At 43.8% G+C, this 212,875-nt stretch overlaps 1 long non-coding RNA gene across 1 annotated transcript; it reads right to left on the reverse strand.

Moving 5' to 3' along the window:
• Nucleotides 1-52,795: 52,795 nt before the first annotated feature.
• LOC121482734 lies at nucleotides 52,796-160,496 on the reverse strand. The gene is made up of 3 exons (XR_005985608.1): nucleotides 159,308-160,496; nucleotides 149,992-150,139; nucleotides 52,796-52,920 (listed from the first exon to the last, which is right to left on the reverse strand). It is a non-coding gene; the product is annotated as an uncharacterized LOC121482734 (long non-coding RNA).
• Nucleotides 160,497-212,875: the final 52,379 nt, after the last annotated feature.

Below are 212,875 nucleotides of genomic sequence, written 5' to 3' on the forward strand. Positions count from 1 at the left end.
GATCAGGCTGGAGGACCCATTATCTCACACTTAAAAAACATGTCAAAGCATTCTAATACAATGTGCTTATGCACTTGGTGGAAGGGTTGTGGTTTTAATTTAAAAAACTCAGCAGTGCTCCTGTTCAAAAACCTCAATCATTTGTACCTCCTAGTGTCAGTTTGCCTCTGCAGCTCCGAGACAATGAGAAACCAGATCAATCCCAACATACCTTTTGAGAATTAATTTTTGTGATGTCAAATGTGTGATACTATACAGCCCACATGTCCTCAAATGTGCATATCTAGGGAAGTGGTTACATATATAAATGAGTTTGTATATATGATTTCAACAAGAATTCCATACGTGTGTATAGATGTACATGTATATACATGTGTACATGCGCACCCAGACACGCATAGCATGAACAGATTAGGAATATGTATATATGAAAATAGATGATCAATGAATACATAAGATAGATGCCAATATAGAGTGACATAGATTCCATGATCCATCTTGGAATTTTTATAAAGTAAATTCTTAATATTAACTTGTATTAAAAAAAATTAATGTTGGGGATGCCTGAGTAGCTCAGTCAGTTAAATATCTCTCTCTCTTTTTTAAAGGATTTTATTTATTTATTCATGAGAGACACAGAGAGAGAGGCAGAGACACAGGCAGAGGGAGAAGCAGGCTCCATGCAGGGAGCCCGACGTGGGACTCTATCCCGGGTCTCCAGGATCAGGCCCTGGGCTGAAGGCGGTGCTAAACCGCTGAGCCACCAGGTCTGCCCAAATATCTGACTCCTGATTTCGGCTCAGGTCATGATCTCAGGATTGTGGGCTTGATATAACTGGAGTTACTGAATTAATTCAACATTCTGGGTTCCAGATATTTGGTTTGATTTAGGACAGGGTCAGCAGACCAGAGGCCCAGGCCAACTGTGGCGCGCTGCTTCTTTTTATAAAGTCTTATTGGTACACAGTCATGTCCATTATTTAGGTACCGTATAGGGATGCGTTTTGTCGTACAGAAGAAGAGTTCTGTGTCTGTGACAGAGACCGTGCGGCCCATAAAGCCAAAACAGCCACTCCTTGGCTCTTCACAGAAAACCTTTGCCTATCCTGAAGCGAGACTAAAGAGAAGCAAGTTCTTAATAGTTTTAAAAGAATACCATACCCCTGCTGTGCTATTTTAAAGCCTAGATAGATTGAAACACAGATGACAACGAAAACAATCTGAAGAGCGAAAAAATTACTCAACTCAATAACAGTATTAACACACCAACAGTAAAAAGACAGCTCAGTTGGCTGAGCTGATTTGCCAAAACACTCCAGGGCGGGGTAAAAAAAAAGAAAAGAAAACACGTTTCGCTAACACAGAGCAAGCAGCTACGGCGTCATCCCTCGGCCTACCTATTTCTGCTTCATGCACAGCCCTCTGCTATGCGCTGAATGTTTGCATCCCCCTCACTCCCAAAATTCCTATGTTGAAATCTCCCCCCCACACACACACCCGTGATGGTATTTGGAAGTGACACCTTTGGGAGGGGATTAGGTACTGAATGTGGAGCCCTAATGATGGGATTAGCATCCTTACAAAAGGTTCCCCCAGAGAACCCCCCTGCCCCTTCTGTCATTTGAGGATACAGCGAGACGACATCGGTCTATGATCCCAGAAGAGGGCTCTCCGGACACCAAATCGGCCCCAATAGACCAAGACATTCTCCCTTTCCTTTTCCCGTTTGCAGAGTTGTGCTGAAAAACAAAAAGGGTGATTGCCATTGCAGACCGCTTTCACGTCTAGTAGAGAGGATGAGCTGAAGGAAGCAGTAAGGAAAGTGTGATTGTACTTGGGTGAAATTAAGGCTCCGCCATGCAGCTGAGCACTGAGTTTTCTCTGGTGTTGCTGCTTTCCCTTCCGCTCGCTGCTGGTTCCAGAGATTTCCATGAATGAGCAAAGTGTCTTTCTTCACATTCAAGGTCTTCTGTCTGCTGGATGCACGCAGGAAACCCTAAATCCGTTTGATGATGGCGCCTCTCCAGCACCTTCTTCTCTGAGGTAAACTGGACAGGAGTCTCAGTCACTTCGCCATCCCTCTCAATGGCAATGAACCACGGTGCAAAAAGAAGGCTCGGGGGCGGGCGGGGGGAGGGGGGGACACTGACAAAAGTCTCGCCATGGAAACTCATTATTGGGCAATTTTTAGGACTAGTATCGCACCTCAATGGAAGCCAGTTGGAGGGTCCTCTTTCTAAAAATGGCCCATGGTTTTTTTTTCTAGATATGTTGTATATGGTGTCCTGGGTGCCACATGCTGCTTCTTTAATGGGCCCCTCAAACTAAGGTTGAATAATGACATTTTAGCCATTACCTCTGATGAGAAAAAAAATCAGTGAGTGGTTGCTGTGATGGTTTAATCTTCATGTGACCATTTCCCATGTGGGGTGTGTGTGTGTGCGTGTGTGTGTGTGCGCGCGTGTGTGTGTGTATTCTATTTCACTCTTCGGGAAGTGTACAAACACTTCCTTTACCTAATATAGAAATGTGATTCTCATTGTTTAGACTCTCTACACCTTAGGGATGTATTGATTCTTGGTGACAAATTGTCACTCAATGTTAATTAGTCCACCTCTAAGTTCACCGGGAGAGAATATAAAGAACAGTGGGGTCTAAGGCTGGTTACCTTTGCTGCACAGAGTTCTCTGGGTTCTACTGCTTATGGCCTGGATTCTACGACTTATGCCTCTAGGCTCCGTTGCATACTGCTCTAGGCTGTATGGCTGCTTGCTGCTCTAGGCTCCTTTGCTTATGAGCCTGGAATGCACAATTGTAGACACCCTATAGATAGGGGCACCCTTTTCTTAAGATGAAGGGAAAAACATCCTAAGAGAAGATTTCAGTTGAGTCACTTTATTACTGATCAATATGAAATATCTTAGTGGAGCAGATCTGAACACACCAAGCCACCTCCTTGCATCAACTCGTGGAATTTCTCATGCCTGTCAATTGCCTTTGGCCAAAGACCACCAGGGACAGACCAGCAGTTGGGCAAGTTGGGCTCATTATTTGTCGCAAACAAAAAGCTGTACCTCATGGGCAACCTTCAATAAGAAAACAAAAATTATGGCAGGATTTGGACTTTGGTTGGATGATTTGGGGACAATCAGTCAGGGGTTCATTCTGCATGGAGTGCTCTCAGAAAGCAGCAGCGACTTTGTGATTATCTCAATCCGTCCCATCTGTAGAGAAGGTAAGCGGAAGCTGTCAATTGGCAAAGATATAGCAGTCACTCCTGGATCCTAAGAGCATTTCATATTTTCTGGTTTGGACAAGGTTCCTGTTCTGTGGGTGCACAGATACGATCACAGAGGGCTTTTGTTCTGGTCTCAGTCCACCAAGGACAGACTTGATGCTGATGTTGTGTGAGGTCATCATGTCTACCAGGAGACTAGCACAGTCAGCTGTGTGCGCTGGGCCAGCTCCTAGTGCTCTGCTGACGGCTGCTATGCTCTTCCACAACTCTGTACCTGGCGGATGCAACTGTCTCAAGCCTGGAAAGCAGGGTTACACTTACTTCAACTAAACTCCTTAAGCAACTTTCTACCAAAAAATTAAAAAATAATTAAAAAAATAAAAATTAAAACAACCCACCAGGAATAGCTTTCCTTAGAAAGGTGTAGGCAGGAAGAACAGAGTTACCCTGACATTTGATGGGCAGTGCAGGATACCAGCTCTGGTGGGTGGGGCTGGTCCTACAAGCGGTAGAGTGACCCTTGGGTCTTCATTACCAGGGACTCAGATATCTCCATCCTTTCAAAATGACTGGGCCTCTTTACTGCTGGGTCCTTCAGACTAGGAAACACGAGGACTTCCCATCCACATCTGAAACTGCAGTCTTTATGTCCCAGGTACATACTGTCAACTGTCTAGTGGACATATTATCTCATGGGCTACCTAGTGGACAAGTGTCTTTCTGGCATATCAGACTCTACGTGCTGGAATGGAATGGGCCACCTGCCTTTTACTCAGCATTACTCTGCCATTTCTGGACATCCCAGAATGTCCTAGGGATGGTCATTTGAAAAGGGAGTATCCACTCATGTGAGTCAAACAAATTAAGCCAAGGATATGAAGCAGCCAAAAAAAATAAGTAAATAAATAAAACTTGGTGTCTTGTTTAGCATTGTAGACTCGCTAAATAATGTGAGGCAAATGGTCTGTCCCATCATTGTGTCATATCTGGCCCCAGGAACCATCCGTCCATGGCTTGGGCATCCTTGCAATCACGCTTCATGATGGGCGAGCTGCCCGGGCCAATGAGACGAGCTAGATCCCTGCCCGAACTTTGGTGTTGGGAGTGTGGAGACTAGGCCACCATCTGAACACAAATGCTCACCGACCACAGCCAGCGCACCTCTTACCCCTACAGAACCCAGTTGTTTATTTGATACCACCCTGACCCCTACCGCCACGTATCTTCACTGACCCTGTGTGTGAGACCAATGCACACACTCCACTGACCCGTCACCTTTAAGGCTATTGTTTTGGAAGTGAGGGTCAATTTCGAACGTGACTATTTCCTCCCAAGGCCAGGTCAGAGAGGAAGTTGGATTTGGAGGCTGGGAATAAGTGGTGGGGAGTGTAAGGAAAGAAGAGAATCTTAATTCGTCATTAACTTCATCATGCTATCTTGCTGAAGTAGGTAAAATTATTCACAGGCATGAAAGGACTTTAGCAGGCAGGTCAAGCTGACCATATTAAAATCATTTCCAATGTCATTTGCATCACGAATCAGGAGACACATTTACAATATGTCTTAGGGTGGGTTCCATGAGAAACAGTTTCCGAGACAGGAATTTGAGTGAGAATAGTTTTACTGTGCTCTAGAGGACCAGAGGAAGAGTGGGAAGCGAGACAGAGCAGGAAAGAAAACCAGTAAATGGTGAATTATCCCCGTGGGCAAAAAGGCCAAGCACTATTTGGGGATTTTGAGAGCCACATTTGAGAATAATCCCACCTGATGGGTGAGGGAGCTAGAGTATTGATCCACCTACCGCCCATCTGTCATTGTTTGAGGGGTTCTTGTAAGGCCAACAACTCCTTAGCACTTTCAGCTTATCCTGTACTTGGTCCACACGTGTTGCCATAGCAAGGAAACCACCCCAAGCAGGGCATCGGGGGTGTTAGCAGCGAGCACGTTCGGCATGTAGAAGTGGGTGCGAAAGCAACGTGAATGGTTCACTGACTGCATCCACCACAGTCTTAGAAGGGATTCAAAGACAAACACTTGAAGCTGCAACAATCAGACAGTATTCAAGACGGTCCAGGTAATTGGAAGATGATGATGCCATCTGCCAATACATGAAATTATTCTGGGACTATTCTAGATTCTTTTTTTCTTTTTTTCCTTCTCTCACTTGTTGCTTCCTTCCATGCTGTCACGGCCCACGTTCCAACTCTCCTTTTCTCTCACCGGGATTACTGCAATAGCTCACTGATTCCATCTGCTTTTGCTCTTCAGTTCTTGATGTGCATGGCCACCCAAGTGAGCCTCCCAACATGCACACTTTCTCTCAAATGCACTCATTTCCCTGCTGAGAATTTTCCAATGACTTCCAATTGGCACAGAATGGAATCCACATTCTTCGTATGCCACGCAAGCCTCTCTGTCCTCCGGTTCCTGCCTTTCTACCTCAGCATGCCCCGCCCTGCCCCCTTCCCGCCACCTTTCTCAGATGTAGCCCAGGGGTCAGCAAACGTTGTCTGTAAAACATTTTAGACTTTGCGGGCCTTATAGTCGCTATCACTACAACTCTGCCAGTATAGCGTGAATGTAGCTATAGACATAAGAAATAGTGCCTAAGTGCTGGGCAGGGCTGTGTTCTAATAAAATGTCATTTACGGGCAGTGAAATTTGAATTTTATGCAATTTTCATGTGTACAAAATATTACCCCCCTTTTAATATTTTTCAATAATTTAAAAACATGGGAACGTTCTTAGCTCAGTGGCCCTTAATTTGATGACTCGTATGTAGCCAAACAGATATTACATTGCACCCTCAGGATCCCATGCTTTGGCATTGCTGGCCCCTCCGCCAGGCAGAACCTTTCCGAGCCTTGATTATCAGGTGGCTTATTACTCATTGTTTAAGAGTCTACTTGGACACTCACCACATTGGATCTAAAGAGCTCTCAAGTATCTCCAAGAAACAAGGTTATGGATTAAACTCTACCATAAATGAAGTGCACCACCTGTAGACAACAGATTCCATCCTGCACCGGAACACTTGAAAGAAGACGGGCGGGTAGGTCACTCATACCCTCTCTGCTGAGCCAACTTTGACTTCCCTGCACGTTTCCGCAGAGACACTCACTCATGACAAACCCCCAGAACTGTGACTTCAGAAGCTAGAGGCCACTCAGCTGCACTACTTCCCATTGGACCAGGCAGTGCCCAACTCAACCCAACCCAAAAGGCGTTGTCTCAAGTCATCCCCCAAACTGACCTCCCCCGGCCTTCCCCAATCACAATCCATTGCTGCATTAGGGAACCCAGGGAGCTCTCTGTTTCTGCCTCTTTTAAATAATTTATCAGATGTTGCTTCATGCTTATTTCCCTCTTTCCTCTTTGAGACGATATGCAGCTTGAGACAGGGGACTGTGTATTTCACGGATCGTTCTTTAGCACAGTACCTTCGTCGGCATATACTTTTCTGCAATGCGCGCACGAATAAATAAATGAATTAGTGATGCCCAGCGTAGGGTAGTGCGTTTCTCCCAGGTTTCAGTACGTAGGAAGTATCTCGCTTGAGTTGATCTGTTAGACCCATGAGCCGGAGAAGGGCATCACAGACATTTTTTCAACCTTATTCTCAAGAAGTACAGTAGCACACTCTGACTCATCTTGACCTTTTCAGGTACATACATATGCATGAGGCCCTTGTCAATATTTAAATACTCTTTAGGTATGAATAGACATAACTCGGTTGTTGCCCAATTATCTACATGCATTATTTTAGAAAATTCTCCAATTAATGATGACCATATTGATCATCGGCGAATGTTAATTAGACAACCGTAATCGTTTTTGAAAATATAGGAAATAATATCTGCTTTAGAAAGGTATATTTAAATATCAATTTAATCTTTGAGGTACTTATGAAAATGCCCTGATGGGAAAATTTTACGGGATCATAATACTCGGTAAAAATCCTAACTATTCTCTGACTCATTATTAAAATTCAAAATCACGAAGCGCCACATACCAAATGATGTATTGTACATAATGACTTTCTTATTCGATTTTTCTAATCTCTATTTTTCATCCCCTGGGGTTTTTTTTTCTCAGTAATTGTCCAGAGCTTTAAATAAAAGAATAGTAGTGATTGAATCTTTGTGCGTCTTTATTTTTAGACTCACGTCTTGAAGTCTGCAGAACGTGTGGCAGAGAACATAAGAGAAAAATGTGTGTGAAGATGGTCTATGAAAATCATTTTAAGTTATTATGTGTCCTTCAGTTCACCATACTGAGAAAGATGGAAAAAACCTTGTAGGGAAAAATAACGCTCTCTTCTGTTTGTGAAAGGTTACCTGTAGATATTAGTATTTATCTATTTGACACGTTGGGGGCCTCATCAATAACAGGCTTCGGGTTACACGAGCTCCATGATTTATGGTGTCCCCAGTTCAAGGGTCATGACCCAGTCGGCACTCCGTGAATGTGCGAATCACTCTCACTTTATCACATTCATTTTCGAAGGTCTCCATGAAAACCCTCAGGCCCTGGATCTCAATAAGTCTTGGGTTTCCTGCAAGCTTCTTTTGTGTTCAGCCATAAAGGTCTGACACAGAGCCTTATTATGCGACTATATCATGGCTGACAAAATAACTTCTCTGACCGAAATCAGTCCTATCGCATGCATCCACTCCTTAAGTACAGTACAAGGTGAGATTGTGGTAAACACCGCTGAATAGAGTCATTGTTCAACCTCTGTCAGAGGCCGCAGTTTGCTTCTGCAAGCCGGAGCTGCAAAAAATACTAAAGTCTTAGAAGAACACGTAGTTTGAACTACCAAGGTTTAGTCTGGAACTATTAACTCCTTTAAAAAAGAGGAGACAAATTTTTGTTTAAGTGTCTATTCTGTGATAATACATGCAACAGATCAGATAGAGATGTGACCTCAAAAAAAAAAAAAAAAAGAAAAGAAAAGAAAAGTGACCCCAGAGCTGTTATTAAGGCGTGTGTAAAGGTCACTGATGACTGACCTTGAGTGTATCCGGAACTGAAGAGCAGTGAATTCTGAAAACAGGTGCCGGTGGCTTTAAGGAATAAGTGGGAGGTGAAATCGTGAATGTGAGCAAAGACAATCCTGTGAACGTTTGCCCAGCAGTGGAGGTGCTAAAATTGGAACGATACTGATTGATGATATTTGGCAAGTATGTTGAAAAGCATAGAGAACTCATTCGTTTAGAGATGCTCTATTCTTGGAAAGGTTGGTGATAAGGGAGAGAAGCAGGTGAAGGATGGAGAGCATCCTGAGACGTGACGGAGGCTGCAGAGCAGACGGGGAGATTCTCATCTCTGGTCCTGTGCTCTCCAGAGACGGGAGGGAAGGGAGAAAGCATGAAGGTACAGATCGTCGTCCAGGAGGTGTGAGAAAGCAAAGGGGGGGTTATTCCTGAAAGTGACTACTTTCTCTTTGCATTAGAAAGGGAGGTTGGCCTGGGAAGAAGGACTGGTGGTGCAGGGCTGATCTGAGGGAAGGACCAGGGGGCAGAGAGATGCGGGTCAGGGTGGGAACGGGGATGCTCTGGCTAGGAGAGCACAGCACGTGAAGCTGCCTTGCGGGGCATGTGCAAAGTGGGCTGGTGGGAGCAATTCTCCAGATGGAAAGAACCTGATGGTGGACACAATAAATATTTGACAGTGGAGGTTCCTGAAACAGCCAATGGATCTCAACGAGTTTCACAAAAGAGTTTTACACTGGATGGATGTTAAATATTTTGTTTCCATGATGCCTTTGCTCATCATATGGGAAGTGGTCCTCTTTATACGATATTTCTGCAGCCACACATGTCATTTGTCTGAAAAATCAGTTTCCTGTGTCCTGCGTCCTGGGAGGAAATGGAGAAGTTGAGCTGCTAGGATCATCTTACAATGGTACCCTCCCCTTAAAACCTGGCCGTGGCCCACAGGGACGCAGTGCATTAATTTTTATTTCTTCCCTTCCAGAGATGATTTTTGCCCCAAGGCATGAGATTTGATTATGAAATGGCTGTTGATTCACCGTGACGGCAGGCGATAGCAATCTGAATCCAGGATAAAATAAGTTGAATGGGATGTTCAACACAGTGACCCTATGCAGAGGCAATGGCCAGGGTCCTCGTAGGATGTGTGCAGCTTGGATTCCTGCGTCCAGGGGCTTGACAAGCTCAAGGCCTCATGCAGGACATTGGTTTGGGTGTGGGGTGGGAAATGCAGAGCAAAAAGGGTCCACCTGGGGGCACCTGGGGAGGCTCAGTCAGTGATGCTTCTGACTTCAGCTCAGGTCATGATCTCGGGGTCCCGGGATTGAGCCCCCAGTCAGGGTCTGAACTCAGCGGGGAATCTGCTTGTCCCTCTCCCTCTCCTTCTGCCTCTCCCCGTGCTTGTGCTCTCTCTGTCTCTCTCTCAAATAAATAAATAAAATCTTAAAAAAAAAAAAAAAAGAAAGAAAGAAAGCCTCGATCTGTGCCTCCCAGATGTTAAGGGCGTAAAGGAGCCATCTGTAGAGAATGATTTCATCAGATTGAAGACTGTCTCAGTGACCAAATCTCAAAGGGGACTTGGGCCACTCCCTGCTATGCCTCTTAGCACATAGGCATCTTGTATCTTACAAGGTTTTTGTCGTACAAGAGTCGTATCCTTTGGAAACAGTCCTTCGGCCGAAAGGGGTGTGTGTGTGTGTGTGTGTGTGTGTGTGTGTGTGTGTGTGTGTGTGTGCTGCTCCCAAAGACAGCCAACACCTGAGGTCCCCACTCACTGCCGCCCAACACGCAGACACGCTATTTTGCACAGGCTAAGTGCCCCGTGAGTGTGGCTGCCTGGCTGCCTTTGGGCAGATGGATTTATCTGCTGGAATCGTTGACAACTGGTTCCTTCGCTGATTATGGTGAGGTTTTGTGTTTCCCTCAAAGAAACAATTAAATTAAAAATGTCAAGGAAATCATTGGAGGCTTCCAACCCAACAATACGATGCACCGTAGGCGTCACAGGGGCTCTTGCTTAAATCGATTGTGGTTTGGTAATTAACTCAGTAACTACTTCAGCTGAGAGACCTAAAGGGGAGTTGGTGTCTGAACACTTGCCAGAGTGAACAACGCCCTGGGAATATTTTGGTTTAGTGACAAAACCGTCACGGTGCCATGGCTGCCGAAAACCACCATGTCCTTCACACACCGAGAGAAAAGGGAAAAATCAGAAGCCACTTCTGGCTTCCTTCATCATTTCTGTATGTGGAGTCCCTTACGTAACTCACTTGGCAAATCCCTGTGCAAACTCTCTGGTTTCCAATAAAGAAATCACAGCAGCTAGCGAGAGAGGAGTATTTTGGTCCCCAGTCATGTTTTCATAATTACCTCCTCCAGCCCCACATTCTATGAGTTTATTTAGTAAACAGCCTGCTCATCAATACTTTAGCAATGAAAACATTGAATGCTTTCTTTTAAAAAAGGGGGGGGGGGAGGGGAGGAAAAGAAATAAAATAGCATGTAGCCCAAATTAGTGAAGGAGAATTTCTCTGAGGGCCTCGCGATCATTTTTCAAGATATAAATACAACCTTTCATCACACTTTGAGAGATGTCAGAAATATAAAACTCATTATCAAAGCCGTGCCTAGGTGAGTATTTCTTTTTCCGTCTTACCTCAGAAATCTCCATGTTTGTATGAATGATATTTTAAGTGTGAAAACCTATAAATTATGCAGGATATTTTTACAGCACGAGGAATTCAGCTGAGCACTTAAGCAGGAGAGTGACTGGTGCTTTTGCAGCCTCCATAGAGGTGTGGAAAATAAGAATCATGGCTGAGAACCAACCGTGCATCTTACACCCGCTCCCTGCCCCACAGCCTCTCTAGCTGGTTCAGTCTTCCTCTCCCAACAATATTCCCAATGTTCCCAGGATCAATATAAATTGATCAGTAATCAATACTTTGCCTTCCTGTTTCCTACTCTCTGCTTCTTCAGACCTGGCATGCAGGTTTTCTTCTGTCTCTACTCAAGTTGTTTCACCAAAGGACAGATAATCCATGCATGGGATCAGAGGGAAGAACTGCAGGTGGAAACAGGTCATGGAATAAGGACAATGCATGGTAGCAAAGCACTCAGCAGCTCATCCCGACAGAGTCTATGACAATAGGTTTGGTGGTAGACCACTAAGTGGCTCAACTCAATAGTCTAGAAGGACAGGTGTAGTGGCAAAGTACTAACTGGCTCATCCCAACAGAGTCTAGAAGGACAAGTATAGCAGCAGAGCACTAGGTGAGCTCATCCTCACAGATGCCCTAAGCACAGATATGCTGGCAGGGCAGTCAGCAGCTCATCCCAGGAGAGTCTAGGACGGGTATAGTGGTAGGAATAGTGGACGAGCACTAAGAAGCTCATCCCAATAGAGTCTAGAAGGACAGGTATAGTGGCCAAGTACTAACTGGCTCATCCTAATAGAGTCTGTAAGGAAAGGCATAGCGGCAACCCATTAAGAGGTTCATCCCAATAGTCTGTTAGAACCAGGTATAATGGCAAAGCACTCAGCGGCTCATTGCTGTAGAGTCTATAAGGACATGTATAGGGGTAAAGCACTAAGAAGCTCATCCCAATAGAGTCTAGAAGGACAAGTATAGTGGCAAAGTACTAACTAGCTCATCCCAACAGAGTCTAGAAGGACAAGTATAGCAGCAGAGCACTAGGTGAGCTCATCCTCATAGATGCCCTAAGCACAGATATGGTGGCAGGGCAGTCAGCTGCTCAGCCCAGGAGAGTCTAGGACGGGTATAGTGGTAGGAATAGTGGACGAGCACTAGGAAGCTCATCCCAATAGAGTCTAGAAGGACAGGTATAGTGGCAAAGTACTAACTAGCTCATCCCAACAGAGTCTAGAAGGACAAGTATAGCAGCAGAGCACTAGGTGAGCTCATCCTCACAGATGCCCTAAGCACAGATATGCTGGCAGGGCAGTCAGCAGCTCATCCCAGGAGAGTCTAGGACGGGTATAGTGGTAGGAATAGTGGACGAGCACTAGGAAGCTCATCCCAATAGAGTCTAGAAGGACAGGTATAGTGGCCAAGTACTAACTGGCTCATCCTAATAGAGTCTGTAAGGAAAGGCATAGCGGCAACCCATTAAGAGGTTCATCCCAATAGTCTGTTAGAACCAGGTATAATGGCAAAGCACTCAGCGGCTCATTGCTGTAGAGTCTACAAGGACACGTATAGAGGTAAAGCACTAAGTAGCTCATTCCAATAGAGTCTAGAAGGACAAGTATAGTGGCAAAGTACTAACTGGCTCATCCCAACAGAGTCTAGAAGGACAAGTATAGCAGCAGAGCACTAGGTGAGCTCATCCTCACAGATGCCCTAAGCACAGATATGGTGGCAGGGCAGTCAGCTGCTCAGCCCAGGAGAGTCTAGGACGGGTATAGTGGTAGGATAGTGGACGAGCACTCAGCAGCTCATCCCAGTAGACTCCCCATTCTGTCTGAGGTAGGAGGTACACTCTACTGGGATAAAGGCTGGGAGACAAGGAGTGAAGTGCCCTGGACAAGGGGATGAGGATTTGGCTGTACTCCTTGGAGGAGCACAGAGAGGCCGCAGACCTGCCCGCATTGCTGACGGCACTGGGGTAAGTGAAAGTTAGAGGTCAGTAAAGTGGCATGACACCAATCCCTCAAGAAACTCAGCAGTTAGTGTCGGAGAAGCAAGTTGGTTTTTTAAAGCCAAGGTTCAAGGAACGACAGAGCAAACGGAAAAGTAAGAGTTACAGGAGTCCACAGATTAAGGAGAAAGCTGCTGAAATGACAATCTTAGGATCAGGCCTGAGTGGACAAGAAGAGACTTCTGGTGAGGAATGGGAGGTGGGGGTGTGCGGAGAGGCCAGCCTGGAGGAAGGGACCAGTCAGAGAGGAGACAGACTGAGGAAGCCAACGCTGGTCAACTGCAGAGATGAACCACTTCTACTGGAACGAAACTCAGGGAGAAATGACGAGCATGATAAGCATCTTTGCAGCAGGCAGGGCCTGTTTGTGAGCCAGGAAGGCTGTACGGCAGCTTTCGGAGTTCCACGGACTAGGACTAGCATGCAATGGAGCATAATTGCTCTCCAATGACAACCGACGCTCCCCCCCCCCCCCCCCCGGCGACTTGTGTCCCTCCGATACGCCGCGGTCAATTCCCAGGACGGACACCGCTGTTAGGTTCTGGGGCAGTCGTGTTGTGGATAATCAAGAGCTATTTCCCTCGTGCCCGGGAGGGATTACCGAGAGGCACATTGTCACATGAACTGGTTTGGTAAATAATTGTGTCGCCTTAAAGATGGCCGAGGCCCTACACTGACTTCTCAGAGAAATACGTGTCTTAAAAAAATAAATAAAATCACAGTGTCAAGCTACCTCGGTTGAACGGTAGTAAGACGAGCGTAAACACCCAAAGGAAGCTCGTGCTTTAGCTTGGCTAGTGGCCAAAGCAGAGATGGAGCACAGCATCCTTCATCCCACCCGGGTGATATGAAATGACGTGCCACACGCCAGGGAGACAAAACCCGCCATGGGGATTTTCAAGCACGTGTCTACCCTGTTCTCACGGAGACACGGAGGCTTGCGTGCGAAGTTCTGGAGTCGAGTCCATCTACCTTTATGCAGGCCGAGCCCTCAGGAACCCGCAGGCCCTGAGTCCCAGGATGGCGGAGAAGGCACCGAGACGATGACCGTGGGTGTGCGAGGTCGAAGGGAAGCTGCCCCACCCACGTGAGCGCGGGAAGCATGGCAAGGGCGTCACGGAATAGCTGTGCACGAGTCACGCTGCAGGGTCGGGATCCCAGACGAGCGGCTGGGCTCCCACGGAAGCGTCACACAGGGGCAGGCCTGCAGAGGGTGTTCGCAGCCGCTAACCAGAGCGGAGCTGACCCGCACCGTCTTGTCCGGGAGCTTCCCCACGCGGACAGAAGCCCGACAGCTACTCCCTCCTTCCCAGACTCTGCAGGGAGCTTTGGAGATTCACGGATCTTACCGATTGACTGGAGCCTGAGTCCTCGTGAGCTGGGTCATTCAGGTGACTGCAGTTTGTGTGTCTTCCAGACCATGGAAGTCTTTCAGGAGCTTCAGGTACGGTACCTGGGAGTTGACATCACTGCGACATTTTCTTTTTTTTTTCTTTAATTTGTTTTCTTGACTTTTTTTTTCATCCAGAAGTCTTGTTTTGGCCATTGTGGCATGGATTCACGAGGAACAGAATTTCACGGATCCGACTTCTCATGGAGGGTCTCATGAAAAGCTCCTGTTTGCAGAGAGCAGGTTTTTCAACCTCGGCACTATTGGCATTTGGGGATGGAGAGTTTTTTTGTTTTTTTTAAATTTTATTTTTGTAGGGAGTGTTCCCATGCATTATACTGTTACCCTCCAGTACCAGATGCTGGTACCACTATCACCGTCTCCCCAGCTGTGACGACCAAAAATTGACTCCCGACATGGCCAAATATCCACGGAGGGTGAGACTGCCTCCCAGTTGAGAACCAGTGACATGGAATATGTTGACTCCTAAATCCACAGGTGATTTTCCTCTTTGGCTTTTTATCTTTTCTTTCTTTTCTTTTCTTTATTCTTTTCTTTTCTTTTCTTTATTCTTTTCTTTTCTTTTTTCTTTCTTTCTTTCTTTCTTTCTTTCTTTCTTTCCTTCCTTCCTTCCTTCATTTTTCTTTCTTTCTTTCTTTCTTTCTTTCTTTCTTTCTTTCTTTCTTTCTTTCTTTCTTTCTTTCTTTCTTTCTTTCTTTCTTTTTTGTCAGTGTCTTTCATATGCTTCAGCACACCATCCTCAGCTGTAAGAGGTCTGACTCCGTAACACACACCCGTCTTCTGTTGGCAAAAATGCTGTCCTTAACCGCTTTGTTTACAACAGTGCTGCCAACAAGCTCTGTGACATTGTGGACGCTTCCCGTTTTGCCATGGCAACGCAGGGCACTTCTTGTTGAACAATCTGCATGCCCTTAATGTCCACAAAGCAGCCTGGGCATCCGTTCAGAAGGAAGTGGCCAAAAGCACAATGCGAGGTTGACAAAAGGTTTCCTCTCCTTGTCCCTTTTGTGTTGCTGCATTGTCTTTATTGATCTGGGATTCATCTAGGTTTCTTAGGTGAATTACTGGAGGTTGGCGGATCCCACTGCAAGGTAATGTGACAGCTCTGCAAGTGTTTTTGGGAGCACAGTCAAGACGGGTTCCACATCAAGCAACGTATTATATAAGGGGAGAGAACACGCACGCCTGTGCAGCTGTCCTTCTCGTCACCCAATGGGAGGGAACGCACTCCACGCCCAGCTGTCAGCCAACCCTGAATACTCAGAAGTCCTGAGACTGAAGGGAAGGAAGCTGACCCCCGTGGGTTTGATGATGACTTCAAGAGCAAGCCTCAGCCCTCAACCACGGTAGATTTGGACACGATCAGTTTGCTAAGACTCCAGGGGAATGCATCCCTCCTGTTAAATGAGAGACCCTGAAGACAATCCCCAGGACGGGAGTCCTGAGAAGCTACTCTGGCGGATACGAAATTCATCCCAACTGCGGGCTGGTGGAAGCTCTGCATTCACGACCACGGTTCGTGTCAGTTCCTGTATGAATTCCAACTTATATCAAGGCAAAATCGCCAAGGTCAGGAAAGACCCTTTCAGCAAAGCTCCATGTTGGAAATCAGTGCTCATTTTAAAAGTCCAGTAAGCTTCTCCCTGAAGGTAGGCAAGGTTCGTGGCAAAATGATATTCTTACCTGCTTTTCTCCTTACATTTGTTCTCCCTCATTTTTAACATAGAGGTCCTTATGCCACGGGAACATTCCTTTTTAATCAGACATTTCAGCACTAAATAAAGAGGATAAGGACAGTTCACACTTGTCATGCGGTAACAATTTAAGATCAACAGATTGGACTTAAATTTATTTTAAGGGAGAAACAGGACTGAGGCAGCATTTGATTCACATTGCAAAGTCGTGGGTTATCTCATTCTTGTTTTGCACAGGTTAGAATAGCCAGAGAATAGTAGACAAAGGTTCCGGCTCTAGTGCTAAGCAGCTGTGTGAACAAGGGAAAATTTGTTTTTCTTTCCAGGACTTGGGTCCTTCCTGTCCAGGATGGTGTGACAGTTCATCTTATGTGGCAACATGACCGAGCTAAGGGATGCCCAGGGAGCTGGTGAGACATTACATCTGGGTGGGTCTGTGAGGGTCTTTCCAGGAGAGATTAGTATTTGAATTCACAGACTGAGTGCAACATGAGCCCCACACCCCTGTGGGTGGGCATCACCCAATGCATTAAGGACCTGGGTAGAAGAAAAGGGCAGAGAAGACCAAATTCACTCTCTGTTGAGCTGAAGCATCCGTGTGCTCCTGGCCTTGAATACCAATGCTCGGGGTTCTCAGGCCTCAGGCCTCGGACTGAAGTACAACACTGGCTTTCCTGGGGTCTTAGGTATTCTGGGCTAATAGTGCAAAATAGTGCAAACGGGTACAAGTAACATGGTATAAGTTACCATGGTTGAGTTCTGGTGAGAACCCTAATTCATGGGCTGAGGCGTCTTGCTGTATTCTCATGTGGCAGAGGGGTAAGGGGGCTCTGTAAGGTCTCCTTGATAAGGACACTAATCCTACTCATGAGGGCTCCATCCTCAAGACCTAATAACCTCCCAAAGATACAGATGGTTTTGGTATAAAGAGAAGCACACGTGTGGTGACCACACTGCCACCTTTTCCTGGTCATGGTGATGGAAGGATGTCTGCAAAGGACGATGATGATCACATTAAAAAGAATACTTAGTATATAAAGGACAAAATAAAGCTAAATTAAAAAGAAAATTAAAAGAATACTTAGGAGAGAGAGGTAATCCTGGTGTGCTCCTTAGGAGCCAAATGAGAAATGGCAATAAAGTTCAGAAATCTGAATAAAACTGTTCTTCCTGCCTCTAGGTTAAGAGAACCTTAGCTCAATGGTCTAAGTAGGGCTCAGTATATATTATGGAAAAAAATCTATTTTTCATCATTTTTGGTATGGTTAAATTTTCCACTGAAAATGTCATGGTCACACCATTGAGGAATCTCTTGATTCACAAAACATTAAAATAAAGTCAATGGGGCTTGGAAACACACTATACTTTTCTACCTTCATTTCCAATATAATGAATATGTTTAATATCTTCTCCCTTTTGGCTCAAAATAGAACTTTGAAAAATGTCATACATGAGAAAGATCACGGGGAGGGAGAGGGGGAAAGGGAAAGAATGAAGGATGTTCTCAAAATAGAAGACAAACATCCTTGAAAGAAGGAAACAAATGACAGAGAAAGGAAATAAATATCAAAGTATGGAAAATGCATCCTTAAAACAGCAGAAGAAAGAACCAGCTTGAGAATGATTTTTTTAGAATACCATTTTTCAAAGTAACGTTTCTTATTATAAAAATAATGCTCACTCATTGCACAACACTCAGCAAACAAAGAAAAGCATACAAAGGGAATAAAAATCATTCAAAGGCCACCCTACAGAGAAAAATATTTTAATACTTACGGGTATTTCTTTCCAAGTCCTTTTTATATTCCTTTATTTTTACAAAATGCCAGCATACACTAAAATGGTTTTAGACTCTACATTTTTTCTTTTTCCTTTTTTTTTTTACTTTTTTTTACATTTTTTCATTTAATATTATGTTGTGAGCACTTTTCCATGTAAAATAGTATTCGAAAATATGATTTTATTAGTTATATTGGGAGTCAGTAAAGTAGAATTCATGGGCCAAATACTGACCACCATCTGTTTTCACATAGCCCACATGTTAAGCCCACACTGAAATCGAATGGCTGAAGAAAAAAAATCAAAATAAGAATAACTGTTCACAACACATGAAAATGATATGAAACTCCCCTTTCTGTGTCCATAAATAAAGTCTTATTGGAACACAGCCATGTCCATTCGTTATGTACTGGGGCTTTTTTTTTTTTGCCCCACAAGGGCTGTTAGGTAATTGTGATGGAGACTCTATGATCCTCAAAGCCTGAAATATTCACTATTTGACTTCTTACAGAGTTTGCTGATCCCTGATCGATATAATTATGTAACCTCTGCATATATCATAATGTATATGTTTTGTCATATTTACACATTTTGTAATTATTTCCCTATTACTGAGCATGATGGAGCTTTTCCTTGCTATTTTAGGTAATTTGGTTATGAATTTTCTTGACCTAAATTATGGTTGACATCTCTGAATATTTTTCTGGGTAATTAATTATGGGCCAAGGGTCATGGATATTTTTATAGCTCTTGATGTACTGTCTTCCAGGAAAGCAGAAAGGGTGTATCTTGTTCATTGTCAATGGTGCTTAGAAAAAAATGGGGGCTCTGCATCGGCACCATGGTGTTTCCTCCACAGAGGTCTATCATTTCCAACCAACACCCAAATAGGAAATTATCAGCTGTCTTTATCGCTCTATAACACTTAAAACACCTTTTCACGGTATTGACAGCTAGAAAATGATCTACATCCACCTGTTCCATGCACCTAGAGTGCCGCAAAACTTTCATCTTAACACCCAGTGGGCATTTTAATCAGTAAAATAACCCATATGTTTGTTTGACCTCTGGAAAGCAATCAATCCAGGCAGGCATGAGAAAATAGAATTGTTAACAACAGAGAGATCCCTGCTAAGGCAATGGAGCAGACAGATTGATGAGGCTAACTGCTCATAGAGCAGAATGCAAGGCAGATGGTTCCTCATCCTAGGCTGGGCAACCAGAATTATAAGCAATTATCAAGATTTCAAGTTTCAGTGCAAGTCAGCTTTTTGCTCTTCATCTGATGGAATGTCAGAAACAAAGATAACCAGATACCACCACGGTTTGATTTGTTCATTTGACAGGTGAAAATGGTGTGGTGGTCATTTGCATTACTGCTGTTAGTTGCCCCTTGTACTACTGGGGAGTTCATCTTTGTACTACTTCCTAAGCTCTCTTTATATTTTAAAAAGCTGAATGGAAGATTTCTCAAAGCGTTTAATATGAAAAGGTAAATTTTCAATCAACAGGTGTGAAAGTAAAATATAGTATTTGCTAAAATTATCGACAATGGGTAATGATGTTTATGAGGCATCTTTCAGAATATGCGTTAATCTGTTTTGTAGCTAAATTTGGGGAATCTGAGGTAAGAACCGGGAAATATACAGAACATTCAGAAAAAGTATTGAATCCCACTGAAAAACAAACAGCAGTAATTAGAAATATTAATAAAATGGCTGAATACAAAAATAAATGTAATAAAACCACAGTTTTCCTAAGCATGAGAAACTAGTTTTAAAATGTTACCTAAAAAGGGCCTATCCCAGTAGAAATTAAGACAAAAAAACTAGATATAATAACCTTAATAAGAAATTAATAAGAAATATATAAAACCTATCTAGAATAATAAAAAAATTTCACTAAGCAATAAAAAATTAGACTTGTATAAACAAAAAGAAAAACAGGATTCTAAACATGAACATTTTAATTATTTCCATTTGGAAAAAAATGCAAATATATTATAGATTTATATGACAGTAAAAACCCTCAATGGATACTTTTAGTACATATAGCCAAGAACAGACAACTAGACTCCCTCTTTGTCCATACTATGTGAGCGGCATTTCTCAATTAGAGATATTACAAGTGGCAATTCTCGGTAGGATAAGAGACAAGGGGCTGAAAAAAATCCTAAAAGAAATCATGGCTAAAAATTTCTCCGGTTTGAAAAGAGGCATAAACCTGCTGATTCACGAAGCTGAATGAATACCAAAGAGGATGAACCCTATTAAATCCATGCCAAGACATATCTTCATTAAACTTCTGGAAGTAAGCTAAACATGAAAAAAAATCTTGAAAGCAGCCACACACACAATAAAAAATTTAAAAAGACCCCAAAAAACAACAACAAAAAAGTAACTTACCCATGGGGTGAAAAAATATCAAAGGACAGCAGGTTTCTCACCAGAAACCATGGAGGCCCTTGGAAGTGGCATAAAATTTTTCAGATGATAAAAGAAAAAAAAAAAAACCTGTCAATGCAGAATCCTATATTCAGTGCAAAACATCCTTTAGGAATAAAAAGGAAATGAAGACGTTCTCAGATGAATGAAATGTAAGAGAATTTGTCAATAGCAGACCTACAGTAAATAATTGCTAAAAGAAATTCTCTAAATTGAAGGGAACCGGTAAAAGAAGAAATCTTACAACATAAGGGAGTAAAAAATACAATATGTAAAAATATAGGTAAATATGTCTTTTTTTCATATATTTACACATATGTCACATATTTCAAAATGAGTTTTATTAATTATATTTGAGGGTAGAAGTAAAAACCAGAATATTGCCTGATGTCATTCTTAGTGTCTGCTGAAAAAAGACATAAGATGACTATAATATAAAAGGGAGAAGGTGAAGGGAGACAAAGTTTGTATATTTTACTAAAACTGACAAAATGGTGACATCAGTAGACTGTGATAGTTATGAGTACATAATATAACATCTGGAGAAACCACCAAAAAGTTATACAAAGAGACCCACTAAAATGACCATAAATAAACCAAAATGAGATTCTAAATAACGTTTCAGTAACCCACAGGAAGGTAGGGAACAGAAAAGAGAGAAATGAAAAAAAGGGGCATAATTAAGGCCTAATATATAAAAAATTGTATCAATTATAAAGGTCTGAATACACCAATTAAAAGACAGACTGACGTCTATCCATGGTAAATATATCAAAAAAGTGGAAATAGAGGGAACCTTTCTCAGCCGTATAAAGGAAAGCCATATGCTTGCAGCTCACAGTATACTTCATGGTGCAAACCTGAATGTTTTCCCCTAAAAATTGAGAATAGAGCGAGGATGTCCACTCTCATCATCTTACTCAACTTAGTGCTGGAAGTTCTAGTCAGTGCAATAAGAAAGTAAAAGGCAGACCAATCAAAAATGAAGAAATAAACTTATTCTGAGGCCTGACACCAAAAGCACAAACCATAAAAGAAATCATGGATAAATTAGTCTTGGTCAAAATATAAAAGTTTGGCTTTGTGAAAGATCCTGCTCAAGGGTAAAAAGACAAGCTATAGAGTGGGAGAAAATATTTGTAAACCATATATCTGACAAAACATTTATATCTAGGAGATATTAAAAAAAAAAAAAAAACCTCAAAACACAACAGTGAAGAGCAAACAGCCCAATGAGATTAGGTTCAGGAGACACACAGACATTTCACTGCAGAAGAGATACCTATGGCAAATAAGAGCATGAAAAGATGTTCAACTTTAAGAGCTATTCCAGAAATGCAAATTATTTTCTTTTTTCAAGATTTTACTTATTTATTCATGAGAGACAGAGAGAGAGAGAGAGAAAGAGAGAGAGGCAGAGACACAGGCAAAGGGAGAAGCAGGCTCCACGCAGGGAGCCCGATGTGGGACTCGATCCCGGGTCCCCAGGATCACACCCTGGGCTGAAGGTGGTGCTAAACCGCTGAGCCACCCAGGGATCCCGCATAAATGCAAATTAAAATCACAATGAGAGGTGCCTGTCTGGGCCCGTTGGTGGAGCATGAAACTCTTGGTCATATGGTTATGAGTTCAAACCCCCACACTGGGCGTAGAGCTTATTTAAAAAAAAAAATAAGTAAGTAGGTAAAAGGATATTAATGAAACTAGTTTGATAAGAAACAAAAGCCACAATGAAATATCACTACCCAGCTGTCGAAACGACTAAAATAAAAGATACCGACGATGTCAAACGCTGGTGAGGATGCAGAGAAATGGAGTCATTCATGCATGGCTGGTGGGGGGATTTACAACTTTACAGCCACTCTGGAAAAACAGTTTGGCAGTTTCTCAAATACTTGAACATACAACTGACGTACAACCCAGAAACCGCACTCCTGGGCATTTATCCCAGGGAAATGTAAAGATTTATAAAAAAAAAAAAAAAAAACTGCATGTAAGTGTTCTTAGCAGCTTTATTTGCAATCGTTAAAAACTAGGACACCTGGCAGGCTCAGTCAGCAGAGCACATGACCCTTGATCTCAGGGTTGTGAGTTTGAGACCCACTTTGGATATTGAGATCACGTTAAAAACTTGAAAAATGTTGGGCAGCCTGGGTGGCTCGGTGGTTTAGCACCTGCCTTCAGCCCAGGGCGTGATCCTGGAGTCCTGGGATCGAGTCCCACGTCGGGCCCCCCGCAGGGAGCCCGCTTCTCCCTCTGCCTGTGTCTCTGCCTCTCTCTCTGTCTCTCATGAACAAATAAATAAAAACTTTAAAAAATAAATAAAAAATAAAAACTTGAAAAATGTTTAAAAAAAATAAAAGCTGGAAACGACCCCGATTTCCTTTAGTGGGTAATGTCTAAACCACGGACTACTGCTCAGAATTCAAAAGGCACGGACCTATGGATGCACGCAACCACCTGATGCATCTCCAGAGAATGATGCTGAATGAAAGGCGCCAACCCCACAGGTTATGATTCTACTTAGATAACTTTCTGGAAACGAAAATACTGAAGAAATGGAGAACAAGTTAGTGGTTGTGAAAGGTTAAGCAAAGGGTGGGGGCAGGTGGGAAGTGGATGCGGCTGGCGTGGGATTTCTTGGTGGTGATGGAAATACATCTTGCCTGGATCAACGTCCATAGCCCGGTTGGGATGTTGTACTAGTCTCTACCTTTTTACACTGCAAAATACTACTCTTGTAGGAAACTGGATACGTGGTACGTGTGACATCGCCAGTGTTTCTCAAAACTCTAGGTTTATAATGATCTCAAAATAGCATGTTTAATGAGAATAAACAGGAATAAAGCTATTGTCAAAAACAGCCATGAAGAAGAGCCTTGAACTGGATGGAGGCACATGCATGATATGTTCATTAAAATGATATTTATACGCCCTGGGGCCCCTGGGCGACTCTGTTGGATGGGATCTGACTCTTGATTTCGGCTCATGTCATGATCTCAGGGTTGCGAGATCGAGCCCCGTGTGTGGCTCCGTGGTCAGTGGGCAGCGTGCTTGAGATTGTCTGTCTCCCTCCCCGTCTATCCCTCCTCCCCTGGTCCCTCAACCCCGGCTCACACTCCCTCTGTCTCTCAAATAAAAATAAATATATCCTCAAAAACTGAGTAAAATGTCATACGCCATTGAAAATTTCAATAAAAAAATTTCGTCAAGATTTTGTGGGATTTTCTTAACTTTGCGTTTTCCATACCAATGTCACATTTTGAACTAGAAAAAAAATATTAAAAAAATAAAAAAATATATACTCCAATGGCCCAGCACGGTAAGGTTGGTTGTAGGATTGTTAGTGAGTGTTGCTACATCTGGTCACAACGACATGTGTTGGGTCCATTGTGAACAAACTCAAAACCAAGTGCCATTGCCACTTACCATGCAGCTGCCAGACAAAGGGCTGATGGGTATTAGTCCTGCCATGTGTCTAAATTCTTGTTTTTTTATGGAACTAGTTCATTAGCGTCCTGAATGAAGACGTCACGGGAGGGGAGCAACTTTCTATTTTATTTTCCTCATTAGTTGGTGGCCAGTGTGGAATACACAGCCGGATGGAGATAATAGCCCATTTTAATGGCTCCTAATGAGGACAGGATGAAGCCACTTCAGCCTTAATAGCAGCTGCCCTCGATCCACCTTGGAATATAGGGTCACTGTCATTTCCTGTTTAGCCACACAGCACAGATGCGCTCAGAGCCAGCCTCCACGGCACAGCTCGGGAGCACGTTAGAAATCACCCAAAGGTCTGGGAACCTTAATGGGGCGGACTGGGGCAGCGGTGGTTGAGCGTCTGCCTTGGGCTCAGGACGTGATCCCGGGATCCTGGGATTGAGTCCCGCATCGGGCTGCTTCTCCCTCTGCCTATGTCTCGGCCTCTGTCTCTGTGTCTCTTGTGAATAAATAAATAATTTTTTTTAAAAAAATGGGGCAGACTTCTTGAGCAATGAGAAAGGCAATGTACACTCTTCTGGTTTAAGTTTTTAAGCAACTTTGCTTCACGTCTCTCTCCATCACTGCCTGGAAGACTGTTGACACATTGAAGTTGCCCCCGCGTGAATGGGCCTCACTGGACTCCACTTCCCATTTACACTCTCTACCTACCGCTCCTGTCCTCCATCTGGAAAACTCACCTATCCACCCAGCCGGAGGGTGAACCCCTGAGAGGCTGTTGGATGGGGTCACTTGAATTTTCCATGTGTACAGATCAAGAATAACTAAATGTTGGCAAATTCATGGGGCTCAAGACCAGTGGTTCTCCACCTGGGGTGATGTTGCCCTCCCTGGGGACGTATGGCAGTGCTTGGACGCCCATGGGGTTGTCGTTAGGGGGCAGAGGTACTGGAATTTATAAGGTTGAGGCCAAGGATGCTGCTAAATATCCTAGAACGCAGATCACAGCCCGGCCACACACACACACACACACACACACACACACACACACACACACAAAGAGTCCCTCAGCCCCAAATCTCAAAGGGCCAGGGTGGACAGACCATGCTTCATTCCATGGACTCACTCATGGGCCAAATGGAAATCCATTGGCAGAAGATAATCCTCATAAATGGTTTTGTGCGTTCTCTGCCTTGTCCTAAACCGCATGGTGGTTGCATTAATACCACCACCAGCTGACCGTCTGCTGTTGCCGTGAACCTGCGCATCTCTGCACTAACTGCCTGCCTGGCCCAGGCCCACATCTGCGTTTGCAGCCCTCACGTGTTGAAGAACCATATCCTAAACAGTACAAACAGTAGCAATTCTGCATTCCCGTTTCCCCTTGTCCCTCCTGGAGGCCCTTGGCAATGTGTGAAGACCTCGTTGGTCGTGACGACTGGAGACGTCCGTGGTAGTGGGGATGCTATTGGGATCTAACGTGCAGAGGCCAGGGATGTTGCTCCATGACCTGCAAAGCACAGGGCATCGCCCACGACAAAACATCACCTACTGCAAATGTCAGGAGTGCCAGAGCGGAGAACCTGTGTTTCTACCCGGTGTGATCCAGGATTTAAGAACATGCCCCCAAAGCCACGCTGCCTGGTTCCAGTGGCTTCAACCACTTGCTTGTTGTGTCCGCCTGAGTATATTAGGCAAAAATGGTAGCAATGACGATTTCTGCCTCCGTGTTGGAGGAAGGACTGAGAAAGTAATTGTAGGTGATTACCTTTGAATGGTGCTGGGTACATCGAGGTTGGCTATTTTTGCCTTTTAGAATTCTCTTTGAGATAAAAATTGCAAGGTCTAGTCATTGATGGAGAATTCATCAAAAGTATCGACATTGCTGGAATTACTTTGAGATTTTGCTTTTTGTTTGTTTGGGGGTTTTTTTGTTTTTGTTTTTTGTTTTTTGTTTTGTTTGTTTGTTTGTTTGTTTGTTTGGATTCTGTGTTGTTGACCTCGAGTAGGTATTTATTTATTTTTTACCGACATATACGCATGTTGGCTTAATGCGATCATTTTGAACACAACGTTCATAGCAGAACCTCACCGTACTCATTCTATGCATAGAAATCTAGCTTGTCACAAGGAAGTAATGACTTTTGGTGGGGTTTTTTGTGTGTATTATTTGTTTTTGCCCAGCAACGTGGCCACCCTGTTGAAATCAGGGCAGGCTGCACTGCATTAAATGTGATATACTACAGGACAGCACCACATTTTCTTATGTGGAGAAAGAGAGCCGCTTAGACCAGCGTCGAGCTTGAGCTGTCACGTTCCTAGGCCCATTCTCCGATGAAGGGGTCGTGAACAGCGTGTCAACGAGTGTTCCCATTTCGTGAGCACCCAGCAAGCCTGGGCTCCTCCTCCAACCTGAACCCCTCTAGTTTGTCAAAGACAAGCCAACCTGGAGAGGCTTCAGCTTGATTTCTACAGGCAAAAGGACAAAGATTTTGCAGAGATTATTTGGATTAGGAACAGAGGAGACAGCTGGTAAATAAGCAGGTCAGTTTTTCTCATTAAGGTGCGGCTGCGTCCTGGATGCGCTGCTCACCTTGGGTGGAGACGGGAGGACACTGTTACGTGGTAGGGTCACCCTGCACGGCGGCTGGGCGATGCCTGTCTTGCCCTTCATTAAAGCAGGGGGGCAGGCAGGAGGAAACCCCATCGGTGACTCCATCACCGAGTCTCCAACGACGGAAGCCAGGCAGGCTGTCGGGGGCCTCCACTCCAATTCCACGATTCAGAAACAAACACGAGGGTGATTTTTCTCCTCTCTCGCTCGCTGCCTGTTGATGCTGCCAGGGGGGCTTTCATCTGAGCGCTTGCGTTTTGAGTCTTTTTCAGCGTCTGAGTTTCACTGTATTGAGGGAGTTGCCAGGGTTTGCGATCATGGCAGCATCGTCTTGCTGCTTGCAGTGCTGCGTTAGAGACCCACCACCGGCTCGCTGGGCCTGGCGGGCAGGACTGCGGGTGAGCCTGGCAGCTGGGTTCTCAGTCACAGTTAAATAAATGGCGATTGTGATGGCCAGAGGGTACCAGGACGAGGAAACAGTCTCCCAGAATTTGCTGAATTTGCTGGGGGTGCTTTTCATTGATAGAGCCCAAGCGATGTAAAAGGAAGGTATATTGGAAGCACGTTCCATTCTACAGGTGGTTTCCAGACCCATTCGGTCTGCCTTGAGCGCGACAAGTTTAAAGGACGTGTGGCTGCGTGACGTAGATACATCCTTTCCCAGTATATGGGATCCACGTGCAGGGTGTATCTTACCCCCCTCCTGGGTCTCTTCCTTGACAAAAGGGAGCTCCCTCATATGAAGGGAGATGAAGCAGCTCAAGCAAATTGTGACTCTCCCTCTACCCTTACCTTCCCCCACAGGATATTACCAAGATGTGAGAGAGTGATCGAGTCCAAAGATGGGCAAACTACGGCGTGCTGGCCGAAACTGGCCATATACACTCGGGTATGTGCTGTCATTATGTATCGTGGTGGGTTTTGCTCTACGATGGCACAACTAAGTCCATGTGACTCCACGGCCCCAAAAGCCGATCGCGTTACAGAAGAGGTCTGCGGACCCGTTGTTTGGAGGTAAGGACCCAGAGAGCCAGAGCGCTGACACAGGTTTTCAAGACCACAGACACAGGGTAAGGATGGAGGCAGGCGCAGGTTTGTTTTCAGGGCTTCCCCGTGGAGGCGCGTGTTTGTCTCTGACATCTACCAAAGGCTAACACGCTGCCCACGCGGCACATTCTCTATCACAGATTAACTTAACCCGTCAGAGACGTCTTCGGCTGATGACAGGCAAGGGAGAAGAAAGAGAGCAGATGGATGGATTGCCAGCTTTTAAGTCGGGGCTGTTTCCTCCCAGACGACATCGCGGGCCACCCTTCACTCGCCCCGAGCCCACCTGCATTAAGGAGAGAACGTCGACTTGTAAATCGTTCAGAACCTGAGCAGTGGATATGCAACGCCAGGCTGCCTGGTGAATTTGAACAGAAGACCCGCCTGGAAGCAAGTATCTCTCATTAGATGCTAAATGATAAGGAAAAGCAGAGGACACCCCATCAAGTCCCGGCAGAAAAACCGTCAAGAGATGGGAGATTTCTCTGACACGTGAGTCAGGCTTTCTCCTCTTCCGATCCAACCCATTCCATTAACACATTCAAAAGTGGAGTCGTTCCAAGTGGTTTGTGGCTTCACCGTGGAAAAGTCTTCCTGTGAGCTACATGCAGACTCCGCGTAGACACAGAACCTGCCCGCATTCAAGCGGAGGCCTATTGGCTTTATTTCACACGCCTGTCTCAGCTGGGTGCCAGGCTCAGAGCCCTCAGGCATTGTGTCATCACAGGAACACAGGAGCAGGGGTCGCCTTGGAAATGTGCCACCCACAGGTCTTGCTCTACTCCAGAAAGTCATCACTTTGAGCTCCTTCAACCCCACCTGCGTTGGGCACTGCCCATTCCTTGTACCCTGCGATGGCCCCCGTGTCACACGTGGCACCTGTGAAGACTTCTTGACATAACCATCTTTCTTCTGAGACCTTGTGCACCCCCTGGACTGCTGGGGTTGGATTCCTCTTGCGATTGTCATTGGCCTGTTGGTCATGAGACCGTCGTCAGGGTAAGAACTGTTTTCTTCATCTTCCTAATCTTCACCTAACCTTACGCATACTTGGTGTTCAAAGAAATTTTGTAGAACTGGGCCACAAGAGTTAAGAAAACTTGATATATAATGTTTGTTGGCATCAGTCAGGGTTCTCTAGAGAAACTAAACCAATGGGAAATATATGGGGTAGGCACAGAGGGAGGGGAGAAGGGAAGGAGGGAGGGAGAAAAAGAGAAGGAGGAGTGGACTGATTGATTATAAGGAACTGGCTGACACAATTATGGAGGCTGATAAGTCCCATAGTCTGCCATCTGCAAGCTGCAGGCCCAGGAGAGCCCGTGTGGGTAATTCATGTGAGTGTGAAGGCTTGAGAACTCAGGGAGCTGAGGCTACAAGCGTCAGTTCCAGGGCAGGGGCCCAATGCCCAGCTCAAACCATCAGTCTGAGAGGCACAGAGAACTCAACCTTTCTTCCACCTCTTTGATCTACTCCTGATGTCACCTGATTGGATGGAGCCCACCCACCCCAGAGAGGGCTACCTACTTTACTCAGTCTACTGATCCAATGCTCATTTCATGTCCTCTAGCCAAATATCTGGGCACCTTACTGTATCCATCACACGTAGATAGAAACGGTATATACGATGTTTAAATTGTCCCTATCATGAGATGCACACAGAAATGGCCTCGTGAACAGAGGCGTTCTTAGGGCAGGGGTTGGCAGACTTCTCTCTCTCTCTCTCTCTTTTTTTTTTTTTTTTTAAGGATTTTATTTATTTGAGACAGGGAGAGAGCAAGAGTGAGCAAGAACACACGAGCACGAGAGCAGGGGGAGGGATAAGGAGACCCCCCCCACTGCACAGGGAGCCCTACACGGGGCTGAACCCCAGGACCCTGGGGTCATGGCATGAGCCAAAGGCAGATGCTTAACTGACTGAGCCATCCAGGTGACCCCGACTTTTCTGCAAAACGCCAGACAGTAGATGTGTTAGGTTTGCTGGTCCCTCTTACAACCACCTGACTGCTATTTCCTTGCCAAGTGAAAGCAGCCACAGACCATCTGTGAATGTACGGGCACGGCTGCGATCCAGAGGCACGTTATGAAACCAGGTCTCGGGCTGCACTTGGTCCCCAGGTTGTGGTCTGTGGATCCCTGGAAATGCCCCCACAAGGAAATCCTGCACAATCCCTGTCACACAGAAACAACTGCACATTGAGCTAAAGAAACCTTGCCATTTGTTTTCTGTCCGGGAAAGAGAGAAGCAGATGTTCAATTTCTCACAAAGAAACTTTTTAAAAAAGATTTTATTTATTTATTTATTGGCGAGAGAATAAGCCGGGGGAAAGGCAGAGGGAGAGGGAGAAGCAGAGACCCCGCTGAGCAGGGAGCCTGACACGGAGCTCGATCCCGGGACCCCGAGATCATGACCTGAGCTGAAGGTGGACCCTTAACCGACTGAGCCACCAGGCGCCCCAAGGGGTTTCCTAAAAAACACTCTTCTCAGGGGCTCGCAGGCAAACAGCAACGAGCATCATTTCCCTTTGCTGGCCCCTTCATGTGTACCGTTTGTGAATCACTTGTGTTCCCTACCCCTCACGTCGTCTATGGAAATCAGTTTAACTGAGTTGAGAAATGTGGGCTTGGCTGGGAATTCTTCTTTTGACTCCATTAAATAGGAAAGAAGAAGAAAAAAAGAACCTGTCTTCATTTCTCTAAAAATGGTTATTTTAATCAATTCGTGAATCTTGCCGAGATGTGATAGCTGAGGGCACCTTCGGTCTGAGGGGTTAGAGACCATCAGCATCCCATCTACGATGTGATATTAACAGATTGATACACAGAATGGGCGGAATCATTTTTCATCACTTCAATATTGGGACCAATTTCATGGGTGACCTCTGAGGTTCGCATCCGTCCCACTTCTTGAATATTTCACGCCGGGTTAAAAATTACATTGCTATTTCCAGAAAAACAAATTTGAGTATGGCTTGTCAGACTTTCAGGGAAATACAGAGGGACAAAAAAAAAAAAAAAAGTTCATTGATGGGATAAAGAAGGCTGTTGACGTTCCCTGCACAAGTTCATGAACTTTCTTTCCTGTTTGGGTACTTTTATTATTTATAGAAATTGAGTCATCTCAAGACGGATTTCAAAGAGATGTATTAGACTTTCCCTTGGGCGTTAGCTGGGCCCAGCTTGGCTACAAAGGCTTGGAAGGAAAGTCTGGGGTGCTTGAGAATTTCTCAGGAACGTGTTGGGTACGGGCGTGCTACGTGGTCTCTCTAGCTTATCTTCACTGCAGGCCTGAAACCTCCAAATCTTCCAAGGGTGAGGATGACAAAGAGCCGAGTCATGAAGGGATCCTGCCCCTCCTTCCCTTGTCTCGTGACTCACATTGAAGTGTAGCCCATGATTTGTGTCTATCTAACACTTCTCACCCAGTGTCTCTGGGTGTGGACATGCAGGGTTGCTCCTGGACTTTTAGCAGATTCAAGCTTCACTTTGGATGGAGCAGGTGCAGAAGATTGAAAACCGTCCTGGAGCAGCAGCTGTCAGAGTTCTCCCTGCGGAAGCCTAGGCCCCCTCAGGATCGTAAAGCGTTCCTCTAGAAGGAGCTGCATTCTCCGAATGGTTTGCAATATGATTGCACGTCGTCCCTACAATGCTCCTGCAAGGGTGTCCGATGCACGAGCTCCTCAAAGGTTCATAGATACAGGAGGATACGAATGCGGTTAACGTGCGTCCAGGCAACATCTGGGCCGTACAGACCCTTTGTGTCTGGGGAAGTAGTAATAACCGTCCACACTCCGGCGTTCCATGAAATACGATGTCACAAGGTCTGCATGATTTTATTAAAAGGCAGATTGTATTTCTGGCGGCGTGGCGATGGGGCTGGACAGTCCACCTTTGTGACAAGCCCCCAGGTGAGGCTGATGCTGCTGGTCCCTGAACACCAAGCAGCACAGGCATGGGGACCAGCTGCTAAAGTTGTAGCTTCGGTCTTGCCATGCTCGTGCTCCTTCACTTGAACCACGTCCAAAGAGCCAGTTATTGCCCATCATTGTTGCTATTGTTTGCATCCCCACCAGGTCAGTGAAGCCGGGCTGCCCATGAGAATCATCTGAAAAGCAATTTAAAATACCTCGGGAGTATCTGGGTGGCTCAGGGTGGCTCAGGGGCTGAAGCATCTGACCCTTGGTGTCAGCTCTGGTCATGGTTGCAGAGTCATGGGACCGAGTCCCACATTGGGAATCTGCTTGAGATTCTCTCTCTGCCCCTCCTGTCTTTCTCTCTCTCTCTCTCTTCTCTTTTTAAGATAAATAAATGAAATTTGAGAAAGAGAGAGAGAGAGCACAGAGGGAGAGGGAGAAGCAGACTCCTTGCTGCACACTGAGCTCAACGGGGGGCTTGATCCCAGGACCCTGAGATCATGACCTGAGCCCAAGGCAGATGCAGAGCCACTCAGGGGCCTTTTAGAAATTAAATAAAATAAATAAAATAAAATAAAATAAGATAAAATAAATTAAATTAAATAAATTAAATTAAATTAAAAATAAAATGAAATAAACGAAATACAAATTAAATTAAATTAAAAATAAAATGAAATAAAATGAAATACAATGAAATGAAATAAAAATAAAATAAATAAAATAAAAAATAAAATGAAATACAATGAAATACAATGAAATGAAATGAAATAAAATAAATAATAAAATAAAATGAAATGAAATACAATGAAATAAAATAAAATAATAAAATGAAATGAAATACAATGAAATAAAATAAATAAAATAAAATAAGATAAAATTAAATAAATAAAATTAAATAAATAAATTAAATTAAATTAAATTAAATTAAAATAAATGAAATGAAATACAATGAAATGAAATAAAATAAAATAAATAATAAAATAAAATAAAATGAAATGAAATACAATGAAATAAAATAAAAATAAAATAAATAAAATAAAAAATAAAATGAAATACAATGAAATGAAATAAAATAAATAATAAAATAAGATAAAATGAAATGAAATGAAATACAATGAAATAAAATAAAATAAGTAAAATAAAATAAAAAATAAAAATAAAAATAAAATGAAATACAATGAAATATGAGGAAATACGATGGAATGAAATGAAATGAAATAAATAAATAAATAAAATAAAATAAAATAAAATAAAATATAAAATAAAATAAAATAAAATAAAATAAAAACAGCCAGGTCCTGGAACGCTGAAATCAGAATCGCTAGTGTGCTGTATGGACATTTTTAAAAATAGGGGGTGACATTTATATAACATAGAATTGGCCATTTACAAATGTACAATCTAGAAGCTTCTAGCACGTTCTCAATGCAGCGCAACTATGACCACTACCTAATTTCTGCACCTTCCGCGGCTCCCAAAGCAAGTCTGTACCCACGAAGCAGTCGCTCCGCCGTGGCCCCTGACCTCAGCTCCAGGCAACCAACTAATCTGCTTTCCGACCCGATGCATTCCCCTATTCTGGACGTTTCATATGCACAGAAGTGTATACGATGTGCTCTTGCGTGCCTGGATCTTTGCAGTCGCCCTGACATCGTCGCAGGTGTGACAACATCACCGCCCTCAGTGGCTGAGGCCTCTTCCACGGTGGAGCTGGGCCACGTTTTGTGCATCTGTTAACCTGCTGATGGAGACGTGGGCCGTGTGCACCCCTTGCCGCCTGTGAGTAGTGTGGCTATGAACACGTGTGCATACCTCTGCTTGAACGCCTGTGCGCACTCCTCCTAGGTCGGTGTCTAGGCGGGGAACTGGAGCATCAAGAGCTAACTGCATTTTGCAATTTATTTGAAGAAATGCCAACGTGTTTCTGACAGTGGCTGTGCCGCCTCATGTTGCCACTGGATGCTGCTACCTCCTAAAAGTCCCAGCACCCCGGGGACAATGACCACCCTACAAGGAGGGTTGGCTCTCACAACATGCCTCATGCATATTTGATTAATTCAGTGGGGTCCCTGAGCCGGTGGCATCAGTGTCAGCTGGAAACTGGTTACAAGTGTAAATTCTTGTTTCCCCCGTAGACCCCATTAACGGGAAATCACGAAGGTGGTGAGGGGCAGTCCTCATTTTGAGCAAGTCGTCCGTAGGACTTTAAAGCTTCGGAATGGATGCCCTATGCACAATTTTTTAAAAGATTTTATTTATTTATTCATGAGAGACACAGAGAGAGAGAGAGAGAGAGAGAGAGAGAGAGAGGCAGAGACACAGGCAGAGGGAGAAGCAGGCTCCATGCAGGGAGCCCGATGCAGAACTCGATTCCGGGCCCCCAGGATCACGCCCTGAGCTGAAGGCAGACGCTCAACCCGAGTCCCCCGGGTGCCCCCTACACACAATTTCCTAACTTGCAATGTGTCCAGCTAATTCTACATCACGTGCACCTGCCCCCGTCATGAATCATTATTTGAAAGTACAGCTGAACACCTGCAGATGCTCTTCTAAAACAAAACAAGCCCATTCTGCATCTAACTGTTCCTTTTGGGCCGAAAGGATGGCGCGTGGTTCTGCCCATTTTCCCCCTGGTATAAATAGTACTCAATGAATCTGCCAATACGTGTGGATATTTCCAGCGCTCACGTTTGGAGTCATCTAGCAGATTACAGAGACAGGCTCCGGGCCATCTTCCCCTTTACGCGGGTCGGTGGGCTCAGTGGGTGTGGGTTCTCGGAGTGGCCGGGAAAGCGGTCCTTCCTTACGCCCCAGAGGGGGAAGGCTCCAAGGAACACCGATGACGTGTGGCGCCTTGCAAATGTTGCTGGGTCACCGGTGACAGGTTGATCCGTTTCCCACATCCGGGGGAAAGAGCTAGGGGGTCGCATCCATGCTCTAGACCTGGTGTCCCTCTGTGTCTTCGATACTGAGGACGACGCTCTGTCCAGCCGTTTAACTTCTCCGCACGTGGTTTCTCTGTTTACAACTGAAGGACGCTCGCAGGGCCGTTGGGAAGCACCAGGTGAGGCATCGAACACGAGCACAGTGCAACGTCCGACGTCGTTTCCTGACCGTGTGCACGGCTTCGAGGAGCTTCACTCCCAGAGGACTCCCGGTCGTGGAAATACGGGACGTATTCCTGTGACTGGAGCGGACGCTGTAACCAGCCTGCCCTAAGCTGTTTTCTTGGCTCTGAATTCTCACGGGGCCACAGCAGCCTTATTCTTCACATGTGCACACACACGACTCAAATCTCCGGGGGTCACTGCAGCTCAGGTGGGATTTGCAGGGAGCATGTTCCTAGATTGTCGTCCACTAGTTGAAAGCGAAAGCCATAGGGGAGGGAATGCATCACCATATATGACCCGGTTTGGGTCTGAGTCCAAAAGCAATATTTACGTTGCTTCTATGATCGTGTTTTTTTTTTTTTTTAAGATTTATTTATGTATTTGAAAGAGAGAGTGTGTGCACATGATGTGGGCGAGAGGCAGAGGCAGATGATGTGAGGCAGACTCCCCAGTGACCACTGGGCTTGATCCCATGACCCCGAGATCACGACCTGAGCCAAGAATCAAGCCTTGGATGCCTAACGGACGGAGCCGCCCCGGCGCCCCTCGTAGGCTGCTTGCTACACGCAGCAATTTTGCTCTGTCAGTGGTTTCTACGGTCAAAAAGCCCAAACAAGGGAAAACACAGGGGCGGAAACCCGCTAAGGAGTCAGCCCTGCAAACCTGGAGACTCTAATAACGGAGTACTTGACCTTGATGACGTCTAGTCAAGGTGGAACGCTCTTCTTTCCTTGACGGCGTGACATCGGGCATGGAGAGCCCGTAGCATAGAACCACCTGCCCAGTTTGAGACGTTAAGAATCAAGAAGCCAGATCAAGTTCCCAGCGCACTTAGCATAAAGCTGATGTTCGGAGGACATCCCAGGCATGAGGAGGAACCCAGCTCTGCTGCGTCGTTTCTCTGACCATGAAAAACATGAATAATTTTTGGCCCCTGATGCAGAGGGAAGGAGAAAGTTTGATGTCGCTGCTTAGCGCACTGGCTTCCAAGACCTTCCCGTGTCTATGCTGTGCTGTTTCCTTACGGAGGTCACCCCAAGTCCTTTTCTAGAGACGACGCAATAAAGACCCAGAAAGGCCAACAGAGCCAGCCGACGGATACGGCGAAGTGCCAGGCTCCGTAGTCGATCCTGCTTTGTCTTCTCCAAAGCTCCCCAGCATGGTCGCTCCTTACCTGGAAAGTACGACACCGACGTGAAAAGAGGTGACACTCTCCGCGTCCACTAGCTGCCTGTAAACAAGCCCGGCCTTCCTCTCTAATATTGGAAAATTTGCAGACTATGAGAGCTGCCGCGAACATCCGTGGGCTCTGGAGCTGCTCTGGTCGCTTGCAGAGATACTTGGCCACCCGGGCCCTCCTCCGCGCGTGGTATTTCTCACAATAGAGATGCATTTGGAAAAGGCTATTCCGGAGCTCTCGGCGTGTGTTCAGGAGCCAATACGAGGAGGCATGCGGCCTGGGAAGAACAGAGAGGGGCTTTGGGCTTTTGGGTCCCTTTCTCGGGTGCAATGGGCGGCGTCCGCAGCGTCTCAAAGGGAGGGCTTGCCAAGGGGGCGGGCCTCCATCAGCACCAGGGCCCACGGGGACCATCTGCATGCTTCCTCCTGGGGCACCTGGGGATGGCAGGGGGAGCTGTGACTGTGCCAGGTCTCCAGGCCCACCATTCTTGGTGGGTTGCTGCCGCCGCCAGGCTTGATCTGCAGCCTTAATGTTCCCCTGGTGCACCCTAGCAGCTCCCGCAGGCTGCACGAGACACGGCGACTGACACGCGGTGAGATAGAGCCCCTTTAGATGCAACTGCTTCCGTGAACGTCAGGAGCAGGGAGCTGAGCATCCTGTGCATGTGCGGGGCCGAAGGCGGCTCTTCAAGCCTGAGCAGCCCGTCAGCAGCGGGGGTTTCCGAGCGCCTCGCTCTCAGACCCCACAGGGGCAGAAAGAAGAAGCAGCAGCAGAAGAAAATTCCAGAGGCTTTCTGACAGGGCTGACACATGCAGGGTTAAATAAAACCAGGGGTATGGCTGGAAAGCCCGGGCCGGCCTCCCTTCCCTGCATTTGCTGCAGCCTGAGAAAGCCGCATTTGTTATGCAGACAGCGTTCATTGTCGGGGGCTGATGGGACGCGGTGGTGCCCGCCACACAGTGAATCAGCCCTCTGAATACCCAACTGGGAAGCCACTGGAACCGGGGCGCGGCACACACCCCACCAGGGTTCAAGTACCCCCGGCAGCCATAAGGCCGTGCTTTGTGACCGCCGCTAACTGTGCGCTATTTTTAGGAGCGGGCGTTGAGAAAGGAAAGATCGGGACGGGGACAGCCGGGTGGCCAACAACAGGACTCATTTATGATACGGTGGCGGTGGTGGGGGGGGTTTGCAGGCTGCTTTCGGAGCCCATTTCCCATGCTCTGGAACGGCCTTTATGTGTTAGGCAATAATTTATTATGGGCCCTCCTGGTGAATGTTGGGAATTTCAGCTATTCTGAGCATGTGCCCTGCAGAGGGAATGAAAGCAAGGCTTCAGTGTGCCCAAGAAAGCAAGGCACAGGGCTCCGGGGACAGTGCCTCCGCGCCCTTGGCGTCGGCCCGGAGGACCCGGTGACACGGGCCAGCGCCCGTTGCTGAGAACGCTGCGTGTGGCAAGCGGGGAGCTCCAAGTGGCCGTGGAGGGCACGTGGATGGTGCCCAGAGGGGCCGAGGGGGTGCAGGTTCCCCCACCGAGCCGGGCAGCCTGGCGGCTTCCAGCGTCGTCCGCGCTTCCTCTTGTTCCAGTCCACGGGTGACCCCCTGGGGAGGAAGCCAGCACTCATTCATCAAGCCTTCGTGGGCCTGGCACTGCGTTATGTCCGGGTAACACAGACGCGGCTCTTCTTCTCGAGGGATGCGCATCCCTCCAACAGGCTGTGGGCCCACCCATCCCGGAGGCCCATTGTGTCATCTGTAAAGCCCCGAGGACTTGGTGTCCCGCGTGCTCTCCGTGGGTCGACTCCACCTACAGCATTTCCCCCAAATGCGATTTCCCTCCCATTTTGGGACATGACGGCAAGGAAAGGCTTCTGCGTCTCCGAATCCCCGTTGGAGGCTCAAGGCTTGGTTCTGCTGTAGGAAAAGACCCTACGGGTCACAGACGAGCCGTCCGTCTTGCTCCGGGGCCGTGAGGTCAGTAGTTGTCATCTCAGTAGGGCTTGGCCTCCTTCAGTGAGGTCAGTAGTTGTCATCTCAGTAGGGCTTGGCCTCCTTCAGTGAGGTCAGTAGTTGTCATCTCAGTAGGGCTTGGCCTCCTTCAGAAAGGTGCAGTGGAACAGAGACCTCAGAAGGGGATCTCAGGTCGGGGACAGTGCGTCCCGGCTGAGGTTAGCTCTGGTTTGCAAAATCGCCGGAGGTCAGGGTGTTGCTGGCATCTGGGCAGTTGAGGCCTCGTCTTCCGAGGTGCAGACGGCCGCCTTCCGAGCAGGTGGGTCGTCTCCAGGTGAGACCGCGGCTCATGCAGCGGATGCTGTTGTGTCCCCACCAGGCTCAGGGCCTGCCACTGACCAACTGGGCTGCACCGACCGTCCAGAAGCCGTTCTGCAAGGGGCTGACTTCTTCCCAGTGCGCCCCGCAGGCTTCCCGGCTCCCACAGGCACCCACACTGTCTCTGAGCTTGGGCCACTCACAAAGCTGCCTGGGACTGCTGACAACGGGAGAAGATGCGCTAACGACGGCCACCCCGGGCCCGGCCTTTCCGAGGCACGTCCTCCAGGCAGCCTACGGTCAGCAGCCGCTCGGCATGAACGTGTCCGTGGGAAAGAAACACGGAGAAAGGCCCCGAGCATTCCGTGTGCCGTGGGACTGGGCAAGGCACTTGCAGAGCGTGAGATCTGGGTGCGTGCGCCGAGTCAGAGTCGGGGGTTCCTCGAGGATGCCTCTCCCGCGATCAAGCACGTGGGCATCGCCTCTGAAAAGTGAGCCCCGAGGCCCCTCGTCGAGAGGCAGCCCCGCTCCGTCGCTCGGGAAACTGGGGGCGAGAGGGAGCCTGCGAGCGCCGCACGGAGCGCAGGCCTCTTACTCCTCTGGCCATCACGGGCCACCGGCTCAGCGGTGAAGCCATGAGTGGGCTCCTCACGCACGGGATGCCGGACGCAGCTGCACTTCTCCACGAAGGATGCAAGCACCGTGGGGCCACAAGCACAGGCTTCTCGGCTGCATCCCCGGAACTGTCACCCGGCAACGGGCGGTCTCCACCTCGTTCCACGCTGCGGTGGCTCCTCTTCACGGCTTGCATGGGGACCAGGGGTGCCCACGTCATTCGCGTCCAATGCCGCACATCCCCAGGGGTGCGAGTACTGGATCATAGCAGCAGACCCAATGCCCGAGCTCAGGGCCGGCCGCCTCGTCCTCCTGGAATGGGATGCTGTGCCTAGGGCGCGGCAGGAGACCGAGGGACTGGCCCTGCGGGGACACCGACTGTAAGACAAGGGACACAAGTGCCACGAGCAGTCCCTGCTCAAAGGGGCTACGGGCCTCTGCTCGTTGGGGAACCCACTCAGTCTGCATCAGGCAGCTCGGAGGGTGGGAGCCCCCTGGAGCCTGACCCTGGCTTCACCAGGTCATTCGCTAAGGAGCCGTGATCGACCCTCACCTGCAGGCAGGTAGGCACAGAGCTCCCTGCACCCCAGTTACCCTGACTTCCCGGAGCACGGTCTCGGTTAGGTCGGCGCCTCGTGCCCACAGACCGCGGCGTGAAAACGAATGTGCCATCTGTGTAGACATGCCTCTCCTTTCCCACAATCTCTGGAATAATCTGAGAACAGGTCCGTGAGGGAGCGATCGCCCAGGCCCTGAGACAGGCGCCAGGATGGGCGGGAGACGTGGGGCCAGTTCTGGCAAAGAATCGGACGCAAAAGTGAAGGTGGTGGCCTCACTGTCTTCCACATACACCGGCCACAAGCCGGGGGCTCCCTGCTACACCCCCTAAACTTACTAAACCATGACACTGCATCACCTGCGGTTTTATTTTGTCTTTTTTCAAAATTCCTCCACTCGGCAAATGCCTCACCTCCAAAACTCATTCGCCAAGTACCAATTACCCAGGGACGTGTTTGCAAGACGTCCGTCATTTCCGTATCTGAGCATCCCTCTGCAAGTTTTATTTCCCTCGTTGATGCTTTCCGTTGTCAGAGAAATGGACCCTTCCGGAACCTTCACTGTGTTGTCTCCCGGGAGGGTGTTCTGACCTCACACACAGACTCCTTCCCATGCAACCAACGATCACTAGGTCACTCCCCTGTCAAAAAATTTGCCTTAAAAAAATTTTGCCTCCCACTTATTAATGTTATGAACCTTTCTTTTCCCATCGCTGTCTTGCCTTGAAGCAAGAAGGAGCAACATGGCAGACGCCTGAATCGTAATATGCTTCCATCACAGCTTCCCCGGCACTTCCCTCAACCAAAGAAAAAAACCCTAAAAACTTTATAAGGAAGACCGTTCGTACATAGGACAAATTGGCCAGCATCTCTTATAAACGGATGTGGGTTTGATGCCAAGGCACTAGTAGGGCTCTGGTGTCCTACCCACTACACGCATCCTCTCTTTCGACGCAGAGTCTGCGTGATGTAAGCACAACACGTCTTGCTCACGTCCATCGGGCGACGTTCAGGGTCTTTTCCCCTAAAGCTCATCCACCATTTAAAGCCTGAACCAAGACGGAACCACGTTCACAAACACTCAGCTCACTGTTCTCGTCCTTTCTAAGACCCCACACCACTTAGGTTGTCAACGCAATGCCCTTCCACGTTTCATTCACTTCTTCAGTACCCATTTATCAATCATTGAGTATGTGTCCAACCAAAGGCTCGACCCCAGACTCGACCCCATACCAACAGGATGGAACGAGATACTCAATGCCTGGCTCTTAGAGTCTAAAATCTCGAAGCAGAGACACACACAGGCCTTTTTATTAAGATCATGAGTCCCCCTTCAAGGCGAGTGACATCTACTATCTTACATAGGTCACAGCTTCTCTATATGGAATTCCCAGCAGTGTCTTAAAGAGAGAGAGAAAGGAAAAACTAAAGAAAATGACAAGAATAAGACACTGAGTGAATAATCCCAATTACCGTGTATAGATTCTTTGCAACATCACCCATCCTTCTCTGTTGACAAAAGTCACACAGTGCAGATTTTAGGTATTCCAAACATTCTTTGCTTCTTTGAGTCTCTACCAACTTCCATTTGGGGCAGGAGTGTGCACTGCTCTCTTCTGGACACTGGATTAAAGCATCTAATGTATTCTAAAAGCCGAGCATTGCTCACTGGCCCAACTGTGCCACGTTGACTGGCCCTTACCTCCAGCCCACATTCAATACATCCCTCTAATCTGTGGGACTTGTTCCTCAGGATCTTGTCAAATATCCCCACCATCTCCTAGATCTTGTTAGGTAGAAAGATACTCGTTATATTCCTCTCAAAACCCATGGTTTTTCTCAACTTTCTCCTCTTTCTTTCAACCATGATGAAGAACATTTCCAGCAGATGCCCCATTTACGTCTTGAATGTTCTCTCCCTACCTCACCCCCTCCAAGGTTGATTTACACCAGATTATAGCATCAGCCCGTCGGCAGGGCACTGGTCAAATTTCACGCGGGTTACCTGCTTTGTGTGGCGTCACCTCGGTAGACGGGCCTCAGAAGCGATTTGGTGGAGAACAATCCACTGGAGAATCAACCAACATGGAATCAGAACCGTGAATTACCTAAAATAAAACACAACGTAAATCATGACAAGAGAAGATAAAACTGCTTGCTCTGGCCGCAAACCTGTATCCTTCGGACCTCGGGCTGGTTGCTGAATATAAGCTGAAAGGTCTGTGTGTCTGCATTTGTAGCTGTGAGCACTGGTAACAGATCCCCAGCCAAATACATCACATTCAGACCTCTTTACTGAGGTAGACGTCCAGGGAGGAAATAGAAAGTTTGTGTCATTGTTAGAATCTCCCCATTGCTTGGTCTCTTATTACCCCGTTGTGTTTTGCTTTTTTGTGCTATGGAATACTATTACTTTTGTTTTAATTCTGTGACATTACTGGTGAAGCCAATGCAACGGACAGGACCGAAGAGTAGAGAACACATCACCCCAAAATACGCCACTTTACTATACAGATTATTTTGAGTTGTGGCCACTTGAAAACCAGCAGATGGAGGGAGGGGTTTTCCAAGACCTTACCTCATCTACCTAAAGACACCTCATCCCAAAGGAACTTAACTGTCGTCAACGCCCTCCCCAGGACTGTCATCAACCACAAAGACGCTCTCCTGTCACAGGAAAGGAGATTCGACCCCAGGCCCCCCAAATTTTGCCACAAACTGTCATGCCTCCACCTGTTCTTCCAAGGGCCCAGTCGTCTTTCCTGAACTCATTTACTCTCCCCGCCTACATCCGCTTTCCCTTCGCCTATTCAGATTCCAAACTCTAAAGCTACTTCTTTGGGTTTTCCATTTTTCCCGGGGTATCCCCCATGTATACAGGAGGTAGACGTGTTAATAAACTTGTGTGTGTTTTTCCCTTGTTAACCTGCCTTTTATTACAGGGGTCTCAGAAGAAAACTTGGAACAGTAGAAGGAAAATTATTTTTCTTCCACTACACAATCCTTTATGTAACTGCAGGTAATTACTTTTCCCTGAAACTCTTTTACACAATTTCCTAGTGTTTATAGGATAATAACCTCAGACTAAAAATGAAAACATAATTTCTTGTTTGTTGAGGATGGAACGGTGTGGCCATCGATGACTTTCTTTTAAATGTCTTTGATACTTGACACACCTTGCCTTTGGTACTTGAATGCGATGTACACTTATGCTTAAATTGTTTACACTTTAAAAATCATTAGACTCAAGGATTATCTTTATAGCTACCACCAAAAGCTTGTGAAAAGTTACATTTATGAATCTTGAAGCAGACCAATGTTTTCTTAACACTTTGGCTACTACACTTTTGTTCTTAAAGCCTGTGCTTATCACAGAAAGTAAAACCTAGTTTGCATATAACCTCAGGGTTTTTTTTTTAATTTTTATTTATTTATGATAGTCACACAGAGAGAGAGAGAGAGAGAGAGGCAGAGACACAGGCAGAGGGAGAAGCAGGCTCCATGCACCGGGAGCCTGACGTGGGATTCGATCCCGGGTCTCCAGGATCACGCCCCGGGCCAAAGGCAGGCGCTAAACCGCTGCGCCACCCAGGGATCCCAACCTCAGGGTTTTTAAAAAAAAATATTATTTTAGTTCATAACAAAAGCATTAAACCTTCATTCAATGAATATTTGGTGAGCACCAACTGTGTGTTGATACACATTGTAAGTGAAGGTACAGGGCAGTGATAAGGACAGGTAATGTCATATCCATGCAGCCTATTCATACAATAAACAGATAGGTGAGCAAAAATAATTTATGCCACCATGCTGTTCTGCGTATTGGAGAATGCAAAACAAAGAGATGGGATGGTCACAATGCCCCGGGAGATTCAGAGTGATTCTGAGTTGGCCGGTAGGGGTGATAGTGTCGACAAGTGGTGGGGGAAGGTTCCCCAAGGTTCCCCAGCAGAGATGACACTCAGACTCTCTGGATGATGACAGGGGCCTGGCAGATGCAGAGTCTGGGGAAATGGGCTTGACAATAATAGGACAGAAGAAAGGACTGTCAGTTGGACAGTCCAACTGACTTCCTCAGTCCTTACTGAGCAAAGAGGGGAGCAGGAAGAGATGAAGCTCAAGAGGTGAGTAGGGAGCAGGGCCACTGGGAGCCTTGGGGTCTTGGGAACAAGTCTGCATGTTAGCCTGGGCTTAATGGGAAGGCTTCGAGGGTGTTAAGGCGAGATGTATTTTTGCCAAAAATCATTCCATCTGCAGTGTGAACACAGAGTGAGGGAAGTGTGAGAGGAAGCAGCAAGAGACAGACTAATGCACTGGTGTAGGAATGAGAGCTCAAGGCCTTCTGGCTAGAGTGACAGTGGTACCCAGACAGAACATAGATGGGGCCAGCAGGACTGAATAATAGATTGTATATGGGATGTGAGGGGAGGAAAAGAATCAGGAGGTCTGATGGGCTTTTTGTATATTTAACATAGATGAGTAGATAGATGATACACAAATGGTAGGTAGATGATAAATAAGTGATTAATAATTTGGTAGGTAGGTAGATCGATGATAGATAATAAATAGTTGATGCATAGATGGATGAAGGATGGATGGTGGAATGGATACAGGGATAGATAGGATGAACGGATGGTGTAATGGATGGATAGATAAATATATACATAGATAAGATGGATGGATGTATTATAGGTGGATAGATAGATGATAGGGCGAGCTCCCAGTAAGTAATTTGTTATTTCCTTTCTTTATGGTATGTGGATAAAAAATTTCAATGGTTCTCTCCATTTAACAAGAAAGTGACTGAAGAAAATTATTGGCATTTTGACTTGGTCTAAGTGAAGCTAGTTTCAGCTAAATGGCAAACTACTCTGTGAGAAAGTCACCCATTGCTCAAAGAAAGAATGAAAAAGAATAACTTACTTAAATTGAGAGTGTACCCCAATGGGATCCCCCTTTCCACTGACAAATGGCAAAATGCCAGCTAAAGCCTGAATGTGTGAACGTGGACTGAACCTCATGGCCTTAGAAAAGCAAGTCAGCCCTGAAGAAGACTTTCAGCCACACTGACTTGCTTATCTAGAAAAATCTAGAAAAGACAGACTTTTCTAGGGTCTTTTGAAGGGTACCCTGCTTTGAAGGGTAGCTCGCTCTTTTTCTTTCTTTCTTTCTTTCTTTCTTTCTTCCTTTCCTTTCCTTTCCTTTCCTTTCCTTTCCTTTCCTTTCCTTTCCTTTCCTTTCCTTTCCTTGTGTGTATTGGAGAATGCAAAACAAAGAGATGGGATGGTCACAATGCCCCTTCCCTTCCCTTCCCTTCCCTTCCCTTCCCTTCCCTTCCCTTCCCTTCCCTTCCCTTTCCCTTCCCTTCCCTTCCCTTCCCTTCCCTTCCCTTCCCTTCCCTTCCCTTCCTTTCCTTTCCATCCTTTCCTTTCCTTTCCTTTCCTTTCCTTTCCTTTCCTTTCCTTTCCTTTCCTTTCCTTTCCTTTCCTTTCCTTTCCTTTCCTTTCCCTCTTGTTCTCCTCTTATTTTCTCTCTTTTTTATTTTACTATAAATATCTTTGAATTCCTCCAGAACCTAACTTTAGATTTTTTCACAAGTTGGGTGCAAGACACTGTGCTCCTAGCACAATCTGACAGAGTGTGGTGTCTGGGGTTGAGTCCTGCAGGAAGCCGACTTAGAGGGTGAATAACAAGCACAAGGTTTATCAAGATCAACATGTGTGAAAAGAAAGGGACACAAGCAAGATTGCGGACAGGGTGAGGTTAAGAGCACAGAATATAGGATCCTTCTGAAAGCTGGAAAGACAAGGACATAGATTCTTCCTCATGTCTCCAGAAAATACACAGCCTTGCCAGCACTGTGCATCAGACGTCTGACCTTCAGAATGGAGAGCCTGCTTCTCCCTCTCTGCGGCTCCCTCTGCTTATGTTCTCTGTCAAATAAATGAAATATTAAAACAAATAAGAACAGCGTGGATCACCATAGTAGCTACTCTGAATTCCCTTCTGTGGGAAGAGAAGTACCCGCCCCTAGAATCATAATCAGATTATGCAAAGTGCAGAGGGGTCAGACAAGTGGGGACTGCAGGCAGGCTACCTGGACTTTCTCTGAAACATTTATTTATTTATTTATTTATTTATTTATTTATTTATTTATTTATTTTTATGATAGTCACAGAGAGAGAGAGAGAGAGGCAGAGACAGAGGCAGAGGAAGAAGCAGGCTCCATGCACCGGGAGCCTGATGTGGGATTCGATCCCGGGTCTCCAGGATCGCGCCCTGGGCCAAAGGCAGGCACCAAACCGCTGCGCCACCCAGGGATCCCTGAAACATGTATTTAGAAGAAGGTCTCAGCTTACCCAGTTTTGCATACCCTACTGAGAAATATGAAACCTGAAAGCTAATTATTGTCTCCTTCCAGAGTAAGGATTATTTATTTATTCCTGAGAAATTGTTTATTTATTCCTGAGTCAGTGGAATTGGCCATCTGCAGTAGGCTCACAAAATGGTAACTCCCAAATATTCAATCCTGTTCAAGAGGATTTCCAGCAAATCCCATTTCTTCCATCTCAGCTACATTTCTAGGATTGGCTGTGGGGTCGTAGACAGGATTCGTGTGGCCTGTCCCTTCTTTTGCTCTTGAGAAGAGCCACAGCTCCACTGTCCAGGACATCTGAGAACCATAATGCCATCTCTGGGAATCAGAGAGCCCGACTGGTAGTCAGGAGGACCACGTCCATGAATCTAGAGGCATGTATCTTCTCTTACACGTTCATTAATGAGCCCCTCTCACATTCTAGGCACTCTTCCTGGCTTATATTATTTAGTTATTGCTGTGTGACAAATCATCCCTGAACACAGCCACTGAAAACATCAAACACTGATTATCTCACAGCTTCTGTGGGTGGACAGGCCAGATGTGGCTTGGCTGGGTTCCTCTGGCTTAAGGTATCTGATAGGCTTGCAGCCCCTCTGTTGGTCAGGGCTGCCGTCCTATCTGTGGCCCACTCGTGTTGTAGGTGAGCCTTGGTCTCTTCTTTCCTGAGCCTCTCTCTACATAGGGTTTCCTCACAGCATGGCGGCTGGGGTCCCTCAGGGCAGGTGCACGCACAGTAGGTTGTGTTGTAGGAGAGGAACGTGCAGTTAGGGAACCTGACCTGAATACTTAGAATGGGTGGTCAGCCTCTCTGATCTACCCTCTCATGGAAGACATTATGAATGAAGTAATGGCGAGTAAGCAAACTGGCTCCTTACCTGAGAGGAGGACACAATCTCTGCCTTCCAAGGCTATTAGCTACACAAACATCCCTGAAAGACATTCCAGATGGAAAGCTGTCAGTACCTCTGCTTGTAATACATGCAAAAATGCAAGAGACTCCAGAAGAATGCTCTCCCCACATCTTTTTAATATGACGTCTTGAATAAACAATCCAATTATTGAGAGGTATAATAGAGCCTATAATATGTCAAAAGGTGAGACACAATGAATCTCAGTCCCCTGGGGGAAATGAGGTGAGAAACTCCCCAAGGGTGAGTCTCCTTCCTGGAAATTAGACCTTTGCTATTCACACCATTATGTTTAAGTCCTGCTTTCAACCTTTCCAGCACAATCCTAAAAGAAAATTGATCTTCAGACAACTCAGGTGCTTTCAACTGTGAGTCATCTTGACCATGTGAATTGTGAAGTTAATTGCTACCATAACCTCCCTGAAAAGAAGTGAAGTACCGTGATTCAACACCATTAGCAATCCCAAACCAAGGTCATATTCCTTGCGAGAGTGCCTGCCTTCTGGACCATAAGAAGGCCCTGAATGGAAGACCATTATGGTACCAAATGTGACACTTTTTACAACATTAGAGATGCCTGAGGGGTAGAAATTGAAAATAGTTTTGTTTTAATTAGGTTCAAAATGGGTGTGTGTTTGTGTGCATGTGTGTTTATGAGCAAGTGTTTATCAGCAAGTTCCTACCTTATCGACCAAAATATCCAAAAGGATATTTTGACTTTTCGAGTCAAAAGGATATATGGACTTCATGATTACTTAAGGGCAGTCAAACTGTGGACCAGGAAGAATAAAGAAGAGGAAAGATGGAAAGTTTCCTGGCCAATACGGTAAAACATTGTATTGTGCCTTTTATTTTTCTATTCAGTGAGTTTCCACAAATTATCTCAACGTCCTTACCTGATGGCCACCGAATGGAGTAAAGAATTCAGTGTAAAACAAGTTATATTTTATAGTTTATGAATCAGTGGAGCATATGACTGTTTCTGGATTCTAGACTTCTGTGTGTGTGTGTGTGTGTGTGTGTAATCTAAAACAGAACAAGATGGAGAGATGGAGAGATGGGGGGTAGAGGAAGAGACTCTAAGGAAGGGCAGGAAGCCATATGTCATTCTTGACAGTCACCTCATCTGAGTTTTCGGGAACAAGCTACAGATCTGACAATGGGTGAGATGTGGCCAGTAAAAAGGAAGCATTTATTCAGATTTTTGGAAGTGTTCACCATGTGGCCCTGTTGGGTACATCACAGACGGTATAATCTCTGGTGCCTCTGACAGAAACCATTTGCACTCTATTGGATTGGGGAAATAATGTCCAACCTAAATCAAGAGTTAACTATGGAGAAGGAAACCATTATTAAACTTTAAGAAGAATTATACCAAAACAAAGAACTCTGCAACTTTAAGAGACTTCCCCTAATGGTAACTGTATCTTATTTTATTTTTTTTCCCCTAAAGGTAATTTTAGTGGCCACGCTCCTAAGCACAGTCATGGTAGCCCACACGCTACACTACACATTGGTGATGGTGCCAAATTATCAAAGGAAATCACTGGGCCATATGCAATGGAAAATTTGAATAAAAATGATGTGTCTCTGGCTCCAGACAGAGAACTGAAAAGTATCCGCTCTCACTGCCGTAGCTATGCTCAAGAGGGCTGAGATGATCCCTGCCCTGTGCTATTCATACCCTCACATAATCCTGATCTACACTGTACCAGGACTGGTTTGTACGGCCAGTAGGACTCTACTGTGTGTGCAGGGCTGGTGTATGCGTCCCAAAGTTAGGTAGTAAAATACACTACGGTTTTCTCTTTGGTTCTCTTGTCTTGGTTCACTCATTCTGCAGAAAGCCAGTGGCTGTCTTGTGAGCCCAGTGGAGCAGGATGCATGGTTTAGAGCTGAGGCTTCTTCTGACACATCATAAGGACTGAAGACGTGCAGCTAACAGCCATGCGAGTGAGCCATCCAACATGCACGTCCTCCAGCCCCACTCAAGCCTTCAAAGCACCGCAGCCCCAGCTGACAACATGAGGTACCCTGAGCCACAAATACTCAGCTCAGCCCCTGACGGATTTCTGAGCCATGGAAGCTGTGAGACCGTGAATGTGCGTTACTGTGAGATGCTACATTTTGTGTGCATTTGTTACACGGCATTGGATGCCTGAGTAACATACATGCCAACGCCATCTTCCACTGTGGGAACAAAAGGAAAATACGGAGACTATGGCTGAGATGAGAAGCATCCAGTCCAAAAATGTCGACACGGTTTGACGCCGGTGTTGAATGGGATCGGTGTCAAGGACATTGATAGTACACTGCTATGATACATCTCACTCCCTGGCAACTCGTCAGGTACCATAATCTCATTCTTGCAGAGATTATAGTCAATATGTTAAAATACAGAATCTTCCTAGATGATCGTATTAAAGCATAAAAGAGTTCGGTTTTTGCATTCTTACACTTCCATGTTCATATTTGAGAAAAAGATGTAATTAATCAGATTTATGCTTGCACCAGACAAGCTTATTCTAAGGTTTACAAGCAGAGAAAACTGCAAAAAAAAAAAAAAAAAAAGTCAGTAAAGTTCAGGGAAAGAAATTCAGGTAATTAAAGGGGGAAATGATGCCTCACAGGTATTAAATCATATTTTAAGCAATAGTAATAAATATACAGTTGACTCATGAACAACATGGGTTTGAATTACATGGGTCCCCCTTATATATTATAATATATATATAATACCCCCTTATGGCATTTTTCAATGAATATACTCAATAATTATTTGTGTATAGTATGTAATGTACAGGTATATTTGTACATGGCATTTGTATATAATATATATTGAATATTACAATATACATTGACTATATCAATAAATATACAATAAACAAATGTTTACAGTACTATAAATGATTTTCTCTTCCTTATGATTTTCTTAATCACATTTTCTTTTCTCTGGCTTATTTTATTGTAAGAATATAGTGTACAGTAATACAACATACAAACTCTGTGTTGATCGACTGATTATATATTACGGTAAGGCTTCCGGTCAACAGTGGGCTATTAGTAGTTACATTTTCGACTTTTCGAGTCAAAAGTCATAGGTGGATTTTTGACAGTATGGGGGACTGGCACCCTGAACCCCCCATGTTGTTCGAGGGTCAACTGTAGTTTGCTTCTGGCTCACAGGCTGTGACAAGACTACTTAGGAAATGATAGTTTATAGCAATGAAATTTGGATATAATTTAAATGTCTATGGGTGGAATAATGGTTCCGTGAATTACGGTATACGTTCTCAATAAAGTGCGTGTAAGCATTTAAAAGGATGAATCATCTCAGTATAATTATGGATCCATCTTCCAGGGATCCTTTATGTGGATAAATTAAGATTTAAAACAGGTGACCTAGAGATGTTGCATGTGATTAGCTGGTACGCTTTACCCTTGTTCCTACGAAAACAGCCGTGAGCCTCACAGTGACGACTCTTTCCTAGGGCATTTGATTGTGAAGTGGCCTGAAGCATGATGTAGTGGAAGTGTGGGCTTGTGAGGCGATTATTTCAGTGGCTGAATTAAACCAGACTCTTTTCAGAAGAATTCAAAACGAACATGGCTAAACGTGCAAAATAAACACAGGATCTTCAGACATAACGACGTCTAGCTTTGAAGCATGGTTTGAAGATGTTCACGAGGCCTTCCTCTCTACGTATTCAAATGCAATACTACAACTCCAAGATCAATAGCACATTTGGCTATCAAACCAGTCTTGCGATAAACAGGGTAAGACTCTCTCTCTCTCTCTCTTTTTAAGTACCTAGGGAAGAGAGTAGAAATGTGTATTGATTTTTTTTAAAATGCATCCCTACTCCTTAAAGTTCAAGACTGTAAAGTATTCGGCTCTAAAGCTATGATCCCCTCATTGTTCATAGAGCATCTATTGATATGGTTTTAGTTCTAACTCTTTTTTCTTATAATTTCTCAAAAAAAAAAGACAAAATGTTTACCCATTTAGAGAGTGCTATACAAAAGACTAGGATTATCTTGACAGACATCCTGATAGGGCTACTTAGAAAGTCGCACCACCGGTTAATTGGGGTATGATAGGAAGAACCACATTTTACAAAATCGCATACCCCAAAACAGCTCTGGCCTCTGAAACAGTGAGTTGATTGAATTTTCTTCTTCCAGATTTCAGGGTCCATCTGAAATAGTCCTCCCCACTCTGCCTTTCAAAGTATTACATGCTGACCTTCAAACTCACATGATTTCCAAATGCGACCAAATCATGGTAAATCTGCATTCCTTCTTATCTTTAATGGAAGAAACACCCCAATTCTCAGTAGAGCAAAAGTAAACGAAAATGGCCAGCGCGGCAAACAATTCTCCGTGTTAGTTACTCGGCATAACCGTTAGTGATCATATTGCAACACTGGCTGTCAGGTGTCGGGACAAATACGCAGTATTTCTTCTGGCTGGTCCCTGCAAACTCTGGAAAAGCTACTTCTTGGCTACGGTGAAAGGCCTCAGCTCTCACTAGGACCCCCCTTCCCACCACTTAAACTTGATTTTCCACTGTTAGGTGAAGGATGCTCAGACAACATCACATTAATTTCGGTGGACACTAAATTTTATCTAATTCAGCAAGCAAGCCTCTGTTAATTAGGCCTCCCCGGACGAGTGATGGCATGAGAGCCCCGGACTGTCACTGATCGATACTCACAACTCAAGCAGCTCTGGTGGTCAATTACTCGAGCTTCTGAGTAAAAAGAGGGTCCTATTCTTGGGAGCGACCCATCCGCGCCTACAATCACAATTCGCTGGCGCCTTGCCCCCGAGGCCTCCGGTTGCATCCAAATAGCATCTCTGCCTCTTCCTCTCCTTCTCTGCCGGCAGGAGGAACAGCCAGGGGGAAGCACGGCTCCCTGCCAGCACCTCCGACACGGCTCAGGCCTTCCAGCCTTGAGCCTGATGGATGGGGAAGTCAAGCTGCTGACACAGCCTGTGAAGATCTGGTGTTTGATCCCAGGGACGCAAGCCTTGTTTGATGAGGTCGCGGGAGAATAAGTACACGCAGCCTGATTTAATGTAATCCCGCTCTGCAGTGACTTCCAAAGAACAGGGTATTAAGAGCCCACACAATAGCATCTCCTTCCTTCCTCGTGGGCCTTTCTCCGCCAAGAGCCCTCCGCATGTGTCTTCGGGGCGGGACACTACCCAGGCCGAGGGTGTACATAGTCACACCGCTATTAGGTGGCCGACCTGGGTTTCCCAGGAGACTCTGATATTTCTATAGGGAAACAACTGAACGAGGAGGAAATATGTTTCCGCGACACAAGGCAAATTACCACTGGATGGGAGAAGGAGCACATTTAGGAAAAGTAGGGTGGGAAGGGGCGAGGGAGAGGCCAATGCTAACAGGCTGAAAGGATCGTGTATTTACATCGCCTTTGCCAACGGGAGAAAGAGCCGTGGCCGCCCATCACGGGCTCTGGTGCTTCGTGACAGGCGATTTTCTCTGTCAGGTCTAACTTGTTTTGTGGACACCAGCACCCTCAATGTCTCCCCTCGAAGTCTTTTCTAAAAAGGAGGAGACTGTGGTCTGAATAACCACCCACGGTAGGTTAATATGAGTCTCTTCAGACTTAATCTCAAGCATGCAGAAATCCTTTTTTGTGTGGCCACGATTAATTAAATCGTGTTAGGAGGTGGCCATAGGTGCTTTCCCGGTGGAGAATTCGGTTCGAAAGTGAGAGATTTGCAAAAATGTGGTGGTCTTCTACAAGAGGACATGGCAGGAGAAGGAAAAATGTAGGAGTGATGGAAAGATAACAGTGGAGGTAACATGGGGATTGACGGATACAGTATTGGGTTTTCCACAGAATCTCATGATGCGCAGAAGACCAAAAATGGGTTCATGTGTTTGTGTGCATTGCCATCAATAATAATAGTGTCCTGGATAATCATGGAAAAGAGCCTGCGCTTGATGTGTTTCAGCCTAAAGAGCACCTTGGCTTCCGTATTCTCACTCAAGTCCCCACAGGGATCCTATGAAGAAGACAAACTATGGAACCCGCTTAACACATCGGAAACTGAAGCTCACGGAGTGTGAGTGGGGGGCCCCCAGCCTCCTCCAACCACCACGAGGTCCAGGCTGAGATCACACCCTCTGAACCCTATTGGGCTTCACCATCGTCTTCTGTAAAAGGAACATCGAAATGCTGGTCAATGGTGGAAAGACTTATTCCATTTCACAGATGGAGAAACTGAATCATGGAGCGCTTGAGTAAATGAGGGAAGACCACACAGGGGTGCACTGTGGGCAGTCTGGGTGCTCCAGAGTCTATGTGTGCCCTTCGTCTCCACACCAGACTCAGTGACAGCAGCTCACAGATGAGGGACGACGTCAGGAGGGTACAGCCCGTGGGAAATGGTGAGACAAGAGGAAAGAGCCCCAAGCTGACCTTGGAGCCATGGAGCAGCATCAAAGACAGGGATGAGACCTCGGCCTGTCAACCGTCAATCAAATGAAACCCACCTGATATTCTTGATCCGGGTCAGAATCTACCTTTTAACCGAAACTTTGGTGCACCAACAAGCACTCGATTAAGGGACGTAGTTGTAAGAGGGAACAGGTCCGTGGGACATTTACATCTTCCTTCAGTGGGAATCTGTACAGAAGAGAAGTGGGAAATCCGGACTAAGGCAAAGCAAAGATGAAATGGAGTTTTCAGGTTTTAGGCGATAAAACACACCACACCCACCAACCTCATCGCTTCTAAGGAACACGTGCTTTGCGAGTAAGCCCCGTGAAGCAGAAAAGAAAGGCGGGTTAGGGACTGCGAGAGGGAAAGCGCGGCCCCTTTGGAAACACCACCTTATGGGAATTTAGGCTTATCCCCCCTTTCTCTCTTATGAACATGATAATTCCTGAAACTGTGATAAGAGATTTACATATCTCCGAGCTTGATGCATTTCTTCACCGGTGGAGGAAACGGGACAATCCTATTTTACACCGCTGAGAAATTTATAAAGGTAGAAGATAAGAAAAATAGGCCGGAGCGTCTGAGACACACATATTAACAGTCTGCATCGATCAGTTCGCCAGATAATCGCACAACCGTTGGTGTCCCTCTGTGCAGCAGCGGCTTCGAGGTAAATAATATTGATGCCTCTTCTTTAGTGATATTTTAATTATATTCGTGAGAATGACGCTCGCGGGGCCAACATATGGTAATTTAATCCGGGCGGGGGAGGAATGCTTTTGTTATCTCAATATTAAGATCAGTATTTTTTCCGTTGATGAATTTTGGTGTTAGAGGCGGTCGATGTAGCATGGAAATTTAGAAAATTGTTTGAGATGGCGTGATGGGAAAGGCTCCAGATTAATGGCATATAAGCAGAGAGAGTATGGGGCGCCTGGGGTGGGGCGCAGTGGGTGAAGCGCCCGCCTTTCGCTCAGGTCGTGATCTCAGGGCCCTGGGATCTGGCCCCACGTGACGCTCCTGCTAGGGAGCCTGCTTCTCTCTCTCCCTCTGCTTCTGCTCTCTTGCTCGCTCACTCTCTCTTAAATCCATAAAATCTTGGAAAAAAAAAAAAAGGAGGAAAGAGGAGCAAGCTAACTGCGAGCTGGACACATGCAGACAGGAGGCGTGACAGCAGACACGTACGCACGTGGCCATCAGTAATTAGTGAAGATCAGGCAATGGGATGCTTCTCACTTTGCTTTGAGTTTGTAGCTCTGACCAAAGCTCCCTCGGAGTTGGAAGGATCATGGGATCCTGTAGGAACCTGCGGACGTGGATGAAGTCTCTGTGTTTCCTTGAGTTCTTGGAAAAGACAGCTCACTTCACGGGGAGCCCCACCAAGTCCTGTAGGACCTTTACGACATTCCTCTACCCACAAAGAGCAGGAGCGTCTCCCTCGGTTGTGATAATGAACATCTCCCGATGTTGCCGAGTGTTCTCTGCGGGCAAAAGTGAGCCCTGGAGGAGAATCAACATTTGATTCAACCAACAATAGTTTGATTGAACCCATATTTCATATGTGTTTCCCATGCACTGCTGTGTTAGGAGCCAAGCAGGCAGGGTGTAAACCAAAGCGATCTTCTGGTCCTCACCATCCAGGGAGGACGTGGAAGGGGGGACCAAGTGATTGCAGAAGTATTCACACATCACAAATTATCATAAGGTCTGTGAATGAAATACAAGAATCTGAGAGTTTGAGAAGGATCGAGTGGCAGAAGGAGAAACCCGGGAAGAGCTTTCCAAGTGAAGGACAGTTGGTTGTTGGAGGATGGATGGAAGTTTCTGGAGACGAAGAGAAGGGCATCCAGCCTGGGGGACGGTCTGCTTGAGGGTCCTAAGGGCAGGAAGAGACAAGCACAGGTAACAGGATGAAACAGGGTCAGGGGGGCACAAGAGCCAAAGAGCCCAGGGAAGTCAGGAGCCCAGGTGTGCACAGCCAGAGACCGCGGCATGAGTTCTGTGTTTCATCCTAAGGTCAGGGGTCAGCCAGAGGTGATGCGTGAGTCGAAGACTTCCACGGTGCACTGGTGCCTCGGGGGGAGCACTGGGAGGCGGTGGAGGGGGGGGGCATGGACCCTCGCAGCAGCCCCGACGGAGGGTGGTGCAGCAAAGCCGGTGAGGCGGGCGCACGGGTCCTGCGGTGCAAGCAGCCGAGAGGTCGGGGCACCTGCCCGCCGGCTCGCAAGGCGCGGCCTGCTTCCCCGGCCCCGGTGCCCGGCCTGTGCTTGCTCCCCTCGGCACCGACCACGTCCGACGTGCAACGGACCCCGGGCTTGCTTTCCTTCCTGTGTGTCTCCCTTCCTGAAGCCCTCCCAGCCTCACCCCAGCCTCAAAGCGGGGGCATGGCGGGAGGAAGTGAGGAAACACCTGGGGACAGATGTGAGTCTGGGGGGGGCGCGAGGGCCGCCTGCAGGCAGCAGGTGCGCGCTGGAGCTGCAGGTGCGCGGTCAGCAGGCAGAACGAGCGGGGGAGGCTGGAGCCAGCTCGGCCGGAGGGACAAGCCAACAGGGAGGCCCCTAACGTGTGAGGCAGAAATGCCCCTGCGCCTCGTGTCCGTCGGGGGACGCGCAGCGGCATTTTTCTCGAGAAGCCTGGACTGGCAATACGACCTAGGGGTTCTGTTTGCACAGCGTCCCAGGGACACGGAGACGGTGGCAGGCCGAGGACGCCACTCGGGACCGGCCGGGTGGTGACAAAGGGGAGGAAGGGACGCCGACCGGGAGCTGTCGGGAAGGGTGCCCATCGCAGGTCCGCACATTTTTCCGTCTTTTACCAACCAGCTCAGCTTATGTGGCACGGAAAGCGCTGCTTCCACTTACGGGGCGCTCAAGGAAGCGCCTGGTTTGGCTGCTGGCCCCTCTTGCCGCCCTGGTCACGGGCTGGTCCCCAACGGGCTGGTGCAGCCAGGGGGCCCGTGCACAGGCAGGCCAGGCAGGGTCACCGCACGCGGGCCCCCTGTGCTCCCTCCTGGGGTGGCAGAAGGAGGGGCACAGCTGCGGGGGGGCCTGGCGGGCCGGGGTCTCGGCAGCCCAGTGCTCAGGCCGCGCATGGGGGCCTGGCCACGTGTGTGTGCGAGAGCGGCCGCCTCACACTGGCACGGGCTGCGGGCAGAGGAGGCGGCTGCGTGAGGACCAGAGCCACCGGCTGCAGCAGACGACCACAGACGGTGCGTCCTCTCCGGGGACAGAACCGAGTCACAGCCTCGTCCGTCGAGGCCAGCCTGCCTGCCCGGACATCAGCGGCACCTGCCCGCACCTGCAGTGGCCGCGCTGCACCTGCCCTCACGCCCACGGGGGAGCACGTGGCTGAAAGGCCCAAGCACCCCCCCCCCCCACACACACACGTGAAAACGTCCGCGTCTCTATCCCAAGATGCTGGGAAGCATTTGTTAATGTGCGGAGTCAAGGGAAAGTGGCTAAATTTGACTACGGGAAAATATGTTCACGAACGGAAGAGCCAAAACGATGGGACGCGCTCCATTTAGGGAAAGGAAGTCGGAAAAAAAATTTTGAAATTATGAAGACAAAAGAAAGCCACGGCCTAAATGAGGAGCAGCGTCTAGCAGAGCAATGTTTTTAGAGTCAGGGGAATGTGGCTCCAACAAATCCATCGTTTGCGGGCGGCGCGAGCATCTATCTGGATCCCCAGGCCCCTCAGGTAGAAAAGGAAACTGGCAAGTTCTACTTTAGCAAGTTTTATAAGCATCAAATAGGAGAATATTTATCAAAGTACTTAATAGCATGCCACGGCATGTGCCTAATGCCCAGGATATTTTAGTCGCTCATCTGCAAATGTTTCAACTATTTTTATTTTTTATTCTCACGTCTCGAGAATACTGGTGGATACGGCCATTTACCATATAATATTTTTCACACCTTGGCCAAACTCTAGGCACACTCTCTATTATAAAACCTATAAAAATTTCATAAATATGAAATTAAAGCCTGCAGGAATGTAAATTTTATTCTGCGGTTATGATGTGTGCCTCCAGGAAATGACCCTTGATATGCATAAAGCTGCATCACACTTATGCTCTGATTCTCATGCCTGGATAGCAGATAGTGGAAATAAAGCTACCCCCTCTCTCTCTTTCTTCTAAAATTGCCGAAATAAGGGAGGGTTATAATAACGACAGCGGGAAAAAAAAAAAGAAAAAATAATAATAATAAAAAATAACGACAGTGGCTCTCAAGCAGGTTTATGTCCGTTATTGTCATTAATAGGCACAACAGTGGTTTTCTGGGCTACTCAAAATTAGTCAAGTCAGTGGCATTAAAACTACGGATGTCAACCTCACCTTGAATAAACGTATGATTGAAGGAGTGCATTGAGTCTTCCAGCACGTTTGAAGCACCTTATAGTTTTCAACACTCAAATCCAAGGACACAAAGATGAGCAAGAAATATCCGCCAGCCTCAGAGAGAGAATGGTTGGGTCGCAGAGCCATAGCTTGAAGCAAAGCATTGCAAAGCAGTGCGAGCAGAGCTAATCTTCCCAGAGGCGGAGACATAAGAGAAGGGCACATCCTTGTTGGCTGACTGCACATCCACCCAGTCGCTGGACACGTGTTTGGCGTTTTGGACACGAAGAGAACGGAGCCTATAAGGTCTGTATGTGGTCTCGTAACTTGTGGCCAAGCCCCGCCAAATGCTGGCCCACTGCTCTTTGCCCTGCCCATGAGCTCATCTCTTTTGTTAGCCGTCCATCCGGGGCACTGGCATGACTACAAGCACCATCGTGAAATGTTTCTTAGCAGACAAGGTGGGCTGCGGTGGGGGGTCCCTCTCACGCTACTTTCCTACCTATACCCCAGAGTTCCTCAACAATACCTGCACCAAGCTGCCTTCTTCACAACAAATGGAATTCCTTCTTTATCTTGGCCTAACACTGTATACCATAAGCTACCACAACCAGATTTTGAAAATGAAGCAATACGATGCCTTCGCCGGGCTATCATGGAGAAAGGCAAGGAAAAATTGTCCCCATAGAAGAGTATGTATCCCACCGTATTGAGAAGTAGGCGTGAAAACACAAGTGTACATGAGGACGCTAAGATGCTGGTGCCTCCTTAGGATGCACAGGCCTGAGTTTAGGAGGAGATCAGAAGATATTACTAAGGGAGAACGTGCGGTGGGAGGAGTACAACGCAGAACGCACTCGTAACAACTAGCATTAAGATAAGGACCGCCAGGTGGTGGTAAGGGGGGAAAAACATGGAAATAATGGCAAATAAATTTAGGCTAATGTGCTGAGACAAATCATAGGCTGCCCAAGGGGAGAAATCAAGACAGGCTGGTGTTGCCTCACAAGAGCTTGGGCTGGCCCTGTCTAGAAGCACAGTATCGAATGTCCTTCTCAGCTGGTGTTCGTGATTTACCACTCCCTTTTCCCTACCGTATCCCTACATACTCTCCCCCATCCTTCATCCTCTCAGACGTGCTAAACTATCACAGAACACGTAGTCCTATGTGGAAACCCCTCTGTATGTTAAGAGAATTCCAACATGGTGAGTGGACGTCATACTAGTGAGATGGTTTTCCATGATGGTGCTCAAGCTTTGGCAAAATCCTAGACAAAACCGAGTACAGTTGACCTTTGCACAACACGGGGGATAGGGGGATAAGCCCCGACTTTTGTTTGCACAGTCAAAAATCCATGTGTGACTTCTGACTCCCCCAAAACCTAAGTACTAATAGCTTACTGTTGAAGTCAAGACCTACAGAAGTCCTGCCGGTAACATCAACAGCAGAGTCACACATATTTGGCGTGTTCTATGTATGGTGTACTGTATTCTTAAAATCGAGTGAGCCAGAGGGGGGTAAAAAAACGATGTGATTGGGAAAATCCTAAGGAAGAGAAAAGGCATTGATGGCATTGTACTGTATTTATCAAAAACAATGCACATGTAATGGACTGGCGCGGTGCAAACTCGTGTCGTTTCAAGGGTCAGCTGCGTAATCTAATGATACATGCGTCAAGAAAATCATTGTTTTAACACTGTGAGGGGAAAAAGTACTTGAATTTACAGAGGAAATAGAATTCCATCATAGGGGTGTATGATTATAAAAAGATAAAAGGTTTTTTTTGGTTTTTTTGTTTGTTTTGTTTTGTTTTTTTACGTACCAGGGTAGCTAGGAGAGCTTCTGAAAACCATGCAGGATTTGGGGGTCATTCTTTGCTGTGGGGCTGCCTATGGGTTCCAGCATGTCATGCAGAGCGAACCCAACCTCCAATGCCTAAGGGCTGCCATTTGTTGCAGCTGCTAAAAATGCTCCCCGCCCCCCCGCCCAGGTTCCCATATGCTCCATAAGGGGGCATTCAGAATTATGAGAACTCCCAGAAGTCCTTGGAGTTAGTTAATTATTAAGTGAGCAACTGTTGACCTCTGAGAGGATGAAGGATGGGGGAGAGTATGTAGGGATACGGTAGGGAAAAGGGAGTGGTAAATCATGAACACCAGCTGAGGCTCAGGATTTAGGTATTGGGCCTAAATCCGAACAGTGACTGAGCTACCAAATCTACTGTCCCCCGGTCTACAGGCCCTCGGCCCTTGCGGTGCTCCACCCTGAGAATGGATTATTAGGCAATGTGCATCCTCTTGGTTCATCACACAATTGCCTTCTGGCAGACCCTGCATGTAATTCACGCCTTCTTGGGAAGGCCCAACCCCAAAGAGAGTGCTGTGGAAGGCACTGCTTTGTCCTGAACCAGAACCTGGCAAATCCAAGCACCCTTCTCTCTTCCTCGTCAACAATCAAGTTATTCTTACAAATAAAGGTTCGGCCTGGGTACCGTTAAAGATAACTTTGCGCAAGTGAAGTCCGTCTTTCTCTCAACATCATCAGTATTTGGGGAGGAGTGAGTGACCCCTGGGAGCAGGGATGCAGAGATCTGAACACAGGTAAGTTTTCCATGGGAGCCATCCTCCATCTCCCACGCATGTCATCTTCACCTGTTCACACTTTCGGCTCATCCATGCGAGACGGATGGTATCAGAGGGTTCATGTACATTCAATGGGTAAACGTGGAGGGTGAAAAGGCTGGGCATCGCTGACTGTCCCTATGGATCATTCAGAAGTGAACAAGAAGGAGGGAGAGGCCTCCAGGAAAAGAGGTCACCCCAAGAGAGAAACAGGAGAAAATAGAACACGCGATGGGGAGTGAGAACAGTGACTAAACAAAGCATGTGCAGGTGACATTGAGATGTTCCCGGGGTTGGAATCACGCCAGGGGCAAAGCAACACAGTGGCTCTGTGACTTGCCGTGCATCCTCTGAGGAGAAGGATTTGCATCTGGGGGGAGAATCACAGCTGTGAATTATGGTGAGAAAGGCGCGCACAGACACCTTTCATCTACCATCTGAGGCTCAAGGTGAGACATCTCAGCAGCGCCAGGCCGAGTGGTGGTGGGAGGGGGGGGGGGCATGTCACACGGGGAACTTTTGAAACACTGATCTTGCAAGGGTGGTGAGTGGGAGTTTTGACAATGCTGTCAAACCCTTCAGGTCTTAAAGGCAGTTCCAGTAATCCCTACTTTAAAACCTGTGGGATTGTTGGGTTTCATTGTCATGCAGACTGTCATCCCCAAGAGGTCTGCTTGCACTTACTAGGGTTCTGGGTAGCTGCTCAGAGCCTGTGGTGAGGCTGGGGACCAGGACAGGTGCACAGGCATGGAGGGATTCTTGCAAAGGGGAATGTGTGGAATGAGAGAAACCAAAGACAGGATTTTCCTGTAGTATTTTATGTATGACGCAATTTTGCTTCCTCTTCTGTGTGGGCGCCATGAAAGTATGGGAGCACCTCAAGGTCTGAACAACGGTCAATAGAACAATAACCCACACTTTTCCCAGCGGAACACTGAGCAACTTCAGATTTTTAAAGACGGCTGAATCCACATGCATGGAGCATACTCTCTTTGGAAAGAGCTCTTCTCTTGCTTTAAGAAAGACGGTGTGGTCCACAGCAAACGGGAAAATGAGTCCCGCGTGGAAACGGGCAGAAAACAAGGGTGGTTGGCAGGGACTGGAGGGAGGGGAAATGGGGAGACTGTTCAGTGGGTATAAAGGTCCAGGCACGCAAGATGAGTAGGTTCCAGAGTTTTCAGAAACTGTTCCATCAACTACTCTCCCTGCTTCCACCAATACCAAACATCCTCAGGTCGTAAGGTGAAGGAAGTAGGTTGACGGAGGTTGGTGCTTTTGCTTCTTTTGCTGATTGTGTAAAAATAATTTTCATGCTGATAGAGAAGAGCAACCTCTAGACAGACAAGTGAACAGATAGTTTCCTCTAAACTCCAGAAGAAAAGGTGAAAGAGTTGACAGCCTCTAGGGCAGTTGCTTGAATGGGAGAGGCAACGATGTGGGGCGACGAAGAGCTTTTTGGATGCCAGCCTTCTTTAAATATTACCGACTTTTAAAATTACGGTTGACCCTTGCACAACATGGGGAGGGGAAGTGGACACCAACCATCCTCCAACACAGACTGTCGAAAACCTGCATATATCTTTTCACTTCCCCAAAACATAACTAATAACAGCCCACCGTTGACTGGAAGGCTTACCAATAGCATAAACAGTCCCCTAGCACATACTTGAAAGATCTCAGTATATACATATTCATATTTTGTAAGTAAACCAGAGAAAATAAAATGCGATTAATAATATCATAAGGAAAAAAAATCATAAGGAAAAGAAAATACACCAACAGGGCTGCACTGTATTTATGAAAAATACTGGAGTCTAAGGGGCCTACACAGTTGAAAGCCGTGTCGGTTAAGGGTCTATTGTATTTGCAAGTAGTCCTTGCAATACAATTAAATGCAACATCCCACTCCCCAATCAGCTTTGTACCAAAGGTAACAGCGATCGTCTGAAACAAGCTCGTACCTCCCCTGCTTGACATCCTCTGGCACACCTGAAGGCGCCCTTAGAACATAGTCGTAATGCTCTCATATGGCCTGAGGCTGGATTCCACATCTCCTCTCCCTCTTCTCCTGTCAGATCTGAGTTAGCTGCCTCTTGCCCCGCTTCACGGCTCTTGGGACTCCATTCACATCAGAACGGGTGTGTGCCTCCTCTGGGCCCCGGCTGCCTTGAAGACGGAGACTTCCCTTTTGTTCATGGCACTGTTTCAGTACCAACACCATTGGTATATATTTATGAGGTGAACGGACACAGGCTCTTGTCTCATGTCCCTGGCCAATCTTTGGTAAAATGTTCAGGTTATCAGAAAAGTCACGTCCATGAAGGTTTACTGATAACAGAAAGCGCTCAGTTGTTGTATTTGCTGAGGTGATGAGAATAACGTGCCCCCACATATGCCCCGTGTATCAGCACATTCCTCTCAGGGAAGAGATGATCATTCCAACATCTCCCCTTGCCTCCTTTGTTCTAAACGGCAGAGAAGATGTACATGGAGCCTCGAAAGAATCTGGAAGCAGAGCATTTACTATATTAGTTATTTTAAATTGGAAAGCTAAAATCCAAAGATTGGGTATCCAGATGTCTTCTAGGCAAGTGAATTCCCAACATTAGTCCTTGGACTTCCTGCATCAAAGAGAAGTGAAGAATTTGTCAAAGAATTTGAAACTTGTAGAATCACTGCCTACTGGTTAGATCAGAATCCTGGGTGCTGAGGCTCAGAACTTGGCATTTTCTAAAATGCCCCCATGTAATTCTGATAGGTAGCCAGGTTCGAGAACCAGGGATCCTGTTCATCCTTGATACAACAGCTAACTAGCCCCGTGGCATTTTGGAGATACGGCCATTTGGTCTCCAATTGAAACTGATTCGACTTAACTGCTTTTTATAGAAGCTGGTTCCATTTTTAGAAATCTCAAATGGTTAGAAAGTCTTCATTTTAAATTAACTACAGCAAGCCCCCCCCCTCCACTTTCAGTTTGGTTCATTGGCACTTACAGAATCAACAGAAGAAATCTAAACCTTTCCAGCTTTTAAAGCCCTTTCCATATTTGAAGCAGGCTACCATATTGTATTGATGATGGCTGTCTATGCAATCATCAAATTATCTCAAATTTAGTGACATGAAACAGCAACATTTATTGCAATTTCTGCAGATCAAGGCTCTGTGCTTAGCTGGGTTCTCTAGACAGGAAGATCTCTCACAATCTAAAAACCTAACTGTCGGTCAGAGCTATGGCCACATCTCCAGAATGCACTGGAAAAGACCTGTCCCAAGCTCATGGATGCGGTTGCTGATAGGATTCAGCTCCTCAGGATGGATGGAAGGTCCTTTGGTCGCATGCTGCTGTCTAAGGAGGTCAGGGTGAGACCTGGTGGGATTAGAGGGGTTGATCAGTGTGAGTCCCTGTGGTGGGATAAGGAGGAAGAGACATCACAGCTTGAGGACCCAGGGAGAAAGCCGACATGTGCAAGTCAGGTAGAGAGGATCGTCACAGAACCTGATGCAGTGGCCCCGTGATCCCAGACTTCCAGCCTCCAGGACTGTGAGAAATAGATGTCTGGTTTTTGAGCCACTCAGTCTATGCTGTTTTGCTATGGCAGCTGGAGCCAATGGAGACCATATGGTAATCTCAGATCAGTTCATCTCTAGTCATCGTCAAGGAGTCAACAGGCATCCTGTACAGGAGAGATGGAGATGCAGACAGACACAGGGGTGTGAGTGTCAGGAGGTTGGAATTTTGGGAGCCATTTCAGCAGGCTGCCACCCACACATGTGGTGCTGAGTTCCCTTTTCTCCAGATCCCTGTCACACTTGATAATCTCTCATAAAACTCATGTTTGCATTTCTTCATTCTCTGCACCTCTTGGACCTTTTGGCCATCGTTCTCCAACCATCTCATTCCAAAATGAAGACAAGAAGGCTCTCTGTAGGTCTCTCCTTCTTCCCAAGTTCCAGTCATCAGTCATCTTCTTTTAGGACATTTCATTTCAAACTGGCTGTAGCACCCCGGATATTTTTTGCACACATCCATAACCCAGTGACTTAGAAGTCCGGATGTGTGAACATGTGTTGTGACACCCACTGTCCCACTATAGTTCTCTTCTAGTTTCTGCTTGGTGTCTCCAAACCTGTGCTATAGACGAAGTGTCATCACTCAAGCTGGGAAATCTTTGTTCGCCAATAGCGGGGAAGGCTGAGCTGCACGTGGAAACTGTCGTGGCACACACCGCACCCCACCCCTTCCTGCAACAAGAGGTCTCCTTTGGGGTATTTTGAACTGTTCCAAGTCTCAGCAGTTTGAAACGCACATGCTGAGCGACTCTCAGTGGGACTGAGAAAGACCACACTCTCCTTCGCTGTGTGACTACCATCGTAAGAGCACGGCCAAACGCCTTCCGCAAGATGGCATAACTCGGTCCGTCTGCCAGCTGTAGCATCCTGGCTCAAAGGGAGTGGAGTCTTGAACGTGCTGTGCTCCTAGCAACACAGAACAAACCCTTGGCGTCTCTGTTTTCTGCACAAACTAGATTTTGTGTCTTCAAAATGCACAACGCCATGTGAGCAGCCAAGCGGCACCCCACCTTCAGAATAGTCACTGGCATTTGTATTGCTGAGTCCAAACAGGATTTACCTTGGGTGTGTCAGGACAGCGAATCTACCTTGGGAACAAGCTCAGAACAGAGCAAGCACATAGGATCAGGGAAGCGCCTACTTGCTTTCTTCCTTTGGCTTGTATCACCCACCACAGGTGAAACAGAATATCCATATAGTGTGGTGAAAAAAAAAAAAGAATTCATGTGATTTTCAGGCATACAGATTTGGGTGTACAGCTGAGTTTAATTAAACCACTTGAGAAATGTATACAAATAAGTGATTCTCTCTGAGCCTATTGCTTTTATTATTGAAGAAATGTGAATAATCCCATTCGTGATGATGGTAGTGGTGATAATTCAAAAGGTTTAATGAAATGGTTAACACAATGTACGTAAGACTTGTTCATTCCTTGTCCTCGTTATTCCTAGAGCTCGCTAAGAAATTCCTTCTGGAAAGATGCACCTGTTGCTGGTAATATTTCGTAAGATGTACTTAGATCCCCTACAAGGTCAATACTTAAGGGACATTACTTAGGTATGACTGGAAAATGAAGTATTTTGGTGAAATTGTGACATCAGTCAACAACGTGAAGATGGGCTTTTCTGTCCAAGAGGAGAATAGGGTTCCAAAGGCTGCTCATAGCTTTCCATGAAGGTCCCATCCCACCATCATTGGTGTTTTCACCCTGGATCTTACTTAAATGTCATACAACACACAGACTGACTCTGCCTCTCTCGCCAGAATTTTAAAAGTATTCCCCCCACAAAGATATGGTACTATTTCATGCGTACTAAAATACGCACGCAACATGCATTTGCTGTTCTTGCATGCAAGGCTGGTCCGCGGAGAGACTGCGTACATGCAGGCACAGCACCGGTAGCGTGAAGATTTGCATTAGTAAATGATATTTGCAGCCTCTCCCTCTTTATTCCACAGGACGCATGAAGCAGTGAAAGAATGGATTCACTCAAAATCGGATTTGAAAAAAGCCTTCATGGATTCATGCTATTTTTTTTTTAACCCTCAGGTGCAGTAATCTGTCTCCATTCCCAACTGCAAGGTTCTGACAGGTGATTCTGGAGTCTCCTCACTTTTCTTATTTCTTTTCTCAGTGGATATTTATGTTTTGCCATCGACAACGAGCAGCGCGCTGTACTTGGCACCTTTGTGTCCTGCACAATATTTTGAAAGGAGAGACACAATACAGGAGATCATCTTAGACGATGAGGAGGACCTCCAGCGTGAAAGATTCACACTGTCCACCAGCAGGACATCGTGACGCGGGGCTCATGGTTGTATTGTTACGAGGTGTGGATCTGCATGGCCACAGAGCTTGGGATTATGTGAGCACTGGAGAGATACCCACAAGGGTGAAGGTGGGGTTCTAGACAGAGCTGGGTGGTCTTCTATGGTGGTGGACTGGGGATCTAACGGTTGAGGTCACCGTCTCCCCATACAGGGAAAGCAAGCGTACAATTAATTACATTTATACTTTTCTATAAAAAATTGTCTATGTAGCAGACAGTCACACTAAAAAATCAAAATTTAAGATATTAGACGTAAAATCTCTCTAAAAAAGAAAATCCCAAGGTTTGGAAGCCAACACGTCTGCTGCTTTGAGGAACGTCTGAGTGAAAGATGGTGAGGTGACTCCCAAAGGAGAAGGAAGTGGTGGGAGACAGATTTGGGGTGTGGGCCCCAGGGCATAGGAGCAGGGCCCCGTGAGAAGGTGCAGGTGGCACTGCTGCTCCTGCACGCAACGTCTTAGGACCACATACAGTGAAAAAATATATATATTTATATATGTGTGTTCAACTTCCTCCATGAGATGCTTCCACACCGCTCTTCAAAGCACTCAAGGAAACACTAACCAGGTTTGCCGATCACAGAAAAAGAAGAGCCATACATCAGCTTGCAGGAGAGCAGCTTCTTAGTGCAAGGAGAGAATTAGGGCAGAGAGACACAGCTGAGGGGAGCCGTTGGTAGCTCGCCTGCCGGCTCTGAGCACACTGAGCATTCAGCTCCAGGTCCTTACCATACATTTGCAATAAAGACGGGTTGCAGGGGAGGGAGGGACTGTAGGGATGTGGTGGACGGGAGAGGAAGCTCCTGCAGGGCCCTGTTGTCATTGGGAGCCTTGTGGATGGGGCTGGGTGTGTGTCTGGCTCTCCCTGGGCCGTGGTCAGGCAGGATGGGACGCCCTCTTGGAAACAGCAAGAACGTGGAAGCACAAAACGTTTCTGGGGACTCCTGAGCACTGGCTTTGTCTTCTGCTCTGAAGCAAGAATAAGAGGATGCATGTGGCTCAGTCATCGAGGCATCCTGCACGTATTCCAATCCCTGGCATGGTCCTCAGGGTCTATCGGTACATTCTTGTGCATCGGCGCCCACGGGCATGAAGCACAAGGCACGGCAAGGATGCCACCTCTTAACTGCGGGGAACGGCTCGCTGCGTAGAAACGTCCCACACGCACGTGTGCTCCAGAGGGGAGATGGGGCAGCTGAAAGCCTCTCCAAGAAGCACCTGCCCTCAGCTCATGAAGCTGCCCCCAGTCGACCGCGTTCCACATCCTTGCTAAACGAATTGAGCACTTGGGGCGGCCAGAGCATCGTCACATGCAGTACAGTCTGTCCCCTGATTCACGGCTCCCAGGAAGGTCCACGCAGTACTTGTGCAATAGTACTGCTGGGGTCCTGCAGGCCCAACACATTGGTCTCACTGTCACCGAGAGCGACACACGCATGCTTACTAGGGGCAGTGTGGGGGTGCAGGCAGTGTTGGAAGCCACGGAGGGCAGTGTTTCTGCTCTGAGCCCTGTGCCTTATTTTTTTTTAATATTTTATTTATTCATGAAAGACACAGAGAGTGAGGCAGAGACACAGGCAGAGGGAGAGGCAGGCTCCGTGCAGGGGAGCCTGATGAGGGACTCCATCCCAGGACCCCGGGGTCACACCTCAGCTGAAGGCAGACGCTCAAGTGCTGAGCCACCCAGGTGCCCCAGGTCTGTGCTTTAAAACTATTAACAGGATTTTCTATCAATATACCTATACACACGTATACGTACGTTTCCTGATGCTGCTGCTGTAACAGAGTACCACAGAGTGACTTACAATAACAAATGGATTATTGTATAGTTGTTCAGGTTACAATTTTAACATTTAATTAAATAAAATCTTAAACTTAAAAAAAAAAAAAACCTCCTCCCGAAATAAGGTGGCAAACAGAAGAGCAAAAGAGAAGCCACAGACCCAGCCCGTTTGCACAAATCAGTTTGCAGCATTCAAAGACCTAAAAAGAAAGAAAGGAAAAAAAAAAAAAAGAGAGACCTAAAAAGGAGTGAAAATGGACATGGATCAATGGCAATAAATAAATAAATAAATAAATAAATAAATAAATAAATAAATAAAACAAGGAAACATAGTATCAGCCTAAAGACTAAGGCGGAGCCACTCACACAAAAAATGTTACCTGGAATTTTTATTTTCCTGCGATTTTAAGTTAAAAGGAAAGAGTTTTTCAAGCATTCAGTCAGGGACAATAAATGCAATAAAAATCTGAAATAAAAACAAGCTCCCCACAAGAAGTCAAAATCATGGGGGTGTTCAGACATCTATGGAAGCCTGAATTAGAGACGTCTTTTTCTTCTGAAAATAGAAAAATTGTTATCCAAAGAGGTTTATATCTGCCCAAGAGGTCTGTCTCATATAAGAGCAAATATTAAAGGATTCCATTTGTTTATAATCCAAATATTCTCAAAATTAAAATCGACTTCGATTCACAAAGAGATGAAGCAGAAATGAGAACTCGAGAATGGAGAAATTATGGGTCTGATTTTAATTTAATTCTAAGCAGGTTCTGAAACAAAATCACCAGACATGCATAGTGTTTCCTACAAACTAACACCAGAGATGCATAGTGTTTCCTACAAAAACAAAGTGGCAAATATGGCTATCCAAAGAAATTAAATGTCAAAAGCTGTTGAAAAGGGTGTATTAGTTGTAACATGTCTAACAAAAATAATTTGGCTTTAAAATCCGAGATTCTGTTAGGAAAGGATATGAAAATATGAGTCAATAAAATATAAGTCATCCTCATTGGACATGGTGGGAGTTTAAAGATAATGACTTCATTCATGATGCTGAACAATGTAAGTATCAATAATAATGAAAGTAACTCAAATTTTTGAGACACTTATTAGAGACCAGCTGTTGTTCTCGGCATTTGTTTTTAATATTTCATTTATTCATGAGAGACAGAGAGAGAGAGGCAGAGACACAGGCAGAGGAGAAGCAGGCTCCATGCAGGGACCCCGGTGTGGGACTCGATCCTGGGACTACAGGATCACACCCTGAGCCAAAGGCAGGTGCTCAACCACTGAGCCACCCAGGCATCCCTCACATAGATTCATAATATGGGGTCAGTAATTGTCTTAGTGTGTTTGGGCAATTGTAATAAAACACCATAGATTTTGCAGGTTCCAAGCAGCAGACTGTTATTTCTCATATTTCTCCGGGCTGGAAGCCCAAGACCATGGAGCCGGCAGACTTGGTGTCTAGGGAGAACCCGCTTCCCGTTCATAGACGGCCATCTCCTGCCTGTGTCCTCACGTCTGTCTGGGGTCTCTCATAGAAGGGCACTGATCCCACTCATGGGGTTTCACTCTCATGACCGGGGCACCTCCCAAAGAAACGTCCCCAAACACCATCCCGTTGGGGTTAGGGCTTCCATATGAAATCAGGGAAATATTCAGGCTGTAGCAATCAGGTTCTTGAAAAGCCGAGAGGGAGGCACAAGAGAGTATTTCCAAAAGCAGAATGTGCCCTTCTAATCTTTGGAAAAGATGTGAACAAATAAGACACAATCATAGCACAAAAGAACGTAAAACAAAGGAAATGGCCAGAAAGCCTTAAAATCTCTCACCAGCAAGGAGACGACTGGAGCCAATCACACATGTATTGTCACCCAAGGCTGGAACAGAGAAAAGGTTAAACTCTCATGTAAACACACAGAGTCTCCCAGATTGGGCTAAATAAACCCAAATCCAAACATTTTGGGGGAAATAACAGCCTAAGTACAGCTCCCTTGCCCCTGTGCGTCTTGACAAGCAAACCTAGAGAACCTGACCAAAATCATAGAAGGAAACACAAAAGGGGAAGGAGAAATAGTTGGGGACACCATGAGGGCGCTCCCCCCACCACAAGGGCGCTCCCCCCACCACCCATGGAAATCCTGCCGCGTGTAGAGCAAATCGGCCTAAATTCAAGAGGCCCCCAGAGCAGCTCACACCCCAACTCCTGAGACCCAGGTGGAATTTTGTAGGAAATACACAGAGGATTGTCCAGACAAGTCCAAGAGCACCACCGACACCAGTTCTCCACGGGGCAGGGCTGCAGCCAACAGTCTCCCACTCCCAGGTTTAGGGTAAAGGAAGAGGATACGGGGCTGCAAATCCTGGATCGGGAGGCAAGAGCTAACCATGCAAGAGATGCGGACCAGGTATTTAGAGCATTTGCAGAGCTGCAGAACTGCAGTGGTGAAGACCACCCAGAGAAGAAGCGAACCCCGCGGTGAGGTCAGAATTGGGTCCCTCAGGTGCTGCCCACATCCTGAAACTGCTGGGGGGGGGGGTGTCAGCCCTCCACACCCCCAGGCCCCTGCTGTGCGTCTCCTACTGTTGACTCATGTGAGTGCAAACCCCCACTGGAGCAGGACCTGTCTTAGACTAGGCTGTGGGTGCCCTAGACATCGTGCTAGACACACACACTCTCACACACACAACCACAGGTATATTGAGATAACTATTAAATGTGGCCATTTATAACCATGTAAAACCAATATGAGTAGGAAGTTAGGGTGAAGAGAACCACAAAAGTATGTTTTTGCAACGCCAATTTCATGTAAGAGGCATGTCTATAACATGCGTATATATTAAAAGTTGTAGGGGCACTTGGGTGGCTCAGTCAGTGAAGCATCTGCTTTTGGCTCAGGTCATGATACTGGGGTCCTGGGACTGAGCCCTGTGTCAGGCTCCTTGTTCAGTGGGCAGTCTGCTTGTGCCTCTCCCTCTGCCCCTACCCCTGCTCGTGCTCGGTCTCTAGCTCCCTCTATCTCAAATAAATAAAACCTTTTAAAAATTGTAAAGTAGATGATGGATATATAGATAGATAGGCAGGGAGATAGATGATATATATATATATAGATAGAGAGAGATGGATGATAAATAGATGGATAGATAGATAGGGAGATAGATGATGGATGGGTGGATAGATAGATTGGTAGATAGATAGAATAGATAGGGAGAGGGATCCCTGAGTGGCTCAGCAGTTTGGCACCTGCCTTTGGCTCAGGGCATGATCCTGGAGACCCAGGATCGAGTCCTGCATCGGGCTCCCTGCATGGAGCCTGCTTCTCCCTCTGCCTGTGTCTCTGCCCCCCCCTCATGAATAAATGAATAAAATCTTAAAAGAAAGAATACATAGGGAGATAGATGATAGATAGATAGATAGATAGATAGATAGATAGATAGATGATAGAGACAGAGTGAGATAAGGTGCACAGAAATAATGGACAAAAAGACAATCTGACAGACATTCAGGTACTCGTCTACCTCTATCTGGACTCTGGAATTCTTCACCAACCTGAGGCTCAGGGACTAAGAAAATGATGTAAACCATCTGACTCTCAGAGCCTTAGTTTCCCTACCCATAAAGCAGAGATACTAACGTATATTCAGTCTAGTTCCTGTAGACAGCAGCTGACGATGACTTGTCATGCGCCTGACCCGTACGAGTTTTTCAATAAATAATAGTTTCACACCTCGTGTAATGTAAAAGTGCATGTACCCACAAAGACATTTTGTACAAATAAGCAGCATTAAAAAAAATAACAATAACAAAAAAAAAATAAGCAGCATTAAATCCTGGACCATTTCAGAGCAAATTAAAATCAAATCCGACACTGTGAATATATGTGTGCGTTGCATGTTAAGGAAGCTATTAGAGATAACCAAAAAGTACTGCACAACTATATTTCTTCAAAGAAAAAAAAAAGGCCAGAATACACCAAGTGCGTGTGTGTGAGCTCTGTGTGCAAGCGTGCACTTTGCAAATTTCTTCAATGGAAGAATCTTGAAACAGACATGATAGACCATTTGTTTCGACACAAATAGCTCATAAGATCTCTCAAATGCTCCTATTCTTCTATTGCTAAAATGAATATGGAAGGATAAATGAGTTTCTCTGTCAGTTTAATTTTCATTTTGGGGGAAGAAACACTTTCCAAATGTACAGAGTAATACTAGGAAACATTTCATACAGATAGGTACGTCTGTATATTTGTATATATATTTAAATATAAACCATTTTACTGTCCATTTGTCCAATCTCTTTTAAAATCCTCAAAAATGTCTTTTTTTTTTCCATCAGAAGCAAATATCTATTATGACTCTCCTGCTGGCTCTTGACCTGCAGTTGTAAGCGTAACGTTGCCACTTTATGGTATCGAATTGTATGTACTCAGATCAGTACAAACATGACTCAGGACACATAAGGCGGGTGTGTGTCTGAGTAGCACTGAACTAATAGAATTTCTATAGCCACAAAGTTACTAAAACAAGAACAACTGTTGTGTACTGATCATCGAAATAGTCCCATCACTGGCATTGGCTCCACACCATGAACTCAGGTAGGAAAAGGTATATTCAGAAGTTATATATGGTTATATTTATTGTGAAAATACATCCAGTAAGGTATGTGCATAAATGGAATTGAACATGAAGTAAGATTACCAAACACTGGCATCTCTTAATAGCTAGTGCTCATCTAAACAACGTGAAATGACTTCACTACGTGTGGGTGTCAACTTTTATCAGAACCCCTCTTCCATAGCTTTTACCATTGTTGGCTTTGGACCGTTAAGTAAAGGTCACGTCATTTTTGCCCACTTATCTGAGGAGTGTGACACTGGGTCTAAGCACTTCAAAATGTCTTCCATACTCGTCTGTGTGTAAGTGGTTTAAAAACTGAGAGGGGCGCCTGGGTGGCTCAGCGGTTGAGCATCTGCCTTTGACTCAGGTCATGGTCCTGGGAACCAGGATCGAGTCCCGCATCGGGCTCCTTGTGGGGAACCTGCTTGCCCCTCTGCCTGTGTCTCTGCCACTCTCTCTCTCTCATGAATAAATAAAATCTTTTTCAAAAAACCTCCCAAGAGACCCCAAATTTCAGACTCTACAAAAATCATAAGGCAAAAACAAACACAAAGGTCTATTTAGTCATTCTTGACCACTAAGTTTCATGGTTATTTGCAAAAAATCACAAATACAATCATCTTTTTGTATCTGTAGCGTCCAGAAGCTACAGTGTTTTGTCTGTATGTAAAAAAGTCATGATCATGTTGAGGAAGACAGAGTTTCAGTACTGAAAAGTTGAAGATCTGTGGGAGAACACTGTCAAGGAAGATTGGTTTGCCCCGACCCTGTAAATCTCCACTTGATGGGAATGTCTCCCATGCAAACTCAACGTGGTCCTAAGCTCATGAAAGGGATTCTGGATGAGAGTTTCACTTGCTTGATATCAAAGTAGTCTCGTCTCTGGGTGAACTCGGCATTCATTTGTCCAAACAAATATTCAAGAAGTACCACATGTTCCTAAGTGGCTGTATTAGTTTCCCATTGCAGATTACCCAATGAGCACACAACAGCACACATCTTTAATCTGCTAGTTCTAGAGGTCAGCCATTCACAAGGGAATGGAGGCGAAGGTGTGGAGGTGTCACAGACTGTTCCTTTCTAGGAGCCCAGGGCTGAACCCACTGATGGCCACTTCCAGATTTTAGAGGGAATCTGCCTTCCTATGCTCATGGCCAGCTTTCCATCCTCAATGCCAAAAATGGTGGTTGCCTTTTTCATACCGCCGTGTCTTGGTTCTGCCTCCATTTTTTCAACTTATAGGGTTCCACTGGAGAGTCTAAAATAACCTCCCTATTTTAATGTCAGCATGTTAGGAACCTCAATTCCGTCTTCTACCCTACTCCCTGTTTATATATAATAGGATATAGTCACAGGTTTTTGGAACTCTGGGTGCAGATATTTTTGGCTAGCTATCACACTGCTTACTCTAGAGAACTTACTTTTCCCAGAGATACAACATAGACTCTGCCATCTAGGGTTTCCCAGTCTAAAGGGGAAAGAAGCTATGTGACAAAATAGTTCAAACACGTGATCCTATAAGAAGACACAAGAGGAGATATGTTAGTGCTGGGGGCCAGAAAAGACTCCTCAAGTGGGTAACTTTTGACCTAAGTCTAAAAGAACAAATATTCTTAAAGACCAAATATAATAAAATCTGTGGCTAGGAGGAGAAATGGAAGAGTGACAGAAGGGCAGATCTTCACTCCATCAGGCATCCCTACTCCCTAACAAGCAGAAAGTATATGGGAACATGACATATACAAGGAGTGGTCAACAGAACGCTCATACATAAATGAACAGTGATATCGAGAAGTGTGAAGCTGAGGATTGATATGATCGGACTTGAACATTGGGGAATCACTATAACTACAACATGGAGAATGGACCACAGGAGGATGGGGCTGGAGGCAAGAACACCAGCTACCTATACCTTGACTACCACAAAAAGCTCTAATTTTGTTTTCTGGTGACAACCTCTCTTGCATTTACAGTCCACTACTTTGGCCCTTTCACTCCCTAACTGCATGCTCTAGTTTGCAAACCAATGTTCCAGTCTCCTGGTAGCTGGTAAAACCATCGTGACCCACCCACTTGGATTTGCCTAAGTTCTGCTTTGGAGCATCTCAGCAGGAAGGAAGGATTGTATTTTTTCAACCCAGTCATTGGCTCCTGTCCTTTCCAGGCACCCATGGAGGTCTTGGAAAGATAAACTGAAGCTTTCCCAAAATAGGAGAAACCAACTCATGAAACCACAAGCCATCTCTCCCTAGAAATAATGGTGGTACAAAAAGCCATGAAGAATACTATACAAGGAAGCACTGATTGTGAAGGAGGTTCAGTCAGATGTCTTTAGGACAGTGGGCCCCGACATGTGGTCCATGGATGGCTGCCATTCCCAGCAGGCTAAGTACAGAGATGGGGAGTCAGCGTGTTGAAATGTATATAGTAACTTGATACAGTCAATGTCTCTCTGTGGACTCTAATAATGAGACCGTGAGCTGGTATTTTGTAGGTCTTTTTACTTCATCTTTCCTCATACTTCATTTTGGCTTACAAAAGTTTAGGTCCATGAAACATCAGAGATTCTTTTTTTAAAAGCATTGCTCTGAGGTCTTTTTCAAATTTCCTAAGGCTGTGATGCAGGTAAACTCAGATCAATGGCTGTGGGATCGCTCTACTATCATTTTTTAAATGTTATTTTATTTATTTTATATTTTATATTTTATTTTAGTTTTATTTATTTTATTTTATTTTATTTTAGAGAGGGAGTAAGTAGGGTGAGGAGGGGAAGAGAGAAGGATAGAGAGAACTTTAAGCAGACTCCACGTTGAACGTGGAGCTCCACCTCACAACCCTGAGCTCTTGACCTGAGCCGAAATCAAGAGTCGGACACTTAACCTACTGAGCCACCCAGGTGCCTGTAGATCCCTCAACTACCTGTGCCCACTCTCCCTTCCCTTTCAGTTAAATCCTCCACCAAACACCACCCTCCCTTCTATTGTTACTGTCTTCATGCTTTGACTTTGGCTTTGGCATCTTCAACGATCTCTTCAGTTCCAAGCAAAAGCATGTCCACAAAATTCTGGTTTGTATTAACAAAATGTTACCACCTATTGAATGCCTGCCATGTCCCAGGCATTACTGAGCATCTTACATACATTATTTTCTTACCCTTTTAATAACCATCAGGGGAGTGAGTCACCTTATGGATGAGGAAATGGGAGTTCAAAGAGAAGAACCGCCTGAGCTGGTTTGGAGACCAGTGTACATTTTTTCTGCTCTGCCACACTTAATTTATACCAAGGGATCATGTCTGGTTTCACCAAATAATTTTAATTTAATCTTTTCCTAGTTCAGGGTCATAAACAATCTAAAGTCCAGTCATGCTGACCTAAAACTATAAAAATGCTGTACAGGAAGCTCAGTGGCCACATTTCATGAAGGCTTTAAAAGATCTGAATTCTAAATAGCTAATTGCAAAGGTTCTTTGCTAAACAGTAAAATTAATGATTTCAGAGGCATCATTTAAATAGGATATAAATTTTGTTAAAAGCTCAATGTCTCTCGCAGAAATCGTGACAATGTCACTTATATGCCTTTACTTTCTCAAAGGCAGATAGTCGGGTGTTGACATTTGATGATGCAAATCTATTTTTTAAGACCAAGGAATTATAGTGGAAAGATATGAAACAGAGATGATTTTAAAGCTGCTCCCTGTACCCTCCCCCCATACAAAAAAAAAAAAAAAAAAGAAAGAGGCAAAAAATATTTTTGCCTGAATTCAAACTCTTAAAAGAATTATCATAATATCTAAAATTCAAATATAATATGACCAAGGAGAAAACAAGAATTCTTACATTAAAAAATATGTTCTGCTTTAATCAGAATCTCACTTCTACATGACACAAAAAGATCCCAGTCTTTCTGCATTATCATCCTTAAATTCAGTGACCACTTGCATATCTTGAGTGTCCCAGATAATTACAAGGCTCTTCGTGTACATTCACTTCTCACAATACCCATAAGCAGCAGGTATTTTAATGTTCATTTCACAAATGAGGGAATGGAGTGTATCAGTTAGCTGCTGCTGTATAACAAAGCACTGCCATAATTTGGTGGCTTGAAACAACAGCCACTTATTATTTGTCACATGTCCGCATCAGCTAGGAAGTACTTCTGATCTAGAATGAACTGTCCATTCCTGAGTGGGGTCCATCCTGAATTTGTGGTCAGACGGTGGTCTAGGTCATGGGCCAGCTAGCTTAGAACGACTTCAGCTGGGATCTTCCAACGGGCTAGCCTGTGCTCGTTCTTATGGCAGTGATTGGGGTCAAAGAGAGGAAGCAGAAGTGCCCTCTCAAACGTTGGCTTATGTCAGATTGGCTGAAGCAAGTCACAAGACCAGGTCTATATACATTGGCTTATGTCACATTGGCTGAAGCAAGTCACAAGACCAGGTCTATAGTCAGGAGAAAGAGAGGACTACAAGGTGAGCTCTGAGTGGGTTTGTGGATCAGGGCTGAACGCAGAGCATGTTCTTTTATTTTGCCACAATTTATACCATGGAATTATGTGCATTTTCACCAAATCATTATAATTAATACTTACCTAGTTCACAGTCATAACAATGCTGACCTGCTTTATAAAAACACACCTCTGGAAACAAAGCACGGCTTTTTGCAAAGCGCTCTGAGTTGTAAGCTAATCGCAAAGGACATGGATGTGGAGAGAGATGTTAAACAGGGCAATTTACGCAATCAATCCACTACACCGAGCCTCAGGACATTTAAGAAGTTGTTGATGGTGGGGAAATAGTAATTTGAAACCAGGTCTGTCGCACTTCCAATATCTATGTTCGTTTCCATAAAGCCACCTTGCCTCTGTTACATGGCCCTAAGAGGATGGACTTCATCTAGTTTACCTGACAAAAATTTTGTATACATTTATACACGTGAAGGATATTGGGGCACCGGGATGTAATTGATGCAACATACCAAAAGGAGGTGAGACACAAAAATGTAGAATTCAGAAAGAGATCTATTCCCCAGGTCTGAGATCCCTTCTCCACATCAAGCATATAAAAGTGGATCATGGGCAGCCTGGGTGGCTCAGCGGTTTAGCATCACCTTTAGCCCAGGGTGTGATCCTGGAGACCCGGGATTGAGTCCCACATCGGGCTCCCTGCATGGAGCCCACTTCTCCCTCTGCCTGTGTCTCTGCCTCTTTCTCTCTGTGTGTCTCTCGTGAATAAATAAGTAAAATATTTAAAAAAATAAAAGTGGATCATAATGTAGAGCAACATTTCTTTGGGGGAAGCTTCAAAGAGAGTCAAGGGCATGAGTTTATTAGAAGCTCTAAGAGAGCTTGATGCTGTTCCCTGGAGGTGAGATGTCCTGAGAACTGTCTCAGGTGCCTGACTCATACCAGAGAAGAGAAAGTGGACCACGGGTGTGGGATCAGGTGACTATGTCAGGGTTGCCCTGCACTCGTGTGAGTCTGTGCATACAAGCTGCTGCATGGGAGATTCAATGCATGAGGGTCTCCTAGGAGGGTCTCCTAGTAGTCCAGTGACCTGATGAGACTAAGTGCAGTGTGGCAGGCTGAAGCATGCCCTCCCCCACCAAAGATGAGCATGTCCTAATTCCCAGTTACTCTGTGTGGCAAAAGGGACTTTGCAATTGGGATGAAGTCAAGAATTATGTGATGGGAGATGATCTAGTGCAGCCACAGAGTCATTATAAGAAAGAGTCAGGAGGGGCACTTGGGTGCTCAGTCAGTGAAGTGTCTGCCTTTGGCTCAGGTCATGATCCAGGTCCTGCATGCGATGGAGCCCCGCATTGAGCCCCCTGCTCAGCGGGGAGTCTGCTTCTCCCTCTGTCCCTGCTCCTGTGCTCTATGTTCTCTCTCTTGCTCGCTCCTGCTGTTTTTATCTCTCAAATAAGTAAATACAATCTTAAGAAAAAGAGAGAGAGAGAGAGAGTCAGGAAATCAGAGTGGGTAGGAGGTGATGTGAAGACTGAGGGGGAAGATTGGAACAGGGAGGCTAATATCCAGGAACGCAGGATTCTTCCTGAGATCCTCTGGAAGGAGTGCAGCCCTGCAGAAGCTTTGGCTTTGGCCCCACGAGACTGACTTCACACTAATAACCTCTGTCACTGTAAGATAATAAATTTGTGTTGCCTTAAACTTTTGGTAATTTGTTACAGCAGCAAAAAGAAACTAATACCCACAAAGGAAACCAATACCCACATTTCAGTGGCCCCGTGGCCATTTCAACAAGTCCGAACTACTCGAACTTCTTCATGTTTCCAGCCTCCACAACAGACCCTGGCAGGTTCTGAAACATCCAGCAAGGAACTAGGGAAGGAGCAAAGTCTACCACTACCTCTTCCTCAAAGACCGGCAGCGGCCTATTAACCATAGTCCTTAGCCGGGGAGGCAGAGAGGATGTCTTTGATTTGGTGACGGTGAGATGGACTGGATGTCCTCATATATAATTTGAAACTGCATTTTTTCACATTAATTGCCTGTAGCCTACTTGATACTTAGGAGTTTGCACAAGGCACGGTACACGGTAGCAATAGTTGCCCCGTTCAACATCAGCTCAAGAGGAAACATCTGTACAAATCAATAGCCCATAGATCTGCTTAAATCCCATTAAAATACCTCTCAGGTTTTCCATGTTCCGAGTTTTCCCCACTCTCCCTAGGATTCACTTACACATTTATTTATTTATTGTAGCATTAATCACCACAGATTGTTAAACTCTGGCCTCAGATGAGCATCCTATGTCTAGGGTGTCATCCATGACCCTATATGATTTCTTAGGTATTTTATCAGAAAATTGCACAGATGGTCTTGGGTGTCTTTGCAAACTACGTTAGGCTCCTTGATGTCCCTCGGGGAAATGCTAAGTTTCTCGGGGTTCCCCAACATTCACCACCCACAATTGGCAACTGTGTCTCGGCTTGAAGGTCCTCTAGTAAATGGGTACGACTTAAATACTATCTTTCTACAGGCTGGTTTTTAGATTCAGGGTGGGCCGTCGTAGGAGAACTTCAAGTCATAAACATCTGGATTCGCACAAGGAGCACAAGAAGATCTCTACAGAAGCACACTGGACTCTTTACTCTTGAGCTGTGTGATCCCGGGCAAGTCAACCTCTCTGTCTCCTCTTGTGTAACCCAAACAATAGAGCTCTGGCCAAACTACCACACAGGATTATATATATTCCTGGACCACTTCTATTCAGAACATGGAAGATATCATATTACTAACACCACAAATCAAAGTAGAAACTTCTTGGAGATTTAGAGTGGCTTTTGATTTGCCTTTCATACGATGTACATGATTTTCTCTAGTTCCTGCTTCGGACCGAGACAGAACATTCCATTCTGTGGGCACACTCTGTGTGTTTCTCGAAGAGGGGAAACGCAGGTAAGAATAGGCGAAGATGGCAGTTCTAACAGGCCCCCAACATCATTGAGCCACATGCCATTTAAACTTACATGAGTGCGCACATTACGATGAGCATTTTCAACACACTCTGGTCATCAGGGTCTGCTCAGTGTCTTTGGACAGGGAAATGAAGCACGTGTCAGCTGTTTAGGAACTTAATACCCAGTTGGCAAAGGACCTTGCTACTGCTACATTCATTTTTAAAAACGAGACTGATAGAGCGAGGCTGGAGATCGTGGTGGTGGTTGTTACAGACACTGTGGCGGGGTAAAGGATTACTGTCTTTAAACTGAAACCTGAGATTCTAGCCAACACCCATTTGTCACAGATCGTAAAGAAAACCACAGAATTGGAGTATTTAATTAATCTAAATGATAAATTACCTGTGAATCTCAAACCAGGCGGGCAGTACCTATGAGCAGAACACCCACATGAGAAAGAATAATAAAGGGGAAGACTGGTCTAGGAATTCACCTTATAAACAACATTATTCTAAGTTTTACAGCCTAATACTCTGGAGCATCATAATGTATGTGCTCATGATCCCTGAGGAAGAGAAAAATTAGGAATATTCTTTAGGGCCTCTCCAAAGATGTATTGCCATGTATATTTACTATTACCAAATACACCCATTAAAACAAAAGTTGCTGACACCACACTCACCCTCCGGAGATGTATATCTAAGAAAAATAATCTGAGGCGAATCCAACAACCCAATGCATACACGAAGTATTATACAGAAAAAAAAAGATAAACAGCCATATGATTATTCATCTGACAATAGTGCAACCTCTTTAGGGACAAAGATAAAGTGAAAATCAATAGACTATTTTGAAAAATTAATTTTTAATCAAATCTTCCAGGCAATCTAACTTACATGTAGGCATTATAATCATACAGAAATATATGTATTTTTTTTAAAAAAATCACAATTCCTGGAAAATTGTCACTCATTAAGAAAGATACCTCCTAGAACCTTATGCTCCCCTCCTTCCCACCCCAAAATCACATTCACATGAAAGGAAGATCATTTCCTTTCTTGAATTCTGAAGCATCTCTGAAGAGGGAGAAGAATTTGCAAAATCAGGAAAGAGCTAATCTCAGAAAACCCAATCACCTTTCAAGCAACGATACAATGCCAGATGTTAACATTTCTCTGAGGATCTCCAGAGAAGCGAAAGCAATTAGGCGCTATCCTTCATTTCTTCTGTTCTGAATCTCATTACCAAAGATTGCAGACGTGCCGGTGATGATGTACGTATTGCAGGTGGCACTTTGTCATTGCGAAAATAAAGCGTGGACAGAATTTTACTATGAGTTTCCTCGGAGCGGAGAAGGATGGAGGAGGGGGAGGGAGAGCAAGAGGGGAGCTGGGGGGTGGAGAGGATGCTAAGTCCGTAAAAGAAACCCCATGAATTACATCATTTGAAATGTTATTTCACACTCCCTATAATTACACAGCATTTTTAAGCCTGTTACAGGTAATACTCAACGACACACTCTATTGTATAGACCTTCTACACTGTGGCCACAGGTCATACTACCACAAGAACATCAGCTCTTCCATTCACACTGGGGATCACAAGGTAACATCGGCAGCACCACAACCCAGGCATCAGCAAGCCCAAACTTGGAGTCAAGGAACATCATTTCTATTCTTGCCCTACTCCAAAACAGCAAAACTCCTTTTCTGAGCCACCAGCCCCTTGCTCCATGAAACGACAGAGAAAGAGCAAACCTCCCCGCAGGGATCCTCTCTATCTAGAATGCCCTGATTCTAAGCAATCTTGACTATTCTCAATGGTGAAGTGGGTGTTTGTGGGCCATGCAGATTTCTCCATTTCTGTCTGTCAAATTAAGCTTCTGGTGTTTTCCTAGGGACTGCTAAGAACACCACGTATAAGAGGATAGCCACGTGGGCAAACATGCTGCCTGTGAACAGCAGGCTTGGATAATTCTAGGACGACCTTCTCTGTGTGGCCGCAGGAGAAGTAAGAGGTAGAGCATGGTCTACACCCAGGTGCAGCTTTCCTGCGAGGCAGCCCAATGAACATCCTGCCACCTGGCAGAGGAACACAGCTCACTGGGCCCGCCCCACAAACTAGAAGGTAACACATTCCTGTATGAGGGAAAGGAATGTAACACAGCCCCATCTGCCTGATGGCACTCTGCATCCCTTTGCTGGGCGGTAGCAGCCGGAGCTTAGGGAGTGATTTCCAGGCTGCAGGAGATGTTGCTCCCCCAGCAGACAAGCCACAGCACGTGGGAGGCATAGGACCCACCAGGAACGGGAGAGGCCAACCATCTCAATGACTACTGTTCTCCGCAGGGTCTATTTGTAGCCAAAGAAGTGCAGGAATTCTGTAAGATACTAAACTATCATAAAGTCCTTCTCAAAGCCACATTACAAAGACCATTGGTTAAACTCATACCATCTTACTCAGAGAGAGAAAACAAAAGTATAGTTCCTTTTTTAAAAAATAAAGAGATAAATAATTTAAATTCACTGTGTGTGTGACATATGCATTATGGCAACTGAAGGGGATTCTCTGGTTCGCGGTAAAAATTTCTTAGATCCCATGTCCAGAGTCACTGGTATTAGTGAAAAATAAGTGGTCTTGTCAAACCTCGATATGTTTTGCCCTTTCATTTTTTTTTTCTTTTGCAAAGTAAGGTTAAATTTACACAACATAAAATTAACCATTTAAAAATACAGATAAACTCCATGGCATAGAGTGCATTCACAATGTCGTGCAATCATGACCACGGAGTTGCAGACCAGCTCACCCTCACAAAAGAAAATGCTGACCCCGTGAGTAACCAATGCTTATTTCTCCTGCTGCCTGCAGTCCCTGGAAACCACTAATCTACAGTCCGTCTCTACACATTTGTCCATTTTGGACATTTCATATAAATAGAACCATGTGCTATGTGGCCTTTTGTGACTGGCTGCTTTCATTCAGCATAATTCTCTTAAGGCTCATTCATGTCATACCATTTGTCAGTACCTCAACCGTTTTTTATGACCAAATAATATTCTTCCTTCAGTTTTTAATCTTCCATCATGTGTATATTAAAGACCATCCTACTTTCACATATAGCTGTTTTTAACACTCTGACTCATTGATGACTTCAGCCCAGAGCAACTGTAATATACATATAATTTAAAGGAAGCAGGCTCTCAAATCTCAAAAAACATTCCAAATCAGAGGGAAAAAAAGAATAAAATCTGCTAGAAATGTAGAACTACACATCATAAACCATCTCAGATCGTAAAAATGGTTCTATGCATTTTTCTTTTTCTTTTAGGTCTTGAAAACTGAAATGCATGTTTTCGATCCAGTGCTGAGCCATTTCTAAACAATTCGTGTCAATGACCACTTCTCATGAAATAATACCAAGGCACCACTTGTATGATTCTAAGGTAGAGTTGAATTTGAGTCAATGTTGCATCTTTGCTCATCCTTTTAACCTTACTCTTAGCTGTATTTCATCCAATGCACTTGGAGAAATGGTAGGTGCCACTACCTACAAGATGCCTAGCCATGCTATGTCCTACACACTACCAGAGGAGATACTGAGTCTTGAGTTTAAAGTCTTGCTCCATATCCCATACAAATATCACTCAACATTGCCAGATTACTTTTGACCAGTATCTCCTAAATTAGGATAAAGAGAACAGCGGTTTCAAAAGACACTAATAGATGCTAGGAAAGAGGGAAAGAAAGGCACTGTAATCTGGTAAATCGGAACAAATTTTTAATTTAAGCCTTCCATCTGTTTCTTATCTCTGATTTCTTGATTTGTAGATCTTCAGTTTGCTAACACTGCATCACAAGAGTAGACATGAGAACATTTCTCAGTTTTATTTAGTCTCGCAACCATTCCTTCAAGAAGTCTCTATCAATCAGGGCTAATGTTCCTTCAGTACAAGTAATGGAAAATGTTGCTCTTGACCTTTTTCAAGTATTTATACCTTAGAATGAAAAATAAATTTAGGAACAAGTGTGGCTTGCAATAAGGGAGGGGATGGACTAAGGGAAGAGAGGGAGAAGAGACATTAACAAGAGCTCCTGGGAAGCCCTGTGGTTTTGAGGTCAGAATAACAGAGCACACACTTGACCTACTTCCTAATACTGTAGGATGATGTCTCTTACGTGCATTGTGACTCTGTAGGAAGTGGAGAAGTGCAATAGGAAAAAGAAAGCCACTCTGTTTAAAGAGAGGATGGGGGTACCTGGACACTTCTCCACCTGTGAGAGCTAATTTTATGTGACCATTTGACTGAACCAGGTGCCAGGGGCACCTAGATATTTGGTCAAACATTATCCTGGGTGTGTCTGGATAAGATGAGTATTTGAATCAGGAGACTAGGTAAAGCAGACTTCCCTCTCCTGTGCAGGTGGATCTCATACAGTCAGTTGAAGACCTGAATAACAACAACAACAACAACAACAACAAGCCTAGAACTTACATCATTGGTTCTCCTGGGTCTCAGTCCTTAAGACTCGGACTAGAACTATACCACTGGTTTTCCAAGGGTTCCACCTTGCAAATGAAAGATCATGGGACTTCTCAGCCTCCATGATCATGACAGCCAATTCTTTATAATAAATCTCTTTGTATATATCTCCTATTGGTTCAGTGTCCCAGGAGAACCCTGACAAATATATGACCCTTTCTCTTACAACACCTCCCTCTCTATCTTCCCCATAAGGCTCCTCTGAAGGCTCTCTAAACATCATTGATGATTACTGATCATTTCCAGCTCTGGAATCCATATGCTGAGCAAACACACATGCAAACAAAGTTATGCTCAATGTACATGCCCTTCACACCAGACTGTTTTGTTGGCCTATTATATGATGCTGGCCTTGAAGTGATATTGCAATGGACCATCCTCCTCCTTATTTGCCTTTATAAATTAATTATCAGTAGATGTTGGCAGTGTATCCCAAGAAAATTTGAAATTTCACACCTCAAATCTGATTATGGGAAGGACCCTCTGAATAAATCACAGTATGTTTAAATGTAGAACATAGCAATTCTCTGGAATCTATAGGTTATGAAAAATGCAATAACTCAGCCAGGATGGGTCAGCGGTTTAATGAAACAGATTATAGCTGATTTATATCCACCATGGGCCCCATTTTCTTGTTTTAGTTTTGATTTTCTACCTGATTCCTGACACTTTGATTTAAACAAGCCAATTAAGAAGTCAGATGTTCCAGTACAGACACATATATTCAAATTAAATTAAAATTTGTTTATACCTCGTGTGAAATAGTTTTAATTAGGAAACCATGGCCAGTCACTAGGAAATTGGGATGGTTTTCATCTGGCTGCTATGATGGATAAAGACATATTAAATGAAAGAATGCAAATGTTCATTCCATACATATCTGCTAAGAATAAAAGAAAAGGTTAAAATCTGAGCAAATTCAGCAAATATTGATTCATTTGTAAAAAAAAAAAAAAAATCACCGAACATTTACTGAGAGGCACAGAAAATATTCTTGACCAGACAGAATGAAGAATAAAAATGCTCCCCAAAGAAATGAGGAATAGAACAAACAGAAAATAATGTGATAAACTAGGGGAACCAAACAGGAGCAAATATTTGGAGGAGCACGGAAAGAGTTGATAAATTTGTTCTCACAGAATTTCTTCTGAGTGGACAAAAAAGTAGAAATACAGAAACTTAAATGCAGCTGAACATGTTCTCAATTAACAAGATTTTAAGATGAGATGAAATATGTCCCTTGATACTCTGTCCCCTTTCTACTCCAGCCTTGGCTGCTGTGTACTGACTACTCACGATATACCAGCCTTAAGCATACATCCTTGGCACATATGGGATAAAAAGTCATCCCTGAGGTCTTGGTGCCTAGGTTCTGGGCACAGCTGTCTAAAATCCTTAGAGTATCCTGAGTGACAGGAGTGTATTTGTTATTCAGATGAGATGACTCATGGTGGGGCCATTGTATGGTTCCAGGAAGGGGAGCTGGTGACCAGAAAGACCAAATACAGGACAGTCTTCTTGGGGTCTTAATTTGTGGGCTCTGTGCTAAGTCCAGGTGGTCAGTTCCAGAGTCGAATTGTAGTACATACGGTTGGGACTGAAACAGAACAACACATATTAGCACATTTGGAGGCAGACAGTCTCATGAACCCCATTTTCCAGCTGAACAAACCGGGGCAGAGAGTGAGTGACCCTCTGTTCTGGGTCAAGCCAGGATTGGGACCCAGCACTTTGCTTTCAAGCCTATAGTGATACAACTCTCCTACTCTGACTCCTAAAAAATGCTTCTTTTTGGGAATATATGTTAGTTATGTTATCACCACACTTTTCAAAACATTATTATTTCAATGGTGGGCAGTCTCTTGTCACAGGATATTCAACCCTAGAGAGAGAGAGAGAGACAAATAAACAAGTGTACAGTGACACTATAATAAAAGGAATACGCACCACTATGCGGATAGCTTTATTGCCATAAATCTAAGTAATTTTCCTGGGATTTTGTAGAGAGAGAAATATAGCTGATTTGAACCCTGTGGCCATATTTGCATATGCAGACATTTTCCAATGTGATAAAAGCCTCGAGAATCCCATCTGTATTGACTTTAGTATAGAGAGATCTGATGAAAGTTTCACCGGGTAATACCTTCTACTTTGTTTGCAGTTGGTACATGATTTATGTTTCCATGGTGGAGCCAAGTTTCCGATCTGCCCCCAGGGGATTTTGAGGTTGAAGTCTCCAAGACTGCCCATGGCTTTGAAGACTTTACTAGTCCCTTATATATGTTCATGCCATAAAAAGCAAGATACATGCTCCCAAATTTGAAATGCTGTAAGAATAGAGAGGGTTTCTAGATGTAATTTTTAAAAATGTATTTGAGAGAGAGAGGGAGGGAGAGCGAGTGAGCATGAGGGGAGGGGAAGAGTGAGTGGGAGAGACAGAGTCTCAACCAGACTCACTGCCAAACATGGAGCCTGACGTGGGGCTCAATCTCATGACCCTTGAGATCATGACCTGAGCCAAAACCAAGAGTTGGCCGTTTAACCAACTGAGCCACCCAAGTGCCCCGGGAGAGTTTCTAAATAATTTATTGAAGTGGGATACTTACCTGTGTATCAGTCTCTTGGTCTGTCACCAGTACCTTCTCCCCACTGTCTTCCTAATAAATTCTATAATGTTACATAGCGGGCCTTAACATGATGTGATTCCATATGCCATTAATGTTACCCACTATTAATAAAAAATTATATTTGGAATGTGCAGGTATCACAATCTCATGTTTCAAAATTCTGCTAATACTATCTTGAATGTCTTGATGCGGCATCTTGTTCTTATAGATATCTTCATTTGAGTTCCCCCAAGCAGATCCTGACACAAGGAGTTGAGTGTAGAGATTTTATTCACAAGATGATCCCAGGAAGCACAAATGAGGAGGTTGAGAAAGTGAAACAAGGAGATAAACCAAAAGAGGATATGATAGTAAGGGGCTAGCTTGGCCAGGGATGAGGGCTCCAGTTATTTTGGGAGAAGTCCTTCAGAGGGAAGGTGTGGTCTTGAAAACTTCACCTCTGCCAGGGGTAGGGTGGCTAAAGCATTTGACCCATCCAGCTAGCCCACCACCAAGAAGAAAGGAGATGAAATAACTTGACCTTCTCAAGAAGCTGGCAGCCTGCTGAGAGCCCTTGTCCACTACATCTTCTGGTGAACCTGGGTAGTAGGCCAACGGGATGAGGGTGAGGCACCTACAGGACCCGCAAGACACGCTTCAGGCACCATACTGAAAGTGCTCCCCGACATATTTATTTTGAGTCCCTATTCTCTAACACTCAGAAAGCTATGGAAAATTCTGTCAATTCTCCTTGTGTCCCTGCAGTACCATCCAGAGGTGAAAGCACCCCGGTTCCGTGCTCCTGGGCAGTCCAGAATTCTCCATGACCGCCCTCTGCCACTACAATTGGAAAGCTAGAGAGGTAGGCACTAGGTTTCCTTTACTGGCAACTTGCCTCATCTGCAGATAGCACTCAATCACTATTTTGTCAAATGAATGTGTTTAACAATGTGGATGAATGTGAATAAAGATGGAAAAACAGTCCCCTCAACGTTTAGCCCACATGTGCCTAAATCCCAAAAGATGCTCACTTTTTGTTCAAAAAGTCTGAAAGGAGAAATGAAGTTTCCTAACCATTTTTTTTTCACATCTTCTCAAGATGAGACAGCGCACAAAATGAGTCGATAAGTTAAAAATTACAAAAAGAACTGCTGAAAGGTACTCTGTATCTCCTAGGATCCCTTTATGTCTTCTTAATTCATTTTGAATAATTTGCTGCACATTGTTTAAAGGAAGAGAGCCGCGGATCTAAATTTCCCCAGGGGGGTCAAGGTAGAGGGTATATAGGCATGACTCAGCCAGTATATATTTTAGACTTCAATGACATGATTTTCAGAGGGTTCTTCCTGTGATCAGATTTACAGTGTGAAATTTCAAATATTTATGATCAACATTGCCAGAGTGTACTGACAATTAATTTGTGGAGGTATTAGGCTGCGTTATGGTCACTTATAATATTTATTCAAGACATCGCTGTCCAGTAGAAATACAAGAAAAAACAAAAATATACGCCATGTATGTGATTTTAAATTTTCCAATAGCTCCATCTAAAAAAAAAAGTAAAAGGAAACAGCTAAATGTAATGGCATATTATATATAAACCAATATACCCAAAGCATTTCAATGTGTAAACAATATTTTAGACATCATTGAGATACTTATTTTTTTTTTCTGGTACTAAGTCATTGAAATTTGGTGTGCATTTTGCACTTGGAGCACATCGCAGTTGAGATTCGACACATTATAAGGGCCAAAAGTCACGTGTGGTGAGTGGCTGCCATATTGGGTCACACAAATCTAGCTTATCTTGGGGTGGACCATGGTGTATGGCACAGTTGAAATTAGTAAGTGGGTTTCAGGACAGAGAAGGGACTACCTTCCATAGATGGTTCTGAGATTGTAAATTCCTTTTTGTTATGTGCTACACCCTTCCCCATCCTCAAAGCAATGCAGGTCTTCTCTACTGGTGTCCCTGTTTGTGACTCATGTGGCGGAGGAACATTCTGGAAAATTGAGCTTAGATAAAGAGATGAAGAGAAGATGTACTTTGGAAGTAGATGATACTGCAATTTTTGGGAGAATGACAAGTTGGTCTATGTCCAGCTTTGCCTTTCTGGACCACCTATCCCCAACAAAATACAGTATTTTCCAAAAAATGCACCCATTTCCCACTCATGATGTCTTTGTCCTTCATTCCCCTAACTGAAGGAGGAGCCTATATTGGCTTCCTATGCCTGCTGTAACAAATTACCACAGAGTTAGGGGCTTAAAACAAAACTAATTTACTATCCTATAGTTCTGGAGAACAGAAGTTTGAAATAGGTTTCTCTGGGCTAAAATCTAAGGGTCAGCAAGAATTCATTTATTCTGTAGACTGTTGAGGGAATCTATTTCCTAATCTTTTCCAGCACCTAGAACCTCCTACATTCTGTGGCTCATGGCCCCCATCCATCTTCAAAGCCAGCAATAACTGGTCAAGTCCTTCTCAAATCACATCCCTCTGATTCTTCTGCTTTATTTTTTCTCCTCATCTGTAAGACTTCTCGTAATTTCATTGAGCCCCAATGGATCATCCAAGACAATTTCCCTATCTTAAGATTGGATGAGTAGCAACTTTAATTCTATGTGCAACTTTAACTCCTTCTCTGCCATCTAAAGAAGACAATATATTTACAGGTGCTGCAGATGAAGACACAGATGTTTGGGGAGGGGGCATTATTTTGCCTCCTTCAGCCTCCTTTTATTATAATTCTCTTTTGTTGTTAATATCATTGTGTTTGATGAAACAGTAAGTTCTAAGGGGAAAATGCCCGACTAAAGCAGTTAAATGTTTTTTTTTTTTTCTCCAAGCACAGCTCTGCCCAAACAAGCATCTACAAGCTACATCTTCAACTTCTGCATTAGAAATACTTTCCACCCTATGTGTAGAAATGCTGTCTCATTCAGAGACTTGCAAACGTTGCACAGAGCACAGGACGATTTTTCCCATAAGACACATGGAAGAAGAGAAGCCAAGAAACACTACAACACGTTCAGTCTCTTGGTAAACGGGTCCATTCTGGGAACAGAATGAGTATTCACCACTAAATGCTCTCATCATTCGCAACTTTTCCCAGAGTTTCCACTTTCGGAAAGGCCCGTTTCCTTTTAAAAATATGTGAATGGGTCACTGACTTTTAAACAAGAGGGTAACTTTTTTTTCTAGGCAAAGGAATTAATTGCCATTTGATTGGGCATTCCCTCATCTATGTCTATCATGGCAGAAATGCAGAGAATGGAAGAAATTTACACAAACCCCACAAGTACACAGATACACATTCAAGCACACTAACTTGACTTAGATCCCTAAACACATATATTTCTCTTATTAGGGAGGTTTAGAAGGTATAATAGAAGTCACATATGAAATCTGCTTTGAAAACAACTACCAAAAGTAATGGGAAGAAAAGTTGTTTTTGTTTTTTTTTGTTTTTTTTTTTTTTTTATGATAGTCACAGAGAGAGAGAGAGAGAGGCAGAGACACAGGCAGGGGGAGAAGCAGGCTCCATGCACCGGGAGCCTGATGTGGGATTCGATCCCGGGTCTCCAGGATCGCGCCCTGGGCCAAAGGCAGGCGCCAAACCGCTGCGCCACCCAGGGATCCCGAAAAGTTTGTTTTCATTATCATTTATGCTCTTGATTTTTTGTGCTAGCTGCACTGCACCACAGAATGTGAAATAGCCCATGGTTAACAACACTTTTAAGATTAAGAAATAGAAACTAAATTCAAATATTCCTAAAAGTTGTTGTTTTTAATCCAATGTGCGCTATAAGGATGGTGCCCTTGGAAAAGTGTATGTTAAATACCAAAGAAAGAAAATTCATTCAACCTACGGATACTTATCTAGCTCCAGGGCTGCTCATAGAGTTGGGGGAGCGGTTTCCCCTGTAGGAGCTCAAAGAGCGCTGACTGACAAGGGTGGCGGGCAGGAGCAAATAGAGCCCATGTTGACCTGCAGTGTCGCACGAAAGGGGTGTCATTTTGTGATTTATCTTTGGAGGTTGGTGCCTTCTCGTGACTCTCACAAAGTGCTGCTTGCACTACTCTTGCCTCTCTTGGCATCTCACCCAGACCACTACAAAGAAGATGAAGACCAGGAAGTCTCAGTCGGAGAAAGGCATATCACGGATCCATTCAATTCTTTTTATAAATATATGTGACAGCCTTCTCTGCAGTAGTCGCCATTCTGGGACTTGGGAAGGGGGCTGAGAAGTTAACTAGATGGATGAGAGGCTCAGCTACATGGAAGTCACATTATGGTGGAGTGAAACGAAGAGGAAGAGAGATGTCACATAACTTGCTCTATCAATGAAACTTAAACTGCATAATTAAAAGAAGCTCACTGGGCCCCAGTGGGTGGGTCTGAGGTCACATTAGAAGAGAGCCGTGGATTCCAGGCACGGTAGGGAGTGTGGTAGCCACAGTCATAGTGTTTTCCAGATACTTTTCGTTGCTCTGGGGAAGGCACTGGTAATATTCTGAGAATCTCTCCTGTACCCAATGTTCCCACCAGGGTCTACCTTTTCTGATTGCTGAGAGCCTTAAAAATCCTCTGCAAATGAGATCTAAGTCAATGGACCAAAGTTTCCCCAGAAAACACACCACCCCTACCCTTCAAAGGCATTGTCAACACTGCAGGGTGCCCACCGTTTCCTGGTTCAATAACAAACACTTATTTACCCACTGCCTTCTTTGAGCTCCAGCAATGTAGATTTAGCAGTGATCAAGGAAAACAATGCCCTTGCCATCCTTTGCTGTTTTTTTAATTTATTTTTTTTAAAGATTTTATTTATTTATTCATGAGACAGAGAGAGAGACAGGCACAGACACAGGCAGAGGGAGAAGCAGGCCCCATGTAGGGAGCCCGATGTGGGACTCGATCTCAGGACCCTGGGTCATGACCTGAACCAAAGGCAGAGGCTCAACCACTGAGCCACGCAGGCGTCCCATCCTTTGTTTTGTTTTTAAACTAAAGGAGAAGCGGTGTTGGTTAGGTGGAGGTGGTGTTTGTGGAGAAGGTAGAGGTAGGTAACAAACAAATTAATGTGTTAGAGAAGCAACAGACAGCATTAAGTGCTAAACATTAAGCGGGACATCGATAACGTCATGCAATGGCCCTGGGAGGAGAGTTTGGACGGATGGTCAGGAAAGAGCTCTCAGAAGCACTGGCATTTATCAAGATCTCAAAGCTGAGTGGCCTGATGAAGAGCACTCTGTGTTCCATATTCATGATTAAGATTTTATTGACCAGGTCTAATGGTTCAAGAAGATTAGCAATACAGCATAGGCTTTCAGTGGAAAGTTTATGGTCAGAATATGAACGGGCTGACTGTCCTATCACATTCTGAGGTTCTATAAACAGGTAAGGACTCCTCATGACAATTTCTCCATCACATCGCCTAAACCTTGGTGCAAAGATTCAGATTAGCATTTAGCATTTGTTTTAGAGTTTGCTTTGTGTTTCTCTACTCAAGTGTCTTCCTAGGCGGCTAGAAAGTGTTCCTGTTCCTATCACCTTGCTCTAAATAGGAAGCCTACTTCATTTCTTCTGGCATCTTTATTTCTTAAGAACATCTCTGCAAAAGCCTATGTCAGCTGCAAAAAAATAGTCTTCTCTAGTGATTTTCTAACTACTGATTTAGCTGTCCTTGTACGTTTTTAAATGAGCAGCCTAGTCCTGGGAAGAACTGTGAAATTGGGCCATGATGGGCTTGGCCCATCTCTTACCATTCCCTGTTTTGCTTTTGCCTTAGTCCTTACTCACTTTTCCAATCTATTTTCAATGTGGTACTGCTAATTGCCTGGCAAAATATTAATGTCTAACCCAGGGAAGATGAATCACTAATGGTGTTAGTACATACTAGTAGGTGGATAGCAGATACTGTTGGTGGCTCATCCGGGTTTACTCTTTGCCACTCGACCCTTTTGGGGTACCTACTCCCCAGCTGAGAAGAATATTGGCTGCTATGAGTTTGGAGCTATACCAACTGGTCTCAGCCAAATGGGAAATAAATGGGAGGTAACAGTTCTCCTCAGAAATGGTTCCAATGACTGATATGAGCATGTTTCAATTATGTATTGCTGCATAGAGGAGCCAACACCAGATTTAGGGACAAAAAGAACCCTCCACCAATGATCATTAAGGTCATGATCTGTGTAGGTCAGGAATTTGGACTCAGCAGAGAGGCATGGCTTGCCCTGTTCCATGATGATTGGAGTCTCAGCTGCAAGACCCAAGTGACTTCAACTGAACTGAATAACTGGTAATTGGAATTCCCTGGAGCCTTCTTCACTCACTGGATTGGAGCCTGGAGTAGGAAAATTCCCAGGCTGGGCTCAGATGGGACTCTTTTTTTTTTTTTTTTAAGATTCTATTTATTTATTCATGAGAGACACAGAGAAAGAGGCAGAGACACAGGCAGAGGGAGAAGGAGGCTCCATGCTGGGAGCCCAATGTAGGACTCGATCCCGGGACTCCAGGATCACACCCTGGGTGGAATGGAGGTGCTTAATTGCTGAGCCACACAGACATCCCATCAGATGGGACTCTTGACGGGAGGACCTACCTATGGCCTCTGCATGAAACTTGGGCTTCCTCCCAGCATGTGGCCTCAGGGTAGCTGGACTCATATGTGGTGAATCAGGGCTCTAAGAATGAGTGTATCAGCAAACCAGAGGGGGGTTGACCTTTTATGATCTGACATAGGATCCCACAAAAATGTAAACGGAAGCTCAACATCACTGACATCACAGCAGACGTACATCAAACTTGCAATGAGATACCACCTCACACATCAAGAAGGCAACTATAAAGAACAAAGTGGAGTACCTGAGTGGCTCTGTCTTTTGGGCATCTGACTATTAATTTTGGCTCAGGTCATGATCTCAGTGTCATGATATCAAGCTCAGCATGGAGTCTGCTTGAGTTTCACTCCCTCTATTCCTCTCCCCACTCATGCACAGTCCCTTTCTCTTAAAAAAAAAAATCAATAAATAACCCACCTTGAGCACCATGAGCAGACCCCCAGTCCATGCTCAGCGGGGAGTCTGCTCCTCTCACTTTCGCTCTCCCTCTGCATGCACTCCCTGTCTCTCTCTCTCTCAAATAAATAAATAAATTTTCAAAACAAACAAACAGAAAATAGCAAATATTGGTGAGGATATAGAGAAAAACAAACCCCTGGGCACTCTTAGGGGGGGGGGAATGTAAAATGATGCAGCTGTTACAGGAAAACAATATGGCTGTTCCACCAAAAATGAAGACTGAAACTACCATGTGATCCAGCAATTCCACTTCTGAGTATGGGCTCAAATACGGGCAGGATCTTCAGGGACATCTGTACATCCATGTTCAGAGCAGCAGTACCCACAATGGACAAAAGCTGGAAGCAAGCCAAGCATCCACCACAATGCCACATATGTTACGACGGAATGTTACTCAGCCTTGAAAAGGAAGGACATTCTGTTGTCTGCTACAACGTGGATGACACTCAAGGTCAGCCAGGTATGAAAAAGAGACCAATTCTGCATGATTATTCAACTTATATGAGGTAGCTCGAATGGTCAAAGTCACAGACACAAAAAGCAGAACGGTGGTTGCCAGGGACAAAGGGGAAAGGGGGCACAAGGAGTTGCTGTTTGATGGGGACAAAGTTTCCGGTCTGCAAGATGAAGAGTGCTTCGGACGTGCATGGTGGTGACGGTCGCACAAAACTGTGAGGGTACATGATGCCACTGCACACTTAAAAACGGTTAAATTTCAGGCTATGTGTATTTGGCCACCAATCAAAATGTTTAGAAAGTCACTTGATGTCAACCTCACCATACGCTGTTGGTCGAAGCGATCACAGCGTTGCCAATATTCAAGGGGAGGGGATGCAGACCTGCGTATCGATACGAGGGGTGTCTCAATACTGCTGCTGTGTTGCGGAGCCACCGCGCCGTGCGAGGGGCCCCACCCCTTGGGACGAGGCGGGGCAGATCCACAGCACCACTTGTGCTCCAGAGCCACCCACGGGAGCAAGTGCAGACAACCTCAGCTGCAGTGAGACCCGCTCTGTGTTCTTTCCCTGCCTCTTCCGCTTCCCTCACCTCCTGGGACGTTCCCCCTCAGAGCCCTCCATCAATAAATCACTTGCCCGTGACTCCTCAGCTCAGGCTCCGTTTCCAGGAAATCTGACCTAAAACAGTCTCCGAGACTGAAAAATCTATTGCAAGTCGAAAGGGCTGTGGAATTTTAGATTATTGCAGGGCTATGGGGAATGTATTTTGCAACAGGAAGTCTTTTCATCAGCACTTTTTGAGTGAGCCCTGAAGGATGTCAGGCACTCACAAGACCTGTCCTCATCACTGAGCCATATTCCTCCCAAGGCCGCGTCTGCCACTCTTCATTTTGACAGGATACTCTCGAGAGCTAAGAAACTAACTCAGAGAGACGGCCTGGTGAGCACCGGAGGGACGATCTCCTGGATGTTAGGTGTCCACCGAGAGCGACCAGTGGTCCTTGTTTGCTCTGGAATAAGAGGCTTCCCTCATACGGGACTTGCAGTGTCCGCCACCAGGAAAGTCCCACACACCAGCATGGGTGTGGGCCCCCTGCAGCCAGCTCTGCCCTCGTCATTCATGAATGTCAACGATTTTGTAGCCCTCTTGCTAACATGACCGTGCGTGCGTGGATTAGGAACCTACAGCTGCCGTAACAAAGAACTACAAATATGCTGGCTCAAAACAACATAAGTCTACTGTGTCACTGTTCTGGGGGCTAGAAGTCTGAAATCAAGGTGTCAGCATCAAGGTATCTGAGGGATATGTCAGGGAGGGATCTGTTCCATGCCCCTCCGCTTGGCTTAGAGAGGGCCATCGTCTTCCTCTGCTTTCACATAGTCTTCCCTTTCTCCATGAATCTGCCCAAATTTCTCCTTTTTATAAGGACGCCAGTCCCATTGGGTTAGAGTCTACGCTAGTGGTCTTCTTTTAGGCTGATTACCTCTGTGTCCCAATAAGGTGACATTCTGAAGTTCTAGGGATTAGGACTTCAACATATAATTGGTGGGGGGAGGCAGTGGGGATACAATTCAACCCATAAAAATGCAGACAGCTGAGGATCAGCATGCACAAAATCAATATGCTCACATTCCCCCCTCACACAAGCTTCGGTGATGTTTCTGACAAACAGGAAGACAAAGGCTAAGTCCTACTGCACCATTTACACCAGGGCTTGGAGCGAATTCCATTTGGAACCACCTGCCAAACATCACAGAGAGCAGTCTACTGGGCATGCCAGCTAAATCAGGTTATATGAATTCAGAGCAAGACCCGGCAGTCCTAAGTACCCTGCAGAAGTCCGCAGGCCCTGGGACATATGCCTAGATTAAAAGTCAACTCAACCCAATCAATGAATTGAACGACTTCCTGAGGTTTGTTCATCAAAGCAGGCTTGATTGCATCTGCTGGGAATAGAGCTCCCAAGTTTGCGCGAAAGCCAATATTTAAGATCCCTGAAGTACAAAGGAAACCACACACGGGGCTTGAGGAGGATGCCCAATGCTGTCCGACTTTGGTCATCAACCTTTTCGTGTAGAGGTACTCTGAATGATACTCTAGGAGACCCTGGATCCGTTGCAGACTCTGATTTTTAAACAGCTTTAGCCATGTTATCTTCTTCCTCATACCTGAGCTTTCACCATTTTAAAAAAAGTCTTTATTTTAATCACCCAGTGCTCATCACAACAAGTGCACTCCTAAATCCCCGTCACCTATTTCACCCATCCTCCCACCCAGCTCCCCTCAGGTGACCATCAGTGTGTTCTTTCAGATTAAGAGTCTGTTTCTAGGGGTACCTGGGGGTGCTCAGTGGTTGAGCATCTACCTTTGGCTCAAGTCATGATCCCGGGGTCCTGGGATCAAGTCCGGCATGGGGAGCCCGCTTCTCCCTCTGCCTGTGTCTCTGCCTCTCTCTGTGTGTCTCTCATGAATAAATAAAATAATAAAATAAAATAAAATAAAAATAAAATAAAATAAAATATAAATAAACAAAATAAAATAAATAAATAAAATAAAATAAAATAAAATAAAATAAAATAAAAAAGAGTCTGTTTCTTGGTTTGCCTCTCTACTTTCTCCCTCCTCTTATTTGTTTTGTTTCTTAAATTCCATATATGGGTGAAATCATATGGTATTTGTCTTTAACTTATTTCACTTAGCATAATACACTCCAGCTCCATCCACACTATTGCAAATGGTAAGATTTCATTCTTTTGATGACTGAGTAATATTCTCTCGTATATCTATGCCACATCTTCTTTATCCATTCACCAGTCGATGGACATTTGGGTCCTTCCCATAGTTTGCCTATCATTGATAATGCTGCTATCGACATGCTATTGGAGCACATGTACCCCTTCAAATCTGTATTTTTGTACCCTTTGGATTAATACCTAACAGTGCAATTGCTGATCATAGGGTATTTCTAATTTTAAGTATTTGAGGAACGTCCCTAATGTTTTTCAGAGTGACTGCAACAGTTCGCATTCCTACCAACAGTGCGAGAGGGTTCCGCTTTCTCTGCATCTTCACCAACACCTGTTGTTTCTTGTGTTCTTGATTTTAGCCATTCTGACAGGTGTGAGGTGATGCCACATTGAGGGTTTCCTTTTTTACTTTTATGATTTTTATCTTGATATTTTTTATTTTTTTCTTTTAATCTTAATCTACCAACATATAGTACATCATTAGTTTCAGATACAATTTTCAATAATTCATCATTTGCATATAACACCCAGTGCCACTCTGGAGAACAGTATGGAGATGCCTCAAGAAGTTAAAAATAGAGCTAGCCTAAGACCTAGCCTAAGACCTAGTGAATACTAGGTATTTACCCCAAAGATACAGATATGGTTTTGATTTGCATTTCCCTGATGGCAAAGTGATGATGAACATCTTTTCATGTGTCTTTCAGCCACCCGGATGTCTTCTTCAGAGAAGTGTCAGTTCATGTCTTCTGCCCATTTTTAATCGTATTATTTGGTTTTGGGGAGTTAAGTTGTATCAGTTCTTCATATACTTTGGATACTACCGTTTATATGATGTGTCATTTGCAAATATTTTCTCCCATTCCGTAGGTTGCCTTTTAGTTCCATTGACTGTTTCCTTCACTGTGGCAGAAGCTTTTTATTTGAGGTAGTCCTAACAGCTCATTTTGAGGTTTCCTAATTTTTCAAATAAAGAGATAGTAAGGAAACTATGTTCCTCTTTAGATACAGGATACTGTGAAATAAAGACAACTGTCAATAATAGATAGATAGATACATACATAGATTCATAGATATAGACTTTTTAAAATCTTTTTAAGTTTTTTTTTATTATTATTATTCACGAGAGACGGAGAGAGAGAGAGAGAGGCAGAGACACAGGCAGAGAGAGAAGCAGCCTCCATGCAGGGAGCCTGATGTGGGACTCGATGCCGGGACTCCAGGATCACACCCTGGGCCGAAGGCAGGCTCTAAACTGCTGAGCCACCCAGGGATCTCTGATATTTTTTAAGAAAGTAATCTTCTGGCTTACTAGATTGCCATCGATAAACATTTGTTTCATTAAATGTTGACACTCTGGTGGCCTAAAACTATGCATTCATCCTCAAACAATGAGGAGTTCACCCCCAATTCAAGAATAGGATTCCATTTTGATTCAGTCAATGTTCAAATAGCTCATAGACTCTTTTTTTTTTTTTTTACAAAGTAAACCTATTAAATGAATCAGTACCAAGATCAAATAATGAATTTGCAATTACATAATGTCATATCCTATGTATGTTAAAAGTGTGCTAGGAGCAGAAAACTCAACCATATATTACATTCACTCTGTATTAGGTATCTGTCAACACCCATGGGCAATAGGTAATTACCTGCTTTTAACTGGCACTACAAAAACTAGTTGTCATTCAGATTGATGGAGCAACCAATTTATTCTTGTACAGTGCCATTACATCAAATTGCATTATATCTTGACATAACCTAAGAATATGCAGCCGTTCTTCCATTAAGCAAAACACTAATCAGAAAGATTAAAGTTTAAACACCTCTAGCAGGATTCAACTCAATGCTATGGTTCAGATTTCCACCCTTCTCCCCAAGCTGAGCATTTATTGAATCGTGAGTGCTCACTGTGCATCAGATCTTGCGCCCGCCCCCCCCCCTTCTTTGGTCTCATTCTATTACAGGTTTTACAAACATCTTATCCGTTTTATGTGAAGGCCTTTGTATTAACTAATTCATGTGTATCTGGCAATAAACGTCATTCAACAAACAGAAATCAAGAACCCCGTCTGATTTTATTAATAGGGTTCACTGATTATTGTTTGTTAAATTCCCCATAAATTGTTTCAGACCAAGAATGGAGAAAGCAGACCACCAATAGAGATGTAAATATTTTGGGAAGATGAGCGGCTGTCTGGAGACAATTGCGTTATCGGTAGAGATGTCAGTCAAATTACTACACGGCGTAGAATCCAGTTGCCCAGGAGTGAGCTCAAAGTGGGAAACTATAGGCTGTGTTTACATGTACCAAATGAGGTGTGAAGTTGCACCATTCTGGTGAATTTGATCCATCTAGATGCCAATCAAATATTCCGTATGAAAAAAGAAGCGCACCCTTTCTTCTGAGCAGCTATATTGCCTTGCACATGGCTAAATTCCCAACTATCCCACCTCATCTGGATTAAATAAGTATGCTGGGAGCATGAACTAAAGTCCCTTTGGGAGACTAAAGCAATAATCATATTTCTCTCCAGAAGATTCTATAGTATCCCTTCCTCTGAGCAATGACAGTTATTTGGATACTGAAATTTGATTTCAACACTAAATTTTTATGTGTCAAAATCCAAGAATACCCTCTTTTCAGGCTTATTTTAACTCAAAGACTTGGGAGAGATGTTTTTCTCTTTAATTTTCATTGAAGTATGGTTCAGTTTTTCTCAAACTTCCCAGGAATTAGCTTCAATTTAACTAGTGTGCGAGCACCGCCAATTCCAATGGTTGTTTCCATGCTGGAATGTGGCAAGAAATGATTTTCATCAGTCGTGGCCTAGCACCCTCCATCCCCTTACCCTTGAGCACTCATTCATAAGCTTTTGATTTTGAATCACTGTTGGGGTTCAGTTGCACATGACAAGCACTGCTCTTGCTATTTTGTGCAGAAAACAACGGAACGCGTGTTTACAAATCACTGGATGGGCCTCCAGGAAGGACCCCTAGACTCACAGGACTAAAATAGCCCTCGGGGGAAATGCTGGTTACACCACAGTTGGGGGCCTACCTCAGAACCCCACTAAACATGCCAGATGTGGCCTTTTCTCCGCATCTGCCTCGGTTCCTGAAGCAAGTTTTAAGAGAATGCATGTGACACGGGTGAACCTAAATCACATCCTGAAACCTAGCTGCAAGGGCATCTGGGAAGTGTAGTTTTCCACCTTCCAGCCTCTGTAGAATAGGATGCCTCACTTGTAGGATATGGACTAAGCACTGAGTCGGTCAACAAACCTTCATTTCTCACATAACCACTCTATAAGCAGGTTTATTAGCTACAGATAGGTTTGCTATCTTCTCAAAGGCCATCGTATCTAAGTTTCTAGTTTGTTCTGGAATCTGGGATCATTCTAATCAGTCCACCTTTCAAACTGTATTACTGTTAAGGAGGCAGAGCCCTTAAGTCCTAACAAAACCGTATACTTATTTGAACTCTTGTCTATCTGGGTACTCTTTTGACAGGACAACAGTCTAAATTATTAGCTCTGACATAAGAAAGAAAAATTTAGAAAGCCTACAGCACCAAACCTTGTCTCTGGACCACATCTCCTACCCTTGGGGGATTTCAATATGGCAGGAGATTAAACTGCATGTGGGTGGAGGAAGGACAACAGCATAAAAAGCTTTCCTGTGGTGTCACTGAGGAAGGATTAAATTTCCCTACAAGCACCCCACAGTAGGTTTTGAAGTGGAATGGGAATAAGAACACAGCAGCAAGCAGATGAGTGTCATTGATTTGGCCAGTTCAATAAGCAATATCCACAGGCATTTATCAGGGAGCTCACAAAGTCTTTAATAGACAACACTTCCCAGTGGCTGCAAAGCAGTGACTGAGCTTGTTAGGTAATTACTCAGCTGAGTCTTCAGGGTGTATCCGAATCTCTTGGATGTTAGAAGCTTGTTAAACTAAGGGTTCTCAAGCCTCACCTGCCATATTCCTAAGCTTGGGCTCAGAGACACAGCCCCCATTTCCCAAGTGATGCTGATGAAGCGGCTTGACTATCGACGGCAGAGAAATTGGCTGAGGGCACCGGGAGTGCATGGTGGGGGCTGAATAATTCAGGTTAATGCAAAGGAGATAACACAACCGTCTCCAGTTTGTCATTTTTCTCTAATTCAATTTTAACTCGATTTCCCTCTAATTTTGGAGGTTAGCTGACCACTGTGAAAAGGGCATTTTCAGCAACTGGCTTAGAGTGTTAGTCTTCCAGCTACTGGCATGGTCTGTCTGACAACCTACAATGTCTTCCCCACCCTCACAAAGTGTAAGCACACGTGATTTTTAATTATTATTCTGATCAATGGCGGCACTGTCCTTGCCCAGGTATCCACTTTGCATGGTTCAAGTTTAAATAAAAGAGTCGTGTCAACTAGTGTTGTTTAAATGATAGAATAAATTACCTTTCTCTGTGATTCCACCCATCTTCAACTATCACGGAGAACAAGAAATTCCTGCCACTGCAGTACCATCGAAGGCATCTGAGAGAGAACATTCGCTCACTCTTCATGAGTTGTGTTGATGCTGTATGTTGCAAACCCTTTAGCAGGATGAACTTCCCAGCTTTTAATTAAGATCCCATCAGATATAATTTGCGTCGGCTATCACACATAGCAATGCAGATCTACTTCCAACAGTGGCAACAGCTGGTTGGGTACAGACAAAAGGGGTTTTCCATCCCGTGCAGGGCGGCTTCATAAAATCCTCCAGTCTCCCATTGAAGATGGAGAGATTTCTTGCCTATCATCACTTGTGACTATGTACAAATGTCCATAGTTACCATTCAGAGTTCAGATTTGTTCAATCACATCTTTTTCTCTTGTCAGAGCGTCCTGTGAGGCTAGATCGATGATAATGAATGGTACGAGGATCCTGAAAATGATTTTCCTCAGTCCCTTTCATGGTGCAAACTGTCTCTGGAATATCCAACTCGATGGAAAAAGACTTTTCTAAATGAAAACTTGAGGGCATTGTCACACTTACCCTCAGGGTCGGAGATGGTCTAATCCGTTCCTCATGGTGCAGGACCATGCAAGTCTCAAGGTCACCGTTGTGTGTGTACTGAAGAAAGTGGTGTGCGGAGAGGATGCAGCTCAAAGGGAACGCTGCATTTGCAGTGTTTGTGGAGAGACCCCTATGAGCCACCTCACTATGCAACTCTAGATGCTGCTAGCAAGAAAGCATGGTCGTGGTTTGACAGGATGGCATTGACTTGTGTCATTGAGGTTTGTCTCTCGGGCATTCAGCCTGTATTCTGCAGCTGAATATGGGACAGAAGATGCAAGCTGCACATGCACACACGTATGTCACAGTTCAGTGTAAGAGCAACTGTCTGGGTCCTGGTTAACTCCACATTGTGTCATCTGGGGCAAGACATTTCATGTCTCTGGGTCTCTGTTGTCCCGTCAGAAGTAGATAGATTAGAACTCAATGTAAACAGGAAGAGAATCCTCAAGGTGGTTTTGTATTAATGTCTCCATCGATTAACATATTGTCCAGGCCCAAATTTCAGGTCGTCCAAATGGCTTCCCTTCAAACCTTACGACTATTTCTTGTTTGCTTTCCACTGACCAGCCAGCTTGGTACTAAGTTATATGTCTTATCCTAAGTCCAGTATAAGAGCATGCTGCTAGTCTATAACTTAAATAAGACATTTTTAGGGGCACCTTGGTGGCTCAGTCGGTTAAGCATCTGCCTTCAGCTCAGGTCATGATCCCGGGGTCCTGGGATCCAGCCCTGCATTGGGCTCCCTGCTCTGAGATGGGCCTGCTTCTCCCTCTCCCTCTGCTGCTCCCCCTGCTTGTGTGCTCAATCTCTCCCAAATAAATAAAATCCTAACAAAGAAAGAGATTTTTATATGAACATGAACTCTTAAGAAGTAATTTTAAAATTTTAAAACTTCTTAAAACAGAAGTCTATTCTAAATAAGGAGCATCCAGAGAGAAGGGGAAAACTGCATGGGACTTCACCTACTGTCAGAGGACTGGAACTGCAATGTCGGTTCTGCCAAAATTACTATAGGCTTTCATTCATGTGTCTTTTCTTTGAACAGATATAAATTAACCACCAGGCCCTGGGCAGGGCTAAGTTGTCTTACATACAGCGGTGATCTGTCCTCTCCAGAATCTTACATCTTAGCAAGAGAAAAAGTTAATGAACTAACCAACCAGAACCTGTGAGCGGAGACTGAGATTTTGCATCGTGTCTGGGTTTGAAAGCGCCAGAGACACCGTCTGCTTAAGGCAGTTGGCTAGCCTGCAAGCTGCAAACTTTTTCTTGAGAACCGAGTCCACCCAACATGCAAACTTATGTGGTCAACAATCCAAAGCCCGTGCGCTCACTTCAAGCTTATGGAAGCAGGCACAACTTCCTATCACAAACACCCCCTAACTTAAGATGCAATTCTCTATAATGTATGGCTTGCATGTTGAAGTGGTTAAGAACCTCAATTCTGCTCATCAAGAAACTTGGAGAGGCATCTCCTAAGTAGATCGGAGTGTGTTTCGTTCAGTCCTCACACCTTGCTTCCTCAGACTGTGTTTGGAATACTTCCGCCATCACCTGCATTATAAATACTCTGTGATCTAGTGGCTCTTATACTGGATGTACCCAGCTCCGGGTGATTGCAAAGATATCCCTTGGCGAATGGGAAGAAACGGCTCAGATTTCTATTTTATGTTTAGTGAATCAACTCAAGGTGGGGTTTAGTAAAAGTTCAAATCTTGATTGATGCTTCCTGCCACATGCGGTCCTTCTGCAAGATGTTACAGGTGGGTTTCTACGGCAGAGGCAGGGATGGCTTGCTCATTTCCACTCATTTTTATTTTCAGCAAATTGCAGCCATTTGCCACGTACAAGGGATGATGCATCTAGTTCTCGCTAAAGTAGCCCCCAGGAAGTGGATGAGCAATTGAAAGGCTCCTACCAGGACACCGCGACTGACCTCAATCAAGCAAACTATGGAAAGTGGTGAAGCTGACCCAGCAGCACCTGACTCTCGTCAGCACAGTCTCCAATTAAAAGCAACGACTCTCTAACAAAGCTGGCAAAATGCTCGTTCCCACTGAAATGAAATTCTGAGTTTTCAAGAAGCCTACTGAAGAGCAATCTGCATCCGCTATTGGGAAAGCGGAATCTTCTTGGGAATGTATATTGTGCCACGAGACATTACATAATGGTCTGATATGGCTATCACTTACAAAAGCTAGATGCACACATTTGGACTTTATTGCTTGAGCCATGGGGGTGTGTGGCCATAAGACTTTGGAGAGCATCGTTCTAACCACTCCCCATTACCTTTATTAGGAACTGCAATGGTCTGTGGTCACCTTTGAATTTCATACTGGTCTTTGATTTTAGGTTGAACCACAAGAAATTGATGCTATGCCACCATTTTCAGCCAACACACATGGCAATTTCATGTGGTTGAACTTAGTAAACACAAAACCCAGAGTCAATGAATATTTGAAGGTCTTCTGTATGAATATTTGAAGCTCTTCCTTCTTAAGGTTTTATTTATTTATTTGACAGAGACAGATCACACGCAGTGGGGAAGGGCAGAGAGAGAAGCAGACTCCCCACTGAGCAGGGAGCCCGACGCAGGACTCGATCCCAGGACCCTGAGGTTGACCTGAGCCCAAGGCAGACATTTAACCAGCTGAGCCATCCCTTTATACTAGTTCCTATCTCAGCGACAGGAATACAATGGCAAACAAAACACCCACTGCCCCTCTCATCATGGAACCCACATCTTCTTGGGAAGATGCACAATGAAGATTTTGGGGACAATGCCTAAGAAAGAAGTAGTTCAAAAATGTCTACCCTAGCAGCACAAAGTTTTAGATTTTCTGAGGAACAGTTTGAGGCAGGTGAAAAAACCTTGATGTGCTAAGGGCCTTCTAGAGCTGAACTACCATCAAGGGTATCTTTAGAGGGGTGTCATCATGATAAATTAAGTCACTCAGCATGCTTCCTCTCCTCCTACTCAATATAAACTTGAAAAGAGATTACTCAGGGGGTCAATGTTTGTATCAGCCCAGAGGCCAAATCCAGCCCACTACCTAAATGTTATTGGAATATGTCCCTGCCTGTTTGTTTTCTAGGGGAGGAGTAATCTTTCCTCTATCCTCTTAGGTTCAGTGCCTGTGGTCTGCAATTTCACTGATAAAAGACAGATCAATAGCAAAAGATATTGATATAACAGAGGTTCACAGAAAAAGAATGAAAACTGAAAACAAGCTGTTAGACTTGGGGGCTTTATATCATTTTAACAAAGGGGAACAGGTTGCACACAATGAGTAGGAAATGCATGAAGGACACTAACTGAAGAACGGGGTTATTTTAGTAAGGGCTGTTTGTGTAACCTCATCTAGGCATTGATCCCCCCTCTGCAATGCTGACAGTCACTCCCTCTGTCCTGGTAAAAGGAAAAGAAAGGAGGGTGGTTCCTTGTCTCACAAGAAACTGATACTCTGCTTTGGGGCAGATTGTGGGTGGGTGGGGGCAGCGAACTTTTTGTGTCTGCTGTTTCTCGATTGCATTTTAGCTCAAGATAATGCATCTGCCAAAGTGTCATGTTTTGGAGTGGCATATTCTGATCCCCTTCAGTTTACAAACTGTCCGTGTTTTCATGTTACGTCAGTAGCAAGTAGTTAAGACAGAGAGAATGGTCTCAACTGCTGTAAAACCAAAAATATCTACGACCTGGTCCTTTACGGCCACAGGTTGCCAGTTCCAGCTTAATAAGAGCATCGTACATTGTGGAAAAACACAAAAGACACACAACTGTGTACCAGATATACTATGGATAAGGTAATATTCAGAAACAGAACAAATGGAATTCAATAAAAATATATGTTTACACTTGTCTTGATGCTTGCTATCACGGTTCTTTCTAGAAATGTATGGAATGAGTTTTGATGATGTATAAATGGTCATTTAAATCTTTCCAGGATTTAAAGTTCCAAATGGTTTTCTGTTGTGGAAAAACAACAAAAACAAAAACATGGGGACCTGGCTGGCTTGTTTGGAAGAGCATGTGACTCTTGATCTTAGGATTGTGAGTTCAAGCCCCACGCCGGGTATAAAGATCACTAAAAAAAAAAAAAAAAAAAAAAAAAAAAAAGAAACCAAAAAGAAAAAAACTTCAAACAAAACCAAAGGAAAAAACAAAATCTAGTGTATCTTGGCTTCCCAGAAAGCAGAGGGACAGAAATATGGTCCATGTGATATTGCTATCGCAGCTCCCTGGCCACCAACGTCTAACTGTAAAATATCTATGCAAATAGGAGCTCATTCTTCTGATATAATCTGCATTCAGCTAAATCATTTCTCAGAATAAATTTAAAGGGTATTTCATTTTAAACCCCCACTGTTCAGTTGTTCTAGAACTAAGTCTATACATAAAAGAGGCAGGTCCTTTATTGATCGATACAAAATTTTTCACTAGGCTAATAACTGAAGTTCCCCTGCCTTGATAACACATGAACTGTTTATTTTGAAAGTAATGGATACAAGAAAATGCTAATTTTCTTTCAAAGGGACTTTCAAAGGCATGATGAAAGTACAGATATAAACCATTTTCCTCTGGGCTATAATAGGTACTCATGATCCAAGAAACTCTTGTCATCGACAGGTATCTTGTGAGTATGGTTTATCTCTTACTTTTATTTTTGGTTGGGTGAGATTCTAGTTTCTTAGCTCTTTGAAAAGTCTTTTTTCTAGGGTGTCAACAACTGTAATGCAAGGGCATGGGAATTAATAAATCCAAGACACAAAGAGTTGAAGAAGGAATAGGAAATCCCTAGATCTCTTTGAAAGTCACCAAAAGACTGCATGTAGAACCATATCATTTAGGTAAAGTACTGCCTGACAATATCCAAGTGTCTTAGGACACAACCTTACTTTGTAGAAAATGAAACTGTTGACACGAGAAGTGGACATTTTCTGCATCAAGGCTGATCCTCCTCTGAGGAGGATCTTACCTGCTTTAAAGTGACAAGAGACAAAAACGAAAGCACCTCCAAATATAAAAAGTATTGCCAAGTGGACGTCTTAAAGACAGGTTGGGATTGTTTTCTTGAAAGAAACATTCCTCTCAAAAACAAACAAACAAAAAAGAAACATTCCTGGTTGTTATTTTAACGGCAGAAAAGTCTTGGTGCCTTCACGGCGAAGCAAGAAATATAAAAGATGGTCTTAAGAAAGTTGGGAGTCCGTGGCCTTGAGCACACATAATAATGTCCTGGGAAGTTTGTAAAATACCATGGCCCCAGTCACAACCTCAAATCTCTGTGAGTAGGATCCAGGCATTGATACTTTTTCAGTTGCCCAGGTGATTCCAATGTGCAGTCAAGTTCAAGGACCCCAGGGAAGAGTAGATCACACCATCAAACTTAATGGTCATGGACCAGTATTAGACAAGATGTGGGGGAAAAGGAACTTTCCTTTTTGGCAGTGCAAAGTGGTACATTGTTGGGAGTGCATCGTTAGGAGTACAAAGTGGTGCAGCCACTGTGGAAAACAGTATGGGGTTTCCTCAAAACCTTAACAATAAAATTACTGTATAATCCAGCAATCACGCTACTGGAGTATTTACTGAAAGCAAACAGAAACTCTAATTTGAAAATACACGTGCACCCGTACGTTTATCGCAGCATTATTTACAACAGCCAAGATACGGAAGCAGTCCAAGTATGCAAGATAGACAAAAAGGTAAGGAAGATGTGATACACACACACACACACACACACAATGGAATATGACTCAGCCATAAAAAGAACAAGGTCTTGCCATGTGTGGCAACGTAGACGGACCTAGAAGATATTATGCCCAGTAAAAGAAGTCAGACAGAGAAAGACAAATACCACATGATCTCACTTGCGTGTAAAATCTAAAAATCAAATGAACAAACAATCAAAAAAAACCAGAAACAGGCTGTTAAATATAAAGAGCAAACCGGTGGTTGCCGGAGGGAAGGTGGGTGGGAGGATGCGTAAAATAAGTAAAGAAGTAAGAGGTGCAAACGTACAGGTGTAGAATAAGTAAGACATGGGAATGAGAAGTACAGCATAGGGAATATGGTCAATAATACTGTAATATTGTACGGTAACAGATGGTGACCGCACTTAAGTGGTGAGCGTTGAGTCATCTATAGAAATGTGTCCCGTCATTACGTCACGCCCCTGAAACTACTGTAGCATTGTACGTCAACTATACTTCAATAATAACGATTTTTAAAAAGCAGAAGTACAAATAAAACCAATCTCAAACAACGAATAGGGAAGGTAATAATGAACAGACATGTTAGAAAGGACGCCAGTGTCTGAGCTGTAGACATCTGACGATCATGGTGTATTAAGACACATCTCCAGAATCATCTAGTTGAAATCCACGTCCTCACCTTCACTCAGCATCTGCCCTGGTGAACACTTCTGATGGCTTGACAACGAGCCAGAGTTTGTCATTTTGCAACTTCCTGTCAAATTTGGGCATTGCAGTATGGTAGAAAAGGAACAGGCTTGTCTTTTGGGCAAGAGGCCGTAGGATTTTATGGCCACAGGTTCTCAAGGGTCAAAAAAGATGGAGGTCGGCGCCCGAACTTGGTCTTTTTGCTCAGACTCTAAGAACGTTCGGGGTTGAAGATGTTTCTTACAGTCCGTTCTGCGGCACACAACACCTATGGTGACACTTAAACCCCAAATATGCTCCTTTGGAGAGACAGCACAGTCATTCCAAAATACTGATCATCGTTATTTGACAAAAGTTTGGAAGTGAAGAGCATGAAGTCAGCTAGTATGAAATGTTAGAATTCATTTCTGAAGGAATAATTTCTCGAAGCAACCATGCTGCTAATGTGGACCGCTGTGTGACAACCACTGACCGTCTTTCTTCAGTTCCATGTGGGAAGGAAGACTGCATTAAATCTGATTTAAATGGCCCCAGAAAAGGCAATTTACCACATGTGGGTGAACATTTTATTATCAAGAGGAAATTCATTTCACAGGCACAGAACCCACAACAAGACGCATCATGGTTGACAGTATCTGGCGTCCTCATTAATGACTTTGGGAGAGCTGCCAGTGCCTGAACGTGACAAGGACACTGAAATCTCATGTTTTGGCTGAAAGTGCAGCAGAAAGGGCCTTCCAAAAAGGAGGCTTCCAAACGCCATTTCAAGATGCCCAGCCATGTCCCAGCCAGAGTACCGCCAACGAGAGCCCGAACCTCCCGCAGAGGAACGCCGTGTAACATACCCCAGACAAAAGATGGGTTTGGGAGCTCATATCTTACTCTGGCGAGCGAAAGGGCTGTCTTGGCCACCGTCTCAGAAAGGAGTTTTGGAAATACAAGAAGAAATTAGGTATGACTCACTGAGCTGATTACCCAGGACACACACTGAATCATTACACAAGATGTAGTCTCCGTATAATGAAAAGACCAAGATGCTGCCAAATATAAATGTGAGTCCTACTCATTATGCTATATCTTTGGAGGCCAAGATCCTGCACGCTGAGTTTTACCCCTCGCTTCATGATATACGCATGTTCTTAGTTCTTGTATATTTGTGTTGTTCTCAGGCTCTCTTTCTCTGACTTGCTGGATTAACGTTTTCCTTTACTTTTCTATGGAGTTGGATTTGATTGATCGTTATGTCCGAAACTCTCTTCCGGCAGGCACGTGATGTGTTTGTTTCCTGACACGCTCAATAAGTATTTGTTGGGTGGATGGATGAATAGAGAAATTAATCATACTTCCCCCTCCCCCTTATCCTTTCACCTTTCTGATTTGTTTTACCTTTATTGACTTAATAGAGTACTTGACATCATTTCTGGACTTTCCTCAAGACTCATTGCTCAGCTCTTTCCCCATCTGCGGAGACCTCCTTAGTCCTGAGAGATGAAGTGAGGACCGGCCTAACGTATAGGTGCAAAAACCTACTAGAGGAAGGACAGAAAGAAGGAAGGAAGGAATCATCTGCATGAGGGTGTGAACAAACAGGTGATCCGGGAGACATGTGGGCAGGGAGCCCTGAGACATGATTTGCTGAGATGAGAGGTCATTTCTCAGCAGCGTAGGTAGGCTGGCTATGAACCACAGGTGACTGTCATCAGGAAGTGTAGCCAACATTGAGGTCGGGGTAACTGAGGCAGGAGACGGAAGACAAGAGAAAGCATGGTGTCTGAATCAGTGTTATGGTCACCATGTGCTAGATTCTACAGGCTTCTTCCGCCTGGTTGTTGACCTAGTACCCAACTGGGGTAGACCAGCGATGCATAATGTATGAAGAAACACACAAAGCAGAAATGCGCCTACTGACTACGTTCATTCACGACCTTGACTAGGTTCCTATGTGCCATGATCACCATGCTTCAGGAGACTTCCACCTCCTTCCATTACCTCCCATAACTCATGTGTAAAACCACACACAGTTGACCCCATTGTTTGTAGGGTCTGCATTTTCAAACTCTCCTACTTGCTAACATTTATTTATAACTTTGTCATCAATACTTGTGGGGCTTTCACAGTCATGTAGAGAGATGTGCGGAGCAGCAAAAAAATTGAGTCAGCGGACACGCACCTTCCTAACAGAACCCAACAAGGCAACACTGTCTTCTTTCGGTTCTCAAGTCACGAGAAAAGTGTTCTTTCCGCAGTATGCTTAGAGCCACGTTTTATGCACTATTGTGATTTTTTTTTTTGTTTTTTGGCGATTTCACTGTTTAAAATGGCCCCCGAGTGTCGTGCTACAGTGTCGTTTGGCGTGCCTAAGCTCAAGAGGTGTTCAATGAGCCTTACAAAGAAAAATACATGAGTTAGATAAACTTTCCTTTTCAGGCATGAGCTACATTGCTGTTGGCCCTGAGTTCAAGTGAATGAGTCGAGTACAGATTCCATAAGGTGTCTTTCTTTAATCAGCAATTCACATAAAACAAGGTAACGTATTGCTCGGGCGGTGAAAATGTGGTGAGCAGAACCTCCCAGGAACCTACCCCCGGGTTTCCGCTTGTTCATTATTTGCTGATATGATGTTCACCGTGACTTCATAGAACATGTCTTCAATGGATAATGAGCATCAACCACACTTCCTTTTCCCAACTGTCCTTGGCTAATTTCCTTTGTCTCTCAACTTCCATCATTCAGGCAAAACCGACACTTCATCGTAAGCACCCAAAGCCTCCTTCATGTGTTTCTCCCTTCCCTTCTCTTCCCATACTCTATGCCAGGTGCTTACTTCGTAGCTGACTTATCACTATCACTTGGTAGCTGTTCTCCCCAATTCCTAACTGCCATTCTCTGCTCTGTAGCCTGGAAAAGATCTGGACGGCCTATATGTCGTCACCTTTCTCTTCCCGGAGAGCTGCAACCCTCTCTGCAAGGTCCAGCTGAAGGACCACCTCCCCCACGAAGCCCTCTGTGTTTGTGTACATTCTGCAGTGACCTCTTTCCCATACTCCCCAGAGCACCCGTAGCCCGAGGCACTCAGCTGATGAACTGACGGAGTCAACTTCCTTGTAAACGTGCGCAGATCACACAGACAAATGCTTCTTAAGAGCAGAATGGGTGACCTCTCTGAGCTTCTCAAGATAGTCTGTAGCATTTTGTACAGTCGCTGATTAAACTTTTCTACTGTTTCCATCAAATCAAAACTCCCAACAAGTAGGGTTGCCAGATGAAATATAGTGCGTTCGGCTAAATTTGAATTTCAGATGAACCATGGATGCTCTTTAACTAGAAGTCTGCCCCAGATATTGCAGAGATATCCTTGAACTACAAAAGATAGGCTGTTTATTTAAATCTCCAACTAAACTGGGCATTCTGTATTTCTATTTGCCAAATCCGGTAGCCCAACCAAGAGCAGCTTTAGTATTCCCAATACGTTATTGGAATGAACTGCTTTCTAAGGAAATACAAAAGCAGCAGATGTCTTGCCTTCTAGCTGTAAAGAGAGGGGGTAGAGAATAAAAAGATTTAAGCCATAGGGAGGAAGTTGTACTCAATTCAGATACTGGCTGAGGAGGCACAAAATATAATTCAAGTCAGGTTTGATTAACTGGTTCAGGTTTCCAAAACAAGTCCTTAAAGCTGACTTTTGAGGAAAAAAAGAGGGATTTTCAGATGGGGGAAACCAAGTGGATTAGTCAAGTAGGGCTGCCATAGTGGCGTACCATACTGAGAAGCTTCAACGACAGACATTTGTTCTCTCGCAGTCTGGAGTCTGGGAGTCTGAGATCCAGGCAGGGCTGAGGCTGGCTCCTCCTGAGGCCTCTCTCCTTGGTGTGCAGACGCCATGGTCTCCCCATGTCCTTGCATGGTCATCTCGCTGTGTGTGTCTGTGTCCTCGTGCTCTTTTCTCATAAAGATACCAGTCGTGTTGGAGTAGGGTCACCTTAATGACTTCATTTTACCTTAATCGCCTCTATCAGGCCCCATCTCCAAATACAGCTCCATGGAGGGGTTAGGGCTTCAATGTGTGAATTTGGGGGAGGCGGACACAACCCAGCCTGTAACACCAAGGTAAATGTCCTTGGAAAAGGGGGCGATGTAGAAATGACCATCAAGTTCATCCATCTTTTGTTTTCTGAGTCCAGGGTCGCCACTGTGATACTGAGTATTTGTTTTTAGCATTTTTTTTTTTTTCAAAATACCAAGAATCTTGTTCCTGGATCATCAATGACAAACCTTGACCTTGTTAGTCACAAAGAACTACGACAATCCCTTCTCCAAGTGCAGGAGAAGTAAAAAGAAGGCACTCAGGGAGATAAGCATCAGAATAGTTACTTAATCACCACAAGGCAGTGTCCACTTAGGTTCTGATGTTCATTCCTATTAACACGATTCTATGCAGGCACTATAAACTTAGAACTATGTAAATGCTTTGGAACTAACCTCAGTCCCTTTGTCATATACTTGGAATATTGGGGGGAATTTGGCTAACTTCATTTATAATAATAATTAGTAGGCCATAGACACCGTTCTAACGCAGTATCTTACAACAGGTAGGGCATAGACACTGTTCTAATCAGTATCTTATAACAAGAACTCCCGAAACTTGTGGCTATTACTTTGGGAACATTTCTGTAGTTAAGACTTGCAAAGTTTACCAGCCTCACTTGTCCTCAGAGCAGGATTTGTAGAACAGGGTTTTATGTATATACAATTTGAAGAGGAGCTTCATTTTCTGAAAACAAGAGGATGAAAAAAACCGTTTCATCACCAAAACGGCTTGTGACCATTCGTGTAAAGTAGATCTCCCAGCCGGTTCCCAGACTGATAAAGTTACGTGAACAGGACCGTGAAGCCAAGGACTGGGTGGGGTTTTTGCTCTCTTGAAGGTGACTGGCAGAGCCAAGCCTTCCCCAAACCAAATCATGGGCCATTCCATCCTACAAAGCATGACTGTGCTTGGTTTGTTTGTTTCTAAATCTACTCATGTAAGAACACTTGACCCAGCATTAAAACAAAACAAAACAAAAACAAAAAACAACAACAACAAAGGACTTTCAGAAGCTTTCAGAAGCTCATTTTCCAAAGATTGTCCTGGAAAAGGGCATGTGTGTGGCTTCCAGGGCATCGTTGACACTGCTAGGGCATTTGCCAGATAGTTTCTTGTTTCGGTGCTGGCCACCAGAAAAGCGAGTTCTGACAATGGATGGATGCATGGGTCGGAACAGTGGAGGAATTCCAGAGTAGGAATTTTGTCAGTCCTAAGGATTTGGGCCCTGCTCGTGGTGAAAAAAAAAAAAAAAAAAAAAAAAGTGTTCCATATTTGCAGAGAAGACAAAGTGAAAATGTAAAGCGGTTAATTCCTCACAAGGACCAAATATTGTATCTCACTGCAGATTTTATATTAGGTATATGGGATTTCTCTAGAGAAGTAAAGCCAGGGACTGGCCAATTTAAAACTCATTTTTAAATTCCAGAATTCCCTGCTGCCTTGACACAGAAATCTAACATGAAACAATACCCACCAAGGGTCCCCATGGAGTGAATAAAATCGCCCAATTACTAAACTCATGTAACTGCCTTGCCGGGATAATGCTAGGCACGGGGGCCCTTGTTATAGGACATATGTAGGCACACTCAGCACTGGATGTGTGAAACTGCCTCTACCCACCACAAAAACCCACAAGTTTAGAACTCCGTGCCTGATTGTATTGTAAATCGAGGCTTGTTTTTGTTGTTGTTTTTTGTTTTTCTTTGGAGGCAGATTACTGGACAGGTTTTCACGCACTGAGTTGTTATCGCTGATTTACACTCTTATTTCTGGCTCTCCAGCGGTCAGTAATCAAGCAAAGAGGACACTCCTGCATTTTTTTCAGAGTCTCAGGTGGGTCTTTTATCTTGAAGCAGAACTGGTTGATGCGAACATGTGATGCAGTAAGACAGTGCTGTGATAAGTTCCGTAATTAACCACGTTTCATCGGAAAAACAAGTGTTTCCTTTGTCTGAACGCTAGACGTTTTCACCTGTGCATCTTCCTGCTGACACAGGGCAGATCAAACGCTGTGAACGTGTCTACACACCAAGCCCGAGTGCTTGCTGATGCCCGAGCTCTGATTCAGGGATCACGTTATCAGAGCCACCGTGTGAGGTGTGATGTATGATTTCACACCCTTGAATGTGGTCAGTTGCCGTTGTCCCCAAAGTGTCATGTAGCTGAGGGCCCCCTTCACTCTATGCCACTTCTTTCCTCCTGTGGTCCAATGCAGTTGGTACTTTATTCTCTGCTTCATGGAGATGCCTTGGGGGTCTAGGACTTGGCGTTAAATTTTTATGTGATCCTGGTACTTAGAGATGTAGACTTTTCTAGCTCCAAGCTAGTCTGGCCTGTGTTTTGATGGAGTTCTAGGGATGGTAGGCTTGGCAGGACAGAGGACAGCCAACAGATGCTGTTCTTTGTGGATTTCTGAAAACTACAATTAAAGTCCATTGGATTTGGAAACTGCTGCTCAACATTTTATGAGCTGGTTTCTAAAGCCAGGTTTAAATCCCGAATTTCACCAGGTTCACAAAGTTTGTGGATGTTATAGATCTATTGTGGTTGCTGGTCCACACACGGGAGGCAGCAAACATCCAGAACACGGGCCCAGCCCTTGCCCTCATCCTCATTCCACTCGTGGACCTTCTGCAGTAGAGTAGACAAGGCAGGAGGAGGGGAAACCATGCATCTCAGAGAGAGGATATCATTTAGCTGCCAAGTAAGAGAACATCTTTTGAATTGGAAAACCACCACAGGTCGCCATGGAGACTTTTGGTTCCTGCATCACACAATTTAGCATGATTTGATTTCTTGAATGCACAGAGGATTCTTAAAATATAGATGTGCATCTGGGTGGTGTATGGTCTGATCTATACTGGGGCAGGCTGCGGCATCCCTCTATTATTTAACATGAATCAGAAGATCTACCTCCCTGCACAGCCAGTAGCAACCATAACATGGGATGTGCGGGATTCAACATTCACTGTCCTCTAGAGGGTCTAGGTGTAACAGACTCTCAACTGTACCATGGAGTGCACTGGAGCCCATGATCACGGGCTCATTTAACCCATGATGATCATGATCATCATTTAACCACCCCGTGCCTCAGTTTCCTCCACTGTAAAGTGGGATCACATATCAACTTGGGGGATTGCAAGTTTTATCAAAGTTTATATAGAAGATGAGATATGTAAACTGGACAAGTGGAAAAGCACTCTATGAACAGCAGGTGCTTGCTCTTTGTTAGTTAATATCATTATTAAGCATATTTGGTAGGTGATTTGGGGAAACCTTCCCCTATTATGTCCACCTGTAGGGGGGCCTGGATCCAGGAGACAAATGAGCCCAAGAGGGAAGAACCCAAGAGTCCAAAAGGGAAGAGCATACGGCGACCTGTGGGTCACAAGAGCCCACAACTGTTGAGGGATCCCATGCATTCTGAGTATCTTTGGCTACACGTTAGGGAAGTGTGCCCTCTGGGAAGCATCTACGTGAATCCAGAAGTAACAACCATCGTCTGACTCACCCTACCAAAATACATGTCAAGATTGACCAGGTTCATTTGCTTTTTTCACAATGTAAGGTTCCAGACACATGGAAGAACCAAACCCACTTATTGGTTTTCTGGCCTTGCCTCAAACAACCACCATTATTGCCTGAATGGCTACATTTAATTAACAAATGTGATAAAGGGGTCATCTTCCTGCTTCTGAAACGAAAAGCTGGCTGTTTTTTAAATAGCTAAAGCAGGAGTCGGCAAATGTTTCCTGTAAAGGGCCAGATAAGGTTTATTTTTGGCTTTGGGGGCCATATGGTCTATGTCACTGCAATCTAGCTCTGCCTTCGTAGCATGAAAGCAAGCCATGGAGCATACCTAGAAGACTGGGGGGTGGCGGAGTGCCAATAAAACTTTATTTATGGACACCAACATTGTAATTTCATATTTTTATGTGTCATGAGATATTCTTTTGATTCTTTTTTCCACCAGCATTTAAATGTGTATAAGAACCATTCTTAGCTCATGGACAAGAATGCTGGAAACGGGACAGGCTGGTTTTAGCCCCTGGGCTTTCTAAATGATCTAAGAATCAAAGAATCAAAGCCCCTTAACTTGAGATTCCAGGGCCTCTGGAATGTGCCCACATCTGCCCGAGAGAGAGTGCCTTCTAGCCCCTTCATGTTCACTTAGTCGAATCCTGCCCCTTCAAGGGCTGCCTGAGGACCCACCTCTTGCGTGACGCCTGTCCAGCCCACAAACATATAAAAACATCTGTTGGCCCTCCAGTGAGATATGGGCCACTCCCTTTGCAAGGACAAGAGGAGATGGACCAGTTCTGGTTGGACTGCCAGCCCCGTTGACCTTTGTAAAGTCATCGTAACACGCACATACCCAGTAAGACTGCTGTTGAGCATGAAAATCAGACAATAGATTTAGAACACTCGGCATGGTCTTAGGATGGAGTAGAAACTCAAAGTAGGGCGATGATAGAGAGGAAGATGATAATGATGTCAAGCAGTATTACACGCAATGGCCTACGTTGGTTGGCGACCCTTGGGGATGCCAACCACCCCTACCCTCCCATGCTAACACTCACTGTGGTCATGTCAAATGCACGTACCCCTTCCAGATTAAGCGTTGTAAGTCCCAACACGTGGTTCCCTCTCAAACTGTTGTTGAGGGCTTATGTGAGAAAATGAAGATACTAAAATCCATGTTGACCTTAGCATGAGCAATGAAATGTCTAGAAGCCCAAGACCAAAAGTAGATTCCCTTTCACGTGGGCCCTTCACCATTGAATTGATGAACCTGTTGAGCAACATGCTCAGTGACAATGACCCTCCACTCAATCTTCCAGATGGTCATGCCAGGATTACAACTTCAACATCGCTAGATCTGAGGTGTCACTCTCCACAAATGAGCCTATCCTGACTATAAAGAGTAACCATATCACCACGGAGATGCTGCCCTTGGCAGGGAGGGTGGGTGTGTAATACATCAATATTAGGTTATAGAATCATGGGTAGGAAAAGATAGCTGGTATCTTGGAAAACATGGGTAGGAAAAGATAGCTGGTATCTTGGAAAGCAAGAGCTGGACAGGTGCTGGGAGATACTCTCTTCTGACCGTTTGGCTTTCCTAGTTGGTCAACTGAAGTGTCTAGAGTTAAATTAGATGCCTAAGATGACACATCTTTAGTGAGGCAGGTAATACTGGGTATCAGTTTTTACATCTCCAGGTCCATTCTCCTTCCTTAGACCAGGGCTTTTCAACCGGGGCATGGCCGACATCTGGGGCCCGATGACTCTCTGGGGTCGGGCGTCCTGTGCAGTGCAGGATGTTGAACAGCATCCCTGGTCTCCTCCCCAGAGGTCAGTGGCACCCTGCTCTCCTCCCAGTTGTGACAACCAAAAGCACCCTGAAACATCACCAAGGGTCCCCTACGATGCCAAATTGCCAGTGGTTCAGAGTCACTGCCCTATACTTATCTTTCCTTGATTTTAATTGTTAAAAGTGTTTCTACATGAGATGACACATCCTTTAGTGCTATTAAGTCTCTAAAAAACGAAAGGCTTTAGCAAATGAGCCTCATCTTCCTAGAGCTAAGTAATGTCATCTTAGATTCTTTTGAAAAACATTCCTTCTTTCTTTTTCAGCAATACAGATACAAAGGTTTTATTTCATCCTTTTGCTTCCTCAAAGAATAAACGATCTCACGTTCTTGACTGTTTCCTCATTGAATCCGTCAGGATCTCAATACAGACAGAGTCATTAGAGAAGGATCTCCTTGCAAGGGGCCTATTTATAACAGTGTGGGTGTAGAGCAGTGGTGCTCAGCAGGGAGCTAGTGTGGCCCCCAGGGGGAGGTTGGAGATGATGCATGGAGACATCTCCGGTTGCCAAATCCGAGGGTATGTGGGTGGCGGGGGTGTGTAGAGGCCAGACTAAACATCCTACAACGCTCAGAACAACTTTGAACAGATGCGGAGGAATGATCCCTCCTCAAATGCTCAACGGTGCTGAGGTTGAGAAACCCTGGCACGGGGAGCCGTGGGCAGCCTGCAGGAACCGAGGCCCAGTAGGACTTGTGCTACCTGAGCCCTGAGGCACAGGTGGGCGAAGGGAAGGCGTCACGGCTGACACCACACTGGTAGAGGCGGTGTAGACGGGCTGTAGACCAGAATCAGCGGCCTTTGGTGAAGGGCTCAGCGAGCACAAGGTGCCTGGAAGGAAGGCGGCCCACGGCTGTCCTCTTCTCCCTGACTCCCTGTCCAGCTGCAGCTCCCTACTGGGAAACCCGCCAGGAAGCCAGGGGCGCTTCGGCCCAGTCTAGACACCAAAACTGCCGAAGGTTCAGTCACCTCCTTACTGCGTGGGTCTGTTGCCCTTCTGAGTCCTGATGCCGCCGGCTCCACTCCCTACTCTGGGATTCACGTGGCCAGCACACGTCCCACAGTCCCTAGATGACCCCTCCCACCCCCGTCCTCACCCCACGTCCTCTGTGGTGCCCATTACAGCATCCTTCCAGGAGCCGCCCACGTTCTCCTCAAAGTTGTAGTTGACGCTCAGGCCGGGGCCAAGTCTATCGGTCCTCACCGTGATAACCTGGACGCTACAACCGACTCTCCTGCAAAGAGTAATGGGTTCAAAGTGAGAAAACGTGTGTGGGAGTCCCAGCCCTGGTGTCTGCTGCCACCAGAATCTCTGACGCCTTGTGTAACCTGTGGTCTGCCCGGTGGTCAACTCGGGAGGATAAACAGCAATGGCAAAGATTACCCAAGGCCCTGGTGCTGCAATCTGCTCAGAGACCGTAACACAAACCAGCACACGGCCATGACGATTTTTGGGGTTAGGATGAGGGAATGAGGTCCATGAATTTCCTTCAAGACCAACGCACAGTAATTTTTGATCGACTTGGACTCAAAGTCTCAGATTCAGTGGGTAATTTGAAACCGTTTTCATCGATTGTATTGGCGATTTTCCATCTGATTGCATTGAACTGATAGTTTTTCCCACTGATTGGACTGAACCGGCAATTGTTTCCTCTGATGATATTGGCCCTTTTCTTCCCAAGCATCCTTACGAAGCAATCTTTGTGCTCTCCACCTTAATGCATTCTATCGCTGACAGCTACTAATCATAACCTTTCCATATCTCTTGCTGGCACCATTCCCCAGGACGCTGTTCAAAGAGCTCCTCACGAGACATTTCCACCACGCAATGGCTCCGGGGGTGAGAGGTGCCTTCCGTAACGATAAGCCAGTTTGCAAACGCCTGCTGTTTACCACTGCAAAGGCAAATCCAGAAAGTGCAAGGATGCTCACTCTGCTGCTGGGTGGCCCTCTCAGCTTGCTACCCTAACACATGGCTGGTATCAGCATGCACAACTGGCCCATAACTTCGTGAAAAATTTCAAGCCCAGCTTCTAAGGACGGTGAGTTGTGGAAGTCAGACACTATATGAAGACAAGGAAACGAGATAAAGACGTGATTAGGAACCACCCCCCGACCAGGGCTGCATGGAAAATTGCTTTGGGTTTAGAGACACAGTGAATTCTAAATGTCTTCCAGGCAGAGACCCCGAGGGAGGACGGCTCTCCTCAGTGCTAGCTCCCGGCAGAGTTCAGACACACTGTCCGATGCACCTGGCAAGTTGACCCGTTGGACCTGGCTGAAACGGGAAACCGAGGCTCGCCTTGAAGGCTGAGAAAGGACTGGAAATTGCTGGGGAAGAGGCTCTGACAGTGTAAATCGAGGGAAGAGCGGGGTACGACAACCCCAGTCCATTCCAGATGGGGAACACACCAGACAGCCTGTTCCCAAAGACTTAGATCGCCACGTGCAGGAAGTGGGTGAAGTTCACATGACAGCTCAAACCAACACTCCCAGGGGCGCCGGCCACAGGGAAAATGCAAAGCTCTAGGCAAGGCTGCAGGTGGTCCAAACCCTTCCTGTGTCTCCGCTGCCCCGACACACCAGAATTTTTTGGTATTTGGCACAGAATTTATGTTTTTCCAGGCTTATTGAGATGTAATTGACGTACGACTGGCATAAGACATTGCATAAGTTTAACACAACAACGTGTGATTTGAGACCTTTATAGAGATGGTCCCTGGGTTACGAAGGTTTGACTTAACGATGTTCCCTGTTTACCACGGTGCAAAAGCGGTACGCACCCAGGAGAAACCATACCCCAGATTTTGACTTGTGATCTTTCTCCCGGGCAATGGATATGTGGTACAATCCTCCCATGATGCTGGGCAGCAGTGGTGAGCCATACGATCATGACGGTCAGCGGCCAATACGATCACAACCAGTCTGTTCCCCCGGAACGATCTGTTAGTCCCTTTCCATAGTCAATAGATTACACGAGATACTCAACTCTGTAGTATAAAACAGCCTGCATGTGAGATGATTTTGCCCAACTGTAGGCTAATACAACTGTACTGAGCACGTTTAAGGCAGGTCTGTGATGTCCCGCAGGGTAGGTGTATTAAATGCATTTTCAACGAAACAATATTATCAACTTATGAGGGGTTTCATTGGGATGTGACCCCACTGTAAGTTGAGGGAGATCTGTTTGCTGCAACACAATGAGCACGGGTGAAACTGGACTCCTCCCAACACTCACAAAAATGAAGTCAAGGTGGATTAGAGCCTGAAGACCTGAAACTATAAACTCCTTGAAGAAAACACAGAGCGATGTGCCCTTGACCTTGGTCTTCCCGGCGATTTCCTGGGTATGACACCAAAAGTACAGGCAACAAAAGCAAAAATTAACAAGGGACTGCATCCAACTAAAAGGCTTCTGCAAAGCAAAAGAAGCAGTCAACAAAATAGAAAGGCAACACTCGGCATGGGAGAAAATATTTGCAGATCCTGCATCTCATAAGGGAGTTAACATCCAAAATCCGCACAGAACTCATAACAACCGAGGAGAACAAAAAATACCCTGATTTAAAAATGGGCCTGAATAGACATTTTTCCAAAGATGACAACAGATGGCCAACAGACACATGAAAAGGTGCTCGACATCACTGATCATATGGAAATGAAATCAAAACCACCATGAAATGACCATCTATAGTTTTATATAAATCATCCCAAATCATTTTCTTCTGCATACATTTGCAAACAGAGTTTTCAAGTTCTATTTCAAACACTCCCTTTTCCTCTTAATATCATAACATCTTTCCATGTCAATAAATCATTTCTATATCATAATTGACAGCACGGATTTATAAAATTCATTTGGCCCATCAAGTATGGTTGGGCATATAAATTGTTTCCTACATTTGTTTTCTTGTAAGTGACTTTGGGCAGTATCTTGAGGCTTGTATGTTTCACAGGCCAAATAATCTCTTCAAGGTGAATCTCTAGAAATGGAATTACTGCGCCAAAGTGATCAATAGCTTTATGTATTGCTTACATTATTAGAGTCACCCCTTTTACCCCAGAATAACTATACGCTGTTGCGTACATTATTCGAATTGAGGACATAGCATTTATTGGATTCAGATAGCACACGTTTAATATGTATTACATTTTAGATCTACAAAGCTTACCAAGTCATTAAAAACAAAAGCACCGTCAAAAATCATAGAAATTTTCATAAAGGAAACATAGTTTAAAGCATTTAAAATTTCCAAGAGTTTTTTTTTTCCGTTTTGCTTTGTTTTTAGGAAAAGAACTTCAAAAAAAAAAAAAGAAAGAAAGAAAAGAACTTCACAGTCTAAATTTTTCCATGACTAGGCTAGTTAATAGTCATCTTTCTACAGATGGATCAATAGCTTATTGAGACAATTAGGTTAACAATTCCCTTGCACAAAACATTGATTTTCTGATTTCCAAAGAGCATTCTTTTCCATCTGAGACAGTCCAATCCTCTATCAGAAAATTTTTTTGAAAATAGCTGGTCTACAAAATAATTGGGTTTCCCTGTGTACCTGCATACCACTAAATTATCCCAATTTTGGGATCCTTTCGCAAATGAACAGATTTCATATGTGCAGCACGGCACTCTAATGTTTAAAAAAAATCTTTTTTTTTTAAGATCTTACTTATTTATTCATGAGACACAGAGAGAGAGAGGCAGAGACACAGGCAGAGGGAGAAGCAGCCTCTCTGCAGGGATCTTGATGCGGAACTCGATCCCGGGACCCCGGATCACACCCTGAGCAGATGGCAGACGCTCAACCACTGAGCCACCAGGCGTCCCTAAAGAAAAAATATTTCAAAAAGCAATGGTTGACCCTCATTGCAAATTCTGTCACCTGGCAGCCTCACTATATTCCTCACGGCATTAGTTTTATATCCTGACACTGATATCCAAATAATACAAAGAGGTTACACAGCTGAAGGGGTTTAAAATATTTTCCAACATTTTCCCTCCGGCGTCGTGTGTGGATAATTGACCCTTGACCAACACGGGCTTGAACTGGGTCGGTCTGCTTACATGCAGATTTGTTTCAACAATACAGTCTGGTCCTGTAAAGGCATTTTTCATACAATTTAATCACACTGTGCGTTGTCTCGCTCACTCTACTGTAAGAATACATACGGCGTATAATACATAGTTTCAGTAAGGTTTCTCGTTAACAGTAGGCTATTAGTGTCAAGTTTTTTTTGGGGGGCTGTCTAAAGTTACATGCGGAGCTCTGATTGTTGGGGGGATCCATGCCCCTAATGCCCACTTTGTTCAAGGGTCAAGTGTAGCTGTAAATAAGGACAAAAATAACAATACACCCAGAGCACAGGACAGTGTAGGGTAAGTACACTAAAGCAGGCTGAAAAGAAACAGGGACAAAGCGCCTTTCGTCTACCTGCTTTACTGATTAACCTCTCACCCGCATACAGAGCTGCAGCCCTAAAACCCCAGACGGTGATAAAATGGGTTCGTCCAGGGAAATGCCTCATTTCCTTTTTGGGACATGGTAGGCGGAGAATGCCGTGTTTTGACAGAGACGCTCAATTGTGTCCCTGCAGCCCAGTGAGCGTCGTGCATGTTTTATTTTGAGCACACTCCCGTGCGTTTTGGTGCATCTTGGAATCTGTTGAAGTCACCTGCCATGATCCAGAGGGAACACTGGTCACCATTTCAATTAGCACAAGTCTCCTAATTACAGACGATGTAGATTTAACGCGCGTAATACCTTTCGCATCCAGTTGGCCTACCAAGTCCTCACAGAAAGGGGGCGGGAACCCCTGGGAATGCGTGCCCTCTTCCCTCCCTGGAGCAAGCCTGGTTTTCGGAGACACCACGCAGGTGTGTCCATGTCACGCCCACGTTATAAGGATGCTCACAGGTCCACACAGTCGAATGCCTACAGGGAGCAGGCCTTGGTTCTCCGCTGGGATCTCACCTGGATGCGAAGAGGCACACAGCCTCGCTCAACTTGTTCACACTTTACCTCTGATTTTTTCCCCTCGTTGTAATAAAATGTAATTATACGCTCAAAGACTGCAAACGTACAACTGCACACGCAGAAGCTCATTTCCTGAGTCCCATTACTGTGTAACGCCGACCTCTTCCGTGAGTAAGCTCCCAGCAGGGCTTTGTTCACAGACATTTCATGGACATGAACGTCCTTCGACTACTTCCCGGCACCACCAAGAATCAGCCTTTATGTTTCTCGACTGCCGTTCCTAATGGTCTGCTCTGAAGGGCTCGTTTCAATGCTCCTCATTTTCCCATAGACGTCTTTCTAAAAATCTGCCTACACGTGTCCATCTCATAAATACATGCTTTGTCTTCAGTCATTAGAGGGTAGGGAAAAAAAAAACAGAATAATTACACACTTTTGCTGCCATTTTTTGGCAATTTAAAGTCATGAGCATGGAGGTCTCCTCAGTGAGATAAAGTCTGTTTCACGGTTGCAGAAAAACTCAGGCATAAGTTCTTTTGAATCGCTTGACAAACACGTGTCCTTCTTCCACCTTGGTGTACCCCGATCAGGTGCTTCTGTGACCTGGGTCACACATGTATGAGCTTTAGAGAACGGACAGAAACAGAAATGGACTGGAGACATGGGATCAGAAGGCATGGGACCAGACGGATGGTCTCATACGTAAGTATAAGAAATTATAGTGATCTGGACCACACATCTGACCCCTGATGAGATCCTGTCTCCCACCCTCTTGTCCACGCGCCTTCCAGTCTTCCCCACTGGACACCTTTCAAGACCCCTGAGAGCACAGACCGACCGTCTCCCGTACATTTTGCTAGTCCTACCTCACAGCCAAAGAGACCGTCAATCAAGGGTTTAACTAAATGGGCCTCTTCCAATGGAAAACATTCAAGATCTTCTCCCCTGGATAACTCTGACTCTGATACTTTGTCCACAGTCTCATCCCTTGGTGAAATGATGACGGCCTTAGCTTTTAATGTGTGATTTTATGTGACATTCCTCATCTCGGGGGCAGTGATTATTATTGTCATTTTACCAAAAATGGACACTGGAGCTCCCTTAAAGACTTTTCTAGTTTAGGTCTCCAGCAAGAGGCCGTCAGTGCGAGAATTCCAGCCCACCGTAACGTGAAACCAAAGCCCTGCTGTGTCCGCCTCTATACTCTTGCCTCCAAATCACCAAACGGATGCTTCTCCCAGGCTTCCTGGACAACCACGAACACGGCTAGATTCCACCGGGATATCTGCCCGAGAAACAGGACCAATAGGAAATAGAAGTATGTATCTATACATACATCTCCTGCATATACGTGTGTATTTATAGGTACCATTTATAGCTACATATGTATCCTTCCTACATATACTGTTCTTCATATTTATATGCATCCTTTATATATATCCTTCATTGTCTACTTCACTTTTGTGTCTCCTGGATACATGTTGACCCTTTAGGTTTCCAGATATCCTGGGTACATTATCGACCCTTTAGGTTTCCAAATCTCCTGGATACATGTTGACCCTCTAAGTTTCCAGATCTCCTGGATACATGTTGACCCTCTAGGTTTCCAGATCTCCTGGGTACATGTTGACCCTCTAGGTTTCCAGATCTCCTGGGTACATGTTGACCCTCTAGGTTTCCAGATCTCCTGGGTACATGTTGACCCTCTAGGTTTCCAGATCTCCTGGATACATGTTGACCCTCTAGGTTTCCAGATCTCCTGGGTACATGTTGACCCTCCAGGTTTCCAGATCTCCTGGGTACATGTTGACCCTTTAGGTTTCCAGATCTCCTGGGTACATTATCGACCCTCTAGGTTTCCAGATCTCCTGGATACATGTCGACCCTTTAGGTTTCCAGATCTCCTGGGTACATGTCGACCCTCTAGGTTTCCAGATCTCCTGGATACATTATCGACCCTCTAGGTTTCCAGATCTCCTAGGTACATGTTGACCCTTTAGGTTTCCAGATCTCCTGGGTACATTATCGACCCTCTAGGTTTCCAGATCTCCTGGATACATGTCGACCCTTTAGGTTTCCAGATCTCCTGGGTACATGTCGACACTCTAGGTTTCCAGATCTCCTGATACATTATCGACCCTCTAGGTTTCCAGACCTCCTGGATACATACATATAAGAAAAATTTACTAGCAAGAATGCATTCATGATTATTCAGGCTGAGGAATCCCATGATCTGCTGCCTGCAGGCTGGACACCCAGGACATCTGGTGGTATAATTCAGCACAAGTCTAGAGACCTGAGAACCAGGAGAGCCAAAGGTATCATTTGCAGTCTGAGAGCAGGTGAAGACCCATGTCCCAGCTCAACCAGGCCAACAAAAAAGGGCAAATTCTCCTGTCCTCCACTCTTGTTTGATTCAGACCATCAACAGATTGAGTGAAGCCTACCCACATTGGGAAGGGTCATTTGCTTTACTCAGTGTCCTGTGTCAAAGGCTAATCTCATCCGGCAACACCCTCACAGATGCACCCAGAAATAATGTTCAGCCAAATATCTGGGGACTCTATGGTCCAGTTAAGTTGACAACACGCATGCGTACACATTTCCACCCTGTCACCAATATGGCCATGCATCTTCTTGGTTTCACTCCTCCTCTTTCCTTTTCTCCTCTTCTCATATTCCCATATTTCTTTACAACTAAGACTAGTCAAAAGAACCAATCTATAAAACAAGGTGTAAAAAATAATCAAAAACAAGCACTTAAGAAATACTGGTTTGATTCTTCAGCTTATTAAGCTTACTAAGAGGTTCAGACTCAGTAGGTTTCCCTTAGTTCTTCACCCTTTGCTCTTTTGCCCCCCTTTTTACTACTTGGAATGCAGATGTGATGCCTGGAAGTGCAGCAGCCATCATGTGACCATAAGACCAAAGTTACATAATACAGATGGCACAGCAGGAAAACGGACAAAGCTTTGTCTACTGATACCTCTGGGGGCTGCTGAATCAACCCTGCAAATACATTACTTTGTTCATAATGCAACTGCCATTATTATTTGACTTTGAGATCTTTTATTCAAAAGTTTGCCTACTTTGAAGAAACCGTAATGTTTGATTTTTGCCTCAACGGCAAGCATTCATAATATTCATTGCCTTCATTTGATGCTCAGTGAAAAAATTTGTAAAACAAGGTTCCAATTAATTAAAAGTATTATTTCTATGTCTGTATAGAGTTTTGCCAGAAAAATGAAAGAAAAGGTATTCGAGACCCACAAAAAAACATTTTGTTCTTTTTATGTTTATGGAAAACATGCATTAAAATATCTTGAAAACATGCAAGGTGGGGTACCAACAAAAATGCCAGTTTGTTTCTTCTTCTTCTATTTATAGCACTTTGATTTCATTTTTACCTTTTTAAAAATGTTTTGTAAGTAGACTCCATGTCCAGCATGGAGTCCAACACGGGGCTTGAACTCACGACCCTGAGATCAAGACCTGAGCTGACATCAAGAATCAGATGCTTAACCAACAGAGCCACGCAGGTGCCCCGTGACTTTGATTTTGAATTAAACACTTCCTACATCTTGCAGACAAATTAGCAGATTTGAAAACATCTAGTAAACAAATAGCCACCAAAACAAAAAAAAAATTTAAAAAACAACAGAAATCATTGAGAAGAAATTCTCTAAACATAAAGTAAGGATGCTATCAGTGAAACAAGCCTGTGGATTTCCAACTTATCATTATTCCTTCGAAACTAACATGTTGTTGGTTCAGACTTGGGTGTGTATCACCTGTGTAATTATCACTTACATGAGTGGTTCGATGTGGATTATTACAAAATAGAACTTGATCTGGCTCCTAAAAGATGGTGTTAAGAAATCTAGGAAACCCTTGGCTTTGTGACCAGTGTATGTATGGCTGAAATCACAGCAAGCAAGGGAAGGCCCAGAACAGGGAGGCAATGGGTAGTTTGGCTGCCATGGTGGAAAAGAGACAGAAGCCTAGTGGAAATCCTGCTGGGTGGGTCATCACGTGCATTCACAAGGAATTGTCACTAAAGATAAAACCACAGCCCTCTGGATAACATTTGAGTCATTCACCTCTAAGCAGCTTCAGATCTAAACCTTCCCCCCCATAACCTTTTCTTGCTTTTTAATGAACTAAAAAAAAAAAAAAAAAAGCCATTAACTGTGGATGATGCCAGAGATACCAGCCCTTATCACTCCGCGTTTGACTTGTCTTTGATTAACCACGGTCCCTCACGGCTCTTTGCAGAGAGGCAGTCCATAAACGCATCCTGAACCAGGAAATCTCAACAGCTAAGATAAAACAGTACTAGGAATATTGTGATCCCTTCATCTGCAGTAAAAGCAACGAGCCTCCAGTGACATTGGCATTTGTAAGCTGGTGTCACAGAAACCAATTCTGATTCCCTCCAAGTCAATGGACATGCAGAGTCCTAGAGCATGGAAGATGAAATTCATTGCAGCTGGAAGCGCAAATCTTTTATCATGAGCTTTTCTTTGAAATGCTGAAACGTACATGACCGATGCCATCCTGACCTTCAGAAAGTCTCCTTCTTCCCCTGCACCCTCTCCTGCCAATGGAAGTAGAAAATTGTAATGCGAGGATACATTTCTCATTGAAATTCAGAAGCCAACTGATGCTTCTCCTGAATTCTCTTGCATTCCTACCCGTTTGGTTTTCACTTGGTGCCTTCATTAATTCTGCTGCATAGAATTACAAGGGAAGAACCTTCAAATCCAAAAGAAAATTTAGAAGAAAAGGCTCATAAAAATGGACCTTCTTTCTGCATCTATTGAATCTGAAATGTTTTCAGCTTAAATGCAACTTCATATCAACTCTGGGATTCTTGGTGGGTCCCCCAGGGGTCCTGTCCTATACACATCTCGGCCATTCCCTCTTCCGGCCATACCCTTTATCTTGCACATATCAAAAGTGCCTCTTTACAAATGTCCGTTATCCCATCCTAGACTGCTTTGTCCTATTTTTCCTACAGCCTCCCTCTTCCCCAAAGCTTACAATTATGCATCCACACAGAACCTTCCATCCATTGATCCTACTATTTTTAATGATTCCTCACGGCTTTCTTGAACCTCATTTTCCCTGTTTTATACCCTAATTTTGTGGTCAAACATAACATCCTTTATACGTACCCTTAATTCTCTCTCTCCTCCTCCTCCCCCTCCTCCTCCTCACTTTCTTGAGCTCCTGTCAGAGGAGCCCACTATTCACCTACTCCATCTTTGAACATACCCCAGCTGGATGTGGCTAGCAAAAACGAATCCAGATCATGCTGGATGCTTCATCTAAATGGAGACTGGAAATCCCAAGGAAGTCTTCCATGCAGGCAGGTAAGCATGCTACATTTCTCCATACCTCTGTCATTTCCTGATCTCCTCAGTGAGTCTTTCTTACTGGCTCCTTAAATCTCCATCTCCATCCCCACCCACACTCTGAGTTCACAATATGGCTTCCTAGTCGGCCGAGGAAAGTGGAACACTTAGGAAGAGGCTGGGCATGGGTTCCCAGCAGTTCTCCCTGCCTCTGCTCCAGCAAAGTCCCCTCTGCCTCCTGCAGTAGCCCATTCTCCCTACGCACCCCATTCCCCATGCTCATCAGCAAACAAATGGGCTTATCATTTGTCTCATCTTCAACAATAGGAGCAAACCCCCGCTTGAGCTTTCTCCCAACCTGGTGCTAAGACCACATTGTTCTGCGTTCCTAATCACACAATTCCTTGAAAGGATGGTCTACAATCGTGTTTCCAGCTTCTTTTCTACCATTTTGTCCTGGATGCTCCCCAGTCACTCCATCACCATCACTACTCAAAACCGCCATGCTGTGAGGCCTTGGTTATTTCTCACACCCCTGGAAGGATTTTTTTTTGTCCTCTCCCTCTTTTCCTCCTGGATTTCTGGATGGTCCTTCTGTGTCTGCTTTCTTGGTTCTTCCTGTCTCTCTTACCTCCTATCTCTCTTGGGAAGAATGCCCAGCACTCAATCCTTGTGCCTCCTCTCTCCCTCTCTCTACACTTATTCCTAAGCGACTCATTGAGGCTCATGGTTTTAAATACCACTTGCACAATGATGACTCCCAAATTTGAAAACCTTTCCCCTCAATTCCAGAAATATACGATCATCGCTGTATGACACCTTAGAGCTCTGATAGCTAAGTCAATGCACATCCAAAACCAAGATCTTGTTGTCACCCTCAAACCACCCACTCCTACAGCCTTCTGCTAAGGTCCACACGGTTCGGGTCTTATAATTGCCCAGCCACAAATGTCCCTGCTACCCTCAGGCCCCCACTCTCTCCTTCAGCCCTCATCTGGTCTGCTGAGAAATCCAAGAGACATCCAGAATCGCATGACTTCTCACCAATGTTCTGACATCGTCATCTCGCCCTCGGGTTGCTGCAAGCATCTCTTGTGTGGTCTCCCTGCTGCTTCCTCTGTGTCAACCGCCCCCACCATCCCTTTAGTCTACTAAAGCGTTAGGACACAACGCCAACCATCTCGGCAAACACCTTCCACATCATCCGGCTCCGTATCTACTCAAGCCCAAAGTCACTGGCCTTATTACGGTGCCTCTCCATGCCATGCACCATCTCATCCCTCATCACTTCCTGGATGTGTATTCTGCCACAGACACACTCTCTTTTGTATTTCAACTTCCTTTCTCTTTCTTTGGCCTCCAAACTCGCTCTACCTCCATAGAGCCTTTCCACCTGCCCCTGTTTCTTCCAGAGCTGCTCTCACCCCAGCAGCCTTGTGATTTATTCTTTCACTTCCTTCGGGCACCTGCAAATTCCCCATCTCAGGAATCCCTTCTAACATTTCAACCAGAGCCCTGATGCTTAATATTTATTTGTGCTCCCCGTTTATTTGTGCTCTTTGAAATGTCATCTCCATCCCACACACTGCTTTTTTTTTTATGTATTTATCATCGTCCCTATGACCATCTCTCACATTAGTCTCACAGTGGCATAGATTTCTATCTGTTTTGTTGATGACTGCAATCCCCAAGCCAGGGAATTGTGTGACAATCGTTTGTTGAGTGAATGCTGAATACAAGTACAAACAGTTGAAATAGTTGAGGGCAGCTGCAAAAGAGGAATAGCAATAGTCTCTGGAGTTCCCAGAGACCACTGTCTGAATTATTGGCTTTTTGGAGCTACTTGCATTTTTCTTCAAAAAAAAAAAAAAACACAAAAGTATCATGTCAATGTAAACTATAGCTATTAAATATGTTCTAACAGATCTGTTCTTCTCTGCAAGCATTTGGGCATTATAAGCATTTGCCCTGGGGACAGATTTGGTTATGTACTTCTCAGGTACCAGAATGTTCCAGGAAGGAGGAGCTGTGTGATACGTTGGCACTTGAGACCAACTGGTAAATAATCTGATGCCCAAGTACAAACATGATGCACAACTTGTCTTGATAAAACAAAATGAGTAAACAAACAAAGGAAAAACCCTCTTGTACCTTCTACTTTAATTTCCTTTATATTCTGCTTTAAAGGGACACATTTCTGCTTATGATTTCAATTAAAACATATTTTTTCATAAAAAGAAATCAACTCAGTCCTTGAGATGCAATATCTAAATAATGTGACTCAAACGCTTAGTTGAAAATATGCTGGTAACCGGCTGATTCACTTTCTTATCTTTCTGAACTCCGGATTTTTTTTCTCTTTCTCTCCCATGTTGATCTGCCACAAGCCAAGTATTAAAGTTCTTCATTTGTGTCTCTCCTCTTCAAATCCTGTTTAAGCAACAGGTGATTGTGGCACCCCATTCAGTCGTGTACCTGTGAACAGGTCGGGTGACAGGGTTTGATCTGTGAGCCGAAGATATCGGCGTCAGGGAGCAAGGACGCGGGAGCCAGATCAGTGGATTCCCACATACGGAAGTTTCTGGTTGGATCTGTCCTGGTACACCACGCTCTTTACCAAGATCATGTTATGTTTTATGACAAAGGAAATGCTCTTTGAAGAGCCTGGCTAGACGAATCCTTCAAAGAAACTCTGCACCTGTGTCTGTGTCTGCCTCTCAGCCTTCTGCTAACAGACAGTAGTGTGCTATGGAATTAGTGTCTAAAAATATCACTGAATAAACACACAATGGAAAACACAAAGGAAGCAAGAATTATGGGCACAGTCAAATGAGAAAAGCAAAACTTAAATTACAGGTCTGAAAAGCGAGATCTTTTCTTGGAAGACACTGTTCTCCTTTAAAAAAAAAAAATGATTCTAATTCCAAGAAAACGGAATGTAACACAAAGGCTTTGAAAGGGAACAAGGAGGCAGCTCAGCACTAATTCAGTTTAATTAATGCCATCCTGTTCTTTAGTCCACAAACAATTATTGCAAATGCAAGATATCTATATCTGCCCTTCCTTAAGTGCTCTCTATACTGTTACAAAACCCATTTTATCACCCATTTGTTGCTACCAAGAATGAGCTCTGAATTATTCCAACGGCATTTCTGTGCTTCGTATAGAATAACTTCATTTTACCATTGATCGAGGAGATAGGAAAGTCTGCTCGTTGGCTTGTCTTGTCTAGGGCAGATTGAATAAAATCTCACCAACATCACTAAAATCATTCTATTTCTTTTAGTAACTTGGTACCATACTGGGTTTGTTTCCCCGCCACCACCTCCCCACCACCACCCAATGGGCTTAGCAACAATTACTAACGGATATTAGGAAAATGATTCTTTGTAGTGCTTCTAACTCTGAAAGTCACTAAAAATTACTGTGGTCAGTGGGATGATAACAATTAGTGAGATCTCCCTTGTCTTTTTATGGGGTGTTTTAGTAAATGACATTGAGGACACTGGGAAGCAACTTCCTCTCCTTGAAGGAAAAAAATGGTCCCGTGTTCCTACTCAGATAAAGCTCCAATTGTGAGGGCTGACACTTGTAGCTGGGACCAAGGGCTTAGAACCCTAGAGGACCCCTGATCTATTTGAAATCAACTCTGTTCATCTCACTCTGTGGATATCTCTGGGCTGGAACCATCCTCTTCACTCTTTCCAACTTAAGTGCCAGGACTGTAACATGCAGAGATTCTTAGGATGTGTAATAATGACTTGAAAATTCTCTTTGTATCTCACATTTATTATTATTATTTAATTCAAGTAAATTTGTCACTCCATCCCATACGAATATCCCAATATTGGGTGCATTATAAAATTAAAACTACAAATTACCAAAAACGGGCACATCCAAAAAGATGTGTTAAAAATGACTTCCCAGTCAATAAAATTGATACCTCCCCCAGAAATGCGCTATAAACTACTTGCCACTTCCCATATTTGACATCTCAAAGAACTGAACAATAGTTGTCCTAGAACTTTGTAAATTCTACATCACTCCTTCGTACCCTAGGGATATGTGCACCCCAGTTTGAAAAGCATGGTCCTAGAGAAACATTATCATTACATATTTATTCCTGACCACTGGGATCAATCATGTACTGCACAGACAATCAGGTACTGGAAGCCCATATATGACACAGGGATTACTTTGTACTAAGGTTGCCATACTTGGCAAATAAAACCACCACGGGATACTCAGTTAAATTTGAATGTCAGATAAACAACACATAATTTTTTTCGGTGTATGTTCCATATTTATGTGAAATTCAAATTTAAATGGGTGCCTTATATTTTATCTAGCAACTGTATTTTGTACTGGTGTACATTAAAAAAAAATAATCACACTTGGCCAAACTGCACCGGTCCTTCGGATCTTCCTGTCCTATGCCCTACACCAACCTTCCTTTCTATGATGTCACTATGTATCCTTTCATGATGGAGCTGCGTGGCCCAGAATGCTTGCCTACTGACCGTTTCCTTCTACCCCAGGCCAATGTTAAAAAGGGAATTTTGCCATTGTCCGGGGGTGTACAGAGGAGCTAGCAAAGGTGGTTCAAATGGCATGGAGTGATGAAAAGATACGTCAAGTCTGCCACAGAGCAACGACGACCACAGGACACCTGTGACTCTAAACGAGACAGAGGCAAGGACAGTGGGTCCACCTGACCAGGAGAAGTGGAAAGTGGGAGTTTGGGGGGCTGTTCTCTCAAACTTTCCATTGGGACAAGGTCTCAGCTCTAGACTTTGCTTGGCCTTGTTTTTCACTGTCTTTTTTTTCTCCCGAAACTTCACTGCAACATTCAGCTCCAGTGCCGTCTTGTGACCTGAAGGATGGGAGTCACGCTCTAAACTCAATATAGCTCCTCAGACGGTCTGTGGTGCTAGTGCAGCGAGTCACAGCCTGTGGATTGGTTCAGTGTCTCCTCCTGCCAAGCTTAGGTGTCCATGCGTGTTGATTCCAATGCCTGTGGAACGACTGCAATGACTCTGGGGTTTCTGAGAGATGGTGGTGCCGTCCAAAGGCACACGGATTGCCTAACAAGGACCAAGTTTCCAACGTTATTTATTTAGTTTCAGGTGTGTTGAGCTTGAAAACACACAAAGAGGCAGGTGCATAAACAGATGCGGAGCTCAGGAGATTATGTAACGAGTGTAAAGTTTAAGAGCACAGAGGGATGGGATTAAATCCTATGTCTGCTACACCCGAGATGTTGAACTTGGGCAAGTTCCTTAATCTTTATATGCCTTGGTTTTCTTATCTGTTGAAGGGGAATAAGAATATTAAGATCTACCTCCTAGGGATGTAATGAGGACTGGGTACATTGAGCGTCTGGTTAACGGTTCCAACCTGTTACTCTCCCACATGAATCATTAACAGGCGTTTCTCCACGAAAGTGTGGGATTGAGTAAGGTAGCTTGGGAGGACACTTGGCAGAGGTAGAGCAAGAGAGGGCTCAGGACAAAAGACCTGCTCACCTCTGACACATAACCATCTGGCAGAGGAGGATGAGCCCAGGAAAGGTTACAGGGAAAGTTAAGGAAGAATGGGAGAGGACAGAGATGTGCCATGGGGGAAATGGCCAAGAGGCCATGTTGGTAAGAAATCCCATAAAAACAAAGTTTAAAAAAAGGGGGGGGTGTGTGTATTGCAATCAATGATATGTAATTTTTGGAGTCCTCATGACAGCTGTTCGGGGCGTGGGGATGAAAGGGCCAGAAGCCAGGCCGAAATTGGCCCTGGAGGGAATGAGAGTTAGTACATGCAGACAGCAAGTGCGGACTTGAGAAGCCTGCTCCTGAAAGGAGGAGAGAGAAAAACTGAGGACGTGCACGCTTGAGCTCGTGTTCTATTTAAAAGCAAAAATGTCTCACGCAAAGGGCATAATTAGGTAGATTTGTTATACGCCACAGGATGGAAGTGTATAGAGCCGATAAAGTAATGGCTTTTGCTATTTCTGTTTCTGTTCCTAATTGCTACTGAGCAAGTCACTGTAAATCAGAAAATTTAGGAGAGGCAGCTCTTCTGCGCGGGGACCTTGAGATGCAAAGAAGCTGTGCTGGAGGCAAAAGATTTCGTGGACCTGTGGTGCAGTGGACAGGACCCAGCCTGTACCCCGAGGACTCACCCCGAGATAAACAAGATAAATCATTCTCCTCTACAGTCCTCTCCTACCCTTCCTGGAGCCTCCGCTGTGGTGAGTAGGTTCAAAATCTCTCTTGCTGTATAAAAAAACATCTTTAATGTTTAAAATGCTAGCTTCACATACTCAACTCTTCTGCAGGTTCATGCCCCCAAAGCTTTTAAATTAGTAAAACTTAGCTCATCACTTACCTCTGTGAACACCTTATGCAAGCAGCCTCTTCTTTAATTAAATATACGTTTATAAATAAATGTATGTGTGTGCATGTGTTTACGGGCACGCCACACACAAGTACCTAAAACTTCCGGAACCGGGCCTGTCTTGGCACCTCAGCGTGGCTCCTGCTTATTAACTCAGTTTTGTGGTCACAGACTGGAGCCTTCCAGGCAGGCGGATGATTTCATACCGGACAGGTCAAGGCATGCTTACCTGGGCTCCCTCATCCCTTGCAATCCAGCGGCTGATGGATGATGGGCGGCACTTGCCAGGAGGGCCTCTCCTCCAAGGTTACACAGGGGAGGCATGTGCTTCTGCAGTTCCTGGTCTGTGCAGGTGGACATACACAGATTTTTTTTTTTTTCCCTTTTCTGCCACCTTCCTGAAAGTGTATATCTCCTCCGCCGTCCTTGGTAACCGCCGTGCTTTCATCCTGGCAGAGTCAAGCATTTGTTCCCAGGGAGGGATTAAAGCACAGATCAGACCTTATAAAGCGGAGCAAGCTACTGTTTCAGGTCAAAGGTCACACGAATTATGTCAATTTAAGAAGCACCTTCACAAAGCAACTTTTTCTTTCTTTTTTTCTTTTTTTGCAAGACCAATCCTCGCCAAAACTAAGAAGAGCAAAGGGGAGCAGGAAACCTTTATGTAAATGTCACATTTTACTTTCAAATTCCTAACCACAATTATCCATTATGTCCCAGAAAATTGGTAATAAAAAAAAAAAAAAAAAGCAGATAATGGGTAAGTACTGTGGCAGACCAATTATAATGTATGCTTAAAATTATCTTTTTTGCAAACTTGCTCTCAGCTTTTTGGTTCTTTTGATTTATGTGGACCGTGACTTTTTATCTCTAGGTTCCATCTCTCACTCTGAGAAATCTGGTGAAATCTTTTACACTTAGGGAAATGGAGGGAATCCAATTTCTTTTCTCCCAAGATGACACAGATTTTTTTTTCCTAATTCATCATTAATTTATTATGCTGTTGAACTTTAAGAAAACTTCTATTTGCTTTTATAGGTCCAGATAGTGATATACAAATCATAGGTATTTCATATCACTAATGGGTGCATGGCAAAATATAATTTAAGAAAAAGGTTTTCAGTAACCTGTTCTGTACTTTGCACCTGGCAGTTATAAGTTGGGCAGGCTTTTAAAAATCCTTCAGCAGTTGGATACGACTAGAAATAGCAAGATAGAGCACTTATTTTGAGAAATCTTTTTTTTTACCCTCCATAGACTCAAAACTATTAAAAAAATTATCTTCTTACAGTGTTATTATAAGTCAGTCCACTTAAAGTGTGGAAGTGAGAAAAAATGTGCCTCATTTGTATTTATTCTCTCTGGGTTGAACTTGATTTATCATGGATGTAGCTGCACATGATTTTATAGCTTTTCCTCCTTATGAAATGTTGAGGTGGCAAGATTTCCCAAAGGAGACTCCCCTCCCCACCCCGCCCAAGACTCATGGCTTCTTTGATGCTGCTTTTTCTCCCCCTTTAGTTGTGGAGTTTGTTCTGTTAGTCCTCAGGTCGACTCCTAGGGGTATTTAGGATGATTTGATAGTTACTTAGTTGTGTTCATGGGATGAGAGGAGCCTAGGGTCCTCCTACTTGGCCGCCATCTTCCTTCTGTTGCGGAGACAAGATACATTTTTATCCTTATTGACAGTCCTGCCAAAGCGTGGGGGGAAATGTGTGACTGTGAAAGGCTTCCTTAGAGGTGTCACAGAAGTCACAGCATTAGAGGAAATAACCTTATATTGTAATATCAATTTCCCAATACCTGGAGATACATTTATTGTTAGAACTTGGAGATCCTATTTCATGAACTCAAGGATTCTAGATAGCTGTCAGAGGAGCCACATGAAGATCTTTTCAAAACACAAAGATTTGCACACTGTTATCTCTACATTTGGGATCACTGACGTGGGATTGGCTCTTGCTTCTGTGTGGTTGTGTTCACTGCAATCAAGAGATAAAAGCCATTCTGGAATAATGCGACAACACCAAGCTGGAATCTTAGGCCTCTAACCTTTAGCCTCTCCTTCCCTCTAAGATAAAAGGCCTTTCCAGCCCTTTCCAGGGCTCTGCTTGATTCATGGTTTATAGTGGTGATTGACACCTTATGGCCCATGGGTCAAATCTGGCCTTCTGGCTAGTTTTGTAAATAAAGTTTTATTGGCACTCAGCCTCACCCACTGGCTTACATATTGTCTGTGGCTGTTTTCATGCTACAAGGACAGAGTTATTATGGCAATTATGGGTGTTGGTGGGAATTAGCGGACCAAAGTGCCATATTTACAATAACTGAATTACAGGCAAGATAGAAGAAATTGTTATTTATCAGCCAAAAGCTGAGGATAACCACAGGCTCTAGTTTACTAAAACCTTAAAATTACAAATTCTCAATCTAGGACCCATCAGAGAATTATCTTGTGGGTAGTGGGGGTTGGACAAAGTGGTCTGCTAGTCCTGAGTGAGCAAATTTGAAGAAGTCTATCTGAAATGATCATTTTGTTAACTTTTTTTCTCTAGTGTCTGACATTCAGTGTCATATCACAGAGGAATAATTTCCTTTTTGGTTGTGGGGAGCATTCTTCCAGAGAAAGCATTCCTCCCTCAATTCCCCCTTCCTCAAAGTTGGGGTGGCAAGAGGTCCCACTGTTTTGGATTCTCTCTCTCTCGCTTGGCTGCCCTGGTAAGGAAGCCTATTTGTCACTGTCACCAATGCCCAATCCACCCAAAGCTGACTGTACCAGCCTCCAGTGAAGAAGCTGTTGACCTGACTGCTGTAGACTCTGAGGTCAATTCTCCTCTCCACAGAAGAAGGTCTTTCTTTCCCATTATTGGGAACTATCCAAGTCTAAGTGTGGGATTGAAGGGAAAAAAACAAAAAAACTATGCAAGTTGCTTTAGTCCCTACTCAAGATCTCCTCTGGGCTGAGCTACAAGAGTGGGATGCATGACTTTGGCGTGATCTGTTAGGGTTTGAGATGAAAGGTAATATAGAATATTCACGTTCCAGACACTGTGTTCTGTGCTTATATTTTTAGGGGGAAATTGAGGAGACAGTTCAGCTTCCTTGGATATGCAAGGGAGAAAAAAATTTTCCTCCTCCCTCTTAGGTTATAGTAATGAGGCCTGTGAATTAAATTGATAAAAGACAGATTAACAGTATAAAGGGTTTATTTGTGCATATGAAGTCCTTCATACAAAAGAGCCTAAAGACAGGCACCTGGGTGACCCAGTCAGTTAAGCATCTGACTTCAGTTCAGGTCATGATCCCCAGGTCCTGGGATCCAGTCCCATGTCAGGCTCCCGCCTGCTTCTCTGTCTGCCTCTGCTGATACCCCTGCTTGTATGTACTCTCTGGCAAATAATTTTTTTTAAAGTTTTGTTTTGTTTTTTTTAAAGAAGAACCTAAAGAAGGAGTTAGACTAAGGAGCTTACGTGCCATTTTAACAAAGCACCATGAACTGTATATACGTGACAAGAAAAGGCAAAGGTGTTTGGGCTTCAAGGGGTAGTAAATTGTGGGAGGGTAAATGTTTGGGAGGAACTAATGAAAGAAAGGATTATTTTAGTAAGATTTGTATGGTGATCTCCTATGATAAGGGCTGTTTTCCTCCTGGTATAGGGGAGAGGAAGGGAAATACTTTCTTCATGAAGGCAAATGCATGTCCTGCTTTGGGGCAGATAGTGGGAGGGCACAGAGCTCTTTCTGCATTTCGTGCTTCTTAATTGCCTTCAACTCGAAATAACCTTAGGCCAGAGTGGCATATTTTGGGATGGCATATTCTTATCCCCACCCCCCAGATACCCAAAGGATGAATAGTGTTCCCTAAAAACTGATGTCTACTCAGAATCTCAGAATGTGACCTTATTGGGAAGAAAGGTCTTTGCAGATGAAATTAGTTTCATCGTCCTGAATTTAGGGTGGGCCCCAAATCCTTATAAGGAGAGAGGATATAGAGATGCACAGGGGGGAAGGCCATGGGGAGACTGAGGCAGAGAAACGAGTGATGCTGAGCCAAGAATGGTGACACTGGAAGCTAGAAGAGGCAAGTAAGAGTTATTTGTTAGGCTCTCCAGAGGGAACATATCCCTGCTGACACGTTGGCTTTTGGACTTTGGTTTCCTGACCTAAGAGAGAATACATTTCTGTCATGGTAAGCCACCAGTTTGTAGCACTGTGTCCTAGCAGCCAAAGAAAACTACAGCTGACCCATGAACAGCACACATTTAAACGGCACGGGTTACGTGTGTTGTTTTTTTCCCAAAAAATAAGGTACAGTCCTATAAATCTATTTTCTCTTTCTTATGATTTTTTTTCTTCCTTATGCTCTTCTTGATCACATTTTCTTTTCTCTAGTTATTGTAGGAAGATAGTATATAACGCATATATACACTATGGGTTAATTGTTTATGTGGTCGGTAAGGCCTCTGGTCAATGGTAGGCTAAGTAGTTAAGTTTTTGGGGGAGTGAAAGTTATATGTGGATTTTCAACCGTGTGGGGGGTTGGCCCCCTGAACCCCCACATTGTTCAAGGCTTGACTGTAATACACATAAACACCTCATCCACACCTTCAGTAATTACGTGTTCACATTTATCTCTGTGTACCAAAAAGTCCCTACAAGGTGGCTTACTAGCTACTCTTATGTACTATTTATTGAATAATTTAACTCTTACCATATGCTGGGCGCTATGAGTGGCTTTTTACTGCACATACATTTCAAGGCTTTCATATATATATTTCAAAATTGTGCTACCACCTACACATCTCCAGAGTCTTAATCACTAGCACTTCTAAAATATTTAATAGAATAATAGAACATTTCTTCCTTTGCCAATTATCATTTCAGCAATTACTTTAATATCTAAAATATTTTAAAAGTTTCTTTCATCTCAGTAGAAAGTCTTTCTACCCAGGGAGCTGTGACTCAAAGATGTATTTCAGCCTTAGGCAAAACTGTTTCATTTATTATCCCAGATTTTTGTTATTTGGGTTTTCGTTGTTGTTGTTCGCAGACTTGGGATCGAATGAAAATTTTACGCCAAGACTTTATCCAGTGTAAGGAGCTGAGAAAGCAGGCAATATTCACCCTGAATATTGGGTATTCAGAGAGATGAGTGGGGAATAAAACCTTGGCACTCTGGAAAACCATGTTTTTATTAGTGCCAGAAATATTCAATGGGTACTTGTTATCTCCACTCACAAGATCTAGGACTCCAACGTAGGATGTTAGCACTTTACTAGTAAAGATAAACTGCCTTTCCACAGGAGTCTTAAGCTCTCTTAAATGGTACCACATTTTCAACACTTCACAAAGCATCAAACACACTGACACTTGAGGCAAACATGAATATTTTATTCTCCCTCAATAAAACAGTTAAACACATCCATTCTCTGCCATTCAAGGTTTTATGACCTAAGGCTATGGCTGCACAATTCAAAATGAACACAGGTGAGGAAAAGAAGAAGAAGAAGAAGAAAGGAGTCCAAAGCTAACGGTACTCTCCAGAAAGTTTTACTTCTCTCTGTTGATTATGTTGCTTTAACGGAGACGTGGAACCTACCACGTCTTGGGCAAAGGGTGGCCACAGAGAATTCTGGATTTTGCTTCTTGAACTGGAGTGATCCTTTCACAGTGATTCTTTAGTGAGTCTTCTGAAACTCATCTCCATTGTTTTTTTTTTTTTTTTTTACCACTATTGACTATGGCTCCATGCCAGTTCTGCTGGTGCTACCTTCTCACCTTTCTAGGCATGTGAAATTAGTAGCTCCCATCCACAGAATTGTCACTGCCTCTAGAATTCAGAAGAGATGGTGCATATAGTGCCCACTCAAAGCCGGACATGCTCCATCAAAAGAGGAAAGCAGATGGCAGTGCTTGCCTTTTGGATCTAGGTCAGAAAGGGGGCTTCTGTTCTTCACAGCAGAAATATGTCCCAGACACACAACTTCCCTGCCTGTATTCAGCTGGTCACCTCCTCTGAGCACACAAAGTGATGGATTGTGGAGGACTCCCAGCAGTTCCCAAGAGCTGTTTGGGTGCTTCCAAGACTGAGATGCACACAGGTGTGCATAGGTGTCCAAGGGCTTCAATGTCCAGGGGTATGTAAATGTGATTACCTGTAGTGTAACCCCATCTGCGTGCAATGAAGAGAAGAATATCTAATATGTACATGTAGCAGAATATTTGGGATGATTCGACATCATTTGAAAAACATACTAGATGTGCTGACACTACATTGTATGTGCTTACTAAAAGGTCTGGTACAACATAGAGCCAAGAGGTCATTACCCCATAAAGAGGGAATTCAGAGGAAGAGCTTGCAAGAAAGCTAGAAATGAGGAGATAGGTTTTCCTTTTTTTTTTTTTTTTTAACAATTTTTTAAAAAATTTTTTTTAATTATTTATTTATGATAGTCATACAGAGAGAGAGAGAGAGGCAGAGACACAGGCAGAGGGAGAAGCAGGCTCCATACACCGGGAGCCCGACGTGGGACTCGATCCCGGGTCTCCAGGATCGCGCCCTGGGCCAAAGGCAGGCGCCAAACCGCTGCGCCACCCAGGGATCCGCAGGAGATAGGTTTTCCAATTTACATTTACACTTCTGTACTTTTCCCATTTTGGGGGGTCTTTATAAACAAATATTTTAGCATTTTTTCTTTATGGGCTTTAAAATGGAATGCATCTGTATTTTACCTGTTTTCAAACTATTAAAACTAGGAAACATTAATTAAAAAGTTGGGAGGGGAGATGTAAGGAGGAAATCTGAATGGTCAGAAGAACACAAGAAGTCTATATTAACAAAGATGAAAATTAAAAAAAATAAAATCTGTGAAGATACACTGACAATATGTTAAGTGCCCAATAATGCCAGATAGATGAGACAAAGGGTGTAATATTGACAAAGTCATGTCTGGCCAGTAACAATGATATCAAAGAACACTATGAATTTGTACAGAAAGATGTGAACAAATATATATAAATATATATATATATTTTTTTAATTCACAGAGACATTTTATTTAAGGATCCTGTGTTGTGGAAGGATATTCTCCAGGTCTTGCTATAATGAAGGCAATATGGAAGGTTGTGCTATAAAATGTAAACATCAGTCATTCCAGTGGTAGGATCATTGTAGAACATCATCGCATTCTTTATGCTTATAGACACTTCCTAGGTTTAGAATGAACATGCACTAATCTGATATTTGGCAAAGAGGACATATATTAAGAGGTGCATGTAGAATCTTGGCCCAAAGTCAACAAAAACAGATGGCACATTTAAGAGTAGAGTGGCTACAGATGGGGACTGACATGAACATGTATTGTTATCATATCTTATCACTGAGGCTATCAATTCAAGCAGTAACCACATAAAATGGACTTTAAAAAATATTAGGTCATTTAAACAGAATGAATATTGTGGGCCATATCATTCTTAATTTGACCATGGTTGAAGTTACAGAGCAATGCTGAGATGCAGACAATTCTATTTGTCCTTTACACACATTGAGCCTCTTCCCACAACATTCACCTCCGGGCTTTCCAACAATACTAACTTTTTTTTTTTTTTTTTAACCCACTAACTTTCACATCCAGCCTTTTGAAAAGAAAAAGAACAGGAGGAAAATTGAGTGTCAAACACGATTTGTAGCCTCCCATACCTCCATGACTGGAGACTGCAGATAAAACAAATGGAGAGGTGCCCGACAGAGCAAAGCCCTTTCTCCTAGCACACAAATGGACTATTTTTATATTCAGGAGAGAACTCACCTAAAAAAAAAAAAAAAAAAAAAAAAAAAAAAAAAAAAAAAAAGATCCTTTGGTTCTGACAGATATTTGCAGGTTTTAGAAAAGGGGAGGAAAGGATCGCCTTTCTCAATCACTGTTTGAATAAAGGTCCTTATGTTAAACTGACATCTTGGTCTTAAGATGAAACTCTTCTGAGGCTCTTAGAATATAAAGAAAGTAGGGGTCAGAAATCTGCTTTTTCAACTCCAGGGTCAGGCTCTCAAGTACCAACTCTGGTCTCCTTTGCTTCCTTCTCCCTTCACTGGTAGGGGCAGCTGAGCTTTCACATTTCATACGGTGGAGCAGAGCTTCTCAAACATTAATGTGCACACAAATCCACTAGGGGTCTTGTTAAAATTATAGATTCTGATTCCACAGATCTTGGTGGGGAAGGGACCTGAGATTCTACATTTCCTACAAGCTCTCAGGTGAACCAATGCTGCCTGAACCATGCCTGAATTTGAAGGCTTACAGTGCTGAGGGAAAGAATAATATTTTCACACCCATGAGAATTCTCCATACTTTGCACATCATATGGCCAACTTGCGCAATGTTTCTGGGTATACTCATTTTTTCATCCCAGATTGTAGATTGTGTAATGACAACATAATGAAATGTCCCTGAAGTGAAGCAAACAGTAAAGAAAGAGATGTTCCAGGGTGTTAGAATCTAGTAGGTCTGGAACCTGATGGTACAAAAATTGAACAAACTAAGTGGCATCATGCCCTGCTAGAAGGCAAGACAAAAATCACAATTTAAGAACATAGGCACACTAGTCAATTTTGTGGTAGTGATGGAGGCAGGTAAAATGGGTGTTTCCTAGGTCAACCCTCTTCACTGCATAGAAGTCAAGAGCTGTGTCACGTGAAGTCAACCCATGATGCCATGATATAATAGGAAGGTATAAACCAAGGACCATTCATTCTAGATAACTGCACTTTATCAACAACCCAGAATGTACCCCCATTACCAACCCACAATACAAATGGCATTTAGAAATTTGTCTCCCTCACCAATCTCCATGGGAAATCCAGCCACCTAAAGAATTTTTTTGAATTTACTTTGTAGACTTTTATTAAAGATATCATAAGTGAGACAAAGGAAGACCGACTTCACACATTTCACAGCTTTTTATCCTCCAGATCTTTGTCACCTTGTATGCCTGTTAAAGATTTCCATCTCCTGTTCTCCTCTCTTGTCTCTTTCCTCCTTTGATGATCTTCATCCCCCTCAATGAAGCCAGGCCACATGGCATTAAACCCATATGCCCTATCAAACTCCATGCTCCACAAAACCAAAGAGTGCTGCTCCCCTTTAAGTGGCTATTTAGAAATCATTTAGTTTCTCTTAGACACTGATGTGACAGTTCTGTGTCAACTTAACCTAGTCTAAGGGATGCCCAGATAGCTGATAAAATGTTGCTTCTTGGTGTGTCTTTGAGGATGTTTCTGCAGGAAATGAGCATTTGAATCAGTATCCTGAGTAAAGAAGATCCACATTCAGCAATGTGTGTGGGCCTCATCCAATCACTGGGGGTTTGAATGGAACGAAAAGGCAGAGGAAGGGCAAATTCTCTTTCTTGTTGACCTGCCATGTCCATCTTCTCCTGCCTTCAGATACTGGAGCTCTTGATTAGAGTGCTTTACTTGGCAGTAAATTGCTTTGTACAGCCTACAGCAAATCAGGAGTAATTTTTCTTTACTTAACACTTTTTATCTTGTTTTTTATTTTGGAAATATTTTGGATTTACAGAAAAGTTGTAAAGATAGCATGGAGATTTCTCACACACTCTACCTAGCTTCTCCTAATGTTAACATATTACATGACCATGGCCTGCTTGCCCAAACTATGCAGCCAACTTGGGACACTACTATTAACTATATTTATAGACTTTATGAGGATTTTTCCAGTTTTTCCAATAATGAGATTTCTCTGTTCCAGGATCCCATCCAGGATACTACACTGCATTTAGCTATTATGCCTCCTAGTCTCCTCTGCACCATGACAATTTCTGAGAATTTCCTGTTCTTTTTATGACCTTGATGGTTAGAGATTTTTTTAGAATATCCTTCAACTTGGGTTTGTCTGATGCTTTCTAATGATTAAACTGCAGATACATGTTCTGGGGAAGAAGTCCTTAGAGCTGAGCTGCCCCTCTCAGCATGTCCTATCAGAAGTCCATGATTTCCATATGACTCATCACTAATGATGTTAACCAGGATCACCTGGTAAAGACAGCATCTGTTGAGTTTCTCTACTGTTAATCATTTCTTGTGTGTGACCAGGGGATTTTTTTTTAAAGTATCAATTTCCAGAATATCTAAAGATTTATTTATTTATTTATTTATTTATTTATTTATTTATTTATTTATTGAGTTCCTTTTCTCTGTTTTCAATTTATTTCTAATTCAATTTCATCTTTGTTGTTTTCTTCCAGAAGAAAAAAAAATCTTACATACCATATCTCTCATAGAACTCTCCTGCTTAAACCTGCAGGCTATTCTTGGTTGGGATAAAAGGAAACCCATATTTTGAGCATCTCCAAGGTGTGAGGGAAAGTAATAAATATTTTATATACATTTCCTACTTACATTTCACAAGAGTTCTCTAAATTAAATATTAACAGACTGTTTTTTTCAAATGAAGAAGCTAATTTTCCCAAGGCCATAGTTAAAGGCAGTAAGTAATAAAACAGGTATAAGAGAACCCAGATTCTTTACCCAGAGGTTCAAGATCACCCAAAACTTTTCAAATTTGACTTTGTCACTCTACTACATGGGTCCAATCCCACCCATCCCCCAACAAAGAAAGGTCTATGCCCTGTACCATAAGCATTCCCTAAACATCAGTGCCTGGAACGTTCACTCCTACAGCCGACTCTCCAAATGACTTTGCCAAATATCATTCATCCTCCAAGCTAAAGCCCACCTCCTCCAGGAAGCTCCCACTGACTATGATGCCCACAATGACATCTTCTCTGTTGTACTGAGTGTGCTGTTCCTATCGTTCACTAGCACCACATGGCGGTCTTTACTCCCCTTCATCCAGCCTGTTAAACAGAGTTACCCATCCATGCACCATGCCATGGAGAGGAAATAAGTTCCAGCCCTGAATAACAGTCCTTATGCTAGGAAACCCCCAGGAATGGTCTCTGGCTTTTTGGCTGGACCCATGCATTATATCCTGCTCACCACATCTTACCTCCTGACTTTGACCCCATCCTGTGGCCTCCTGTTCCATTTGACTACATACCCATGCAGAAGTTAGCCAACCACCAAGGCAGAGGAGCAGTCCTCAACATGGTTATCACTTCTGATGCTAATAGCAAGCTCTGGGAGGTTTCCCCAGACCACCCTCAGGTTCAGTAATTCTATAGAAGGACTCCCAGATAGCACAGAAAGTTGTTTTCCTCACAGTTATGGTTTACCACAGTGAAAGGGTACACATGGACATCAGCAAAGGGAGAAGGCAGGTAGAGATGCAAAGGGAAAACTGCAAATGCAGAGCTTCCAGGTATCCTCTCCCTGAAGACACATGGGCAGTATTATATTCCCAGCACTGATGTGTGACTACACACAGGGGTATCGCCAAGTAGGAATGCTTGCCTGAGACTTGGTGTCCAGAGTTTTTATTGGGGCTCCATCATGTAAAAACAATAGGCTAACCATGTGACTGACCTTAGTCTCCAGCCACTCAGGAAGACATGCTGATACTGTATACCCCAAAGCCTCTACCCTCTGTCATTCCATTAGGTTTTCTAGCATGGTCAGCACCCCTACCCTAAATCACAATGTTACACAACCAAGTGACCCAGAACCCCAGGGGAAAAAAAAGATACCCTTCTCAGGCAGGACATTCCAAGGGCTCAGGAGTCACTTCCAGAAGCTAATGGGCAAAGACCAGATCCCTTTTTTTGAATAAGATTAAATTCTAGACTACACAGCTGGGTATCTCTTACTGTCTTGGAGATCTTCATCCTCTTTTTTGACACTTAGCTCTGTGTATATTTCTTTTTTTAAAAAAAGATTTTATTTATTTATTCATGAGAGACACAGACTGAGAGAGAGAGAGAGAGAGAGAGAGAGAGAGGCAGAGACACAGGCAGAAGGAGAAGTAGGCTCCATGCAGGGAGCTCGATGTGGGACTCGATCCCAGGTCTCCAGGATCGTGCCCTGGCCTGAAGGCGGCGCTAAACCTTTGAGCCACCAGGGCTGCCCTCTGTGTATATTTCTTACCACCAGAACACGTGTGTATATAGACATTCAGACATTTACAATGGTGGTAGGATCACAGCTGACTTTTTTGTTTCTCATTAATACTTTTCTACTATGGCCATATATCCTACAAAAATGATGGGAAAACAGATTTTAATGAGGCTTTTTTTTTTTTTTACATGTTGCCTCTCCAGCTTTGTGACCTATGAACTACAAGATTTGTCCACTCAGTAAGTCACTGATATAAAATAATATTTGGAGGATTATACGCTCTTTTCTCTACTCTGAATTATGTGAAAAATCACTAAAAAGGATATGTTAAGAATAATGGAAACTCCCCTTGCTAATTAGAAGTAGGTATGTTTTAAAGTACAATAACCTAAGCACACACCTAACCAGCATCGGCATACACAAGGGATATGTAGATGTAAACACAACTATATGTAGATGTTGATATGGGGAAGTGTGTGGATTGTGTCATTCAGGAATATGTAAGATGCTTCAGCCAGTATGATCATGGGAATACACTCTTACTTGTCTTTTGCAAATCTCCTCTGCCCAATCAATGGTGCTATTTCTTGCTATACCATGCACTGTCAATGGAGACAACAGAACCCCTAAGGGACAAAGATCGAATCTTAGGGAAGCAAGAAATCTTAGTGTTCCTATGTATAAAGCACAAATATTCAAGCAGTACATAAATAGATGTACAGTGCAAGTATGGTGTTAAACTTTCATGGCAGGAAAATCATACAATTAGAAAAGAAAATCCCCCCCCTTCAAAAAAACAAAAGCAACTCCTCTGTGAAGCCTTATCTTTCTCAACCTTAACTGTGAACTCCTTACTTTGATACTAGCATTTCTCGAATTTACTTCAGCCATAACCACAATATCGAGCGGAGGTATGGTGTCTCCCCTTCACGTGTGAAGCTCACTGAAGCTCCCTTGTCATTATCTCTATATTTGCAAGAAACCAGCACTGTCTCTAGCACATGGGAAGTGCTAAGTAATCATTTCATGAATAAACAAACCAGCTAAGAACCAAGGCTTAACCATCAAAATAACTCACAAGTATTGAACATTGACAAGGGGCCAAGAGTGATTCTGTGAATCTCCTAAATCTTCACAGCAACCCTATGAAGGAGACACTGTGGTTCCCATTCTCATTTTATAAATGAGAAAAGTGACACACAGGATTTACATCAAGTTTCCAAGTCAATTCAGTTAGCGAGTGGAAGACACAAGGACAGATGCAGGAGCCTAAACATTGCTCCACTTCTCTGTATCAACACATCATCATTATTCCTGAGAGCAATCCAGCACTTGGAAGAAGTATTCTTTATGCTAAGAAAGAATAAACATACCCTTCATAAATAATACAAAAACAAGCAACAAGCTTCTACAGAGTGGAAAGCTACTGCCAAGGAGCCTGGAGTATGCTGGCAATTAATAAAACATTTTTAAATGTACTCTAATTCGAATACAATAAGGAAAATCAATTAATGATTCTGAAAGAGAGGGCAAGTAGAAACAATTATTATAATTTCACACGTACTGAGAACCCATAACACTCCCACTGTCGAGCTCACAATATCCATTCCGTATCCTATGAGGTGTAGTTTTAACCACTGGTAGAAATGTCAGATTACATTTTGTTGGACCAGTGTTTTGATTTGGTAGGGTGTCACTCTGAGAGATCTTTTTTTAAATCAAATAAAATAACACACATGTTCTCACTAATTCCATATAATGTGCTTGATGACAATGCCATACACCCCTATGTATGATTCAACCAGAGCATTCACACACAATAAATTCCAGGCATGCACAACGGACGGTATTAATGTCTCATAAGTGTGTCTAGTTTTCAATAAAATCTCTGCTATAAAATAGAAGACAATTCCAGAAGGTCCTGTGTTTAGATTAGATTCTATTATTTCTGACACATGATCTCTTCTTCGACATAACATAGTCACTTTGGAAAATTCTTATTTTGTTAAATGTGTCCCTGAGCAAATGTCTAAATAATTACAGCCCCTCAAAACTGAAAACTTTAATGCCATGAAATTCAACTAGTGGGAAAATTTCTTTCAATCGTTCCATGTCTGTTGCAAAGGATTGTTTTGGTTTTAGATTTAATGTTTCTCAGTTTTGTACAAAGCCAATATTCAGAGTTTTGAAAATCAGCTTTATATGGCGATCATTGGTCTCCTTCCACATTTTCTAAAAACTACAAGTCTAATCCCACTCTGTGTGAATAAATCTAGAGCTTCAGCTATGACCAATAAACCATGATTTCTCACATCAATGGGAATTCTAACAATAGATGTCTGCGCTACAATTTATAGCTCCAGAGCTTTTTACATGTGTGGTTTAATTTACTCTCACAAGAACAGAAGATATTGGCACTGCTATCATCTCTGTCAGATGAGATTCTGGGGAGAAATATCACTTACCAGAGGTAGCGCTTCAGAGGAGAGCTTGTGCTGCGGTACGGTGGAAGCCTCTGGTCCACACGGTCATTCAGGGATCCAAGCTGTCCCGCTTCTACCATCTTCAGCCCTCCTTTCGCAGCATCCCTCTGGGCATCAGCGCTGCAGTCAGCTGGAAAGAAGTGCAGGGGTGGGGGGGTGGGAGGAGGGATATCCTGTGACAGAGTTCCATAGTTATGCCTAGCACATTCACTTCTGCTTACTTCTGGGAGGACCTGGGCACCTGGGCGCACCTAACGATGAGAAAGACTGGAAATGGGCATGCCTGGGCATATGGAAGAGGGGGTGAGCAAATGGTCTCTCCCACAGCTAAGGAAGAGCCCAAATGGGACTGAGCCAAGTTCTTCTGACCCAAATCCTGTGTCTTCTCTCTATCCATCACTTCCTGAATGCATGGACTTAAAGTATCATGGGATCAAATGGACTGCTTCTTTGTTGCAAACATTTTTTGCCAGGGGATACAGCCATCACTGTATCCAGGCCAACCCCCTACCCTCCAACATTTTCCTCTAGGAGGAAATGGGCTTTTTTAATCTCTTGAGAAAACGATTGCGCTAAGACATCCAGTGCAAGCCTAAGTTATGGGACATGCAGATAGCATGAGCCATGTCAAGAGTATAAGGTCTGGGGTAGGTGTGGCTTATTTACTTCCGCCCAGGGTTTGCAGCACCAGAATCCTGGATTCTGCAGGTGCTTGCAAGTAGGTACCTACTGGGACCCACTCTCTAAGAGTGGGCAGCCTCTGTGGGTCATGAGAGTGTCGTAGAAATAAAAGCATCTATCCAAGAGAAATAAAAACATTTGTCCCCGCAAAAACTCCTATACGAATGTTTACAAGAGCATTCTTCATAATAGCTAATATGTGGAGAAACCCCAAACATCCACCAAGTGATGAACGGATTAGCAAAATATGTTCCATCCATATAACGGAACATTATTTGGCCATAAAAAACGACAGTCTGACACATGCTACAGTGTGAGGAACCTCAGAGATATTATGCACAGTGAAAGAAGCCGGACACAAGAGGCCACGTATTGTAGATTGCATTCACATGAAATGTCCAGAGAAGCCAAATCTATAGGAACAAAGAGAGACCAGTGGCTGCCAGGAGCTGGCAGGCGGAGGAATGGAGAATGACTGCTGATGTGTATGGGGGTTTCTTTTAAGGGAAATAAAAATATTCTAAAATTGTGGTAACGGATGTACAACCCTGTGAATCTACTAAAAAACACGGAGTTGTAGAATGAGGTGTGTGAATTGAACGGCATGTGAATTCCAGCTTAATGAAGCTGTTGTACAGAAATGAAGCCCTTTCTAAGGCGCATGCAGTGAGCTTGTTCCAAAGGGTCAAGGAAGAGGCCTCCTCCAGCGCTGCTTCCCGGAGACTGCAGCGCCCCTGAGGATTTCCTCAGCAACACGGCCAAGACCAGTGGTAGCAACATAACCGCGGCATTGGGGACATCCCATGAAATGGGAATCCTCAAGACATTTCCTCTGCACATGCCGAGCTTGTTTCTTTCTATGCTGAGTGCATGGAGCCTGAGCAGCCAGGGCACGGACCATTAGTACTGATGTTCCTATCAAGATTCATCCGAAGGACCGACCCAGGACAATGGTGAACTCTACCTGAACCTTGGGATCCTGCAAAAGGGGGAAGGCTAAGCAGTTACCCCACTGCCTCTGTTCTGGAGAGCTGCAGACTGCAAAGAACCACTCTTCCTCACGTGGGTTAGATAAGGCTCATGGAGGCCCGCTGGTTTACCTAGGAGAGGTCAGACACCGCCCTCCGCCCTCCAGATTCCCATTCTTGGCCTTGTGAACAATACACTGGACAGCTCATCCCCACCGATCCACGGGAACAAAATGCCTGTTGACCAAACTTTGCCTCAGCTGTTCTCCTTCGCTCAAAGGCCCTGGAGTTTTTTACTGAGCTAGTTTTTGTTTGGCAGCCTCAGCCTGACCCAGGACAGCCCCTCCATACAGAACAGGCTGGCTCAGGGGAAAACAAGCGCTGGTTTACCATTGGGTTATGCCAACTTTCATCCCACTTCCCCATGCCTGGTTCCTTCTAGACTTATAGGTCATGACTGTCAGGATTGGTCCTCTCCATAAAAAGACAATCCTCTTTTGCCTAACTGTTCTTGCTGACCTTATAGACAGAGCATCCTCCCAAACTCCAGAGATCCCATGCCCCTAGTAGCTTTCCCCCCTTGCAGAAATCTTTCGGAATACAACTCTCCTAAGTCTGGATTTGGTTTCTGTTGGTATTTGTTTTGTGTTTTGACACCCAAACCCACACGAGGCCCTCAGGATTAAACTGACAAGTGGATCCTTCCCAGCACCATCATTAGTTCCTACCCTGGGCTACTTTCCTCAGTGCTGATGGAATGGACTCATCAATACGTCTCCTTGCTTCATCCGTGGAGCTCCTCCATCCTCTGTTTTCTTGTAACAAGTTGAATTACTGCTGATAATCAGATTCTCAAGACACAGCAATCCATGCAGAAGATGTTTGATTTGGAACTCTTGGAAGAAGGTAAAAGGACTTTTTTGATGATGCAACTGACGGCCTACTCTGATGAGAACTGTGACTTACCGCAACACAGTGGGTTACAAAGGATACACCTCATGTTCCCACATGCCCGCTGGGCAATGCTCGTGTATAGGGGGCCATGGCCCATCGAGGCTGGTAGGGATCTTCTCTTGGTACTTTCTTCTCTCTCCCCAGCTAATGTGTGCGCAGAACTCTTCCTTTTTATGGAGTTAGTTTCTAATTGGCATTTTCTTGAAATCCTGAGTGTTTATTAACACATTTCTAGCCAGGTATTCCCACTACACAGGGACAAGGAGGATGGCCATAAGTTCTTTGTACTATGTGCACTAATGTTCCTCCAGGGTAGTCATTTGAGTTCTTGGTTTTAATCCCTTCCTGTCCTATATTCTGTGGACTGTTCTAAGGAAAAACAGGTTTGACAACCATCACTTCAGTCTCCTGAAAATTTGACTCTATGGGAAGGAGGAACTGAATGTTTGGAGACTCTTTGCCAGGTTCTTCATCTGCCCCATTTTCCTACAAAAAAAACACAACTGTTCTAACCGCACAGAAGTAAGTGGTTGATATTAGCGTGCCTATTCTGGTACTTTATCAAGAAGTGTATTCTAGGAAGTGAATGGTGGACCTACATCTAGATTATAGGCACTTTCTGGGCTTTATTTACAAACAGAGTGTTTTAGACAAAGTCTTTTGCATAATACAAACAGCAAGTGATTATTCTCAAATGACCATAATACTCCTAGTCAAAAGCTCTTTCAATTGAAATGACATTAGCATACATCTTATTTTCTGGAAAATATACTGGAAACTGCAGGAGGAAGGCCCATTCTCTGTGCATTTGGGAGAACTAAACTATTGAATAAAGAGGAAAACCAAGTCATTACTGAAAGGCCTGATTCTCTACTTTGAGGAAGTTCAATAACTCAGTCCAAGAAGTGGGTCTTGGGCTCCTTTGTGTTTGGAATGAGGCACTGATCAGGCAGGCAGGGATAAAACATTGAATAACATATGGTCCCTTCTCCCGAGACATTTATAATCTAGTCTTATGAATATTTCAGTCAAGAATCTCCAATTGTTATGCGAAAGGATGACACATTTTTAAGCTTGGGTTTATTTGTTTTTCCCCCCTCCTAATACCATCCAAATTTAGTGCCTTCACCAACAAAATGATGATGTCCACTTGAACCCAGACAATAGTCCAAAGAACCAAAAGCTAAATAACTTTGTCCTCTGTGTGATATCTGCTTGATTATTTTAAAAAACAGAAGTCGATGGCTATTTTTGCACTAAATAGTCACAATCCAAGGCTATCTTCTTTGATTTAAGGCTCTTTGGGGTCACTGAAGTGTCATTTGGAAAATTGCTTCCTGACGCATAATATTATGGTAATGATCCCCTAAAGCCTGGCATAAAGGCTCTGCCATGAGAGCTAACAATTTATTTTCTTCCAAGTATTGTTTTAAAACAAGAGGCAGCTGGGGGTCAAGAGAGAGGCTCCGGGTTATAACAGGCTTAATGCGACCCTTGGAATTTTTTTTACACACTTGAGAGGAGAAAGATTGTTCATAAATACTCATTTACAGAAACAGTTCAAGAGACACAGAAAAGACACATTTCTCTTACATCTGAGCACATGATTATAGCCTAATAGCAATAGAAGCAAGGGGAAGAGAGGAAGATGCTAGGATTTGGGGGGTAAGGCTAGAAGCCGCGAGACCTAGATTTAAATCCCAAGCTTGCCTCTCATTGATGATATCCATTTGGTTTACAAATCAAGGTTTTTTGAGTTCAGTCACCTCAGATAAAGCAGAACTACTCGCCTCAAAGACAGTGGTGAAGTTCAAATACAATACTGTGAGCAAAAGCTAAGAACAAACACATAGTGGATGCACATAGACTAGTCTGTGTATAGTTTACCTACACAGTATGAACTCAATAACTTTCCTGATCATTGCGACTATTATTGTTACACAGGAGTTATACACAAAATAATTACATCCACAGGGCCAGCTACCGCGCTCTGCTTCATATTTGAGACAGGTGGTGCGATGTAAATATATTTTGACTAGGCTACAGTGCCCAGTTTTCAGCTAAACGTTAGCCTAGATGTTGCTCTGAAGTTATGTTTTAGATGTGATTACATTTAAATCAACAGACTTGGAGAAAAGGAGATTTCCTCCATAATGCCGATGGATGGGGAGTGGATGGGGCCTGGAGGTGGGTCTTATTTAATCATTTGAGGGGCTTAGGAGCAAAGACTGAAGTTTCCCAAAGAAGAAGCAATTCTGTCTCAAGACTGCAACTCAGAATCCCTGCTGAATTTCCAGCCTTCTGGTCTGCCCTGCAGATTTTGGGCTTGCCAGCCCCTACAATCATATGAGCCAATTCCTTAAAATAATTTGAGAGAGAGAACTAGACAGACAGATAGAAATAAAAATATAGCTCTCTATAGAGACAGAGCCACATCTCTCTAGATAGATGATAGATAAATAGGTAGATCCAATGGAATTATATTGAGATAAAGATATATTGGATACACCTATGCATCTGCCTGTCTTTCTATCAAGACAGATCTATCTCTGGCTCTCTCTCTAGCTAGATAGATCTATGGATGGATAGGCATTACATACCTATATCTATGTAGCTATATCTATACCTATGGATATCCTATTTGTTCTGTTTCTCTAGAGAACCCGATCAATTCAGGTGGGGAGAACTGCGGTAAATAGGCAATCTGAATGCTCTGTGATGGGTCTCACCACAGCATGAGGTGCTATGAGAATGCTTTGCGTGAGAGCCACTTAATGATATCTTTGAAGGACCGGATGAAGCTGCCCAAAATGTGGGCTGAAAATGGATAGATACAAGGGGAGGATTAGCTAGAGGTTTAAGAAGATAAAGGAGACTTGGGATGTCTGAGGCCATGAAAGACAAGGGGGAAAGCTTGCCCAAGGGGAGGAAGATTCATCTGATGGGCAATGCTATAGAACGTGTAAATCACAGAGAGGAATGTGCACAGTGGGGAGTTCAGGCGGGTGTTAGTACGGCAAGAAGATAAATGCAGGGCATGCCTCTGGAGGTGGCGGGAGAGGAACGAAGGAGCAGATGCTAAAGGGAGAAGACCAAGTATTCGATAAGAGCTACTCCCCTGAACCTCTCTGGGTACAGATGGATGGTTGTCCGTGGGAGAGCACTGCAGGGCAGTGGCGGCCCCAGGGAAGACCCAGGCAGTGGGAGAAAGGTTAAAAAAGTGGAAGCGTTTGTTCATTGTAGAACAGATGTCCCAGAAGGAGAAGAGCAGTGTGAGTCTCTGGGCCAAGAGCCTGGGGGCTGAGGACCCAGAGTTCAGGAGATGTAGTTGTGATGACCATACAACCAGACTTCATCTCCTGGGCGGGGGCGTGGGAAGTCCTAGTCCACGGTGTCGGTGGAATTACCCAGGGAGCTTTTACAAATACCACTGCCAGGGGCCAACCCCAGAAATGCTAGCACTAAGGTAGGATGCAGGCTCAAGATGAGAATGTCACAAAAACTCTACCCATGTCGTGCTGCTGTGCAGTCAAGGGTACAGTCAAGGGTACCCTTGATGTACAGTCAAGGGTAAGAACCATCCCAGTCCAATTGCAGGCCAGGAGAACTTTACTCCCCAGGACTCTCACACTTACAGAGAGCACCTGCTTCCCCTGGCTTGAGGGGACTCCAGGTGCTTGGGAAGATGTTTTGCTTGGCCTGAGATCATTGCAATTGTGAGTGTGCTCCAACGTCCGTGCATGAATAAACTCTGCATTCTAGACGGGGGCCTCTGAGATATGGGTTGCTTTACACAGAGCCAAGAAAAAGCTCTAGTTTCAGGATAAGTGGCATGAAAACTCTCAGAAATAGGGTCCTTATTGTGAGTCTCCTGGGAAAATCAGATTATAGAATTCTCACTTTATAGTTGAAAAAGCTGCAGCCTCTGGTATTTGGGGTATTCCAGACTTTCTGGAAGGGATCATCCATAGTCCACGAGGTAGCCATTATACACTCAATTTTTAAAGATGAGGGTTGAAATTGTCCCTGGGTTATCCATCTAGTAGGTCGAAGAGTACATTAGTTATGTATTGCTAAAGGGGTCAGCGGGGGCTATCCAAGTCTGTCCCCACAAAAAGCCAAGACCCAAGTTCTTATTTAACTCCAAAATCAAGGATATGGGCATTGATTCAATAATCCCTTCTGAAATGTGGTTTTCCTAGGAGACCAAAAAAGAGAGAAGCTTCTCTAGAGAGAAGCATGATACTGATACTGATACTGGAAGCATGAGTTTTACCTGGATGTCCCATGTGGTTGGGCTGGTGGCAGTGTGTGAAGAAATCTTACCATGAGGATCCTCACACATTTGAGGGGAACTGACTACCCTGTGCCTTGAGCAACAGAACTCCAGATCCGGGACATGGTTTGGCATTTGGAGGGAGGCAGGTATGAATCTCGTGACCGTAGCTTAGAGTCTATGAGCTTTAGACCTATATGGTGATGCCAACCCATCCTCTGTGGAAAGTGGTTTGATTTATCCATCCACCCATGAGGCTGGGGTTGCCTGGCTTAATATGAGGCTCTCTCTAAGGTGTGGAGGGTAAACAGTGATCAGATTCCATTTCTTTTGTGTCCTGTATGTCCAATAGACTATCCTTCATCACCACCAAAATCTTGCTCACACATCAGCACTGGCCAGTGTAGTTGACTCACTTCTAGGATTTACTGACCAGCAACTCTTCAAATATATGGACTGTCTTTCTTAAACAACAGAGAGCTTTGTTCCTAAAACCTCTGTGAGGAGAAGGCTGTGGAGTCCTTGTGAGCAGGGCAGGTGTAAATGGCTCCAAAAGTATGCAAAGGGTGAGATACACGATCATAAACCTTGCTGCTCACATAAATTTCCCCTAAAGACTTTTGCTCCTAAAATGGGTATAGGCACAGCACCTTACTGTCTGCAGACAGCAGGACAAGCCTGGTGATCCATCTCCGAGCCCACACGGTCATTGTCCCTTGGCAGGTGTATCAAGATTCTCTTTTAGTGAGCAACCAAGTGGGTGTGAAGAAATGTCCCCATGGGAGGACCATGCTAGGAATAATGGCAGATCTCACCTGTTCTCTGAAACCGATCTCTCTGCAGAACCTAATTAGTCTGTAAACCGCACTACCACTCACTATGGGGCACAATCTCCTGTATCTGAGGACATTGGAGGTGTAATCATGCTTCTAAACACAGAGTACTTTCCTCTGTCTTAGCAAATCTGAATGAAAAAATACAAGTTTTCCTCTAAAGACCTGTAGTTCTTATCAATAGATTTTTGACTTCACACGACATAGCAAAGGAGCTGCCATTCATGAACCATTTAGCAGATTTTGTAAAATCATACCATTTTGGAAGGTATGCCATTATTTAAAACTAGAAGTTTTAATTACTCTGTGTCATGTAACATTGTAGAATGCATGAAGCTATGTGCAAAGGGACTCTTGAAATATGTATTTCCTTTTGGCAGAAAAAAATAACTTTAGGGACTCTTATTGATGGGAACAGGGCCAGTACATGGATGGACACTGGGCTCCAGCAAACTTCAGGATAGAAAGAATGTACCTGGGGTGGGATATGATGGCATGCAGAATAGGCTGGACTTCTATCTGGACATATCTGTGGGAACTCTTTGCAATCATCTTCTAAAATGAAATTTCCCAAGAGAATAACTATTCATCTTTTTTTAAAAAAAGATTTTATTTGTTCATTCGTGAGAGACACAGAGAGAGGCAGAGACACAGGCAGAGGGAGAGGCAGGCTCCCTGTCGGGAGTCTGATGTGGGACTCGATCCCAGGACCCCAGGATCATGACCTGAGCCAAAGGCAGACGCTCAACCACTGAGCCACCCAGGCATCCACTATTCATCTTTTTAAATAAAGGAATAACCAGTGCTCCCCATGTGGCTCCAAACTCAAGGTTTTCAGGATCTAATTCAGACACTAACTTAACAAGCCAAACTTTCATCCATAAAGTTAGACTATAGAAAAGAGAGAAAAACTTTTAGGATGAATGGGATCAATAGATATCAGAGAAATTCCTAGATTTGGCCCCTACAAGGGTCAAGATCATACCACTGACTAGATGGTTGCCCAAGTTAATGGCATGGGCTGATGGATACATTTTCATAGGTCAATTGTGTCCCTGAAGCGGTGCACAGCAGCTCCTGATATAATTCTGGGCATGAATATACTCAAGGAGACTTGAGAATAGCCCTTTTGAAGTAAGGTTAAACATCATTCTCTCAGCTACTTCCTTAGAGAATTCTGAATGCAGGTCCCATTAAAAGAACAATATAGCAACAAAGGGCATCCTACTACTGTTTATTTAGAGATTGCAACCCACCTTATATCCCTTGGATGAAAATTAGAGCTTCTCATGTACCTACCATTCTAGGAGCCGAAATATCAAGGTTAAAACCCTCCCCTCTGATTTTCTGAGCATGGAATACAAACAAAATAACTAGTGACTCCAAAGGCATTTCAAACATTAGCTCACATGGAGTCATGCAAAGCAGGGAAGATTCTGTTTGTAAATTCCAATCACTACTTAGAAAGACATTAAGGATTCATATCCTAGGCAACAGAAATGTGTTCTGTAAAAGAAATCTTCCCACATGCTTTTCTATATTTGCCATAGTTAAGCTTGCATTTAAACAAATGAGGAGTTTCTTACCTCTCTACCCAGTGGTCCTTCAGCAAACCAGCTTCTGTTCTCCAAGTCGCTCCATGAATGTGCAGAAAGAACTGGATCCCATTGTGGGGACTACAGGAGGCCCCTCATCTAAGACAGGTAAAAACTATGATATCAAGGCTACTAGATGTAGATACAAAGGTATTAGTTGCCATTAGCTTACAGGAGAGAGCTTTGTGCAAGACATCCTTGTCCCACAAATAAGAAACTGGCTTCAGTGACCGAGAATCAACAGTCCCCATGGCATTTGCTCCCCATAATAAAGACCATTTCTATGTTGACACACATCTCTTCTGGTTTGAAGAATAGTCAATGGAATAAATTTAAGACATCAGACTGTGTTTATTGCAGTCACTGGACAAATTATTATTTTCTTCTATTGTACTTTGAATTTATGATTTTGGACCCTTCCATCGTTAAGCCAAGGGATATAAACCTAGTTGCAAACTTTCAGGAACACCAGAGCCAGAACATCCCAGGGATTGCTACCTGAGACCTTTGCTTGAGGCTCTCCATTGATGCTGCTCCTTGGTCAGTGATTTGATAGACGGAAGGCAAGGAGGAAGAGTCTCTACCAACTGATGCTAAAATGCTGAGGCTCCTATCCTTCCAGACCATGAAAACCTCCATCATGGCAAAGGAAGTCAACACAATGAAAAAAAGCATGGGATCCATAGTGAGAATATGAATGTGAGCACCCTACTATTGCAATAGGGTGACCATGCATTTGGTAGGGAGATGTCAAGGTACTTCTGGGAACCTGTTTGGGTTCCAGGACCTCGTGACCTCCCTTTCTACAAAATGCATCCTTTACGTGGTCCAGCCCCATACTCCTGGACACTGACGTTTGGAGGCCAGAGTTGCAGGCTGTCATGAAGTGGTGCTTCCCTGGTGAGTCCTCATGCAGCAAGTGGCAAGTCAACAGTGCTTCAAGGACATGCAGCATTCATTCAATGGGTTGATGGCCATGGGTTCAAGAAAGTTTCAGTTTCCTGAAATTCCCTATAACTTCCATTTATCTTCTTTTTTCGAACCCAACTCTGCAGAATACACTGTAGCCCTCTGTATATCATAAGATGCTACATCCTGGAGGCCTTTCGGTGCTTCAGTGATCTCTTTGATGGAGCCCAAGATAGTTTTTATGTTGAATTCCATCTTCAGTGGGTAATACCATGTAAAGTTCTAAAAGAAGAGAAAGAAGAACATGAATCAACAATAGAAACATGGATTTGTTTTTCCTTATGTCATTAACATTTGAGAATTTTTAAAAGTAGCCAGTAGTTTTAGTCTTAATTAATTTTTAATGGATTTGTACCATTGTCCATATTTAAATCAACACTATGGGATGAAAAAGCAGCAATAATTGATTCAATTTAGGTCAGATGTTGGTAATAATGTTTAAACAAAGATTACGTTTCTATACTAGATAGGTCTTCTAAGCACAACATATCCAAAGAAACGAGAGCTTTAAATGATACACTGGACCAGATGGATTTCACAGATATCTACAGAACTTTACATCCAAACTCAACTGAATACACATTCTTCTCAAGTGCACATGGAACTTTCTCCAGAATAGACCACATACTGGGTCACAAATCGGGTCTGAACCGATACCAAAAGATCGGGATAGTCCCCTGTATATTCTCAGACCATAATGCCTTGAAATTAGAACTTAATCACAACAAGAAGTTTGGAAGGACCACAAACACGTGGAGGTTAAGGACCATCCTGCTAAAAGATGAAAAGGTCAACCAGGAAATTAAGAAAGAATTAAAAAGATTCATGGAAACTAATGAGAATGAAGATACAACCGTTCAAAATCTTTGGGATGCAGCAAAAGCAGTCCTGAGGGGGAAATACATCACAATACAAGCATCCATTCAAAACCTGGAAAGAACTCAAATACAGAAGCTCACCTTACACATAAAGGAACTAGAGAAAAAGCAACAAATAGACCCCACCCCCAGCAGAAGAAGACAGTTAATTAAAATTCGAGCAGAACTCAATGATATCGAGACCAAAAGAACTGTGGAACAGATCAACAGAACCAGGAGTTGGTTCTTTGAAAGAATTAATAAGATAGATAAACCATCAGCCAACCTTATTAAAAAGAAGAGAGAGAAGACTCAAATTAATAAAATCATGAATGAGAAAGGAGAGATCACTACCAACATCAAGGAAATACAAACGATTTTAAAAACATATTATGAACAGCTGTACGCCAATAAATTAGGAAATCTAGAAGAAATGGACGCATTCCTGGAAAGCCACAAACTACCAAAACTGGAACAGGAAGAAATAGAAAACCTGAACAGACCAATAACCAGGGAGGAAATTGAAGCAGTCATCAAAAACCTCCCAAGACACAAGAGTCCAGGGCCAGATGGCTTCCCAGGGGAATTCTATCAAACGTTTAAAGAAGAAATCATACCTATTCTACTAAAGCTGTTTGGAAAGATAGAAAGAGATGAAGTACTTCCAAATTCGTTCTATGAGGCCAGCATCACCTTAATTCCGAAACCAGACAAAGACCCCACCAAAAAGGAGAATTACAGACCAATATCCCTGATGAACATGGATGCAAAAATTCTCAACAAGATACTAGCCAATAGGATCCAACAACACATTAAGAAAATTATTCACCATGACCAAGTAGGATTTATCCCCGGGACACAAGGCTGGTTCAACACTCGTAAAACCATCAATGTGATTCATCATATCAGCAAGAGAAAAACCAAGAACCATATGATCCTCTGATTAGATGCAGAGAAAGCATTTGACAAAATACAGCATCCATTTCTGATCAAAACCCTTCAGAGTGTTGGGATAGAGGGAACTTTCCTCGACATCTTAAAAGCCATTTACGAAAAGCCCACAGCAAATATCATTCTCAATGGGGAAGCACTGGGAGCCTTTCCCCTAAGATCAGGAACAAGACAGGGATGTCCACTCTCACCACTGCTGTTCAACATAGTTCTGGAAGTCCTCGCCTCAGCAACCAGACAACAAAAAGACATTAAAGGCATTCAAATTGGCAAAGAAGAAGTCAAACTCTCCCTCTTCGCCGATGACATGATACTCTACATAGAAAACCCAAAAGCCTCCACCCCAAGATTGCTAGAACTCATACAGCAATTTGGTAGCGTGGCAGGATACAAAATCAATGCCCAGAAATCAATAGCATTTCTATACACTAACAATGAGACTAAAGATTACGTAACAAAAAAAAAATGAATGACAGTCATCCTCTCAGATTAAAAACAACTAATAACAACAACAACAAAAGAAAAAAAAAACAAAGAAGATATAACAAAACAAATAAAGAAAAAAAAAGCCTGTCAAGAATGAATTCTGGGCCATCTTAGCCAAGGCATCTTTTCATAGATTGGGATGACCAGTCTTAACTTTCACCATAAGCAAAAAGGTAGGACTCCTGATACAGCAGAAAATGTTAAGTATACTCCACAATCTACGTTTCCTGTGTCTTGATAAAACTGCATCCACTTTCCATGAATGACCAAGTCCATTCACTGACCTCATGACCTCTGAACTTCAGATGTCCAAGCTTGGACCTCAAAACAACTGCTAAATAGGATTGGTTGTTAAAGATCTGGAGAAGCTCAAAGCAGACACTTCTGTTATCACATATCAAGAAACGGGTGGAGGATAAGCATCATTAGACAAAAAATAACACCTCAGGACTCATGACTGTGATTTATTTCTGGATTAACATTGTATCATTGACTATTCACTGTTATTTAACGTTGTAAAGTATAAAATATAGTATTGTAATAATTTATGTCATGTTATCTGACAATACATTATATGTAAGTTATCTTCCAAATTATGTCTCCTTGCAGCTAAACCAGCAGGCATTTGATAGGACAAATCAACATACTGTGATTAAAATATTACAAAATAGATACAATGCAGGATCTTTAGGAAGTACCTTCTTTTATTTTGCTTAGTTCTTGAATCAAAGTTGGTTACCACCCCTCCCACGCATACATCCAGAAAACACTTAGCAAAAAAGACACTCTCTCCAGCCTTTCCTAGACATATTGTTGAAGGGAATAGAGTGATATTGCAAATTATAGGGTTCTAAATCCTTGGTATATTTGTTCCCCCCAAATCTCTGGAGATAAAAAGTAAAAATGAAAAGTAAGCTGGTACCAGGTTGGACAAATAGAGGCATATGCTGGTCACTTTATAGGCACCAAAGGCATATGTAACGAGTGGAATACAAGGGGGAAATATACATTAATAAAAAACAAAAGGTCACCAAAGGAATCATGGGTGAGATACTCTTTTGCTTCTCCCTCTGCCCCTGCCCCTCCTTACCCCCTGGTTCTACATGCTATCTTTCTCTCAAATGAATACAATCTTTAAAAAAATAAATTAAAATAAAATAAAATGTATTTGTTCTAACAACCATCTTATTGAAAGATGAAACACAGCATGGGATCTCATGCTTTGATAACCCTTTTCAGACACAGATTGGGGCATTTCCTGTTCTCTGCTGCAAAACAGGAGTTACAGACATGCTAGGACTAAGCAAAGATCCCAGCAGTTTTGGCTGGTCCTGATCAATGGTTTCAAGGTGAAAGGCACTTTCTAACATTGGTATCACTGTTATGTTTAATGCCTCATTAATTTTTATCTCCTTTATTATTTTTCAATATATGTTTGGAAGATCCTCATAAAGTCTTTTCGCCAGTTGTAGTCTATTCATTCCTGGTTCCTTATGTTTGTGTGCCTTTGTGAAAGATATTTTCTAAAAAGGTATGTTCTAATTATGGCCAGTATATCAATATACAAGTGTTTGGGAATATTTATATGGTATCCAGCAACTGTGATAAAACCTCATTGTTTTGAACAATTGTATCTCAGTATTCTTTGAGGCCCGAGGTTTTCTAGGTAGACAATGAATAAGCTCTGAAGGATAACAGCTCCTTCCTTTGTAACCTTCATAGATTTTATTTTCTTCTTATTCTTTAGTACCTCCAATAGAAAGCTGAATGGAGGTGGTAATAAAAAGCATTCTTATTCCTGATCTTAAACAGAAATACTTTTACCTTTTCACCATTAAATATATTTCAACTCAGTTTTGTTTTATTTTTTAAGAAGATTTTATTTATTTATTTATTTACTGGAGAGAGAGAGCAAGTGAGCAGAGGGAGGAACAGAGAGAGAGGGAGAAGGAGACTCCCCACTGAGGGTGGAGCCAGACATGGGGCTCAATTCCATGACCCCAAGATCATGACCTGAACCAAAATCATGAGTCGTATGGTCAACTGACTGAGCCACCCAGGGGCCCCTCAGTTTGTTTTAAATAGACATTTGTCAGAGTAGGAAAGTTGCTCTCTAGCCCTAATTGGTAAGGATCTCTTTAAAAAAAAAAAGTGAGTAATAAATTCGGACTTTATCAAATGCTTTTTCTTAACCTATTAAAATGATCATATAGGTTTTTCTCTGGTGATTAATAGAACGATCTTTCTTTCTTATTTTTTTAAAAGATTTTATTTATTCATGAGACACAGAGAGAGACAGGCAGAGACATAGGCTAAGGGAAAAGCAGGGAGTTTGATGTGGGACTTGATTCCAGGACCCCAGGGTCACACCCTGAGCCAAAGGCAGATACTCAACCATTGAGCCACCCAAGCGCCTCAATAGAATGATCTTTCTAATGTTAATCCAGCTTTGTATTTCTAAGAGCACCCCAATTTTCCCATGATGTGATTATTATTCTTTATACACTACTAGATTATTTTATTGTTATTTTAAGATGTTCATTCTTAGACTTAACATTTATTCTCCTTGGATAACTTGGTTATTAAAGTTAGGTAGTGTAATAGATTAAGTTGAGATCAGTTTCTTATTTTTCTGGTCTCTGGGAGAGTTGTATTGGTTTGGAATTATTTGCTGATCATTTGTTAGAATCAATATAGAAAAACCATGTGGGTATAGGCCTTTCCTTCAGCTTTTAAATTTTATGTTTCTTTTTGAGTCAATTCTATCTTTCTAGGATTTTGAAAATTTACATTTTTTAATTTATTGGTGTAACGTCGTTAATGCTATCGTGTTATTATCTTCTTGATCTCAGCAGTATCTCTATATATTTTTTATTCTGATAGTATATTTATCTCTCTCTCAGATCTTTTTCTGTGACTGCTAATCAATCTTGCCAGAGGTTTTTCAGTCTTACTATTTTATTCTTTTGACTTCAGAGAAGGTTAATCTGTTGTTCTTTTCCTAACACCCAACTGTAGATGTTCAACTCATTTATGTCCATCTTACTTTCTCTTCTAAAGCAACACTCAAGATTTAAATTTTCCCTTAAGTTACTGCTCTATAGTATCTCCCCTTTGTAAAGTATATAGTATTATCATTCTTTATATCTTCCATTCTATTATGATCTCTTTTTCGACCCATGAGTTTTTAAAAATGTGTACTTTAAAATTTTAAATATTTCCTTGTTTCTATTTATCTGTACTAACCTATTTATCTCTTTGTTCTTGATTTCTATTTATCTCTTTGTTCTTGATTTCTAACTTAAGGCATTATAAAGAGAAAATGTGACTTATATGATACCAGCCTGAAGAGGTTTACTAATAATCTGCTTTATGAACCAATTGTTCAAATTTCATTGACATTCTATGTATTATGAGAGAATGCATTTTTCCTTTGTCACCGGCAACATTCACATGCTAACACGAAAGGCATTTTTCTTTTCATCATACCAATTCTGTTTAAAAGATTTCCACCTTAGAGGAAAGTTATTGAATTGCTGAGCAATGTTCAAAAATTAATTTGAATACGTTTATAGAGTGCTTAGCACATGCTTACATATGGCTATACACTAAGCATTAAAAATACAGTGATGACAGAGACCAACACAGTGTATGTTCCCATGGACCTACCTTAGTGTCTAGTGGGGCAGAGAAAGGAGTACTCACATGGTTACTTATCATTGTGTGAAATATCACAAAGGGAATGTGCAATGAGGAAGGTTCTGTTTGAGATACGGTATCGTAGCTACGGTATGCTAGTCATCACCAGCTGTACTCAGAAGTCTGGATACAAGTACAGGGAAATCACCCAAGGATATGAATCATCAAGAAAGGTTCAAGTACATGTCTGTCCCTCCACCCTATTCCTCTTCCATTCTTATCCCATTCCCTATCTCCACGAGGCCCTCATGACTTTCTTTCTTTCCTCTTTCTTCCATCCATCCATGTGCCTATCTTTTGGTCCTTCACCACCATATCTGGCTTTCTCTAGAAATATATTATTTGGGCCCTCAGGACAGAACTGCACAACTCTGTGGGTGATCAGTTCAGTAGAGTTTCCAGTGACACTCACAACCCATAAATGAATTTTTCCAGGCCAAAAGTTACATGGTTTATCAAATTTGTTGTTGATTGGGGATGTGCCTATATAAATACCAAAGGCTTTTTTAAGTAGTTACCAGGCTCTGTATTATTCTAACAAATGCAATCATCTACAGTGAGGTCCAAACTGGAGTTACTTTCATTGTGTTCAACATTTCATTCTTTCCTTTTCTTCTTGAGGGACAGAGAAAGCAGGGAGTGTGGACAGGGTGGGGGAGAAGGGGAGAGAGAGAGAGAGAGAGAGAGAGAGAGAGAGAGAGAGAGAGAAAATCAGAAGCAGGATTCATGCCCAACACAGAAGTCAACCTGGGGCTCAATCTCACAACCCTGAGATCATGACCTGAGCCAAAATCAAGAGCTAGATGCTTAACTGACTAAGGCACCCAGGCACCCCCAACATCTTATTTATTCTGTAAGTGTGTGCAGTTGGGTAAGTTTCTGTTGTTGTTAGATGGATTAACTGAAGACACGCATTGCCCTGAGAGTCAATTAAAATGTGTAGTTTGTTTTTTTTTTTTTATTTAGTTGTTGAGGCATATCTCTCCTCATTGGTACTTGAGAGGCTGGCGTATTTGACCAAGTACTTGGGTGATATCAGTCTCCATCTTGTTAGATTTATTCAATCAATCCAGCCCAGCCATAGCCCTGGCTTAGTTTGGTCTCAAGTGTGTCACTCAATCCATTAGCTAATCATCCCAGCTTCTACTACTTTGTAACCCTGGTCAGCAGGATATCTTTTTCTTCATCCAAGCTTATTAAAATGGTCCACGGGAGACGACCAATGAGCAAGCGACAGAGAGACTATGAGAAACAACCCCCCACGTGAATATCCCTTAATCATTAATTTCCATAATTTTAACCTGATCTTGATTATATCATCACCCAGTCCTCAAAGCTACGATTAAAAAACTTCATCAAATTTTTGCTCAAATAAAGATACGATCCTTCAGGTCTACTACATTTCTTGTATTTATCAGTCCAGTGAAATGATTCTAATCAGGCATGTTTTGTTCATAATGAGCCTACCCTGACTCATAGCGACCTCCATTTTCTAATTTAAGTGTTCACCAGCCAGCCTAAAATAATCCATTTCCAAATTATCCTCAGGGATGACATTAATTTCATGTTCTCTCAGAGCTAAACAGCTTTCTTGGTGATCTCAAGCGAGATCCAATCATCAAATCCAGCGTCCTCTTCTCAGCTACCCCTGCTTGACCTCTTCACAGGCATTTGACATTGTCAAACACCCCACCTTGTTTGCTCACACATTTGTGTAATTCATCTCCTTGTTCTTTGAAAAATCAAAACATTTGGTCACTTTCAGTTTTCTGGATGGAAATTGCTGCTGTCTTATAAATGACTTTTCAGCATTGCCAATGATAATTAGTCCAGACAATTTGTAAGCTCTTTCATGAATTTGAGAAGCAGCTTATCCAGGCTAGAAAATCTTTCTTCCAAAATTGGTTTCCCCTTCTAACCTCTTCCGGGTCTTGGGATTTTAATGTCCTTCTAAATGTTAGTTTCACAATTACCTGTCTGCAGGTTATTCTCAATGACAGAGCAGAAGAAGCAAAATTAAAGTCTAAGAGCGATTCTTCCTATGAAAGAAGTAGTCAATGCTTTGCATAATTACTTGGATGATGGAACATCCATAATTTAGAGTTCTTTCCGTGGAACCCCTTGATATTGTGAGAGACTATAATTTCTGGTATGCTCTTTATCTTTTGGCCAATTTGGCCAGACAAAATCATCCCATTCTGGGCTTTTCTGCTAATAACTGCTTGCTTGGTTTTGTTTGTTTTAGGAGAGTGGTAGTCAAAAATCAGAGAACAGAGAGGATGTGAAACAGTTATGAAAGCCAATTATGGAAAATAGAAAAAAAAAGAAAAATGAAAAAGAATTGTGGGAGGAAATATTTAAAGTTTAGTCCATTTTGTTATGCTAGGTAGTTGTGGAAAGACTACAGCAATCACATTATTTTAGAAGCAAGGATCCAAGGAAACTTTGGCGTTGCACAGGGCAACTACTAAGCTTGTCAGGAAGCTGGGAGGGTTCCTCCAAAATTTCCATTACTTGAGTATAAGCAGTTACCTGAGCAGAGCTAGTTCCCACCTATTGTCCTATCTTGGGAATTAGTAGCCTTTATAAGGGAAGAAGTCGGTAAAAGATTTGCTATTTGTTTCTTAAGCCCTTCCATCTGTAGTTAATAAAGGATTAAAGACAGTGTGAACTTTGCATAAAGAGACAAATGTCTGCAGAAAGTGGACAGACGTGAAGTGCTCCAAAGTAAAGGAGAGGTAGTTAGATGCCACAGGATGGAGACTTTTTAAATTTCCCAAATTTACTACAGCTTATATATTACTACTTATCGATGATTAGCTAAGACCTTAAAGGACAAAATAATATATATCCTTCTCTCCAGGACTATCATTAAAATGGCAATCAGGAATGACTGTTTAAACTATAGCTTGGCTTGGCGGGGGAAAGACAGTGAGAGGAACATCAGTAGATGGAAGGGATAGTGACAGTCATAATGAATTAGTGAGAGGGGCATCTAGGTGGCTCAGCTGGTTAAGCCTCAGATTCTTGATTTCAGCTCAGGTCTTGATCTCGGGATAGTGAGTTTGAGCCCTGCACTGGGCTCCATGCTGGGCATATAACCTACTTTAAAAAAATGAGAATGTTAACTACCTGGATCCTGTGAGAGAAAGATTTGGAGGATAATTTTCAGTCAATCCATAGAAGCACCCATGAAGGCTTCACATATTTTGTCTAGCTAGCTGATCCTATAGAACACAGAGTAAATCTTCTATGTTCTAGTTAACAATGTGAACTCAAAACTCTTGTGATATCTTTCATAGTTTTAGATGCCTTGACTCATTCTGAACTTAAGACTTTTTTTTTTTATTTAAAAAATAAATAAATAACTCTATAGGGCTGGAACTGATGGTCCCAAGATCAAGAGTCACATGCTCTACTGACTGAGCCAGCCAGGCACCCCTGGGCTTAAGACTTCTTAATACTTTTCTTAAGGATTTCTGCAAAGACTTTATATTCCTTGATTGCTTCTGTGCCCATTCTCTCATAATTGGCCCATGTTCTTGTTCTGAGTTCATTTAGAGGGCTTCTTCGTGTCATCACAATTTCTGTTAAAATGTCAGCCTTCTTGTACCCATTAGGATTATTTGCCATTGCACTGTCATGTTTTTTTTTTCTCCCCCCCCCTTTTTTTTTTAAGATTTTATTGATTTATTTGAGAGCACAGGCAGGGGGAGTAGCAGACAGAGGGAGAGGGAGAAATACGATTATCATGGACCAGGGAGCCCCATTCAGGGCCCCAGGATCATGACCTGAGCTGAAGGCAGACACCCAACCGACTGAGCCACCCAGGTGCCGGCTGTCATGTTCTTTCTGAAAATTGCCTGTCTGTTCTGTTCTTGCTCCACGTGTAAATGAACGACTTCTTTTTGATTAGTATCTTAAGTACTGTCTCTCAAAGAAAGCCACACCTCCTTCTGAAACTGAGAATTCTCCATAAACTCTTATAAGTCCACAGAAAGGTTTTAGACTCCTCCCTGGTTATGTGACCCTCCTTGCCATTTCTCGTCAAATCTTTTCCAACTTGTAATTCTTTCCTGTTGTGCTTTCCTCTTATGTTTATCAAAGTACAGATTATATGTACCTTGGACACTCTATGCCTGTTTTTGTTGTCTCCAAGCACTTTTGCCCATCACTACCTTGCATTATAATACACCCTTGCTCCCAGTTACTAGGGGGCCTCCCCACCTCTAAATTCACAATATTTTTTTGGGGGGTGGGAGTGAAAACTCTCACCCATTTTGTTCAGCCAGATCAGCAGAATTGCTACCATCTTTAAAATCTGTTCCATCATGCCATGCTTGTAGCCACCACTTGCAAAGGTGCTATGACTGCATAGCTCCTTGACTCATTCTGCTTACCCTGCCTCTTTTCGGCATCATCCAATAGCATCCCCAATTTGCATTTTTCCAAACAATGTTTTGCCTTTTGGGCTTTGCCACATCCTGAAAAACATATTGGAGGTGTTCCTCCTGCTTTGGCATCTCCTTCCTCCTCCCACTGTCCAAATTTTACTCACACTAGCAGGTTTTCGTTATATGGTGGTGGTTCAACACTTATGTGGTTCTTCATTTCATCAAAGATGAAGTTTAACATTTCCCTTCTGTTTGTTGTGTTCCATTGCTTTGGTCAGGAAAGCAGAGATATCTATAACATTATGAATGAGAACTTGGGTTATTTCTGCTTATTTCTAAAATTGTGAATTATAAAACAAATAAAATAAAATACACTAATTATCTCCCTTGAAATAGCCATACAATCACATATGGGCCCCTTATGTTTTTAATATTTTATTTTTTGGTCCATATCTCCTTCAAGACTGCCGATTCCACAACAGTTGATTCATCTAGCACATGTTGGTTGGTTGTTGAGTCAAATTGGCCCAATTAGAGAAATGATGTTATGTTCTACTCGTTTCATAAAAAGATATAACAGTCTTTGGGGCGGAGAGAGCAATACAAATTTGATCACATTTATTTGTACATACGACACTGAGAATTTTCAGATGATGACATCATTCAATGTGGCTGTTTTTTCCCTCAATTTTCAAATAAGCTTTTTCACTCACTTATGAATCCACGTATCAAGTGTACTTCAGATTGATTCTTTATGCATGTAAAAAAGTGCATGTGTCCTAATGAATGCAGCTTTCCCAGGTTCTTGGAAGGACTCTGGATTTTCTTTGTTTCAAGTCTCCTGGAACAATTTCTTTACTGTCCTCTTCCACATCTTATCCACAAACTCAGAGATAGCTGCTTGGCAATGAATAGACTCAGCCTGGTTGTATCTTGCTTCCTATTTTTGGCATTCTTTTATGTCTTCCTGTGGATAAATAACGCCAGGGAATTTTGGAATGGGAAGCACTCTTAGGATCTAACTCCAGCTCCCTTATGTCCCAGATTGAGGAATTGAGGCCAGGATGCCAAGAGAGATGCACAAGTTCTCAGCTAGTGAGCAGTAGAGCTAATTTTCCTGAGATCAAGTCTCATGTTCTCTCCAATGCCTTTGTTTTGAACTTGAGTGTCAGGTCAGTAGACACGTATACACAATGGAACAGCACCTATGTCCTTAGAAACATACAGCATCACCCTCAAGCTTAACAACTTGGCAGCTACTCAAACTTGTCTTACCTCCAAGTAAAAATAAAAGATAATGTATGTCATTAGCATAAATGTGACAATTAGGTAAATCCAGGGCATGTAGAGATATGTTCCTCAGTGATGAACACCTTTCTATTTTCATATTTTTGTCCTTTATGTTGATCACAGTCTCAAATTACTCTCTTCCCAGAAGATGGTATCAACAGAATATTTTTGTCAGTCACTGTTTTTTCTATTTTAAATGGTTTTTAAAAGATTTTATTTATTTGTGAGAGAGAGGGAGGAGTGAGGAGCAGAGGCAGAGAGGCTCCCTGCTCAGTGGGGAGCTCGATTCGGGGCTCGATCCCAGGACCCTGAGATCATGACCCAAGCTCAAGGCAGATGCTTAACCGACTGAGCCACCCAGGTGCCCCTTAAATGATTTTTTAAAAAATCAAATACATGGTGAGAATAATGGTCCATGACAGGTTATCTAAGCAGCTGATTTTCACAGTCACAAAGAAGATACTTGCCTGCAGGACAGGCAAGAAAGAATTCTTAGACAGACTGAAACTTAAGTGGTTTTGTGTGGTCAACTGGATAATTAGAGCCAAAATGTAACCAGCTCCATGTATGGGAGTCTGAGGGAAAAAGCTTTTCCTTGGGAGAAATACAGTGGCCAGCTATGTCCTGGAGAAGCATATTGTCAAAAAGGTGTGGGACTCGTGAAATGTTAGGCAATGCCAGAAGCCCACGCCTGACATCGACGGCAGCAGCTCAGAACAGAGAAAAGCCAAACACGGGCAGTAAAGGCTTGCTCGGATGTGAATAAGGAAGCATCAGCCCGGCCACGATAACCACCAACCTGTCGACAGAGGCTTTCTATCTGAGGTCTCCGTAAAGGAGGATTTAGTAACGAGCAAAGGAGATTTCTACCCTCACATTCTTCATACTCAGCACTCAAGAGCCTGAGACGGCCTGAGACATGCCATTTCGCCCACGTGACAGTCCGCCCTTTTTTGGAGGGAGACCAATCCCGATTTTCTAAGCCCATAACTTCAGTAGGACAAGCTCTCCCTGAAGTCCTACTCACTCACAATGAGGTGAGCTCTCCCTCTTCCTCCTCCTTGCTATATCCCCTCATCTGCTGAGAAGAGACCCCTACCCCCACCCCTCTGGAACTTGGAAAGCTCGCCTCTTGTTCTGACGGAAGCGTTGGCGACAGTGAACAGACGACTGGGGGAAGAGTTGCACCAAACAGAGCACACTTTGGATGGGAGAGACAGATTGGCAATTGCAAATGAACTTTCTACTGAGTCCTCTTTCTAGAATTATCTGTTCTTTAATGGGACACTTGAAAAGGTTGGTTCAAATAAGTGATTTTTGCTTCACTACTAGAGACTGAGCTGGGCACCTCGTGCTAAGAAAAGACCCGGGCCTGAATCACAACATGCCCCCAGGGCATTGGGATAGTTGGGCGAACAGACAGGTCTTTTTGGGATGGTCAGGGATGGCAAATGGAATGCACCGAGAGCCCAGAGGGGTTCCATCTGGGGCTGGAGAAGGACTCCTGAAGGGTTCAGAATGCAGACCTCTGCCTTGTATTCTCAGGAGGAAGAAAGCACAAGCACAAGCACATGCGCATATGTGTCCACCTGTGAGGTTAGGGTGTGAGTTGAGAGCAGAGCTCCCTCTCATTGTGAGTTACTTCATTTTAAGGTACAGGGTTGGGTGGGATAGGAAGTGTGACTGAAAAGATGAGCAGAGACTAAAGCACCAAAATCCTCTCTTGCGGGCCCGTCTTGGGTCCTTGAGGAAAGCGGAGCCTTGCCTGGGATTTCTGCAATTCTGAATAAAACCACCAGCAAAGGGTGGCTCCTTCTCTTTGCTGGTGCTTCACCTTATATCAATTGGCTGAACAATCTCTATTCAATTCATTATTTTTATTTTTCTCTCCTGGCATTGTATCCTTCATTTAAAAAAAAATTTAAAATGCCAGTTGGGTGCTTGGGTGGCTTGGTTGGTTAAGCGTCCAGCTCTGGATTTCAGCTCAGGTTATGATCTCCATCATGGGATCAAGCCCATGATGTGCTGGGCATGGAGCTGCTTAAGATTCTCTCCCTCTACCTCTACCCACTGTGCTTGTGCACGTGCTTTCTAAAAAAAAAAAAAAAAAAAAGAATAAAATGATGATGATGAGAAATGACGTATACTTGACTTTGAAATCAGAATTCTGGCTCCGCTCATTTTCATTATGTAACTTTGCAGAAATGACATGCTTCCTTCTCCTCAAAAATAAAGTGGAGATAACAGCACCTAGCTTGTAAGACTCCATGAAATCATCCATGAGCAGACGTAACAGATGACCAATAAATGGAAGCTTATTTCTATTTCCAAGTGGATGATCAACTGATGTTCTAGACTAGGGGTCAGCGAGCTTCTGCTGTCAGGGGTCAGATAGCAAATATCTTCAGCTTTGGCGGACATATGGCTTCAATTTTAACTAATCGATTCTGCAGCTGTAGCAGGAACACACCTGCGGACAATGCATACTGAACGGGCATGATGGTGTTCCAGTGAAACTTTCTTTACAGACATAGGAGGCGTGCTGCATCTGGCCCGTGGGAATAGTGTCCTGAGCCCCATCTAGAACATTTTCCGTGGGTCGCGATACCCAATTTATGTTATTAAGTGGTTTCTCTTAGTTCCTGTCACCTATGAAACTTAACAATCCGGCAACCCTGACAAGTAGGTATCAACGGTCTTTCCTCTTAGAAGGAGAGCCCAGGGATGGTAAGAAATTCACGTGGTCAACACTAGTTAGAAAATGAAATGCTGTATCTCCAATTTCCATCACCCGTAGCTGGTTTCCTTATGGCGTCTCCTTCCTAACTTGATAACGCTCCTTCATGACGCTGACGTTCTTTAGGAAAACAGAGGTGTCCATTCTTCTTCAGGCTGTGGTATTTCTCATCTACTCTCCTTCATCTGCTGCTTCCAAGTATGGTGGATTTTGCATTTTTCTTTGTGGACTCTTTTAATGCATGCCTCCTGGGCCTTCTTTTTTTCCGTTTTGTCCGAATCCATCACATCTTACCTGCGTGACAGTCACACATTTTATGCTCTTTGTTGGTGATTTCCAGTTTTCTAACTTTCCTGCATAACTAGTTACTGCCCAGAGCAGGCTTTCCAGACCTTAATTTTATTTTGGTTGGAGAACAGATGAGATGGGGGGCTTTGCAGCTGGAGAAGGCTGTGTCCAAACTTTCTGATTCATAGGGGCTCAACAGGCCATCTCTGCCTCGGGTCTGAGACTGGAAATGAAATCCTACTTTTGGGACATTCAGATTCAGAAGAAAATACGATGTGAACCCAATTTATTTTCTTCTGACACCTCTAAATCTATATTTCACATTTGCTAGTCTTTATCACCCGCTAGGGCTGGCGGCTATCCAGGATGCACGTTTCCTCGGAAGCCCAAGAGAGGACTCTAAATTCAGAGCCAAATGTAACCACAGAAATAGCAAAAAAGTGCAAGGAAAGGTCAGACCAGAGCCCTCGGCAACTTCCTGACTTTTCCACTTCGTGGTCAAGTTATGCCTTTATAACGCTTTCAAGGGCATCCCTTCTGGAGGGTACAATTTATTAGATCTTATAAATGTACAGGGTCAAGTCTGTGTGTCCCCTAGGGACTCAAGAGGTAGTTGTAATCCCCTCGGGATTGTTGCTGTAATGGATCTGTCGCTGGTGACAGTAGGCACCTGGGCTGTCTGGGGCTGGAGGCAGCAGGTGCAGTCTGGATACAATAGCCAAGCGCCAGCGGGCACACCCGCCGAGGCCACCCTGTAGATGGCGGCTGCATCGTGGCTTCAGGAAGGTGGGCACTCTGAGAATATTTACGGGGCAAGAGGATGCCTCCCAATTGGCCATTCTTGGGAAAACTTGCTGAACTCTTGACAAACCTCACAGCACTCTTCAGGAATAGAACTTGGAAAGATACCAAGTGTACTTATTTTTAAAAACTCTTGCCCTACAAGGGCCACAAGGGATGACACATAGGTAGAGAGGATACAATGGCCAGAAAGGCACTGATTTCTTGACTTGGTGGATTCAGTGGGCCTGTGGCTATTAAACCACCCAATTTTCATCCAAGATTATGCCTGCAAAGCAAAGCCCCTGGGTGAGCACATTGTGTGAAACCCAATTAGTCTTCAGATAGAATTCTTATCCCTGAGGCGGGATCCTCCCGTGGGTTTATAGGCAGCGTTCTCTTGGTCAAACCCTGAGTTTCCTGGGGCCAGAAATCATTTGGATGTTTTTTAAGCCCGTGGTGATACAATTTAATTAATGTGGCAGGAGGGCAGTGGGTACCTCTGGGCATGTCATTAGTTGGCTCTGAGTCAAAAAAATCCTTTAAGATTTACTTATTTATAGGAATTCAGAGAATGTTGTGTAAGGCACTCTACTAAAACTTAACCCCACTGGCACTTCTTAAATACCTTTCCCATTTAATTTTTTTCTGTGTGGCACAATCATGGAGATACCTTTCACATACTGTACAATTTAATGGCTTTTTGTGTGTTCACAGAGTTGTGCAACCATCACCACCGTCGATTTTAGAACGTTTCCATCACCCTACAAAGAAACCCTGCACCCTGAAGCGATCATCTCCTATCCCCAATGCAAGTACACCTGCAGCCCTAGACAGCCAGGAATGTACTTTCTCTCTTTGTGCACCTGCCTACTCTGGACATTTCAAAGAAATACACTCATACAGTTTGTGCTCTTCTGAGACTGGCTTCTTTTGCTCAGTAGGATGCTTTCAATGTTCATCCATGTTGTAGCATGTGTCAGTACGTCCTTTCTTTGCAGGGCTGAGTAACGTTCCATTATATGGTCAGACCACAGTTTATTTATCCATTCACGGACTGAAAGACATCTGAGTTGCCTTCCGCCCTTTGGCTGTTGCGAATCATGCTGCCATGAATGTCCACGCACAATTTTCTTTTGTGTACATGGTTCCTTTTTCTTGAACATGCAACTAGGAGTGGAACTGCTGACTCCCGTGCTCGGGCACCATGCTGCCACTTGCATGTTCGCGTGAGGGCCTGACTCTGGTCTGCATTGTTTATTTTGCCTCACACGTGGACAGTACTTCACAAATCCTTTGGCGATGAATAAATGAATGGAAAAGTGTAGTGTGAAGACTTGGGTGTTACCCTTGGCTTCTTTTTTTTTCTTGTCTTTTATTGACTCTATGATTTGAGAAAAGGCAAAAGTGTTTAGTGTTTCTTGACTACAGTTTTCACATCTATAAGACACTGGACTGGGATAGATGCTTTCTAAGGTAGCTCAAGGAAATAAAATATATGAAGGGATGGGGTCCTTAGAACATGGGGAAGAATGAACTCTGTAGGGAGTAGAGTCTGGCATTCGTGAGTTAGTGGACAGGCTAATAATTATTTATTATCCTGCTTCTCCCTCTCTCTCTCTCTGCTTGCCCTGCTTGTGTCTGTTTCTCTGTCAAATAAATAAATAAAATTTAAAACAACAACAATAAAAAACCCACTTGCACTCAAAATGCTATTTATGCTGGTCATGTAGGAATATGGGAATAACCACATTAGTAAGCAGTTATTAGTGGGTAAGCAATGATAATAAGTGTATAGAGAAAGTTTATTACACACATGCTGAATTTATTTCATTGTTTTATTTATTTATTTTGAGAGAGAGAGAGAGAGAGAGAGAATCTTAAGCAGGCTCCATGCCCAGCGCTGAGCCCCAACAGGGCTCCATCTCACAACCCTGAGATCATGACCTGAGCTGAAATCAAGAGTCAGACACTTAAGCATCTCATATGCCAATTTTAAGAAACATGGCTTTTTTTTTTTGCCTCTTTAAATGAAAAAAGCTGAAACATATAAAGTGTAGAGCAATAATAGCAATGAACACCATGTAGTAACGGATCACTCAGCTTCAACAATTCTCAACTGCTGGCCTCCGCTACTATGACCACATCTCTGTGCATCCTCCCAACCCTTACACCTGGTTATATTGAGGCAATTCCCAGATATCCTTTCATTTTATCCACCAATATTTGAGCAACACGTGTGGGTGAAGATCAGAATTTACTTTACATCGATTCTCACCTTTTAATCCCATTCAACAAAAGTCACAGGAAGTTATTCCATGTTGTGAATATGATGAGCATCTGCAAGCATTCAAAAAGGGTATCTGGGGGCATCTGGGTGGCTCAGTGGTTGAGCATCTGCCTTAGGCTCAGGGCATGACCCCGGAGTCCCGGGATCGAGTCCCACATTGGGCTCCCTGCAGGAAGCCTGCTTCTCCCTCTGCCTGTGTCTCTACCTCTCTCTCTGTGTCTCTCATGAGTAAATAAAAACTTTAATAAAAAATAAAAATTAAAAAGGATATTTGGAGACCAAACTGTATGTACCACACTTGTTCAACATTCTGGCACGATATTATTTCCACAGTTGGTAAAACTATACAGAAAGGCCAGGGAATGATTAAAAAACAAAATCTGGGGAGCCCGTTCCTAGTGGGTAGCGGAGGGAGCAGGGTGGAATCCAGGACGAGGTACATCAGGGCGATGGATCTGCCGGAAACCTTCTGTGCTCTGCAGTGGTGGATGCAGTTGGATCATGTGTTCTTTTTCCCTGGTGCTTAATCATTGGTTATATGTGCTTTTGCAAGGAGTCAATATTTAACATAAAAAAAGAACATTTAAAGGAAAATGATTTAAAAAAAAAAAAAACTAGAAGACAACGTAACAGACTCTTTATTTGACCAAGAAATTCTCTTATTTTTTTTTCAATTTTCACATGCCATGATCTGAAATACAGTTTTTATGCCCTTAGGGGTCCAGGTCCCTAGTGCTTTCAGGGATCTGCAGAGCAAAGGAAGAGGTTTCTCTCTCTCTCTCCATGCCATTCTTTTATACTTCTCTGCCCCAGGCAATGGGCACATGTCTGTAGGATTTTTTAAAAGTGGGATGGGGTGTAGGCAAGGATGAGAGGATTTACAGGGAGGCAGGCGACTTCAGGAAGATTCCAAAAATATCCACACTGCTAATAGTGATTATGTCCAGATGGTCGAGTTTTTGGTGGTTTAGTGTTCTGCATGATGTCCTAGCTTTTTATAATGAGAGTGAATGACTGGAGTAATGAAAAATAACATTATTTTCTTTGCATGTGTGTCTTCTCACATAGGTCGACGTTATGCAGACCGCAGGAACTCAGGGCCCCATTTGTGTCTCAGAGCAGTGTGCAGTGTGCTGAAGACACCCTAAAAACAGTAGTTGTGTTCAGTAGGGCGAGCCGACGTTCCATCTACCCTTCCACCCATTCAGTAGTGGAAAACTATAATAATGATACATGATACTCCCTCTCTGTGGCTTTTGAGCATTGCCACTTAACAACAATCCTAAGACCAAAGATGACTGAACAGTCATTTCTTGTATTTCCCCTGCATTCATGGCTATTCTCTTTGTTAACTGCAAGTAATAGGGAGCTATTCCTTGTTTGCTGAGTGTGTATGTCCCAAACTCCATTAATTCTCAACGAGCCCTAGGATGCAGGCGTTACGGGTGGGACTGTCTCCCTGTTCTGATGAGGAAAACATAAAGATTAGACAATCTGCCATAATGAAATATGGGATGATGGGATGTGCTACTAGATTGTCAGCTGCTTTAAGTCTATCCAAATATTACATACATATGTACACGTCTGTGTGTATATATACATCTTAGATTCCTGAAGGCTCCTTGAAAGCCTAACTAGTCACAATGATTTGTGCACGCTGGAGGGGTTCTCCCACATGGAAGGAGTTGTGTTGCTGTAAATAGTTTTTTTAATCCTGTGCTCTGTATCCCTGTCACTTAGAAAAGGCTTTGTGGAAGGCTGTAGGTTTCCGACTTTGGTAGTACGACGGCCTCCTGCTTGCCCTGTGTCTCCATCTCCGTGTTCTTCTGTCCATTCTGTCCGTTTGGGCAGACGTCCCTGCTGGGTCCCCCTGGAGTTCCTGCCTGTTTTCATCTGGCTCATCTCCGTGTTCACCAGAGCACAGATCTCCTGGGGAAGCTTTCACCAACCCGGGATCAGCATCCTGGTGCTGCTCTGAGAAATTCTCACAAACACAGGCATAAAGCAAGGCGAGGCCTGCTGGGCATACCTCCACCATGGGCCTTGTCACAGCATACTGCAATTGCTGCCTGGTCTTTCTGGTTGTCTTCATTGGGAACTTGTACAAGATAAGGATGGAACGGCATTTTGGGTAAGAATGAATGAATGAATGAATGAACGAATGAATGAATGCTATATTTATTCTTGTGTTGATTCTTGCATTGTTCCTCCTGGTTGAAATTGGACTCAATTAACTTTGTAGGATGGGGAGAGCTAAGCAAAAGTTTTATTTGCGAGGAGCCTGTGGGCATGCCCACAGAGATAAAGTCATTACAGTCAGGATTTATGGCTTCTTCTCTCCATAACATGTTATGGCTTTTTCCACTCCTTCAGTCAGACTCGCTAGAAATTGGTCTCCAGGGAGCTGAGTTAGGGTATTCACATTCTCTGCACTGGTTTGCCAGGAAGCATACTGGTTGACCCCTGCTGCCCTGCTAATTATGAAAGATGCCTTTCACTCTCTACTTGCCCTGATTTTGATATTAGATTATAGTCACTCTACAAAGATTAATATTTTCAACATCAAATATTATCAATTTTTGGAGGGGAGCAAAGAAAAGGAATATAAACAAGTGGAATATCTGTAATGACCCTGACTTCACACACGTTGCTTCCTCAAAGCTTAGAACAATCATCGTGATTCCTGAGAAAGTTAAGCACAAGAAGAAAATTACGGTTTTAAAAAGTGACAGGTGTTCGACAGGTGTTCCAGTCAGCCTCAAATGCCAGTATTTCCAATTACATATTTTGTGTTGAAAGACAGAGTTTCTTTCTTATGCTACCCTCGCCTCCCCCCAACCCCATCTTGGCTAAAGAGTGATGTGAAGGGAACTCAGTTTCACTGAGAAATGGTGGCAGGACTCGTTGATGTCCTGAGAGGTATAGAGAATGTTAGCCTTGGACGGAGTCCAATTGCACCTGCAAGCAAGGTGCAGATGGGCTGAGCTGCAAGCAAACTCGCCATGTGCTCCAAGGAAGAGGAAAGAGTGGAGGACAGACAGTTGAGGAGTTCACAAACAGAACATGTCTGAGAGCCATCGAAACCAACAACTCGCATCTTGCCTTGAAGCCAGGCCTACACAACGCTAGGGGAATAGAGATATCGTGAATTGAAAGACGGTGTTTGAAGATGAGCCTGGGTATGGCAGGTGTGCGCACAAGGATCTTGCTTGGATCCATTTGAAAATGAGTAAATGCAGCTTAAAATATCAGGAAACAGCAGGAGGGAAACGCAAGAGATTCATGATCTGAAGATTCATGATTTGAAGAACTGAACCAATTTCTTTCAAAAAAAAATAATACAAGTGAAAAAAGTAAGAGAAAAGGAGACTGTTCAATAATTCTGAAAATCACTTGTTCAAATACCAGGACAATAGCACGATAAATATTTACTGTGAGCTGGATCTATCAAGTTGGAGCCAGGCAGAAGGAGAAGACTGCTTTTGACATCACAGTAATTAATAAACAAAGACCGATATGAAATTATTTGTCCATCCCTAACACTTTACTCATTTTTCACAATTGCCTATAAAACATCTACAACTTATCATCACAGAAAGATCATAAATAACAGTTTGCCTTTTATTTTCTTTAATAGACCATACATTTATATCCGTTCTCCTGACAGAGCCATTACTGCGCAGTGAAGAGAGACTTAATAATATTTGAAAAACAGTGATTTTATATTTGGATGATATGCAGATCTCCCGCTATGTATGTGGAAAATGGAATTATTGCTAGAAATGTTATTTAAAGATTAGGGCACGGAAGTCGTATTAAGAGGTCATTAAGTTCCTTCTGCAGAAAGGAACTTATCTCGACTCATTCAAAGAGCTTCGTGCCACTTTGAGGTCCTTCTGCAAAATTTAAATTGCTCAACAAAAGACCATCTGTGGCCAAGCACTGAGAGAATGCAAAATCGAGTAAGCACTGCAGACAATTCCAGTATCTTCCCTGAAGTTCTGGCAAAAAGAGGGGAAAAAACGGGAGAGGAGCTGTCAAATTATTCAATTTGAGTACTTATTATGTATGTCACTGTGCGAGCTACAAAGTGGAAAACATCAAGACTCTAATCCCCGGGAACTTTACAGTCTTCCTGGGGCGGCAGGGGGAAATCAGGGTGACCTGCGTGGACCAGCGCTAAGTAATAATACACAAGCTTTTGCATCAAGTGCTGCGATCAAAAGCTAAGTAAACTGTGGTGGCCACCGAGAGAAAGCAGCGTTCAATTCAACTGTTTGCAAAAATGAATATTTCACAGAGGCGGTAACATTTGAACTAGACCTTTAGGAGTTGGTTGGATTTTAAAAGGAAGACCAACGAGGGAAGAAACTAGGTCAGAATGGGCAGGGGCAGAGAAGTGAGGTAATCTTATTTTTTAATCGTGGTAAAATAGCAGAAGTATTAAGTGTGTTCACACTCTGCAACCATCACCACCACCCACCTCCAGAACTTTTTATATCCCGCAAAACTAAACTCTATACCCATCAAACAACTCCCCATTCCCCCTCCCCTAGCCCCTGAAACAACCCTTCTGCTTTCTAGCTGTAGAGATTTGACTATCTCATTTAATGATAGTGTTTTTTTTTTTTTTTGGACTAGCTTATTTCACTTAGCGTAATGTCTTCAATGCTCATCAACGTTGTCGCAAGTGTCAGAATGTCCTTCCTTTTGAAGGCTGAATAGTATTCTATTGTGTGTATGCATCACCTTTTGCGTATTCATCCATCCATTAATGGGACACTTGGGTTGCTTCCACCTTTGGGTTGTCATGAATAACTCTGCTGTGAACATGAGCATGTAACTATCTCTTTGAGGCCGTGCTTTCAGTTCTTTTGGGGACAAACCCAGAAGCGGAATTGCTGGATCATACGGCAGTTACATTTTCATGTTTTGAGGAGCTGCCCAATTATTTTCTAATTCCATTACACATTCCCACCAGCAGTGTACAAGGGATCCAATTTGTCCGCATCCTCACCAGCACTCGTTCCTTTATGGTTTAGTGTGTTTGTGGTTCCATTTGGTTTTTTTTAACAGCCACCCCCCACCAATGAGAACTGGTGGTTTTGATTTGCATTTCACTGAAAGACGTTGAGCATCTTTTCACGTGCTTGTTAGCCATTTGTATATTTTCTTTGGATAAATGTCTATTCAAGGCGTTTGCCTGTTTTTTAAATTGAATTGTTCACTTTTTTTGTTGTTGTTGAGTTAGGCGACCTTGAAACTAGTGATGTTTCTGGAAGGCTGGGTCACTGATGTCACGAGGAGCGACAACAAGCATTAAATCTGAGAATGCTGAGTCAAATTTCAATCGTGGCTCAGATGGGTTTGAATGCCTTGTTCAAGATGGAGTGTGGGTTTCATCTGAAGCTAGGGAGGGTCTGAGGAGGGCAAGAGTACATCCTGAGTGCTCTCTGACTCAGGAATTTCTGTCTAATGCCCGCGAGATGGTGATACAGGTGTGAAACATCAGAGCAGGCTGCAAGGAGAGGTAATGCCTTCAACTGGAGAAAGATAATGCTAACCATGGCAGGGGTCACCTCGAGGAAGAGTCCAGCAGAAAAGTGGAGATAGCATCAAGACTGAAGACTCTAGAACTTGGGGTTCACATCTCAGCCCTGTTATATAACGGCAAAACTGAGCCCAGTTTCCCCACAGGATCACTGTGAGGGTTAAATGAGCTAATGCATTGAAAATGCAACAGTGCAGACACACGCTACTAAGCTGGCTCAGCTTTTGCCACTCAAGCCACTGCTGGGGCCAACACCCAGGGCTGTGAAGGTCACTACTTGGCCACCTCCTTCTTCTTACTTAGTTTTCTTCACAACAATGAGGCATCCCTGAAGATACTGTCTTTGCCGCCCATCGCCCAGGACTTTCAGCAGATGCAGTCGCGGGAGCACGGCAAGTGGTGGCTTAGCTTACATTGTGCCTCATGCTTCCCTCGCAGGCGAATCATTTGGCATGGAAGCAGACGCGGAGGTCCAACGCCTGATGCCAGCTTTGTGACTGACTTTGACACAGACTTCAGGATTAGTTCGTTAATCTCCCTCCTGGATTAAATGAAGGTCATTATGGAAATACCCAACATAAAAGGATTTGGGGGGATTTTTAGCATTAATTAATGATTATCTCATTCTTTGAAGCCCCAAGAAGACCATCTAAATGCCAGAGTCTAATAGGTACACAAGGGCTGTATTATGTATGATGAAGTTTTTATGCTAACTGAAGAAATGAGAAAGAATAAAAGCACTCTCTTTTGAATACAATGTGGAGGTAGTGAGTCACGTCCAAACCAAGTGTATCCTGTCTTATCTGATGCTGAAATAAGTTACGTTTCCTGCAGATAACACTCACACACCTATATGATCCTTGCAAGGCAGGAAACCCTCAGGAATAGGTGGCCCCTCGCCTGTGATCAATACGAGGTGGCAACTCTTAACGGCACAGCGTATTCTTTCTCTACATCTCAGGCTGCTGCATTAAAAGCAATTTTCAATCTCTGATTTTTCACTGGAAGTGGAAAAATGCTTACCTAACTGCTTCATTTGTAATGCCGTCCTTGCAAATCCTATGCTCAAAGTAACTAAAAGGGACATAAATAAAAGCATCATTGAGATGTGGTTCTGTCTTCATCATAATCCACTCTTTGAAATGAAATAAAATAAACCCATGTCTTAAAATGGTTCAAAAAATTATGCCTAAGGAAAAGTCCACATTCAAAGGTTTTTGACCAAATAATGTGGCATTGCAGTCACCAAATACCAAGGATAACACATGGGGCAGAGAGCATGAATAATTAAAAAGGAATAATACTACTTGAAATTTGCTGGGGGGTTTGCAATGTAGCCTAACACCAATCAGGTCAAGAAAAAAAATCATTATTTAACTGTTCACATTTTTTTTTTTAATGTATGGGTTCATGAAGTTGTTGAGAGGTAGAAGTAGAAATAGGAGTTTTTGAAAATAAGGATAGAGGCTTTTATAAAATTATATCTGCTCTAACAAAGAAAAATAAGAACCTGTATCACCTGTGAAAAACCTTCAGAAAAATTCAAAGCCAAGGATAATACGTAGACTATTCAACCAATACCTGACACAGGCAGAAATACAAATATTATATTATATAAATGTTGGGTATCAAGTGTCTCTGGGATTGAGGTAGCAGTGGGAGGACTTCTGTTAGTGAAAGGGGATCTGGAACATTCTTGCTGTGACTCAAAAGAATACAGTGTCATGATCATAAGTCATGAAGGACATGAGATGAGTTTGAGAATCTGAGAAAAGCAAGGGAGGGAATGCAATCCAGGATGGGCAGATAGTTAGGATGTTGAAGGAACATTTTTATTCTCCCTGTAGAAAACCAAAACAGAGTTACAGACAGATGGAAAGACTGTATGCAATGACTCTAAAAGAAAAAAAAAAGGTGAATTATCCTAGCAAGTGACTGTGTGATGAAGAACCAAAGGGAGCACAGAATTAACCTTGCTGTTAGGAATGTCACTGGTACGGTGACATTACCGACTTTGGAGGGGAATGACACATGACCAGATTTAATCATTTTTTTTTTTTTACATTTATTTGGGCTGGGTAAGAACAATATCCAAGGTGGTTGTGTGTTTTGTTTGGTTGGTTGGTTTTTATTTATTTTTTAAAGAAAAGAAGACGTTCTAGATGTGTAGAATTGAAGCTTAAGGAATTTTGACCCCTGCATGTTCCAAGGTCAAATTTTAACATGTTCTTTGTATGGAGGGTCCAGTACTGGGGATAATGAAAAAGATAATATTCAATTTTGTCCTTCCCAACCGCCCTCCCTTGGGTCCACACACACAGGCAAGGGAAAAGGCAAATATGAATCGTTTCCAGCAATCTGTCCCCTGGAACAATCACTGAAGACAATCTGGTGAGGACACATTGGCATTTTTAGAGCAAGCAGAAAACTATTCAAGATGCTTGTACTGCAGAATGGGAGGCGATGAATTCAACTCTGGTTCATGTGGTGGCCTTTTCATGTCCAGGACAGTCATCCCACACAAGTCTCCCATCTCTAATCACCAACCTTCTCCGTTTCTTCCTCTACTCTTCCTAGGGTTTGATCGCCAAGACTCCACCATCTTGCTCGTGTGCCATGCTGTGGTTGCTGCTGCCAAGCCACAGACTCCCATTGTGGATTCTCCACCATGAGGTTTGAATGGAAGGGCAAATGCTTATGTCCAGTCACACTGCACTTCTTAAATGGGACCCGCTGCTCTGTCAACAATGTGTGGAGTCCCATAGCATCTGAGAAAAAGATCGCTGCTAGCTCATGTACTTCGATGTGCACGGTCTCAAGTCTTCATCCGTAAGGTGCTGATGGAAACTAAAAGCGGAGACTTCACATCAATATTCCAAACCCAGATGCCCTACGTGGAGAATCACCTTCCTTAATGATACTCAGGCTGGATCCCAAAAATCAAGACCCTGACCTGATGCTGTGTGGTGGGACTTGGCCATGAGGGGTTTTCTAAATGTCTCCATGATTGAGTGATGTGCAATCAAATATGAAGCCTACTGCCGTGCAGCAGTGTGACCACCCTCTCTTCCCTGGCACCCTCTCATGGCAGTAGGATGACGGACTGCTAACCAACCCTTTGTTTCATTTAATAAAGCAAATTCCAATCCAAGAGAGTGGGTGCTATCATTATACAGGATCGAGAGTCAGATTTGACCGATGTCAAAAAAGCCAGTGCCAAACCTTAGCAACTGAACCATGATCAGTTCTTTCAAGCTGGTTTTGAAGACTCATCATTAGCAATTTCTTATTATGTTGATCATGGCCTAGCCCTTTGGGTTTGGTTGTTAACATGGCATTTAGTTAACATGATTGCACAGGCATTGGATGCATTTCTCACTCTTGTTTATAAGAAGGCCACTGGAGACCACGCCAAATGTAGGTAGACACTGAGGACATCGTCACAAGAGTGAGACATACTGCCTGGTTTTCTTCCAAAGTCTTTACTTCCCTCTGATTTCACTGTGTGTGAAACCACAGAATTTTCTCTTGATGAAATCATGAGCATCAATTAGGGAGTAACCTGCTTGGTTTCTAGATTTTGTTTCAGAGATCCAAAATATTGATGGGGATCCCTGGGTGGCGCAGCGGTTTGGCGCCTGCCTTTGGCCCAGGGCGCGATCCTGGAGACCCGGGATCAAATCCCACGTCAGGCTCCCGGTGCATGGAGCCTGCTTCTCCCTCTGCCTGTGTCTCTGCCTCTCTCTCTATCTCTCTGTGACTATCATAAATAAATAAAAATTAAAAAAAAAAACAAAAACAAAATATTGATGGAGGATGGTCAATGAGAAAGAGCTTTTTGGCCGTCGTGTCTGGCATGGGAAATGTGCAATAGGTGTTGTACGGTGACAATACTATATTGCCTTTGGACAAAAAGTGCCTAGCCACTTGTTTTTTTGCGTGGCTCCCTCCCTCTTCCTTCCTCCCTTCCTCCCTTCCTCCCTGCCATCTGCCACCCTTCCTTCTTTCCATCGTTCCTTGTATCCCTCCCTCCTTCCTTCCTTTATTTAACTATTACAAGTGAAAGCACAGTCTCTCAGCCATTCTTTTCTCCAGTAATGAATGCTTTCACTCACGGACATCATCACCCTCCCTGTCAGCAGGGCGCTTTCTATCATGTCAAGACCGGGAATGCATGAGGGAGGAGACGTCCAGGGGGTACGGGGCAGTGAGCAGGCCACAGCCCCTACCTGTCCTGCTGTATTTGCTCACTGGCTTTCCCTCCTTAGTGTCTGTCTGTGGCTTCACTCCTCAGAGCAAGCTCTCTCTAATCCTGTCTACTCCTCCAATGGCTCAGAAACTAAACTCAAGATTTCAAAAGAAAGGGCGTAGGGACCTACCTTCTGGGAAGGATATCCATAGGAAAGACGTGATTGCTGTGGTTTGACACATGAATCTGTGGCCTATAGGAAGGTTAACGCTAGGACTAGAATACAGGTATTTTTGTTCAGGTTTTGGCAAGGAAGGTTGAAATATCAAGCGTACTCTACCAGCTGGGGAATAGAAGTATATGTGTGATTTATGCAATAAAATATACAAATTAAAGCATTTATTTATTTCACAAAATTGTATGATATAACCCAGGCTAGAGTATAAATCGAGCAATTCTCCTCTATTTCCAATACTACCTCTAATTCTTCTCTGTCCCTCTGGGCAAAGCCACTTAAACCTTTTATCTTGGTTTCCTTTGTGGGAAAACGGGATAATAGACACCCCTTAGCCATTTCAGAGTAATGTTTTGATGCCAGCCGTTATGTGATTATATGAGAAAAAAGCTTTGAGCTTCTGGCAGTTAGCTGCTCCATAAATATTATTAGCAAGCTCTGGAGATTTTATCTTTGGAAACTGACAAGTATTTCTCTTCTAAAACCTCATATCTTTAGCCCCTGGACACATGTTCCTGATAGCTCTGTCTTTACAGAGATCCACTTCGCTCCACGAGAATCGCCAGGGCTCTTGGCGCAGACTTGCTTCTGAGCGTCAGAAGACAGGCATGCCGTCTGGCGGAGTCTCAGGTAGACAAGGTGCCGATCCCAGCAAGAGGACCTGGGTGGTGGGAAGGAGTTACAAAGAAAGGAGTTCCTTCTGTGGAGGGGACCGTTGACCTGGAGGGGCACACTGCAGGGGTGAGTACAGAGAAAGCGTGCAAAATTGTTGCAGCAAATGCTCCGTCACGCGATGGAGCTTTCTTGTGGACTCGTCCCCTGCCAGTGGGTTGCCCCTGGACATAGAGGTTCTCCCACAGAAGGAGACCTGCTCCTGAAGTGTCTTCAACATAATGTCCTCTGCTGATCTAGAAGAAATCATTTTATGTTGGAAGTGCTCTCCATCCAGCAACACGGGGAAAGGTCATTTGTGCAAACAGAAATGCCTCCGAGAGAGAAGGAAGAGTGAGAGGAAGAGAGAGAAAGAGAAGGAGGAGGAGGAGGAGAGAGATGAGGAGGAGGAGGAGGGGAAGGAGAGAGAGAGATCCTTGCTGTGTGAATAGTGTTCACTCCTAATTTCTCCGTTTTTGTAAATCAAGACTGAAATACCAAGAGGGCATAAATTAGATGATTAATGCCATTAAGTCCTTAAAGATTAAAATAAAAGTAGAATTCATAAGACGTATTCTTGATTAGTTTTCAGGATGTATGCAGGCACAGGAAAGGAAAACTATGACAGTAAATTATCTGAGCTGATGATGTCAAAAGCTTCCTTTGGTTCATGAGCACTGGCTTAGCGGATCACACGGGTATTCACTCAGTGGTCTTGTAAAATGACAGCTGAGATTAGGGGTGATTTTCCAAACTACAAAATGGAGTGATTTTTTAAAAAATTCTACTCCAGGAGAGGCGCGTGGGTGGCTCAGACTGTTGAGCGCCTGCCTTCCATTTGGGTCATGATCCTGGGGTCCCATGTGCATGTGTGTGTGTGGGGGGGGGCGGGTATGCCTCTCCCTCCTCCTCTCACTCGTGCTCTCTCTCAAATAAATAAAAAAAATAAAATATTTTTTAAAAGAATATAAAAAATAAAAATTCTACTCCTGGGATGTGGGATCCAGTCCATCTGATATGAATTTCAAGGGAATAGGCCAACAACCAGAAATGAAATAAGAGGAAAATAATTAGGGTAGCAAGCATGTGTTGGTTTTACAGAAAAGGTGATAATTTGGTAACAGTGATTTGGAGAATTTTTTTCCACGGGAATAACTTATTTCCTCAGTTTTATGGTGCATTGCCAGCAGGCTAAGCTGCTTAAAACATCGTGCTGGCTGTGGTCTCTTCCAGGATATTTAAGCTCTAATCCATACCCACAACTAGCCATTTCATGAATTTCTGGCTACAACAGGAACCAGGAATTTGGAAATTGGAAAGCAAGAGTGAATCTTTTCAAATCTACTGGGTGTTAGTTCAAAGCATCCCATTTGGTAATGGCAGGTTAGCATAAGAATCTTTGGTGGGGAGTGCACTCAGAGAATCTTAAAATTTAGGAGGATTTTTATATTCATCAAATACCACCTCTCAACCAGTAAAACTGCTTCTGAAAGGCACATTTCCTATTTAAAGTCAAGGGCTTCTTTTCTACAGTAACTCTGCCGTATCGGAAACTTGTGTTCTATGCTAGAAATACAAAGATGAGTAAGACACCTGCCCTTAAAAGTCTGACAACCTAGCGTGGAAGACAGCCAAAATACAGATATCTTATCTAGAACATTCTAGACATAGTATGGAACACAAAAGAGAGGCATTTAACCCAATCTGCAGGACCAGGAAGGTTAGAGTATGTCCCGGGAAGCAAAGCCAAGATTCAACAAACTGTAACATTCCACAGATAATTGATATCAATTTTTAATGTGTCTTCTAATATTAAATTAAAATCTGCCTCCGTGTAACCTTCATCTACTGTTCTCATGAGATGTATCTAACTCACCTCTTCCCTCCTTGTACTCAGGAGGGAAAAATTAAATAGTGTTCCATATTGTGAACTGACATCCACGTGAAGCTCATGGCTCTACAGTATTGAATCTCAAGGGAAGAACGTACCAGAATCTAGAGCTTCCCGCCTTGAGGATGCTCATGTACCTCGCAAGCCCGCCACTAGCAGAGACCTTTGGTGGGTGTGGACAGGAAAAGAGACGGGATTGCAAAGACATACAGGTGGCCAACGGGCACACGAGAAGATGCTCAACATCACTGCTAATCAGGGAAACGGGAATCAAACCATCATGAGACACCACTTCACGCCTCTCACAACTGCCATCGTCAAAAAAGCAAGAGATAACAAGTGCTGGACAGGATGTGGATGAAAAGGAGCCCTCGTGCACCGCTGGTGGGGATGCAAACCGGTGCAGCCGCTCTGGAGAACCGCGTGGAGGGTCCTCAAACAGTTAAAAACAGCACCAGCATACGATCCAGCAATCGCACTTCTGGGTGTATTTCTACAGGAAATGAAAACAGGATATTGAAGACAAGACAGGGCTGCCATCTGATGTTCACTGCAGTCGAGATATGGAAACAACCCACATGTCTACAAATGAGCGGATAAAGACGGGATACGCACTAGCACACGCATGAGTATTACTCAGCCACAAGAAGGAAGGAAATACTGCCTCTTGTGACAACATGCATGGACCTCGAGGGCATTATGCTAAGCGAAGTAAGTCAGCCAGAAAAACACAAATCCTGGAAGAACTCGCTCATATGTGGAATCTTAAAAAAGCCCAACTCGCAGAAACAGAGAATAGCAGGGTGGTTGCCAGGGGCTGGGGGGTAGGCCGAAATGGGGAGATGTTGGCCGAAGGGAACACCCTGTCAAACATTAAGATGGATGGTCCAAGGGATGTAATACACAGTATGGCGACTTTGGCTGACAATACTGCTGTGTACGTGAACGTGGCTAAGACAGTAGAGCTTACTTTTTTTAACGGGTTTTATTTATGTATTCATGAGAGACACACAGAGAGAGAGAGGCAGAGACACAGGCAGAGGGAGAAGCAGGCTCCATGCAGGGAGCCCGATGTGGGACTCGATCCCGGGTCTCCAGGATCACACCCCGAGCTGAAGGCAGACGCTCAACCGCTGAGCCACCCAGGCTGCCTGAGAGTAGATCTTAAATATTCTCTAGTTTTTTTTTAATCTTAAATATTCTCATCACACACACACGCGCGCACACACACGCACACACAATGGGAATTATGTGAGTGCATGAACTGGTCATGATTTTGCAATATATATCACCTCATCCCCTTGTACACCCTGAATTCACATCATAGTAAGTGTCAATTATCCATTATTCCCCAATTCGTTGCAGGGCACCAGGGCAGCTCAGTCGGTTGAGCGTCTGCCTTCGGCTCAGGTCATGATGCCGGGGTCCTGGGATGGAGCCCCATGTCGTCGGGCTCGCTGCTCAGTGGGGAGCTCCTTCTCCCTTTCCCTGTGCCCTTCCTCTTGCTTGTGTCCTCAGTCTCTCACAAACAAAATCTTAAAAAAAAACGTGCAATATCAGACGATTTCGTTTGATATTATTTGGAAAGCACTGTTATTCTGTGACGATCCAGGAGAGCATTGTAGCTGGGGTGTAAAGTAACAGAACGCACCCAGCACAGGCGGCGCACGTAAAGAGCCCCGTTCACTCTGTTTCAGGAGGGGTCAAGCGACAATTAGTAACCCAAGGCGCTTGCTTCGAAGGCTGTGACGAGAGTAACACTGGCGTATCACATAGCCCGCAGCTGAGGCTCCCTGGGAGATTCTGGAAACCCCCGTTCCTCCGAGGCCTGCACAGCCGGGTGCAGTGGGGCCGGCGCGGCTGGGCAGACAGCACGTCAGTTCCACGTTCCTGATCGCAGCGCTCCTTTCAGGTTGCCCGCCGTTAAAACAGCCTTTGCTGATGGGCCCGCAGGAAGTAAGAACAGACTTGGCCTTGCCTGCAGGGCAAATGCACGAAAAGCAAGTCTTTATTTTCTCCTGGCAGCTGAGATTTCTTGGCGTTCTTCCTAAAACTGGATGTCATGGATGATCTGTTTGATACACGGCCTGCCTCATGCACACCGAGACCTGATTAGCTGTCAGGATGCAAACCCACCCATTTCTTTTCCCCCAAAGGAAAAGCAGTGGAACATTCGTTTCTACCTCCTGATCATCACATTTTAAATGTCTATAAGCATAAATAAGAAAAATTACATTATTGTATTAGAGTCACGATCCCGAAATGTCCCAGCAAGACCACACTTTCGAGGCATCGAGGCTAAAAATCTTTTTAGGTGATACAAATTGAAGATAATGCTGAGAGACCGAACAGACGCATGTTCAGTATCTGAGGACTTTGGGGTAAACCAAGCGCCACTGAATGACCAAAGAAAACAAAAAGGCATCTTTTACAAAGTAAGCCACGTGCATCTGTTTCTGCCCCAGTGATGGGGCTTCTAACCACAGACTCTAACAGGAGTGTGGTCGTTTCCTACCTTCAGAAATGGTATTTATTTTAAAAAGGCAAAAAAGACGGGGTGCCCCGGGGGCTCCGTTGGTTGTCTCAGTTTCGGCTCAGGTCATGGCCTCAGGGTCACAAGATCGAGCCCTCCGTAGGGCTCCACGCTTAGCACAGGGTCTGCTTGTCTCTCTTCGACTGCTCATCCCCCTCCTCCGTTGGTTGTGCTCTCTCTCTCTCTCAAATAAATAAATAAATCTTAAAACACACACACACACACACAAAAGAGAAAAGAGAAGATTAATGCTGATTTACAAGAGACCACATCTCTTCTCCCTCTGTTTACAGGAAAGATGAGGGGTCCAGCTGGTCACTTTCTGGGGAAAGGGTGCTGTTATGCTTATTAGGATAATGGATTCCAATATAATATGAAAAAGTCTTGAATGATGCTGGGGTGGATTTAAGTATTTAGTAATACAGGAATCATCGTTAGGTACAAGAAACAAAGCAAAGAATATCCAAAAGTGAGTGCAAAGCCAGAGAGAGAGGGATGGGCAGAGGGACAGAGAGTACGTGTGGGAAGCTGGAAGATGGGTCAACAACTTTTCAGACTTGGCTGGACGTCAGAGCTGGGATCCAGTGCCTCGGGATGCCTAGCTGAGGTGGGGCACAAGCTTGCCCAGCTCGACGTGAAAGGAGCCTGATGGCTCATCAGCGTGGTTTGCAAACAAAGTGCGAACACACTGACGCACGCAGAGTTTGCATTCAGCTAAAGCCTTCAGGGATTCCCCGCAGAAGCGCACCTAAGTCATTGCCGCCCTCAGCACCTCCCGGTCTCCCCCGTGTCCCTCTGCCTAGAAGCCCCCCATTGTCATGGAAACTGGAAGGGGAAGAGTGCCTTGTGTGGTGTCAGGCTCACGGGAACAATCTGCAAGGCCAGTGTAAATGCAGGGGCGGGCAGCAGGACCGCTGTGACGGCCTAAGATGCCACCTTCATGCTGCCTGCCACCTTCCGGGTGAAAACGCTCGTTCTCACCTGGGAATAGTTCCTTAACCTCAATGGTATTAGGGACATGCTCTGATGAAAGGTAAACAGAGATGTGCTGCTGCTCCTCTGGGTCTTTCTGCTGACCAGGACCTGTGATTTCACCTTCATCCCTCCCCAGGTGCCAGCCAAGGTAGCAAGGGGACTGGGCAAAGCCTGGTGCCTACAACCCAGCCCACGGCTGGAGAGGTCACACATCCCTGTGTGTTAGCAATGGGATGTGCAGTCAGAACCAGCCTGCACTGGCCAGGGGAAAAGGGGCCCACAGCCACGTAGAGCAGAAGCCTGATGGGTTTTGAGAAGCCACACAACCAACCCACATGATGTGTCCGCTGAGGTTGCCCAGGCTGGGCCTTCCTGGCTCCTCTCCTGACCTTCCACGTCTCTACAAAGTTCACGAGCGCACATCAGTGCTTGATGAGGCTCCGAGAGCCTACGACTTCCGCCACTGCCACTCGTTCGTCATTTCCCGCTACAAACGGTGCTGTGCTCAGCAAGTGCCCCTTTATCAACAAACTAATGCACTGCCTCTTATTTCAATGGCAGCTGCATGAAATGCTACTTTTGCTGTTATTGGTTATGAGGTCGTTAGGAAGAAGAGTCAAGCCAATGGGCCACCTGGACCGGGATCTACTCGTGTAGCAGACTAGAAATAGAATTAGGTAGAAGGGTTTCTTTTATAGACTTCAAAGTTGCAAGGACAGAAAACAAATAGAGCATCCCCGCACCGCCACCCGCCACCCCGCCAATATCCTTAAGCCCCGTGTACCTCCTTACTGCCTACCATCCCGCTTATCGACAGCGCCGGGGCAGGTGGGTTCAGTATAACCGTCCCGGACCACTGGTGAACGCGTTGTGCTGGCAATGCCTGACGTACACATTTTTTGGTTGCGGATTTGCTTGAAAAGGTACGCATCTCCCCTCTTACGGGTGGGGCTCGCCGCCACCCGTTCAACAATGCCTCTTTGATTTATTGTCATGGACACGCACTTTATGCTCAGATTGTCAGGAATACAGCTGTAGAAGCAGGCGTGCAGACTGGCACCGAGGGCAGAACCGGCAACCGCTGGGTATCATTTCAGAGACGTTCACTGGAACGTCGCACCCACTGTAATGCTTCCCTTTTCCATACCTGCAAAGTCCTGGAAGTCCATAAACAGGCTGCTCCCTAATATTCAGGGCAGTATTATATGGCTGATGTTATGTAAAATTAATTGCAGCATTAAGGGTTGCAGGATCCTCTGCCTAACGGGTTTTCTCAGGCACCTGCAAAATCATGTTCTTCTCGGTCTTTGCCGGCATCCTTTGGTTTATCATCATTCGAAATCCACGTCATCCACGTCGTGAACAAACTAGATTGTGGGCACAGTCTCTTCAACTCTGGCACGGTCCTCTATCTAACTTGTGGGTCGTGTGATGAAGGAAAAATCCCCTCTACCGTTTTACGGATCTGGGCTGAATTAGACTTGGACGGCATGCCTCAAAGTCGACAAATGTTGGATCCTTACCTCGGGAAGTCCTGAGTGCAAAGGTGACACAGGGCACGATTATTCTGGAGCTCTCCCTAATGTTTGTGAGACACCTGAGATGTCTGCTACTTCATTTACTCCTCTTTTACGTGAGGTTATTCATTGTGTGCTATTGTTTCCAGGGGATTCAATAGGAGCAATACAAGAACTTCCACTTCCAGCCAAAAAACAATAACAAGGACTGGATTAACTCCCCAGTTCCTGCTACATTCCCTGAGTATTTCACGTTTTGATGCACTGTACACCGTATCGACTTTTATTTAGTTTTTAAATTGTTCATAATGAATACATGCGGTTGATTTTCTGTCTAAAGACCTCAATAGTTCTAGTAACTATTTGTATATCCCATCGGATTTTTGCTCCTGTCTCTATGCACAGTTTTAGGTCTTCCTTTGTGACTAGGTTTATTTTATTTCGATTTTTTAATGCACTGGCTCAAATCTGTAGTATGATGTTGACGAGGAGAGGTGAAACCAGACACTCCTATTTTGTTCCTGAACTTAAGGGAGAAGTATTGAGCTCGACCATTTACCATGATGTTGACTTTAGCTTCGTAGAAGATGCCCTTTATCAGGCGAAGGAACTTCCTCTCTACTCCCACTTTCCTGCAGGGTTTTAATCAGTACTGGATGTAGGGCTTAAAAGGGTTGGGTTTTTTTCCCCTACATTTACTGAGGTCTTTTTTTTTTTTTTTTGTAGTTTGATAATATCGTAGATTACACTGACTGCTCTTCAAATGTTTCAAAACAGTATTGAATGGTAGCCTACTTCTGTGACACACACTATCTGCTCCAGCTGTGTGAGAAGGATTAAACAATGACAATGTTCCGTTCTACTCTACTGTGACTCACAGGACGGTATCGTAGTCCTTCACTACTGGGTAGCCCTGGAATCTGAGCAATGCCTTCAGAAGCAACTGAACAGAACAGAGTAAATTTGCCCAGGTATAAAGGGCTCCCTTGCATGGCCGTGTGATTCCAGTTCGTGCGCTACGGTGGTATTGGCTGGGATGGTCCCTTCAGAGTCTCCTCAAAGGAGGAAGGCACTGCTCGCTGCTCAGCTACTATAACTGACCCCCTTGTTTTCTTTCTTATCAACCACAATTAGGCTGGGGGAGCTTGTCCTCTTCTTTGCGGGTGTATTCAGGGCTCACAGGTCTATGCACGCGGCCAGGTAGCGACTAGACTTCTCTTGGTCTGCTCTGTACGCTAATGCTGTTCACTGGAACTTGCATTTCCCCAAATTCCCTTTACACCTGAAGTCTTTTCTAAGCAAGGCTTCTCTCCATATTTTTCACGCACTGTTCAGTGATCGTGGAGATACACCAGTTTGATGTATAAAATTCAGAGGGAAGACAGGTGATGGTGGAAGGCAGCAAAGGGTTACCGTCATGAGGATGCACTGAAAACTCCCTGCTCGAAACCAGGGACACATCACTTCATGCATCTGGGCCTGACTTTCCTGATCCTTAACCCCTTGGTGAATGGGTGGCTTGCAGTTGGGATTCACCCTAAACGTTCAGAGGTCTTCCAATTTCACAATGCCCTATGCAGAGAGAGAACTGCATCTTTAAACCCCAAAAGAGACAAGGTTGTCACTTCAGCCTTCCCCTTATTTAAAAAGGTAATCTGTGCTAATCCTCCAGGGCACGGCACTTACGACAATTCATCATAGAAAGACCACTAGGCATAAAGTGATAAATACACTATGTCAACCATGAAAATTCGTTTAACACTTTGCACTATAAAAACTTCAGATTTTCCTAGGTAAGCAAGTAGACGCTTTTGCTTAATTGTTTTACATGATCAGACATCGGTTGGCATGATGGGGGCCCATCATTTAGTCAAATGTGAAAGGGAGGGTAGACCACGGTACAACTCATTGAGCAGGTGTTTCTGCTGGATTTCTACATTAGTGTCTGTCGGTCTCTGCCATAAGTCTTTAGGGTCTTAGAGAACAGACTGCTTATTCTTATACTAAATTGGGGATCTACATTATATGACCTCTGTGGACTATAAGTGAGTTATTTTTTATGTCCAGCTACACCTTACAAGGGCCCCCGGGCTGCCCGGGCCATCTTGGCCCCAGCATCCATCATGACAGCATAATAAAAGGGAAAAATCAGTAGGCTTGGTGTCCCCTGTTTACACGAAAAGGTGGTAAGTCTTGCTGGAAAGTGGCCCCATGATCTGAGGCCACAGCATCCCTTCTCTGACCTGCCGGGGTCCTGGAGTAACAAACAGGCGGCAGAAGGATCATCTCCGCATCCTTCATTTCACGTGCACATCACTGATTGATCATTTAGTTCCTTCCTCCAAAGCTTGGCCTCAAATCCATCTCAAATAGTGCGTCAGAAATCCAGCTCCACCATGACGTTTTGGGAATTGGACACAGCACAGATTCACTTTCCTCGGTCTTGCCCACGGGGCTGAGATCCTGTATGGCACCCATTCCTTCCATAAACCTCAGTGATTTTTTTCACTGTGGATGATGTAATCTCCCTCTCCCATTTGGGGGACATTTGGAAATGTCAAGGGACATTTCTGGTCTCTACAACTGGGCATGTGTGCAACTGGCATCTGGTCGGGAGAGTCTACGGATACTGCCCAGCATTCTAACATGCTAAGATAGTCCCCTACCCCCACTCTGCAACAAAGAACGATCTTGTCCAAACATCACTAATGCGCAGGTTGGGAAACCCGAGTGTGCCTGACATGGAAACCATGGAGATATCCATGTTGCCCCAACCATACATCAGTGTGGGATGCTGTGTTTAGTGTGCACAGACCCTCATGTGAGACCCATCCCCAGCACACTTGCTTCAGCTCGTCCTCCCATTCCAGCCCTGCACTCACATCCTCGGTTCCTAGAAGGTCTCCCACCTGGCCTTGCTTCCCTGGATGCAACTGTAGCCGTGAGCCAACATCTAACAATGCCAACCTCAAAAGTCCTCTGAAATGCTGCCTGCCTTCAAGTGAATAAACTTTGTTGCAAGAAGAACCATATATGAGTGTCATCTAATATTTTTGCTGATTTCTCCAAGCCTATCCTAAGAGAACATTTTTACGCTTCATTTGCAAAGTGGCAGGATTCTATATATTTTTTGAAGGAGAAAGGTAGATAGCTCACTTTTTATCCAAGGTGAAATCCATAAACGTGTGTTACTCAGCAAAGATAACTCAACAGAGACAAGAAGATTCAAATTTTTGGCAAGGTACCATACATAATTGTTAAAAAAAAAAATCTGGCTGTCTTATCCTCTTGTCGAATTGCTTGGACCAGTCACAACAATGAGAGGCTTCCATTTACCAATTTTAAGTCAGGACAAGGGATGCTGGAACAGGCCGTCTATGCAGAGATGCAAGAGGAAAATTATGGGTCAGGCCAAGAAGAAAGGAAGAAGGGCACTAGAGAAATACACTTTGCTGGACAAAAGTGGCAACAAGGTAGTTAACAGTGCTTAGTTCTCTGGTCACAGGACACAAGTGGCACTCAGCGGCTGCCAGCCACCAAATGGTATGAGCAAGAAGTGACACTTAAACTTAAAGACTTGCCATGATTGAAACAATTCTTAAGTATCTGTATTAGTCTCTTCAGGCTGCCATAACAAAGTACCACAGACTGGGTGGCTTCAATAGCAGACAGTTATTTGTCATAGTCCTGGAGGCCGGAAGTCCAAGATCCAGGTGTGGGCAGGGTTGGTTTCTCCTGAGGCCTCTTTCCGTGGAGTGTAGATGCTGTCTTCTCCTTGCGTCCTCACATGGTCATCCCCTCTGTGCATGGGTCTGTGTCCTAATCTTCTCTTCTTACAATTGCATTAGACCCCTCCCTAATGGCTTCATGGTACCTTGATCACCAGTTTAAAGATCCTGCCTCAAAATACAGACCCATTCTGAGTTCTTGGGGTATAGAACTTCAACACATAAACTTTGGGGGAAGGGGGACAACATTTGGCCCATTTCAACATATTTTTTGGGACAGTTCCATACTGTTGTGAGGTTGAGGGGACATCTGAATAATGATGAATGAAAAAGACACACTAAAAAGTAGTGGGAAACTCCAGGATAGCAGGTGCCTCCCAGGCACAAAATAGCAGGGTGGGGAACTGGATCTATCAGTGCCTATGAATGTGTGTGGTGGTGTATGGCACCTAAAGCTCAGATCTCAACTCCTCTTCTGCCTATTACTAAGACAGTGTTACCCAAAATATATGAAGCTGTCAACCACCCTTCCGCTTTTTCCTTACTCCTACAAAATTAGTGATGTGACCCCACTGCGTTCCTACTCTACTCCAAGCAAGAAACATGGTACTGCCCACACAGGACTTGTGAGTCAGGGTGGAAGTAACCAGCAGTCAGCTGGCTATGTGTCATTGCTGGAGGTGGGACTACAAGAGGGAAATTGGATGGGAGTGTGGACTACAAGGGTGGTAGGGAGAAACATGGGGGCATTCAATTTTTACACATGCAGTTTTTACACAGTACAGAAAATCTTTCCAGTTTTTTCCTATTTGCAGTGTGGATCTAGAAAAAACCATGTTGGTGTTTCTCCTGAAAATTTGCTTTTCTTCTTATCAATGTTAGAGAACAATAGCTTTTTATATGGTTGTTATTCTCAGTTGACTATGTTTGAGTCAGGTGGGGAGTTAACAGCCTCCAGACTGGTAAGTAACAAAATGTATGTTCCACAAAGTTAAAGCAAGTATTGGTCTTCTTCTAAAATTTGTTTGATAGGATCAAAGTCTGCATACGTTCAGGATGATGTGTTGCAGTGGCTTTGGCATAACTGGACTGGAACAGCCATGCACTTACATGTAATCTTTATACCTCTTTTGGGGGTGCTGAAAAGTTGGCATTATGTGAGCAATAGGTGGAGGACTAGGTTAAAGGAGTAGTGAATGGAAGAGCCATGGGCTGTGAGTTGTAAACAGGGTAGAAACCACATTGATCCTTTTCAATGCAGCGTCTTGAGTAGACAATAGGGGCTGCTTAAGCATCTGTAAAGTGATCTGACTTGTGGAGTTAGAAGCTGCAGATGAGCACTGAAAAAATGCTGGAATTCACGTCTCTCATTTATCCTGTGACTTCTCCACCCTCTTCTTTGTTCTCAGTTTCCCTCTTGCTTCGTGGGGTTGCAGCATGGCGAGTACCTACAGTGGATTGCCTCTTAAATCCCCTACAGGGAAGCACGGACCAGCTGCAGTTGGCTGCACCAGGGCAGGAAGGCATCTGGCCATCTTTGGGTTTTGATCTGACATACTAGCAGGGCCTCACTGCCGTTGCTACCTCACCAGCCGCACCTGTCACTGTTCATGAGAGGTATGGTGGTCAATCCAATGCAATCAGGTATAAATCTGAAGTTCTAAACTCTGCTGCAAACAAGCAATATGGCACTGGGCTGCCTACTGAGGACAAGGACTAGAGTGACCATGACCGCTATGTATCCTTCATGGCGGAGAGCAGGAGATGGAAATTGCCTGGTCCATATCTGCTCTCCCTTCCTGCTTCTGATCAGAACCCCAGTTGTTCAGAGCTCTGAACACTCCCGTAAGTAGCCCATCAGACTCAACGGTGACTGGATTCATCTGAAAGGCCAACCTGTATATATCCCTGGGCCCACAGCCATAATCCAGGCTCAGAGGGCCTTGTGTCTTAACTTGAGTCATCAGACTGACGAAATGACTCAATGTTCCCCTTTTCTCCTCCTGGAGGGAACAAAGAAACAGTGTGCTTTGCTACTGCCACAGCCATCTGAAGACCATTAGAGTGTGACCTCTAGGGGAAGCCAAATCTGTGAGGGCACAGTGGAAAAAGGAAGATCCTACATCCTTAGCACAGTACTGAACAACCAAAACAACCAAGCAGGAAGCCCAGCCCCACTTCTCATCTCTCTCTTCCTTCAATAGTACATGTCAGTACTCTTTTACCCAGGTGGAGTCAGGTACTATGTTATGTTAAGTTGAACCATCCCAACCAATATGAGTGGTGGTACCAAGTCACTCAGTCACATGAAAACATTTTTCAGATTCACCTGTGTAACACGTTTTTGCGTGAAAAGTTTGAATTTCTATTTGGAGATTTTTTGTTTTCTTTTACTTTGTTTTAAGATTTTATTTACTTATTCATGAGAGACACACAGAGAGGCAGAGATACAGGCAGAGGGGAAGCAGGCCTCCTGTGGGGAACCCAATGCAGGACTCGATCCCAGGACCCCGGGATCATGACCTGAGCCGAAGGCAGATGCTCCACCACTGAGTCACCCAGGCGCCCAAGATTTTTCAATAGTACTCTAAAGAGGTCATTGTCATGCAACTGTTTCAAGAAAGGTATTCAAAAGAGAAAAGAATATTATTTCTAGCCCAGACTATGCAGACATACTTTTCCTAGAGATTTGGGTCTAATTATTGTTGTACAGCCATGTGGCTATTTTAGTTTCAGTTTACACAAATAAACAAATGTATATGCATATATACACATATATGAAAAACTAAAAATTACAGTACTGCTCCATGTTCTTCCTGCACTTGTTTTTAATCTTCAAAATCAAATTTCTGGACACAGGGCTGTGAAATAGTAAATGAAACAGCTCATATCCAATGGGCTAACACTGGGGCTCATGAAAACCTGCAATGTCCGGGTGGAATCTTTCTTTTCTTTTCTTTTCTTTTCTTTTCTTTTCTTTTCTTTTCTTTTCTTTTCTCTTTTCTCTTTTCTTCTTTTCTTTTCTTTTCTTTCTTCCTTTTCTTTTTTCCTTTTCTTTTCTTTTTTCTTTTTTCTCTTCTCTTCTCTTCTCTTCTCTTCTCTTCTCTTCTCTTCTCTTCTCTTCTCTTCTCTCTCTTCTCTTCTTTTTTAACAATACCAGCTCTAATTCTCTATCATCAGAGAGGGTATTTTAATTTCATTATGGGAAAAATCTTTTATTAGGGAGCTATTAGATATCAAAATTGAAAGATTTTTTGATGATTTTGAATAGGTTATGTTTATGGGCACAAGTATTTTTAACTCAAGGAAGATAATATGTTTGTTCTTCACACATTTGAAAACTTCAGTTAAGGGATGGAAACTTTCTTAAGACAATGTAAACTCACAACTGAAAACCAGATAAACGTCACAGTGAAATATATTGAAAATCAAAGATGAATATTAATGCACATAAAATATAGTGTATAAAACCTTTCAATACACCATCATGTTTTGATTGCCATCAAAGATCATTGGCATATATATTTTCTCACTTCAGATAAAAACTTATGCATATATGACCTACTATTTGTAATAAAAATCACAAAAGAAGTGGTTGGCTCCTTTCAAGCAAGGGCTTTATGAACACAACTCTTCCATGAATGCATGAAAAATATGTGTTTGAAAATGCATACAAAGCATGTGTCAAATGAGGCTGGCATTGAAAATAAATATATCAACATTCAAACATATTGCTTAAAAGTAAGTGTTTTAACGTTAAATGTTAGAAAAATCAAGTGACTCCAATTTAAGGTAACATATAATTCCTGATTGTTCTCCATCTTTAATCATACTGTTTTGTTCTAAAAATCTTCAAAACCTTAAAAGCATATTGCTAAATGAAAGAAGTCAATTTGAAAAGGTTACACACTCTACCATCCTAACTGATGTTTTGAAAAAGACAAAACTGTAAGCATGGTAAAAAAAAAAAACAAACCAAACCAACCAACCAACCAACCAACCAACCAACAAAACTATGGTTAGTTAGCAGGGGGTAAGGAGGAGGGATGGATGAACAGATGGGACACTGTAGGGCAATGCAACTACTCTGTATGATACTACAATGGTGGATACATTTGTCAAAATCTATAGAATGTACAACACCAAGAATGAGCTGGAATATAAACTATTGTTATATTAATAATAGCATCAAAATATTGCCACATAGATTGTAACATATGTACCAAATTAACACAAGAGGTTAATAATAGGGGAAACTGGGACAGTAGACATATATGAGGCTTTCTATACTTTCAGTCAAGTTTTCTATAAACCTAAAACTTCTGAAAAATTATCAAGTCCATTAACACTACATAAGTATAAAGGAAACAACCCAACAATAAGATATAACAATTGTAAATATTTATGTGCCCAGCATGGGAGCACCCAAATACATAAAAGCAGCTATTAACACACATAAGGGAAGAAATTGATAGTAATATAGTAACAGTAGAGAACTTTAGCACCCCACTGACATCAATGAATAGATCATCCAAAGAGGAAATGAACAAGGAAATGATGGCTTTGATTGACACACTGGATCAGAAGGACCTAACAGATATATTCAAAACATTCCATCCAAAAATAGTGGAAAAATATTCTTTTCAAGACTGAATTTACATGGAACATTCTCTGAAACTGATCACATAAGAAGCCATAAAACAAATATCAAAAATTAAGAAAGACTGAAGTCTTATCATGTATCTTTTTCAAGCACGATGCTATAAAACTAGAAATCAACGACAAGAAAAAATCCGGAAAGAATACAAATACATAGAAGTTAAGTAACATGCTACTAAACCATGAATGGGGTCAGCCAAGAAATCAAAGAGGAAATAAAAAATACATGTGTATAAGTGACTATTAAAAAACAATGGTCCAAAAATCTTTGGGATGTAAGAGGAAAGATTATAGCAGCACAGCCCTAACTCAAGAAGCAACAAAACAAACTTGAAGCGAACAACCTGACCTCACACCTAGGGGAGACAGAAAAAGGAGAATGAACAAAACCCCAAAATGGTAGAAGGAAGAATGCAAGAGAAACATTTGGCAAAATACAATACCCATTCATGATAAAAAAAAAAAAAAAAAAAAAAAAAAAAAAAAAAACCTCCACAAAGTACATTTAGAGAAAATACAGAAAATACTCCTCAACATAATAAATGCCATAGATGAAAAACCCACAGCTAATATCATCACTGATGGGGGAAAATTGCTCATGAATGAAAGAACAAATATTCTTCCAATATTAAAGAATTACTAATGTCTCTATCGTTAGTCCTTACAGCATTATTTGCATAAAGTGAATAAACATGGTGTGAACTACTGGATTTTCTTTCAAAAGTTTTTCAAAGAATAGGGGCACCTGGGTGGCTCAGCCAATTAAGCATCTGACTCTTGATTTTGGCTCAGGTCATGATCCTGGGGTCATGGGATGGAGCCCCCGCATCAGGCTCCCCACTAGATATGGAGCCTGCTTAAGATTCTCTCTCCCCTTCTCTTTCTGCCTGCCCTCTACCCCACTCGGATGCACAAACCAGCACTCTCTCTAAACTAATAATAATAATAACAATTAAAAAATAAATTAAAAAATTGGAAGAATATTAGTCTCCTTTTAGTTTCACCAAAGATAACATTTCTTTGTCTCTTGGTCTCTGGGCTACTTTGGGTTGGTTTCATAGAAGAATCAAAACCAACCTATGTGTATACAACCATTTGAAATTGAAAGTCATCTCTTTCTTCCAATCCAGTCTTCTTTTTTCTTCCCAAAGAATTCAATACCAGAGAGAGAAGACTTGAAGAGAATACCCAACAACATATGTTCAAACAGTCGCGGATATAGGGCACAGAACAGTCTAAGAGAGCCATGATGCACTTCTTGATGCTATTATGGGCCGTCTAAAAAACATGAGTGATGATGAAGAGCTATAGGAAGAAACCCGACGGAAAATGTTACCTCAATCAGATGGATGCTATATGAGCCATAGAAATTCTTGTCTTTAATTCCAAATAATTAGATTGCATGTATAGATACCCACATTCAATTTCTTTATAAGCTATTTTGATCAAAACTTGCTAAAGGATATACTTTTCCCCTCTTTTTACCTTAATTTCTGTTTTCTCCATCTCCTTCTGATTTTGCCCGCAGAGTGCGTTTTCCCTGTTTGAGCTCGATGTGCCGTTGTGCAAAAAGTCTGTTGGCCCAGATGAGCACAGTAGATATTTACATGAAATAGCAGGGAAGGATCCATCTGGGGCGCATGACTGATGTTGGCAATACCAGAAGAGGGATTCTGATTTGTTGTATAAATCATCCTGAGAGCCCCCAAGAGTGAACACATAGGGGCTGCTGCTTATTTTCGCGGTGCTTAGGATCACCTTTGAAATAGAGTTAAAATTAGGTGAAGTGTGATTTTGGAAAGAGGATTAAACAAAGATAATAGTTTTGATACCTCTGCTTGTACTAACTGATGTATTTCAACAACATAAAAGGTTTAAAAGGAAGAGGGTTCTTCCCCTTACCATTGCTCAGTACGTACAGATAATAATCAAAATTGAGAAATAGACCAACACAATTCTCAAAATTCATACCATTATTGTTGTGTGGAAATTAATGTTACTTAGGAATTTCATGGTATATGGGATTTATAGTGAAGTAAAAAGGCAACTTTAGGAGAAAAAAATCATACATTTAAAAGGAGAAATAAATCCTGTGTTTGACTCAGAGCTCCATAACCCATTGGGATGAATATTTTTCTTTCTTCTGATTGTTCCTCTTTTCTAATGCAGCATCATCTCCCCGCCCCCCCCCTTTTTTTAAAGGATGGCCAATTTGAGTCAGTCACTATCAAGGCTTATTTCAGAATTAATGTGATATTTATGAGCTTATTTTCCAACAGGACTTTCTTAAAACATGCGTGATGATGTTAGACTGGAAATGACTACCCAGTGGCAAGTGCAGACACTTTATCTCTATGGGTGCTGCTGTGGTAAGTGTATACTTTCAGGGTACAATATTGGCATTCTTCTAGGAAAATTCTGACTCTGGTAAGTGGAGAGAATAGCACAGAGTAATGCTTCTCTTTTGACATCTTCTCCAAGCCACCATCTGGTTTCGGTCATGACTGGGAAGACCAACCATTCCAATCCTAAAAGGTGCATATAGATTTCTTTCCATCAGTGAGCTGTCTCTGAACTGCACAGGTAAGGACAGGGCTTGAGGCATAGCAGGGGACATCACATGGACACCTCCCATTTTAATATTTTGTCCGAATGAGGCTGAACGTTCAGCATGGAGATCTCACAGCAGTGACTGTCTGCCCTCCGGGTAACAACCCCATCTGTGGGCACTGGGCTGGAGACAAGAGTCTTTTTATGAACTGGGGCTGCAGAGTCAGGCCCATCTCTACTTCCCAGGACAACTGGTCCAGTATGAAACCACTCTCATCTTCAGAGCCCCAGCTGTGGCCATCTGTGCCACCCCAGAGCTTGGAGCCTATTCCAGGAAGTGGTTTTAGGACATGACCTCCTGACCCAGTCTATACCCACTACTGGGAAGAGCCAGCCGAATTCAATGTGTGCTGCTGCAGGGCTGGACACAAACGGAAACACTGCCCTGGGACACATCGCCATAAAAAGGCACGCACGTCTCAGAACCCGATCCTGCTGTGTTTGTGCTGCCCGTGGTGGGAGCTTTGCTGAGTTTTCAGAGAAGACAGCAGGTGCTGGGTTTTCCAGGAAAAATAAGTGCTTGGGCACACAGTAGCGGGCATGCACTACTAGGCCACAAAGAATGTTGCCGGGCTCCTGTGATCTTCAAGAAAGGCCCCGGGGAGCTCGGATGAGGGCCTCCTAACTGCGTGCTGCTATATGCACGCTCACCGCCTGCACCCGACAATTAAATCACAGGAGCTAGAACTAGCAAGATGGTGGATGCCCACGGTCGTCCCCTTCCTGTGACCCTGGCCTACCTTGTGGCATCTCTCTTTTCCCCTTTCCTATCTGGACTCCTATTCCCCTCAGCCTGTCTTCATCCTGTGAAGTGCCCACTCAAACCTACTTCCCCCGCTCCCAAGCTTCCTATTCAAAAGCCCTTCACTATCCACCCTCCTGCATCAAAATTTGATTCCTTCCAGCGAGCAGTGCTCAGCGAAAAAGGAGGAGGAAGCAGTCTGATTAAGGAGGTTAAGAGGGGAGTCACGTTCTTAGGGGTATTTGCATTTTCACAAGGGGATTAGGGGACACGTTTGACACTGTCAGCATGGAATTTTGCAGAGCACTGGACAGCAGGAATGAGCTCCCTTCCGTGCAGGAAGTGAGATGTGGGAGGTGGGAAGTATTTTGAGGGGTGCTTAAATCGTGGGAGCCTGTGGCTGCTCCCTTGATGGAGCTGTAAACAAACATCGCTTCCGATGAGCGGCATCTCAAGATCTAGAGAGCGCGGCAATGGGAGAGAATTTCAGCTGGTGGGCTGGGTTGGATGTGTGGGGTTAAATGGACTTTAGGGGGAAAATGCCACCATGACTCATGGGGAGTCCTTTCCTCTGTGCCTCGCCTCCACCGGGCCAGACTCACAGCCTCTTCTCTCCTTCCCTCTGTCCTGGAGGCCTCATTTCTTGAAAGAGAAATGGAAACTGTGCATGTCCGACGGGTCTTCATTACCTTTAAGGATAAAACTAAGGTTTCTTCATGAGAATCCCCAGCATCTGGAGCTGAGAAGCTCTCGCTTTCTGCTTTCAGAATTTCATTCCACCCTGAACTCCCAAAAACACAAAGGACTCCCTCCTGGATCCTGCCTGCCCTATAGTGACAGCCCTATTTCTTTGCTCCGATTGTCACAATTGCTCATGAGTCTTCTGTGCTGATGGTCTCCACTTCACTTTACTCTTCTGTAGTCTGCTCTGACCTCCACCAGTCACCTGAGCTGATCAGTGCAAGGTCAGATAACCAAACCCCATGTCTGTCCTCTGTCCTGAAGTTTCTTGGTCTCTTAGCAGCACTGCAAGGTTGACCTTCACGTTCATGAGATGCTCCTTAGTGTTCTCCTAGGTGCCACAGCCAGTCCCCTTCCACCAGTTTTCATGGGGCACCATCTCACTTATGAAGACCGAGGCTCCCCCAAAGGTACGCAGCTTCCTCCTAGCTGGGTATTGCCTTATCTTGCCAAACTGCAGAACCACAATGTCAACAGTAATAAAATATAAAGCATGGAGTGATCTGAGCTCCTTCTTCCCACTGTCACCTCTGTAGATTCTTCTTACCGACATCACACATCACTAAGTATATTAATGTTATTTAAAAGTGCACATATTTTACACTAGAAAATGGACCAAGTCCATTGACTTATTGGGCGTACTCCGAATTCCACGTGGAAATCTCCATGGATGATTTGTCCAAATTACATAACTGGTTAGAAATACAGGAAGGTACTTTTATACAATTTAATTAGAACAACAAGTGGGTGTTGGTAAGAAGTGCCAATAACATTGGAATTTGTGAAACTTCATCACAGAGCCAACTTCTACCAAGACCTCTCTCTTCTGCTGGCTTCTGTACTTTCCTCCGTTGATGGTTACGAGAAAGGTTGCTATGAACACTTGTGTACAGGTGTTTGTGTGGGTGGACATTTTCACATACCTCGAGCAGACACCCAAGAGTGGATTGCTGGGTTGTATGGACAACATACATTGTACTTTTCCAGAAACTGGCCAGGCGCTGAGTGCTGCCCCCTTCCTTGACCCTGTAAGCCCCAAATTAAATTAGGTGCACCCTGCTATTCTTAGATCATCTTCTCTCACTCTGCAGTGTTTCTGACAATTTACAATTGCACCTTCACGTGTGTGATTTCTTATCATGTCTCTCATACTAAATTACACATTGCATGGAGGAGTCTGAACCACGTTTATGTGGTTTACATTGTTGGGAAACAAAATAGGGGGAATTGAGTGGCACTTTTTCTGCCTTCCAACTCTTGGGATACATGTTGAGCTACCCCCTCAAGGAGATTCTGGCCAGAGAAAAGCAGGTGTGCGTTCACAGCTACCACGAAGGAGTAGATAGCATGCAGGTCTACAGGCGCCGTCAAAGGACTCGATTTGCCTTTCTCTGGGACCACTGCTGGGACCCTGGGAAGAATTTAGGCAAGGGGCACAAGGCTGGTGACTTCTATAACCCTAAGGGCGAGTTCTCCCTGGATGTAGTGGGGTGGTGGTGATGGGATGGACCACCAGATGAGAGTTGAAAGAAATCAAGGTCAAGAAATAGAACTGGTGTTGGAAATGGTCTTAACGGAGGGGAGTGATGGGTGAAAAGCCTCAGGTCTTAAACCTTGAGAGGCCCTAACAACACCCTCCCTAGGAACAACCATACACTATTCTTGAGGAGCTGGGGGCCGAGGGAAGGGATGATTTTCAGAGGCCTGCACTGTGGCTGGAAGCACTCGCAAACTTTGTTGACTCCGTTCCAGGCTTGAACCGGCTAACAACTTGCTTCATCAACATGACTATGCATCAGTAAGAGCATCAGCAGAGAACAAACAGCTCATCACACACACGCCTGATAAGTACTTGCAAAGAGAGGGCACTCAAGAATGACATTTTGCAGTGTTTTCTGGAGGTAAGTTGAGAATACCAAAGACCAAAGTAATGAGGGAGCTGTCTCATGCATAGACAAGCGGTAGCGTCCAAGGCCCTTAATATTTTCCCAATTAGAGGGCATCTCAAACTTGTTTAAAGCAAGTACTTTTCTTGATACAAATTGCTAGTGCAGCTAAGTCAGGCATGTGTTCTCTGCGGCCACCGAAAGTGTGAGTAGAGAAGATACTTAAGCGTAGGATTCACTGCTCCCCGGCAACACCCGTGTGGGCTGGGTCTATGCCACGAAGGTGTCGACGGGACGACAAACATCCTTTTTATTCTAACCACCAAGGAAACGTATTTCTTTCCCTATGGTTGACGATAATTACGTTGGGAACAGCTACATTTTCTGGAGTGTGAAGCACGTGTAACTTATGACCCCGATCCTCAGCCCCGCCGCTTCATAACCAAGTGGCCTTTGGGGTGCATAACCTAATTATGTAACATAACCCTTAGAGGTAAGAGAGGGGAAGCTGGGAGTACTCTCAGCCACTACACGGGGCAGAGAGAGCAAAAAGGGCAAAGCAAAAGGCAAGGATGTACGTTCATAAATAAAAAGTGCCTAGCTCACGATGAGCACTCAACAAATGCTAGACGACCTAGTTTATGCAGAAATTTAGAGTGTTTTGCAATTTTCAAGTGATCTGCATATGTGAATACTTCATCCTAATTAAAACTGTTCTCCATGAGTTTTTCATATTTCAGCATCTGGCTCTTTGCCTTTCTTTTCAAGGTAAGCTCCTTTCTATAGGAGTCAAGTGGGTCTTGGTTTTGCCTTCAGAGAACACAGAACATGCACCCACAGAGCAGAGGTGAAGCACAGGTTCTTACAAGGAGCACAGGCTCTGCTGATGGCTCTGTCCTGGGCCCTCTACGGATCCCTTGGTTCTTGGCTGTCTTGGTTCTCTGGATTTCTGACTACTGGTATACTCAACTCTGGGTGGTTGACTCTTCCTGGCTGGTATCACTGTTCCTTGCCTCCGGGCCAAGTGAGAATTCTAATCCTTTTTAAGTGTGTGGGCTCATCATGAAGATTCCAAGTGTTCCCTAAGGCCCCGTTGGCACTGGTTCCTCACCTGCCCTGCCAGCTCACTCAAGCTCCCCAGTCCCTGAGCCTTCTCCTTGGCGGCACAACCCAGGCTTGGGCATGACGCACTGATTATATACACTGCCAAGACTTCACCCTTGCTGTTTGGTTATATATGGAAGGGACCCCAAGAGGAAAATCTGGGTGATGACTGAGAAGTTTAGAGATTCATAAAAGCCACAGACTCAGGGAGATCTACAAAGTTCACACTAGATCAAAACATAGCAAGCCATTCCTGGGAAGGCCAAAGACCATGAACAAAATCCTAGCCACAGCTGGAGGAAAGAGACAGGTTGCTTTCAAACACAGGACCAATAACTGGTATAATTTAATCAAAACGATGGAAGTCAGATAATAGAAACTATATCTTTAAAGGGTAAGAGGTAATTAATCTCAAACCACAATTCAATACGCAGTGAAGGCGGCTTTAAAAAGTGGTGAGAGAAACGATGATTAGACAAATTACTGAGATAATTTGTCCTCATCAAACCCATCTATGTAGACACTCAATGCCGTTATTTGTTGACTATGATTTCTAGAACAATGAAAAGTTTACTCATAACTTGGTTTCTTTGTTTCTGACTTTTATATGGAATGTCTTTTTTACCACCAAGTATAGAATCAATGTGACTTACAGAAAAATAACTACTGTTTAATTAAATGTCTATCCATAATTTGACGTTGAGTATCAAATGCATATCCACTCTTTCCTAGAGTGGATTTTGAAAATATGCCATTTTAAGTGACTTTGCATTATATATGAATTCCCCATCCCTTTGTCAAGGATTTTCATAAGTTGATGTATTTGATCGCATGTTTCCGAGACCTCATGCTTGTTAAGAAACTAGAAAACAAAAAATAAAAAAAATAATAAAATAATTTAAAAAAAAGAAAAAGAAACTAGAAAACATTAGGATACTTGAATAGTTCTTTATGATTTTTATGTCCTAGAGAAATTTATTATTAACATTACAGTAAAAACTGCAAATCATTTAATGTAAATACTCATTTCATATGCGATGTTGGAGCAACGCACATAGAATTTGGCAATCATGGGTTTTAGTCTACAGAAAGCAATGCTTTCATGCAATGCCTTAATACTAATGGGATAGTCTGACAGTGTCCAAAAACACTTTGTGTCAGGCACCTGTCATTCCGTGGAGAACCAGGAAGAGAGAGCTAACTATTTGGTCCTTCAAAATCCACTTGGGTCAAAAGATGCATAGAAAATCGAACTCTGCCTAATTTGAAATCCTTTGCTGTGCTGGGGACAGACTTAGGTCAGAAAGCCTCCACGAGGCCAAGGTTTGAACTTTGTCCTGTGGAACAGGAGAGCGTACACAATGTGAGGCAGAGGAGTTAGTATGCATTTTTTTTTTATTATAAAACTTGGTTATCACGTGCAAATGTGTTTTTAAGAATAGGTAACACCATTCAAACCACAGCAAATCTAGCGTCCAACTATTATATTCAAAGAAACAGGAACCTCAATGGCTAAGCACTGAGCAGTGCTGCAGAGCAGAAATGATCCATGTGTCTTGATAAGGCAAGTCTCTCCCGGGTAAAGCAAGTGTCTTCCAGACGCCCTTTTCTCTTCTACGGCTCGCTGAACTCCAACTGAGGGAGTATTGGGTGGAAGGAAGAACCCTAATACATAGTCATTAGTACATTCCTAAAAGTGCTGTGCATGTCTCATTGAAGAGGAATTAAGAAGAGACTGATTTTATCGCCTCTCAGGGGCTGTCATCAGTACCAAATGCTTCCAAAGGAGGTGCAGGGGATGGGTAA

The sequence above is a fragment of the Vulpes lagopus genome, chromosome X (assembly GCF_018345385.1).
Source record: "Vulpes lagopus strain Blue_001 chromosome X, ASM1834538v1, whole genome shotgun sequence".
In the NCBI taxonomy this organism is placed as follows: Eukaryota; Metazoa; Chordata; class Mammalia; order Carnivora; family Canidae; genus Vulpes; species Vulpes lagopus.